This window comes from Mixophyes fleayi, chromosome 5 (genome assembly GCF_038048845.1).
Source record: "Mixophyes fleayi isolate aMixFle1 chromosome 5, aMixFle1.hap1, whole genome shotgun sequence".
NCBI lineage: Eukaryota > Metazoa > Chordata > Amphibia > Anura > Limnodynastidae > Mixophyes > Mixophyes fleayi.
In genome coordinates, this window is record NC_134406.1 from 27,979,662 (window position 1) to 28,252,610 (window position 272,949).

The window sequence follows — 272,949 nt, forward strand, 5'->3', positions numbered from 1 at the left end:
CTTGCTTAATGTCTCATATGCTGTAGTAAACCTAGTTCATAAAGCAACCTCATAAATTGCAGTTCAGGAGGGAGCCTGTGTTCCCTCTCAAATGTCTATTCTACTACAATGGTCATCAGGACCGGGAACTAAGGGGTATATTATTTACTAAACTGCGGGTTTGAAAAAGTGGAGATGTTGCCTATAGCAACCAATCAGATTCTAGCTGTCATTTTGCAGAATTTACTAAATAAATAATAACTAGAATCTGATTGGTCGCTATAGGCAACATCTCCACTTTTGCAAACCCGCAGTTTGGTAAATATACCCCCAAGTGTTGCTTAATTTTTAAAAGGGAAATTCACCTTCAAAAAATTGTATTGTTCCTTTTGTTTATGTCTGTGTATTGGATGCAGCTCTGGTATCTAAGGGCAATGGAAGCTTGATATGTTCATATATATAACGGAATTATTATATAGAACATTTTTTACTATTTGATCCCATGGCCCTACAGTGTTCCTGGGCAGAACTAGCTGGTACTTGAGGTTGGGATAGTGAGTGTACAGGTAACACCAAGCAGGGAAGGACTGGCTACTTTTGGCCTCAGGAACTAACACGAGCAAGTGGCTCGAGTTTTTCTACCAGTTTGTTACAATGAGAAAATGGATATAATGAAAAATGGTGTGGTCTAATGTGGGTGAGGATTTGTATAGCCAAAGAAATATGAAATGTTTTGTATCTCAAAGAGCTACAATCTAATATAACACATTCCAGCCGCATCTGACTAGTATTCAATGCAGAGACTATTCTAGTGACCTGTATACAGCACTGTGAGCATTCTAGTGATCCGTATACAACACATACAGCATTCTAGTGACCTGTATACAGCACATACAGCATGCTAGTGACAAATATACAATACAGAGAGCATTCTGATGATCTCTATACAATTCAAGGAGCATTGTAGTGAACAATATACAGTACAGAGAGCTTCTTTTTCAAAAAAATACAATACAGTTAAGGGGGTATTCAATTGTTAGCATTAACGGAAAAAAACGAGCGCTCAAAAAATATTACCGTTTATACGCTAATATTGTGCGCGAAAAGCGTTAATTCGGTAGTTTACTCGCGAAATTCTGCAAGTAATTACCGTATTAACGCTAAGATTTTTTGAGCGCTCGTTTGAGAGCGTTTACGCTAACAATTGAATACGCCCCATAGAATTCTATGAATCGCTATACAAAACAGGGAGCGTTCTAGGGACAGATATACAACACAAAGGGCATTCTACAGGACGATATACAGAGCACTCTAGTGATCTTTGTACAATATAGAGAGCATACACAGAGCATTCTAGTGATCTCAATAGAATACAAAGAGAATTCTATGTACCTATAAAATACAGATAGCATTCTAGTAAGTGAACTACAATACACAGAGCAATATAGTGACCTCTATATAAAACAGAGATCATTCTAGTGACCTATATACAATACATGCAGCATTCTAGTGACTGATATACAATACAGATAACATTCTAGTGACCAATATACAATACACAGAGCATTCTGGTGATCGCTATACAATTCAAAGAATATTCTAGAGACCAGAATACATTACAGAGAGCATCCTAATGAATAATACCATACAGAGAACATCTTAATGACCAATAAACGATATGGGGAGCATCTTAATAAAAAATATATAAGACAGAGATCATTCTAGCAACTTCTATACAATACAGAGAACATCATAATAAATAATAAACATACAAAGAACAATTTAACGATCTCTGTACAATACAGGGAGCATTCTGGTGCCAGATATACAATATAGAGTGCATCCAAGTGACCAATATATAATACATAGAACATTCTAGGGACTGATACACAAAAAAGAGCATTCTATAGACCTCAATACAATACAGAGAGCATTCTAGAGACCTCAATACAATACAGAGAGCATTCTAGAGACCTCAATACAATACAGAGAGCATTATAGAGACCTCAATACAATACAGAGAGCATTCTTGTGACCTAAATACAATACAGTGAACATCTCAATAATCAATATATTATACAGAGAATGGGGATTATAGTGTACCAAGGTCCATCTATATAGTACCATTGAGTAACATCATTACATGCACCAGCTCACCAGAAAAGTGTCCCTGAAACTATTTTTAAATGAGACTGCCCTCTTAATACTGGACTACCACCCACGAAGAACATTTTATTAATTTGCTCCGCCCCCGAGCTGTATCCACATATCCACCTTCATTCCTCTTACAGCCCCAGCCAAAACCAGAGCAAAGAGAGGTGTGAGTGGGAGGACCAATTACAAGCAACAATCAAGAGATTCCAGCTTGTGATAGGTCCTCCTGTTCACCCCTTCCCCTCCCCCCTCCTCCACCATTTAAAAGTGGTGAAGTCTATTGATTTGCCGGCTCGCAGAGACCAGGGAAGCAGCCTCAGGGCTCCAGCAAGGAGGGTGAGAACATTAATAAAACATTAAACACAAGTGGAGGTACAGCTTTAATAGACAATATTGTTATAAATTCTTTCACTAATATTTAAGTGTTATAATTTGGATTCAGGCTGGAAAAGGACAATATGTTCTACAATTTTGCTAGATTACTACTTTTTACCATGTAAAGAGGCAAAGTGAAATTGTGAAAATAATGCAATGTGAAACAGACCTTTGTGCCTATAATGGAGATAATGATAAAACCCCCAAGCCCTCTGACACATACTGAATCAAGTAGTCACAACGACATGTGTTGTCTGTATATACAGATGTGTGACCTGGGCCGCTGATACTAACATCAGTATATTTTGTCACAGTCTTGGAATAACTGTGATGCAAGTTGTCCGTATTGCTTAGTATGCTCACAATTGTGAAAGCAGCAGATGTTGAAAAAAGTCTTGACCGTAAATTTGCAATCACTGAAACACCAGCACAACCTGCATTAAAAGAGGCTTTGTACCCCAGCAGTCCTGTCTGATGACCTCTCTGCACAGCTCTCCTGTGAGATTCCAATATATACTGAACAGGCCACACTGTTGCCTCCAAGTGTTAGGGGCTCCGGCTCAGTAACGGGCTTCTAGCTACACCTCTCTTTCTGATCCAGTTGTCCTAGTGCTACTGCAGGACTCCTAATTCCAGCTGAGTGGAGCCTTGCACATCACGTAAAGACATACTTGCCTACTTTCGGCAAGTGTAGTCCGGGAGAGGGGCGGGTCGCGGCCAAATACGTCATTTTGGCCCCACCCCCCGCAACGGAAATGCCGTTTTGTCGCAAATTTTGGGAGTCTCCCGGACATTCCGGGAGAGTTAGCAAGTATGCCTAAAGAGGGCACATACAACAGTCTTTCTCAACATATGAAACACATATGTGCACTTTTGGTTAATTTCTGATACACTAATCAGGGCTTCCATTAAATTAAATGGGGTCCCAGAAGTGACTGCCTCCCCCTCTCTTCCCTCATCGCTCTGTGAATTTACCATCACCTCTACATAACACGACCGTCATACCTCCAGCTATATTGCTCTTGTTTACTCTTATATTATTAGCATACTATTAAGACAATGAACTCTTGTCAATGTACTAGTAAGGTGTCTGTACTGTAATGCTTTGCATTGGGTACTTAGTAAATAAAGTCCAGTTTATAGACATTGTTGTTAGGATAGTAAAAGATCTTCATTTCATCATTCCTCACAAAATAAAAGAAAGAAAAGTTGAAGAAAAAAAAAATCTATCAGATGACTCAACAAATAGGAAATGCTGCCATCCTATGGCAGGTGGGAGTATTGCAATGACACATCGTGCCAGTTGACCAGACATGTCAAAAACAGTTATTTCACATGAGTTCCTCTCATTTTCTTCTAGCTACTGACCAGTTTTAAAAATTAAATGAAATGCAGCCCCACCCTTCTAAACTATTTTATATTGCATGAAACTACCAGTACCAGTATGAATGTAAAATACATTGTTCAACAACTTGAAGTTTAAGAGATGTGTTAAAAAAAAGTAACGTATTACCTCCCCATTGCAACTTCTCCCACATCTTCTGGACATTGTTCTAATGGGACGTGGTACAAGTCGAAGAGCTGAGGCTGGGTTGCAAAGCAATTCGAGAAAGCTGTCAGTCACTATCTGCTTGTTTAATTAGAGAAGTGTCTCTCACTAAACATAGCAGCCTGCTGCCAAAATAGGAAGGAGACCATGACGGACATATTTAGTTAATTATAAACACTTAAGTTATGTCATGTATTATTAAGCTCAGTAATACACAGGCTGATTATATATATATATGTCTCGACTAGTACTGTTACTTTCCCTAGGCTTTGAAATTGAGCTTCATTATGGATCAGTCCCCCCCACAAAAGCCTGTGGTAACCAAACAGCCCCCTGTTGATGTTTTCGCTTGTGATATGGGACCATTGTACGCCTTTCTGCCAATTGCTAACCAACCACACAATAATGACTCCACTGCAAAATTATCCAATTTAATCTAGTTTTGCAAAATTAAACTTTCTTTAGTTTCAGACAGGCTCAGTGTGACTATTGAACCGACTGGTGGGTCCAAAGCTTGATTCAACACCACTAACATACATTATCTTACTTGCCAAGTCTTATAGTTGCACTGTGACACGGATTGAGACCATGGGGTATATTTGCTAAACTGTGGGTTTGAAATTGGGCAGATGTTGCCAATAACAACCAATTAGATTCTAGCTTTCCTTTATTTAGAAACTGGAGCACCTGGAGGAAACCCACGCAAACATGGGGAGAACATACAAACTGCACACAAATAAGGCCATGGTTGGAATTTGAACTCATAACCCCAGTGCTGTGAGGCAGAAGTGCTAACCACTGAGCCACCGTGCTGCCCATACAGATTAGAGCATTAGCTCTTGTTTGAAGCCACAGGAACACAGCGGGTATAAGTGACTCACAGGAACAGATAAATGGGGTTTGTTACTCATCGACAATTCTTAAAGAGTTACTATACACACCACACACACTATAAAGTAGTTACACACAGACACAACAACATTTGTTCCTCAACACATCATCCTCAATCCTAGGGGGATATGCGAGTAAGATGGACAAGCTAAGATGGGGGACGACTGCACTGAGCCACCCAGTGAGGACTACATTTGATTGGACTAATGGATGAGGACTTTCTGCTCATGCACAGGTCAGTTCTCCCCTAGTAAGTCATAAGGACAGGCTCCTGCTCTTGCATTAACTACAGCGATAATGTACTGATCACTGACACCATGGTGAAGCTCTGAGTCACAGGCGATCTGGGTATTTGTATTTATTTATTCACCCCGTTTACAGTATTTTCTGATTCCAATATGGCAGTCTCGTTACCAGATCTGAACCCAATCACACATTTATGGGATAATCTGGATCTACACCTGAGATAGCATTCTCCAAATCCAGGCATCAGTTGAGTGACTTTCTTGTAGAAGAACAGTGCATCTGTTCTGCACAGATCCAGACATTAGTAGGTTCAATACCTTGGTGTATACTGGTCACACTGCACATAGGTGGTGGCCCAAAACCCTATTACCTAACTTTATATTGGTGTTTTAATTGTTTTATTCACTACCTGTAGTGAATACCTATATTTTGTGAGCATATTGGCTATAAGCTGGTACATAAGGTTACATGAAGGTATACTGGCTATATGGTCATGTATGATGCTATAGAGAGGTATACTGGCTATATGGTCATGTATGATGCTATATAGAGGTATACTGGCTATGTGGTCATGTATGATGCTATATAGAGGTATACTGGCTATGTGGTCATGTATGATGCTAAATAGAGGTATACTGGCTACATGGTCATGTATGATGCTATATAGAGGTATACTAGCTATATGGTCATGTATGATGCTATATAGAGGTATACTAGCTATATGGTCATGTATGATGCTATATAGAGGTACAATGGCTATATGGTCATGTGTGATGCTATATGGAGTTATACTGGCTATATGGTCATGTATGATGCTATATAGAGGTATACTGGCTACATGGTCATGTATGATGCTATTTAGAGGTATACTAGCTATATGGTCATGTATGATGCTATATAGAGGTATACTAGCTATATGGTCATGTATGATGCTATATAGAGGTACAATGGCTATATGGTCATGTGTGATGCTATATGGAGTGATACTGGCTATATGGTCATGTATGATGCTATATAGAGGTATACTGGCTATATAGTCATGTGTGATGCTATATGGAGTTCAGGGCCGGACTGGGACTAAAATTCAGCTCTGGCATTTAAAGCACACAGGCCCACCTCAGGTCCAGATAATAATAATATTATAGTACTTTTTGCAAAGGTCATTGTTATACAGTGTCCAGTGAGATACAAATGTATTACAACTACGAGCAGCTTGACTCTCTATATCCAGCATAAGGCTTACCAGTATCAGATAATGGTATGTACAGGACCGGCAAGAGAGAATTGGGGCCCAGGTACAGTGAACTTTTGGGGCCCCTCTCCATAGACGAGTAGCAAATAAACTGTGTGCTGAACAGGGCGTGACCACATTGTGCTGGGGGTGTGGTCAACATGAGGCTTTGATACATATATTGTAATAAAACATTACATTTATCATGCCCTTCCAGCCACATCATGCCATCCCCAGCACACTGTACTTATCTATGCTTCTGGTGCTGCTGACATCCAACAGGGTGGGAACATCCTGTAGAGTAAGCAGGGAAGCTCTTTGTCTCACGGGATTACCAAATCTTGTGATACTTAAAGCTGCTCGGCTTGCTCTGCTGTCTGTGTCCTATCCAAGGACCAGGAGCAGCTATCAGCTCCCTTCCCCTAACCAGAGGTGGCTTAAGGCTCGGGGCCAAGGGTTTTTAAGACAGCCGGGCCCCTATTATTTAACATGGTTATCATTTTAGACAAATAGTCAATACTGTGTGCACTACTGTCAGAAGCACACAACTCTGCCTTCACAAGCAGTGCGTAGTGAAGCAGGACATACCTCCCAACTGTCCTTGCAGTTGGACTAAATGCTGACTAAGTGAGACAGTCATCCAAATTCAGGACTGCCCCACCAGATTCAGGACAGTTGGCAGACTGTCCTGCTCTCTCCTACCTGTCTTGGTCACTTTCACCACTTGTAGCAGCTGTTTTTTTTTTTAGCTCAGTTCATTCTTGTCTTGATCCTGGAATGTTGGATGCCCTATTTTGAAAAACAAAAATGGGTACATGAGATTTAGAAAACGCCAACCAGCCCCGGTGTTAAATCAATAGCACTCACGTTTTATAATTAGGCCTCCCTCCAGTCCCCACAATAAGAATATTCACATTTAATAAGTAGACCTATTTCCCTTCAACCAGCTCAAACATTAAACAGTATTCCCATTTACTCAAAATCTATTTCCCTCCCTCCAAACAGTCCCAGCAATAAATTAAATAGCATTAACGTTTAATAAATATAGCTATTTTCCACAACCGTCTGAGCATAGCATATTGGTTATAAGAGATTAGGACTACCTGTCTGAACCTGTCTGACAAGGGGCTAATGTACCACAGGTAAAGAAAGACTAGAGAGTATTGAAGTATGTAGTAATTACTCTTTCCTGTAGATGGCAGTACAGCTCCATTACCTTTAAAGAAATTTTCTCTTCAACGTCTTCTCTTTTCTTATTTAGCTGAGAATTTGTAGAAATTGCTGTGGTTCCCGGGTGCCCACGTACTACTTGCTGAAATAACTGAGAAGTGCAAACAAATTAATTTCACAGCATGTTCCTTTCACTAGACACTTCTCAAAGTGTTTTCTTCCCAGATTTGTTTCAGAACATTTAAAACACTTATAACTGAGTTCTCAATCTGCTTCAGAGGCTGGAGCAGTAGGATAGTAAAACCAAAATACATGTGAACACTTTTAGAAGTGACTAGTTGAGTGATCCACAACTCCCACCCCTGTCTACTAATCATAGGAGTCACAGTACTTAGAGCCTGGCTGGGCTGGGGGGGGGGGGGGGCATCTGCCCCCCAGGCCAGCCCCATAATGGGCAACCTTGGGTTGCTCACTGGGCTACCTGCTTCTTTTTTGCTTTAAAATGTTCCTAATAGGCTGCTGAGCTGAGTCTCTTTCCCTCCGTCTAAAATTTGCCAACCCTCCCCTGACAGTACTGAAAAGCAGAGGGGCTCCTCCTAGCAGTGGTAAATGGGGGAATAAGTGGAATAACGAATGTGGAAACCAAAGCCAGGGTCCTTTTGAAATGGGCAAAAGTAGGGGCAAATGCAGATTTTCTAGAGGGGGGTTTCCATGCCACGTTACCAAGGGGAGTGGCTATCATTTGAGACAGTACTAGGCTGCTCTCTCAACTATTACCATCCCCTTCAAATACACGGGCCGTGGTAGCCAACTGTCCTGATTCTGATGGGACAGTCCCAATTTTATGTGACTTAGTCAGGGCTTTTTTCCGACTGCAAGGACAGTTGGGATGTATGTCTTGGTTCACACTGTACCACTTATAGGCGAGCTGCTTGCATCTAACAGCTTGTATATAATTGTAGCGCATGCAGCACGCCTTTACCGATCATTACAGCGTGAAGCGCAAGAAAGAGGGAGCGTGGCACACACTGTAGACGGGGGTGGGGTACGGTATAATGAAGCTGATTAAATCGACACCACTTACCCCAACATGTGTACACCGAAGCACTACTTGCCTCCGAGGATCGAGGACGAGTGGTGTTGGACTTGAACCAATGATGATGAAACAATAACCTGGCTCGACTTGATGACATCACTCAGATCCGCGTCGCCGTTATCGCTTCTGTTAAGGAGGTAATGTAAGTATTTGGCCATATACAATGTACTTTAGAAAGCTTTCTACATTGTCTAGATTAATGTATTCATCTACGGTAAGTGGTGATATCACTCATTCATCAGTTTAATTGTCCTGCCTATTAAACATATATAATGTCCGCTCACTAATCAGTTATAATCTAATCCGCTCTATATCATTCATAACACAAACTCCACGTGGATTTAAATGAATACCTGTGAATCAGCATCAGTTCAACCTATATTGTATATAAAGCCATAACTTGCCATTTATATTGCTTATATAACCTTCCCACCGCACTATGGGGTCTAGTTATTAACATGCAATAAAAAAAACAGAGGAAACAGCAGTTTTCTCCATGAAATGACCATTGCATCATTTGCAAAGTGTTCAATGCAGGAGAAATCATTGGGGCATATTCAATTAGGTTTCCAGTTCGCGGGAAAGCGCCGGAATGGGCCGCAAAGTCAATCCACGTTACCGGAATAATGTGGATTTTCGTGCGCACCCGATAGGGTTGCGTAGGAAAATCTGCATTATTGTGGTACCGTATTACCGGCAATACTGCGCAGGTTCCGCGGTAACGCGCATTACCGCGGACCGGCAACCTTATTGAATATGCCCCATAGAATTCTCCCGCTATAACCCAGTTAACGTTTCTTAACGCAGATCCCATAGCTTTCCACAGCTAGGTAATGCCTATCTGAGGATGGGGTTCCCTGTCACTTTCTATGGGACCCAGCTGTAGCCTCTCCGGAACTCTGGATCCCTCCCCTGTGGAAGTGCTATTGTGGTGGTCGAGTACTGATGGGAATCCTTCCCTTACCTTGTCCTCCAGACACGAGTCAGGTTCGTTTCTGTTTGGATATCCGGTGGTCAGGAGATAAATACTTCAATGAAAGGGACAAGGATTGGTCAAACAACTTGGGTTTATTGAGAATGCGGTAAGGATAGTTTTGGTAAGACACCGCGCCACTGACCCCTTCAGCTCAACAGTAATGACAAAATAATGCGTCTGATCAGCATAGAGAACAATGGCATTAAACATATGACATTCACCTGGTGAGTATAAGGCAGAATAACGATAACATCTTCAATGCACATTGTCTAATAAGGCACACTGGTAATCACAGTTACTACTTTCACGTTAACAATATCTGACTGGTGATGATGCAATAACCATCAATAATAACCCATCAAGACTCTTACGGTCACTACCACGCCCATTAGATGGCTACTTCTTATTCAGGTGTTTGGGGTACCATGCTATTCCCTATGGCTCAGGCGCCCCACTTTTAGCATCTACTGCTGAGTTAACTTGAATTGCAGCGGTATCACTAACACTGAATGTCACACCTTCAATATTAATAAATCAATTCTTAGGTAAATCACATAACATTAACATCATCTAGAACATTTGGTGCACCAATATTATCCCCGGTAACGTTACCATATTTTCCGCTCAGTCCTGGGCTGACCTGTGCACAGGAATTTGGTAGTATTCCAATGTCCTGCAGAGGTTTCCATCAAGGGTTAAGTATTATAGTAGAAAGCAGGGCTGTTGCTCATTTCAGCCACAAAATGGCGCTGTTCTCTCAACAGTCAATGAATCTCTATCAACACATGTGCTCTGCAACAGGGTATAATGTGCAGATATCAGCACACACACACAGGACATAGCTGAAACGACCGTCTTAATTGTTCCCTGCAGCCTGTGTATAGGTATGATCTGGGGGAAAAGCTCTAACAATCCTTCCTTGTACAAGAATGCAATGTCAGTTTTGGATAGATTCTCTCATCACTTCTCCCACTGACACTGGGGTGTGTGCAGTACACTGCAGGCTAGGGTTTTACCTTGAGACGGTTCTGCAGTTAGTGGAGACTGTCTTTGGCGCCCCGTGTCCCCAGCTGTTCTCCGTCCGCTTTGCTGGCAATGTCACAGTTCTGGCAGCAGCTTATCTTCTCTCTGCTCGGCTGCACGTCCTCCCCCTTGTTCCTTCTACCATGCTGCTCTCTCTTTCTCCTCCTTCCTGCACAACCTCTTCCTGTTACTCCCCCAGCCAATCAGGGCCTTCTTCCTCCTCCTGTCAATCACTCCTGGGCACAAGTTTTCAGGAGCACAATTAACCCCTTGTAGCCCTGCATTTTAAAAGCGTTTATGCACTCCTCTGTGCTGTTCAACAGGGCTTTGGGGTACTACACTATGAGCCTGCCCATCGCACGTCCTCCATTCACCATCAGTGCTAGGCTGCCGGTACAAAGTAAAAACAGTTTGTGGGGGAGGGGGTACTTCGCCAGGGGTCTCCCAGAGCAGGGGCTGCCTGGTAAATTGCAGTAGTGTTTAAATCGCAGCGATGTATATTGAGTGACAAGGCATGACCATAATAATTAGGCCCCTATGCCCCGTATCAAGCGCCAGCTAAAGCATCGGACAGGGAACAATCAAGTAGATTCCATTGTGACTAGAAGGTCTATATATCGAAGCTTATAGATCCAAAAGTTTGGTCTCCTAAGTTAGATAGTTAGGTACTAGATATTAAGAAGGGCATTAGTGTTCTTAAGATTTTTCTGCAATTTTGAGTAAAAGATTCCAGATGGAGATGTAAATCATTCACATCACCTTAATGAATGTATTATGGAAATGCAAATAGTATTGTCATTCACTCATTCGTTCAATTATCCTGTCTATTTTGCTTGTTACATGTCTGATATTTTATGGGTAATCAAATCCAGTTTGTAAAAACCCCACTTAAAAATGTTTTAGATCAGTAATATGAGTTTGTATTCACTCAAATTTATGTCTGGAGCCATAACTCAGTAATACTTTATACTTCTATAGTTTCAACAGTGTCCGGAGTCACCATTCAAACGGCAGCTGGGGTATCATGTAGAGAACGACCAGGCAGATCCTGTTACATCAAACAGGTCTTCATCAAGGTTTATAAATTAAGAAATATATGACTTCATCAATTGAATATCAGAAATAAAATAATAAATTTTCTTATAACTGTCTCTTGGTCACAAGTGATTTTCCATCAACCTAATATTGTTATATGCAGTAGGCAGGGGCGGATCTAGACTTTATGTTTAGGAGGGGCAATTTTGCATAATCACGCCCCCTCCTTTGCTTTGATTAGCTGGCCTGCGTTAACCCCGCCTTCCGCCCGCGATTGGCCCCGCCCATCCCGTTGTGGTCGCCGGCTGGGACCACTCTTATTGGCTGGCCCACATTTAGCCCCGCCCCCGCTCGCGCTTAGCCCCGCCCCTCCCGTTTTAATCGGCAGCTGGGACCTAGCTTTTTGCTGCTAGGGGGGGCGAATGCCCCGATCGCCCCCCCCTGGATCCGCCACTGGCAGTAGGGGATATAATAATCAGGGGTTTAGTGTGTTTTCTTACAGGTGAATTTAGTGGACACCTATATGTTACCTTATAAAGGGATGTAGGACTTAAATTGTCACATTTATTACTAAGATGTCTGTTGTCAGAAGATCTCACTTTGCTCTGATCTCACTACTTATTACCATAGAAGTTACAAATTACGATCTTTATTTACAAATGTTTTTAATTCACCCAAAGGGCCAAAAATATTAATACATTCTCAGATTTAAATAAAGTATTATGATATTTTGTTTACTATATAGGATGCCAGGTGTCTTAAATCTCTGATTAGCCGCTTTCTTTCACCTGGAATGTCCGGATGTTCGCTAACTTCCACATGTAACAGAACGATCTCTTTCCTATAGCGTGATTAATACCTAAAGTAATTTTTAGCTAGAATTGACTTTCGCACTATGCATATCAGTCATTAGTGGATAGTTATTGCTTATCACAGTTATTGTTGAACAAAAGATTTGCTATTATATATTGAATTGTTAATGTAGATAAAGCTATATAGAGCCTTTTAGCAGCAGGTATATCTTGCCGCTGTGCTGGTCATGCCACAAATGCCAGGGGAAAGGTGGGTACCATTTCAAACCATTTGTTTTAAATAGGAACATTTGACCTATTAACAATACTAACCTGAGCTCAGACTTGAGTCCTTGTAGGATAAGAGACTCTGAGGAGGCAAAGAGAGTGATGAGGGACCAAATATTTTAGGAAAAAAGTTTTTGCTTTGTCTTGTAGTTTACATATTTGTTTGTGCTTGCTGTGACCCCTTGATTAACACAGATTGGTGTAGGTTTTATATATAGGTGAGGGGTATTATAACAGGTCTTGTACAAGATTTGCTCCATAAATGGCCTGGCCAATCTGTGGCTCTCTAGGTGTTGTGAAACTACAAGCCCCAGCATGCTTTGTCAGTAGATATCCAACCAATAGCTGACAGGGCATGTTGGGACTTGTAATTTCACATAATAACAATAATTAAGGAAATCAAATTCTGCCCCAAAACCAATGAGGACCAAAAAACATCCTTATGTATGTTCGGAGCTTTCACCTTCATTTCAATGGTCCATTCATTTCAATGGTTTTTATAAATGCAGAACACTCTTGAAGCACAATTGAAATGAATTGGCCGTTTAAATGAATGGTAAAATTCCTCAAATAAATAAAAATGGGGCAGTGCCAATGCCACCTACCCTAAACTTGAGGCCAGCTCCAGCAGCAGACAGCCCTGGCTGGTTTCTATTAACAGGAAAACCACTTTTAAAGTTAAATACAGGGCTTGTTCCTCTATGGGGTAAGGAATCTATACCAACCAGGTCTGTGTGAAGTTTGTATCTCCTCTCTGTGTTTCCTTGGGTTTCCTCTGGGCGCTCTATTTTCCATATTCTCTGTACAGCGCTGTACAACATGGTGGCACTATATAAACAAGCAATACTAATTAATTTAGAGTGTGCTTTAATATACAAGAGTAAATTATGTTATGACTATTAATCCAACATGGAGAGTGACTATACCAGTGTTGACTAACCTGTGACACTCCAGGTGTTGTGAAACTACATGTCCCAGCATGCTTTGCCAATATATAGCAGCTTATTGCTGGAAGGGTATGCTGGGACTTGTAGTTTCACAACACCTGGAGTGTCACAGGTTAGCCAACAATGGACTATACAATGCAGCCTCCCCATGTTTACAGCTTCATTCAGTCTTCTGACGCTTTAAAAATTGCATTACTGAAAGCAGAGCTTGTATTATGCATAAAATAAGAGGTTTGTTAAGTTAAATAACCTTATTAGTGCTTACATAAGTCTAGAGCACAAGAAAACCAGTTGCATAATTAGTATACAAGAACTTTTTTCTTCAAGCAGGGTAAGAAACTCAAACAACACTAATATGATTTGAAAAGAAACGTTGCAGCATAAAAACATTATTATTCATATAATAATTTATATGTCAATAAAAATAACATTAACATTTCGAATTTCAGCCGCATACAGACAGTCGTTTTGATCCATTTTGGTGATTTTTGGAGCAGACGGGGGCGAATCAACATTGAGGTCACGTCATGTGAGCCATCTGGAAGGGTTCCAGGAGCCGGTGGTTCTCGATGCAGCGGCCGCTTTGAAAAGCATTATTGATACATATTTTAAGTAACAATTTAAACACGGGAGACAAATTCTCGTGACTTTTCTTTTAAAAAAAGCTTTGCAGACGGTGATAAATAATTTATGAGGTAAAGCGCTCCTAGAGGGACCTCAGGGAGCATGTTTGCTTAAGTGCGAAATTGGCAATACAGAGCAATGTGAGGACAGCGTGCAGTGTGACAACATTGTTTGACATTTCCGCAAGTGAATCTAAGCACAAATAAAGGAGACATATTCCGAAATTAAGGAAGTCCTGCTTTAAAGCAAATAAACACTGTTGCTTCTGTTTACAAGTGCAAGTCTGATATGTCTGTGTTCAATAAAGGGTAATTTCTGTACTTTTTGTCCTATTAAACTGAAAACTTTACCTTGCAAACATCTATTTTTTAATTTACACAGTAAGGGGGAAATTGAATTCCCCCTAGATTAACGCAGCGTTAATCCTACTACTATTATTACGGTAAATTTAACCTGGCTTTCTGCTTGCAGCTCAGGGAGCCACGAGCTGAAAGCCGGTATTGAAATTACCTTAATAACGGTATTTAAGCGCACTATTACCGTAATAACGGTAATAGTGCGCAGTAATAACGTAATAACGTTAATAGTGAGCAGTAATAACGTAATAACGGTAATAGTAATAACGAAATAACGGTAATAGTGCACAGAACGCGTTACTTTTTTCGGTAACGCAGCCAATTGAATTCCCCCCTAAGATTGTTAGAAATGGCAATAGATGAACGCCTAGTTCCTCTGAGTATGGAGGCTATTTCTCTGTCAATATGGTGTATGGTTAATAGGATGGGTGTTATTTTCTCTGCCAATAAGCCAGACACAAACCTAATCTGTGAAGTGGGAATATTATAGAAGATCTAATTTAAACATCGAAATAGGAAAAACAATGCTGGCAAACACAGGATTTCTCTCTATCGTTCCCACCCTACAATTACCCCCCACCCCAGGCACAGGGCAGCATCACAGCACAAAGTAGAAAAAATAGGGCAATTCATTTAAATAAACACACCCCCTCTTTTTCATTGTCAGCCAGTGAGGAAAAGGGTGTGTCTGTTATATATTTACATTGAAAGTGCAGCCAGCGCAGGAGGGCCACAGGGAAAATAAAAGCGGTAAATAAGGCACACAAGGTCACTCATTCTGTGTTTCAGGCACCCCCCAAATGTTGGTGCTCTAGGCAACTGTTAGCAGCCGGCCCTGGCTATATCTCATTTACATTAATCACACCAGAGAAAAAGAAAAACGTGTGTGTGAGTGGGCTGCACAGGAACTTTTTGTGGGAAATTCTGCTTTAAACACCTATCGATGAATTGTTTTGTGTATTTTTTAAAAAAAATCCCGTGAAGTAATCTGCACGTCGGCCACAAATCGAATTTTGAAAGGATTACTCAACTCTATATGCCACAGATGCAGCGCCAATGTGCGGTCTATTCGGTGCACCACACATTAGATTAGCTGCGGAGAACTGTTCTGTTGTAATAGATGAAAGGCACCGTGATATAGAAGAACACCCAACCTCTACCAGAGGTGTTAGGAGAATTCTGTCAGAAATATAATCACATTAATGTCTTAAAACATTACCGTTTCTTACCTCACAATTGTTAAAAGCGCCTAAAAATGGTAATACTTACACACAGAGCTTAGATTGTTGGTGACCACAAAATATCTTTGATATCCAGGAAGGTTCAGTGTTTAGGTAATTACTTCTTGACAGAACGTGTCCATACAAGGACAAGAAACGCAATTACTCTGTCGGCAGATGTGCTACACGCCTCACGCGACGGCTTCAAACTACACAGCATCTGTTAGCCACAATAAGCAAATTGTGGAGGAAAGCTGACAGGAAACTTCTGGGGTACTTTTTTTCTGAACTTCTGAAGATGTGTATTATATATATTATTAACCTATTTATACAACATGCTTCATGAAAAAAATACCTTTTGGGTAAAGAACCCCTTTTAAGCTAACAAAATCAACTCATCTGCTCTTTTATTGTTCTTGATGGATTTCATTTTATTGTATTTCTGTGCAGCAACTTCCCCTGTGTAACCTGCCGGTCACTATTTCTGCCACATCTTTTCCTCATTTGTGCGTAGTAGCCGACATGTCTCCTTGGTGCAGTTTTCCTGAGATCTTCGTGCAATCAAATTACTTTATTGATTGCACGTGGTTTCCTCCTGTGGCTATTCAAGGGTGTTGGCTGCCTATGTAACCTCCTCCGTCTCACACAGTCCTTGTAACACTGAGAAGTCTTGAAGACAGGAGTGGGATGTGGGGGTAAGAAAAGATGAAGGTTGAAGTCTTTGGAAGAACACAGGTAGCGTGATATCAGTGGCGGAAGTACCATTGGTGCAGCAGGTACGGTGCACCTGGGCCCATGGAGATAATGGGGCCCCCTGCAAGGCAGATGCAGAGGGTCGGGTGCCCTGGTTCCATTCTCCCCACCTCCCTGCACCGGGGCCCACAGCTGGCTAATTCCACCTTTGCTTGATATAAAGATGTAGGGCCTGAGTCATTAAGGAGAACAAGGCATAAAAAGTAAATTTGACCCTGGACAAACCATCTCACAATGCAGGGGGTGCAAATTAGTTTATTATTTTGCATGTAAGGAAAATGCTGGCTGCTTTTTCATGTAACACACAAATACTTGATAGCCTTATTTTTACACTGCAATATAAAGTTGATCTAGGACATGCCCTACCCCAACTATAAATCTGTCCCCACATTTTAAATTTACCTCCCCCTCCAGTGCAACATGGTTTTGCCAAGGTGCAAAGTTACTCCTTTTTTATGCTTTATTCTCCTTAATGACTCAGGCCCATAGAGAGTAGAGGTAATCAAGACTTTAGTTGCCAACCGCATACCAACGTGGTCCCTGACACAGAGAGAACTATATGAACAGTGGAGGACAGCAAAGACAAGCAATTGGATATTGCTTAACAACAATATTTAGGAATTTATTCCAAAACTGCTCTTTTCAGAGCTAAGTGCTACCTCCTATCTCATCACATACACTGCACCTTCACACAAACACACTCAGTTAAACTCGCATACCCCACCCCCACACCACACACCAGCTAAAAAACCATTTACCCATTAAGAGCTATTAACATCTGGAGCTATTGTTAACAGAGGCTAAAACTTATCAAGTCGTATCTATCTCATCACACACATAGTACACAACACATACATCAATTCCACAATCCACACACCACAACAGTCACACCCACTATTTACAACAACAGCTAATAACACTCAGAGCTCTAACGTTTGAGTTATTGATGTTGAGACCCACTCACCTCAAGTTATTAACTAGGCTAGCATTATACCATCATGCAAAAGAGTTAAATGTTATAAAACAGAACAACTTAGTGTATTGCCTGCAGCCCGTAACTCCAAAAAGATGAGCCTCTCTCTCCCCCCATCTCCCTTCCCCTCTCTCAAACAAGGACTGAACACAAAAAGATAAAGATGTATAGCAACACCTGAACAGAAATGCGAGGCACAACCAACACAACCAAAAACTACCACCTGTATCCAACAAAAAGCACAACTCAGGAACACCAAACAAAAAGACAAGCACTTACTGACAGCACCACCACCACACAACAGAAGATATACAATACCAACACTTTACTCTACATTGCATCACGGAAACCTCCATCTAAGTAGAGATAGGCAAGTCCACCATGTCAAGGTCATCTGTGTTTCTCATATGACTCGGGACCCTTGGGTCTTACTGAACCAGGCGTGTATCAGAAACTGGAGGCCGTGATAAACCGTCTGCTCATCTGGAGTACACTGACGAAGCGCACACACCAGGCTGTCCACATGATGTAAATGAAAATGTGATTTATCAGACCAGGCCACCTTCTTCCATTTACTCCATAGTCCAAATCTGGTGCTCACATGCCCATTGTTGGTACGTTCGGCAGTGTACAGAGGTCAGCATGGGCACTCTGACTGGTCTGTGGCTACACAGCACCATAAACAGCAAGCTGTGATGCACTGTGTGTTGACACCCTTCTATCACAGCCAGAATTAACTTTTTCAGCAATTTGTGCTACAGTAGCTCCCCTGTGGGATTGCACCAGAGATGCTAGCCTTCGCTCAATAAGCGTATTAATGAGCCTTTGGCTCATGACCCTGTCCCTGGTTCACCGATTGTCCTTCCTTAGACCACTTCTGGTAGTTACTAACTGCCGCATTCCTGGAACACCCAGGTGTAGAAAAAGTATGTGAACCCTTGGATTTAATAACTGTTTGACCCTCCTTTGGCAGCAACCTCAACCAAACATTTCCTGTAGCTGCGGATCAGACCCGCACAATGGTCAGCAGGAATTTTGGACCATTCCATACAAATCTGTTTCAGTTCAGCAATATTTTTGAGATGTGTGGTGTGAAATGCTTTCTCCAGGTCATGCCACAGCATCTGAATCGGGTTGAGGTCCAAACTCTGACTGGGCCACTCCAGAAAGCTAATTTGTGCTGTCATCTTTGCAGAACGGCCACTGCCAGGGAGAGTAGCAACAGTGCTGGACTTTCTCCATCTATAGACAATTTGTTTTACTGTGGACTGATGAACATGAAGACTTGATGAGATACTCTTATAACTCTTTCCAGCTTGATGATAGTCAACAATTCTTAAATCTTTCGAGAGCTCATTTGTCCGAGGCATGATTCACATCAAGCAACGATTCCTGTGAATAGCAAACTCTAAAACTCTAAATTTGTGAGGCTTTTTATAGGGCAGGGAAACTCTAACCAACCTCTCTAATCTTGTCTCATAGATGTGACTCCAGGTTAACTAACTGCTGACGCCAATTAGCTTTTTTGTAGTAGTCATTAGCCTAGGGGCTAGATTTACTAAGCTGCGGGTTTGAAAAAGTGGGGATGTTGCCTATAGCAACCAATCAGATTCTAGCTGTCATTTTGTAGAATGTATTAAATAAATGAAAGCTAGAATCTGATTGGTTGCTATAGGCAACATCCCCACTTTTTCAAACCCGCAGCTTAGTAAATCTAGCCCTAGGGGTTCACATACTTTTTCCAATCTATACTTTAAGTTTTAAAACGTATTCAATATAAAAGAAGAGAAAGAGAAGTACTGTCACTTGTGCCATTGGTATAAGCCGCCTGCATTTGTCTATTCTTGTGCCTTAGATGAAGATCAGATCAGTTTTTATGACCAATTTATGTAGAAATCCAGATAATTCCAAAGGGTTCACATACTTTTCTTGCCACTGTACCTCTATAGTTCTTTGTTATAGCACAGGACTAAACCATCATGTCTAAGTTCCAGTTTGGATAGTGATTACTGTACTCCTCACTCACAGGCCAATGAATTAACAGAAACAGTTGTGTGAAAATACTTTATACAGTTACACATAGAATGACACTTATAAAAAGACAACTGGTATCATAGATTATTCTTATGCCAAATGCCTTCTGATTCTCGTATAATCAAAGGTGATGTGGGATATGCTATAAATATTATATAGCTCCAGAATGACATGCTTTAACAAATAGTCATCATAATCATCATTTGACTATGTACATACTTATGTGACATATCTTTACTTATATGCATCCATTCATTTAGCTTTAAAACCCATTTTTCTCCCAATATTTCGTACACCAAGTTTTGATTGCACTAAACATAAGGCTGATGATTAGATGAAGGTCCAGATCAGTGGGCGAAGTGGAAATGTAAAAGTGGTGGTATGTAAAATGTAACGTAATAGAATTTTATAGTTTTACAATGACAGCAGTAGGAGAACTGGCGGTATGGCATACCACCGTATACCACTCAACTTCCACCACTGGTGCAATGACATATGCTTTGCCGTTTCATACCCAAAGTATTGCTGCAGTGTTCACCGATTCTCAATCCACACGGAAACATAATTTTCCTATATAAATGTCATATTAGTCTCTCACTCTCAAGGGGCCTGATTCATTAAGGATCTTAACTTAAGAAACTTCTTATTTCAGTCTCCTGGACAAAACCATGTTACAATGCAAGGGGTGCAAATTAGTATTCTGTTTTGCACATAAGTTAAATACTGACTGTTTTTTCATGTAGCACACAAATACTTGATAGCTTATTTGTACACTGAAATTAATATTTGTCTGCTACATGAAAAAACAGTCAGTATTTAACTTATGTGCAAAACAGAATACTAATTTGCACCCCTTGCATTGTAACATGGTTTTGTCCAGGAGACTGAAATAAGAAGTTTCTTAAGTTAAGATCCTTAATGAATCAGGCACAGGTTACTAAACCTACAATACAAGTTAACATTCTCAAACATAAATGTAATTATTCTAGCTGAGTTCAAGACTTTGGGAATCCTTTAAGAAGTGGAAATAATGCGGACCTGTCGAGCATTATCATTAGCCCAGATATACATTCCTAGTGCTTGCTGGGGTAAATGAAGACAACATATAATATACAACACATTATTATCCTATCTGCTCCACCAGTGATTTTACAATCACTGTTCCCCCATCCCCTTGGCACTAAACTCCCACTGCACTACCCCCTCTAGTGAGAAGGTGTGGGCTAATCATTTAAGTGTTAACATTATAATGTTGTTGTTGGATCTAAACCTAATTTATCAATGCATTATAACATGTGATTTAAAACGCTTTCCATATTTTTAAAACAGAGATTGTTTTTTCCCCACAACCATATTCAGATTGTGTCATTTTAATATTTGCTATTATCCCCTACATGTCTTTATATAGTTCCAAAAGCAACTTGCTCTTATTCACTTCTCTAAACTATTCAGCTTCTTCAAATCCAAGCCTGGACAACCTGTGGCTCCCCAAGTGTCATATAACAACAAGTCCCAGCTTATCGGCTGGATAGCTACAGGCAAAGAATGATGGGGGCTGTAGTTTCACCACACCTAGAGAGTCACAGGTTGGCCAGGCTTGCAGGTGACTGATCATATGCTAAACAATTGGCAGAATGTTAGAACAAAACCTTGTTACCTAGGATTTTGAATAGCTGTGTATTAGAATACCTGTTTTAATTATGAGCTCCATTGTGTTAGTTAACACACTGGAATGAACTGGATTTCTATAATCATCCATCTACGACTATATTGATTTGATTTGTTGCTTTCTGATACTTTTTTCCACAATAAATATAGCACTCAATTACTGACATTTCATTTAGGTACAAAATTATTACTAAACCAAAACAACCAATCAGAAACTTGCTTTCATTGCCTAACTTGCACTAGACAGATAAAAGCAGTTTGCTGACTGGTTGATGTGGTTCAGTACAAAATTATTCACCTATAGGCAATATTAGTAAATTATCTCTTTTGTCCTAGAATTCCCTCAATCATGACATAGCAGGTAAGTACCTATGCATTCAGGTATGTGAGGTATGTGTGATTGTAATGTTAGGTCTTTCACAAAAATCATAGAGGACACTTGTGCCTTTTGCAGAAAGAGCAAATATTGTTTAGGATGGATTGAGGTGTTTGCTGTTGAATATGGCTTTGACACAAAGGATAATGTGGATATAGGCAAAAATGAAATGTAATTTTTTTTCGGTAACAGATATAATGATATAATAAGGGAGAGGAGATGGTGAATATTTGAAGGCAACTCTGTTTAGCACAAATTTATAGACCTGCAAAACGGCCACATGTTTCCCCTCCAGTGCCTCTGAACTGGTGGTTATTATCAGTACTCCGTACTTTCCATGGAAATCATTTAGCACAATTTAGGAACATTTTATAGAGGAAGTGGAAAACAGGTGCAGATAAATCGATGTCATTATAGAATGAAAATGTAAAATTATGACATTCAAATAAAAGGCAGCGTTAATGTCCTTTTGCCATCATTAATTATATAAGAAATAAATGTGGCACCAATAAGCAGTATTAATTAATAAAACAGTATTAATTAATGAAGAAGGTAGTCCCATTGTGATAGAAGACTGTACTTTGAGGTTTGGTTGAACATAGTACATTTCAGTCATGTATCAAAAGTGTTGAACACAGCGTCTGCTATTTTACATAAAATGAAGGAATGAATTTTTCATGCATGCAGTAAATTAGCATATCTCCCAATAATATCATTTTTAGTGGAGTACTTCAAACTTATCAAGCTGTGGGTTTGAAAAAGTGGAGATGTTGTCTATAGCAGCCAATCAGATTCTAGTTATCATTTATTCAGTACATTCTACAAAATGACAGCTAGAATCTGATTGGTTGCTATAGGCAACATCTCCACTTTCTCAAACCCACAGATTGATAAATTTACCCTTGGCAGCGTTCAGCCTGTCTAGATAGGGGCACAGATTCAGCAGTATGGGGTGTGATTAATCATATATGATTAGACAGATTTGGATGGGGCCTATTTTGTCCCCACCTTTCTTTAAAGGATGGCAATAGGCACAGTTACATCTAAAAATAAAAAAATGGAGCACATTCAGGTTTTCCCGAAATGGCCTCAAAGCGTTTTTTTTCTTATTGAACCTATGTATTGGGTGACATACACCAGACACATTCTGTAATGGAATGTTCAACATATCCAGTAAAGGCAAAACATTCTATATACAAATGACACGTTCTATAAGGTGTTTACTAGGTATAACCATGTTTTTGTTGTAGTCGCTAACGAGTTCCATTGTTCATTTGGATTTCTTCCATCTACACGTCCATTCTCTAACAAAAATACAGTTCAGTTTTCTTTAAAAACATAAAAAATGTAAACAATTTCAAATCGTGAAATTCATCATCCACATTCCTGAGTTTGTTTGGCACGTTAATCAATAAATATATCTGTTTCTCCTTAAAATCTCAAAAAAAAAAAAAATAATTAAAGAAAGAACCATTGCTGTAAAAGCATAATGCAAGCTCAGCGACAACAAACGCTGATAATTATAACTTGGAGTTTTCATAAGTGCCCGTTATTTCTATAAGCATCCAAATTTCCTTGTTTTCTCTTCCAGCTTCCCCTAAAAGAGATTGTGCAGAAATTATATTGCAATTAAAGTCTCTACTTTTGGATCTGTATTGCATGGTAGTTAGAACAACTACCCTTTATGTTCTTTAGCATTGAAAAAAACTAAATCTTAAAATATTATAAGTTACTGGAAAAAAAAAGTAAATTCCAGCAGCAACAAATGTGGTTTCCTTCCTGTATTTGCAAAAATAGGAATGAAAGAAACTTAGAGAGTGTTTTGCCAAAGTCCTGGATTTTTTCCGTTATATGCAATAAACAAGTCCCGCCCACTTGTGTCACATGACTCCTTATAGTATTCCATGACAGAATCTACAGCAGCAAGTGAGGGCAAAACACATCTATGTATAAAGATCACCTCATAAAGGCATCTTTTTTTGTTTCCGGGTGTACATCAGCGGTAGGTAAACTAAAATAGTATTTTGCTATTTTAATTAGATATGAAGTCCCAAAAAGAAGCTAACTTTAAATGTTCATCTCTTCTCACACTTGCCAATTTGCAGTTTAAGTACCCCTTTGTAATGGAGCTGAAGGACTTGATAAAACTCTTTGGGCATAGCGTGAAAGCCGGGCTTCGGCAGCTGGTTGTCATAGTAGTGATGGCTAATTGGTTTCCCGTTTAGGTTTTTGGAGAAAGGCCAAAATCCATATAGTTTGACGTCCTCGCAGAGCTCTATCGCTGCGCTGGTTATCATGAATCCAGTGGAGAGGCGATAAGCCCTTACACCCCTCCCTCTCCAAAACTGAGCCAGGCTTTTAAGATAATTGGGATGGAAGAAAATAGCTCTCTGTTTCGCTTGGTATTTTTTCAGTACGTGATGTACCTCAAAAGAGATGGCTGTATTACTGCTGTAGGAAAATGCCGGTAATAAGAGGAATGAATAACCATAACTTGTCAGGTTTTTCAGAAAAGCTGTTTTCATCTCGTTTAGTTTTCCATATCTGTAGAAACAAAATGTCTGTAAAGGTTACATAATAAAACAGTGGCATTATTAGATGCATCAAATGTAAAGAACTGAATGGCATTAACTGAAGTCATAGGGCCTGATTCATTAAGGAAAGTAAGGCAAAAAAAGAGCAAATCTTCTCCTGGACAAACCATGTTACAATGCAAGGGGGGCAACTTAGTTTATTATTTTGCACATAAGTTAGATACTGGCTGTTCTTTCATGTAGTACACAAATACTTGATAGCTTTATTTTTACACTGAAGTATAAAGTTGATCTAGGACATGCTCTACCCCAACTATAAATCTGCCATCACATTTTAAATTTACTTCTGCCTCTAATACAACATGGTTTTGCCAAGGTGCAAAGTTACTCCTTTTTTATGCTTTACTTTCCTTAATGTATCAGGCCCATAATGTTTATTAATTGTTAGAAAAAACTGCATAACATGAGGAATAATATAATAACTTCAACTTAAAAACACATCTTATAGTAGCTCAAATATTATGGACAGAATTAATCTTTGGAGGGGGGAGCAGCCTAACTCAACTCGAAATTGCTATGTAAAAATAAAGCTGGCAAGTATTTGTGTGTTACCTACAAAAGCAGCCAGTATTTTGCCTGCTTGGAAAAAAAAACAACTTAATATATTGTACAATAACTTATAAAACAGCTTTCAGGGAAACAATACTGATGAAGGACTGTTTAAATTCAATTTTTGGCATGAGAACATACATCATTGATTGAAATATGAGCGAAGCAAGGTGCTTAAACTTACTTCAGAGCAATGATGCTGGGATTTACTGTGACAAGGTCTGTCTTCTTTCCAACATCAATACTAACATTCCCCAAAACAGGGGGAAGGTTACACCTGGAACAAACAGAACAGATCAGTTACAAAATAACTTCGCTACAAATATGTATCGCATTTCAGAATTCTGTTCCAGCGTGTCAATTTTGTCTACAAATACTTAATGACTCCAAATAAAATGGGAAATTCTGTTTTCGGTGGCATTCTATAAGTTAAACAATAGTTCACTATATTTCTTAGCTGGGGTCCATCATTGCACCCAAACAGGATATTTGCCCCAGTCCAAATAGGGGAGGACTGGCAAATTTTAGCCCAGGGGGTAATTCTCGACTCAGCAGCCTATTTTAAAGGAAACAAATGCAGGTGGCCCAATGACCCAGCCCAAAGTAGCCCACTGTGAGACCGGCCCGGGGGACAGATGCTCCCCTGCCCCCCAGCCCAGCCTGCCCCTGAGTCCAACCATACTTTACTCTCTCCTACTGCCTACATGGAATAGCTCACCAACGCAAGAGTGACAGACAAGAAAGCTGGATCCCAGTTAGAGAGAGGGGGTCCCTACAGTACGACATGCTACCCACATTGTTCTCACCATTTTTATTATAACTATCCTTACATAGTGCCAACATATTCCGCAGCATGGTACAGTCAGGGTAAAAAAATTAAAATACCAGGAAAAACCATACTTATAATGCAATATGGCAGGATGAAGGTGGTTGATTTAGTAGCACTAGACAGCACTAGGTTACCTAAACCTTTAAATGGGAATTAACAATAATATACATAATCTGTAACAAAACTAAAGTAATTAAAAGGAAATATCGAAATGATCCTCAACTACACCCAAAGTATAAAACCTTAATCTGACCATTTTGTTGTCACTATAAAAAAAACTTAAGTAGAAAACACAATCAGCAGAAACAATACTGTTAGGCCCAACCACAAAACATGTGGATATAAATTATAAATTATAAATTAAGTTAGTCATTCATGGGACGTCAGACTGGGCATAGATCCAGGCTTGTGGAAATCATGAAAACATGTATTTTACTACTTTTAACATATGGCTTGCAGGATGCTGCGATCACACTCAAGACTTGGACCAGGCATAGATGACGCTTTCTAATCAGAAATAGTTTACGCTGCATCAGACTGAAATTTATCGCAACGGTGGGTGAGCTTTCTCCCCATTCCCCTGCTGCCCCGATCTTCTTATTAAGAGGTTACACAACTTATATTGTACGAGGATGAGAAAAAGAACACGTAGATGTGTATCAGCTGATTATAACTTAACTGTTACATCCCAAATATTGCTCCTTTGTACCTTTTTCTAACAATATACTTTAATTGTGAGCCTTATCCCTCTGGCCTCAAGATTTTCAGGAGTTCAGATCAAGAGATAAGTGAAGCTCTCTAGTTAATATATCATTAATTGCTCGAGTCACGGAGATAAATTGTAACGTTGTTAGTTCTTCAAGAACAAAGCAAAGGACAATGACTTAATGTTCTCCTGTTCTTTAATCTAACAGATCATTACAATTTAAAGATTTACAACAGCAGTATTATCTACAATCAAACATTTATGATATTACTTTACCTTGCTAAGCTGTGTTCTACAGACTGGCGCTACATCGAGAGGAGGACATTAAAAACAGTTTAATAAGGCCCATAAATACAGATGCATGCTCAGCGCCTTATTGAAAGATAACTAAGTGACTTTTACTGTCCTCATTTATTACCGTTAATAAAGAATACAGGAGCATTCATTTTCTTCTTTTATTTAATGTTTGTACAACTGCAGAACATCAATGATGTTGCTATATTTAAACCAGATCTACCGAGTCAAAAAAAAAAAGTTTTTTTATTAAAACAAAAGTTAATTAATTTTAATATTTTGTGGACTTCCCTATTTTATCTAATTGATTTATATTTCAAATATTTTATATTTATTCATTTTATGAGTGCTCTTTAAAGAATAACTGGACCCAAAAAAGTTAACTTGTCATATCTAATATTATTTTTATTTTTTTTAACCACATCATTACTGGACAGGAACAGCATGATTTTGTGTCTTTAACAGACAATTTCAGGCAGAACTGCAATTGCAGATTTCAGGAAATTGGTGTACTCAGCATAAGGATTTTAATTAGGTAACATCGTAATTTAGTGGCATTTCTCTTTAATAGGCTTTTCTGCTCATGTTCATAACGGGTCTAATGATGATACCAACATGCCACTAGTATTAAGATTACAATTTGGCATATGTCACAGCCAGGTTTTTTTCTTAGATTGGGATTGTAGTGTGCTGACATTGTTATATTATAATGTTGTATTGGATGCTACACAATACCTTACCTAGTTTAAAATCATCCATCACCATTTCATTATGGTGCCAGCTTCTATTACTTCTCCATGACCTTTTGTTCTAACTAGTTTCTAACAATATATTTGCTGTTCTCTTCTGCCTCTGTTATGTCATCTGGTATGAAGTCCTTTCTCAATTTAATCCACTATATTTTGCCATGTTTGTTGACTTGTACCCCTGCGAAATTTGATTTGTTCGAAATTTGACTGCAACATGCTCATCACTAATGCTGTTGTATAAGTCTTAGTATATAGACGTTCATATAAAATACAGTTTGTATGTTATCCATTAGTTGTTCATTCATTTAAGAAAAGTGCCAATGTGCAATTTGTTCTTACCTAAAGACAAAATCTGATTGGTCAATTTCGGCCCCACAGCTGCTATTCGTTAGTATTCCGCCGTTTCCAACTACAGCACATTGCTTGAAGGGAATTCCTACAAAGGGCTGCGACTAAAATACAGAACAAGGACATTTCTCCTGTGTTACATTGTATCAGCACACTGTAAAAAGCATCTAATGTGTTACCAGCATAGACAAATTGACCTTATATAATACAGTATATAATTATATAATACATATTAGAATATTAGACAAATGTATCCCTTCAACTTTCTGTGCAAAATAACTGTATATTCAAGAGACCTGATCTTGGAACATCCTAATGTTATTTTCCATATTATCCCCTTCGATATATAACTGCTGAGATGATCCTGCTAGCTAGGTCTACTACGCCTCCAGTGGGCCTCATTTATGAACAGCAAAATCGTCTATGGTCGTGCCACGTGTCTTGATATCTGTCAGAGTGCATGGGTTTGTGGACCAGGGTGGAAGCGTTTGCTGGGGAGTAGGAATTTACACTGGCTATAGGTAGTAGTCAGGTAATGTAAAAAAAATACTAGTAGACACACCCTTTAGCAGGCGCGGGCTGGGAGAGGGAAGCCCGAGGGGCACACAGGCGGCCGCATCACATGAAACGGGATGCGGCCGCATTGCCTGTCCTGTGATGCCGCCGCCTGTGTGCTGACGCGGCCGCATCTCATGTCATCAGATGCGGCCGCCGATGAAAATGTGGTATATTGCATCCGGGGGGCGGCAGGCCTACCCCCCGCTTAATAGCGGTCTGACTGAGCGCCCCCCTGCCCCCCGGGCCAGCCCGCCCCTGCCCTTTAACACCTAGTTTTGTGGAGCAGTGCACAAACAAAGTTTAATTTTATGATGCAAGAAAACTGAAATGAGATAGAAGAGTGGGGAGAGCTCATATTGTAGGGTTGTTCCGTTCTGTGCAGAGTGCTGCTTATTCATTTTCACTCTGCAAGGCACCAGCTCAGACAAAGCCTCATTCTATAATTTTAGTGGGATGGATTTTGCTCCATCCAGTTGCACTTGGGTGAAGAGGCACATTTCTATGTGCACTAAGCCCAGTGTAAAAATGATTCAAAACACACAAAAATTTCAGAAGACACCTAACTATGACATACAAAAAGAATCAGGCAAGTATAAAATATTCTTCATTGCTCTGTCTAAGCATACCTTAATATGCTGGTTACTTAAAGAAATTATATTTCCTACATTTTGTCCTCCTCATTCAGCTTCTTTATACTTCTGAGTGTTATTTTAATGACCCCTCTATAACTCTAGAACCATTATAAATTATAAGTTCAACTATTTTAAATATTCTCAAATTATAAATATCAACACCTAGAAACATAGAATGTAACAGTGTAAAACAACCACTCAGAACCTATCTGATTCTTTTGATTTACTATAGTGTTGTGTATAAGCCAAGCATGTTTAAATCTCCCCACAGTATTAGCCTCTACCATCTCTGCTAGAAGGTTATATCATCTCCTTTCAGTGGAAGATATAACTTCTAGAGCTGAAAACAGTATTGTAGGTGAGGTCACACCAATGACCTCTATAGTGACATTACTACCACTCTTTTTTCTGCTTCTAATTCTTTCATTTGCAAACTAGCATCTGACTGGTCTTCTACATCCAGCAGTGTTCACATTAATTTCTCCACTACTGATGTCAGGCTCACTGGTCTGTAGCTGCCAGACCATTTTTACTTCCACTTTTGTGCAGTGGGACTATATTCACTTTTTCCAGTACTCTGCAACTACTCTGGTTAGTAGTGGCTGGTTGAATAATTTTGTTAACGGTGTTGCAGGCACTTAAATCTCTTTTATTATCCTTGTGTGTATTCCACCTGACCCCATTGAATTCTCTAGGTTTATATGGTTTGTTTGGCTATAAGTTTCTGCAAAAACACAATATCTTCTTCTTCATTCGTCATTCTTCCTTATTCTACCTTACACAGTACCTAACAGTTTTCTGAAAATACATTATAAGTTTGTTTGCTATATTTGACACTAGTGCAGATCCGAACTCTGTAGAGCAATTATAGACACACTTATATCATAATAACAACCATCTCCTAATAAATGGTATATTCTGAATCACTGATTCTGATCATAACCAATAGGTGACGCACCTCTGAATACAATAACACTGTCTTACAACCTAAGACTCTTTGTTACCGGATATCAATGTACATCAAATAAAAAATACCAAGGTATATAACAAAATATATTACACAAATGGTGTCTATAGCTTAAAGTGAGGACTCATCATAAGGGGTATATTAGACTATAAACATAGGATCATGGGTTCTGCGCATATATAATGAGTGAGGGTCTTCTATCACAGGATGTTGAGATTAGTGAACATTCAGAATGACCACTGTGTCTGAATAATATAATGACCTCTAGAGAGAGGTCCTCAACATATAGGGATAAGCAAAAATATGTACAAATTATAATAAGGACACATCTGGTTACATCACCATAATACAAATGGGCATTAGTTTATTCAAATACTGTTACATTCAGTTTGAAAAGGTTTATAGCACATTAACTGTGGAATTTGTCACCTGTGATACACATCACACAAGGGGATTATATATCTGCAAATTAATTTTTTTTTTTTATATGTGACATTAAAATTATATATGTCAAGATATTAGTGCACTAAAGGGAAAATAAAGAAAGATCCCTAGGGGCATGGACATACACTCTATGTTAGAGGCAAATAACATAGACATATAAATCCAATATATAAACTCAGTATTTTTATATTGGTGTTTTTCCCCCAATAGAAGAGATGTTGATTACTATTTTGCTAAGTATAATAAAGAGATAGTGTGAACCTGATATATGCATTGAGGATGAAAAATGTGCATATATATCATGATGATATAAGTGGTATAAATATTCTTTAATAAAGAAGTAATGTACAATCTTTAGTGATGTCAATAATCTGATAAAAAATAAATAGAAAATAACTCTAAGCAATAAAAGAAAAGTTCATACTTTAGTTTTATATTTTACATCATTTCCACTTACACAATTACTTATCACATACTTGTTTTTATTATTTTGCCTCTTGTACAAAGTGGATGATATCATTTTTTTCAATGTATACCAATAAAATAGTTATTTTATTTATTACAGCCATTCAATACCCCCTATAGGAATACATTTTTCTTCTTTGGTTGTATAATTAACACTATCCAAGTATATCTGGACAATCTATTGTTACACTATCACATACTTGATCAAATCCATAATATAAGTCATCAAGTCTGAGGAGGAGGAACTGCTTCTTTACTCTCAAGATGTTGATGTAGAGAACTACAGGATGTCTTCCATTGCATTTTAAGATTTATTAACAAAATGTTATTAAAACATTGACATTTTCAAACCCATGATTTCTTCAGTACAAGTACAAGGAGTAAGACAACACAGTCTTTGCTTTTCGGATATGAGCTAAACCTAATGCTGGAATTCTTTGAAATGATAGAATGTTGGAGTCAGAGAATGTAGCAAAAGCAGCCAGAAGCTAGAAGCAGCCGGTGATAAAAGATGGTAAGTGTACAAATACAATTATATCTATTGTGCAAATATCTTGTGGAGCTAGTGGCTCACTTATTGGTGGAACTATCTCCATAATAATTTACTAGTGGTCATTAGTCCGCATATGAAGCCACACAGATGCAGAGCTAGCGAGCTGTGGGCCCCGGTGCAGGGAAGCGGGGAGGAGGGAGCCGGGGCCCATGGCTCGCTAGTTCCCTGTGCAGCGGGCCCCATTATCTCCATGGGCCCCGCACCTGATGCACCAATGGTAGTTCCGCCACTGAAGCCACAGACATGATTATCTGTAATGCTCAGCAGGGGGTCACTGATCAGAAAATGAGGAGGAAATAGAATCCCAGAGCAGGAACCAACATAAATGGACCAGATTGGTGTGTTGGGAGCTTATGTAGATTGGGTATAGCAAAACTATAATAACTGATAGAAGGATTAGATAACGAGAGAATAGTCAGACAGACTAGGGTCCAGAGACTGGAGCAGGCAGGTGATATCTCAAAGGGTCACACCACAATGGGATGTCAGTACCAGGAGTCACATGAGAACTTAAACGGGACACAACAAGGTAATCAGACCAGTGCTCAAAGTGCACTATTGGGCAGCGTTACCACTCACTATGTATCGCTGTGAATCACAGTGATATATAATGCAGTACCGCTGGTATTTACTATGCCGGGGCTACTCAGCTGTGCCCCGTCCTCATCTCTAGATCTCACAGTAACTAAGGGACTAACTAAAGCCTTTCGATGGCAATATTATCCCTATGCCTCTCCATGGGAAAGCCTATTTAACAAGGATCATGGCGATACATGTACAGCCACAAACCTTGTTCTGCTCAGGAAGAAAATCAAGGAAAAAATAATCAATTTTTAGCAATTTTTTAGTTATTTACTTTTATTAGTGGAAGTTAGAGACCAAATCTGGGCTTTCAGTTACCCGGCACATGCGCATATTGGCAGAGACAGGCCCGGCTAAGTGGTACTGAGATTTTGTTTTTGATAAGATTCTTCCTATCGCCACTCTTTCAGAAATATAAATAGTATGCGTTCGATAAGAACAGAATTGTCGGAAAAGGTTTGTGGCCAATTAAAAGTTTCAAGGCATCTCCTTCCCAGATTGAAAGGCATCCATCATATCTCTAATCATGACCAGACGTTCACAGCTGAATTAGCATTTTAGAAAATATGTTTGAGGCTGGCTGCGGTGGGATAACTCCGCAGAGGTAACTGTGACCAGGTCCAAGTGAGCCCTGGTGTCCCCTTGTGAGTTACACCTAGCTGTCAGTGACAGCCTGGCAAAACCAGGGTCTGTGGCTGGAACCACCAATTGGGTTGTGGACATTTAATTCTGTCCACATAGCTGTCATACTGAACAGTGACACATAGTGACATCATAAGGGAACTGCCGTATGCAGGAGAGACCAGGAAGAAGCATGGGTAACCTGAATTAGAAAGCTCTTATATAAGCCAGGCTAACCTGTGGCTCTCCAGGTGTTGTGAAACTACAAGCCCCAGTATGCTTTGCCAGTAGATAGTTGGCAGGGCATGCCCTGGGGCTTGTAGTTTCACAACACCTGGAGAGCCACAGGTTGGCCAGCCCAGCTAATAGATCCATGACAACAGGATTTAATAGTAGCTGTTTTTAGCTCTAAATGTTCATTGAATTAATTTGTGTTGGCAAAAGGGGGCACCTATTAAAGTTTCCTGAGACTCTTCAATGTCAATTGGGGACAGTGGGTGAAAATAGTGGCAGCTGCCAGCCTGAAATACAATCAAAGCCAACATTTACAATCTCTACAGTATCATCCAAGCACAATGGTGTATTGTTTAGAAGAAAATTAGCTATAGCTATTTACAGACAGTGCTTTCTACAAATAAACAATATATCCAAAATAAGTGTCATTTATGAAACTACTTCATTTAAAATCCAGAACTACATTCTCAGCACCTGACATTCAATTTACATTACTGGTTATAAAGTATTAATTAATTTCCCGACACGAGAGCTAATGACATTTTACACTTCTTACCTTGGGCAGCATTCTGTGAATGTCCTCTACAATTAAAATGTTCTTTTTCGTTTCCACTTCATATGTAATGTTACTTCCAAGTGAGGTATTGTTTTGAGATACTATAAAGTTGTTAATAGCATTACAGCAGGAAGACAAATACAATCTGCAAAGAAAATGAGCAGATCAGTCTATATATATATATATATGGTGTATTCATGTTATGCTATAATAATAATAATAATACATAGCTGGTAAACATGCAATTGTATGGTGTATACAGAGAATGACAGAGAAACGGTAGGAGAAATTAATTTTAAGTCTTACTGTATGAAGACATATTATTACATTTAATGGGAATTTAAAAGTTTACATAAATAATTGTTTTGTGACTCACTACTATATACAATTTTTCTATAGACCTAACAACTACTTTTACACCATTTCCATGCCATAGATACGATGTACTTTGGGGCTATAAAACATGATCATGGGAGTGTACACACTAATGCAATATCAGGGGGGCCCTCCGGAGGCAGGAAAAAAAAAAAAACCTGCAAAAAAAGAAGAAAATACTTACCGTGCTGTCAGCTGGCGATCCGGCTCCCTCCCTGGTCTCCTCCTCCGTCGCACTCCGCAATGGATGTCGGGCGGGCGTGATGACGTCACGCCCGACATGCACTGCCAGCGCGACGGAGGAGGAGACCAGGGAGGGAGCCGGATCGCCAGCTGACAGCACGGTAAGTATTTTCTTCTTTTTTTTGCAGGGTTTTTTTTTTTCCTGCCTCCGGAGGGCCCCCCTGGGCTGCAGGGCCCCCGGGCACCTGCCCAGCGTGCCCAATGGGAAAGACGGCCCTGCCAAGAGTCTTTTATTGTGTGATGGGCACGAAAATCGGGTGAAAAACATCTATAAATAATGGAACGATGTTGGGCAAATTTAGCTGGGTGTACACACTCCCAACCAGCAGTGTAGGCAGATCTCCATAGCGTTTACAGAGTCACAATCTTTTCAGCCAATGGTTAAATTGTGTAAAAAATGTACAGTGAGTACACATGAACCGGCACGCTGATCAGGACTTTCAGTCGTTGGTAACATCGTTAATAATATAACAAAGGGAGACATTTTCTGCAGTGTGTACACCGCTTAAAGCCCGTGCTTTGCACACAGCGTGGGAGGGGTTTTATTGTGCGGACCAATAGGAGGCTATTGGTCCATCCAATCACTTTCCCCTATCCATAGTCCGATGGGTCCACCATAATCACCACTGCCGGGCCCCCAAGGAAGGCCTAGGTGCAGTGTACACTCTCCTCTCCTCTCCTCTTCAGTACCCTTATCTGCTCGGTAAATTGCAATGTGGGTGGGGGGGGTTTAAAACGTAGAAATAATTATTTTGTACTTTCACTATGCCAGATAAAAATGTGGGTGAGTTTCTCATCGTGTCACTTGGCTGGTATCTAAATACATGAGGGCCACTCTTGATTTCATCATGGACATGTTCAATAACGCTTCAGCAGACAAAATGATACGCACATTACGCCAATGTAATTGAGACAGAAGAAACCAAAATTATATTATATGTAAAAGTCTATGCAAAAATGGAAAACCTGGTTGATAATAGACAATTTCGGGCTATAAAAGCTTGAAAAATTATTTCTACTTTATCTTGCCTCCCACCATATAAAAGTATAGGAAACGGGCACACAGGGCAGGGCTGATGTGTAGGCAGATGAGGCAGATGTCTTAGGCCGCCAGGCTTGGGGAAGCAGTACAACATTAATCACATATTTTTGTCTTGCTTTGGAGCATTAGCGAGACAACGGTGCCATCAATGTGATGTTGACATGTGACCATGATACGCACGGAGTACTACCTGCTTTTCTATGACATATTAGATGTGTTTAAGCCCATCAGAATGCACAGACACAAAACACTTCTATGCTAAGACCAGGTTCCTATGCCATGCTTATGTCTGGAGACCTAGAGGTATTGGTACAGTTTACCATCTTTTCCTTGAGTGAAAAAGCACTTTATCCCATATCTGCAGGCTTAACCGTAGCCCTATGTTCCTGCTGTGGGGTACCCCCAAGATGTGCCTTCAGGTGTTCTCAGTCTCATGTTGATTTTGCATGAAACAATCAGGGGCCTGATTCATTAAGGATCTTAATTTGATAAACTTCTTATTTCAGTCTCCTGGACAAAACCATGTTACAATGCAAGGGGTGCAAATTAGTGTTCTGTTTTGCACATAAGTTAAATACTGACTGTTTTTTCATGTAGCACACAAATATCAACTTTAAATTTCAGTGTACAAATAAGCTATCAAGTATTTGTGTGCTGCATGAAAAAACAGCCAGTATTTAACTTATGTGCAAAACAGAAAACTAATTTGCACCTCTTGCATTGTAACATGGTTTTGTCCAGGAGACTGAAATAAGAAGTTTATCAAGTTAATATCCTTAATGAATCAGGCCCCTGGTTTGGAAGTTCCTAAGTAAAATATTAACATGTAACGTTCAGACAAGCATTTCAGATTGGTAGTTCTGCAGTTAGCACATTCTATGGTCTTATTTTGGCACAGATTGGCTCTCCGTGGCTATGACATTATGGTTTTAGGTATAGAGTGGAAGCAGTTGGGCGCTAGGAGGGGATGGAAATGAGGTACATTCATAAGCTTCCAAATATTTAATTTCCATTTATGCCACTGGTTTGTAAACTAAATGCCTGGTTTACAAAGTCTGTCTCTAACAAAAGTGGACATTAGCAGTGTTCATTGTATCCACTATCACAGCGATTCTTGTCATCATATTGTTGCAAATTAAAATGAGTGTAAAATCTATAATATTTCATTATAGACCTATATATCTAACATATCTATCTAGCATTCAGCTGTTTGTACGTGCAAGTATTTTTATATAATCTAGAGCATGTCTTTACCTGCAATGACCCTAACACTCCCCATCTCATTAAATTGTTAAGCAGAGCTCCTCACAGTGACTGTAAAATGAGGAACTTGGTGATCAAATATATATATATTTTTGTATTTCTGGTGTTCAGAAGTTTTTGTATAAAATATCTCATACATGTATCTCATTAGATTACATTTTTTAGGATACTGATGCTAGGGGCAGCACGGTGGCTCAGTGGTTAGCACTTCTGCCTTACAGCACTGGGGTCATGCGTTCAATTCCCGACCATGGGCTTATCTGTGAGAAGTTTCTATGTTCTCCCCGCCTTTACGTGGGTTTCCTCCAGGTGCTCCGGTTTCCTCCCACACTCCAAAAACATACTAGTAGGTTAATTGGCTGCTAACAAAATTGACCCTAGTCTGTCTGTGTGTGTGTTAGGTAATTTAGACTGTAAGCTCCAATGGGGCAGGGACTGATGTGAGTGAGTTCTCTGTACAGCGCTGCAGAATTAGTGGCGCTATATAAATAAATGGTGATGATGATGATGATCGTGACTCTGCACACTCCATAGAGGTCTATGGACACTGCCGGTCCTGACTGCACACTGCAGGATTGGAATGATGATGATGATGATGATGTTATGTTTTGTTAATTTATTCTGATGTATCTACAATGGCCCAGAATTTAGGTTCTAAAAAAACAGTCACATCACCTGAATCTGCCATATTCTTGTGGTCTCTTCTGCCAGGTACAGTTCTGCACTTCATTAACAGCCTGAATGTAATAATCTTCTGAGTACCTGTAGAAAAGGTGAAGATTAGATTATAATTGTTCACGGATTCTTAAATGGGATTTAACAATACCTTTTTCTCTAATAAAAGGATGTAAATTATTTCAATGAAAGTCATATATATGTAAATATTTGAAAGGTGCTAGATTCTTGAGGGTAAGAGCTGGCATTAGAAAAGTCAGTCTATTAGAACTTATTATCACTGTCATTTTGGAGACGCTGTGATCCACACGTCTAGCATTGTCGAAGTCGCTCAGAACCTTACGCTTGCACATTTCTCCTGCTTCCAACACATCAACTTCCAGAACTGACTGTTCCCTCGCTGCCTAATATATCCCACACCTTGACAGGTGCCATTGTAACGAGACATTCAGTGGTATTCACTTCACCTGTCGGTGGTTTTAAATGTTGTGTCTGATCGGTGAATGTGTGAATATCAAAGAAATACGTCACATAGAAGAAATTGGTAGAAATTGTTATTGTTCCGAATTCTCCTTTAAACTCTGCTACATTTCAGCAATTACTGTGTGTGTGTCTGGATGATCAGCAGGAATTCACAATTCTCTTCAATGGTACCACATACATAATTAAGTTGGAAATACAATTTCTATATAATCTATGTCATTTTGTACTCCAGATGGGAATAAGAAAAATATATCATGATTTATTACAGATTGCATTCCGCATGTCCCTAATGAACCCAACTAATCAATTTATCATGCAACTAATTAATAATGATAAATAAAACTAGACAAGTAAAAGGTTTAGTATAAAATTAGAAATAATATAATGCCAGAAGACTGAGCGTGGATGTATCATGCACAGACCAGTAGTATGTAGCCTGTCACTTCAATGCACAGTTTTTTATTTGTGAAAAAATTATGTTGTAGCTTTGTAAAATTGTGTTAATGGCACTAAATGTGCTGTTCTGTAAACTTGCATAATTTATATCACTTATTAAAGTAGACAACCTCATTACATACTAACCTCACCGAAATAGCAAATAGGGGGATGTAGGTTCCTGAGACTCTCAGTATTACCTACCACAATGACCTGAACCACACTGTCTATGGGTAGTCAGACATCACAACTCAGAGTGCAGAAAAATGTAATCCATCCAATCCCTGAGCGGCAGCCAACAGCACATGGATTAGGGGGGGGGGGGATTTTCCCTATTTGCTACTGTGGGAGGAAGGGATACAAGAGCATAAGTACCATAGGTACAGGGGGTGCAGCTATGGGGCCACAGTGGAGGAGGGCCCGCCTCTCCTGTCACAGCCCCAAGTATATATGTATTTATCTTTCGGCGGTACATGGGCTCCCTTATAAAATTGTGCTATGGGGTCTAAAAATGTCTAGTTACGCCCCTGAAGTCACAAGTACATAAAGAGGGGTGTTGTCCAAAAGTAGAAAACCTCTTAAAATATTTCAAAACATATAGTCCAGACTATGTTTAGTATTCAAATTGTTTTAAATAGTCTTTATGATGCTGTTTAGCCAATGTCAGCGGTCTATGTAGTTACAATGGAAATATTGTTTTTTGAGAAACACATATAAGTACTTCCATCATTAAAATGCTATTAGTTAAATATGTTTTCTTTGATGGAGGTCAGTAAAGAAGTCTGTAGATGTCCCTGTTGGTATAGTGCAGCGGAGGCCAACCTGTGGCTCTAGAGTCACAGGTGGCTCTTTGAGCTTTGAAATGTGGCTCCTGGCCAGGAGCATCAACAAAGTATAGTGCCCAGGTGTAGGCAGGGGCAGATTGGGAAACATTCAGCTGCTCGACTGACCGGGAGCAGCTACGTCATGTGACTTACTCTGAACAATGCAGGGAGGTCACAGTGTCACAGACAATCCAATCAGAGAAGGAGGAGGAGAGATTGTAGTGGAATGTGCGGAGGATTGATTGGCATGAATGGAGTATATGGGGAGATCTGATGGCATGTATCGGGAATTTGGGTATATCTGATGATATGTGTGGCTGTTGATGGGTATGTAAAGAGTATGTGTGGACGTCAGATGGCATGTATAAGGAATCATCATCATCATCACCATTTATTTATATAGCGCCACTAATTCTGCAGCGCTGTACAGAGAAACACACTCACATCAGTCCCTGCCCCATTGGAGCTTACAGTCTAAGTTCCCTAACATACACACACACAGACAGACACATACACACACACACACACACACATAGACAGACAGACAGACTAGGGTCAATTTGTTAGCAGCCAATTAACCTACCAGTATATTTTTGGAGTGTGGGAGGAAACCGGAGCACCCGGAGGAAACCCACGCTAACACGGGGAGTACATACAAACTCCACACAGATAAGGCCAATGGTCGGGAATTGAACTCATGACCCCAGTGCTATAAGGCAGAAGTGCTAACCACTATGCCACCGTGCTGCCCATAAAGGAATGTGGAAAGACCTAATGGCATGTGAGAACGTCTGATGGCAAGCGGGGAAGATGAAGGGCATGTAAGGAACATGTGGGGAGGTGTCACAAATCGGGATCTTAGCCGCACTTACCTCATCCGCCGCTGTCATATCACGGCTACCTGGGTCCCTTCTGGTCATCTGCAGCATTTCCGTTCTCCACACCTTCATTTGTAAACAAACACATACTGTCTGTCCTGCAGCATGGGCGCGGCCATCTTGGATGCAGTCAGGTGATCATTCCAAACCAACCAGATTCAGAAGCTGTGATCACATGAACTGATCAGCCAATAGTTGTTTGGGACATCCTATTTAAACCTGCTGCTGTGATCTGTTCATTGCCAGAACAACACACTTCTCTCCAGAGGATAGTTCTTGGCTCCAGTGTTCCTGACTGCATTACAAGTACAGTAATCCTGTCTGCACTCCTAAGTGCAGTGTTCCTGACTGCATTACAAGTGCAGTGTTCCTGACTGCATTACAAGTGCAGTGTTCCTGACTGCATTACAAGTGCAGTGTTCCTGACTGCATTACAAGTGCAGTGTTCCTGTCTACATTTCCAGACTGCTAATTCCCCTGCTATATTCTACAATCAGCACGAACATGAGCAAGAAGTTCATCCAGGCTGCTAAGTTCTGTTTCGCTCCTGCTCCAGCTAGTCCCAAGGGTCCCGAATCGGATCAAGAAATTCAGACGACCGTGACAGGGAGGTATCTGATGTGTATTTCTGGGGCATGTTGTAGATTTGATGGCATGTGGAGAGGCCTAATGACATGTGGGGTGGCTGATGTGTATGTAAGGGAGAAGATACGATGGGCATGTGGAGAGGTCTGATGGGCATGTAGAGAGGTCTGATGGGCATATGGGAAGGAAGATGTGCATGTAAGGGGCATGTAGGGAGATTCAATGGGCATGTGGAGAGGTCTGATGGGCATGTGGAGAGGTCTGATGGGCATATGGGAAGGAAGATGTGCATGTAAGGGGCATGTAGGGAGATTCAATGGGCATGTGGAGAGGTCTGATTGGCATGTGGGAAGGAAGATGTGCATGTAAGGGGCATGTAGGGAGATCCAATGGGCATGTGGAGAGGTCTGATGGGCACATGGGAAGGAAGATGTGCATGTAAGGGGCATGAAGGGAGATCCAATGGGCATGTAAAGAGGTCAGAAGGTCACATTAAGAGATCTGAGGGTTTGTTGGTACAGTAGCAGTGTGAGCTACTATGAAGACACTATAAGTGACCCTTTGAACCCACTTCCCTCCCTCCACTCAACAGAAAAATATTCAGTTTGGTAAAACCAGAATCAGTATACGTTAAAGAGGACCTTCAGTCTCAAGGGAGAGGGTGTCAACATAACTCCCCAACCCATAAAATGAACGTCTACTTTGGACATTTTTACTGGTCACCCCCATGTAGCAGCTGGGCTCCTACTTCTAATAGGCTGGGTACACCCTACAGACGTTTCAGCTGATTATCGGGCCAATCACACGATAAACAACTGTTCGACCCGATATCAAATTAGAGTGTAGACTGCAACGATAATCGATTATTGTTCCAAAGCACATTGCATCCTTTCATTTTATTTTTAAACCGGACTAAAATTCTTGTTCAATGATGGAACGATGTTGTTCCAGTTCTGCAGTGTGTATGCACTCACGATCAGGATCTCCATAGTGTTTACAGAGCTATGGAGGTATATTTACTAAAATGCGGGTTTGAAAAAGTGGAGATGTTGCCTATAGCAACCAATCTCATTTTAGCTGTCATTCTGTAGAATGTACTAAACAAATGATAACTAGAATCTGATTGGTTGCTATAGGCAACATCTCCACTTTTTCAAACCCGCAGTTTAGTAAATATACCCCATGATCTTTTCAGCCAATGTTTTTATGACAGATGAAGAGCACAGATCTGAAGGTAAATCTTGTAAAACATGTATATTGTGTACACATGAATCAGCATGCTGAGCGGCAGAGCCGTAACTAGGGTGGTGCGGGCGGTGCCGTCGCCCCGAGCGCAAGCCCGAGGGGGCGCAGCAGCCGCCCGCTACCTTCCCCTCTGTGGCACAAAGTAAAAAAAAATATCTAAAAAAAATAAAATAAAATAAAAAAAATATTGCCCCCCCCCCGCGACTCATGCAGGGGGGGTGCCGCGAGTCGGGGGAGGGGGGGGGGTCGGTTGCCACGAGTCGGGGGAGGGGGGGTCGGGTGCCGCGAGTCGGGGGAGGGGCTAGTGTGGTGGCTGGTCAAAGAATGATCACACTGTCTGTCAGACAGCGTGTATAAAGTTATTTGTCAGGACCCGCCCCCTCCCCTTCCAGGATGCTGTGCTCCACTCCACCCCCCCCCCCCCCTCTGAAAAGAAAGTGAGGAGCGGCCATTGCTGAGGAGAGAGAGTGAGTCCCCTGCATCTACTGCTGACTGCTATGCTGACCATCCAGGAGGGAAGAAAAATAGGTAAGTAAATGTTATATTGTAATTAAAATATATATTTAAAAAAAAAATAAATAGGAAATAGGGTGCTCCATCCAGGAGCAAAAACTGAGGGAGTGTAGTGGGGAAGCAAAAGCTATGGGGGCAGGGGACATGAAAATGTATAATGATTATTTTTTGGTATTGTATTTTGCATTTATGTATTCTCCCCTGTCCCTCTCATCTACCCCACCTGTGCCACCTTCTCCCCAGTCCCTCTCATCTACCCCACCTGTGCCACCTTCTCCCCAGTCCCTCTCATCTACCCCCTTGTGCCACCTTCTCCCCAGTCCCTCTCATCTACCCCCCTGTCCCACCTTCTCCACAGTCCCTCTCATCTACCCCCGTGCCACCTTCTCCCCAGTCCTTCTCATCTACCCCCCTGTCCCACCTTCTCCTCAGTTCCTCTCATCTACCCCCCTGTCCCACCTTCTCCTCAGTTCCTCTCATCTACCCCCCTGTCCCACCTTCTCCACAGTCCCTCTCATCTACCCCCCTGTGCCACCTTCTCCCCAGTTCCTCTCATCTACTCCCCCCCCATGTGCCACCTTGTCCCCAGGCCCTCTCATCTACTACCCCCTCTGTGCCACCTTGTCCCCAGGCTCACTCATCTACTACCCCCTCTGTGCCACCTTGTCCCCAGGCCCTTTCATCTACTACCCCCTCTGTGCCACCTTGTCCCCAGGCCCACTTTCTCCCCTGTCCCTTTCATCTACCCCCTTGCACCATCTTCTCCCCTATTCCTCTTACTTGTCATACTGCAGCCCACTTCCAGCACTGGGTTTATATGTATTTAAAAATCCAAATTTATATAGTGTATGTCGTGTAAAGTACAGGAAATAGAAAATTTGTCATTTTCATATTCATAATCTATGATTTCTATTTTCCTCCACATAGTGTCTATTGCAAAAAATACAGGTGTAGCCAAGGGCTCTTATATTTCTTCCCTATAGTGAGAGAAATTTGTATAGGTTACACCTGTATTTTTGAGGCTACCAACTACACAGCAATGCAAAAGAATTCATTCAGTAAAGTGCTAGCCACACCCCCACATTAGGTTGACTACACCCACTTGGCAAATGTCACTCCCACTTAGATAGGGGGCGCCGGTGCCCTGTCTCGCCCAGGGCACTGAAATGTCTAGTTACGGCACTGCTGAGCGGAACTTCTTTTTTTCAGTCATTGGTAAAAATCATTACTGATATGGCATTGAAAGACATTTTCTGTAGTGTGTACTCAGCTTTAATCCATCCAGTCCTCTAGAACAGTAAGCAAATCATTACTAGGGTCTTAAAGACATCCCATTGTATAAGCGACCCAATCAGGTGCCTTCAAAACTCTGACACACTACAACACAAACTTCTATATTGTTAGCTGTGGGGTGGAGGTCGAGGATTATTAAAAATCCCCCAAAGCTGAACTTCTCCTTTATGTAAACTATTATGAAATGGACCACCTCTATACTTTGTATTAGTGTGTATATGTGTATATATATGACCCTAGGTAACCCTATATAAAATATACTGAAGCTACGGGCAAAAAAATTAAATATAATAATATACCAAGCAGCATTTCATACAATTGAACTTTGCAATTTAAGTTTATTTAAAACAATGCTTATTTTTTTTTTTTTTTTACTATGCTTGTTTTAAATTTGTTTAAAGCCAATTCCTGGAAGAGGATCTGCTTTCTCATATTAACCTGGCTGCGTGGATGACATCTGATATGATTCAGTTATCACTTAAGTGGATTAGCAAATGTCGGCATCGGTGAGTGTGCAAGGTGGTTTCTAGGCAATGAGGTTCCCTAGTGTGTGACAAGTGGTTTGTATTTTTAGCTACTACATATGCATTAATCATAACATAATCAAATTCCTTATAGATCCGCATAGGAACAAACTAGAAAATGAGATTTATAACTTCGCTTGGAAAAAGTGTTTAGAGATTGCCGAGCAGAAAAAAAAGGCTCAAAGGTATTTTGGGATGGTCTTAAAAAAAAAGTCTAAAGCCCAATTAAGGCTTTTATTGAGGAAACTAGGTCTTGTAAAGATTCCCGGAGATGAAGTAGAACAATTGTGCCAATGGGTTATGTAATAAAAATGATTACAGTGAATCTTTTAGTGTTGGATTGCACATCTGTTTAGCTTGTAATTACATTTTACCTAACAAGTATGTTTACATTTCTAAGAAAAATAATGCTCTCAGCAAGTCTATCTTTATTTATTTATTATTGTTTAATAAGGCTCTCTGCTTTACTTTTTCTTTTGCAAAAAAATTACAGATAAATATATAACAATTATCCAGAGATCCCCAAAACAGATTCAGGGATCACATCTGGGATCTTGACCCACAGTTTGCGCACCTGTATTGAAAAATATTACTTTACTATATTTTACTAAACATCATGCAATCGCTTAATAACAGCTTCTCAACACTTTATGAAAAGAGTATAAATCTGTATTAAAACTTACCTTTTCCTCAGGGACACTGATAACAGACGATCCTGTACATCTCTGCAGAATACGTTTGCTGTATAATTATTTTGTTTAGGAGTTCTAAAATGTGAATAGAAAAAATAAATATTGTGGTGACATTGCAAGTTTACTTATGTTTTCAGCTTTTTAATGCAATTCTTCTCTACAGCGCAATGTTAATTATCTACAGCAGTCATACAAACACTATGGAGTATACTTGCTAAAGTTTCTAAAAAGGAAAAATAGAGGTGTTACTCATAGCAACCAATCAGATTCAAGCTATCATTTATCTAGCACATTCTAGAAAATGATAGCTAGAATCCGATTGGTTGCTATGGGCAACACCTCCACTTTATCTTTTTACAAGCTTTAGTAAATCTACCCCTATGGCTCTATAGTTGTTGTGGATAGTCACATCACAACATGTCCCGCCTGCCTCTGGGACTTGTAGTTCCATAACAGTTGACGAACCATAGGTCACAAATCTCGACACATTTTGGGGTTTGATATATTAAACATTTCATCACAGCATTAAATAATATTCACATTCAGACTTAAAACTTATCACATGAGACTTTGCATCTGTTCTACTGAATTAATTTTGTTATATAGCAACAATAGTCATTATAATAGTTATCACTGAATCCTGTGAAACGTGTTAGATAAATCAAGCAATGTATCGCATTTTCCTTACCGAGTTGCCTTTATCAAATAATATTATGAAAGTGTTTGTTAAAACAAACTGAAAATGTATCAATATTAATAAAAACTCGACATTCCATTCCTAAAATGATTTCATTAATTGTATGCACTAAAAGGGAAAGAGAAAAAGCAACACACTGTGAGGTCGATTCTTTTTCTTTAATATATAATTACATAATGACATTTATCCAAAAAGACACAGCACCGGTAGAAAAATTGGCAAGTCAGTAAAACAGGATACAAATATAGAGCGGGGTGAATCCCCATTTAATTGAGTGTAAAGTGCACATTTTTGTTTGCAGAAAAAGGAGCAGAGATTTTTTTTCGCAGTGATGTCCGGGGGCAACTTGTGCTGAATTGAATCTGCCCTTGGTCATCCAGATTGTCAATAGGTTGACACAGCTTTGTGCCCAGTTTCTGAAGGCCTGGGAGTCCCATGGCCACACGTGTGCGCTATAATGCTGCATATATATATATATATATATATATATATATATATATATATATATACCTTCTTCTTGGCTTGTCATAAGACTTTCTCACATATAATAAATACATCCCTTCATACCTTTAGAATCAAGCAGATTAATCTTTGTTATCATTACACCCTAGTGGTAATAAATTCTGCAATTCTTATGCTTACATGACACTTTCACTACATGTGTTGTGTATTTAAGACAGTTGCCTATGTAATTATTTTCCAGAGAAGAATCAACTATTATCCCCTGGTGAGTACCCATGTTTTGTATTTCTTTTTGCTTACATATGTTGTCTTTTTTTACTACTGAGGTGTGAGCACCTGACTCGAGCTATATGTTCATTCAGCACTTTGTCTTTGCTGTAATATTAGATTTATAAACAACATGTTTTACATGTAATCCATTAAGTGTGCAGGTACTTTCTTTTTCTATGTTCTGTCTAATTTTTCCAATAACTTGCCAATTATACATCTTCCATTTCCGAATGTACTTTCACTGTTACTCCAAAACCATTAACACATCTTAATCTTTAAGCAGAGACATTATGAGAATACTAACAAGCAGAGCACTCAAGCTGTATAATTTTAGCAATGTATTAGCAACCAGCAGAGTAATTAGACTAAAGATAAATGATTTCTCTCCTTACTATATCTCCTTTGTGTCAGGATGGCACGTCCGCCCAAACCACGTCGAATCTTTTCTTCAATAAAAGTTTTGTTGAAGGCTACCCATAGTGTGTGTTTCAACATTACCAATGAGTCCGTTGTCTATTTGTTCAGTAGATGTTTGTGTTTGAGTCCCCCCTTCAAAACTTCAAGTCAAAACTTCATTACTAAGCATGGCTTATTATCACATTTGGTCCAGCCCATTATTAAAGGGGTTGTCCACTTTTTTACATGATCCCCCAAGTAGCAAATAAGGGGTCCTTCCCCCTCTGTTACCTGTAGCCAAAATACTGCTCTGCAGGTCACAGCAAGGGAGGACTGAATCTGTCCTTTCCTCTGCTGTAAAGCTGAATGGGGTATCCTAATTGGATGTCTTAAAAAAGACTGAACAGATGCCTGTCATCCATCCCTATTTGCTACATGGGGGCAGGTAAAATGAGAGTGAGCTGTCCAACAGTGGGCAGCCCATTTAATAATAACTTTTGAATTTTGTTTCTAAGCATTATAGTGGATGTATACTAGACTGTTTTAAGGGTTGAAGTTGATAGATTAAGTTAGAATGGCATATGAATGTTTTATTGCAGAATGGAACATGCTTAACACACTGTACATGCCTATATGCAGCAAGGATTCACCTCCTGCAGGGAGAATGAGACCAAGCCAAGTGCCAGCCCATAACATAAGTGGATGTCAATCAGGACAAGGACAGTTACCTACTGCCTTCCCACCACCATGGGAATCCAACCAGACATAAAAGGAGACGTGCCCAAGATTTAGTGTGTATGAACGGACCATACTGACTGGGAGTTCCTGTTGGACTGATCAGCAGCTCCTAAAATGTATTGCCAAGGACACTGCTGGTAGATTCCGCTGGTCTAGTGGTGATGCGTGCCTGCCCAAAGCAGGATGACATCAGGCTCGGTCGCTGCCTTGTTTGCAGAGGAGCAAACAAGGAACAGGCAGTTCTGTAGTTGTGTAAGTGCAGTAAACTGATGGTAATTTTCTAAAAGTGTTATGGGGACTTTTGTCCAGGGCCAGCTCCAACATTAGACAGAGGAGGGCTATGACTAGGAGTGGCAGAGGTTAAGAGGCGCCCTTCAATGCCACAACCAGTATGGTAAACTCTTCTTTATTCCATCATCAAGAAATCTCAACTAACACAAGTGATGTAAGAGTACCTGAGGTGGGAAAGTATTGAATATATATATATATATATATATATATATATATATATATATATATATATATATATATATATATATATATATATATACATACTGTAGAGGTAGGCAAACTATGACTATGGCTGGTATGCTGGAATTTGTAGTTCCACAACTGCTGTTGAGCCACAGGGTGTCCAAGCATTATAAAGGTATTTTCACGAGATGTAACACATCTACGATGAGGGACTTACCGGAGAAGATTATAGACTGAGCGCATGCGTGTTATATCAGTACACCAATTATTTTATTACTACGGAACACAGTTGTCTTGTAAAACAAAGCAGTGCTTTGCCATTCCATTGTGAGTCTCATAAAACAACTTTACAAGTGTGTTGCACCCTCCTATGAATTGCAGGTAACCATATAAATATTTGTTACATTGAGGCTGTTAATAGGAAGCACATTTCTCATGTAGTTTTAAAACCAAATCCTCAGCAACTCGAAAAAATGAAAAGCAGGACAGGGAAACTGGCACTTTATTTAATCATTAACCTTTGAAAAATAATCTTTAAAAATGCATAATATGAAAATTGATTTTGTAGCTCATTTAAATATGGTGCATTGACAATGTTAATCTTAACAATGTTAATTGTGTTTTCAGTTGCCTACCTTAAATAGGTGTGTCCAATCATCAACGCTGAAACTTGTACCTGGTTAATTTTGGGGCAAAATATATGTCTCATAGTAAATGTTTTTCAAGATCCGTGTAACTCATGATAAGAAGTATTTCAAAAGGGCATTTTTAACTTGTATCTGAACACTCTTACTGCAATTACTGTCCCTGGTCCATCTTTCCAAGTACAAAGGACCCCAAGTACAAAATATGTGCCATGCTAAGGACCAAGATATGGACAACCCTAAGGACCAAGATATGTGCCATGCTAAGGACCAACATATGTGCAACGCTAAGGACCAAGATATGAGCAACGCTAAGGACCAAGATATGGGCAACGCTAAGGACCAAGATATGGGCAACCCTAAGGACCAAGATATGTGCGACCCTAAGGACCAAGATATGTGCAAGGCTAAGGACCAAGATATGGGCAACGCTAAGGACCAAGATATGGGCAATGTGAAGGACCATGATATGTGCAACGCTAAGAACCAAGATATGGGCAACGCTAAGGACCAAGATATGTGCAACTCTAAGGACCAAGATATGGGCAATGCGAAGGACCAAGATATGGGCAACCCTAAGGACCAAGATATGTGCAACCCTAAGGACCAAGATATGGGCAACCCTAAGGACCAAGATATGGGCAACGCTAAGGACCAAGATATGGGCAACACTAAGGACCAAGATATGTGCAACCCTAAGGACCAAGATATGGGCAACCCTAAGGACCAAGATATGGGCAACGCTAAGGGCCAAGATATGGGCAACGCTAAGAGCCAAGATATGGGCAACACTAAGGGCCAAGATACGGGCAACACTAAGGACCAAGATATGTGCAACGCTAAGGACCAAGATATGGGCAACCCTAAGGACCAAGATATGTGCAACGCTAAGGACCAAGATATGGGCAACGCTAAGGACCAAGATATGTGCAACCCTAAGGACCAAGATATGGGCAACACTAAGGACCAAGATATGGGCAACCCTAAGGACCAAGATATGGGCAATCAAGGACCAATAAATGGGCAACGCTAAGGGCCAAGATATGGGCAACGCTAAGAGCCAAGATATGGGCAACGCTAAGGGCCAAGATATATGCAACACTAAGGACCAAGATATGTGCAACCCTAAGGACCAAGATATGTGCAATGCTAAGGACCAAGATATGGGCAATGCTAAGAACCACCGCAAAACAATGCATTGTGCCATTGTAGGCCGTAGATAAGAAGCAGTAGCATGTACTTCTTTTGTCCTCAAATAGGAATACTCGAAGGTCCCTTTGCCAGGCAAACATCTTACAAATAATGATAATGTGAACCGATCCCAACCTCGGTGGCACTCTGACAAAACAGCCGACACAAATGTCATAATAATATTCAGTGTTTCTGCCACATCAGTGTTAAAATCCTTTTATAAATGAAACCACAATAACAAACATATCTTACTTAACCAAGCTGAACTACAGCCAATTTGTGTAATTCACTAATGAATCAATGCTTAAATATAACCCTAATTGCAGATATTAAAAGAATATAAATATTTATAATGGAATGATATAACTGACATGACACCTCATAAATATGTTCCAATACACTGATTGGGAATCAACGACATATCAATGTCAGATATGAAACAGTGCAACCTACATTTGATTGTCCAATACTATAGATTTAAATCATATTGTGCAAACATTATTTGTACTCTGGTTGGCAAACAATAAATTCTGGATGACCAATTTGCTTGGAAGACTTTACGGACATGTTGGTTATTTCACTGATGTCATCCATAAGTCATGGTGTTCTCAATCAACCCCTCGAAACCCTATTGAGCATTTATGGGATATTCCGGAATGACATCTGATACAATGTTTCCTCCCACACTCCAAAAACATACTAGTAGGTTAATTGGCTACTATCAAAATTGACCCTAGTCTCTCTCTCTCTCTCTGTCTGTCTGTGTGTGTGTGTATGTTAGGGAATTTAGACTGTAAGCTCCAATGGGGCAGGGACTGATGTGAGTGAGTTCTCTGTACAGCGATGCAGAATCAGTGGCGCTATATAAATAAATGGTGATGATGACGATGTTTCCACCACCATTAATGAGGTGCATCCCTTCCGCACAATTCCGTACACTAGTAGACACAAAACCATGGCGCACACAGACCATACAAGCCACACGCAGAGGCCTAACACCCTATTAAGTGACTTTATATTAGTGTTTTCATTATTTTTGTTCGCTACCTGTATGTCTTAAATGAATTATGAGAGTGAGGGGACATACCTTTCGTATGTGTGTCACTTATCTGTGTTTAAATGTTGTTATTGCATTGGTGAAAATGTTAAAAAATGTTTTTTTCCCCCACCAAGAAAAACACCCTGTTAGAAAGAAGAGCCCTAGCTCACCCTATGTCTATGTAGAAAAATCAGGTCCTTTTGTCAGGAGAGAAATACTATGTGTGTCATAAAACGGTGAATTTAATTTTTCCACCGCTGAAATTCATTGAAATCAGCCCATACTGTAAAATGAAATCTTATTTTTTTCTGTGGAGTGCAAAACTAGGCGTATTTGTGCGCCTAATCCATTTTTTTACGCTATTTGAGTTGCACTTTTACATAGTCATGAATGAGCCATAACGTGAAAACAATCCTTTTAGAATGCTGCAATTTTCTGACAATGAAACCACAGCATTCTAAACAGAGGATAGGCTCAGTCAGCATAACATTTAAATAGATGGGTAACAGTATTTCTCTATACCCTTACAGTGGGTCTCGCTGGTAAAACAAGTGCTATGTTCATAAGGTGTAACGGGGAACAACACTCCTCATTTACTTCAATGTTACACTGACTGAGTTTATCCTTATTTTCGGACACCGTGTTTTTTCTCTGGTCACAAAATTGTGGCCTCCTAAAATGCCCATCTGGCAGTGTCATTAAAGGAGGCACTGGAAAACACCTGTGTTTTCCAGTGCCGTGTGTCCATGTGTGAGCAATCCTGCAAAACCGTTTCAAATATAACAAATACATTTAACTTTATAAAATGAAAGACTATATACATGCAGAAGACTTACATGTGGCTGACTTCAGGCTTCACCAATCCCACTCTGCTTGTTATACTGCCAGGCCTATGGGGATAAATGAGAGGGGTGGTGAGATTAGATTCAGGTATTGATGTGTTTAGAACGTTAGTTGATCGTCAATCAATTTCCTGTTGCTATTCAGAGCACAATGTGAAACACCGCAAATATGAAAACAGCTTGTTTCAGAATGGATTGATCAATAATTTAAATTGCTTTGTTTAGACAAACTGGCATCATTCATTTACAGCTCACTTCAGCTATTATAACACATTAGTGTTAAAAAGCCATTAAATCTATTAATAGACAATAATGAATAAAAAAGCAATGTGTGTATTACCAAGCTAAACAATAGCACGCTGTCTGCCACAACTCTTTCAGAGTTTTAAAAGTATTTCTCTGCAAGGGGGTAGAGCTTCTCTATCCTGCATCAATCTGACATGTGGATGGAAAAGAGGGGTAGTGCATAGAAGACAAACCCTTCTTATGCCTAACTGATTGGCCAATGCGATCTCCAAGGTAACCAATGCCCTGTAGATCATTTCAGATTCAAACATTGTAGAATGTTCAGAGTTATGAAATTGAGTAACTGAGATCAAAACAAAGGAACTGAGACATACACCGACCACACAATGGGAAACAATCCAACGGTCCCCAAATATGTTTTTTTAATACACCATGCAGCCAGATGGTGCTAAATTCCTTCGCTTCAGAGATCAAGGGGTAAATATATTATTCCACGGTTTTGGCAAGATATTTGGCAACTTTGCAGGGCAAATTTAAAACGGCAATGTCTTTAAAGACATTGCCGTTTTAAATTTGCCCTGCAAAGTCGCTGAATATCTTGCAAAAACCGCGGCATAATATAGTTACCCCCAGATATGGAATAAATTCCTCAGAGAAAATGTGAAGGAGAAAATAAAATATATAATGTGTATTGTTCTTTGTGAAATATAATACATGAAATAAAATAAATGAATGCTCACCTATTTCAGGTGAAAAATTAAGCCATTCAATCAAAGAATATACATGGTGCGATCACTGTGCTTTCATTAAGTAATTTATTTTTTGCATGTCCGGAAAATACTGTCTGCTTTTGCATGTAGCATACAAATTCTGGGCAGCTTTATTTTTACACTGCAATTTAGAATTTTTATATATATATATATATATATATATATATATATATATATATATATATATATATATATATATATATATATTTATATATACATATATATTAAGTTAGAGCTGTACTCCTGTCCACACTTTTTAATTTCCCCCCATGCACTGCAACATGGTTTTGCCAAGTTGCAAATTTGCTCCTTTTCTGGGCTTTGCACCTAACTCATCATCATGCCCATAGTGTTTAAATGTATTTTTTCCAAGATAAATATATATTGTACTTGGAGTTGGTAGATTCAGGCAATCGAATAATCAAATGTAGCAAATGTCCCAGGTAGCATCAGGGAGAAGAGGGCACCTAGAGGAATAAAAACTTTGCTAATTTCCTTATTACAATATATATTTCAGTGTACAAATAAGCTATCAAGTATTTGTGTGCTACATGAAAAAATAGTCAGTATTTAACTTATGTGCAAAACAGAAAACTAGTTTGCACCCCTTGCAATGTAACATGGTTTTGTCCAGGAGACTGAAATAAGATACCTCTTCATTTAAGATCCTTAAAGAATCAGGCCCTAGAATCTTATTGGTTGCTATAGGCAACATCTCCAGTTTTTCAAACCCGCAGTTTAGTAAATATACCACCAGGTCTGAATGAGTAGCAGTCGCTTAACAAAAAACACACCCCTCAGAAGATATCCTAAGTAAATGGTCTCATTTGAAATCATGCCCAGTTTTTTACCTCACAACGTCTCATTTACTAATATTGGATTTTGCATCAAACTGTGAACTGAACTATAGCAACCAATCAGATATTTGCTGTGATTGTCTAACTCAAGCTATGCAGATAAAAGCTAATTGCTGATTAGTTGCTGTGGTTCAATGCAAACTGTGCACCTAACTGCATTTTTTTAAAAAATAAATGAGCCCTTGTAGGAAAATATATTGTTCTCAGAAAAACTACTTCTTCAGTATAATGCTAAATTATGAGATTAAGGATTGGGACAATTAAACAGAAGAGTGCAAGACGGGCGAGGTGCAATTTATAGAGCAGAGCCAGAATATATAATCTTAATGAAGAAGAGGAGCCTTGTAATTCCTCTGCAGTTGGCATCCAAGGTATTAAGATTTAAGGTCAGATCACAAAGGGAAAAAAAAGCTCTTCAGAACTGCAGACAGGAGCCTGGTAATATACCCACCGGTGATTCAAAACAAATGATACATTATGAATGTATTATGCTATAACCCAGGATACATAAAGCTGTTTTATTGCAAATAACCTAACCAAATTATAGGAACTGTTCTGGGTGCTGCAACATCTGAATACAGCGTTGATGATTTCTATATATTATACTGCTGTTTTGTGCACGACAAATGGTCGTGGAGGGCTGAAAATGTGCAGCTAATATAATAAACAACACTTCATCTTCATCTCTTTGGATGTTCATTTACTAAGTGCCACGGATCCTATCCTGGCACATTGACGGAGTGCCGACACATACTATATTGCCGGTTCCTAGAGAAGTAATAGCCTGAATTGTCATGAATATTGATTTAGCTCAAACGAGCTTCCTCTACTTTATGTAGGTGACAGGCGCTATACCAAGAAGGACACATCTGTGCATTAAAAACATCAATTGTGACAGCCTTGCTTTTTGTGTACTGCCCTCAAAATGCCTCATAATCAGAGAATGTTTTATGAAAGAACAAAGACAGAGTATTATCCCAGAGTTTAGAGCTTCAGAGGTTCAAGATTTAAATGTGTTGATCTAGAGCAGGGGTAGGCAACCTGCGGCTCTCCAGGTGTTGTGAAACTACAAGTCCCAGCATGCTTTGCCAGTAGATAACCAGCAGATAGGTGGCAAAGCATGCTGGGATTTGTAGTTTCACTACACCTGGAGAGCCGCAGGTTGCCTACCCCTGATCTAGAGGTATATTTACAAACAGCGGGTTTGAAAAGTGGAGATGTTGTCTACAGAAACCAATCAGATTCTAGCTGTCATTTTGTAGAATGTACTAAATAAATGACAGCTAGAATTTCTATAGGCAACATCTCCACTTTTTCAAACCTGCAGTTTAGTAAATATACCCCTAGGAGTTCCATATTATTTTGATAGCTTGATCATTTTTTTCTATAAATGATAATGGTAGTTTAATCAAGCTGAATGTTTGGGAAGCCCTTCTGTTTTCTTCCATGTTTAACCATGCACCTAAAACAGGTCCTAATACCTTTTTGTATACTATACCATCAGGGCAGTATTTGTGCCTCCTTAGGCAGCTTCACGTGGGTAGGTTAGGTTAAAAATGTGAAACCTTTCATAGTCCTCCTTTGTCCTCCCACTTCTTCTTCCACCTCCATCATCCTCATTCATCCTCTTCCTCCTCCTCCGCCTTCATCCTTCTCCTCCTTCATCCACCTCCACTTTCCTCCACCCCCTGCATCCTTCTCTCCTTCCTCTTTTTCCTCCTCCTTCATGCTCCTCCAAAATACTTCTACTCCTTCCTCATATCCTACTCCTTCTTCTTCCTGTTGCTTCTTCTCCTCTTTCATCCAACTCCACTTCCTCCACCCCCTTCATCCTCCTCTCTTTCCTCATCTATCCTGCTCCTTCCTCATCTATCCTGCTCCTTCCTCCTCTATCCTCCTCATTCATCCTCTTCCTCCTCCTTCATCCTTCTCCTTCTTCATCTAACTCCACTTTCCTCCACCCCCTTCATCCTCCTACTCTTTCCTCATCTATCCTGCTCGTTCCTCCTCATCATTCCTCCTCATTAATTCTCTTCCTCCTCCTTCATCCTTCTCCTCCTTCATCCACCTCCACTTTCCTCCACCCCCTGCATACTTCTCTCCTTCCTCTTTTTCCTCCTTCTTCATGCTCCTCCAAAATACTTCTACTCCTTCCTCATATCCTACTCCTTCTTCTTCCTGTTCCTTCTTCTCCTCTTTCATCCAACTCCACTTCCTCCACCCCCTTCATCCTCCTCTCTTTCCTCATCTATCCTGCTCCTTCCTCATCTATCCTGCTCTTTCCTTCTTTCCTCCTCTATCCTCCTCATTCATCCTCTTCCTCCTCCTTCTCCTTCCTCCTCTATCCTCCTCATTCATCCTCTTTCTCCTCCTTCATCCAACTCCACTTTCCTCCACCCCCTTCATCCTCCTACTCTTTCCTCATCTATCCTGCTCCTTCCTCCTCATCATTCCTCCTCATTCATTCTCTTCCTCCTCCTTTATCCTTCTCCTCTTTCATCCAACTCCACTTCCTCCATCCCCTTAATCCTCCTCTCCTTCCTCATATATCCTGTTCCTTCTCCTACCTCCTCATTCATCCTTTTCCTCCTCCTCCGCCTTCATCCTTCTCCTCTTTCATCCGCCTCCACTTCCTCCACCCCCTTCTTCCTCCTGCTCTTTCCTCCTCTATCCTCCTCATTCATCCTCTTCCTCCTCCTTCATCCTTCTCCTTTTTCATCCAACTCCACTTTCTCCACCCTCTTCATCCTCCTCTCCTTCCTCATATATTCTGTTCCTTCTCCTTCCTCCTCATTCATCCGCTTCCTCCCCCTCCTCAAATCACACTACAGCTGGGGCGGTGGAAGCATCTGATTTTTAGAAAATTACCCTAAAAAAAACAAAATATTTCCTGTGTCCTCACTCCTCTACCACATACATAGGGCTCTTAGTATCATCAGAACTTATTTTGTAGACATAGCTGTGAGCCATAGGCACACCCTGTCAGCCCACAAATGTGTCTAGTGCTATAGAAAATTAAGTGCTTGGTCATCTAAACCTTGATTCTTATACACAGAAGAAAACATAGAAATAGATTAAGACATTTACCTAACAGTGTTTAATGACAACTTTCCAAAGAAGAAGCTGGAAGAATACTATTATAAGCATGTGTCCTCTGTGAACCGAAAGAATAACAGAATTATTTTACTAGTATATAACATCCATCCAGATGTTAACATGGCAGTCCTATGTCATTCCAATAAGTGCGCTGGACACATGATAATCTACTTGGACAACATCATGTACTTAAAGTATTATACCTCTTCAAGGGCATGACTTAAGGGCCGTATACACCTCTCTATGCTTCTGACCAGTTAGGCTATGTACACACTACAGGTTTATCAGCCGACTATTGGGTCAATCAAACGATAAACAACCGTTCGGGCCAATATCGCATTAGAGTGTATACTTAAACGATGAACGATAGTCGTTCCAAAGTACTGATCATTCGTTTTATTTCATTGTTCAGCAGAACTATAAATCTCGCTCCAATCCAGCAGTGTGTAGGCACTCGCGATCAGGATCTCCATAGAGTTTACAAAGTCATCAATTTTTCAACGATGGTTGTGACAGATGAAGAGCACAGATCTATGGGTAAATCCTTTAAAACATGTATATTGTGTACATATGAATCGGCTGCTGATCATGATTTTTTTTTTTTACAGTGGTTGGTACAACTGTTGTAGATAACACATCAACCAGAAAATTCTATAGTGCGTCCCCAGCCTTATGATGACTGTGAGTAGACAAAACTACCATTATGTTATCTTGTCACAGCTGTAACCATTTTCCAGAGTGCTTACAATGTGGATGCTGTACAGATAACACACCTTATCCGTTGGCACCCATATAATCCTAATGCAATAGCTTGCTGGCCTTATTACCTATCTGTGATCACTCAGTAATTTCTCGATTCACCTACCTGCAAAATTGCTTCTTACATTGAACAAATTGCAACATTAAGAAACAAAAAAAAAAAAAATTGCGTTTTACTATAGACAAAGAATAGTAATCAACGTGATTCTACCCTTTTTAAAAATTGTCTATCAGTAACTATTATGTTAGTTGACTGGAAAATGTCATCAGCTGTTGCAGAAGGCTTGATAGTATGATTTAATTGACTAATATCAGAAAACTTTGTATTGGAAATCTATTTTGCTGTACTGTTTGCTTTAACACCACACAGATAACTTGTTTCCAGATGAATGACTGCGTGTATTTGCAGCTTGTGATTTGATTCCCACTCTGATTAAAGTCAGCTTTACTTTGCATCTACAGTAGATTTTCCGCAGACGGGAAAATGAGACTGATATAATAACAATATCTTGGACGGGTTGAAAATAAAATATTGTGTTGTGCACTGTGCATACGAGGTCTTATATTATTGTATTTTTTCCGCTCAGTTTCATTGTGATGTATTTGTTGTCGCTGTGACTGCTTATTTTAGTTGCAGACAAGCCATTAAGGCAATAAAATTAGGGAAAGAAAAGCATTCAATCGCTAAATTGCTTTGTGCTTTGCTGCAAAAAATGCCTCTAATAACAGCAAGAAGTAGATTTACTAACACAATTTCATTATTTGATGCTATTATTCTTTGCTTAAAGGGAGTTTACAAAATATATTAATAGTTTGAGTCTGGCTGGAACAGTGAAAAGGGCAGGGGAGAGATTTACAGAAGTAGCCAACTTTAAATTGACATTTAACGCATCATAATCCATTAAAATAAATGGCACGGGGTGCGCTAAAAGTCAATTTAAAGTTTGCTGTATCTGTGAGCTACTCCCTAGTGATAGTAGACTAATAGACAACTCTTATTGAGAAGGTGTCTTCTGGGACTTACATCCCATGGCAGTCTATTGAGTCAGTGCTTCACTCAATGGGTATTCAAAATACGACAATATCCAGTACGGATACAGAAAACCATGTTCATATAATATGTTGCCACTTTTTAGACTCATCAGTGTAGGATAGCGGCTGTCTTATACAGCATGTGCCAGCTTCACTGAAACATGGGAGAAGGGACAGTGCTTGGAAAAGCTGCTTCCTAAAATAATGAAGAGAAAAGCTTTTGAACAAATACTGTATAATTAAAATATATTCTCTTTTTAGCAAAACTAACCCCACAAAGCCTGGATAAGCCTAGCTACATAACATGTTTAGAAATAGGTTTTCAAGGCATATTTAATGATATTGAGAAATGTGATTTTGCTAAGCTGACGGCATCTTGTTGCCTTATAGCCATTTTGTTCTGTTATAGCTTAAAAAAATGATTAGATGCACCTGTTTTGTAGGGGTAATTCATTATATGAAAGGCTATGCTTATAACCTTGGACATAGCAGACATGAGATAAGCCAACCCCCCCTGGGGAGTTTTTCCTTTGTGATAATGAGAGAATGTACTAACATCTGTGTAAAGGGAGCATGAGGGGTTAAAACCTTTTGGGGCGTAGTTTTCTGTAATACATGATTTTTGCTATATAGATAGGGACCTGTAACTAATAAAGCAGAGTTTATTGTACACTCAAACCATGCAGTGTATTTAATTCTCTCCAGCTGATGAGCTCATAACTGATAGACTGACACTTACAGGTGAACAATCTGATTTAGATTCGACAGCATTTAAATACATCTTACAGGTCCAAAACTGTAAAAGACAAAAACAAAACAAATTATGCTGCCATTTACTGTAATGAATGGAATTAATGGGTAACTAATTCCAACTTTTTCATATATGAATTATGATGGTGAAATGCTCTATTCAACCTCATCCTGACTTCTTATTGCAGCTCTGTTGGAAAATATTGTTTAATTGAGTATTTCCTGCCACCCTATTATAAGAGTAAACAGGGTCACCGTACACGTATAGCTCTTCAGACAATGGATAAGAGGTGGCTAATACATAACTCAATGCTCCAATAGCAAGAAATAGCTAGCCGTACTGGTCATGCTCTGCTTGTATCCACCAATCAGAAAACCAGTATCTGGTAACTAGTAGACTGCAGTCATGACTTATACCACTTGTGGCTGGGTCACGTCGAAATAAGTTATTGTAGAAATTTAATTCAATTAGTGGTGCAGGCACCAATTTACATCATTGTAAATGTACTTTTATATATATATATATATATATATATATATATATATATATATTGGTATGTGTTTGTATAGATATGTATTGATTTTGGAGACAGTTTGTCATGTTTGGGATTTGTAACTTTTCTATAGTCCCAAGTAAGCATCGGAGTGGAGGGGATGTGTTTTTCTAATTGTCTGGAGACAGGTAATTTAATGTTAATTAGACCTTTTCATCACTGAATAACCAACACAGCTGTTGAGTCTAAAAGCACAGGGGTTGGGGGGGGGGTAACTAGACTGGCTGTAGACTTCCTATGTGTGTAAGACTCCGGATGCATGTGATCACAGATTAATGTGAATTTTACAAGTTAAACTGCTAGATTAGAGAAAATGTTATAGCCTGATGGTAAACAATCAATATAAAACCTCAGATGCTGTGGTGCCGCTAGCAGCAATGTAAAAAGTTGTTAAACCCCTCCAGGCTGATCTATTTGCAAGCTGCATGAAGCACCTGGATTGGTTAGAGAGGCAGGAGGCTGGATTACCTTCTGCCAGGGTATCTGTGTAAATCTGTATAAAAAGCGGACTCTTTGACCATGTATTAGTATAATTCCATCTGGATATCTCTAGTACCTCAAACTAGTGGATGTAACTGTCTTTTTTTAGAACTTCCTGAGCTAATAAACATCAACTGCTTAAGGAACCTGCCTTGATGCCTACTTACCTGCTGTAATTCATGTGACCACAGATTAGACCCAATCTAATCTGTTATCGGACTGTTCTGAGGTTAGGACCCAGTATCTAGTACCAGGGCCACCATCAGGGGGGTACGGGGGGTACTGTTGTACCGGGCCCGAGCTCACCAGGGGGCCCGGTACAACAGCTTAGCACAGACTTACCTGGGGCCCGCCGCTGGTCTCCGCTATTCTGTCTTCAGCCTGGCTGTTACCGTGACAGCCAGGCACCAGGATCCGATCGCAGGGGTGGAGGATTCATTCCCCCTGCGATCATGTGCTCTGCCTGTGACAGATCACATGATCGCAGGGGGAATGATTCCTCCACCCCTGCGATCGGATCCTGGTGCCTGGCTGTCACGGTGACAGCCAGGTTGAAGACAGAATAGCGGAGACCAGCGGCGGGCCCCAGGTAAGTATGTGTTGCTCATGGGGAGGGCGCTCATGGGGGGGCCCGGGTGGCACAGGGGCCCGTACTGGGCCCGATTTTTTCTGAAGGCGGCCCTGTCTAGTACCAACGCTCTGCCCACTACCTGCAGCTAACCCCAGTGTGGTAGGCCAGGAGGAACCATCCACAACAACCCTGATCTAAAGGCAAGAGGTCAGGGGGAACTAGCAAGGACGTACACTGGCAGTGGGTCCACTAGCAGCGAGAGACACCCAGAAGGACTCAGTTCTAGGTGCCGCTAAGGAGTCCAGTGGTGGCAGCAGAAAAACCATGATTAGAGGGCGCATTTGGGAGAAAGAAAGGGGACGGTGGCAAGGCAAGCCCAGCCTGTCCCCAGCAACACAACAGGCAGGGTGGCATGGACGGTCTATTCTGTCACACCACTGAACCCCCTTATTGCTTGTCGGCTATTCCAGAGTGATATAAGAGGTGAAGGTCTACATTCATAAACATTTTGGTTTTTTTAGTGAAACCATAGCTCAGCACAACCAGGAGGGAAACAACAACACACCAGTTATTTCATGAGTCTATCCTATATCTATCCATTCATTTATTTTACACATAGATCATATTTACCTATCCTGCTATCTATTGGTTTATTTATCTCATATGTCTCTATCAATCCATCCTTTATGTAACTGATATAGATGTCATATTTATCTATCTTTCCATCCGTCCATACATTCATGTATTTATCTCATATCTATTTCATATTTATATATCCATCCATATATGCATTTATCTCCAATTTACTTATATATCCATCCACATATGCATTTTTTTTATCTCAAGTTTATTTATATATCAATCTATCCATTTATTTATCTCACATCTATCTCATATTCATCTATCCATCTACTAATACAATATATTTATACATGAGTGTAACTCCTTCTAAGGCATATATAGTACATCTAAATATAAATATAGTTTTCCTACTGGTCAGTGACTAACGGCTCTATGACCAGGTTGGACAAGAGACTGGAAATGGAACATGAATCATTGTAGCTATTTTAAAATATATATCTCGCAACATTTCAGATGGATAAAAGAGTTTCAGCTGCCTGCAATCTCCCCCTAGCCAAGGAGTATGCCACGTCTTCTGATATACTAAGTCCTGTCAGTCAGACCTGTTGTAAGTTGGACCATTACATTGTTTTATACCCCATATTATATAGATGTGATAGGACAGTTTATTTCATGGGAAGGGTGAATGCGGAATTCTTTCCATGAACAATCTGCGTCCATCACTCCATGGAAGACAGACCTTTGACTTGACTTCTAACCAAATATGTCAGTAGTCATTACCAATGGAGAGGAAACATGGTTAAATATTCAAATACTTGTTTTTGGACACTTTGACCCTGATTCAAGTCAGAATGCAGCTGGCACATAAGTTGTGTGTTTGAAAGGATCAGAGAACTCGTACTTAGTTCCGACTTCATTCAAATCCAAGAGTAACTGAAGATACATTTCTATTTGAATCGAGGTGTAAGTACGCCAAAGTTGTACTTGCCTTGTAGGCACACAGAAAAGACTGCAGTATAAATACTTGGGAATGTACAATAGAAGCTCCCATCAGAACGCATAAATCTTACATTTTTTCATAAAATAAAAAGTGTTAACGGTATAATCATTTATATAAATATAGTATTTTTTTTTACATCTAGTGATTCAACGCATTAAAAAAATCGGCATATTACAATAACTGTAGAAAACAATTTTTTAAACTCTTTGCAATGACCATCATCTGATGACAATCATCAAGCTTAGACCCAATACTGAGCAGGTTACATAGTGATACTACTATTTTCTCTCGTTCTTATTTGAACTCTAGAACAGTTTTCTGACCCCCACTAACAAGGGACATTGTCCATAATTGTTCCATCTCCACCCCTCAATCTTGTCCCCATTAAAGAAATCCCATTTTTACATGTAGGTGCATAACTAGAAGCATTCGTGCGTCTAACCAGTGAATGCCCCATCTGTCGAACTCCTCCTGTCACCAATGCAGACGCCGCTATTTACATAAGTAAAATCTATGGTTGTTGCTTAAAATTGGGTGCACTGAATATTGATTCAGTCCACAAAACGGTAGCAGCCAACAGGCTATTATTATTTTTATTATTATTATTATTCATTTTTATTTATAGGGCGCCACAAAGTGTCCGTAGCGCCGTACAAGGAATAATACAAGGGAATAATGTCTACCATCACACACACATTTTTCACTGTCCTATGTATAACTCTTGTATACCTTTACAACCCCAAACACCATCTAATCTGATATGGGATCTCTTATCCAGAAAGCCATTATCCAGTAAGTTCATGAATACAGAAAGGTAAAAAAGTTAATTATTGCTGAATTTTGGTGGTGTTATGGTCAATACGTGGGAAGGGGAGAGTCAATATCTGCCCCCTGCTGGTGTATATGTTCTAATCCCACAGCATGTTTTCTACTTACCGGTTTCTTTTGACCTCATTTAAAAAAATACATGTGAATGCAATGATACCACAAGTACATCCCTAGCCTGTGACGTTACAATACTATCATTCAGTTCTGTTGCAGCGTTTCCAACTTTATAGAGCTGTCACTAGTGGTCCACATCATGGCACCTGCAATAGAAATTCCACTTGTGGGCGGCTTGCTACACCTAACATGAGGTAATCGAGGAACGATCCCCCACAGCAACCACCTACATCCCTTTCTCTCTGCATGAATGATAAAGATGAACCAAGTTCGGGTTTGAAATAAAAAAACAGACATTACATGTGTCAGTTTTGTTTCTATCAAATTGATTTGATACAAAAACTATTTAATGAGACATTAATATATGGAAAAGCAACAAAGAGGATTCTGGGAAAGTTTACTTCGGATACACGGAGTCCTTGGAGATTTCATTTCATGTCTATATTCACCTAAATGTGTTTTGTTCCTAACAACCGGTCTGCGGAGATGGAAGAAGTGAGGCTCTCTACTTCTGTCTGTCAGTTTAGATCAGAGATGAGCCCTGTAGCTTCCTCTCTTAGAAACAGGGATTATACAGTATGGTACTGAGCATCACATAAATTATTTTCAGGCAAAAGTGAATGTCAGCTCACAGGTCAGAAGAGTGCAGGAATCTGTATGACGCACAGCAGCCAACATGACTGTTTTTGATTTCTTTTTATCTTATGTGTAAAGTTTCTGGAAACTCAACAGTTCATAAATAAGTATTGTTTCACGTACAATCTCTAAACAATACAGAATGATTCTTGGAAGGGGAGGGGGGAGAGATGGGGGTAACCATATAGCTCAAATTCCCCCTCATGAAATTTTAGAAAGACACATTCTTATTCAGAGGCAAGCGCAGGATTTGTAGAGTGGGGTTTCCACACCGCACCGCCAGTGGGCGTGACCAGCATGCGTGGCTATAATTTTAGACAGTGCTTGGCTGCTCTCCAACTCTTCCTATGCCCATAATATACATGGGCAATGCTGCGTGCACTACTGTTAGGTGCATGCAGCTCTTCCTTTTCAAGCAGAGCTGTGTGAAGCGGGAGCAGGGTCCAGCCACCTCAATTATACAGTGCCCCAGGCTTGGAGGGGGATTTCCAGGCACTAGGAAACCCCCCTCGGTTTGCCTATGTTATTATTGCTCTTCTGACATCACCTTTACACATGGCTAATAATTATTATTATTTATATTATTATTTCTATGTTGCTTTTTACATATTGTCATATTAGAGGTTTACAACATTTTTGAAACAGAAAAAATGAATCAACTATGAACATTTTAATGTTTCCTTGGTGAAAAAATACTGCCTGCATGTTTCCATTCAGTTGCTAAATGCACAGGACGGCCTTATAGGGATGTAACCATGTCAGTCTGGAAGCTTACAAGTGTAATTTCTGGATAAATAAGCATCTTTAATTAAAGGGCTGTCCAGTGTTTGTAGGGTACGTACAAATTACAACTGTAAATATGTGCCTAATTACAGTTTATCATTCTAGGGTGAGAAAAAAATATTTACAAATGGAGAACATTACAGACAATTGCCAAGCTCCGCATGCGTGGGCTAAATTCACCAAAAGATGCGACAGTATAATGCTCACAGAAATCACAAGGAACTCAAATGCTACATTTGCACATCTACAGACCTCTGTCAACACAGAAACTCTTCATGACTAATGTTTGAATATTAAGTATTAAAAAGTTCACAATATACAATACATCTCCCACATGGTGCAGTATAACCAGGACAATTCCACGTGCAAAAGATGTCTTGGGGGCAGATTTATCAAACCTTTTAAAAAGGAAAACTTGAGGTGTTGCCCATAGCAACCAATAAGATTCTAGCTTTCATTTATCTAGTACAGTCTAGAAAATGATAGCTAGAATCTGATTGGTTGCTATGGGCAACACCTCCACTTTTCCTTTTTCCACACTTCTACCCCCTAGGGTTGAAAAAGGAAAAGTGGAGATGTTGCCCATAGCAACCAATCAGATTCTAGCTATCTTTTTTAGATTGTTCTAGATACATTACATAATGGATTCTATTTTAAAAACTGAGTTTTTTATGTTAAAGGATTGTCCTAATCTTCTGTTCCAAAAATATGAGTGACCCATTAACACTTTTTTATCGCTCACAGGTGTCCCTGCTGTTTTCTGCACGCAAAACGAGTAATAGAAAATCCAAAGCTTTATATTTAAACCTTATGTTTCCTTTGGTTTCAAAACATCAAAGAAAAACTTAGATAATGCAGGTCAAGGTCTACTACAACATACCGAAACTATATTTAGACTTATTTCCTCTTTAAATGAAAATCCTGTTTGTAACAGACAATTATAGACTTTTTCCGGGCACGGAATAAAACAAGTTACGCCTCACGGTCATAAGGCAGGACACAGAGGAACGTCCACTGGTAAAAAAATATGTCTCGCTCATAGCAATGTACAATTATAATCAAAGAACCCAGCACACACTGTACCTGGACAAATCAGCTAATTTATCATTAAGAGCACTCAACTGTGCAGTAATATGTTCAGTAAGGATGGGGGTTTTTTAAACACAAACAAGAGATGATGAAAGGTTCCAGATAGTGATTTAAGCATTGTTCTCCGCATACCTGACCTAATAACATCCTTTCAACCATCTGATCAGCTGGTGACACCAGCTACTGTGTTACTGAATAGGATAATAATTACTATCCCAACTGACTGCAGATATGTCAGCAGGATGACAGCGTACAGTATAAGGCTAAGAACAAGATTCAGGAAAAGAGATGGAATCAGATAAGAGCCCTTCTGGCCTCCGACTAACGAGACTGTTATTAACTTTGTAGCAGGAGGTAAAATGTGTTATGCGTTTGTCTCATTATTCACATAAAAAGTGATTCAGGGAAATATCTTATACATGTTACCAGGGCCGCCTTCAGAAATCATGTGGCCCAGTACGCCCCCCCCCCCCCCCGATGAGCGCCCCCCCCCCCCCCCCCCATGAGCAACAGCAACACATACTTACCTGGGGGCCCGCTGTCTTGCAGTCCACTGGTCTCCGCTACTCTGTCTTCAGCCTGGCTGTCACAGCCAGGCACCAGGATGCGATCGCAGGGGTGGAGAAATCATTTCCCCTGCGTTCATGTTCTCTGCCTGTGACAGCCAGAGCACATGATCGCAGGGGGAATGATTCCTCCACCCCTGCGATCGCATCCTGGTGCCTGGCTGTCATGGTGACAGCCAGGCTGAAGACATCAGCGGAGACCAGCGGACTGCAAGACAGCGGGCCCCCAGGTAAGTATGTGTTGCTCTGTTGTATCGGGCGAAAGCGAAAAATTGTACAAATAGTAATGAGTAGTGTACAAATAAAGTTGATGTTTATGATAACCTAAAGGGTATGTCCCCTTTGCTGGTAGAAAACTTCATACACTAACCCCCACAGCTTTGATACCCCTTCTCTTGACTCCCTAATAACTGTGAATCTACCTGTGGGACTCCCATCATACATGTTCTAGGGGTCCCTGAAGAAATTGGGCCCCCACAACAAGAGAATGATTTGGAGGCTGCAGACAGAGACCTATATTTGTCCTTTCCCTGTTCAAGAGATACTTATAGTTTATGAACAGTGGGCCTGATTCATTAATAAACTTAAATTAAGAAGTTTCTTATTTAAGTTTCCTGGACAAAACCATGTTACAATGCAAGGGGTGCAAATTAGTTTTCTGTTTTGCACATAAGTTAAATACTGACTGTTTTTAAATGTAGCACACAAATATCAACTTTAAATTTCAGTGTACAAATAAGCGATCAAGTATTTGTGTGATACATGAAAAAACAGACAGTATTTAACTTATGTGCAAAACAGAATACTAATTTTCACCCCTTGCATTGTATCATGGTTTTGTCCAGGAGACTTAAATAAGAAACTTCTTAATTTAAGTTCCTTAATGAATCAGGCCCACTATGCTTAACAGTCAGTCCTATCAGATATACACTGATACAGTTATTTAAAGATGAACTCAGTGCAAATGTGTTATTTAATAAAACACTAGCATAAGTCATGGGTTTCCATATCCAGGAACCCCAAAGTTTTCGTTTACTTAACCCTGCCTCGGTTAGTTAATGGACAATTTTTTGTAAGGAGAATGCTAATTGGCAAGGATGGCTGTTTGGTTTTTTTAAACACATTTGCTTAGAGTTTTCCTTTAAATAAATGAGTATAGAATTGCCACAATATTTATTTTCTTAAAAATATATTTATTACTCTACAATCACCCCTCCCTACAAGGTAACTTTTTTAAAATTCCCTTGCACTGATACAAATAGAGTACAATGCAGTGTATTTTCTGTGGTTCACCACAGTGCTTATATCACATCCAAACCTCACTTACTTTAATGGAAAAACAACCTATCTAATTGGCTTTAATTAGTCTCAAGTAAATCCTGCAGTGAGAATTGCTTTATCTCTGCTTACTACTTGATAAGATCCATCACAGTGATCCAGAACAGGCTTCTCCCAGGTCCTCTGCATACTTGTATACTACAGACTACCAGTATAGCCCAAACTTCATGACAGCACTGTAGCAATGTTTGGAATCATTCACTTCCTTAAGCTAGGTACACACTACAGAAATTTCGACCAACTTTTTATGCCGAGCGATTTTACATGGGATCGATGTTCCGATCGCTCGGCCCATGGACTGCATACACACTAGCCTTGTTTAGGACGATAAAGGGAAGAGCGGACGTCCCTTTAGCGACTTCTTACAGCCATGTTGTCGAGAGCAATGACTGTAATTTCGTACTCACTGTTGTGGATCGGTTGGAAGTTTATACACACAACACAGCGGAAACGAGATTGGAATGAAAATATTAAACGGTACGACCAACCAAATGAGACGACAATCGTCCATTTGGGCAGACTTTCGACCATCGTGTAACTGCACACACTGACCCGACTTTTGAACGAGCAGTTGTATGTCGACTGTTTGAGCCAAATACTGGACGAAAACAGTGTAGTGTGTACCCAGCTTTACTGTGTGGCAAACGGGTAGGAGCTTTACATTATGTTAATAGCAATCAACTAAGTGACCCTAAATACATATACATACATATACAGTATGAATAGCTATTGGGTGTATATTTTAAAAATAAATACACTATATAAAATAAATTTAAATAGATATGCAAATCACAATTCTAGTAAAATCTGTTCTTTTTTTTTTAATATATATATAAACTAGCAACATTGAGACAACTTGGAGACAGAGTTAGGGACATTCCTTATACTTATTTACCATATCAGCCATGTTCATATGGACATATGAAATAGACAAGCTGTATGACCTCTCTGCAACTAGGAACTTTGCACAATTAAAATTGCAATGATGCAGCCCAACCGCTCCAACAGGGGATATCAGAGCACTCCCCGGATCCGCTCAAACAACTCTGATCTGTATATGCCACTCCCCTATTCCTAGCAACGCCTTGTCTATTTTCTACCAGGCCACTCCCCTATTCCTCACCGAAAATCTGCACTTTCTTGTGAAAATAGGGACTGCTGGTTAGCACTGCAGCCATACAGCATATATTTATGTTTGTGCAGGAAAAAGAGATGATTGTCACAAAAGGAATGGGTTCAATCTCATTCAAAATAAATCTCAATATAAATCAGACATATCTATGAGGGGTTGCTCTTCCAATATAAATTGAACAATATGAACAAAAAAACTGAAATGAGGACTAAGTATATAGACAGAAGGCCCTCCAGTCCACTAATTAGTAATTAACAAATAAAGGTTCTTATACATAAATAACATTGGTTTTCTCATTAATTTGGCAAAATATGCCTTTATTCCAGAGACCAGATGTTGGCGAAATATTAAACACAGTAAAAGATATGTGTAAATAGAAAGAAAGGTGGATTAAAAACCAAATCAGACTCTTCAGTGTATAACTGAATAGGGATGAGTTGTATAAAGAGATGGGATACCAGTATCACTAAATATCTGCAAAGTGGTTAGCACTTCTGCCTCACAGCGCTGGGATCATGAGTTCAATTCCCGACCATGGCCTTATCTGTGAGGAGTTTGTATGTTCTCCCCATGTTTGCGTGGGTTTCCTCCGGGTGCTCCAGTTTCCTCTCGCACGCCAAAAACATACTAGTAGGTTAATTGGCTGTTATCAAAAATTGACTCGTCTCTCTCTCTCCTCTTTGTGTGTGTGTGTGTATTAGGGAATTTAGACTGTAAGCTCGAATGGGGCAGGGACTGATGTGAGTTCTCTGTACAGCGCTGCGGAATCAGTGACACTATATAAATAAATGGTGATGATGATGACGATGATGGTATAACTTGTGACTTGATTGTATTCGCTGGTGCCCACCCAATTGTAGACATCTCACCTGTATCTATATATCTATTAAGCTTCACAATCCAGGCTTCAAGTATTTAATTGCTAACCAGTATATATATTTATGGTGTGTTCCAATTATATTATCCCACTATTCAGTTGCCATGGAATATACACACATCATTCATTCCCAAATTGTCAAGCATCCCAATATTAATGCTGCGTTATTATCCAAGAACAGATCTCCCATCAAATCATATGACTCCCATGTTAACACCTATGAAACTAAGCAGCCTAGCTGGTTTGTAGTGCCTATCTGAAATACAGCACTGATATATTCACAGATACTTTCTGTACTGCCTGTCAATGTAACACATAGCAAAGGCCACCATATGTTATAATATCAGAACGCCTGTATATGTCTTTACTTTATACAGCAGTTTATAAATACATGGCTTTAGATTTGGCATAAAATATGTTGCCGAATATCGTGGCTGAGCTGCCACCATCGGTTAACACTTCCGTATCTGTGACGTCGGCAATGACGTCATCACGCCTGGCGTATGTTTCCCATGCATCGCTTTTTCTAAAAAGCTATAGGCGAAACATATATCGGCACTAAATGACACTTTGACACTTATGAAATGCTTGTAGTTTTACTTCAGTATACCCAGGGGCAAACGCAGGATTTGTAGAGAGGGGTTTCCACAACACGCTACCAGTGGGCGTGACCAGCATGCATGGGGGCGTGGCTATAATTTTAGACAGTGCTTGGCTGCTCTCAAACTCTTCCTATCCCCATATTATACATGGATAATACTGCGTGCACTACTGTTGCACGCAGCTCTCCCTTTTCAAGCAGAGCTGTGTGAAGCGGGAGCAGGGTCCAACCACCTCAATTAAACAGTGCCCTTTGAGGGGGTTTCCAGGCTCTAGGAAACCCCCCATCGCTTTGCCTATGATACCATAGCAACATTTGACAAAAAGGTCTAAACACACTGAAGCAGTAAACTTTGTGAAAACTAATACTTGTGTCATTCCCAAATCTTTTGGCCATGACTGTATGTTTTCCTCTTATAATTGCGCACCTCTACACTCCCTTTTATTGTTGAAGACTTGCCTCAATTGGTATGAAAACTCAAAACCATTAGCTACTGTGGCATTAGGTACCCAACATCAGAATCATTTTTCCTAGTGCAGAAACGTTATCATGTTTTAAAATAAAAACAATGACTACAAAATTGATATAATATTTAGGCTCAAAAGAGATACAATGGAGGGGGAAAAAAAGAGAGTGAGATTTAAATTAAATGCATATGGTAAGGACCCTTAATTTCAAGAACCATACCCAAGCACAGTTGAGGCAATACTAGGAGAATGTTGGCCAGAACATATATAGAAAGATATAGAATTTGTTTCAGCCTGCATTCTCCCAGTTTTGTCCTGAGTAACCATGTCCATAACCCTTGTCCTCATTAGAAGGATCAAGGATCCCTTTACAAGTCTCTTCTGAAATTATTTCTTGTCCAATGCTAGCTCAACGGAACACAGGTCAGAAAGATGCCCAACTTTAGGTGACTGTCTGTGTAAACAAAACCTATATTTTTTTTATTGAAAGGTATATGCAATATATGTCGTAACACCAATATATTTTCTGTCTTTGGCTACTAAAAATGTATATTTATTTAATAAATATGCAAATGTGTCGCTACACAATCTCCTCCACTGTGCCTCACACCTCGTGTACCATCCCCACACATATGAAGGGTGGCGAGAGACACTGAGAGATAAATATGTAAATATTTTAGCGACTCCAGAATAGAGGTTAGCAAGTTCAAGATTCAATTTTTTGACAGCAGAAATCACACATCAGGGAAGATCTAGCCAGTATTCTGGAATAGAACATGAGCTCATTATATTTTAATAGTGCACATTGCTGGGCAGATGACAGTGCATCAGGTTTGCAATTGTTTTAATTTAAAATGTCTTCTATTTGTTCCAGGGAATTTGGTCAATAAAGAGAGATATGATAAGATTCATAGAGGTGTGGGACTGTGTATTTAATATCATTAACAATTATTTTGAAAACACCAATATGTTCTGCAGTGCTAGGGAAAATGTGAAAGACAACAAAGTCATCAGCCCAGAGTGCTATATGTAATTCCTAGTTGCCTACTCCCCTACTCTCCCGGAATGTCCGGGAGACTCTCGAATTTCGATTAGTTCTACCAAACACCTGGGAGAGCAAACCTATCTCCCTGATCCTGCCCACTTCCTAATGAATGACCATGACAACATTTTGTCGAGGGGAGCGGGGTGTTTTTAATTTCCCAGAGCCATCAAGGAATAGTCATCATCATCATCATTTATATGGTGCCACTGATTTTGCCGCGCTGTACAGAGAACTCATTCACATCAGTCCCTGCCCCATTGGAGCTTACAGTCTAAATTCCCTAACATAGACACACACACACACACACACAGACAGACTAGGGTTAATTTTGATAGCAGCCAAATAACCTACTAGTATGTTTTTGGAGTGTGGGAGGAAACCGGAGCACCCGGAGGAAACCCACGCAAACAGGGAGAGAACATACAAACTCCACACAGATAAGGCCATGGTCGGGAATTGAACTCATGACCTCAGTGCTGTGAGGCAGAAGTGCTAACCACTAAGCCACCGTGCTGGTATTGTTTTTTCCGTGTCACATAATTAAGACCTAATATTGTGCTGGGCAGGCGGAATATACAGATAAAAAGTGCTCAATTTCCAATACACAAAGACCACACACTGGGTCATGTGATTATCAGAACCGAGGCTTAATGACAGTGCAATCAAAATCACATCTAATCCGAATAGATTGTTCATTGGACCAGACACAAAGGTACAGTGATTTTAGATCCGTTTGTTCTTAGTTGACCAAAGTAGGAATCAACATTTTAGGCCATGAGTGGACTATTGATTTGCATCATAAAGACAATTTCATGTCACTTTTTATCAATACCAATTGAGTCAGTCAATGATAAACGAAGGCTAGATACACCCTGAAGAATTTTCTGTACGACGTGTTATCTACAACGACTTTCCCTTTGACCGATGGTCCAATCTCTCGGACGATTAATGTGTACACACTAGTTATAGTTTTAAACGATTAATGAAAGACCGACCATCCGGGAAACGACTTTTCACTGCCATATTGACGTGAGCAAAGATTAGAAATTTGTACACACTTAGACGACTATGTAACCATATCCCCAAGAAATTTAAATAGTGCTTAATAGTAACCACCCCAAACCTCATAAAAAAGAGAAGGCAGCTCGTTTTCTTCATACATTCGCTACCATGTATACGTTGTATGATCGTTCTCAACTGCACATATATAATTATGCAGGCAGACAAATGTAATACATATTTAACTTGTTTATTAATGTGTATTGAGTGTACAATCAAGTGATACATAGTTATGATTAAGGAGGCAGACATAAACAATACACATATAAATCAAACTTTGTTTTTTATAAGACTACACTGACAAAGGTTTATAATTAAACTGGCAGATATATGCTGTACACATTAATGCAATAGACACCTGCTATTGCTTTACCGCTAGAAGCACCTAATTACCAAATGAGTGATGTGCGGACACCACACCACGTGGGACTGGTACAGGCATCAGAAATTAATATACACACGTCCCCAAAGGAATCGTAGCTCGAGGAACTATCGCCACTCGGTCGTGGATCGATCGGAAACTTATACACACTACATGATCGTTTGGTGGATTGGTCAGAAAATATTAAACAGTACGACCATCCAAATGTGCAGACAATCGGCACTGTGGCACAATTTTAGATCGTCGTGTCACTATACCCACTAACCCGACCTCCGACCCAACGGTCGTATGTCAGCTGATTTGCAAGATTATTGGACGAAAGCGCACCTGTGTGTACCTAGCCTAAGTGATTATACCATTGGCTTCTTGAACCATTGTACACAAGGTAAGTGCAGATTATAATACAGCCTTAAGTATTCTCATTATGTAGTAATTTTCATGTCATTCCACTCTTCTATTCTATATAATCCATTTAAAATGCAGATTCCAAGATTCCAGTTTCCATTCAATTCTTATTCTTTCATGAGCTTTTGCTCTATAACCCTTTTGTCTGCCTTCCTCTTAGCATACCACATTTAAATAATAACTAAAAAGGAACATATTATATTAGTGTATGTAGAGTCTCTTTTCCCAGTGCACAATCTAGTTATAAATAGACACTTGCATGTGGCCAATCTATAAGCCAAACCAGGTCCCAAACAATGACACTTTGGTTGGTTGGTTGGTTGGTTGGTTGGGTGGGTCATTAGACTCAATACATTAATAAGGCTAAATGGCAGTCTTGCCCCACACTGTGTGCTGGTAATTACTTTGATGTTATTCCCAATATCTGTTTGAGTCGTTTGGGATCACCATATAGAGATAAGATGACCGCAACTAGATGTTAGGACTCTGAATACCATGGTGGGTCACTCCAACAATTTTGGACCTCTATATAGTGATATTATGACCTCAATGAGACGCTAGGGTTAATAGAGCTCTCCACTTCAATTATTTAACAGCAGGGACATTTCACCCGTGTCACAGGGAATAATATTTTGGATGTTTACACACTCCGTTGGTGAGATTGGTGGATGTAACCAATTGAGATTATATATTGTTTAAACACCACTCTTGTGACAAGATATATAAAAATAATAAATAAAAAATGAAAAACAAAAAATAAAAAAACCAAAAAATTAATTATTTTTATTCCGAAGTCTATACAACATATATACTCATATTTTGGGTTGTGTGATAGAACAATATCAGAATAAGTAACTGGGGCATGAGTCCATATTTTATTAAACTTTTATGTGGAACAACAGGAAAGACAGATTGATTTTCCTGTGCAATTATATTTTGGTTGGGTCCATCTATATAAAGGTTTAATCTCATGGTGGTCCTCTATTCAATAACCTAGTCCTGCACCACGTTTTATAACTAGCTTATCCCAATTTTCCTTTTTTTCCCGTATAATGAAGGAGGTATCAATGATTTCCAATATGTGATACTTGTGCACATAAAGTAATAATAATAGTAGTGTGGGGAATTAATACCAACCCTTGATTGATAGAACAGTGACTGTACATATTACAGGAAGTATCTCTGTGAATATATTAGTTAACCTGGTCTAATGATATGAAATCTCCACAATAATTAAATTGGAGATTAGACCAACTATTATTGATTCAGCTATATATTCATTAAATAAGGAAATTAACCAGCAATTGTGACCGGCTCCCCCTATGGGTCAATTTTTATTTTTATTTTCATTAACACTTTATTTCCATCTTTTGCACCTCTATATATTTTAAATTCGCCTATTCAGATGATATTCTGGATATTTGTCTAAATTTTAAGGAAATTATCAATAAAGTCGATTTTATCTCTATATGGAAAATTATCAATAAAGTTGATTGTGTTTATATATTAAAATCCTTTGTGGACAGGAGTGCCTCACACACTACTTTGTTCGGTTGATATCAATTATCAACTGACCCCACTTTCTAGATTTGTCTAGTTTGGAGAGCACCCTCTCAATTTATATATTATATGTACTTGAGGTTTGTCCTTACCTTAGAGCGGATTGGAAATCCCCTCTTTTTTCTGGAAGGTGAAATACACTGGTGATATCTCCAGAATTTCCGAACCATTGTTAGGATACATAAATATATTTATGAAAGGCACATCATTGCATTAATTCATTATGTTCCATCCAACTGCTGCTTGAAGATACATCCAAATAGATCAATATTAGAGGCAATAAATTACAACAACTAAACCCAACATCCTTCCTTCCCATAGGTTATGAATGTTTATAAAATAAACTTGTCAGTTCTACCCTTACTTTCCAATGCAGCGCTATTAGAATGTAAAGTGTAATGGATTATTTCATACCCGTAAATCACAAACAGCTAAAACCACATTCCAGAGCCCACTAATAGTAGCATAAGGGGACAAAAAGCTCAAATAAAGCTGGCTACACACCTAGGCAATGTTACTACAGATGCAATTTCTGTAACGATTTCACAAACGATTGAAAGTACTGATGACTATGCAAATCTATGCGTACACACCTACACGATTCACCTTCAGATCTGTGCTCTTCATCTCTCATAACCATCTATTGAAAAGATTGTGGGGCTGGGTCATGAAGGAGAGTAAAGCATAGAAAATTAGTAACTTTGCACCTGGGCAAAACCATGTTGCATTGGAGAGGGAGATTAATTAAAAACGTGGGGACAGATTTATAGTTGGGGTATGGCATGTCCTAGATCAACTTTTAATTTCAGTGTAACAATAAAGCTATAATGTAATTGTGTGCTATATGAATAAACAGCCAGTATTTAACTTATGTGCAAAATAATAGACTAATTTGCACCTCTTGCATTGTAACATGGTCTGTCCCTGGGAACATATACTCCTTTTTTGCCTAGCTTAATGACTCAGTTCCTGTGACTTTGTACAAACTCTACAGATATCTGCCTATGCTGTTGGTTATGAGTGCGTACACACTTCCACATTTGCCCGTCATCGTTCAATGATCGTGGGAGCGTACACACTCTTGCAAAATCTGAACAAATGGTCGTGAATCGTGTGAGCGGCACAATAATTGCACAGATGCGTACCCAGCTCAACTCATTAGAGCACATCAGTTATTTTTGTTGTGACATCATAACCCACACCCTGTTTGTGACTTGTTAATAAGGAGACTGCAAGGCAATCTCTCTGAGTGAGGCTCCTGCACTGCCCCTCTCCATTCCAGAGTGATGCAAAGGTGTACATTCTTAACCAGTTCCTTGAAAATAGTTGCTTTCAACAAAGGGATGGGACAGATTGTATGCTGGACAGATTTAGTTAAGTATAAATACATTGGTTATGTCAGCTATATTATTTATTCTAGTTCAGTAATATACAGCCTTTAAATGTTGCCACTTCTTGCTAGTTACTGCTTGATTGATGGTTCTATCCCTCTCGTTCGTCACTGGCATCAGGGTGCCATCAAAGGACAAAGACCTGGCAGATACAAAAGTATATAGCTAAAAAAGAATAAATAACCAGCATGACAGCAGAAATACCAGGTGTCAGGTTCACTTTGACTTCTATTATAACTTCTCAATCTTTACAACTTTCTTAGGTTTCATGTTTTACATTTATTTCTTTTTTTTTTATATTATAGGTAGGAAAAAATTCTATTATAACATTTTAACTTTGGCAAGATTTTTAATGATCTGAGAAATAATAGCACTATTTTGAAATAAAACTGTATTGCTCTCAATCTAGATGATTGGCACTTGACCTCAATGCACTGTCTCTAAATCCTATTTTCGTCTGAAATTCCCCAGACCAGACCTTTGTTCTCATAAACCTGCAAGAGCCAAGAGATATTCTTCTCTATAGGGAAGACTGGGCTCCTAACATGTACTCATACACTGAAATCCATTAGGGCTGACTACGAAGGGGCATATGACCCAATTTTCAGTAAGAATTTTTCTTTGTTAGTGTAGAAGGTCTTTCGAGTACAGCTGTTGTCTGTTTGCTATATATCTTTTAATGTTTCATGGTTATGTAGTAAAGGAGAATGGTCATGAAATTTTAAAGCCCTGGTGATTGAATAAGTGCAGCAAAATAAAGAATAATGTGATCTGGTTATTACTTTATATCACAAGTGTCAAACAATTATCAATCAAATGTTGCAACGGACTCTTAAAGGAAAGATCTATCAAAGGTCGATTTTGACCCAATCACCTATTTGTTGTAATGGCAATTTACAACTCTCCTACCTAGGGTTATATTTACTAAACTGCGGGTTTCAAAAAGTGGAGATGTTGCCTTTAGCAACCAATCAGATTCTAGCTGTCATTTTGTAGAATGTACTAAATAAATGATAGCTATAATCTGATTGATCGCTATAGGCAACATCTCCACTTTTTCAAACCCGCAGTTTAGTAAATCTACCCCCTAGTGTTCTAAAAGCAAATTGCCATGGAAATCTTCACTTTTTAAAACCTCATAATAAACATCGCCATAAATCTCAGAATTACAGAAAGCAGTGAATTTGGCATTGTAATGTGTAGTGCAGGGAGAATGTAATAAAGGGTGATTTGCAAAATCTCCATGGACATCTCCAAAAATATTTTCACTGGTTTCAGACAGTCAAGATTGCTTGAAAATCAGTGAAAAGAGTAAGATTACATATTCATTTCAATGGACAATATAGTTCAATTGTCGCAGAAAGAATGTAGAAATGCATTACCAATTGAAATGCATGTGAAAAATCTGTAAAGTAAAAAAAATAAGGATAAATTGCTGGGACTTGCGGAACTACAAGCACCAGCATGTCCTGGTATCCCGGGCATGCTGTAACAGTTGCGAGTAGTATTTCCTTGCTTTGTCACCAGCCCTCTTGTTTTAAATGGATCTGGTTATCAGTACCTGCTCAGCCAATCACAAGCGGCCAGCATCTAAGCATTGCTTGTGATTGGCTGACTTTTTTCAATTTATTTCTGCTGGAAATGCATTTCAATGGGCTTTCTGCTCCCACTGAAATATGCTGCCCATTCAAATGAATTGGAAAAAATTGCAATTTTGCTCAGCAGATTAAAATTACCCAAACTAATTGGCCTATCAAATAAACCGATATTTATTAGACTTTGGGAGCTACATTATTGATTTATTTATGGTGATTTTGGGAGATTTGAAGTAACTTCTAAAAATCGACCTTTAATACCGGTCTTAAGACCTTTTATGAGGCAGTGTATAACGTATGACACCAGTCATTATTCTGAAGTCAGATATACTGTGCCCAGTGAGTATCTGAGTCTTTTGCTAAATATGATGCCTTTTCATGATAATAAATAAATTACAGTATTTATTATTTTGCCACAATACACATATTATCAGGACGTTTAGGGGAAAATGTATCAACCTGTGAGTTTCTGGCGGGTTTGAAAAGTGGAGGTGTTGCCTATAGTAACCAATCAGATCCTAGTTATTGTTTATGGTTGCTATAGGCAACATCTTCACATTCTAAACCCGCCAGAAATTAGCAGGTTGTCATTTACCCCCAAATCTTATGTTAGTTCTTCTTTGAGAGAGTTTAGAAATAGAAATAGAGAATAGAAATAGAAAGCTTTGTTATTTGAATAAAGCATTTTTGAAATGTTGAAAGACTTTTTTTTTTTTAATTAATTGTAAAGAAAAATAATCTTTATTTATATTTTTTCATGTAGCACACAAATACTTGATAGCTTATTTGTACATTGAAATTTAAAGTTGATATTTGTGTGCTACATGGAAAAACAGTCAGTATTTAACTTATGTGCAAAACAGAATACTAATTTGCACCCCTCGCATTGTAACATGGTTTTGTCCAGGAGACTGAAATAAGAATTTTCTGAAATTAAGATCCTTAATAAATCAGGTCCCAGGTGTTTTGGAACTACATGTCAATGTAGACAGAGCCTGATTCAGACCTCATAGGGCCCTAGGATACCTTCTAACCCTCTTGGTAAAAAAAAACCCCAAACATTAAAATTTGTTAGAATAATCCGGGTGTTCGCTGCTCCCATAACAATTACTGCTCAACCCTTGTTATCTATCACATCTATCAATACCTTTAATTGTTAGCATAGTACTCTTCAGTGCCTTAATCTAGTACAATCCTTGCCATGTTCTCATCTATCTCTATATCAAGCCTTTTGTACGTCTCTGGACTGGAATCCATTAGTCATTGTGTAAATCCATGTCATAGGGTGCGGTGGGAGAGTAGAGATCTGATGTTATCTTGACAGAGACGTAGAACGAAAAAGAGACATGACTAAGCTTTTTGTGTCTACAGAAATGTGTGGGCAGAGGAGATACAATGTAACTGGAGAAGGTGTGTGTCTAAACAAAAGACAGGTATTTGCAGGAAACATGGAGGATTCCTTCACAAAGATCCAGCTCTGAAAGTAGGCCATACTGTCCTTTGACTGGCAAGGCATATTGGGAACACAGTATATAAATAGCCACAGGGGACCGGGCTCATTAAGGAGAGCAAAGCATAAAAAAAGAGTAACTTTGCACCTGGGCAAAACCATGTTGCATTGGAGGGGGAGGTGAATTTAAAATGTGGGGACAGATTTATAGTTGGGGTAGGGCATGTCCTAGATCAACTTTATATTTCAGTGTAAAAATAAAGTATCAAGTATTTGTGTGCTACATGAAAGAACAGCCAGTATTTAACTTATGTGTAAAATAATAAACTAAGTTGCACCCCTTGCATTGTAACATGGTTTGTCCCGGAGAATATTTACTCCTTTTTTTTGCCTTACTTTCCTTAATGACTCAGGATGTCTAATTCTGCTCAATATTTCAGTCTCAATAAAGTTTTTGTTTTGGCTTACAGGTGACAGTGACCATATTGTGCATTACATTAACCAGGCGGGGTACGGTACCGCAGCACTGTCAACACCTGTATTACATTATACAGGCGTGGGGTCCGTGTATTGCCGCTTTAAAACTGGCATTTCCAGTCTGTCCATACTAAATGACGTAATTTCATACTGTAGGTGTTTAGGCCATTCGGATTGGACACTGGACGGTGATTTCAAGCTCCGGACATATGTCTAACATATGGTAAGTAGTCATTTTAGTACTGTAGGGCTTATAGGCATTGTTATTCCCCTGTCGTTTAAAATGTTGTCGGGGTTGACAGTGCCGTGGTAACAAGTACCACCACATTAACCCCTACATTAAATGCAACTTTCACTATCTGATCTTACTCTCTGGTCTTTGTAACTCTGCCCAGCAACCAAGTGTTCCTGGATCTGAATTTTAAATGTTGGCCACTATGGAATTTGTAACCTATTTTCTATAAGCATCAAACAAGGCTATCTGTGCGAGAGCTCTTTGTGCAGTGATTTCGCCCCTAATTTAAGATTTCTTCAGCAAAAGACTTTAAAAAGGCTTCATGTTTGGATGAAGGAGGCATGAATGTACCATTTGATGAAAGAAAGCTTTGAAATTCTTGGAAGGTTTTGTACAAATGTTCCAGGTCTCGAATGCCTATGATTAGAATACATTTTATGCTGCTCACTAATGATTTATTGCTATAAAATAAAACTGGAAGTTTTAATTAGCTAAAGTTTGTTCTCACGTAAATTGAAAACAGAATTGTAAATAAAATGCAAGAAAGCAAATTCACCCTCCCTGGAAAAAGAAATAATATGGAAACTTTTCCTCTGCTTTAGTTGACATAATTAGAGCTCTTAAAGCTACAAAGAGGAATTTGTCTGGTTAACCATTAATGGCGATCACAATATATACTATGACACAGTTCTTAGGAATAGGATATTTAAAAAACAAACAAAAAAAACCAGGATATTTAATTAGTGGAATTTGGGCTGAATATGGCACTTAGATATTTTTTGTCCCTTCTCAAAGCCCAAATTTCCCTCCGGCTGCCAACGTCTTTTTCCTGCACCTCCATCGTATCACCTAGAGCTGCCACTATGTAGGTTTGGGCACAAATAAGCGGATACCATAAAGAGAAAAAAAGGGTTTCTTAAAATAAAGAAAACGTTTCTAGGCCTTATATCCAAAAAAGTCACTGGCAGAACAACCATTGTTGCAGAGGGTCCATTGGCTATGTGGTCCGGAGAGCAGCAGGGTAGGCAGCCACCGCAACTACGATAGTTCTGCCACTGCCTGGCCCTGTTATCAAGTCAGCGCAAGTGCAGAGAGACAGAAAAAATCTTCACTCCGCATGCTCAGAAGAGCAAAGGGGCGTCCATGGGCAGACGGACTGCGTCGCTGCCCCCCCCCCCTCACTCCTAATAATACATGGACCCATTTTACATGGACCCAGACGATGTAGTATGCCACCTCTGACAGCAGTACATTGCAATGTTAGATATCCTTAAAAACAATTTGGAGGTACTTCTGTGGTTACACCAGTGTGCAACTGGGAGTTAGTCATTTTGTCGACAATGAAAATGTTGACAGACTGTAGACACTATAATGCCAACTGTCAAACTGTCGACATGGTCATTATGGCGACATGGTTCAAATGTCGACAAGTTGTAATGTCGACAGCCACAATGTCGACATTCAAAGGACAATGCCAGTAGACCCAGCAGCACAAAACATTTTCATTGCCGACAAATCGTACCCAACCCCTGGGACCACCACCACCACACCAGGCGGAGCTGATGGAGAGAGTAGAGTGGCACAGCCAGTTAGAGGGATAAAGAATCGCTGGGAGAGTGAGTACTGTGAAGGAGAGTGCTGCAGGGAGAGGCAAAGGCAGAAAGGGCAATGTTAGTGGATATGACAAGGGCTGCAGATCCCTTAGACAGAGCTGTAAGTTTTACATCGAAAGAACATATTTGACAGAGAGCACTGCCAACCTTACAGATAAAGCTACCAGTACCAGTCTTGCCGAAAGAACTGCCAATCTAACAGATAGAGCTGCCAGATTACTAGAGAGGGCTGTTTAGAGATGTCTCAGACACTTTATCAATTTAAAGTGGTCAGTTAGACCTCTCACTCTGAATTATGGCTATGACCAACAATGCTGCCCAATATATTTTGGGGCAAAGGAGGCTGCTGGATGGCATATGTGGCACACAGGATGCCAGGTCAACAACAAAAAAATATATATTCTCAGTGAAGATGCAGGATCGAAAAACTAGAAAAATTGGTCTTAACATTGAGGTGTTAACTAACCACAGACGTGAATGGGCTAAATTTAAGTTCAACATGAACATGATCTGTAATTGCACAATATCTACAGTACTTCATCTAATAATGTATATTTGCTCATTTAGTACTATTTTCTCAATATCTAATGCAATTATAGTTCTTTCTTGTCTACATTACTCCAGATGATTTCAGCAGATGTTCTCTTATTGCAGTACTATGTGCATTAATTAAAAAGAAATTCCCGATACACTGTTCCATCCCATATCATTCAAAACTCCATCACATTCAATAAGCCCAGCTGTTCCCTCTCCAACACCCCTTTTATTAATTGCAGAATTATCTCAAACATCTTGCAGCATGTAGTGAGTAATTATTAATTATATATTGTCACAAGATCGGGTTAGGGGTGCCGTTCCCTGGGGTAAACGGTTGCATTTCTATGCATCACCCAAAGACATCACACCAGTCCAGTGCCTTGCAAAACATAGGCAAAATCCTAGCCTATCCGGCTTCTAATGAATACATAGGAGCACCCTCTCTGACCTCTTCCCCAGGTAATAAGAGACTGAATGAGCTGCCTAGCAGCCTTTTAACAGCACCTCATCAGGAGCAACTCCTGATTAACAGCAACATGTAAGCTGGTTGAAAAGCCTGAAATGGGCTTTATGAATTTGAGCCTCCATTCATACCCCAAGGACCCTTATACCGGCTCTTCCTACAGTCGAACACACTCTTCGGGAAGCTTGTTCCTAAACACAAACAATCTCCTCGGGGGGTTTAAAACACACAAGTCCAGGTCATATATATGTGCCATTTACTACTTTCCCAGTGCTTCTGTCACAATATACTGTGTTGTACGCTATGATTTGCATTTTGCATATTATAATATTAACTTGTAATCTTGATTGGGACTAGTACGCAGTGGTGTGCCTAGTCACTGCCATGTGAGGTCATAAGTGAGATGTTGGTCTAACACACTATGACATTCTACAGTAGAATTTACTATTACACTTACTAAATTATATATTTGCAGATGACTACCCTGGGTCATAGATTACGCTGTGAGTCTGGTCTGAGGGGTGTTCTAATAGAATCCTGACTACGAAGCTTCCCACTGAGCGTTCTACGCACTCCCCTCTCAGGTAATAGACTTCATAAATAGTTGTGTAACGCGCTATTACGTTGCAGACGCTGGACCATTAGGTATTCAGTACTAACCACAGTGTCTGAATATTTCTAATCACTACAATCATTTAGACTGTCTCTCTTCTCGCAGACCAACAATGAGTTTCTTCATTTAAATTGATTAGGGATCTGTATGTTTTTACCTTTTTATTTACTGTGCCACCGTGGACACTTTGGGGGGAATTCAATTTCCCCCGAATTAGCGCGGCGTTAAAGCTATTACTGATATTACGGTAATTTTAACCTGGCTTTCTGCTCAGGGAGCTGAGAGCAAAAAGCCGGCATTGAAACCACCGTAATAACGGCAATTAAGCGCATCATTACCGTAATAACGGTAATAATGCACAGGCCGCGTTACTTTGACCAGTTACGCGGCCAATTAATTTCCCCCCTATTTGTGGTTTTAAAATGACTCTCTAAAATAGATTTAACCCATTTCTGTCCACTGTTAGCCTCGCTGGCTGTATTTGTTAATACCAGCTAGGCTCTCGTTTTTATTCTTAGCCCTACAGATTGGGGTCCGTCAGTCCTCTAAAACAGATTTTCCCAAAACCCAGTCCTCAGGGAGCCATAACAGTGCATGTTTTCCATATCTCCTTGCTGGAGCTCAGGGGTATTCATTACTGACTGACACATTTTAACACATTTCATAGCTGGCAGTAATTATGTCACTTGTGACCTGCAAAATCTGCACTGATTGGGCTCCTGAAGGACTTTATTTGGTAAATCCTGCCCTAGACAGACTTTTTTTTTTCGGAACATTTTCAGTTTCCACTGCAAAATTGTCCACTGTAATGATTTTAATACATAACCCTGCAGGAGTGTGATGTTCCCTCCAACAAACATGTATATCATGTTGTACTCTTATCATTGTGTGAGATTAATGTCAGGTATTTGCAATATATGTAAGAGTTTGGGTCTCTAAGCACCACTGATAGAGGTTAATGTGCCGAATTACTTAACAATTTAAATAAAGTGTGTACAAAGGACTTTTCCCTTTTAAAGATAAATGCCAGGTGATTTGCTATTTGCACAAACAACTGCTTTAAAAATAGCACAATTAAGTAGGATTCAGGCAAGCTCTAAGTTTCTTAGATGTGAAAATGACTCAGAGTTTACTTAAAGCGTGCTAAGCTGATCATCTTTAAAATACAGCAACTGCATTATATTTTAAATAGCAGAACACTGACATAATGGCACAACATTGGAACAGTTATATTTTAAAGGGGGAGTAGTGTTTGCATGGGAAAGGGCAGGAGGAACATTTACACAAAAGCCCATCTAATCTTAATAATAGTTAGAGGACCTCTCCCCTGGAATACCAGACTCCCCCATACACTCCAAGCACTGTGCCATTAATAGACACCTGAGTGTGGGATGCTGCGATGAGTATGGTATGGTGAACAGCTCACCAAAGGGAGGAATCCTGATGGTCTACTACCCAGGGATGTTGGGTTTGTGTAGCAGGACGACCTTTAATATAATTAACATACATTTGTTTTCCTGTCATCATCATTACTCAAATGGACAGGTACCTGGAATTCCTGTAGTCTAAAAATACTACCAAAAGAAAAATCAGCTCCTGTGAAATCAGGAGGTGACAATATAGACCTCACTCCCTGTGACTGGATCACTTATAAATAACTTATGGTATACATTTATTTAAAGGAAATAGCGCAGGGCGATTATTTATATCATTGCAATGTACTGATTTTACTATATCGTGTGGCACTTTGTAGAGGAATGACATTCATTACTGAGGTATTCAATTCTAATTCAATAAGCATTTGTTGAGGAAGTCTTTTGTGCATTTTGGTAGAGGAAATGTCTTGTTTGGGGTTTTGCAACTTTTGTTTGCGAATTCTCAAGTTAGCAATAGAGTGGAGAAAATGTGTTCAACACACTTGAAGGCACAGGAAGGTTTAATTAGATTTGCTGTTAGATTTCCTCTGTGTCTACAACAGGATGCAGGAAATCACAGCAAGTTTTAAGATATCACAGATAAGTGTAAATATTGTTAGTTTTGCATTGCATGTAAATCCATGTTTGGGTAAACATAATGCATCCTGATACTAAAGATTATTCAGACCTCAGGGGCTGACTTACCCTGTGAGGCTGTGTCCAAACTGTATGAAACAGCACTGGTTTGCACTGAATGTATCATTCCTGTTCCATCTGACCTGATCACGGGTACCTTCAACCAGTTTAAAAGCAAGTAAACATCACTTGCTTCAAAGAATGCTTGAGAACTTAAACAACAAAGGTTAGAAATCAAATCTGGCGCTCCAATAGGGTTTGCAGCTATGTTCGTAGCCTGAATATCCACCAATATTCAAATAACATATGTAAAAAACTGAAAATTGATACATACACTTGCGCTCCTCTTAATTTAAACACATTCACCGATTCCTGAAATTGGACATAATTTTCTTTCACATTATGGAGCTCACATGCCCTTCCAAGGGTCACGTGAAAAGAAATAAAACAAACAACATAGTGCAATATGTCCTTGAATAACTCAAATGAGAATAAGTCCGCAACCATGAAAAGATCCTTCTCTTTACTCTGTGTTGAAGCTATGTATCAATAGAGGCACACCAGGTGATGTTCATTCCAACTTATCCCCTATAGGGTGTATGCTTACAGCCATCCATATGACAACACGCCTTTTTTTAGATATCTTTAAATATTCTTTTTCCTCATCAGATTCTTAACATCACCTTCTCTCCTCCGTATATAAATACCATGTGATAAAAGGAGAATGCAAAGAAAAGACCTTGTGCATTACCTCAAAAGTAAATTCTTATTCTTTAATAAAATTGCAAATAAAACATTTAAAACTGAACTTAAGTGACTGGAAACATCACTAAGAAATAAACTCGTACCAGAAAGCAATACATCGAGGCATATAGTGAAAATGCACAAACAGGAAAATACTCCCGATCAGAGTCCTCTCACCGCTGCCCACAGTACTGTGTCCCGAGAGTTGCTGCCACTGCCAACGCGTTTTGACCCCAAAAACTCGGGTCTTTGTCAAGGCTATCTTCTTTCACTGTGTTTGTTCCTTATATAATGCTTGAGAACTTCTCCAAGATGAAAATCCAGTGACCTACAGGTTAGACCCAAAATCTAATCCGTTCCCTACTGTCTGAGGTTTGGACCCAGCTTTCCAGCACCACCGCTCTGCCCGTGGCCCAGCAGCTCTGGCTAGTGTGATAGGCCAGGGGGGATCCATCCACAGCAACCCTGATCCATAGTAAGAAGTCAGAAGTACCAGCCCAGGTACACCAGCAAGGGGTACCATAGCAGTGACAGTTACCCAGAAGGAACCCGGTTCTGGATGCCATTAAGGAGTCCAGTGGTGGCAGCATTTGTAAGCCCCTCCTACTGCGGTTAGAGTGGGCATTTGGGATAATGAAAGGGAATGGTGGCAAAGTGAGCCCAGCCGGTTCCCAGCAGCAACAGACTGGGTGGCATAGGTGGTCCATCCTGTCACAATCCCCTTCCTTATTCTTCCTTTATTTACTTGCTTATTGTGGTTGTTTTCTACTCTAGTACCGGATTTATGGCCAGGGTCAAACACAGCTGCCCTGGAGCGGTACAGGTTAACTAAGCGCTTACGACAGGCCAACTTATTGCTTTGCTGGGCCATACGCGCATGGTGACCCAGCATGTCAACATTTCAAAAATGCTTTATTCAAATAACAAAGCTTTCTTTCCAATGATTGTCTTCTGTTATCTCCATTCTGAGATGGCGATAACAGAACAAGTAGCGCAGTATGTACCACCGCAATGCTTGATAAATAGGCTAATATCGATTGCAAAAGCTGGCATATCTTATCGCCGGTAATGGCAGTGCTCTTGCTATCGCTAATCCATTATGTATAGGGCATTTTCCACAGCCATAGGGCTATTCTTCCTTTGATAAATGTGCAGCACCTGTATCTGTTATTCTTTATTTAAGAAAGGCCTATGGACTAAGGAGCATTCATATCGGATGGCTGTTCTGGTTTTCAGTTCTGTAACTACGGGAGCCTGGCTCATATTATAATTGGATGTGTCACCCACAATGACTCAATGCTTTTGTTAAATGTCCAAACCTTCTGAATCCTGGACACCTAAATCATATTAGTGAATACTAAAGTACTATAGAATAACTGATCTCTGCTGCAGCCGTTGACATAACTTCATAGAGTAGAGAAATTCAGGTACAATAAAATTGTTTCATAGGAGGTAACTAAATTATATAGAATTCTGAAAAGAAAAATCATTATAGGTTGAAGGCTGAGTTGAAGTGAAGAAGTTCCTTTATTTATATGTTTAGTAACTTTAGAACCACATGGAAACTAAGTGGAGTAGATGGATCAAACTTTTTCCCTTCTCTTTGACACTTCTTAGAAGAAGATCAGATCATCAGCTTTGCATTTCTGACAGTGCAGTGTCAACGGTTACATATTGACATTATGGGGGGTATTCAATTGTCGGCGGGTTCCGCCGCGGAAAAACTAATACCGTTAATACGGTAATTTGTCGCTGGATTTCAGCTCGCAGCTCCCTGAGTAAATTACCGTATTAACGGTTTTTCCGCGCGCGATTACCATAATAATGGTAATCGTGTGTGGACCGCGGGATTTTCGGCAATCCTGCCGACAATTGAATATGCCCCTATGGTTGGGGGGAAATGATGGAGGGATGTGAAAAGAGGAGTAGAAATAAATTCTGCAACACAATTCCTGCCAGGAATTCAGGATATTTATGAGTTTTGGGGAATATATTCCGTCTTCTGCCCCTAGTTCATTGACAGCGTTGGTTACCGTACTCCTAATAAATGTCAAAAAGGGCATTGACACCAGGCCCACCAGGACAGGGATCTTCTAGTAATTGAGTCTATATAGGTGAAGCCACGGAGTAGGATTTATCCCAGCCCCCTTCTGTCCTAAGAAGACACATAGTCCCTTATTCTAAAGAGGAGAGTCTCTTCTTTATAGTTATTTGTCCAAGGTAATTCTAAGGTCACCTGCGCTAAGTTAAAAAGTTTTAAACAGTTTAACAGTTTCAATTTGAACCCTTATATTGCCCTATTATTAACCTCATTGCCACGTCTGAGCCTATCCCAGTGTTAACTTTACACCAAAGTTAAGAACACTTGGGGTATATTTACTAAACTGCGGGTTTGAAAAGTGGAGATGTTGCCCATAGCAACCAATCAGATTCTATTTATCATTTATTTAGTACATTCTACAAAATGACAGCTAGAATCTGATTGGTTGCTATAGGCCAGGCTTGGCTAACCTGTGGCACTCCAGGTGTTGTGAAACTACAAGTCCCAGCATACCCTTCCAGCAATAAGCTGCTATATATTGGCAAAGCATGCTGGGGCTTGTAGTTTCACAACACCTGGAGTGCCACAGGTTAGCCAAGTCTGTTCTAGGCAACAACTCCACTCTTTCAAACCCGCAGTTTACTAAATATACTCCTTGATGTCTTTAAATGGCCCTGGAGATGGGCTGGGATTTAAAGGTGCCGTTTGGATGCCATAAGGGGGCAGAACAGCCCTGCTAATATTATTACAACTATGTGAAAATGAGCTGAATGGAGCCACAAAACCCTCCACTGAGATTTACATACTGTAAAAGGCTTTTCAAAATGAAAAAATAATGAGAGCGTTTATCTTCGCTCCCAGGTTTAAACCAACCAGTGTTGTTTCACAGTTAGATAAGTGACAGGAAGAGATAATTGTGGGAGGAGTGCGCAAATTCCTCTTATCTAACTATTCATCTGAAACAACTAGTTTAACCCTTTCTGTGCTGGAGGTTTATGCCAGACCAAATAAAGACTTTGCTATACACAAGTTTAGGCCTTACTCCTGTGAACGTATTCCTCTCTGCACACTAGGTGCAAGTAAATTCTAGTTTCAGGACAAGTCCAGCTGTTAAATTGTATCTCACTTGAAGTGAATTTCATATCTAAGAGATCTAATGTTATGATATCCTGAACACAGAAAAAATAAATACAAAAAATACTTTTTAACATCATTTTTTATTCAATATGTGCAATAAATCATGGGGTCAAAACTAGCTTGTATCACGAGAGGTTAGATTCTCACGTTCAATCTATGTGTCTTTCCCATAACATGTATGACCACCAATGCTCATCCAACACAATGACAATTATCCTCCCAAACAGGAAAAAAGTCAGTAAATGACAATAAAATATCGTCACCAAAATTAAACGTTTATAATAACCTATAAGTGCTACTTATTGCATATTGGCCCCACTGTATTGATGGTAATGGTTATAGTGTTGAGTGCAGCTATGGGATCCAGTCACTCAGCAACGTTGGTTCAGGGTCATATTGTTGTTTGAGTGTAGAAAGTAAAGAGATGTACGCTTTGCTTGGTATCTGTAGAGGGTGGTAACTGGATAGAATAGCCTAAGGTTGTTTTGAGGATGGTTCAAGAATTTGATACGCTTGCTAAACAGGTCAGTTTTTAGGTAACACTTGGGGGTAAATGTATCAAGCTGAGAGTTTTTCAGCAGGTTTGAAAAACCAATCAGATTCTAGCTATCATTTATTTAGGACATTCTACAAAATGACAGCTAGAATCTGATTGGTTGCTATAGGCAACATCTCCACTTTTCAAACCAGCCGGAAAACTCTCAGCTTGATACATTTACCCCTTGAAGCTTTGGGAGCTAGGTTCTTTCCATACAACGGAGGGAATGCCACAGAGTGGGTGTAGCCCTAAAACAAACTTTGTAACCTGGAATTGGAGCCAGTATTGAGTAAGAATGAGATATCAGAGGCGTGTATATTGGCCGAGCGTAGTTAAGGATGTTTGAGAAAAGGAAAGAGAAGTAGGTTGGAGCAGTTTTTTGTACGTTAGCAGAAGCATTTTATATTGGATCCTGTAAAGAAGAGACGGGGCAGCAGTTGGAGAATATTTTGCGAGGAAAATAAGTCTAGATGTTATCTTCAAAATAGATTTAAGATCAGGGAAGGCCTGTAAGACGGGAATTGTAATTGTCAATGCAGGAGATTAAGAGTGAAGGAATTAAGGTTTTGCTGTGTCTCGTGTGTGTATACTCTGGATATGTTACTTAGGTCTGTGTAACAGGACTTGGATACAGATTGGATGACAGCAAGCATGAGGGGTACGGTTTATGTTTCCTGTACAGAGAAAACATTGTGGTTATTTCAATGTGGTGCATTTGGGATTAGTTTTAAACCTTTTAATGTTTATTCGTATGTTTAAAAAATAATAACATAAGCGTGAAAACATTCTAGATTAAAATAGTTTTCAAGAAATCAAAATATCAAAGCAGCAACAAATCTGTTGAGGATAATCATCTATGGCACAGAAGTAATTATAAGTAATTATTCTTTGCATACAATCAATAGGGGGTCATGTTTTCTTGTACTCGGACAACTACTGAGATTGGAGAACAATATTGGTGCCAAGAGTCCTATCAACTGTGAAGAGATACCATGAAAGTATACTGGTATTACATTTAGAGAGCAATTGCATTAAAAACAACTAATCAGACAGCCTGTGCAATTACATTGATATTAAATAGCCTAGGAGTGGTATATACGTTAAGAGAAGAAATAGAAAGTGTAGACTGAAGCATTGATACCTATAGCAAATCTCCAAAGTTACTGTTGATGAATGACACATCTATACAATTATTCTTCTAATATATTTGTTACAACACTGGGTGATGCTTTTCTGAAATTAAAAAAATGCAACGTGATTAGACTATACTGACCCAACACATCTATTTGTATAAGGGGATAAACAGATAAACAAATTAGTACAATTATATGCAGCATAATAATTTATCTGATTTGCTGAAAACACTGTGAAAGTGATACCTGAGCTCATTTTTGGTACCAACACAATTGGAGGTTTAGAAACTTAACATCATTTACCAACATTGAAATCAAATTAGATTATAATCTTAAGAGTTAGGACCAAATATTTGAAGAATAGGGCTGAGAAAAAATATATATTTGAAATCAGTAGCAGCAACAGGTAATAACCACAGTTGTAATATTGTATTTTAGTTACATTTAATTTACACATTTTTAGCTTGTAAACCTTTCTTGCTATAACTTTAATAATTTAGTCATTATTTTAATGTAGAATGTTTGCACAAAAAAAGAATTTTGAAGCATACCGATAAACGGTTTAAAAGTTTTAAAACTATGCCCAAGTGCACCTCAATGAAATAACTACAATTTATTCTCTGAACAATAAATATGTTTACTGAGTGGTTTGAAGTGTTAGTACCCCCAGAACATTATTAATATTATATTAATATTTGAAGGAATAAAGAAATGAGGAGTTAGGGTTTGAATGATTGATGAAAAATGAAAGCCGGTGCGGTTGTTATTTTTCTTTCTTGTGTCAGGTAAGGGATATGGTCTATTGTGTTATCAACAGAAACAGAGATCAGGTAAGTCTCCTCATCATCATCATTGTCTAGTTATACAGCACCCCTAATTCCGCAGCGCTGTACAGAGAACTCACTTACATCAGTCCCTGCCTCATTGGGGGGGGGGAGATGGAGAGGGAGAGGGAGGGAGAGACTAGGGTCAATTTGATAGCAGCCAATTAACCAACCAGTATGTTTTTGGAGTGTGGGAGGAAGCCGGAGCACCTGGAGGAAACCCACGCAAACACGGGGAGAACATTCAAACTCCACACAGATAAGGCCATAGTCGGAAATCCATTGGTTGGTGAAAAAAATTATTAGCTTATTGTTTGAAAAATGCAGTTTGAGTAGTTGAGAGACCATCAAAGTTGAAATGGCAGAAAGACATTAAGTAATGTTGGCCAACACAGATGGTGGACGACCCTCAAAGTTTAGATAACTTTGGGTGAAAGCACAATCTTGGTCAATGATGACGGTTGGAGGAGGTGAGAAAAAATGTAAATGTATTCGATAGGCATTTGGGGTTAGAAGCCTGAGAGGAGATAGAGATTGTAAGTATATTTGTTTGGCAGCGTCCAGAGAAGTTTGGTAGGAGTGGTAGATAACAAACCTCCCAACATGTCTGTCTCGACCAGTGGATCAGGCGGGTTGGTCACATCACGACAGGGAAAGAGGGCTGCAGCGCTAGGCTACCAATTACATACCTCCCTTCTCCAACATTCCCACCCGTGGGACAAACGTGTCTGGAGCAGCGAGACAAAGCCCTAAAATTGGGTGACTATCCCACTGGAATCGGGACAGTTGGAAGGTATGATATAATGAAAATGAGAAGTAATGAGACTTTCGTTAATGATGTTTTACTGCAGCACGGTGGCTTAGTGGTTAGCACTTCTGCCTTACAGTGCTGGGGTCATGAGTTCAATTCCCGACCATGGACTTATCTGTGAGGAGTTTGTATGTTCTCCCAGTGTTTGCGTGGGTTTCCTCTGGGTGCTCCGGTTTCCTCCCACACTCCAAAAACATACTTGAGGTTAATTGGCTGCTAACAAATTGACCCTAGTCTGTGTCTGTGTGTATGTTAGGGAATTTAGACTGTAAGCTCCAATGGGGCAGGGACTGATGTGAATGAGTTCTCTGTACAGCGCTGCGGAATTAGTGGCGCTATATAAATGGTGGTGATGATGATGATGGGAGTGTTTGAAGGCAGTGAATTTCTTTTGGGTACCATGGCTGAGATCATGGTCACCACCAGGAGGAAAGAGAAGCTGGAACCACTTGATTATTCGCGTGTGCTTAAGACATGGGACTGACAGAAGTAATAGATGAAAAATTATCAGATGTCAGAATATTAGGAAACGTGGAGCCAGACAGATAAATATTCGAAGAATTGTTGAAAATGCAGAGGATAAACTATGTGTCTTACTACATAAATAGGGTATTTTGCTTGTAAATATATATTTTGTATAATATTTGTTTTGTTATTTAACTCTCTCAAACATTGTATATGTTCAAGTTAAAGATGTTGACATATGCAAACCCCATAATGTTCACCAGGGCCGGTATAATTACACAGTGCTGCTATTATGATGCTAAATGAAATTAAAATAAATGGAAAACACAGCAAGTCTGATCTTGTGCGCAGTAAAACAAACCTCTGTAATCAAAGAAACCACATCTGGTTACTATTCATCTTCCACAAGCAAGGATCCCTCACAATAAGTTCCAGGAATTCTGAAATACGCAGGGATACTATATAACAAGACATGTTTTGCAACAATCACGCCAGACACAGACAGATTAATACATGTGTACGTTTAAATGATTAAATGTCACTGATACTTTTCTCTCCAGACACCATATAATACACTTACAACTTTTTTTTTTTGGGGGGGGGGGGGGAAATAATTCAGATCTTATAAACTCTGAAGGTAAAATAGAACCTCCTATTATTGGGAAATATCCATTTAAGAGTTCTTAAAGGAGAACTGTATTTATTTATTATTTTACCAGTGAAATGGTAGTGGTACCATATAGATCGGTGACACGCTTCCTGATACACTGCAGGAGCCTCAAGGTCTGGCCCTCTAACCTTCAAGAGGGCCGCAAATTACCTTTAATGTTAGTATTAAGGTAAAACAATAAATTTAATTAAAGAAAGACACTTATCTGTAATAACCTAAAAGCAGGCATTTGAATCAAGTTTTGCAGGCTGTAAAAAAACAAATCTGACAATAAAGCAGAAAGGAGCTGGGGGCCGACAGGTGAAGGCTCTGAGGGCCGCATGCGGCCCTAGGGCCATCTGTTGACCAGCACTGTTCTAGTAGAACCTCTGGGCTGAAATGCCTGGGTCTCCTACTATTCAGTAGACTTCTGCAACAACTGCACTTAACAGCCAGGAAAGGTATGAAGATAAACTATGTCCATTGTAAGGTTGTCAATGATAATAATTAAATGACAGCAGTGGCTCGTCCAATCAGCTTCATCATCTACCTTAGAATGCAGGTAGATTACTTCCAGAATTATTTTAACTGGAGAAAGTGCAACTACAAATTGAATGTCCCAGATATGAGATTTCTGCAGATCTCCTAGTTGGTCGCTGAGGGATTCATTGTCGAAAAAAAAATAACTGACAACCAAAAAATGTTTCACTAAGGCTCATTCAGTAAGATTGCACTTAGGTGCAGAATTTTTACTAAACCATGGCATCCAATCAGCAATTAACGTAAATTAACCTAGTACAAGTTGGACAGTTAGTGGAAATGTTGCACCTAAATGTAATGTTAGTAAAAGAGCCCTTTTCGCGACAAAACCCACTTGGATATGAGTGACAAGTGTGAAAGGGTTAATCAAAACAAAACCTCCTGCCTAAAAAATAGTAAAGTGCCCCCAAATTATATCTCACATTAACTATTAACTCAAATTCCCGCCACCACTAAGATTTGGTTCAAGTGCTGACACTCTCAGGAAGTCTTCATTTACTACCTGACTTATCTCAAACTGCAATCACCACCTAATTTAATCAGAAATACTTTAAGCCAAACAATTCCCAGCATAAATGTTGTGTTATATGAAGAAGCCTATCTGACATGTGAGTTCTTTAAAAACACAAAGACAGGACATTGTTAAATGGAGTTTAATATGTCAAAAAGTCCCAATGCTGATTGAATACAAATGGTTTAACCAAAAACAGAAATTAAATACAGAAATATAAAAATGACACTCACATATTTTTCATGTAATCTGCCACTGGGGAAAAGGCTACAGAATTTGGACAATCCACAGTTGTAGACTGATCCCCCAAAACTGGCAACTTCTAGAATAATTTCATTACTTTTCAGCAGTTTTCCTTGCCCTCCCCTTTATCTGTTACACCAGTGAAAGTAGTATGCTAATATGCTACTCTGTTTTACAACCATTTTATAGCCCTTTGTTCACCCCTTCTAGTCATGAGTTATATCCATTTTTATAACTCTCATGTAAAACATAGCAAAGATGTGACAATAAAGCTAATAAACAGAGTATGATGTTTTTGCCCATGTGCATAGGAAACATGATTAAGTTATATGGATTCCTTGGGGAGATACATTACTATTTCCTTAGTGGGCTGGTATATATTGATGACACATGTCATGTAGCTGGATCCAAATTTATAGAGGTTTTTCCCAGACATGGATTATGGAAAGTATTGTTGTGATGTATTTTTTCCATGTAGAGAATATGCCTGCCCATGGAGGGACCACAACTATTTTCCATTGTAGTCAAAGAAATTCCGCGAATCATTTAGCATCTTTGGGTTGCACAACAAAACCTTAGTTGATTGGCTATCTGTGACAACAAATGTCCCTGCATAAATAATCTAAGCTAGGTGACAAACTGCAGGCCTTTGAAGTATACATTAACATGCATAAAACCCTTGTTTACATACGCACAGTGACTTCACATGTCATCTAAATGAATGCATATCTTTGGGAGAGAAAATGATCATATGCACATATTATTTTCCTAATTATCCTGATTAGGCCATCATCCTGTCAACCGTATTGCTAGCAATCCCACCTTTTGAGAAGATTCTTAATTTCTTCAATCAGCAGCAACAGCCACAGTTTAAACACTTATACCAGGGGAGGAAGAGTGCGCCGGTCCCAATAGCAGAATCTGAGTAGGAGTTGGCGATGCTCCTCCCTCTTCTGAGCATGTGCGATCCGTCACATACACCGGTCAGAAGAGGCCTTGCGATGCTCTATTGAGAGCAGGGTGGGGAGCCTCTGGGGTGGAGTCAACTCAACATTGCCGGCCTTCTTAACCTCTGTGCGCCATTGAAGCCACACCTCTTTCACCCACTATAGTTCTGACCCTGGCGAATAACTTCATTTCAAAGTTAGTTTGTTAATTAATATACAAGGGGTGTTCATTACCAAATGTGCTGACTGATCTCTGTGGCCTCGGTGAGAACAATATATAATTTAATGGAGTTACCTATTAATCTGCACCACCATAAAATAAAGTGGAAACAAATTTATAGATACTTTGAAAACTAGCAAGTCTGTTATAATCTGCCACTCTACTTTAAATTGCTGTTGTAGCTAATGTATGTATTTAGCTATCATCATTTAGACACTGGGGCCTATAGTATGGCTATTTGATTCTATACCATGTGCTATCTGCGTGGAGTTTGTATGTTATCCCTGTGTTCCAATGGGTTTCCTCTAGATGCTCTGCTTCCTCCACGAGCCATACAGGACATACAGGTAGGTTAACTAGAATTTCACTAAATTAGCTCTGGCTTGTACGTTTGTGTTTTGTGTGTGTTTGTGTGAAAAAGATTATTGGTTTGTTAAAAGTTGCGTACTATGTTGGCGATATACAGGACGTATCTGCACATTGGTTTAGATTCTATATGTACACAACAGGAGCTCTTTAATTCTACTGGCACAAAGAAGCATTGGTGGGATTCTGCTTTGTTGTGTATGAGCCTGAAACCATTCTGCAGGAGGAATGAAACAGTGTAATTACTATAGTTTATGTTTTATTTATTCATATTTTCCCTGGGTGGTCTGTGATCGCAATCCTTCGAGGCAGCCGCAGCGAGAATGTTGGGCATTGCAGCATGACCTCAGTTAGTAAACTCGATTTCATTTACAAAGGTGCACAGTGCACATTGTGGACCTCATTTAGAGTCGGACGCAAAGTCAGTTTAAGAAGTGTAGAAGTGGGAGTGTGCCTCAGCTTGGTAGGGTATTACGAGTGGTAAGCAACCCCAGTTGCGTCCCACCCGTGATACCCTACCGAGCTGCGAATTCCTGCAGCTAGCTAACGCTTGCGCCACCTAATTCCTGCCGCACAGCTTTAGCCCTGTTTTGACCTGTGTTGCGTCTGCGCCTCACTGCGACTAGGATGTATTTACATGGTCACGCCTTCACAATTCCGCGTTCCGCCCATTCTCTCGTAGTGAGTCGCAAGCTGTCGCAAGTGTTAATTGCGTCCAAGATAAAGGCGGATTTGGTGCTTGCGTGATAGTGTTTTTTTGTTGGATGCGCCTAAAACGGACTTTGCGTCCGACTCTAAATGAGGTCCTGTAACCCTACTGCAACTTATTCTGTCTATAAACCAAAGGCGCACGTGTGTTTAGATACGCGGACTGACAGGTGCGCAAAGAAAATGGTGACGTTGTCTCAGATGCCGGGGTCGCAAAGACACGGAGACCTATGTGACACACACAACCTATGACAGTATTTCATTATCATTCATTGGTGCAGTTCTAAAACGAATCCTGATAGAAACTTACAATATCTTTATTTATAGAACACAATAGGCAATGACGTGTGATACAGAAAATATATTCTTTAAAAAAGAAAGAAAGAGATAAACGTTATTAGTTTCCTCCTTATACATTAATGTGTCTCTCCTACTAGAGTGCTGTGGCTCAGGTGCTTTGGGCAGAAATAATGGGTGCTGGGGATTAGAAAGACCATGATCAGGCAATTCATGTCAGGTAATTAAAGTTTTGTAATGGGGACGAGTTCTCTGCAGACAAAGTTTGAAGCTGGGTCTTGTGAAAATAGGTCCATTGTGAAAGTGTATCTTGAAAAGTAAAATGAACAGTCGCGTCTCATGTATAAATTCCACTCTAGGTGGCAATCATTATCTGTTCAGCTGCAAACCCTGTTTTGCACGTTGAATGCTATGTGCCATGTCTAACAGTTAGACAATTGTACTTTTATATTATTCTACTTTTTATAGCTGGAATAAATATCGGCACTCCAACCGCCTTTGTGATATCAACCTTTTACCTCTGTATAAAACCACGTTCCTCCCTCCGGACAGTGTTCTCATTTGTAATTGAAAGCCAGTCATCAATAAAATGTTATAGATTATTGTTTATATTGTAACACAACCTCCAGAAGTGTACTGTAGAGTAGGTTTTTTTTGATTATTTAAAGTTCTTAAAATTAAATGTTTAGCTACATTTGGCTACTTTATGTTGGCTCCATCCCTCTATGTCTAGCTGTACTTAATAAAAGGAATCTTGAGGCTGTTTATTGTGAGTGCTCGTTACCTAACTCTACATTTATTTTATACTTAACTTGTATCCAAAAATAATTATACAGAGAGAGAGAGAGATAGATATACAGAGAGAGAGAGATAGATAGATATACAGAGAGAGAGAGAGATAGATATACAGAGAGAGAGATAGATAGATATACAGAGAGAGAGAAAGAAAGAGGGAGAGAGAGAGAGAGAGATACAGAGAGAGAGAGATAGAGAGAGATAGATAGATAGATATATATAGATATATAGAGATGGATATATATATATATATATATATATATATATATATATATATATATATATATATATATAGTAAATAAATTCTTATTTTAAATGTATATACCTGACATTTTGCTTTGTTTTTCTATTAAATTGTCTGAATAATACTATCATATTTTCATATTTTACAGGAAAACATAACTATCTTCATTAGATAACTAAACATAACTATCTTCATTAGATTATTTTTCATTTACAAAGTACAGAGAGCTCATGTACACAAATATACATTTTGTGAATCTAGTTTCCCTTTTGTCATTTTGTATTTCAGCTGCACAAGTGAGCTGGTAAACTAAGCAACTTTCCACAGTCGTGAGAATGAAACAGAGAAATTCAGTTATAAAACGAAGAAAAAGTGTAAACCGTTAAGCAAAACTAATCACTAACAGCCCATCCACGTTGTGTGTGACACAACAACTTGCACACTACTCAAACCTAAGGATCACATCACACGAGCGATTAAAACACCAGCTTTTTGTCGCAACACTTTCTAGATAAAGCACTGACACACAGTAAGAGTTGTAGACATGGAGCTAACGTTTATACACTGGACATTTGCTGGTTCCACGTCTCCAGTCATTGTCCTGTATTAATGCTTTAGCCATTAATGGCCTGAATTTGATCTTAGGAGCAAAGCAAAGAAGGAGCAACTTTATACCTGAACAAACCATGTCCCAATACAAGGGGTCCAAATTGACTTATTTTTTTGCATACAAGGAAAATACTGGCTGTTTTATCATGTAGCACACAAATACTTGATAGCTTTATTTTTACACTGAAATTAAAGTTGATTCATGACATACCATATCCCAACTATGAATCTGTCCCTACGTTCTAAATGTACCACCCCCACAAAATCAACATGGTTTTGCCAAGGTGCAAATTTCCTCCTTTTCTTTGCTTTCAAAATCAGGCCCTAAGTGCTGCACTTACATGCCAGCATTTTAATCACTAGTGCGACAATTACCTTATACCTACTACCACCAGCATTTATAGATGAGTTGTGTGCACTCTACTTGACACATATTGGGGTAAATTTACAAAATGTTCTAAAAAGGAAAGGTGGAGGTGTTGCCCATAGCAACCAATCAGATTCTAGCTATTATTTTCTCTATAATATACTAGATAAATGATAGCTAGAATCTGATTGGATGCTATGGACAACATTTTCTTTTTAGATGTTTTACTAGATCTAATCAATTGTCTTATTTAACCATTATCAGATCAACCAACAAGGTGAAGAAAATGAATTTAGACTTTTGCATGAATAAAATTTGAATTTTTTTAATGCATTTCCTACCTATTATATCCCCCACAAATGTGTTGCCTGAGACCGCTACCTCAAGTTGCCTTATTGTAGCCAGATCCCTGACTATATAAAAGCTATTTGCATATCTCAGTATCTAATCACCCCTCACTGTGTACACCAGAGAGGCAGCCTGCAGCCTGTCGGTCATATTGAGATTTGTAGTTCACAGCAGCCCACAGGACCCTTCGCCTCTTACAGGAAATTGCACAATATAGATATTATAGACAGTACAGACAATAAACGAGTATACATATTTTAAAGTAAATTAATAAATGTGTCTGTTAATATAGATAGATATTTAGGCAAAATTAATTAGCTTCTGTATTTTAATAGCTACTCATAAAACCGCAGCTTCAGATACCAGTTTTGTAGGGAAACAAATCTAATGTAGTCATTGGGCAGATTTAGACAATGGCTAAGAAGTCTGAAAACATCATTCTTATTTATTGTTTCATATAAGTATTCACAGAGGCTATGAATAAATCAGCAAACCACTTCATGGCACACCATTATATCGCCATTACCAGACTGACATGCACTGGTATATATTAATGCTATTTAATAGAGGAAAAAATGTAGCAGATTTTACTTGCTTTTAAAGCTAGTATTATCACATATTATTATCAATAGGCATTGGCAGATATTTGTGAAATATAACACTCACACACAGGTGCTTAATTACTCACTACAATATCATGGTAGTACTTTATTACCATCCTAACTAATACGATAGTCACAGACAAGCGAAACTCTCCTTTACTCAACTCCCCTCATGATATAGATTAACTGATCTACCCAACATGAATGTATTGATCTTTCCCAAGCTAACTGCTTTAAATAGCAGTGTAATGCAAATTGTGACATATTACTTTCCCTGCACTGTAAGTACAAGCAGTTGTGCCAGCAAGCTTATATTTAATGTCATTTATTGCCACATTTCAGAAGATTATAATAAATACAAAAATATAATGTCAATATTACTGGCTGTAATGTACAACAAAACATGTAGTTGTACATGTACATCTGTAAAATTATATGTTTAGTTAATGCTTCCACGGCACTTTAAATGTTATCCTGGTTTCCTCCCACACCCCAAAAACATACTAGTAGGTTAATTGACAGCTATTAAATTGATCTTAGTCTCTCTCGGTCTCTCTGTGTGTATGTTAGGGAATTTAGACTGTAAGCTCCAATGGTGCAGGGACTGATGTGAGTGAGTTCTCTGTACAGCGCTGCGGAATTAGGGGTGCTATATCAATAACTAATGATGATGATGAATTGATTAACATTTTGTAAATATATGTATTTATGTGCAAACCACACAACATTTAAATTGCAAAACAGGGGTTGACAGACCTCTGCAGTATATACACGTTGATAAAACACAGCTTAAGACAGACCAACATCAAAAAGTACTAAAATATAATAATATATAGGACATGTGCTATTGTATTATAAATGTAGGAACCAAACACTTTTTGAACTATTGAGGAGAAGACACACATACAAAAACATACTAGTAGGTTAATTGGCTGCTATCAAATTGACCCTCATATCTGTGTGTGTGTGTGTGTGTGTGTTAGGGAATTTATACTGTAAGCTCCAATGGGGCAGGAACTGATGTGAGTGAGTTCTCTGTACAGCGCTGCAGAATTAGTGATGCTATTAAAATAGTATATATATATATATATATATATATACATATACACACACACACACATCAGTTCCAAAAGTGGTAGAATTTGGAGAGAATATGTACAGGGGGGTTTGGGTTCAAAACAGGGACTCTCTGCATGCATGTATGCATTGTATCTATTGCTAGGCTTTCTCAGTTATTAGCAGACATAAATCACACTTGTGCTATAATCCACACATGCTGTATATACATAATGATACGTGGGCTGTAGCAAGCTGCGATGGAGAAGTACACAATGTATACACATATTAGCAAAGACAACTAAGAGACACTGTGTGCGTGTATAAAACACGCGTGGATGGTCCAGCTGAAGGCATGCCACCCAGGATACACCCACAACTTCTGTATACACAACAAGCCCGTCTAATGATACCTGTAACGTGGGGACTCGCCGATGGCCAGCCAGACCGTGATGAGGATGAGCAGCAGGCTGGTCCCCAGCAGGATGCAGGTAGTCCTCTTCATGTTGTGCCTCCACATGCCTCTGTCCCCACAGAGCAGCAGCAGCGTGGACTGTGTGTGTGACAGGGAGCCAGTGAGGGGACAGCTGTCCAGCCACTCCACAGCCTCTCCGCCCTGTGCTCTCCTCATTCAGCCACACTCCTCTCCTCCCACCTCCCAGGTTATCAGGAGCCCCCACCTGTCTCCAAACCGTGAGACCATAAAGACAGCTTCTGTCTGTCGTCCACAGTTCATCCTCCGCCCTCCTGTCTGTAGCCCACCCAGTCTTCCTCCTCCTCCGGGCTCTGTACCATCTCCTCCTCACCTTAGTCATACCAGAGTCCCTTCCCCCAGCTCCGGGTGAGCAGGACCACCACCACCTTCTCAGCACATACTGTTCTTTAATTGCATCAATTATTATTCTCAGAACAGGTTGCGTTTAACCTGCGTCTGTGGTTTCCTAGATGGAGGCGCGGCCGCACACATCACAGTAACAGCCTACTGTAATGTATCATTGCTGTTCTTTAGAATGAGATGTGTGAACGACCATAAGAATAACATAGGGATGAGAGTATGGAGGAGAGTAATATATAGGAGAGCTCAATGCTGTTAATAAATGTCTGTGCTGAAGGCTTAGAGGAATGTATCCAGCCAGCTGCAGCTGCTGTCTAAATGGCAGAACACACACATGGAGATCCCATCATTGCAAGAGAAAGATTAACTACCAGTGTTTGGGGCATACTTAACAATTGCATTTTTTTTTGGACACGGTCATTTTTATTCCTTATCGCAATGATAAGGAATGAGAGAAGGTGACCAGTTATTAAAAGTGTTCTGCGGAACAGCAGCCATGTGGCACTGTGGCAGCACAGTGGCCTAGTGGTTAGCACTTCTGCCTCACAGTACTGGGGTCATGAGTTCGATTCCCGACCATGGCCTTATCTGTGTGGAGTTTGTATGTTCTCCCTGTGTTTGCGTGGGTTTCCTCCGGGTGCTCTGGTTTCCTCCCACACGCCAAAAACATACTGGTAGGTTAATTGGCTGCAATCAAAAATTGATCCTAGTCTCTCTCTCTCTCTCTGTCTGTGTGTGAGTGTGTGTCTATAGTAGGGAATTTAGACTGTAAGCTCCAATGGGGCAGGGACTGATGTGAATGAGTTCTCTGTACAGCGCTGCGGAATTAGTGGCGCTATATAAATAAATGATGATGATGATGATGATGATGATAAACGGCTGTACCGGCGAACAATTATCTCTTCTATGGTCACTATCGCAAAGTGACCACCTTTACAATAGTCACCGGAGAGGAGAGCAGGTAACGTGGTGAGGGATCCAAAGATCCCACTACCGTAAAAGAGGCAAACGCAGGATTTGCAGAGGGGGGTTTCCACACCACTCCGCCAGTGGGCGTTACCAGCATTCATGGGGGCTATAATTTTAGACAGTGCTTGGCTGTTCTCCAACTCTTCCTATCCCCATAATATACATGGGCAATGCTGCGTGGAGTACTGTTAGGTGCATGCAGCTCTCCCTTTTCAAGCAGAGCCGTGTGAAGTGGGGGCAGGGTCCAGCCACCTCAATTATACAGTGCCCCAGGCTTGGAGGGGGTTTCCAGGCACTAGGAAACCCCCTCGGTTTGCCTATGCGTAATGCCCTCCCCATCTCAAGATGGTGTTAGCCATCAGGCACAAGTTATAGAAACCTATGGAGACTGCTATTGCTTACGTTAACAGTGGGACCGCAGCAGATTTCAGAGATCCCCTAGTTATAGATAGAGGGGATATTTAAATGCAACAGTTTTCGGGGGATTAGGGGCTTGTTAAATAGGCCCCTTTGACTGATCGCTGCACTTGGGCGTACACGCACAGCCACCACTGTCTGAGGCTGAACATTAATATCGCTTGTTTCAAACAAAGTACCTGGGATCATTGATAAATCTGCCGATTTTAGATTTTAACAAAAATCAATAGCACGAAAGATGTTTATTACTAGGTCAGAATTAACTATTTTTAAATGATTGGTTTTAGATCTAGGGCATATTTAACAATTGCCATGTTTTGTGCACGATCATTTTCATCCCTTATCACTATTAAAATTGTTGTTTCCGAAAAGCAGTCACGATAAACTGCTGTCCCTGTGAACACACGGTGTATCTATCCAATCTCCTGTATGGTCACAATCACAAAGCTGCCACTGTTGCGATAGTCACCGTAGAGAGAGCAGGTAAAGTGCGGTGAGGGACCCTGAGATCCCTATATCGCAGTGCTCTCCCATCTTCAGATGGTGTTAGCCATCAGGCACAGGTTCTATAAAATCTTTGACTTTTGGAACTTGTTAAATCACACAAAACAGCTTTTGTGTTTGAAAACTGTGGGAACACACAGATATTCTCGGTGCCATTTTCAGGGGATTAGGAACATGTTAAATAGGCCCTTTAAATTGGTCAAGGTGTATACATGAATACAAGTCACCAGTTCTCTATATGGTTCATGGCTACTATAAGCCCCAAAGTGCACAAAGGACTGTGAGTGCATCGATTTGTATTTTTTGGGCAGCACAGTGGCCTAGTGGTTAGCACTTCTGCCTCACAGCACTGGAGTCATGAGTTTGATTGATGACCATGACCTTATCTGTGTGGAGTTTGTATGTTCTCCCCGTGTCTGCGTGGGTTTCCTCCGGGTGCTCCGGTTCCCTCCCACACTCCAAAAACATACAAGTAGGTTAATTTTCTGCTATCAAAATTGACCCTAGTCCCTCTCTCTCTCTCTCTCTCTCTCTCTCTCTCTGTATATTAGGGATTTTAGACTGTAAGCTCCAATGGGGCAGGGACTGATGTGAATGAGTTCTCTGTACAGCGCTGCGGAATTAGTGGCGCTATATAAATAACTGATGATGATAATAAAGTGTTTTCCCACTTCACCTATTGCTTAGTACTGGTGATCCCTTCCAGCTATTCTGCATCCTGGACGGGGGAACAAGTTACCTAATAGGGTGAGAGGATTGCCAAAGTGCCCAGAATCTGCTCGATTCAGCACAGCCATAAGTGGATATACTTTATAATTTTATAGACACCTGCTTGCATTTGATCTATAGTGGCTTTCTTTGATGTCTTTCCTAACGCCTATCCCCACATTTTGATTCTATAACACTGTTTCTATATGAGACGGAACAGCTGGAATTAAAATTCTAGTATTTATTTAAGGGAATTACTGAACTATTGAACAATAACATTTTCTATTTATCATCATCATCATCATCATTTATCTATATAGCGCAACTGATTCCGCAGCGAGAACTCATTCACATAAGTCCCTGCCCCATTGGAGCTTACAGTCTAAATTCCCTAATATACACAGACAGAGAGAGAAAGAAAGAGAGAATAGGGTCAATTATTAATAGCAGCCAATTAACCTACCAGTATGTTTTTGTGGGAGGAAACCGGAGCACCCAGAGGAAACCCACGCAAACACGGGGCGAACATACAAACTCCACACAGATAAGGTCATGGTCAGGAATTGATCTCATGACCACAGTGCTGTGAGGTAGAAGTGCTAACCACTGAGCCACCGTGCTGCCCATTATTGACTTTATTATACCTTTGGAATATGAATTACAGATCCACCAATAAGTGACCATTTTATTTAAAAACTATTTTTCTTCATACCGTCAATGGTGAAATCTCAGGACCCTTTTACGAGTCCTCCTCTTTCCAGACCCCAGCCTCCCAATAAACATTAGCAATGTTGGTCAGATTTACAGCTTAACAGTGCATTGAAGTGCGCCTCTTTTCAAATACGACTCTCCGTTTAAACGCCAGCTGTATTATACCATTATGTCAGATGCAATATAAATATTCCCCTCTGCACAGATTAATAAACACAACAGTTTTAATTACTTCTAATTTACCAATCTCCGTTTGATGTACGTGGTGGCAAAGCTCCATTAACTTTCAGCAAATCATAAAATCTGGGTGCAGTCATTGCTTTCCCAAGGGCCTAGTGGCATACAGGCAATTTGCCAACTCCAATTAGTTTTAAAGGTACCAAAGCTACTGTCACACCAGCTTTAGTGTATGTACTCGCGGTTGGTTATAGATCCACCCATGGTGCATTACCGGCACTGCGTTTACCACAGTTTAAACAGACCTCAAAATAGTGATCTTTTCATCACTATGAGGACTGCTTTCTCTATACTCACTGGTCACTGATTATTTTTGGCCTGTCCAGCTCCCAGTATAGACAAAGGGGTATATTTACTAAACTGCGGGTTTGAGAACGTGGAGATGTTGCCCATAGCAACCAATCCGATTCTAGCTGTTATTTTGTAGAATGTACTAAATAAATGACAGCTAGAATCTGATTGGTTGCAATAGGCAACATCTCCATTTTTTCAAACCAGCAGTTTAGTAAATCTAGCCCAAAGTGTTCAACGTAGTGCCCAACAGATTAATTCCTTAAGATCTCTTTATTTATTTTAATACCAACACCGGTAGAGAGAAACAGTGCAGTACATACTGGATTCTAAGAGAAATACCATCCATAGATCTCAGTTTTGTTGTCTGCTTAAAGTGCAAAGGGCATGCCAGTTCTCCATCAGGTAGATGCCCGTGAGTACAAGCTCATACAGTAGTTGGCGCCAACATCTATTTTCCCTGGAACCATGGTGGCCTAGTGGTTAGCACTTCTGCCTTACAGCACTGGGGTCATGAGTTTGATTCCCGACCATTGCCTTATCTGTGTGGCATTTGTATGTTCTCCCTGTGTTTGCATGGGTTTCCTCCCACAATCCAAAAACATACTAGTAGGTTAATTAACTGCTATCAAATTGACCTTAGTCTCTCTCTCTATGTGTGTGTGTGTGTGTGTGTGTTAGGGAATTTAGACTGTAAGCTCCAATGGGGCAGGGACTGATGTGAATGAGTTCTCTGTACAGTGCTGCGGAATTAGTGGCGCTATGTAAATAAATAATGATGATGATATGTTCTCCCTGTGTTTGCATGGGTTTCCTCCCACAATCCAAAAACATACTAGTAGGTTAATTGACTGCTATCAAATTGACCTTAGTCTCTCTCTCTATGTGTGTGTGTGTGTGTGTGTGTGTGTGTGTTAGGGAATTTAGACTGTAAGCTCCAATGGGGCAGGGACTGATGTGAATGAGTTCTCTGTACAGCGCTGCGGAATTAGTGGCGCTATGTAAATAAATGATGATGATGATGATGATGAACGCTGGACTCAAGGTCCAGTTCTCCCAGTAGGAGTTGGAGCATGATCACATGATCACACCACAGAGAATCCATCTTCCTGATGTAATGAGAACACTGATGCCAGACACAAGGGAATACTCAGCAGGGGAGCATGAGGCAGGCTGGGAAATGTAGTTTACTGACTAGCCCTGTCCTGTGCTCAAAGCTCTAATCTCAAAAATATCTAGATCCCATCCATTAGAATCCTGGACCCTGAAAATCATACCCAGAGAATATGAAATGTCTATTTGCAAATTATGGTAACTAGTTGGTCCTGATTCCCTGTGACAGTCCTGGGGGTGTATTTACTAAACTGCGGGTTTGAAAAAGTGGAGACTTTTATGGCGACTGCAGTAACAAGCGAAAAGAAGGTCTCTGATTTCTCCTGTATTAATCCCTTCATAAATTTAGTGATGTCCTGCGACAGCCATTCTCCAGCGAAAATAGCTGTTTTCTCCATATTTTTGGGGCGTCGCATTTTGTTGAACAGACCCTTTAGGCTGCGTACACACTACAGAAAATCTATCCCAAAGCGACATCTTTAACGATTTTACAGACGATTGAAATAAAATAAAAGCCCTGCTCAGCATGACGATTCATGTGTACATAATATACACATTTTACACCATTTACCTTCAGATCTCTGCTCTTCATCTGTTATAACTATCGGCTGAAAAGATGGTGACTCTGCACACTCCTTAGAAATCTATGGACACTGCTGGCCGTGAGTGCTTACACACTGCAGGATTGGAACAACACCGTTCCATCGTTGACCGAGATTTCAAATTCTGTTTAAAAATAAAATCAAACCATACAATGTGCTTTGGAACGATAATCGTTCATCGTTGCAGTGTACACACTAGTGTGATATCAGGCCGAACGGTCGTTTATCGTGTGATTGGTCGGATAGTTGGCTGAAAACTCTGTAGTGTGTACCCAGCCTTAGAAGTAAACGTGTTTTTAAGTTTAATTGTTACAGTCATTGTTATTGTGGTTTGGATTCACACCCCAGATGGCAGGGTGTGTGAGTATATTATCTGTAAGTGTAGCAAGCTTATCTGTAACTGCCAGACTAAAGCTGGTTGTACAATGCCTAATTTTCCACCAACTTTTTATGCTGATCAATTTAACATCCGATCAATGGTCCAATCGCTCGGTCTATAGAGTGCATACACACTAGCCTCGTTTTAGATCAGGGCTGTCCAACCTGCGGCCCTACAGGTGTTGTTAGCGCGTGGATGCCACTGAGAAAAAAAGTGGATGCAATAGAAGGTCTTAGTCCATTGAAACACAGCTAAAACATGACTACACTTTTTACTTTAACATGCAAAGAATTATAGAACACGAGATTATCATCATCTCTGTACTGTGCTCCTATTATAATACAGAAATAGGATGATTCTCTGCTTCTTTAATCTTCCCTCATAGCGAGCTCCACAGCACAGGATTATATTGAATAGAAAAATGCAGCCTTTGCTTCTTACGGTATCTTTTAAGTATATAGTATGTCTGTGCGAAAACACAGGTTCACTTTTATTGTGATGGGAATGGGATTCTCTCAGCCTGATAACTATCTGCTATTGCACACATCTCACGTCATAAAACATCTCCTGTGTGGTATTTGATGTTTCTACACAAGGTACTGAAACCACGGTCTGCTAAATGGGGGAGTCAGAGGGAACTTGTGATGTTTAAACAAAATAAATAGTTTAAAGATAATCTCTGTTGGAGTTTACGGCCAGATTCTGCTAAACCTCAAGATGTTTTATCAGGACATGTTTCACCTCAGTGCATTGGGTAAATTTAGCTCTTGTGGCTGCTTAAACCAAGAAAGCCTTTGATCTGGTAGTGCTGTATGTAAATTCTCCCATAATTACCTTGTTTGGTGACAAGTTCCCTATTCCATAGAGAATATGTAGCTCTGTAGGCATTTGTACTGGCCCATTCCGTGGTAGTCGAAATCCCGGGCAATGAAAATGTCGACACTTATCCTGTCCACATGAAAATGACCATAGGATAAACACAGACAGCGCCATAATGCCTATATGCTGAAAATGTAGACATTGGGATTGGGGACAGTCACTTTGTCGACATTAAACAAGCAATGCCGCTGGCACAAAACATTATAAGAAAAAATAGAAAACAACAATAAATGTAAAAACGACCCCCTCCCAAAACACCTAAAAGTTAGTGGTTATAAAAAAAACAAAACAAAGTAGACCCCCCCCCCCTTCTCTGGCTCCCAAAATCAGATTAACCCTAGTGCTGCCACTAGTAGCAAAATTGGGGGGACAAAAAGCATGGGGTGCCCCCGATTTTACTACAACCAGCACTAGGCTTAGCCAGCTGGGGCTGGTGGCACTATAGCAGGGAAACACGCAGCGTGGGGTCTCTCTGCCATGATGCCAACCAGCCCCAGCCTAGTCAGAAGGGGACTGGATTCCCTAGATAGTTGGGGTCCGCAAAAAAAAGTGCAGGCCACCCCCTTTCCCTAGGGATACCCAGCTCTGTGCTTTAAAGCACTAGGGCTCCTCCCATATCCCTGGCTGGTGTGTGTCGAGTAATAATAAAAATATTTTTAATGTAGACACCATTTTGTTTTGTGGAACTACAGGTCCCAGCATGCCCAGGCTGCCATTAACAGTCTGTGCATGCTGGTGCTTATTACTACAAACACCAGCATACCCATGGCAGCCAGGGCATATGGCACCTGGGGAACCATGGCACCCAGGCTCTGCTGTGCCATCTAGTGCCACAAAACAAACTTTTACAAAACCACACATCTAGTCAGGCTCGGGCTGGCAGGTTTCGGCCCGGGGGCGCACAGGTGGCCGCATCACGTGACACGCGATTCGGCCGCCTGTGCGCTGACGCGGCCGCCGGTACTATTGAAAAAAAAATTCATCCACGGGGGGAAATGGGGGGGGGGGGCCTCAGCCGGCCCGAACAGCCGTTAGACTGAGTGGCCCGGGTGCCCGCTGCCCCCCTGCCCCCCGGTCCAGGCCGCCCCCTGCATCTAGTTCAGACTACACTATGTTATTAAAAGTAAACAAATCCAGGAATACTTACCAATGTCTGTGTTCTTCTTCTGTACAACCTACATCCTGTAAGATTTTAATCCAATTTGCATATTAAAAAAATAAATAAATAGTACACTGTTCGTGCATTGAGATCTGAGGATTGCTTTGTGTCACCCCTAGAGATCTGGGAAATGCATTGTAAAGCTACCATCAATTTAGATATTGCATTGTCACCAGATATTGGGTGCAGGGTATGCATTGTAAAGATATCAGAGAGCTGGGGTTAGTCATTAGGTTTTTGGGTTTGTTTCATACAGCCACCCGAGTGTTTGGGAGGAGGGGCAACAGAGATTTGGAATATGCATGGTAGAGCTACCAACGATCTAGGGTCTACATTTTATGATTTCGGGGTCTGCATTGTATACCCACCAGAGATCAGGGGTCTGCATTATCTTGTATGTTTGATCACCTTAGTAGAGCAATTTCATCGGACCATGCAGTGTCATTTGTGCTGCAATTTGTGGTTCTATTTGTAATTCGCACACCAAACTACCAGCAGCGTGGGGGGGCACCATTATTTTTAGTAATTCAGCTCAGAGCCACATTGCTATAACATTTTAATATTAAATAATGCAAAATCAAATATAGTCACTAAATGAAAAGTTAGTATAATATATAATAAACATTTTACTGCTAAAAAGGCTCCTAAGCATATTCCTCATACAAAGAAGATAAAGAATATAAATGTGTTATAAATGTATACTTTTTCATATACTATATTATTCTGCATATCCATGAATATACTAGAACTGACTATGGTTACTTAATTATTCCTTAACACGTCTTTCCATTTCCCCTAGATCAATGCTCTTGGGGAAAGGAATTAGTTGGATTTATTAATCTTTAACATGCCATTTCCCCTAGACCAGTGCACTTAGGGATAAGAATTAGTAGGATATATTGATAGGCCGGCACAATATATACCCCATGGCCAGGTTAACTTGTGATCTCATGGAATGAATTGATTTGCGCTGCAACTCAGACATCAAAACTAAATTTTAATTTTATAGATCAAGCACATGGCAAGAATTATACCTTTAACTTTGATTTCACTACATTGGAAGTGAAAGAAAGTATTCTTTTGTCTTAGTGCTGTGATGGCAGAACAAATTAACAGTAAAAGAGACAAAAGAACAAAATAATATCTAGTTATACAACATAATAGTTGTTCCCCGTTATTGCCCTCCACCCCCTCTCGGGTTTTTAAGGAAGTCACTCTGGCAGTTGCAATATCATGGAAATTTCCCCATAAATGAAAAGAAAAGCAGATGAGGCTCAGTTCCAGGGTATCGTGCAAAGAACATTTGTACAATATAGGACTAGTCCAATGATGTGCAGCAAGCGGCTCTCTAATCCTTTTGTAATTCAACAGTCATAGGCAATATAAAGAGAATAGAGTGAAGTTCTATAATAAACGTAGCTTGTAGTTGCATCACATATACTCTGACAAAGGGATTCTGAAAACATAACCTTTTATGGGCAATGTTGGGATGACGTTAAGTTCCACTTAACTATGCATATTATATTATGCAATATTGAATCAGAAAATCATGCCCTTTGAATAAGCATAATAGTTCATTCATATTCATGTAAACGACATTTAATTGTCTTGAGTTCCAAATTTGTACAGCTGCAGGAGTAGAGCTACAATACACTCAGAGATCCGCTGTAACATATGGAAATTTGTCGTGTAATATAATTTTATATTTTAAAGAGCAAGTGAAGACACTTTTTGCTGTTGACATATTTGGAAGTCTGTGTACTAATGAGCCAAATAGCTAAGTTTGCTCAGCATCCTCTCTATTTTATCCTTCAGAAAGTAGATATTGCTTAGTAGGGTGGGGCTTCTCTATGTTAAGCTGGGTACACACTACAGGGTTTTTTGTCCAATAATCGGCTCAACCAGCCGACATACGACCACTTGTTCGAAAGTCGGGTCAGTGTGTGTAGTGACACGATGGTCGAAAGTCTGCCCAAATGGAAGATTGTCGCCTCATTTGGTTGGTCATACCATTCAATATTTTCATTTCAGTCTTCTTTCCATTGTGAAGTGTGTATAAATTTCCGACCGATCCACGACACGGTCCCACGTGCAGCGGTATCCGCACATCACTGACTTGTGTGTCGCACCTGTCTGGCTGCAGACCATTACACGTGTATAAAGCATGTGTGTTATTACCTTTTGCATCTATATTGGGAACCTATTCATATTTACTCTTTATAAACTTATATCTTTATAAACTATTTAACCTATAAAGTCACATTATCCTTTATTAACTAATATTTGTAAAATACCCACAATAAACCACACAGTGTTTATTCACATTTTTTTTTTTATTGCAGAATATGACAAGTGAAAAAAATAGTATTACACTTTAAAAGTGCAAGTGGTTTGTGGCGGAACAGTTCCAAACACCATACACATTTCAACCAAATTTTTCTCAAGGTTTTTAATTTTATTCTTGATGTCGCTTGGGTTTATATTTCCTTTGATTTCTTTACCTACGACACAAAGAAATAAACAATGTTTACCATGAAACTTCTATATCTTTAATCTATATCCAACACAAGAAATACTCTCATTTGCTCACCTTGCACACTGCTCGAGATCAGTTAATGTTGTGGTCCCTCTGGCACAATCGCAATATTAGCGGGCTTAACCTCCATATATGCTGGAAAACAGGCCATTTTGGTTATTATAACGGTACAGGTATGTACCCAAAGCATTTAGTTGTCTACACATGTTCACTGAAATACCTTCATGTTTAACTTCTTTCATATCTTGGTATTCAACATCAATTTGTTCTTGTTTGATAACAGGTGTTACATTAGGGGTATCAGTGGTATCTAAACTGGCCTTCTCACCGTTAATTCTTCGTTCTGGCAAAAAATCTATGTTACAAATCAGGCGTTTGCTTTGCTACGTGTGAAACTAGAATGAAATACATAAAGTCCTTCAAACACAGGCCCGGCGCTCCCATTAGGCAACCTTAGGCAGTTGCCTAGGGCGCCGGTACCTGCAGGGCGCCGCTGCCGCTGACTAGATTTGAAAATCTAGTCAGCGGAGAGAAGTGGGAGAGAGGTGCAGGCGGCGGGGCGCCGCCGCTGTTTTTTCAACGTCCGCTGCCACTGTCCATTAATTCCGATGCGCCCGGGCTGCGCGGCGCATAGCACACCTGATCACTGACGTCAGTGATCAGGTGACAGGTCTTTACCCGGCGGCGCCTGCTGTGCTGCATTATCACACTGTCTGTTAGTGACAGACAGTATGAATAAAGTTCTTTCCAGATGCCCCCCTCCCCTCCCAGCATGCATCGCTCCGCCTCCTGTGTGAAGAAGGCGAGGAGCAGCCATAGGAAAGAAAGAAAAGAAAAAAGAAGAGAAGTGAAGAAAAGAGAAGAGAAGACAAGACAAGAAAAAAGAAGAGGTTTGAATAGCCCCCCTGCATCTACTGACCAGGCTTCAGGAGAAAAAAGAGCAATGTAAATAAAATCTAATTATTTATTTATTTAGTGTGTTCGTCGGGGGAAGGGGGGGGCGGCGTGGCAGGGGGGGGGGAGGGGGTTGAAATTTTGCCTCGGGCGCCGAGAACCCTAGAACCAGCCCTGTTCAAACAGGTACACTACACGTGCTACTCACTTTTTTTAATGTCGTAGTCATACTGGTCCAGTACTTTTACCATCATCTCCACCTCTCTTTGGCTCATTGGCTTTTCTCTTTGCTGTTCTTGAGCATCCCCATCCCCCACCTTAACTTTTTCAACATTTTTTGGCCTTTCCAGCACAATCTCTGACTCTGTCTCCGTCTCCATAGCTGCAATGCCCACTGACACCTTCTCCTCACCCGCCATCTTTTCACGTTCCTCAGCGCCAAACAGGCTCCTCTGCAATTTTATACACTCAGACACAGGCATTTGTTTCTGCTGTGGACCAATCAGCGACGATGCCCGCAAAGAATGAAGCATTGTGGGTGATGCATATTCACTTTATATAACTTTAAACCCGTAAAGAACCATTACATACGAAGGGATTTTATTATTAGGGAATAATTATTGCATTGCACTTTACAAGTTAAATGTTTTTTCTAGATTTTATGTATGGTAATAAACTTCTTTTTTATAGGAATGAATGAAAAGACAGTTTGGCCTTCTCTTTTTATGCAGCTTTGGGTGCTAACTACAGTGAAAGCTCTGCCCCTTTATGCTAATGTTTTTGGTATATTGGTGTATGCCCCGCAAATGATGCTTCAGTGTGTACGAAATTAAAATCATTGCTCACGACAACATGGCTGTAAAAAGTTGCTAACGGGACGGCCGCTCTTCCCTTTATCATCTAGTGTATTGCTCTGTGTGTATGCAGTCCGAGCATTCGGACCATCAATCGGATGTAAAATCGATCGGCATAAAAAGTTGGTAGCAAATTCTGTAGTGTGTACCCTGCTTTACAGTAGTTTCAAGCACAGGGGCGGGGCGGTGATGCCACTGCAGAAGCTAACTGACATGATCTGCATTATTTACCTGAATGAGATTCCGTTAATACAGTGTGTTAAAGAAATTGGTCATGGCCTCAGCTATATGAAATGGAACGATGAGCAATTACCCAATCCCACTTCACTTCTAACCAAGATGCATTGCAAAGTTAGCATAATAATGTCAGGCCAAGAACGGACAGTGCATTTTACTTTCACGCTTCATATATAATAAGTGTCATATTGGGGTTTAGTTGCCTTCTTAGTACTTATGGGAATTTGTATTATAGTATTATAGGATTATCCCAAAATATTGCCGGAATTTAAGGAATCTGATGACAACCTGAGTTACAATCAGCAAGGCACCCTAGGTAGATGGCTTTCTTTCCAATCAATATTTCAGTAACCCAGGTTATAGCAACAGTGTAACATCTAACTACAGTGCAGAATAAAGGTGTGTTTTCATCATACTCTTACACCTTTTTTGGGGATCCTACATTCTTATGTCACTCAAAAGCCTATGTACTGTATATAGTGCTGTGTACAGTATCTGAAGCTAGAAACATGGTGACATAGAGGCCACAGGATGACAAACACTCATCATTGGTGAAATGAAAACATGGATGCCGGTAGTCAGGGCCCTCTTAACAACATTATGGGCCCCCGGGCAAAGCAGCGCCCCGGGGCCCCTATATATATATATATATATACACGTAAAAAAAAGTGATTTTATATATATATATATCACTTTAGTTACTGGTCACCCGTCAGCTTCCCTTGAAATAATTTTTTACAAAAATCCTTAACTTACCTTATTTTCCGATGCGATTGTCTTCACTCTTCTTCCAAGTCATTGCAGCACGAAAAAAACAACTTTAATCAGCAGGCAGCAGGGGACTCCTCCGTGCTGCGCTCCGCAATGGATGTCGGGCAGGGCATGATGACATCACGCCCGACATGCACTGCTAGCACTGCGAGCGCCGCACAGAGGAGGAGACCAGGGAGGGAGCCGGATCGCCAGCTGACCGCAAGGTAAGAATTTTCTTCTTTTTTTTTTTTGCAGGATTTTTGTTTAGCGCTGCCTCTGACGGGCCCCCAGGCACCTGCCCATTGTGCCCAATGGAAGAGATGGCCCTGCCGGTAGTATCAGATAGTTGATGGTAAATAAGGTACCTCCACAGTCGATTGGTGTCCCGTGCATGTCTATTAGGTCTTTCCATCCTGACCGTACACAATTTCCATAGATCTGTCCTAGAACTGCAGGATTCTCTGTAGATAGAACTAGAGTTCTAACTCTCACGGGTCACACCTCTGAGGTTCTAGAACTCCAGGATTCTCTGTAGATAGAACTACAGTTCTAGCTCTCACAGGTCACACCTCTGAGGTTCTAGAACTCCAGGATTCTCTGTAGATAGAACTACAGTTCTAGCTCTCACAGGTCACACCTCTGAGGTTCTAGAACTCCAGGATTCTCTGTAGATAGAACTACAGTTCTAGCTCTCACAGGTCACACCTCTGAGGTTCTAGAACTGTGATGCTCTGACAGCAACATGGTGTCAGACTTTAGGGATTGGTCTGAGAGGAATATTCTCCTCCCCAATCTCTACTCCAATCAGAGGAATTAATGGGGGGCTTAACACAGATAATAATAGTGAATGTCTTAGAGTTCAGGGATTCGTCTGGGAGGAACTTTCCGCTCCCTATTTATTGTCCACTGCATCCAGATAAGTGAACTCTAACAAAATTCATAATGGTAATAAAATGAAATTGAATACCATGAGAAGCCACTGAATTAGTCAGATCATCCTCATATAACCTGCAGGCACTTTTGTGACATCTGTAAGGATATAAACAAAATAATGCATGTTGAGTTGGCTAGATGTCTATATGGGGATTAACAAAGAGTGAACCTTTTTTGCCTAATACTAATTCAGACCATATAATCCATAGAGGCATTAGTCTTTACCCCATCTTCCATCCACTCAATCATGGATCTTACATATGACCTATTGAATCCACCACTTAAAAATCTTAGTAATAAAATTTTCAAAAATTACAAATTTAAAAACATAGCAAAAGTGAAATGATAACATCACTGAACATGATGGCTCAGTGGTTAGCACTTCTGCCTCACAGCTGTGGTCCTAAGTTCAAGTCCTGCCCAGTGCCTTATGTGTGTGTAGTTCGCCCCATGTTTGGCGGGTTTCCTGCAGGTGCTCTGGTTTCATGTGTGTTAGGGAATTTAGACTGTGAACTCCACTATGGCAGTGAGTGACAAATATTCTCTGTACCGCGCTGCGGAATTGGTGGTGCTATATAAATGAGGATGATAATCATTTTTTGCTGTTCTGAGGCCCTGATTCATGTTCAGAATGCAACTTGCTTTTTAAAAAAGAACACGGAACTTGAGAGTAGCTATAACTTCATTCAAATCCAAGCAGACCTCTAGATATGTTTCCATTTGAATCTGGGTGTAAGTATGCTCTGCCTAAACGTTACCTGCTTATGTAGACAGAGAGAACAGAGTGCAGTATACGCACAAGCATATGTGCAATATAAGGTCACATCAGAATGCATACAAAAAAATATATATTATAAAATAAATGAACAACTCTAAACAGTATAATCATTAATAAAAATATGGATTGTTAAAAAAATATATATTTTTTAGAACATTATTGTTATTAAATACATAAATGAGGATGTTCTGAATGGAGTACGAATTACTGTACATACAATGCAATTTTATGATCTATCTTACTTGCATACTGTTGTTCTGTGATATCTGATGGCACAGCTATAGTTTTTAATACAAAGAAGATGTCGTGTTAGTCATTACTATCCGTCGGCGCTTACACCTGTAGCTGGTGCAAATTATACGGCTGAAACAACTGTACTTAAGAGAAGCCCAGGACTTGATTGCATCAGAATGCCCTTGGCACCCCTTTACTGTACATTACCTGCAGCAGTTCTCAAGGATCGCAAATTCCCTGTCACACATCAATGCTGGAAACTAGAAATGACAGCTATGGAGCCCGAGATATGATGAAAATATATAATATTTATTTAAACAGGTATGAACCAGATAATGCAGGAAATGATACAAACCGAGTATTGCAGACAATAAACAAGGATTTCTGGGTGATGCTGAGAACTGGTAACAAGGAAAATAACTGGTGCAGGGGGACTGGTTGAATGGAGAGAAATCAGAAACAAAGATGATGGCAGCAGCTTGTAGGAGTGAAATAGAACAGGAGAAAAGAGTGAGAACAACAATGAGGAACAGCAACATGAACAACAATGACCAGCACAGGTAACTGGGAGAGGCAGGCATAAATAGGAAACAATCAGGTGCTAATGATTAGCTTAGTGCAACTAGTTAACCCCTTGTAGTAAGAAGAGAAAGGCACAATAGCAGCACCTCTGGTGGTTAACAAGTACTCCCAGGGGCAGGAGCTGCCTAGATGAAGAAGCATCTTGCGGCAATGCTGTAGAGGAAGCGAGGCAGATCCTGACACTTCCATATACTCTAGCAGAACACTGATTTACACCATAGTCACATACAATTGTATTTATAGGTCCTAAATCAATTCCATTATGATACAATTGTTAATATTTGGGTACAGTCCTCCATATAAAAATTAAAGGGGGACACAAATTTACTGGTGTGAAGCTGGCCAAAGTAGAATTGAAGAGGGATGTTTAAAGGGAAAGGACACAAATTTGGTCTTATCATTAGGCTGCATCCCTGTAGGGGTGCAGCCTAATGATAAGAATGGAGTATGACAATTGGGGGTGTAGTTGATTTCATTGGAGTTGAATCCAGAGGTCTCACTTTATGATGGAGAACAGGCAGACACAAATCCCTAAGTTTTTTCTTAGACTCTTAAAGACATAGCATACAACTTTGCATAATATGTGATGGTTAGGGTGTTTTTAAGTAAAGTATCAATTCTCTCCTTAACATACTGCTACAATTAAATTGACTATACATCAATGTCACGAGTTTTCCTGGACAGAAGTCTACTTGCTGGTAGTGACGCAGCTAAGCTAGGAGGCGCGGAGTCTAACGAACCTCTGGTCTTTGCCAGGGACACCCCGCAAGGGTTGTTTGGAGCTTGCTGCAGAAAATGTGCAGGTCGCGGCCTTCCAAGTTAGCCACCAGTGAAGCAACGGGTGAGGAGATGTAGTCATACAATTTGAAGTCAGGCCAAGCGGGATGCGCGGTACCAAAGGATATAGGAGAAGCGTAGTCAGGAAGCCAGGGATCAAACCAAGAGATTCAAAACAGCCCAAAGAAGAATCCAAGTTTAAGGTCAGGTAAAGCCAGGTCAAAATCCGGTAGGTCAGTCAGAAGGCAGGTACACAAATGGTGCCAGAGGCTCCCATATATTGAGTGAGAAGACTCCTTATTGGTGGGCAGTGGAATCAGCTGACCACTGTCAGGAGAGTCCAATAGCGTCCCGTTGCCTAGCAAAGGAGATGCGGGTGTATTACACATGCGCCCACCAGACGACAGGCCAGAGGAGGAAGAAACGCCACGTTGCTAGGCAACGGGACTCTAGGCAACGGCTGTGCAGAAAGAGAAGGCGGCCACCCCTGCTGGGGTTGGCACCTCACAATCAATACATATATAACTAGATAGCTTCCTCTTTTTTCTTTACTGTAATGTTTGTTGGGCATTTCTGTGAATAATTAATTTTTCTGTACCATATAGTTTTTAGTCAATGTTTTTTAAAGTTATTATTTTCTCTCTGTACCTTGAAAGTTTCCTGATTCTCTACAGTATTCCACAGCACAACAAGATTTGTATAATACTTTCTTTGTCCTTATAATGTGTCCCACCCTACAGTCCAGACTTTGAAGACCAAACAAGACATATCCAGATCCTGATTATAAAACTTTGCCTGTGTAATAACAGGAAACATAGCGTTCTCTACAACCACTGCTGCATATCCAACACAGTGAGACCCGCCAACCAGTCCTCTCACAAAATCACTATTAAGGAAGTCCCCATGTGTCATAAAAAATCTTGCAGCTTTTTTATAACCAATTTAAACAGGAGTTTCTGCCTCGGGTCCATTCGTTAGATTTTTATTGCAATTTGTTTCTTTGACTTTGTTCCAAATTTGCATCTAGCTTTCAATGGAACCCAGACACTAGAGAATAATTGTCACATAAAACTTTACAATTCTGGAAATATAATGAACATGTCTGTGTGATTATAGGAACAAAAAAATAGAGAGACTTAAAGGTACACTGGTGGCGAAAAGTCATCTTTTGGAGAGTAACAAAGTATACATATAGGATATAGGTAGTGGTGGAAGTTGACTGGTATACAGTGGTATGCCATACCGCCACTTCTATTACTGCTTTCATTGTAAAACTATCAAACCATCCCCTTACACTTTCTATTCTTCTAAATTTCTAGACCGACACTTCTAAATTTCCACTTTGACCTCTGCATATAGGTGCATGAGGACAATTGCCCACAATCCTTACTCATAGGCAAACTGAGAGGGGCGGGGGGGGGGGGGGGGGTTCCAGTGCCTGGAAGCCCCCCACCAAACCTGGGGCACTGTATAATTGAGGTTGGACCCTGCCCCCACTTCACATGGCTCTGCTTGAAAAGGGAGAGCTGTGTGCACCTAACAGCAGTGCACTCAGCATTGCCCATGTATATTATGGGGATAGGAAGAGTTGGAGAGCAGACAAGCACTGCTAAAATTATAGCAACGCTCCCATGCATGCTGGTCAAGCCCACTGGCGGTGTGGTGTGGAAACCACTGTCCAACCGGGGTGGACTGCCCTCAGTGCGTCCCCGACCGCGCCGCCGAGGCGGGAGGGCCCACGCCCTCTGGAGGTATGGTGTGGAAACTCGCCTCTACAAATTCTGCATTTGCCCAGTTGCCTTGATGCAGCACCCCTCCTGCTCTTGGCTATGGCACTGGCTCTATGGTCTTTTGCTCTTCAGATGGAAGGTAAACTGTACAAACTGCTCCCTGCAGTCTTTGGCCAATATGATTTTTTTGACAGTTGTGAAGAGATCATTAGAAAATAGACTGTAAATGACTGTAAATGAGGAAAAAAAACAGCTCAAAATGAAATGAGTTTTTCTGTCTTTCCTAATTTTTATGAAATCCAGATGCAAAACCAAAACACATGAGGATTTTTGCCCAAAACCAAAACATGGGGGTCTGCGCACCTTTCTAATATTTAGTTAAGTATAAACACTGCAGTTAGTTTGTGTCTATTTACCAGCTCACTATTACAGTGTTTACTATATATTAATGTCAAATAGTGGCTTTACTTGCTCTTTATACCTGTATTGTTGAAATGCAGTTTATTGCAGATTGCCACTAAACTGTGTTGGGAAAGATGAACATGTTTTGTAACTGAGTCATCCAGAGGACCCATCCCTATTAGATGAGTAGACCGGGTAATCAAGGATGTTTTACAGGAGTAGAATGTGGAGGTAATAGTTTACTTTTTTAACAAAGCTAAATTTGAAAATAATATATTTATACTATACACATATTGTCACATAAATACACAAAACTCTTCAATATGAATATGTTTTGTTAATTATTATATAATGATATCAGAGCTCAATTGTCCCATGTTTTTCTTCTTTCAAAAATTCTGAAGGGGTCGATGGCTAACCTGTGACACAGCAGGTGTTGTGAAACTACAAGTCCCAGCATGCTTTGCCAGCTATCAGCTAGTTATCTACTGGAAAAGCATGCTGGGGCTTGTAGTTTCACACCAGGAGTGTCACAGGTTAGCCATCACTGACCTAGGGTTTAGACCCAATGCAGGATCCTCTGGTAATTGTAATTGAATATCTAAGCCTGTAGGGGGCACTGTGTCCAATGCCTTTTTTCTAAGTGGCAGGAAGATGTGTTTTGCTTTTCATTCATGTATTTATATTATCAGAGTTGTGTATTTAGTTGCTATTGGATAGGGCATACAATGTTCTCTATAAAGTAGCCATAATACCTTTGTGTCATATCCAATGAGAACAAAAATAAGCAACTCTGATGATATAACTACAGGGATAAAATGCACAGAACAAAAAACCAAATGCATTTAGTAATAGTTGCAGGAGGACCTGGTATAAGTCTGGATCGAACCCATGACCCCAGTACTGTTAGGCAGAAGTGCTAACCAACTAAGCCACAGTGCTGCCCAAATCCTGTATTTAGCGTAAGTACGGCTGTTTTGTAGATAGCGATGACTGACAACATAGTTACCGGTAGTTCATTTAAAATTTATGAAATAAAACATTTTTTTTGTTCCTTACATTTGAAAACTCTTTTATTATTATCATTATATTATTAGCAGTTGTCATTTTACTTTATGGTCAAGTAAACGTTTGGTGTGTTCTCATGTGAAATGATTGTAAATAAGCATGTGTGTATACTTCATTCTGATATGCATGTCTACATACAGAAAGTACAGTTTACACATCATCATCATTTATTTATATAGCGCCACTAATTCTGCAGCGCTGTACAGAGAACTCATTCACATCAGTCCCTGCCCCATTGGAGCTTATCGTCTAAATTCCCTAATATAGACACACACATACAGAGAGAGAGGTAGAGACTAGGGTCAATTTTTTTTTTTATAGCAACCAATTAACCTTCCAGTATGTTTTTGGAGTGTGGGAGGAAACTGGAGCACCTGGAGGAAACCCACGCAAACACAGGGAGAACATACAAACTCCACACAGATAAGGCCATGGTCGGGAATTGAACTCATGACCCCAGTGCTGAGAAGCACAAGTGCTAACCACTAGGCCACTGTGCTGCCCCAAAACACAGAGCGTGTTGTCACCCATATTAAAAATCTTATAGTTTCTCAAGAAATGCTTTGTTTTGAATAAGGGCGTAAAAGCTGTATTCTCCTTAGTAACACATAAATTACTGCCAATTTGCATTCGGACATGAATCAGGCCCTAGTTAGCTGAGGGTGGTGGCCTTTAAAATGCATTTAGCAAGTCATTGAAAAATAGGGAATCATTCTCTGACATCTAAAATAACACTACACGTAATTTATGGCCAGACCTGTACACTGAAGTCCGATGCAGTTGCCATTTCTACTTGTGCCTATTATTACTTTGTTTCAATAGTGTTGACTCACACTCACCTAGCCCAGTACAGCCGCTCATACTCACCATTTGTTGAGTGGGTGTATCCTAATATCTGTACGGTATAGCTGCATTTGAGAGCTCTCCATTGCTGAGTAAACTGCAAGAGTTAGTAGGTGTATATGGAAGACTATGGGCTTGATTCATTAAGGCACGTATCTGCCAATTTTGAGCGTATCGTAAGCAAACCTACTGAACGCAGAACCGCAGATACGACCATGAACGGACTCCAGTTCCGTGCGCTTAGGAGCGCTAAGGACATTTACTAAAGCCTACGATTTCGAGGAGTGAATTTGGCTGCCATAGACAATGCATAATAGGGGCATGCCAAACTCGAGCTCACACGGCCACATCCGAATCAAGCCCTACGCACGCCCCAGTTAGTTGTTTCTTTATTGCCGTATCTCTCTCTCCAGCTAAGTCCAGATCAGTTATGATGACAGTCCCGTATGCCTGCTGTAACATGAGTTTGCAATCACGAGCAACTGTAAAATTTAACAACATTCTAATAAATGTGTTTTTTTCGGGAAATAAAATAAAAATTACCATGTGATATTAATTCTATCTTTTTTTTATTTTTCTGTGCATTCTTTTTGTGAATTTATATTCTGCATAGGTATTGGATGTATCCTGCAGAATCTTTTGTAGTTAAAGCAGAGCAGACATACACCCGAATTCAACAGTGCACGTATCTTGAGATCCATGCCTGCCTTGGTAGATCAGGCCCTATAAGTTTACACTTTGTCGATTAGGTGACAATCAGCCCTCCACTGTGGCTCTGCAATAGTTGATTAGATTGTTCCTTTGCTGTTTCTCACCAAGATGTATACTCCTCATGCATTGTGATTGCTCCTGTGCATTTAAATGAAGCTGAAATCTTCCCTCAGCAAGAGGCCAAATAACTGAGTCCTGCAGTATTCAGTGTTATGTGTTTTATTGAACTAGCTGCCAGTTACAGGGATAGAGTACCTGGAGGCTGTAACTCCTCCCATGTGTAATAGGTTCAGACATGATGAAGTGAAGATGAACGCTTAGAAAGCAGTCCCAACTTAAGTGACTTTTAGTAGGAAGACGTCACTAAATACTGCAATATGTTTATATCCAGCTGCACACAGCCAAGCCATTCCATTTAACAAGCAAACAGACTTATACTAAGGGGTAGATTTAGCAAGCTTAACATAAGGAAATGTGAAGGTGCTGCCCATAGCAACCAATCACATTCTAGAATGTACTAGATAAATGAGAGCTAGGATCTGATTGGTTGCTATGGGCAATACCTCCACATATCCTTTTTAGAAGGTTTGATAAATCTGCCCCTATTTATGACTATGTTTGGTCAATACAATTCCTCTCTGAAAATGCAATACTTTTTTAGATTCGTGCCATTCTTTACCTTTTCACACTATGGGTCTTTTTGCGCTTTTGTTATTTCCCCTCTGAAAGTATAGGGCAAATATGAAAAAAATCGTATTCAATTATTTAGATGCAATATGTTCTCTGCTCACAGCCTGAATCTGCTGACCACACTTCTCGTGGTGAAATGATTCAGAGTGTAAAGAAGCAGGCTGTGAGGATTCACAACCTTAGTGCCAGATGACAGTTGTCAAAAGAGAACTGAGGGCTGAATTAAGCTTGAAGGATTTTAAAATCTAAGGCTGGATCATTAAACTGTAGTTAGTACTCTGGGGTTAACAGTTTAACTAAATGGAGTACGCCCATCTAATGTCATAGTGGAGGACCAGACATAGCTGAGAAGTTAGATGGGCGAAGAGAGTTAAGCAGACTCTTGACTTCTGGACGTTGCTCACCCAGCCTCCCTGGTTGGGTGACATTAGGGCCTGCTGGGGATGCAGGCTGTTCTATAGTGATGAATCCGGTTCTGGTACAGCTGATGCTGTTAGTGGTTGTCAAGGATGATGAAGTTGTCGAAAACGCAGTGCAGTCGACGGCCAGTAGTTACGGTGCACATTATGGTAGAGGGCACCCTTAACCTGCCTCTCTACGATGGAGTCGGCTATCGTCTTGCTCGAAGTACCGCCCGGGCGAGTCGGCTTGTGGTTGCCTTCCGTTAGCCCAGAAGGGTTGCAGGTTCTGTAGTGCCCGGTGCGAATGCCCCATATAAGGTAGATATGTGCACCCGGGGTGTGATTTGGTTGACCCCCATCTGCGGATGTCCCATGGTTAATGCTGGGGCATCCTGGTTTGCCTGGAGGATGTCGAACTGACTGCTCTTTTCTCCACCACCATACCTTTAAAATAAACTTAAATTTTGCCACACTAAGGCATTGTGTCATTTATTCAGGAATTGTTAAAATAAGGTTGAGGTTAAAGGAAGTAAAGCTATCAGCCGTTAAGCATTTTAAGCAATTTACTGGGAGGATTCACAACACTAGCTCCAGGTGACAGCTGTCAGAAAGTAATTACTGTGAGGATTCACAACACTAGCTCCAGGTGACAGTTGTCAGATAATTATTCACAATGACAGCTACAAACACCTTCTCTCTATTCCTGTAATCAGCACTTTCCTAGAACAGCAATCTAGCTAGTCTCCTCACCTGGACTACTACACAGTTTCCTCTACTCTGCAATCATATGTTCAGTGAAACAGGTCAAGTCATTCAGAACAATTTGCCTCCACTGTCTGTACCCTTCCCTCAGTTCTACAAAACCTTTGCAGGAGAGGTTTTGGTTTGGATCTATCTGCTTGTGCTTTAAAGAAGACTAATCCTTTCACTTCAGCTTGTACCTCAGTGCTGGCCCACTAAGGACTAAGAGGCTTGGCTGAATGTGGTGAGTCTCTGATAGCTACCCCAGCCAAGTGATTCTTACCTGGGAGCTGCCAGCTCTGTGACACGGGCCTGGGTGTGAGGAGCACTTTATAATTACAATTAAACAGAAGAAATCAGCTGGGGAATCAGCACTTAATGTAAAACATTGAGTTTTGCATAAAAAAAATTCTGCTTGCCAAACCCCAAACTTTTTGCGCGAGGTCCAGAGAGCGGGCATTTCCATTGGTTTAGGTGAAACAGCAGGCCTGATAAGTGGCTTCTGGGCATGAAAAGGTTCTGCTTATTGTACCGGATCAAATCGGTATCCACATGTTGTATTCATTCATTATTCAGATATATTCATTTACCAGGTAGGGAGGCCTGAAGCATCTGGTGTTAACTATCAGTAAAGCTACTGTGACTAAAAAAGTAAAATTTTCAAATCGAACATAAACAGTAATCAGTAAAATTATGAAACGAGAAAACTACACATGGAGGCCTCATGCATGTAGGTCGGGTGTGATTTTGGAAATTCTATTTATGAACAAAATCAGTGTTTGTCTTTGGAGATGGCGTCTGGTTGATTATATCATTATCATCACCATTTATTTATATAGCGCCACTAATTCCGCAGCGCTATACAGAGAATTCATTCACATCAGTCCCTGCCCCATTGGGGCTTACAGTCTAAATTCCCTAACACACACACACACAGACAGACAGACAGACGCACAGACTATGGTCAATTTGTTAGCAGCCAAATAACCTACCAGTAAGTTTTTGGAGTGTGGAAGGAAACCGGAGCACCCGGAGGAAACTCACGCAAACACGGGGAGAACATACAAACTCCACACAGATAAGGCCATGGTCAGGAATCTAACTCATGACCCCAGTGCTGTAAGGCAGAAGTGCTAACCACTTAGCCACCAGTGACAGAAAAGGACCTGCAGAAGCAGTAAATTGCAGGAAGCTATAATGAGAATCAGGATTTTTTAGTGGCAGATGCTCAGTGTAACATGGACAGGTATAAGTGTACATCTAAATGGACGGGATCTATTGGAGCATATCTGCCCCACTTTAACTCTTCCGCTCCTAAAATGCAATTAATTCATGCAATGTTAAATACCAAACGCTCATAAACACTTAGTGCAGGGCCCTCAATTGTGTTCCTACCTACCATCATCCATCTGTTACCTTCTATATCTATGTCACGTTCTACTGCGTCTTGCGTACTGTGCATTTCGCTTATTTCACAGCGCATCGGTTAGCCTGCCGCTATTTGCCTGCAGCTTTGTCCCTCCCCCCTGTTCTGTGTTATGTAATCGCTGCATTGTTCTACTTCTCATTGTACGGCTCTGCAGACCTTGGCGGTACTTTATTGATAATAATAACCCTTTGTTATAATGGTAGAAGCAAAAAGACCCCTAAAGCAATTTTTGGGCCTTTTGCTCTTTCATACATATGCCTATTAGGCTTTGAAAATCCTATACATATTTGCCCACTCTCCTGGAATGTCCAGGAGACTCACGAATTCCGGGTAGGTCTCCCAGGAACAACCGGGAGAGCATGCAGTTCTCCCGCATCCTACCCACCGGGAGCCTCAAGGAAGCGGTTTATGGCCCCTCCCACCACACCCCCCTTTCCAGGATCTCCCAGAGGGCAACCAAAGAATTTGGTTGTATTTTGGGGATAGGTTGATAAAATACTTGGAATATCTTACCTCTCATACTTTTGTGTGCTTTTTTCTGGGACATTTTCATCTGTAGGTCAAATAAAATGTAGTAAATACATCAAGTGAATGTAATAAGTAAGTAAATGTAGAAGCTAGTAGACGCTTGTAACCTTTTTGTATAGTTGCCAACATTTTAAAATCCTTTCCTTGGTCATGTTGTTTCCGAGGCCATGTGTCCATGCAGGTAACGTACGATACTGTCTCTAACGACCTTGGAGCACTGCAATCCCCATCATGCCCTGTTGACATGAAACGCAACAAAGACATTTTATTGTGCAGTAAGTCAATGCTAGAAAACAGGGACGTTTCCATGGGGACAAATATCCAGGGACAACTCTACAAATTAAGGACAGTTGACCACTACGCTTTTGCTGTGTTATCTGTAGCTCATTCACACATATGTGCAGGGAAAATAGGTAAAAGGCATGAAAATAAACATGTGCTTTTAATGCCTTTTTCATGTCTTTTTCATGCAATCTATTGCACTGGTAGCGAGCACTAATAAATGAGAAATGTTGCATTATAAAATTGTAATTGCAGTTAAAATTTTAGAACACAATGATGGGATCGAGCACATAAGAAATGATTGATTCTACTTTTTTAATGTGGTTTTTAAGGGGTAATTAGTCCACACAAAAAAAATGCACATTAACAACACAAAACCTGGACTTCTGCAATGCAATCACATGCACAATAACATCTGTGAGCAAAACATAACTGCATACTTGCCTACTTTCGGCAACTGTTGTCCGGGAGAGGGACGTGACTAGAGAGCGGGGCGCGACCAAACGCTTCATTTTGGCCCCGCCCCCGCAACGGAAATGCCGTTTTGTTGCGGTGGACGGGGCCAAAATTACGTGATCCACCGCGAATTGCGCCATTTAGGCTAGGGAGTCTCCTGGACATTCCGGGAGACTTGGCGAGTATGTATAACTTAGTTATTTGATCCATTGCACCACAATCAACACAGAGGATTGCTGCATGTGATAGTAATGTGTTGTGGGGGGCAAATTTGTCTGTTTTCATTAGATTAATACAACATTGTTTCCAGCGTGGATCACAAATAACCAGCAAACATGGTCAGAAAGCACATTGGGATCAGATTTTGATCAGAAATGTGGAAATATACAATAGTGCTATGTAGTCATCAGCAGCCAATCTGACCAGGCCCCATTTGGTCTCATTGTCTGCCCTGAACGATGATCTAATGCTTCTGACCAGTCTGAGTGGGCACAGGTTTAGGTGCCCAGAGCTCAGGTACAATGACTGGACTAAGATTGCGGAGACCAGCTTTAATTAGGGGGAGAGCACAGAAAACCGCTCTTCCCGGTCCACACAATGAAGGCTGTTGTCTAATATTGATACCATGGTAACAATTCACTGATCAGGAGACGTCAAAAAGTCATTTTTTTATACTGATTTGATCCTTATTTTAATTCAGATGTGTTATTGCATTGTGTGGTATGGCACGGTTAGCGTACTTCAATAAATCACTTTATTCCCTACTATGATCCCTATGAAGGTGTTGTGGAGAATCGGAAATTTCTGGTCCTATTACTGAGTATATACAGTCTTAGAGCAATGGACAAAAGTGTTGGACCTTAAAAAATCCTTTGTTGTTCAGGACACAAGTTTTCCTATATGCTACAAAAGGGAATCACTCCAGGGGGTATATTTACTAAACTGTTTGAAAAAGTGTAGTTGCTGCCTATAGCAACCAATCAGATTCTAGCTGTCATTTATTTAGTACATTCTACTAAATGACAGCTAGAATCTGATTGGTTGCTATGGGCAACATCTCCACTTTTACAAACCCGCAGTTTAGAAAATATATTCCCTGGATGTGAACAGTGTCCAACTACTATATAATATTTAGGGATGAGCGCACTCGGATTTATGAAATCCGAGCCCACCCGAACGTTGCGGATCCGAGTCGGATCCGAGACAGATCCGGGTATTGGCGCCAAATTCAAATGTGAAACTGAGGCTCTGACTCATAATCCCGTTGTCGGATCTCGCGATACTCGGATCCTATAAATTCCCCGCTAGTCGCCGCCATCTTCACTCGGGCATTGATCAGGGTAGAGGGAGGGTGTGTTAGGTGGTCCTCTGTGCTGTTTAGTTCTGTGCTGTTTAGTTCTGTGCTGTTTAGTTCTGTGCTGTTTAGTTCTGTGCTGTTTAGTTCTGTGCTGTTTAGTTCTGTGCTGTGCTGTGCTGTGCTGTGCTGTGTTCTGCAGTATCAGTCCAGTGGTGCTGTGTGCTGTGCTCTGTCCTTCTGAGGTCAGTGGTGCTGCTGGGTCCTGTGCTGTGTCCTGTTCAGTCCAGTGGTGCTGTGTCCTGTGCTCTGTGCTTCTAAGGGCATAGTTATTTCCCCAATATTCCCCTGTGTTTAAAAAAATAAAAAAAAGTTTTTTTAAAAAATACCAAAAACTACTTTAATTTTTTTTAATTACCACAAAATTTGCACAACCAATCCTGCAGTATAAGCCCATTGGTACTGCAATATTACCAAGTTCACACATTCAGCAGTAAAAGTCCAGTGGTACTGCAATATTACAAAGTTTACACATTCTGCAGTATCAGTCCAGTGGTGCTGTGTCCTGTGCTCTGTCCTGCTGAGTTCCGTAGTGCTGCTGGGTCCTGTGCCGTGTCCTGTTCAGTCCAGTGGTGCTGTGTCCTGTGCTCTGTGCTTCTAAGGGCATAGTTATTTCCCCATTATTCCCAAGTTTTTAAAAAATAAAAAAAAAGTAAAAAAAAATAAAAAATTTAAAAAAAAAAAAAAAATATATAATAATTATAACCAAATTTGCAAAACCAATCCAGCAGTATAAGTCCATTGGTACTGCAATATTACAAAGTTCACACATTCTGCAGTATCAGTCCAGTGGTGCTGTGTCCTGTGCTCTGTCCTGCTGAGGTCCGTAGTGCTGCTGGGTCCTGTGCCGTGTCCTGTTCAGTCCAGTGGTGCTGTGTCCTGTGCTCTGTGCTTCTAAGGGCATAGTTATTTCCCCATTATTCCCAAGTTTTTAAAAAATAAAAAAAAGTAAAAAAAAATAAAAAAGTAAAAAATAAATAAATAAATATAATAATTATAACCAAATTTGCAAAACCAATCCAGCAGTATAAGTCCATTGGTACTGCAATATTACAAAGTTCACACATTCTGCAGTATCAGTCCAGTGGTGCTGTGTCCTGTGCTCTGTCCTGCTGAGTTCCGTAGTGCTGCTGGGTCCTGTGCCGTGTCCTGTTCAGTCCAGTGGTGCTGTGTCCTGTGCTCTGTGCTTCTAAGGGCATAGTTATTTCCCCACTATTCCCAAGTTTTTTAAAAATAAAAAAAAAGTAAAAAAAAATAAAATATTTAAAAAAAAAAATATATAATAATTATAACCAAATTTGCAAAACCAATCCAGCAGTATAAGTCCATTGGTACTGCAATATTACCAAGTTCACACATTCTGCAGTATCTTGTGCTACATATAATGGAGACCAAAAATTTGGAGGATAAAGTAGGGAAAGATCAAGACCCACTTCCTCCTAATGCTGAAGCTGCTGCCACTAGTCATGACATAGACGATGAAATGCCATCAACGTCGTCTTCCAAGCCCGATGCCCAATCTCGTAGTACCGGGCATGTAAAATCCAAAAAGCCCAAGTTAAGAAAAAGTAGCAAAAAGAGAAACTTTAAATCATCTGAGGAGAAACGTAAAGTTGCCAATATGCCATTTACGACACGGAGTGGCAAGGAACGGCTTAGGCCCTGGCCCGTGTTCATGACTAGTGGTTCAGCTTCACCCACGGATCTTAGCCCTCCTCCTCCTCCCCCCCCCTACAAAAAATTGAAGAGAGTTATGCTGTCAGCAACAAAACAGCAAACAACTCTGCCTTCTAAAGAGAAATTATCACAAATCCACAAGGCGAGTCCAAGGATGTTGGTGGTTGTCAAGCCTGACCTTCCCATCACTGTACGGGAAGAGGTGGCTCGGGAGGAGGCTATTGATGATGTAGCTGGCGCTGTGGAGGAACTTGATGATGAGGATGGTGATGTGGTTATTGTAAATGAGGCACCAGGGGGGGAAACAGCTGATGTCCATGGGATGAAAAAGCCCATCGTCATGCCTGGTCAGAAGACCAAAAAATGCACCTCTTCGGTCTGGAGTTATTTTTATCCAAATCCAGACAACCAATGTATGGCCATATGTAGCTTATGTAAAGCTCAAATAAGCAGGGGTAAGGATCTTGCCCACCTAGGAACATCCTCCCTTATACGTCACCTGAATAACCTTCATAGTTCAGTGGTTAGTTCAGGAACTGGGGCTAGGACCCTCATCGGTACAGGGACACCTAAATCCCGTGGTCCAGTTGGATACACACCAGCAACACCCTCCTCGTCAACTTCCTCCACAATCTCCATCAGATTCAGTCCTGCAGCCCAAGTCAGCAGCCAGACTGAGTCCTCCTCAATACGGGATTCATCCGAGGAATCCTGCAGCGGTACGCCTACTACTGCCACTGCTGCTGTTGCTGCTGTTAGTCGGTCATCTTCCCAGAGGGGAAGTCGTAAGACCACTAAGTCTTTCACAAAACAATTGACCGTCCAACAGTCGTTTGCCATGACCACAAAATATGATAGTAGTCACCCTATTGCAAAGCGTATAACTGCGGCTGTAACTGCAATGTTGGTGTTAGACGTGCGCCCGGTGTCCGCCATCAGTGGAGTGAGATTTAGAGGGTTGATGGAGGTATTGTGTCCCCGGTACCAAATCCCCTCGAGATTCCACTTTACTAGGCAGGCGATACCAAAAATGTACAGAGAAGTACGATCAAGTGTCCTCAGTGCTCTTAAAAATGCGGTTGTACCCACTGTCCACTTAACCACGGACATGTGGACAAGTGGTTCTGGGCAAACGAAGGACTATATGACTGTGACAGCCCACTGGGTAGATGCATCCCCTTCCGCAGCAACAGCAACAGCTGCATCAGTAGCAGCAACTACAAAATGGCGGCTCGTGCAAAGGCAGGCAACATTGTGCATTACAGGCTTTAATAAGAGGCACAATGCTGACAACATATTAGAGAAAATGAGGGAAATTATCTCCCAGTGGCTTACCCCACTTAGACTCTCATGGGGATTTGTGGTGTCAGACAATGCCAGTAACATTGTGCGGGCATTAAATATGGGCAATTTCCAGCACGTCCCATGTTTTGCCCACACCATTAATTTGGTGGTGCAGCATTACCTCAAGAGTGACAGGGGTGTGCAGGAGATGCTTGCGGTGGCGCGCAAAATTGCTGGACACTTTCGGCATTCAGCCAGTGCCTACCGCAGACTAGAGGCACATCAAAAAAGCATGAACCTGCCCTGCCATCACCTTAAACAAGAGGTTGTGACGCGCTGGAACTCCACCCTCTATATGCTGCAGAGGATGGAGGAGCAGCAAAAGGCCATTCAGGCCTACACAGCCACCTACGACATAGGCAAAGGAGTGGGGATGCGCCTCAGTCAAGCGCAGTGGAGACTGATTTCCGTGTTGTGCAAGGTTCTGCAGCCATTTGAACTTGCCACACGAGAAGTCAGTTCCGACACTGCCAGCTTGAGTCAGGTCATTCCCCTGATCAGGCTGTTGCAGAAGCAGCTGGAGAAAGTGAGGGAGGAGCTGGTAAGCCATTGCGATTACACCAAGCATGTAGCTCTTGTGGATGTAGCCCTTCGTACGCTTTGCCAGGATCCGAGGGTGGTCACTCTTTTAAAGTCAGAGGAATACATTCTGGCCACCGTGCTCGATCCTCGGTTTAAAGCGTATGTTGTGTCTCTGTTTCCGGCGGACACAAGTCTACAGCGGTGCAAAGACCTGCTGGTCAGGAGATTGTCCTCTGAAGAGGACCGTGACATCCCAACAGCGCCACCCTCATTTTCTTCCACATCTATGGCTGCGAGGAAAAAACTCAGTTTTCCCAAAAGAGGCACTGGCGGGGATGCTGATAACATCTGGTCCGGACTGAAGGACCTGCCAACCATTGCAGACATGTCTACTCTCGCTGCATTGGATGCTGTCACAATAGAAAAAATTGTGGATGATTACTTTGCTGACACCATCCAAGTAGACATGTCAGACAGTCCATATTGTTACTGGCAGGAAAAAAAGGCAGTTTGGAAGCCCCTGTACAAACTGGCTCTATTTTACCTGAGTTGTCCCCCCTCCAGTGTGTACTCGGAAAGAGTTTTTAGTGCAGCGGGGAACCTGGTCAGTGAGCGGCGAAGGAGGTTGCTTCCTCAGAACGTTGAAAAAATGATGTTTATAAAAATGAATAATCAATTCCTCAATGAAGTACAGCACTGCCCTCCAGACAGTACAGAGGGACCTGTGGTTGTGGAGTCCAGCGGGGACGAATTGATAATGTGTGATGAGGAGGAAGTACACACTGTAGGGGGAGAGGAATCAGAGGTTGAGGATGAGGACGACATCTTGCCTCAGTAGAGCCTGTTTAGTCTGTACAGGGAGAGATGAATAGCTTTTTTGGTGTGGGGGCCCAAACAAACCAATCATTTCAGCCAAAGTTGTTTGGTAGGCCCTGTCGCTGAAATGATTGGTTTGTTAAAGTGTGCATGTCCTATTTCAACAACATAAGGGTGGGTGTGAGGGCCCAAGGACAATTCCATCTTGGACCTTTTTTTTTTGCATTATATGACCAATCAACAGTCGTTTGCCATGTTCAAAAAGTAAAACCAAATTTAAAAAAATACAAGAAATTAAACCAAAAGTAAAATGCCGTGTCATAATTTAAAACAAGAGGTATTGACGTGCTCTAAAACTACTGTATTGTTGTTTATATTTTATAAACACTACACTTGAAAGCTTGAGTCTTTCAATAAAAAAGTAACTGTCCATTGCACGAATATTTGCAACAGGGACAATTTTAGGGTTAAGAAAGTCAACTAATAACACTTCGACGCTGTCTGTCTTTATAAACACTACACTTGGAAGTTGGAGGAGGTATTGTGGCCCCGGCACCAAATTTACTACCGGGGCCACTCCACTGTGCAGTCCATATTTAGGTGTATCAGATATTAAACAACGGTGACAGTTGATGCCCAATTTTTTAATTATATTGTGGCCTCGGTACCAAATTGTGTACCGGGGCCACCACACTACGCAGTCCAGATACTTGTTTGGTGGAATTCAGACCAGTTGAGGGTTTTATTATTATTATATTGTGTGGACCACTCTATATATACCACACTACAACTCTATATACCACTCTATTTCATACTTTAATTCTATTTCATACTTTAATTCTATTTAATACTTTAATTCTATTTCATACTTTAATTCTATTTCATACTTTAATTCTATTACTAATTACCATAAAGAGGAACAAAATAAACCAATTTTACCAAAAGTATAATATGACTTAGACTTACAAACACTACACTTGAAAGATCGTGCCTTTAAATGAAAAAGTCAGTCTTCATTGCACGACTATGTGCAACAGGGACAGTTTTTTGGGTTTACAAAGTCAAACAATAACACTTTGACCCTGTCTGTCTGGGATCTCAATGACGAATTGTCTGTACCATGTTTGGAGGAGGTATTGTGGCCCCGGTATCAAATTGGGTACCGGGGCCACCCCACTATGCAGTCCAGATACTTGTTTGGTGGAATTCTGACACGTGGAGGGTTTTTTAATTATATTGTGGCCTCGGTACCAAATTGTGTACCGGGGCCACCACACTACGCAGTCAAGATAGATAGATGCGTATCATAGATAAAGTACATTCAGTGGTGTGGGGCAAATTGAAAAATATTCAAAATGCACTGACATTATCAAAAACAAGAGGTTGTCACACGCTAAAACTCCAACATGTATATGATGGAGAGGATGGAGGAGCAGCCGTATGTGTAGTGTAATGCAGATCTGTTGAAGGTTTTTTATATATTTTATTGTGGTGCCCAGTGCCCACTCCTCTACGCAGTCCAGGTACATTTATTGGTGCGATTCATAAAAGTTCAGGGTTTTTAAGATATTGTGGTGAACCACTCCTCTACGCAGTCCAGGTACATTTATTGGTGCGATTCATAAAAGTTCAGGGTTTTTAATATATTGTGGTGACCCACTCCTCTAGGCAGTCCAGGTACATTTATTGGTGCGATTCATAAAAGTTCAGGGTTTTTAATATATATTGTGGTGACCCACTCCTCTACGCAGTCCAGGTACATTTATTGGTGCGATTCATAAAAGTTCTGGGTTTTTAAGATATTGTGGTGACCCACTCCTCTACGCAGTCCAGGTACATTTATTGGTGCGAATCATAAAAGTTCAGGGTTTTTAATATATATTGTGGTGACCCACTCCTCTACGCAGTCCAGGTACATTTATTGGTGCGATTCATAAAAGTTCTGGGTTTTTAAGATATTGTGGTGACCCACTCCTCTACGCAGTCCAGGTACATTTATTGGTGCGAATCATAAAAGTTCAGGGTTTTTAATATATATTGTGGTGACCCACTCATCTACGCAGTCCAGGTACATTTATTGGTGCGATTCATAAAAGTTCAGGGTTTTTAAGATATTGTGATGACCCACTCCTCTACGCAGTCCAGGTACATTTATTGGTGCGATTCATAAAAGTTCAGGGTTTTTAATATATTGTGGTGACCCACTCCTCTACGCAGTCCAGGTACATTTATTGGTGCGATTCATAAAAGTTCAGGGTTTTTAATATATATTGTGGTGACCCACTCCTCTACGCAGTCCAGGTACATTTATTGGTGCGATTCATAAAAGTTCTGGGTTTTTAAGATATTGTGGTGACCCACTCCTCTACGCAGTCCAGGTACATTTATTGGTGCGAATCATAAAAGTTCAGGGTTTTTAATATATATTGTGGTGACCCACTCCTCTACGCAGTCCAGGTACATTTATTGGTGCGATTCATAAAAGTTCAGGGTTTTTAATATATATTGTGGTGACCCACTCCTCTACGCAGTCCAGGTACAATTATTGGTGCGAATCATAAAAGTTCAGGGTTTTTAATATATATTGTGGTGACCCACTCCTCTACGCAGTCCAGGTACATTTATTGGTGTGATTCATAAAAGTTCTGGGTTTTTAAGATATTGTGGTGACCCACTCCTCTACGCAGTCCAGGTACATTTATTGGTGCGAATCATAAAAGTTCAGGGTTTTTAATATATATTGTGGTGACCCACTCCTCTACGCAGTCCAGGTACATTTATTGGTGCGATTCATAAAAGTTCAGGGTTTTTAATATATATTGTGGTGACCCACTCCTCTACGCAGTCCAGGTACAATTATTGGTGCGAATCATAAAAGTTCAGGGTTTTTAATATATATTGTGGTGACCCACTCCTCTAGGCAGTCCAGGTACATTTATTGGTGCGATTCATAAAAGTTCTGGGTTTTTAAGATATTGTGGTGACCCACTCCTCTACGCAGTCCAGGTACATTTATTGGTGCGATTCATAAAAGTTCAGGGTTTTTAATATATATTGTGGTGACCCACTCCTCTACGCAGTCCAGGTACATTTATTGGTGCGATTCATAAAAGTTCAGCATTTTTAATATATATTGTGGTGACCCACTCCTCTACGCAGTCCAGAAAGATACTTTGTTGCAACGTTTTGGACTAATAACTATATTGTGAGGTGTTCAGAATACACTGTAAATTAGTGGAAATGCTTGTTATTGAATGTTATTGAGGTTAATAATAGCCTAGGAGTGAAAATAAGCCCAAAAACTTGATTTTTAAACTTTTTATGTTTTTTTGCAAAAAAATCCGAATCCAAAACCTTAAATCCGAACCGAGACCTTTCGTCAAGTGTTTTGCGAGACAAATCCGAACCTCAAAAATAACGAAAATCCGGATCCAAAACACAAAACACGAGACCTCAAAAGTCGCCGGTGCACATCCCTAATAATATTATATATAGATGCTAAACTACTACGTAACAGAATAGTAAAATGAGTCCTAGTGGACCTCTCAACTTGGATATTTTATTTACTCAGGAGTGCATATTATTAGCTTGTGGGTGGGATGATTTTAACATTCTTTTTCTTTTTCAACTGACCCTCTCAATGCCATCAGCAGGTAACGGCAGGCCCAGCAGGCTTTCTAGTAGTAGCACTATATTTCCTGCCACTCCACTGTAGCTTTCGGGAGATGGTGGAAATAAGAATTATAAAAAGGAAAAAGAAGATCCAACCAGCTATAGAAATGTTTTAATGCTGCTTTCATGACAGTAGCCTGGTTTTGTGTGGGCTCTGCTGGCTAATTTGTAATACATACAGTAGAAGCTGCAGCCAGCGTAGAATAAAACATGCATGGCGTAGATAGCTGCCTGTCGTGTCTCTTGCTCATCATTCTTTTATTTACAAGGAACATCTGGTTCTAGTGAACAGAGCAGCAGAAGGAGCACTCGGAAATCACGTCAGCACAGCTGACTTCTTAACTCATGTCTGGGTGCTTAGGATTCTAACACCCAAAACAGCCATATAGATGTCCCACAAATATATGGCTCATTATAGTAAAGCAGATTCCTAATATAGCACTATCTATGTTTCTGGTTAGGGCATGTTGTGTTATAGGAAAATCACTGCTGAAATCATATTAATAAGCACTTATCTACACCTTATAGAATCACAGGACAAGAGTACAATTGTTTATAATATCATGGATTGCAATACACAGTAATGCACTCACCCATTCCTGAAGTGCCAAATTAAGTGCTGTATAATATATCTGGAATCACCATCCTTCCAAAACTATTGTCACAGTTTGAATATAACAAAGGAACAGTAGCCGGGAGCCGAGCGTCTTTTCAACAGGACTCCTAATGCGATTACTTAGAGCTGTTGTTTCCATTGTCTATTTATTTCACAGTTTCAGATCCTGTCTTCTGGAGGCATTACACGCCGGTTAATGCACTTTCCAAGGGAATCCGTTTATGTATCATTTTAGTGCTACATTTGTTACACTATTTTTAATTGCCCGGTCTTACTTAATGAGAACATACCCAGTGCCATATTTACAATATTGGCCAATTGAGATAGAATTGAGATTGTCCGTAGAAATCCTCTTGAGGTGACAAAACTAAAGCGGTTTTATATCAAATTATCTTTAATTTTTAATTGCTTTACCAAAAGCAAAAATCACCTTTTGTGTACTCCTGATCATGTCTATTTGTACCTGGGATATAAGCCCAGCCCACATCTACCCCCAGTCACATGACTGATATTTAATGTGTTTATGATAGAATGTATAACTTACTATGAAGGGAAAAGTCCCCTGGATATTAGGAAGATCTCATGCTAGTAACTTGTTTCTGGTTGTTCTCTGACAGTTACCATTAAATCCAGCCAAAACCATTCAGGAATGGTAGCCGGCATGAACATCTGGGGTTTACAGTTTGTATTGAGCAGTACAAACTATATATACAACCTTGGCCACATGTTTTTAGATATTTTAGCAATCAAGCAACAGTCCAGATTTATGTGAGACAGGCCCGATTAACGCAGTTGAACGCAATGAGGTGCTTCACGATTTAGGGATTGTGTCTCATAATGTAGTGACATTGTTTTGCGCAGAACCAGGGACTAACCTAAAATGCCCTAATTTCCAAATCAAGAAGGTATAAAGAGGTATGGAGCTTAACATACATACATTTATATTGTAGTTTAAAGGGGAACTCCACAGAAACATAATATTTTCTCCATTGTCCTCCAATATCCAGCTAGAAGGATTGCAAGAGTTCCATCCCAGATTGTCTCAAAATATCTCCCAACTCGACACCTCCGTTCTGCACAAGATCTGCGTCTCTCTTCCACTCACATCACATCCTCCCATTCTCGGTTACAGGACTTTTTTCGGGCTGCACCCACTTTGTGGAATTCCCTCCCTTGCACAGTAAGACTTTCCTCTAGTCTCCAAACCTTCAAGCGTTCTCTGAAAACCCACCTCTTCAGACAAGCTTATGATATTCCTCAACCACCATCTTAATCTCCCCTATTACCACAGCTAAAACAAGACAACAACCCTCTGACCAACATTGGTACACACACAGCCCACTCAGTACTTTTACCTTTGCATTCTGGCTGGTCCATTGTGCATTATGATGTAGCACATGCCCTTGTGTTTCAAACTACATTGTCCTATAGATTGTAAGCTTGCGAGCAGGGTTCTCTTACCTCTCTGCCTGTATTACCCAGTATTGTCTTATTAATGTTTGTTCCCAATTGTAAAGCGCTACGATAAATGTTGTTGATGATTATGATGATGATAGTCCTGCTATTACTAAACAATTCTATCAGGCTGACAACCAGCATTAAAATGTCAGTGCTGCTGATTGGACAAATCAAGGCAGCCATCCAATCAGCTGCACCAGCATCCTTTCAATGTTCTGAGTTTACTGTCAGTGTTCCCCAGGATTTCACCATAGGATAAGAGGTTGTTACAGCTGTGGTATCACCTCAATCACAGACGTCCTGGGCATTGAATTCCTCATTGGTGCTGTGGGGGATAATCGAGAAAGACGTCTTTGTTCGGGTGTACTTTCCCTTTAAGTGGTTGGTGATCCTGACAAGAAAGAACATTTACAAATATTTATGTTAATGTATGGCAGCTACAAATCCCTGTTCCTATAACCACCTTGAACATGTCTGTGCTGTTCTCTTTCTATGGATTTTGAGCGCTGCGTAGCAACACTTTGGTCACCTGAGTAATAAATATGTCAATCATCTAAGAGGACTAGCAGGCAACAGCAAGTGCCCCACGTCTTAAATATTCCCGGCAGCAAAAAAACAACAGAGGAGGGGTCTCAATTAGGCTTCATTAGAGATTTACATCCAGAGCCTGCGTGATCAGACATATCCTTCTTCACGCATTGCCTCTCATCAGATTTCCCAGATCCCAGAACATTACCCACAAATTGCATTTAAAAGTACGTAATACCACTTTCGCAATACTTCCTCAGTCTGTGGCACCGAGCAGTCCCCTGATCTTTTAAAATTGCACTGTTGAGGGTTTGAAATGATGCCCAACAAAAAGCAATATAGAGAAAAGAGATGATTATACCCTTTGGAAATATCTCATTTAGTACAAGTGGTTCGTTTACTGAACATTTTTTGAAGAAATAAAATAAAGATGGAGATTAATGCTTGATAGAAGTGCACAGCCACTGCTTAGTAAAGCAAAATATTTCTCTAAAGACAAATTAAGAGGACCAGATTTGTGACTTGTTGACATAATGACATAGCGTGTCAAATAAATTGCTGGTTTTATGTAACATAAATAACAGAAGTTTCTCTCTCTATATATATAAACTGGCCCAGCACATGATTATTAAAGCAGTCTCTAACATTTCCACCAGTTGGAAATTTTTAAGAAGTAAAATGAAAGCATTATATGCTATTACAGACTACTAATTACCCATCAGAATAGCTGTAAATTCAAGACACCTAATCCTACCATTGAGAAAGATAATTGTTCACTTTCCTTACAAAGGTGGATAGGAACTAGTAAAATACCAGACTAACACCCGTCTTTATGTGCAGGGATTTCATCATTGATTAATCTGGGGGGTGCGTATTTGTACAAATAAACACGAGTACTTTGAGATTAAAGGCACACTGTAGGTTACTTCAGCTGTACAGTAAATATAAGTAGGCTTTTTAATAATGCAAATGGGCTCAAGACTTATATTTTACACCTCTGAGGTAACTGGTCCAGAGCTCTATACCTTACACATCAGAGGAAAATGGACCTGAGAGCTAAACCTTGTGCATCTGAGGTAAATGGACCTGAGGCCTATACATTACACCCCTGTGATAATTGGACTTGAGGCCTATACCGTACACCTCGGAGGTAAATGGACCTGAGACCTATACCTTACACCTCAGAGGTAAATGGACCTGAGACCTATACCATACACCTCAGAGGTAAATGGACCTGTGGCCTATAACTTACACCTCAGAGGTAAATGGACCTGAGACCTATACCTTACACCTCAGAGGTAAATGGACCTGAGACCTATACCTTACACCTCAGAGGTAAATGGACCTGTGGCCTATACCTTACACCTCAGAGGTAAATGGACCTGAGACCTATACCATACACCTCAGAGGTAAATGGACCTGAGACCTATACCTTACACCTCAGAGGTAAATGGACCTGAGACCTATACCTTACACCTCAGAGGTAAATGGACCTGAGACCTATACCTTACACCTCAGAGGTAAATGGACCTGAGACCTATACCTTACACCTCAGAGGTAAATGGACCTGAGACCTATACCTTACACCTCAGAGGTAAATGGACCTAAGACCTATACCTTACACCTCAGAGGTAAATGGACCTGAGGCCTATACCTTACACCTCGAAGGTAAATGGACCTGTGGCCTATACCTTACACCTCTGAAGTAAATGGACCTGAGACCTATACCTTACACCTCGGAGGTAAATGGACCTGTGGCCTATACCTTACACCTCTAAAGTAAATGGACCTGAGACCTATACCTTACACCACGGAGGTAAATGGACCTGTGGCCTATACCTTACACCTCTGAAGTAAATGGACCTGAGACCTATACCTTACACCTCAGAGGTAAATGGACCTGAGACCTATACCATACACCTCAGAGGTAAATGGACCTGTGGCCTATACCTTACACCTCAGAGGTAAATGGACCTGAGACCTATACCATACACCTCAGAGGTAAATGGACCTGAGACCTATACCTTACACCTCAGAGGTAAATGGACCTGTGGCCTATACCTTACACCTCAGAGGTAAATGGACCTGAGACCTATACCATATACCTCAGAGGTAAATGGACCTGAGACCTATACCTTACACCTCAGAGGTAAATGGACCTGAGACCTATACCTTACACCTCAGAGGTAAATGGACCTGAGACCTATACCTTACACCTCAGAGGTAAATGGACCTGAGACCTATACCTTACACCTCAGAGGTAAATGGACCTGAGACCTATACCTTACACCTCGGAGGTAAATGGACCTGAGACCTATACCTTTCACCTAGGAGATAAATGGACACAATACCTATATCTTACACCTCGTAGATAAATGCACTAGAGATCTATACTTTATACCTTGGAGGCAGGGCCGGACTGGGACTAAAAATCAGCCCTGGCATTTAAAGTACACAGGCCCACTTCAGTTCCAGCAGGACAGGGCGTGACCTCATTGTGTTGTGGGTGTGGCCAACATGGGGCATTGATACATACATTATATTAATACATTACATTTATCATTTTAGACAAATACTCAGGCACTACTGTTAGAAGCACACAGCTTTGCCTTCACAAGCAGTATGTTGTGAAGCGGGACATACCTCCCAACTGTCCTTGCAGTCGGACCAAATCATGACGAAGGGAGACACTCACCCAAATTCAGGACTGCCCCACTAGATTCAGGACAGTTGGCAGACTGTCCTGCTCTCTCCTACCTGTCTTGGTCACTTTCACCACTTGTAGCAGCTGGTTTCTTTAGCTTAAAACAATAGCACTCACGTTTTATAATAAGGCCTCCCTCCAGTCCCCACAATAATAATAATATACACATTTAATAAGTAGACCTATTTTCCTCCACCCAGCCAACACTAAATTAACAGTATACCCATTTACTCAAACATATTTCCCTCCTTCCAAACTGTCCCAGCAATAAATTAAATAGCATTAATATTGAATAAATATCGCCATTTTCCACAACCATCCCCAGCAATAAATAATTAATTTTCACATTTAGTAAATAGCCCTCCTCCCCAAAATCAGCCCCATATTCAACGGATAGCTATAAACCACCCCAGCATTAAATACAAGGTTCCTTCACATCATCTTAAATAATTAGCCCCCACCTACACTCCACCATTAAATAGCCTACCTCCCACACTATATTAAGATCCTCCCTTCCCTCACATATTATATTAGAATACTACGCGCACACACACGCACACTATGTGAACATGGCCAAAAACACACTATAGCAACATGGGGCCACACAGACACACTATTAGCCACACAGACATACAGATATACACATGTTTTACACTTGTTACCAGAATCAATAGATTATATCTTTCTCTGGATTATTGATGTCACACTGTCATACTCATATAATGAGGTTATTATATTTTTAAGTGTACTGGCCAGTCACTAAATATTCATTTCCAGGTTTATTTGTTTTGTTTTATATTATCACATACAATTGTTTTTAATATCTTTATTTATATGTACATTTTTGGAAATTTATAAAATAAACTGGGATTATACATAGTCTGCCATCTAAGGGTATTTTTTATTCTTGATGCATATATATTGTGGCGCATCCCACTTTTTAAAATTTATAGCCACACAGACACACTATTTTCCACACACACACACACTATTTGCCACACAGACATATTACACACACACACACACATCATCATCATCTATTTATATAGCACCACTAATTCCGCAGCGCTGTACAGAGAACTCACTCATAGCAGTCCCTGCCCCATTGGGGCTTACAGTCTAAATTCCATAACACACACATAGATACACACACACACACACACACACTAGGGTCATCAGTCAATTAACCTACCAGTATGTTTTTGGAGTGTGCGAGGAAACCGGAGCACCCGGAGGAAACCCACGCAAAAATGGGGAGAACATACAAACTCCACATAAATAAGGCCATGTTCGGGAATTTAACTCAGGACCCCAGTGCTGTGAGGCAGAAGTGCTAACCACTAAGCCACCGTGCTGCCCACTAGTGCAGATACACAAGTACATTCGACACATTGTAACACAGGAGGATGGCTGCAAAATGTTGAAGAAATTCTCAACTTTATAATAACAGAAAAATTAAATTTAAGTTTAAACCGCTATCAAATAATTTACAGATTGCAACATGCCATGTGATTTCTATGGCAACCACAGTCACATGACATATGATGTAGGCTTTGGAACATTCGTAGCATAAAACCCATCCCCACTTCCTTAATCTGCCCCCACTTGACCATTGAGGATCTTGGTGACTGACTGGCTCAAAATAAGATCAGGTTGTAGTTGTAATTATACAGGTGCCACTTCCAATTGAAGTGCTGTAACTAGTCCTTTTTTCAAATCTTCCGCTGCCTCTGCAGTCGGTGAATGAATGATGCTGTCAGCCAGGGATATTTGCCGATCACATTACTCACCACCCACGGCAGAGGTGAGTAAATGGACAGGACGGGACACTTCTACTTTGTAGAAAACTGAAGAGATTCTATTAATTCATCCACTTCATACTAAGGTATAAAATTCAGCTATAACTTCAAGTGTGGCGTCTACTCTGATCTCCACGTGAACCTGGTCAAGTAAGAATCCAGAGAGTTTGTTCTTATTTTATTTCACTATTTAAAAAAATAAATAAAAACACAACCGTTCTACTTGCTGGTTATTAGGAAGAGTCTCCAGATTGGTATTATATTCTACTCTTGCAAGTCTACAGCTATCTTGTCATTACACACTGTCCGAAATAAAGTTTTATATTTCATGGGGTCAAAAAGATTCAGAACTTATTAAAGAAGTTGCAGCAGTTAGAGTGGAAGTGACATTTGTACACTTATTTTGTATAACTGTAAAGCAAAATAAAAAAGTTAAAATTAAAAAACAAAAAAACAGAGCACACAACTTCCGGATGTGGTTCACGTGTGTCCCAGATCACCAACATTCTGTCCCAGATCACCAACATTCCCATGTCACAGTCATCGCTACACTTACCGGTCGTCCGGTTTTAAACAGGCCAATAGAATGCTGAGGAACCCTCTAGTCTTATTTGTATGAGTGGGAAACTTATGAGGGAGGGCTGTCTACTCCCACTTGATCTGTTTGAAACAGCCCCCGCGATAAGTCTAGGTAGGAGTGCGGCACTGGGACATTACCACCATCATGGACCATTTAGATCCAGAAAACGCCACCAGGGTAACTGCGCTCTTGTTTTCTAGCTAAACGCCTTCAAATCCACCCAAAGATAAATTTCTAACTGTCAGTTCTACTTTATCTTGTTCGGATTAACTGTAGAGACTTACCTTTGTGCATCCAACAGCAGCAGCAGCACTCTGCGCGCTGCCCGTGGACGGCGAATCAGTGACTGCTGCCTATGAGAGCAATCACATGGGACGGCACCACGTGATATGTGCCGTCCCATGTGATTGCTCGCGTAGGCGGCAGTCACTGATTCTCCGTCCGCCGAGCAGCGCGCAGAGTGCTGCTGCTCGGCGGGCATATGGACCGGCCCATCTGGCCATCGGCCCTTCTGGCATTTGCCAGAAGTGCCAGATGGCCAGTCCGGCCCTGCTTGGAGGTGATGAAAATCAGTACTTTCCCAACCTATTGTTCCATGCAGCACACATGCATAGTACATATCTATTGTACGCATACATAAACCAATGTATGGAAATAGGGAAATTCAATATTTGTAACTAAAAATACTGGATGCACTGTGGATTTCCTGCTCTTTGTAAGTAGGGGTGTGCACCGGGCACTTTTAGTGTTTTGGGTTTTGGGTTTTGGGTTCTGATTAGCTTGAGGTTTTGGGTTCTGATTTGTTTTGCCAAAACACCTGACGAAAGGTTTTGGTTCTGATTTCGGGTTTTGGGTTCTGATTTATTTTTTAAAAAGCATAAAAAGCACTAAAATCCTGTTTTTTGGTTGTTTTCCACTCCTACACTATTATTAACCTCAATAACATTCAATAACAATAATTTCCACTAATTTCCAGACTATTCTGAACACCTCACACCTCACAATATTCTTTTTAGTCCAAAACGTTGCACCGAGTTAGCTTTCTGGACTGCGTAGTGGAGTGGGCCCGGTACCCAATTTGGTACCGGGGCCACAATACCTCCGCCTTCAAATGGTCTGAATTCCACTGCACAGCTGCCTGCTCCTACATCCTCTGCAGCATATACAGGGTGTAGTTCGAGCGTGTCAATGCCTCTTGTTTTTGACGATGACAGGTCATTTTCATTAATTTTGGATTTGCCCCCTACACTGAATGTAGTTGATACGCATCTATCTGGACTGCGTAGTGGAGTGGCCCCGGTACCCAATTTACCGGGGCCACAATATATCATCAAAGCGTACGAAGGGCTTCATCCACAAGAGCTACATGCTTGGTGGAATCGCAATGGTTTACCAGCTCCTCCCTCACTTTCTCTTGTAATATAGATTGCAGTACCTATTCTCTTGCACTGCTTAAAAATTGACCGTATTAAATGTAATATAGATTGCAGTACCTATTCTCTGGAACTGCTTAAAGAATGAACGTAGTAAATGTAATATAGACTGCAGTACCTATTCTCTTGCACTGCTTAAAAATTGAACGTATTAAATGTAATATAGATTGCAGTACCTATTCTCTTGCACTGCTTAAAGAATGAACGTAGTAAATGTAATATAGATTGCAGTACCTATTCTCTTGCACTGCTTAAAGAATGAACGTAGTAAATGTAATATAGATTGCAGTACCTATTCCCTGGAACTGCTTAAACAATGAACGTAGTAAATGTAATATAGATTGCAGTACCTATTATCTGGAACTGCTTAAAAATTGAACGTATTAAATGTAATATAGATTGCAGTACCTATTCTCTTGCACTGCTTAAACAATGAATGTAGTAAATGTAATATAGATTGCAGTACCTATTATCTGGAACTGCTTAAACAATGAATGTAGTAAATGTAATATAGATTGCAGTACCTATTATCTGGAACTGCTTAAAGAATGAACGTAGTAAATGTAATATAGATTGCAGTACCTATTATCTGGAACTGCTTAAAGAATGAACGTAGTAAATGTAATATAGATTGCAGTACCTAATCTTTAGAACTGCTTAAATATATATATTTTTTAATTAATTTTGTATGATTTTTAAAATACATTTTTTTTAGTAATTTTTAAGAGATTTTAATAATTATAAAACTTGTATGGACTTAGCACAACAAAGCACAGGACTAAAGCACCACTGGACTCAGCATGACAGACACTGGCCAAAGCACCACTGGACTCAGCAGGACAGAGCACAGGACAAAAGCACCACTGGACTCAGCAGGACAGAGCACAGGACAAAAGCACCACTGGACTCAGCAGGACAGAGCACAGGACAAAAGCACCACTGGACTCAGCAAGGACAGAGCACTGATCACGCAGGAGCACCACTACCCTACACAACCTCCCTCTTCCCTGATGTCAGGCGAAATGAAGATGGCGGCCGCAAGGTGAGTATTTATGACATCCGAGTCTCGTGAGATCCGACGCGAGACTTGGATGTCATAGCCTCGGTTTGGCTCCGTTTGGCGCCCGGAAGTTCCCGAACAGTGCTCGGATCCCGTCGGATCCGCACTGTTCGGGTGGGCTCGGATTAGTGGAATCCGAGCCCGCTCATCCTTATTTGTAAGTAAACCAAAATGTATTTCTATGGTCTAACAAACCGCGACTCTCTAACACATGCTCCTCTCACCCAGACTCCTTCATACACATACTTCACATTAGCATTAGGACTTTATTGCAGGCCTAGACATGTATCAGAGGTATCACTCAGTCAGGCTGCTCAGAAGACGTGCACAGCCATTACCTGCCTTCTTTTTGTAACCTAGTATTTAAATTACCACATAAATACATAAAGGAATGCACTGAAGCTAGAAGCCCAAACTTGGGCTTCCAGTTCTAAATTCATTTAAAAAATAATAAAGTTTTTTTTTTTTTTTTATAAAATGCAAAATTATAGAGAATAAAATAAAATAACTGTATTTTATAAAAGGATAACTATATTTAACAAATGTTTTATTTTACTAATAAAAGCCTCTTTTCCTTGCAGTACCACCAGCTATCGCAATCATGAGATAGGAGGACATTGGCAGTTCTTGAACAGCCGCTGTCTATATTAATTAGGCTTCCCCATGATTTGCATTACAACCCGGCAATAGCCAGATAAAACTATCACTTGCAGGAAGGGCTTCTAAAATAGTGAGAAGCCCTTTCTAGACTACGGGCTGGATTTACTAAACTGCGGGTTTGAAAAAGTGGAGATGTTGCCTATGGCAACCAATCAGATTCTAGCTGTCATTTTGTAGAGTGCACTAAATAAATGACAGCTAGAATCTGATTGGTTGCTATAGGCAACATCTCCACTTTTTCAAACCTGCAGTTTAGTAAATCTAGCAACTTAGTCTGTTTATAACATCTCTGAAAAGCAGCACTAAGCATCTGGCCAAAGTGAGCGGCCTGTGATGTAGTCAGAGTACAATTTCTCGCTCTGCCATGCCTCAGCCTGGCATTAGTAAGCCACATGCCTCCATTTGTGACTGTATTAAACACAGCTGCTTACACTTTTGTCGGCAGATTCATCAGCGGTGATTTCACCAACAATCTCCCTCTCTGAATGTTGTGCTGTTTTGATCTCTTCTAGAATGAAGCTTTTCATTTTTTTTTCTTTTCTGGTGATGAATCTTGTATTTAAGATTATTAGTAGAGATGCTCACTGACCCCCGCAAATTGGTTTTGGTTTTGGTATTGGACCTGGATTAGCTTCATGTTTTGGTGTTGGTTTTGGTAAAACCGCCCTCGTGTGTTTTGGTTTTGGATTTTTTAGAAAAATCCTAAATATGCTAAAATCACATATTTTTGCTCTTTTTTTGTTCCTACATTATAATTAACCTCAATAACACTAATTTCAAGTCATTTGCAGTCAATTTTGACCACCTCACAGATCACAATATTATTTTCATACACTTTCGGACAAATACTGCAGCGACCTGGCTGGATGGTAAGCGACAGAGCAATGACACAAACACACGGCAGTTCCTAGCACATCTAGGACACATTGGCACACAGCAGTGGCAGAAAAGAGAAATGGGGGTCCGCCCTCCCTCCCACCCACCTTTATGTTGGATCTTAAAAAGGAATCCAAAACTCCTGAGATCCGACGATGTCACAATGACGTTTTGCCTCGTTTTAAATTCCGGGGGTGCGCGACAGTACCGAGCCGGCTCAGCTCGATACTCAGATCCCCTAAGTTCGGGGGTGTTCGGTTCCAGAAGAACCGAGCCTGAGCATCTCCAGTTAAAATACAAAGATTGTACTTATAAAACAGACATTGTACAATCTCCCGTGTCTTATTTTTGCAACTCCGAGGGTTAAACATAGATTTTGAGCTTTCATACTTCTTGTAATCTTTCACAAATATCCATTTTCGCCTTCAAAAAGCATATTATTCATTGGACTAATGAACCCTCTGTGCTAATATATTTGTAATTGTTCACTTTGAGAAGAGTTTTTAATTATTTTAATTGTTGTAATTATTTTAATTATTTCTCTCCAGGCATGACAAATGTCATGGACTAACTTATCTGGGAAAAATAATTTTTCTATGTTCTCTCAGTTAATGGATTTTGGGAGAAGAAGTTAACCCTTTCTTTACATGATTTTGTATTATAATTTGGTTCAATTTAACAGTATTTTACCTCTATGGCAGTTCAATAACCTTTATTTAATTTAAAATGGAACTGATAGACATAATTTATAAGTATATATGTAGATACAATTTAATTAGCTCATTATGTAAGACATGTATGTAACGTTTGAACTGGACACAGGGTTCAACAAACAAAATATTTTGATATTCTTTCATATACTTATACAATCTGGATAAAGTGTTTTAAACATAGGCTGAACCAAGTGCCAATCAATCATTTTGTTTAAACACTATATAGATGAGTCTTGGACTTTATTTTCATCATTCCTTGATGAAGTCTTCACAACGAAACGCATAGGGTGTAGTAATTTACAGACCGAACAACTCCGGTGACCTGGTTCTGACAACACCAGTACCTCGTAGTGCTGGAAAGGAGTGTGAGTATGGAGATTATTCCTTTGAGGACACTGATCGCATTTCTTAATGTATTAAGTAGCGGATTTTGTAAGTTGCTAATATTCAGAGACTTTGCAGAGGAAATTTAAAATGGCAAGTTTTGCCTTGAAAGCGATTGTTTTATTAATAAATGGGGCACGGTTATTTATTAGAGTAAAAAACACAAACACCTCTTTTTCCAGCAGAATTCCTATTTTTTTCCCTAGGGGTTTAAAAAAAGCAGAACAATGATTTGGAAACTGCCAATTGTTTCAACGGTTATCCAGCGGTTTGAAAATTGTACTGCGATAAATGTTGGATTGATAAATTTTCCCCCAGGACTTGAAGCCCTGACAGTAAACTCCCACCATGACCTCCACGTCTCACCCGCGTGCCACCTATTTCTTGGATTTTGTCAGCCGCAAGAGCCAGTTGCGGGATCGGTGAATTCACATTCCTTCTTCTCCTTCGTGCTTCTAAAGCATACTTGCCAACTCTCCCGGAATGTCCGGGAGACTCCCAGATTCCGGGTGGGTCTCCCGGATTCCCAGGAGAGTATGGCCACAGATGCCCACTTCCTAGTGAAGTCGGCAGAATTTGGTCTAAAATGCCCAGATTTCCCGGGAATCGCTGGATTTGGCCCCGTTCCCCGCTATAAAATGAGGCGTTTACGTCATTACGTCACAGGGGGCGCGTGCAAAATGACTCAATTTTTGGAGCCCCGCCCCCCGCATGCCCCTCTCCTCCCGGCATCATCCGAACGACCAGCTAGAAGAAGTTGGAAATTATGCTCTAAAGTTGCTCAGAAAAAATATATTATCTTAGTGATTATTTTGCAGTGTTTTAACCCTGATCAAACTGATTAATTTTTGTGATCTATGAAGTGTTTGTAATGTCCTAGAGTTGTCCTGAGCTTAGTGTGGATGAGGTCAAACCTTGGTTGGCACAATGATTTCAATCAGAAGAAAGAATTCGTCAACTGATCAGACGTTGATAGAGATATAGGGGCCCAATTTATTTGCAGAACTAAATGCAGGAAGTTTTCTCATTCATTCCTAGGCATAATATGAGTTATATTTATAAGTAATTGGTGAAAGCAGAAATTACATCCACAAAAAATGACTTCCTCTCCCAGTGTGCCATCGAGGGTTGTACCAAGATATTTTGGAATACAGACACGTGATCTCTGAAGAGATTAATGAATGTTTGCAAGTAAAGCAGACTACTCAAAGTTTGTGAGTTTTAAAGTAAAATAAATATGGTCTCACTCCGCAGACTTCGTTCAAAATTATAAAGTCTCAAAAAATAGTTTGGAATAGCATATGGGTGATATAAAATGTGTGAGAGAATGCCAGCTTCTGAGAATCCCACATGCACTTGTTAAAATCTGCAGAACAAATGCAAATGGAAGATTGCAATACCTTCCATGTGTTGTAGGAGAAAAAAAAATTATTTACAGTGAACTGAAAGTGCGGAGACATTAAAGAAATAATTTTATTAACTCTTTACGTACACTATGAAATATACATAGATGATTTCAGCAAACTGAAGTACATTGAAAAGTAATAGGTAGCACAAAGCTCAATAAAGTCAAACAAAATGAAATATGTATCCTTCCTATAAACTTCCACAATTAATACAGTATAAGAATAAACAGAGGATTTTCTCAGTATATCAAATGGCCAAAAGGAACACATATGGCTTTTATTTTTATAAAAACATAACATCTTTTTGTATTCATAAGCATATAGACACTGTTTGGCAGACTTTACAACAAAAATAACCAAAAAAGACAGCTTATTTAAATTTAGTAGCCAATCAGATACTTTTAAGAGTCAATGGAAAATGTTCCATATGGTTCTATTATTATTATTATTATTATTATATTTTATTTATAAAGTGCAAACATATTTCTCAACACTATACATTGAGGGGATCATGATACAAACAAATGACATACAATAGCATTCGGCAGAATTTAAAGATGGCCCTGTCCAGATGAGCTTACAATCTAAGAGGTGGGGGAAACACTTGAGACGTAAGTACAAAACTAACAATTATAGTTGTTGGTGGAGGGCAATTCATAACCACAGGCAGACTGCCAATTCCTGTCCCTCAGCAGCTGGTAACCACAGGCACAGTGCTACCTCCTGGCTCCAGGCAGCTGATGATCACAGATGCAGTGCTAGTTTCTGGCTCCAGGCAGTTGGTAATTGCAGGTACTGCACTGGTGCCTAGCTCTGGACAACTGGTAGCTACAGGCACTGTGCTAGTTTCTGGTTCCAGGCAGTTGGTAATTGCAGGTACAGCACTAGTGCCTGGCTCTGGACAACTGGTAGCTACAGTCACTGTGCTAGGTTCTGGCTCCAGACAGTTGGTAATTGCAAGTACACCACTAGTGCCTGGCTCTGGACAACTGGTAGCTACAGTCACTGTGCTAGTTTCTGGCTCCAGACAGTTGGTAATTGCAAGTACACCACTAGTATCTGGCTCTGGACAAATGGTAGCTACAGGCACTGTGCTAGTTTCTGGTTCCAGGCAGATGGTAATTTCAAGTACACCACTAGTGCCTGGCTCTGGACAACTGGTAGCTACAGTCACTGTGCTAGTTTCTGGTTCTAGGCAGTTGGTAATTGCAAGTACACCACTAGTGCCTGGCTCTGGACAACTGGTAGCTACAGTCACTGTGCTAGTTTCTGGTTCTAGGCAGTTGGTAATTGCAGGTACACCACTAGTGCCTGGCTCTGGACAACTGGTAGCTACAGGCAATGTGCTAGTTTCTGGTTCCATTTTATTAAACAAGAAGAAAAGAAAATGACCTTAAGGGGCACTCATGAGTGGAAATGAACAACATATATATTTGCATTATATTGATATGTTGGTGATATTAAAATCACTCTTTATTGTGTATAGATTTGGAACAAACTTCTAATAGCGAAATATTAAAAATTGTAATTGGAAACATACATGGATAAATACATAAATCTGTTAAAATAGACAATATTTTATTGTCTAGCCGCGAAGCTACTCTGATGTTCTCGTGTAATAATTAATAAATTTTCCTATACAACCGCATTAACGGTATGACAATCAACTCCAATTGAAATACTGACACTAAATATGTATCTCCTAAATATGATCTGGAGATTAGCACCCCTAATGGTGGGCTATTAATAGGTTAAATCTGACGGGGATTAATTTCCTTCTCATAAACCCTTAAGCCCTAATAAATAAACGGTATTGCTACAAATAGAAAGTGTGCCTCAATATTCAGATGTAATGCTATTATGGACTCCTCTGGTCTGGGATCTAGCCTGTCTCACAGTACTGCAGTCTAACTGTCTGCTGCAGTACTAGGAACTGCCAAGATAGTGGGCACCGCTAGCTGGTACCTAAGACTATAATAAGACTTGCTAATTATATTGTTGGAGGTGATAATATATATATAATAACAGTAGGAGTTGCAGAGTAGCGAGCGCGGCGTCCGCCGACGCGCGTTTCGCTAGTAGCTTTAACGAGGCAACTGCACTGGTGCCTAGCTCTGGACAACTGGTAGCTACAGGCACTGTGCTAGTTTCTGGTTCCAGGCAGTTGGTAATTGCAGGTACAGCACTAGTGCCTGGCTCTGGACAACTGGTAGCTACAGTCACTGTGCTAGGTTCTGGCTCCAGACAGTTGGTAATTGCAAGTACACCACTAGTGCCTGGCTCTGGACAACTGGTAGCTACAGTCACTGTGCTAGTTTCTGGCTCCAGACAGTTGGTAATTGCAAGTACACCACTAGTATCTGGCTCTGGACAAATGGTAGCTACAGGCACTGTGCTAGTTTCTGGTTCCAGGCAGATGGTAATTTCAAGTACACCACTAGTGCCTGGCTCTGGACAACTGGTAGCTACAGTCACTGTGCTAGTTTCTGGTTCTAGGCAGTTGGTAATTGCAAGTACACCACTAGTGCCTGGCTCTGGACAACTGGTAGCTACAGTCACTGTGCTAGTTTCTGGTTCTAGGCAGTTGGTAATTGCAGGTACACCACTAGTGCCTGGCTCTGGACAACTGGTAGCTACAGGCAATGTGCTAGTTTCTGGTTCCAGGCAGATGGTAATTGCAGGTACACCACTAGTGCCTGGCTCTGGACAACTGGTAGCTACTTGCACTGTGATAATTTCTGGCTCCAGGCAGTTGGTAATTGCAAGTACACCACTAGTGCCTGGCTCTGGACAAATGGTAGCAACAGGCACTGTGCTAGTTTATGGTTCCAGGCAGTTTGTAATTGCTGGTACAGCACAAGTGCCTGGCTTTGGACAATCGGTGGTTACATATAGCAGAGAACTCTGTCATTCACCTTTAGGAGAAATCTATCAGAGCAACTCTACTGGTTTCAGTTAGAGCTCCAGTGTCGGATCTTCCACTGCTACGGAGAGATAGCTGAGCAGCACCAAAGTTAATTGGCAGAGGTCCCATTTATATGTAAGTGCTAGAATCCTGCTACATACAGTGAATTGATGGGGTCCCAGCATGCTCCCTTCCACACCTAAGTGCTATTCTTAGTAAGGGAAGTTATTTAGTCAAATTAATTGAAGTGAAAAGCCTTTTTAACTGTTTAGGATAGCAAATTATTATTTTTATGATGTTATTGTTAATTCTTAGACCTTAAATTATATTAAGATGTTTCAGTATTCAGTTTATATTTAACAATTATTTTATTAAAGAAAACTAGATCCACTACATAAAGAATTATCCAGTAAGTAGCAAAATGCTGGGAAATAAAGATTTTAACAATGGTAGAGTGTCACTCACCGGACTGTGAGTGCTTCTTCCCGGACTATTAGGAACCGTGGACGTCCTCTATCCTGAGGGACTGCGCATGCGCAGCCCTTTCCAAACCTTCAGTGTATGTTCCTTTAACTTAATTGGCAGATCAGGCAACCTCCCTATATTAAGCACCTGTGGTCAACACCACGTTGCCTGATCTTGGAGTCTCATTCCCCATGAGTCTCTGAAGGTGTTCCTGTGTTTCCTCGTTTATTCAGCCCAGCTGATTCCTGTGGTTTCCAAACCACTTCTACCTCTGTGGTTTCCAAACCACTTCTACTACTGTGGTTCCCATACCACTTCTACCATCTACTGTATCATCGTGACTGTGAGCTGATTCCTATCCGCTGCCTCCGTGCACTACAGTCTTCAAACCACTTCTCCTACTGTGGTTCCCATACCACTTCTACCATCTACTGTATCATCGTGACTGTGAGCTGATTCCTATCCGCTGCCTCCGTGCACTACAGTCTTCTAACCACTTCTACTCTACCATTTATTATTGGGACTGTTAGCTGATGCCTATCCGCTGCCTCCGTGCACTACAGTCTTCAACCTGCAACTCGTCTGTGTTTCATCATCGTGACTGCTAGCTGATTCCTATCCGCTGCCTCCGTGCACTACAGTCTTCAACCTGCAACTCGTCTGTGTTTCATCATCGTGACTGCTAGCTGATTCCTATCCGCTGCCTCCGTGCACTACAGTCTTCAACCTGCAACCCGTCTGTGTTTCATCGTGACTGTTTGGCTGATTCCTATCCGCTGCCTCTGTGCGCTTCAGTCTTCAGTCCTTGTCAACGCTCCCGTGTTTCCTTGAGTCTGCCTCCACTATTGCTACCCGCTATTCTCCGTGATCAACAGTGCCTGTTCAACTCTGCTCTCCCGTGTCCCATCGTTACTGCACCTGCTGGTTGCTATTGGCTACCTCCGTGTTCCCGCAGAGACCCGCTGCTGCTACTCCTCAGCACTACTCATCCATCTACTGCTGATCCGCTCTCCACGCTTTCCTGTGTTCCCTGCTGGTCTACCTACCCGTGCGCTGCACCTACTAGACCACCGCTTCACCCATCCAGGGACTTCGCATCCTGCCGGCCTCCTGCCGTTCAGGTATCTCTACACTCCTGTCTGACTGCCTCCTGAACCACGGTATGCATACTTCTCACTGACTGTGCTGTGTATTGCATACCTTGCTGGACTGTGTTGGTTCTCCTCTGGAGTGTGCTATCCGCTGAGTCTATTGCCATCATTGACTGTGTTATCTTATGCTGGACTACTTCAAGAGACTTTCTATATTGGCAGTATTGTTCAGTCATCTATACATTTATATTGTGCATATCACTGTGGTTCAAAGTCAAGGTGCCCGTGTATATCTTGTGTTGCAGTCTCTCCCCGTGCACCTCCTCACATATATATTCAGTGGTACAACTTGCTGAAGGCAGACCACTGATCCCTGTTTCCTGTATCACCTGTTCCAGTATCCTCTCACATAGCAGTGGTACAACTTGCTATCGCAGACCACTGACTATCCGGATACCTCCACTTGGATTCCACTCCTTCACTCAGACAGCGGTACAACTTGCTATCTGCAGACCGCTGACTCTCATCACCCCCTCGTTTCTGTTGGACATTCCTCCTCACTATAGCAGTGGTACAACTTGCTACCGCAGACCACTGACTACCTTCACGTGTCCTTTGTCCATACAGTTCCTCGTGTATTATTACCTCCATATTGCCAGTGCTGCTAGTCATAGACTTTCCTGAGCATCTCATCATCTGCTATTTCCTGTTCCGTGATCACCCTGCTACCAGAGTACCATATTACCACCTATACTGCTCTGGTAAGCCTATCACCTGGTGATCCCTGGGTAAAGACTCCTAGTGCCCGTGACAGTAAGATCAGGCCATGACAGACCCAGATACGGAACCTACTGCTAAAGAGATGCTGCAGCATCTGGTCAGCCGTGTGGAGCAACAGGATGCTCGCCAACAGCTGTTACTTCAATGTTACCAATCGTTAACCTCCCAAGGAACATCTGGACAGACTGTTACAGCTAGTATTGAAGCTCCTGTGCTTTCCTCCGTTTCCCCAGTGCCATCCCAGGTGTCTACAGCTCCTACGCTTCACCTGCCTACTCCGTCAAAATATGACGGGGACCCCAAAACTTGTAGAGGTTTCCTTAACCAATGTTCAGTCCATTTTGAACTCCAACCTCAAAATTTTTCTACCCATCGTTCCAGAGTGGCCTATCTTATCTCATTGTTTTCTGGACAAGCCCTGGCTTGGGCCTCCCCTCTGTGGGAAAGAAACGATCCAATTCTACAAGATAGTGCTAAATTCATTTCCACGTTCCGAAGTGTGTTCGATGAACCAGGTCGTGTGACCTCCGCTGCTTCCAGCATTCTTCGTTTGCGACAAGGCTCCCATACAGTAGGACAGTATGTCATTCAATTTAGGATCTTAGCCTCTGAACTTCAGTGGAACACTGAAGCATTAGTTGCCGCCTTCTGGCAGGGGCTCTCCGATAAAATTAAAGATGCACTGACTACCCAAGAGCTTCCTTCGTCACTAGAAGATTTGATCTCTCTTTGCCATTGTGTAGACATGAGATTTCGTGAAAGAGAATCTGAGAAAACAACTTCTGCTAAAGCACCTCTTCGTTTAAACCCTCAATTTCGTCCAGTTTCACCTTCTGTGATTCCCATGGAGATAGGACGTTCCAAATTATCTTTAGAAGAGAGGAAACGAAGAGTAAAGAATAGACTCTGTATCTATTGTGCTGATTCCACACATATGCTCAGTTCTTGCCCTAAGAAATCGGGAAATGCCAGGCCCTAACTAGTTCTGGAGAGGTGAAGTTAGGGTCCCTGGAGTCCTCTCCATTGTCTATGAAATCTAAAGTCTGCGCTTTCGATGTTACGATTTCCTTTGCTACCAAATCCTTTGAGTCACAGGCATTGATTGATTCCGGAGCAGCAGGAAATTTCATTTCTAAATCACTAGTGAATCAATGGTCCCTACCAGTGATCACTTTAAAAACACCCATTACTGTGACGGCTATAGATGGATCACGTCTCATCAATGGTCTCATCACCCAGAGTACGTCTCCAGTAACCCTTCAGATTGGTGTACTACACCATGAAGAAATTTCGTTTTTAATTCTTCCTGTTACGACAAGTCCGATTGTCTTAGGCCTTCCATGGCTTCAATGTCACTCTCCCCAGATTGACTGGCGCACCCCTCAAGTTACGTCTTGGGGGCCTGAATGTCACCATCGTTGTCTCTCTCAAGTTATTCCTCTTAAAGTACAGCAATCTTCCATCTCATCTTCCTCCCCGGGACTCCCCCCTCAGTATGCTTCATTTGCCGATGTGTTTGATAAAGCTCAGTCTGAACGTCTTCCTCCTCATCGTTCTTGGGATTGTCCGATCGACCTTCTACCTGGCAAGACTCCTCCCAGGGGTCGGGTCTATCCTCTCTCGTTACCTGAAACTCAAGCCACATCTGAGTACATACAGGAGAATCTCCAGCGTGGGTTCATTCGACCTTCCACCTCTCCCGCTGGAGCTGGGTTCTTCTTCGTCAAAAAGAAGGATGGATCATTACGCCCTTGTATAGATTTTCGTGGACTCAACGCCATTACTATCAAGAATCGGTATCCCATTCCGCTGATCACTGAGCTATTTGATCGCATCAAGGGAGCTCGGATATTTACTAAGTTGGATCTTCGTGGTGCCTACAATTTAATTAGAATCCGTTCCGGTGACGAATGGAAGACCGCGTTTAACACCAGAGATGGGCATTACGAATATTTAGTAATGCCCTTCGGGCTGTGTAATGCCCCCGCGGTTTTCCAGGGTTTCATCAATGAGATCTTTCGGGACTTATTATATGTATGTGTCGTTGTCTACCTGGACGACATATTGATCTTCTCACAGGACCTGCCTTCTCATCACCAACATGTGGCAGAGGTCCTCTCCAGACTACGGAAAAACTCATTGTTCTGTAAATTGGAAAAATGTTCATTCGAGTTACCCCAGATTCCATTCTTGGGGTATATAGTTTCCGGAGTTGGCCTGAAGATGGATCCAGACAAAGTAAATGCTGTACTACATTGGCCTCAGCCAACTACTCTTCGTGCCATCCAGCGTTTTTTAGGTTTTGCCAATTACTATAGACGCTTCATTCAAGATTTCTCATCCATTGCATCTCCCATTGTGGCCTTAACTCGGAAAGGGGCTAATACTAAGCAATGGTCATCTGAGGCTCTCCAAGCCTTTCAAATCCTCAAAGAGTCCTTCTCGTCTGCTCCCATTCTGCGACAACCTGATGTGACACTCCCCTTCTTCCTAGAAGTAGATGCCTCTAATGTGGGCTTAGGAGCTATTCTCTCCCAACGCTCGGAGCAACAAAAATTACATCCTTGTGCCTTCTACTCTCGGGGTCTTCTGCCCGCAGAGAAAAACTATACTATCGGGGACAAGGAGTTGCTGGCCATCAAAGCTGCATTAGAGGAATGGAGATACTTGTTGGAAGGAGCTCGCCATCCGGTGACGATCTTCACGGATCATAAGAACTTGTCATATTTGCAATCTGCTCAATGCTTGAACCCTCGTCAAGCAAGATGGTCTCTTTTCTTTTCCCGTTTTGAATTAATTATAACCTTCAAACCAGCTGCTAAGAACAAGAAAGCTGACGCTCTATCTCGAGCTTTTGTGACGTCCTCTGATGTAGAAGAGGTTCCCAACCATGCTATTCTAGACCCCAAATGTATTTCTCTGGCTGCTTCATCCACCAAAATGCTACCATTTGGGAAAACCCTCGTGCCTCCTACTCTGAGGAGGAAAATCCTTTCGTGGTTCCATGCCTCTCGTTTTTCTGGACACGCCGGTGAACATAAGACCTTTGAGATTCTCTCTCGTAGTTACTGGTGGCCTTCAATGAGGAGAGACGTCAAAGAGTTTATTGCTTCCTGTGATTTATGTTCTCAGTTCAAATCCTCCCGCAGAACTCCAGCAGGGTTGCTGCGACCACTACCCATTCCGTCCAAGCCTTGGACCCATATTAGTATGGATTTCGTTACTGATTTGCCACCAAGTAAGAATCACAATACTATTTGGGTAGTGGTAGACAGATTTTCGAAGATGGCTCATTTCGTCCCTCTGTCCGGTTTACCTTCCTCGTCTACTCTGGCTGAACATTTCATTAAAGAAATCTTCCGCATCCATGGATGTCCGTCTGAGATTGTGTCAGATAGAGGAGTACAATTCGTTTCCAGATTCTGGCGGGCCCTTTGTAAAACCTTGGGCATACGATTAGCACTCTCATCGTCTTACCATCCGCAATCTAACGGACAAACGGAACGAGTCAATCAAGATCTTGAGACTTTTATTAGGATGTTCTCTTCAGCCAACCAAGACAACTGGGTAGAATTGCTCCCTTGGGCTGAATTCGCCCATAACAACATGTACCATGAGTCATCATCCAAAACTCCATTCTTTGTGGTCTACGGTCACCATCCGTCTTTTCCGGAATTTCCTGCCCTCCCGCCCACCCAAGTTCCTGCTGTGGAGACTGCTTGTCAGACCTTCAAAAATATCTGGTCTCAGGTCAAAACCTGTTTAAAGAAGACATCTAACAAATATAAGTCTTTCGCAGATAAGAAGAGGCGGGCTATTCCACCACTAAAAATTGGAGATCGTGTCTGGTTATCTACCAAAAATATTCGTTTGAAGGTTCCATCTATGAAATTCGCCCCTCGTTTTATTGGTCCATATAGGATCATTCAAGTTATCAATCCAGTATGTGTTAAACTTCTTCTTCCTAAGAATCTTCGGATTTCCAATGCCTTCCATGTGTCCTTACTCAAACCTCTTATTATCAATCGTTTCTCGACTCCTCCCTCAGCACCGCAGCCAGTTCAAGTTCATCAGGAGGAGGATTTCGAGATTACTGAGGTATTGGATGCAAAAATTTCGCGAGGAGTCCTCCGTTTCCTCGTTCATTGGAAGGGCTTTGGTCCTAAAGAGCGTTCATGGATCAAAGCTGAAGATCTTAATGCTCCTGCCCTTCTGAAGAAGTTTTATTCCAAAAATCCGGACAAGCCCGGTTCCAGGCGTTCTGTGCCCACCTTTAAAAGGGGGGGTACTGTCACTCACCGGACTGTGAGTGCTTCTTCCCGGACTATTAGGAACCGTGGACGTCCTCTATCCTGAGGGACTGCGCATGCGCAGCCCTTTCCAAACCTTCAGTGTATGTTCCTTTAACTTAATTGGCAGATCAGGCAACCTCCCTATATTAAGCACCTGTGGTCAACACCACGTTGCCTGATCTTGGAGTCTCATTCCCCATGAGTCTCTGAAGGTGTTCCTGTGTTTCCTCGTTTATTCAGCCCAGCTGATTCCTGTGGTTTCCAAACCACTTCTACCTCTGTGGTTTCCAAACCACTTCTACTACTGTGGTTCCCATACCACTTCTACCATCTACTGTATCATCGTGACTGTGAGCTGATTCCTATCCGCTGCCTCCGTGCACTACAGTCTTCAAACCACTTCTCCTACTGTGGTTCCCATACCACTTCTACCATCTACTGTATCATCGTGACTGTGAGCTGATTCCTATCCGCTGCCTCCGTGCACTACAGTCTTCTAACCACTTCTACTCTACCATTTATTATTGGGACTGTTAGCTGATGCCTATCCGCTGCCTCCGTGCACTACAGTCTTCAACCTGCAACTCGTCTGTGTTTCATCATCGTGACTGCTAGCTGATTCCTATCCGCTGCCTCCGTGCACTACAGTCTTCAACCTGCAACTCGTCTGTGTTTCATCATCGTGACTGCTAGCTGATTCCTATCCGCTGCCTCCGTGCACTACAGTCTTCAACCTGCAACCCGTCTGTGTTTCATCGTGACTGTTTGGCTGATTCCTATCCGCTGCCTCTGTGCGCTTCAGTCTTCAGTCCTTGTCAACGCTCCCGTGTTTCCTTGAGTCTGCCTCCACTATTGCTACCCGCTATTCTCCGTGATCAACAGTGCCTGTTCAACTCTGCTCTCCCGTGTCCCATCGTTACTGCACCTGCTGGTTGCTATTGGCTACCTCCGTGTTCCCGCAGAGACCCGCTGCTGCTACTCCTCAGCACTACTCATCCATCTACTGCTGATCCGCTCTCCACGCTTTCCTGTGTTCCCTGCTGGTCTACCTACCCGTGCGCTGCACCTACTAGACCACCGCTTCACCCATCCAGGGACTTCGCATCCTGCCGGCCTCCTGCCGTTCAGGTATCTCTGCACTCCTGTCTGACTGCCTCCTGAACCACGGTATGCATACTTCTCATTGACTGTGCTGTGTATTGCATACCTTGCTGGACTGTGTTGGTTCTCCTCTGGAGTGTGCTATCCGCTGAGTCTATTGCCATCATTGACTGTGTTATCTTATGCTGGACTACTTCAAGAGACTTTCTATATTGGCAGTATTGTTCAGTCATCTATACATTTATATTGTGCATATCACTGTGGTTCAAAGTCAAGGTGCCCGTGTATATCTTGTGTTGCAGTCTCTCCCCGTGCACCTCCTCACATATATATTCAGTGGTACAACTTGCTGAAGGCAGACCACTGATCCCTGTTTCCTGTATCACCTGTTCCAGTATCCTCTCACATAGCAGTGGTACAACTTGCTATCGCAGACCACTGACTATCCGGATACCTCCACTTGGATTCCACTCCTTCACTCAGACAGCGGTACAACTTGCTATCTGCAGACCGCTGACTCTCATCACCCCCTCGTTTCTGTTGGACATTCCTCCTCACTATAGCAGTGGTACAACTTGCTACCGCAGACCACTGACTACCTTCACGTGTCCTTTGTCCATACAGTTCCTCGTGTATTATTACCTCCATATTGCCAGTGCTGCTAGTCATAGACTTTCCTGAGCATCTCATCATCTGCTATTTCCTGTTCCGTGATCACCCTGCTACCAGAGTACCATATTACCACCTATACTGCTCTGGTAAGCCTATCACCTGGTGATCCCTGGGTAAAGACTCCTAGTGCCCGTGACATAGAGTTACATAATTTTTTTTTGTACGATAAGTATTTGCACACTGTGCATGTGCACCAAGATGAGTATTCATCTGTTGATAGTTTTTCCGCATACCGCTAAATTACATAACGTTACGCCTGGCCAGGGGCGTGCAATCACAGGTTGAGTACAGAGAGAAGGCATTTTCACATAATTAACACAAAATTAGACAAGGACACATCAATGGTTTAGGAGGCGTATCTCTGGAGTGCTGGAGAGCTGGTGCAGCGATACGTAATGCTGATGATGATGATTGGCAGCACTGCCTAACTGCTTCTGATTGGCTGGTTGCATTTTGACCGGTCCAGCGGATAGTACTTAAAGCATTAGCCTTGCGGCTATATTATATGAAACTGTCTATTCAAGTTACTTAACTGACATATCCATCAGGAAGACATACATTTTTTGCATTTAGTTTAATTTCTATTTTGAATTGCTGTTTGTATTCAGTTACATTTTATGTTGAAAACTGCCAAGACAATATTGTTTCTTGTGTATATTACACTTCATTACTTTATTATATTGTGTTTTAGATTGTGTACAAATAGGATAATGCGATTCTAGCATTCGCTGCTAACACTGTGTTGAAGTCGTATAATTGGATGAAAGAAAGTATATTGATTAATATTATTTTACCGTGCGATTAGTACGCCACGTAACATGTGGCATGGCACGATCACGCGGTAAAATACGCACGCACACTCTCGCACTCTAACATTTAGTTATTTATATATTTCATATTTATAATGGTTCCATTCCATAGTGATTTATGAGCAGATAGTATTTAGTTATTATTAGTTTATATATTATGATTATATGTACACTTTAGTGTTATTTGAGGTTCAGGTTGCAGGAACTGTGTCATTTTTAGTATCATTTTAATCATCTATTCATCAGCAGTTGTCTGGTTCATTCACCGAAGAGATCTCACATTGCATACTCTAGTTATTGATGTTAGGGAATAAAGATCAGAGTGATACCAACTGTAAAATGCTAATAGACTAGTTGAAACTGGAGTCTTGGCGGAAAAGTCAGAGCACAACCCCTGGAGAGATGACCCCCACCTTTGAATATTTTTTTTTTTAACTGCCCTATGACAATAAAACACGCACACATACACTCGCGCTTTTTACATTCATCTATTTATATATTACATATTTATATTGGTTCCATTCCACAGTGGTTTATGAACAGATGGTGTTTGGTTTATAGTTATATATATATATATTAAGGTTATATGTACACTTTAGTGATATTTAAGGTTCAGGTTACAGGAAATATGTAATGTTTAGTATCATTTTAATCACCTATTTTTCCGCAGTTGTCCGGTTCATTCGCCGAAGGGATCGCACATTGCATACTTTAGTTAGCGACAGGGCCATCTTAACAACATTTTGGGCCCCCAAGCAAAGCAGTGCATCGGGGCCCCTACATATATATATATATATATATATATATATATATATATAGATAGATAGATAGATAGATAGATGTATAGAGATACAGATATAGATATAGATATATAGAGATAGATGTACTTGCTCAGTGACCCTTGAAGGTTTTTTTGCAGGTTTTTTCCTTTGCAGGATTATTTATTCTAATTAAGAGCCCTGCCTATGGGGCCCCCTTGCCCGTGGGGCCCCCGGGCACCTGCCCATTGCCCAATGGAAAAGATGGCCCTGGTTAGCGATGTTAGGGAATAAATGTTTAAAATTATACTGTCTGTGTTATGTAAATAGACTAGTTTAAACTGAATTCTGGGCAGGAAAATCGGAGTCATCATCTGGGGAGCAGACCCCCACCCTTGGAATGTTAACCCCCACCTTTGGAGGGGGTTGTTTGAACTGGCCTATGACCTGCATTACACTGCACCCTCCTGAAGCCTGGACCTATAGAAGCAAGCCACATCATCTGTATTGTTTTCTCAGTATCACTGAGTGTATATATACAGCTCTGCTGGGACCAGCTAACAGTCATCTCTGACCACAGTCTTCTGGACTGAAATACTGTAGCTGGTACCAGCGGAGCGCAGCAGGCGCGGCGGTATGTATGTATTTGGTATCGGCTGTACTCTATTATAATTATGTATTGAACTGCTAAAATTTTGCTTTTGCTAAATAAATTGTTTGTGCGTTGGAACCACAAGAAATCGCTTAGACAATGTTTATTGGAAAACGATAAAATTACTTTAATAATTGTCAAGCTGCATCTCTACACTCTCTGTACGCTACCGCGGAAAGTATGTATCCAGGATTGTTACACCTGACATTGGCCTAGCGCAACTGCTACTGTTTTTAAGCTGCACGCATCTTGAGATATGTCCGGCTTAATATATACACATATAAAAACTTTTGTGACATGCGTTCTTTCCTACATATGTTTAGAGCACAGATGCGTCCTCCTATGAATAAGCCCCAACGTACTCACAAACAAGCATACCTGTTTTATAAATAGACCATCAAAAAGCATGATAATTCTGAGAATCATGTTCACAAATCCCAGGGGGCTTCTGGATACAATTTAACATAAGACTGAGGGCTGGGATTGTTACGTTGTGACCCTTATGTGAAAGACAAGAAATTGTGCTGAATTCCAAATGCAGACAGATAAATACAGAATGAATCTGAATTTGGAACACAACAGAAATGTCAGGTATTTTCTGTAAGTGGGTCTAATATTTTACAGTCTTTGTGAATTAAAGTTCAAAGGATAGAACTAAATAACTGCTCAGTTCCTGCACAATCTTAGCCTAATTAATAGAGCATGCATTTATGTGGTTTACTTGCTCTGACATCATCTCAGTCATAAAACAGACAGTGTAGAGCTGTGTAGCTGTCTCTGTTTATGTCAACGGTACCATCTCTGCCTTTGATGTATTTCCCAAGGGATACGTATGGATGCAGACTGGTGCATTGGCATGTGCAAGGTATGGGAGGGAGATATAGCTTCTCAACCCTGTTGAAGCCATCTCTATCACAAGGGGTTTAGAGTGTAGAATAGTGTCAAGTGTTCTACATAATCTAATGTACATGGGGGGATGTTTTAAACACTTTCTATTACCAAAGATGTAATGTCCTATTATATTGTTGTGTCTTCTATTAGATGTATATTGGGCATAGATCTAAATATCCCACCCCAGCCACCTTTGTTCTGTAACCCCTTTCCCCTTTCATATCCTTAGAGCTCCATAGCATCAAATACCATCACACTCAATCTCTATATAATAAATAAATGAACTGTACTGTACACTCCCTAAGCACAAATACTGTTAAAATAAGGAATAAAATAGCAAAACTGTCCTGCAAATCTGCAAAAGAAATGAGTGTTTAATGTTTCACTGTAAAGTGTTCAATGAAGCCTTTGGAATTCTTCTATGTACTTCATATTCATGTTGTAGTCTAACCATGTTAGCATCATGTGCATTTATTCCTCTTGTGCATATTTTGATCCTTGAATATTGTTCCATCATTACATCCCCTTTCCCTGAAAATGTGGACAGTCTTTTCATCCATAGTCTTGGTCAGACTCTACTGTCTACACACATGTGGACATTTATGAAAAATTGTTTACAGACAACTGTGCAAGGAAAGAGGCTTCCTCAACATCAAATAAAATGTTTTGCTTTGATAACAAAAATGAGGATATTGGCTTTTTTTATGGTTAAAGCAAATTGAGGAGTATATTAGCATTTAAAATCTTAATTAATAAGCCCCAACAATACAAAGGCAAATGTCAGATCCTTGTAACAGATCCCATACAAATACTAACATTATTATTATCATATATTTCTAAGGCACCGCAAGGAGTCAGCAGTGCCATACACTGGGGGTTTGAAGAAACAAAATAAAATACACAGATACAAAAAAACAACATTATGTAACTACAATCATCAACATTTTACTTATGCTCCCATTCCTAATTGCAGGACTGTGACTGGATCTCTGATAAATAACTTTTGGTATAAATTTATTTAAAGGAAATAGCGCATCCCGCTTATTTATATAATCGCCAATGCACTTATTTTTTATATTGTGAGATAGGAAATCGTTATCTCTGAGACCAGAGTAGAAAATTTGGTTTTCCTGTTTACCCTTGCTGAAGGAAATACCTTATTTCTGATGTAAATATCTGATACAATGAGCCTTTGTTTATAAAGCCTTTTGTGTATTGTGATATGGTTTTTGCTGTTCTGTGTGAATATGTATTCCGAACGGTCTGATGAAAGGCCCCATGTTAATTGATCTTTTGATGTGTGATGGTCCAACATTGAAGGCAGGAACTTTTAATTAAGACGGGCTCCTGGATTCTCTGCATGTGAAAACCAGATGCAGGACATCACAGCGTTTCTAGAATTTCACATATAAGTGTAAATATGGCTAGCTTTCCAATGCATGTAAATCCATGTTTGTGTAAATAGATTACATCCTGATGTTAAAAATAGCCTGTGTCTGAACTGTATAAAAGATGAGCTATTTGATCATGTAATGTATTCTTCTGATTTTCATCTGACCTGATCACACTGGTACCTTCCACCAGTGTGAAAGCAAATAAACATCTTGCTTCAAGACCTGCTTGAAAACATCTTCAATATTGCTGTAATCCTGTGATCTGCAGATTAGACCCTAAATCTAATTCGTTCTCCGGCTGTCTGAGGTTTGGACCCAAGCTTTTCCAGTACCACCGCTCTGCCTGCTACCCATGCAGCCCTGGTTAGTGTGATAGGCCAGAAGGGGATCCATCCACAGCAACCCTCATCTATAGTGAGAGGTCAGGAGTACCAGCCCAGGTACACCAGCAGCGAGGTACGCTAGCAGAGTCAGTCACCCAGAAGGAACGTGGTTCTGAGTGCCATAGAAGGAGCTCAGTGTTGGCAGCAGGCCCCTCCCACTGAGGCATATTCGGAATAACAAAAGGGGACAGTGGCAAAGTAAGCCCAGCTGGTTCCCTGTAACAACAGGCAGGGTGGCATAGGCGGTCCATCCTGTCACAAGGACTTTCTTTGAACTTTGTGGCATTCCCTCCATCGTACAAGATCTTCCCTGACCTTCAAACCTTCAAGTGAAAGCTCCCTTCTTAAGGCAAGCTTATGAAATTCCAAAACAACGTTCTTAACTTTCCTAGACCATCCCATCCGATTACAACTCCTCTACACATATCACACCAAACCTATATTTATTTTATTTCTATACTCTTTCTAAATTAAAGCAACCAACTTTGCTGTGTGACTGAATCATATAGTCCCACTAAGAACTTTTTTTCTTTTGTAATCTGGCTAGATCAATATGGAATCTTTGGCTTTTGATGTCATGTGTTAAACTATTTTCCTATAGTGATCATCAATGCTAGGCAATTAGACACACCTTCCGAATTCCCTGCCACATTCTATGCGCTTGCCCAGCAATGGGACACATCTTGAGTTCTTGTGTCGGTGGTCCGTTTGACATCACCAACCGGCCGATACCTGGATTGGATTGACTATATAAGGCAGGCTCTGGCAATGATCCAGTGCCAGAGTATTAAATCACTGCTCTAGTGATCTGGTGTGGTTCCAAGTGATTCTAATTTCCTCTGCACTCCTGGGTTCTGTTTGGATATCTTGTTTCTGACACGGCCTGTTCATGACTATTCTTCTGCCTCACATATTAGTTCTGTTTGGTTCTTCTGGTTCTGACCTCAGCTACCCAGACATCCCTTATGATCACTCCTCAGTACTTCTTTAGTCTATTCTGGTTCTGACCCGGCTAGTCCACTACTCTGTACTGTGATTCAAGCTACCTTTCTAGCAACTGGCTTTGAAGGTCGCGGCATGCACATTCCATGCAGTGAAGATTGTCCTAGCGTCACCCATTTCATCTCCGGTTTGTTTGCGCATTTACTGATTTGAAGAACTCTTAAAACTGTCAGAATTTAGAGGTCTGAAACATCACAGTTTAGTCCAGTAGATGCTGCATGAAGAGTCATTGAATGGCCCATCATCATCACCATTTATTTATATAACGCCAATAATTCCCCATTGGGGCTTACAGTCTAAATTCCCTAACAGACACACTGACAGACACACAGACTAGGGTCAATTTGTAAGTAGCCAATTAACCTACCAGTATGTTTTTGGAGTGTGAGAGGAAACCAGAGCACCCGGAGGAAACCCACGCAAACACGGGGAGAACAAACTCCTCACAGGAGTGACCAGGCCATGGTCGGGAATTGAACTCATGACCCCAGTTCTGTAAGGTAGAAGTGCTAACCACTTAGCCACTGTGCTGCCCACAAAGTTAATTTATCTATTTATTGTCTAATAAGGTGCTATGATTAGTTTAGCTCCAGCCATCAATTCCCCCGACTGATAATTTCATGTTTCAGAAACAATTATTAAAAGCCAACTTAAGAAAATTAAATTATTGAGAAAGCAATAAAATCAGCCCAGGACAATTTGGGAATTTTATTAATATGGAAAAAATCCAAAATTTCAATCCAAAAGTATGTGAAAATGTTTTAGAAAAATCTGCTTAGCAAGCATAAAACCTATGAATACAGCAAAGCATTTGACAATACACATAGCTTTGACAAGAAGCACAGTTTTTATTTTTCACACATGGACCAGATAAAGAGAAGCGGAATAACTTAGTAGGTACCGCCCAGCAGTATCTGGCACAGACAATCCGCTGACTCTGTAATGATACAAAAGGAGCGATGGGCCTTTATACCTCGTACCGCCCAGTGATACTACAGGGTGCCTTGTACAAACTCAGCCCATATGCAAGTGAGATGCAAAGGAACTTATATATTTCAAGTACACTAAAAAAATCCAACAACTGTCTCTGGTCAGATGGTTCTTAGTAGGTTTTTTGCATTTATATTTTTAGAGTTAAGACAAACGGAGACACATTGAAAGCAGCTGGCATGTATATTATGTACAAACTAAGTACATTACATAGTCTGCTATGCATCTAGTGTAGTAGTTTGTTAACAAATAATCGAGTACTGGAGGATTTATTTGTGTTTACCATATGCTGCCATGTATTTTCATGTGCTGCTAAATACTGCCCTATGCCACCATGGAAAAAGAGAGAGTGAGAGAGAGACAGAGAGAGAGAGAGCGAGAGAGAGAGAGAGAGAGAGAGAGAGCGAGAAAGAGAGAGAGAGAGAGGAAGTCCGAGAGAGAGAGAGGGAGAGCGAGAGCGAGGGAGAGCGAGAGAGAGCGAGAGAGGGCGAGAGAGAGGGAGAGAGAGAGTGAGGGAGAGCGAGAGAGAGACAGCGAGAGGGAGAGAGAGGGAGAGAGAGCGAGAGAGGGAGAGAGAGCGAGAGAGAGAGTGTGAGAAAGAGAGTGAGAGACAGGGAGAGCGAGAGAGAGCGGGATTGAGAGAAAGAGGGAGAGAGAAAGAGGGAGAGAGAAAGAGGGAGAGAGGGAGAGAGGGAGAGCGAGAGAGAAAGCGAGAGAGAGCGAGAGAGAGAGCGAGATGTATCTAGCTATGGAAAACTATATGTAGATCAATTCTATATAAAGGAAATTCTAATAATAAAAAAACACAGTATGCTGAGTAAATTATTTAATACAACTAAATAGACCTAAACTGGGTAGAAAATGGCAATGTGATCATAATAATTTTAGTTAATAAAAACAACATAATTGAATGTTCATGTACCTTATGATTGTGAAGCGTTTCACAGCAGTTGTCAATATTCTCATTTTTTTTATTTTTGCTTAAGCAGTCTAGAATCAGAAGATTACAATTACGTGTATTTTAAAGCGCTGTGTATATCTAATATATAGCTAGGCAGATTTAATAGCTACACCATCCTGCTGAAAGTGTAATATGACTGAGGGGCTGGATGAATAGTCTCCAAGACAGTAAAAAGGAATCTAATATTATTATGCATTAGGTTGACACTGTACATGCAATTAGGGTGCATTAAGGGATTACATTTCCCTGCTGGCTTGTTCCAATGCCACAGCATGGATATTTAGCGAACAGAGACTCCTTCTAATAATCTGTAATGAGCGTGAGATTTACTTCCTGGCCCTTTTTTCAGCAAAGAAGACTTAGTGACAGATGTCAAAGTAAAAACACGGATTTTACATCTCGTCATTATCTCCCAGTTTGTTAGACATTGGTATCTGACTGATTTGGTATCTGACTCATTAAATTGTCATTATTGGTATATGAGTCCAGCGAAGGAGAAATTAATTGTTAATATAGATCCAGGAATAGTTAATTGAGAGAATCTGTGACATTACTATGGAGTTCATTCTGCTTAACAGCCGTATACCTGATATACATAAAGTTTATGCTTATCAGTAGTAAATGACATAATATTATATAGGTTTATGTTTAGGGAGGGGTCATTAGGCCTTTCTAGTTGTCCAGAACCAGTCCCCTTCCCCGGCCTGGAGTGTTTGAGGACCCAGGACGGGCACAGGATGTTTCCTGGGGGCTGGTCCATCCTCCAGGACCACCTTACAGCATGCAGCCCTGATCTGCTCCTCCCCTCTTACCCCCACTGTGTGCCCGCCCCTTTCTCCCCTGCTGCCAGGATGGCTTAGGTGTGCAGGTAGCAGAATACAAGATACAGCGCCGACAAGGGTGGGGGAGGTTGGTGGCTCTTAATGTAATGTGGGTGGAAGCATAAGCTATTAATGGTGGGTAAGGTTGGGGACTAGACATTTAATGGTATAACATTTAATATTTAATTTAATTTAATAGTGGGGTTATGGTAGGGCCTATTTATTTAAGGTGCAATTTGGAGGATACTATTTGAATGGGGGACTGAGATTGTGGAGAAGGAGGGCTATTTATTAAAAGTGAATACTAATTATTTAATGTCTGGGCATGTATGGGAGGAAATAGGTTCATGGCTGGTCGAAGTCAAGACTACTTACTAAATGTAAATGCTATTAATTTAATGTTGAGGCCTGTCAGGGGGAAATATGTTTATATTTTAAATGCAAATTCTATTAATTTAATGTTGGTGCTGTTGCCAGCAAGGCATCTAATTATTAAACATAGGTATTTTTTATTTAATGTCAGGGCTGGTTAGGGCTTGGGAGGCCTATGGTGTTCACTCATTGCTAAGCTTTCCATATATCATGTATCTATCCTTTTTCCAAACAGGGCCCCTACATTCCAGGATCCAGAGAAGCAGCGTCTGAGCTTAAGACATGATCAGGTAGTGAAAGCTGTAAGAACAGGTTGGAGAGAGCAGGACAGTCTGCCAATGGTTCTGGTGGTAGGACAGTTCGAATTGTGGGCAACTGTCCCACTCAGTCAGGACGTTGTTCCCACTGCAAGGACATCATACTGCTCTGTTAAGTAAGGTGGAGCTGCATGCACCTAGTAGTAGTGCATGCAGCATTGCCCTTATATTTGAAGGGAATGGAAAGGGGGTAAAGAGCAGCTTATCACTGTCTATTATGATACCCACACCCCTTGCATGCTGGTTATGCCCACTCTGGTGGTATGGCATGGAACCCACCCCCTCTAGAAATCCAGTTATATTTTATTTCCAGTCTGTTTCCCCAATGTTTTACTCGGAAGGGTTAAATAATTTGAATGGAAGCGAGAGTATAAGTTAGGAATGGAAATACAACACTACGCTAGAGAGACTACTACGGTCTTGTCTGCTTTGAGAAGGGCCTACTTATAAGGTCTTACACCAGAGGGACAGATACTGAGGTAATTTCTCCAAGAATAATAAGTTTAATCTGGTCCTCTGTGTCTAATGTGTGGATAAATGCTATGAAAAAAAGAGTTTTGATATTTTCCAAATTAAGTACATCCTGGTCTATTCCTTGGGTGGGCCTCCCGGACTGAGGAACTTACCCTCTTAAATGAGGACCTAAATATGTTGACTGGGATCTTCTTGGTGTTCATCATCATAGGCTGTGTATAACTTATGAGGGTGTTCTCCTGCTATTGAACTTTATCCTTTTGCGTCAATTAGGATATCAAATTCTGCGAGGCCTGGCTACTTGGTGGCCAACTGAGACCAAATGGCCTAAAATCACCTTGTGTCTTCATCAAGCATCAACGATTGGTGTGAAATCTATTTCAGTTTAGATCAATCCTGGTTGAAAATGCAGTCAGCTGGTGGCTCCGTGCAGACTGTTTGTGTTCCGTCATTGATCGACTACACTCAAAAGAAGCCATGGGAACCAGATGTTTGGCCTGATTGTTCAATGACCAGAACTTTCCGACTGGGTCACACGTGTCACATGAGGCCACGGAACTAGTTATTTGGAAATCAGTCTTAATGATCACGGCTTCCTGCATAAATAAATGTTTCCTGTCATACAACATTATGCCATGTTAGTTATTGTGTACATGTTTTTTTTATTTTACTTGTGTGTATTTTTCTCCAAAAATTTCCATTCAAGTGATCACATAGCTACTTCTATTAATACTAACCCTCTCTAGATAAATGTCTGCTCAAGATGAAGGATATTTGTTAAGCAAGCAATTTTACAGTAAATTTAACACAGCAGCATGCAGAAGATGATGTAATGCATTATAATAATAATAAGCACAGGTTGAAGTTTGAAATACCTAGAAAAATACTTTTAGATGATACAGCTGTTTTAATGCACAGATGGCAATATAAAATTTTATATTCTTCAAATTGAAGCAATTTGAGTTTATTAATTGTACCATTTTTCTTGTATAGTTCTATACAATGAAAAACACATTAACTGCAAAGCCCTCATTGCCATAAATGTCAGATTCCTGTTGTGATCTAACAGTAAACATGATTATAAAACCTTTTATTGCTCCAAGTAAATAATGAACAGTTAAGATGCTAAATGAACAAAAACAAGGTGCTACAGAACTGCCCCATCCCCCTCCCCATGTGATCATCCATCCAAACAAGACGATAGGGGTTGTGGCTCTTTTATTTGTCATAGACCAATGAGCTGCATTTGTCCAACATCTGTTCTGCTACTTCTGGCTTAAATCCCCACTGGACTTTTATTCTTGTTTGGGAAAGATCAAAATCCATACTTACATTCAGTGGTGGAAGTGGGCTTGTATACGATGATATGCCCTACTGCCACTTATTCTACTGCCTTTATTGTGATACTGTCAAATTCCATTCACTTACATTATCCATACCGCTACTTCCATACTTCCACTTCTACATTTCCATACTGATACTTTTACACTTCCATACTGACACTTCTCCTACTGCCGTTATTGTAATACTATCAAATTCCATTCACTTACATTATCCATACCGCCACTTCCATACTTTGACTTATACATTTCCATACCGCCACTTCCATACTTCCACTTCTACATTTCCATACCGCCACTTCCATACTTCCACTTCTACATTTCCATACTGATACTTCTACACTTCCATACTGACACTTCTCCTACTACCGTTATTGTAATACTATCAAATTCCATTCACTTACATTATCCATAATGTCAATTCCATACTGACACTTCTACATTTCCATACTGATACTTCTACACTTCCATACTGACACTTCTACATTTTCATACTGCCACTTCCATACTTCCACTTCTACATTTCCATACTGACACTTCTACACTTCCATACTGACACTTCTACACTTCCATACTGACACTTCTACATTTCTATACTGACACTTCTACATTTTCATACTTACACTTCTACATTTTCATACTGACACTTCCATACTTCCACTTCTACATTTCCATACTGACACTTCTACACTTCCATACTGACACTTCTCCTACTGCCGTTATTGTAATACTATCAAATTCCATTCACTTACATTATCCATAATGTCAATTCCATACTTCTACTTCTACATTTCCATACTGATACTTCTACACTTCCATACTGACACTTCTACATTTTCATACTGCCACTTCCATACTTCCACTTCTACATTTCCATACTGACACTTCTACACTTCCATACTGACACTTCTACATTTTCATACTGACACTTCTACATTTTCATACTGACACTTCCATACTTCCACTTCTACATTTCCATACTGACACTTCTACACTTCCATACTGACACTTCTACACTTCCATACTGACACTTCTACATTTCTATACTGACACTTCTACATTTCCATACCGCCACATCTACATTTTCATACCGCCACTTCCATACTTCCACTTATACATTTCCTTACTGACACTTCTATACTTCCATACTTACACTTCTACATTTCCATACTGACACTTCTATACTTCCAAACCACCACTTCTACACTTCCATGTCTACATTTCTATAAACTTCATACCATAGATTCATTCTTCCACGCACAACCTCTCCTCCGTTATAACCATATCTCTTACCAACTAATAAATAAAGACACAGGCAACTTCAGCTTTGGCTAAACAGGTCACAGTTTATTAAAGTATATATATAAACCTGGTGGTGGTGAGAGCACTTGCCTTCAGCAAATCACTAAAGGCTAAATCAAACAGTGTACGACCATCCGGTCTACCACTGGTACCGGGACCTAGTCCCTTACGATTGGCCGGCACTAAATCTGGCGTAATAGTGACCACATGACTTCAGGGCTCACAAATGAATTGCCATACAATGCAGATCAAGGGGTCCCCATACCGGGTAACCCATGAACCAGGGTGCTTCGAAGTATGTGGTGGCATTAGCCAATCAGCGATAACACCGTACGCTCTATTTACCAACTGCAAGGGTTCTCCCGCCTAACCTTACTCACTCTGTGACTACACAAACTATGTAACAACCTCATAAAGGGTGGGTGGGAGGGGATTTCTGCGATGGAAGAGACCCAGCATCCTTTGCATGAGAATATATGGGCACACGAACCTAAACACTCCCACAGGATTCTATTGGCTGGAGATCTCCAACAACTTAACCCTTAATGGGTAAGTGCTATGTTTCTGAACATGTGGATAAGTTTAGGGGTGTTTGGCTTCATGTGCCTCACTTCACATAGCACCACTTCTACACTTCCATAATGCCACTTCTAAATATCCATTTCGTTACTTCTTCATTTCAACTTCGACCATTGCTTTTTAAAATGGCCTAAAAGAGTAGAGCTGCTTGTTTAATTCAAACAGACAGAACTGTTGTCATTGCCTATCCTCTATTTATATACGGCCCAGTCATAAATAACTAGTTTACAGGGTACCACCAGGTGATGATTGGAGGCTGTAGGAACATGGCAGATAAAGTGGTTGGTGTAGCAATAAAGAAAAACCCATTGGACTTAATGTTAATAGAATAAATTCCATCCAATAGCATCTATTACATTTAAGTGGAGTTTGTCCATCATTCTTAGCAATGGTGTAGTATTCACTGAAATAAATTCTACATATAAAGCATATATATATATATATATATATATATATATATATATATAAGCTTTATATTAAAACCTAAAATGAAATTGTGGTATAATGAGAAATTACAGTTATCTGCTGATATTCACATTTTATTATAGTCTTTGAAATATAATTTTATTCAGATTAAAAGATTAAAAATGTGTTGCTAGAGGACTGATTACAGGATATTATGTAAGGATAATGCCATCTTCAAGAACAAGTGAAAATTATGGTAAATCCAGTTGAAAAAGAATGTCTAAAATTATGAGCTATTGGAATACTATAACTATACATCTGACTTTGGTTTTCCAATTTACTAGTGATTATGGATATATTTATTCCTATATTTTAAAACTGGTGTCTCAGGTATAAAAATTACATTTATATCAGTAGGTTTGATATGGTTGGGAACCAGTGGAAAAGGTGATAATTACACTAGATAAGGAATTTCCAGTGGTTAACAGTTAAGTTGCATAAACCCCTAGAAATTCTGTTTCACATAATTCAGATGAATTTTTGGATCACAATTTGTGAACCAAGGCTAATTTAATTTGTTTCCAAATGACACTTGCAAACAATGCTTTGATTCACAAAATCCCACCTCCAATTTGTCCTACTTCCTGTCAGCCACCTAAGACTTGGTTGAAGGATCTTACAGCAAAACACAGTGAGTGAAAGCTAGGGAGGGTGTCCAGAAGCCAAAATGTAGGTCCGCGTACTAAGTGGCTTTGTTTGAAAAATAATAACTACAAGGAAGCTGACACATATTCAAGAAACTTGAAAGGCATAATTTCTGAAGCTATCATTTGTGCTGCTAAGTGCGTGTTTAGTGACACTTCTCCAAGAAGTGTTCCCTCATTGTCACCCTTACCACCATCACTACTCTCACCATCACCATTACCACCATCATCATCACCCTTACCACCATCATCATGACCATCACCATTACCCTTACCACTATCATCACCCTTACCATTATCATTATTACTCTTACCATCACCCTTACCACAATAATCATTACCCTCACCATAACCCTTACCACCATCATCATTAGCCTTACAACCATCATGACCCTTATCACCATCATCATTATTATCCTCACCATCACCCTTACCACCATCATTATTACACTTACCACCATCACCCTTACTACTATCATCATCATTACCCTCACAATCACCCTTACTGCTATCATCATTACCCTCACAATCACCCTTACCAACACCACCCTTACCACCATCACTACTCTCACCATCACCATTTCCACCGTCATCATCACCCTTACCACCATCATCATGACCATCACCATTACCCTTACCACTATCATCATCACCCTTACCATTATTACTCTTACCATCACCCTTACCACAATCATCATTACCCTTACCACCATCATGACCCTTATCACCATCATCATTATTACCCTCACCATCACCCTTACCACCATCATTACCCTCACCATCATCCTCATCACCATATATTTATATAGCGCCACTAATTCCGCAGCGCTGTACAGAGAACTCACTCACATCAGTCCCTGACCCATTGGAGCTTACAGTCTAAATTCCGTAGCACACACACATACACACACACACACACACACAGACACACAAACGGACTAGGGTCAATTTGTTAGCAGCCAATTAACCTACCAGTATGTTTTTGGAGTGTGGGAGGAAACCGGAGCACCCGGAGGAAACCTACGCAAACACGGGGAGAACATACAAACTCCTCATAGATAAGGCCATGCTCGGGAATTAAACTCATGACCCCAGTGCTGTGAGGCAGATGTGCTAACCACTACACCACCGTGCTGCCCTACCACCATCACCCTTACCACCATCATTATTACCCTCAACATGACCCTTACCACCATCATTATCCTCACCCTTACCATCATCATTATTACCCTCAACATGACCTTACCACCATCATCATTACCCTCATCATCACCCTCACCACTATCCTTATTACCCTCACCATCACCCTTGCCACCATCATCATTACCCTCATCATCACCCTTACCACCACCATCATTAGCCTCACTATCACCCTTATCACCATCACTAGTCTCACTATTACCATTTCCACCATCATCATCACCCTTAAAATTATCATTATTACTCTTACCATCACCCTTACCACCATCATCATCACCCTTACCACCATAATCATTATTACCCTAACCATCACCCTTGCCACCATCATCATCATTATTACCCTCACCATCACCCTTACCACCATCATTACCCTCACTATCACTCTTCCCATCATCATTATTACCCTCAACATGACCCTTACCACCATCATCATTATCCTCACCAGCACCCTTGCCACCATATTACCATTACCATCACCCTTACCACCACCATCATTACCCTCACCATCACCCTTACCGCTATCCTTATTGCCCTCACCATCACCCTTGCCACCATTATCATTACCCTGATCATCACCCTTACCACTATCATTATTACCCTCACCATGACTCTTACCACCATCATCATTCCCCTCAACAGCACCCTTACTCCCATATTACCCTCACCATCTGCCCTTACCACCATCATCAGCACCCTCACCATCACCCTTACCACCATCATTACCTTTACCATTACCCTTACCACCATCGTCAAGGACAACACATGATTAACATTTAGCATGTTTATTTTTTTTAACAGCATTTGGTATGTTACGTCTTCTTTTCTCCAAAAGCAGACCATGATGCAATTCCCTATGTTGGATCATGGTCCACATTCTGAGCTTTGTCCACTGGCAACCTTGACTGGTTTCTTGGTCCCATACTATGGCCCCTTGGTTACATGTTACGCACAAGACCATTGCCATGTTATCTATGCCCCTCTGTTTTCGGCTGGCAGTGAAGATTGGCCTTTTACATAATGTCAGACTTTTACTTCTTGAACTGGGGTGTGGGTGATGGAGAGCTAGCATTCATGGCACAGTCTGGTATTGTGTTATTGGTTCACTATGATACATTACACTGTCCTTTACAGTATAATATGTATTTTTTTTTTGCCAGTGTGTGGGTGGAATGGAGGGAGAGAGGTGCTTTCGGATGTAGTTGGTGAGCATGTAATTTTTCTTTATGACTATCATGTGCCTCCTGAATGATAGCTGCGTTTATTTTCCTTGACTGTGCCCTCTTCATCATTACTGGTTGATACAACCTTGCCAGCCATTTCTGACAATAGCCTGACTAATGTCATTACATTTTATGTATCTATGTCACCAGAAACTGCAACACAGACTGCTTTGCATGACACACAACTGAAAAATGTTTGCCACCTTTGCACCACTTGCACAATTTATGATATACGGTTCTCAGAGCACATTTGCCCTTTTTTACCCAGGCCCGATTTTGGCCTTTTGCTTGGTCAGCAATTTTCATTGTCCTCTGACCACACTTGAGCATGGTATGAGTGTAACTGTTCATCCTCATCATCCTTCTGAAAATGACAATCACGTCACAGTTCTACTGTCTTATCTGGCTCATCCTCTATCCTTGTGTACTTTGTGTTTACCACTACCAGGACCTGACATATAGTCCTGAAAGTGCACAAAGGTGAGACTAAGGCTAGGTGCACACTAGAGGTTTTTCAGCCAATCGTCGGGCCAATCAGCCAATATATGACAGTTCGGTCAGATATCGTGTTAGTGTGTATTACACGTGGAATAACAGTCGTTCCAAAGTGTTGATTGATGTTTCATTTGGTTGGACGTACTGTTTAATAATCTCGTTCCAATCACCTTCCGATCATGTAATGTGTATGCACTCATGGTCACGATCTCCATAGAGTTTACAGAGTCATGGTCTTTTCAGCTGATGCCGTCAATGAACATGACCCGGTGAATAAATGAGAGTGCTGGAGATAATAATGGAATAATTTGTTCCAAGACTTAAAATTTTGCTTCAGAGTCACAGAAGCTAACGAAATTCATTATGACATGTGGACAGCTATAACAAGGCGGTTTTAATCAGTGTGACAGGAATGAATGAATAAATATTGTACTGTCAGTCTGTAAATGACTAGAGGACCAGATGAAGAGCACAGATCTGAAAGTAAATCGTGTCAGTGTGTACGTATGAATTCACCCGACCGATTGGACCTTCAGTCGTAGATACAAATGCTGACCGAAATCCACACATTAACCACTTTAGCTTAAGCACAGGTTATCACATTATTCTGGGTTACTTTTATTTATGAAAGTTGTCATTTTCCTGATATTGGGGTATCCAAAAAGGCTATAGACACTTGACATTGTCGATCCTTTCTGAATAGCTAATTTATGGCCCACGCACTGAGGTTAGCCTAATTCTCCAGGAACTGGAAAATATTCAGCAAATTTAGGGCAAATCTGGACTGATTTGCGAATTCATTTGCCAATTGCTGAAATTTGGACAAATTTCAGAATTGTTTCGCCAATCTCTAGTCAAGAGCGCTGAAAGGTCCACTAGTGACCAGGCAATGGCTGCTGTTATAGTAAACAAAAGGAAGATCGTTATTGGGTAACAGTGTAGGCTGCTCGCTATTGGTTACTATAAAAGCAGGCATAGACTGATCACTAGAATGAACATAGCGGCCTTGAAAGTGGCTCTGTGCACACTGAGCAGATGGGAGATACCGTTTATACAGATAGTGTAACATGGATAATAACAGGATGAAGTACAGTTTAATGCAAGACCTAGCATGCTGTGGTAGGACAATCTGGCACCTATAGTTCTACAGCAGTTGTAGAGCCGTAGATTGTTTGGTCTTGTTCTAAACATGGGACTATCACAGGGAATAATAATACAATTTGGTGAAATCATAGAGCGGGGGGGGTCATATTAAGTAGAACCATTTTATAAAATATGATTGTTCTGATTATAATGACATTTAATAATATAGTGCAGAGAGAATATTTGCCAGCCTGTTGTAGATTATACTGGTACACCAATAAGGTACATCAAGGAAAGTGGAGCAGGGTGCCCCACCCAACTACCAACATGGACCAGACCAGTCTCTATGCAGAATCTGGTTGTGTCATTTACAACTTCTCCCTGATGAAGCCGGCACGCTGCGGTGGAAATGCGTTGGACATCATACAATTATTGAGCTTTACTGACTTTACATATCTCATCCCAGGAACTTTGTTTACAAACTGCAACTGCAGACTCTCCATATATATCAGCAGGGGGCTAACAATAGAGCTCCTGCACCCAACTGGATATACGTGCTCAGATTTGGTTTCTACTTTAATTGCATATCTGCCCCCATTGAACCCCTCATTTTGCACTTTATGCCTCATATTGACATTAACATCAACAAAGCTGCACCAACATACATCTCCTCTCTTGTCACAAAATATCTCCCAACTCGGCAACTCCGTTCTGCACAAGATCTGCGTCTCTCATCCACACTCATGACATCCTCCCATTCCCGGTTACAGGACTTTTTCTGGGCTGCATCCACTCTATGGAATTCTCTACCTCACACAATAAGACTTTCCTCTAGTCTACGAGCTTTCATGCGTTCTCTGAAAACCCATCTCTTCAGACAAGCTTATAATATTCCTCAACCACCCTCTTAACCTCACTACACTACCCTATTACCACCTGTTATACAACTACCCCTTGACCAACATTGTTGTGTGACAGGATCATTTAGCTTATGAGTCACTTTTACCTTTGCAGTCTGGCTGGGCCGACTGCAAATGTAGACTTAACCTCATGTGTCAAACTCCCATTGTCCAATAGATTGTAAGCTTGCGAGCAGGGTCTTCTCACCTCTTTGTCTGTTTTACCCAGTTTGTTTATTAGTTTACTATGTTTGTCCCCAATTGTAAAGCTCTACGGAATATGTTGGCGCTATATAAATAGATGATGATGATGATGATATTACCAGCCTAGGCTGTTTGTGATACCTTGTGTACTAATTGACGCATTACAGTGTATTGTTTTATTCTGGTCATAATCGCATTTGTTTGTGTCTGCTTTTGATAAAGAAGGCACTACTATTGTCACACTTACACACCTCTCCACTATTTTGCATACAATTAGAGGTTCCCTGCTTTCTATCGTCCAGCCTGTATAGGAATAGGGTCAACCATACCTTTCCTCTGGCAGCTTGACCATTACTTAATAGGAAGCGCAGTAAACCATCTATTACATGGGCCCCACTAATGGTTTCCCGGTGGAATCTTCATGCCCTAGTCCAAAAATTCATTGGGGCCCTTACAAAATGTTTCTTATTGGGCCACAAATGTCCCTTATATCCCTTACTATGATTCAACCGTATGAAAGATCTAGCCATGTGGAGATGATGTTAATTGCGCTTTTGGTATGAGTTGAGATGTGGTCATTATGTACAGTACATGAAATAAACAAGATGCACTTCATAGTGTTGGTGTTTCATTTAGAATTTTTTGCCTTCATTCTCTCTATAAAAAGATCACATTTCACCTTACAAACCCAATGAAAACGTGAATCAACGTCGGTATTGATTCCAACCTATAAAAAAAAAGTGGGGCACAGAATAAGGGATCGAAAGACACATAGATGACAATTCTAATCCCAGGATTTTGTTTTTGTTTGTTAAAAGTTGGTCTATTGTATGGCGCACGGGGTCAGCCAGGATTTTAAACCAATAAGCCCTTGCAGAAAATCGACTCCTTTAAATAAGAAACTCCCATAGATTGACTTCTTTGTGCTAATCGTCCTTTTCAACAATGACTTCTCCGTGCAGAACCCTTCTTCTCTGACGCAGCATGTGGAAATATAGCTGGGGAAACACTAAATTGAAAGACATGAGAGGAAAGATAATGTTGGGGAATGTATTATTAAAACAAATAAAGAAACATTTTAAAGTTGAAATGATTAAGAGACAAGGGGGGGATATTGCCTAAATCTTCTTAAAAGGAAAAATGGAGGTGTGGCTTATAGCATCCAATCAGATTCTACCTATCATTTTCTAGCAAGTACTTGATAAATGACAGCAATAATCTGATTGGTTGCTATGGGCATCACTTCCACTTTTCCCTTTTAGAAGGTTTAGTAAATCTATCTCAAGGTTTTTTAACTATATGTGCAGTCAGTAATCCCTCCCTTTCACTTCCTTACACTCTATACTTAGGGGTATATTTACTAAACTGCAGGTTTGATAAAGTGGAGATGTTGCCTATAGCAACCAATCAGATTCTAGTTATCATTTATTTAGTACATTGTACAAAATGACAGCTAGAATCTAATTGGTTGCTATAGGCAACATCTCCACTTTTTTAAACCTGCAGTTTAGTAAATATAGGCCTTGGTCTAAGTTAAGTTTAGGAGGCTTTCATTTACTTGGAGATAGTGGTTCAAATGTTGCTCCCTGCAGTCATCTGGCCATGAATCCAAGCATGGTGCCCACCCTGAAAACAAAATTAATTTTGGTCCAGTATGGTCAGCAATTCTGTCACCTTGGGCTGCTAAATTCATAACGTGTTAGAGTTTGTCCCTGAGCTAAAAAAATCTCTTTAGTAGCAAATGGAACATATTGGGAACATGCTAGAAGTGAGATAAAATATGAATTAATGAAGTGGTGGAGGCTAGAGAGGATCAGAAAGGACTGTATGAAAGAGATATCATAATTATTTGGATTTATGTCCTTGTTATGTAACTATGGGGGGACTTCAATTAGCTGCGATGGTCCTCAGTACATCGCACCTGCGAGATTTTTACAGAAATCTCCGCTGATTTTGGGTGCAAGGAAAAATGAGCAGAGCTTTCACTGCAGTAACGGTAAAAATGCGCAGCAGCGATGTTCCACAGAATTGAATTCTTCCTTATATGTATGAATGGTGTAAAGTGCATTGCAAAGAGAAAAGAAAATTGTACAATTATAATGTATTTTACCTGCATGTATTTGAGCCTCTTGAGCTCAATCTTGAGCTGAGCGAGTATTTAAAATTAAGATAAGTAAAGCTACTATTTTAAATAACCTATATGAAATGCTGCGCATTACTGAGCTGGTTAATAAACATGAATTAACTGGTGTGCTTGAACTTAACCAAATGTCCACCATTCACTGTATCACTCCTCTGCAGCTGGTGGCTAGGTGGGAGCTGCTTCTCTAACTAAGCAGACAGCGTATGAGTGATAGTTTTGCAGACTTGCTGCTCAGAAATTTATTTTGTGGCTTGATGGATTCATACAAGGGGATGGGGCCAGTGATGCTGAAGTAACCCAGATAACTTTAGTCTCAGCTTTTATAGCCTGTATGACATCCCATCGTGCTGATGGATAAAGTACCCAAAACATGGCCCCCAGCACATTTAGCACTGTATGTCTCAGACAAAGGATGACTTACGTGGTATATAAGAACACATGACAGCGATCAAGAAGTAGTAGTAGTCGAAGGAAACATTGTATTTGTTTGGAAGCCTCAGAGAATACATCCCGCTCTTCCGCACGTATGGTAAAGCAGCATAAATTGTTAAGAGTTCACCAGCTACACCAACAGGATACAAGACAATAAATAAATTATACCTGGAGAAGAGAAGCAAAAGTGAGTATATCACTAACTGGGAAAAGTTTCAGTGGGAACAAAAATCCCTAAATCTTTTAGAACAATGAAAGTAAGCCATGCACAAACGCATGCAGAGTGTATCCACAAGCGTTATAAGGAATATAGTTATACAATACAATGGAAATCCAATGGCTGTACCATAAATTAGTTTATAGTTGGCCAATTATAACATTTCTCCTCTCCTTAGCCAACACATACATTTTAAGCTCCCTCTTCTCTATTCTGGAAGACATAAATATTATACTCCAGCCAATCAGTCCTCACGACAGAGTTATTACTGGTGTTGTTTCCCATCGTTCAAATCTACGTGATTTAACCATGTAAAGATCAACTATGAAGGAATTGCCTTAAGAGGCCGCAATTTCAGATTCAATTCCATCCACTCAGATTGTGGGGAACTGCGGTTCATGGTGAAGGCCAATTTGGAAACATCCACTTATGTATTTTTCTTAAAATCTTGAGACAATTCAAGATCAGCCTTTTTAAAGAGAGAGTTCATTTATAAATAGCACAAACTTAAGACAATTGTGCGTATTTTTACAGATCCGACCATGCACTGTTGCCAGCCCCACTGAACAAAATGTTGCCTTTATTCCTTATAATTTTTTTTAAAAAAGAATAAATCACAGAATTCTTAATTAATTATCTATTATATACAGTTTACATAATAGAGAAAAACATTGTTTTATGACCGCTAGGGGTAGATTTACTAAACTGCGGGTTTGGAAAAGTGGAGATGTTGCCTATAGCAACCAATCAGTTTCTAGTTATCATTTATTTAGTACATTCTACAAAATGACAGCAACTTAATGATTGGTTGCTATAGGCAACACCTCCTTTTTTTTCAAACGCACGATTTAGTAAATATAGTGGTAACTGATTTCTGGCGACTTGCGAAAATCGGAGGATCATACATTTAACCCCTAGTCTCTACAATTGACGCCCTACCGCTACAATTTTAAGCTACGGTTCTGGGCCTATGTTGGTTTAGATTCCCAGGATCAAGGACCTACTCTAAGGCAGTAGGGTTTAAAAAAGGTCCAGAAATCACGTGTGACCAAGGTCATTTTTGACAAATTAAGAGATGTCCAGAGAACAGCAATCTTATATGAAAATTCTACCAGAATGTACCAGAAATAGGTACAAATATTTTATCCTTTCTGCAGAGTAACTAGGCCATTTCTCTGCCCCCCTGGTGGACTATGCTTTCCCCCACAATAAACGTTACAACAAATATAGGTCCACATTTCTCTGCTTGACTTGATACTAAAAAAGAAAAATAGAAGAGATAGAACTTTGCTTCCTGAATCAGAATCCCTGCTATTATTTGTACTCATTTCAAATGTGTTCATAAATCTATCTTGTATTTTCCAAAACCGAGCTTTCCTTTAAAATGAGTAGTCTGGAAATAAAAGAGTTAAAAGTTTAAAGAGAACTCCAGGAATTGTTTTTCTCTGAACCTCAAACAAGTAAATCTACATGGTGCCCTTGTTTTGCTTGGCTGTGATTTAGGAAAATCCGGTCAGGGTCTGCCATTGCAAATGTGCGACCCTGTAGTAGGCGTGGCTATTGCCATTGGGGGTGTGGCTAGATTCACAAAGGGATGTGGCTAGTGCCTAACAATCACAGCTGGTCCTTCACCCTTCCTCTTCTCCCACTGTAAACCATTCCATTATGTCTGCTCTCTGCTTGTGTTTTCCTATTGATCCCATAGGCTCAGTGGCAGATCCAGGGCAGGGGTGCACGCAGGGGGGGGTTCTGGTTCTCCAGAAACCCCTCCCCTCCGCGAAGAACAGTGTCACTACATAGTGACACTGTACTATACAGCAGCCGCGGCGCTGTCAAAGAAGGCGGTACAATACAGCACCGCCGCTGACTCTACTTTGACAGCGCCGTGGCTGCTGTTCGGTGCTGTGTCGCCAAAATGGAGCTGCTGCCACTTGAGCAGCAGCTCTCTCTATATGTTTTTTTTTTGGGGGGGGGGAATCCTGCGTGCGCCCCTGCAGGGGGGGGGGGGGTGCAATCGTGCCGGCGGCTGCACACTATGTGCAGTTCTGTTTGGCAGAGATTGGCAGGGAGAGTGTGCTGCCCGCCTGCGAATAATCAGAGCACCCGGGTAGCACACTATCCCTGCCTGTCTCTGCCGAACGGAGCTGCACGTAGTGCAGACGTAGCCAGCTTTAGCTGTCAAAACGGGGGAGCGGACTAAATCCCCCTTCCCTAAATCGCCCCCCATAAAATACAATTCTAGATCCGCCCCTGCATAGGCTGCGGGTGTAGCGCCTGCTTTAGCACATTGAAAGGTCAGGAGAAGAGACTGAAATCAATAATGTCACCGTTTACTGTTATGACATTCTGCAGCTTTTACTTGATCTTTCTCACAACTTAACTTTTGAAAAGCACATAGAGAAGTTAAAAAAAAATCACCGTATGAAGTTAATGTTGCAGGGCGACATGTACAAGCCCACAAAATAAAGTCACTTGAAGGCAGAAAATTAATTTAAGCTTTTGTACTACTTTTACCAAATGCATTCTTATTGATTTCTAAGTGGATGGGTTTGAACTGATAACTAATATTTGCAATCTGATAACACTGTAATAACGCTTGGTCCACCGTTCCTGCGCTAATCAGATGCCATTACAACACTGTGATCACAATGATCCATGCCCGCTGTTAGGTGAACATGCAGAAATACGGCAAGCGGTAAGGTACAATATCTCCACCTGGCCCATTTAATGAAGTACGGCAAGTGGTTGAGAAGCTTAAATGTGTAGTAGGAATATCGAGTGATCTCTGTAATAGTCCACACGATCAGAAAGAGAAGAACGCTCTCTTCATTCTGGATCTGCAAAAAGTACATCTACATCAAACAGTCTTTCTGCCATATATAAGTATATAATAATCATCATGAACATTTATTTATATAGCGGCGGCAAATTGCATAGCGGTTTACAATTGGGAACAAACACAGTAATAAACAATACTGGGTAATACAGACAGAGAGGTTAGAAGGCCGTGCCCCTAAGCTTACAATATAAAACAAATAGTCACCTATCTGTTTCCGAAGGTACAATAGTGAAATCATTTCTGAGCTAATCATGAGAGTGATGACGTGACATCTGAACGGTTTTTATTACATGTATCATATGTTTGTTTGAATGTCTTTATTACATTAGTAGAACTGAGCTTTCCAGTATAACGACTACCTGGTAGGTTTAAAAAGCCTCCCGTTAAAAGTGTATGCCGATTACTGACTACCTCCTAAATACGACTCCTGGGGCTAAATGTATCAAGCTGAGAGTTTTCCGGCGAGTTTGAAAAGTGGAGATGTTGCCTATAGCAACCGATCAGATTCTAGCTATCATTTTGTAGACTGTACTAAATAAATGATAGCTAGAACGTGATTGGTTTTTCAAACCCGCCGGAAAACTCTCAGCTTGATACATTTACCCCCTGATTTCCAGCTGCTGCTCACATAGAATTCAAGACTTGTGTGGGGAGAGAGATGCCCCCTTCCTAAATATGAACTCTTCACCCCCTGAATTTAATTTAAATAACGTTCGCCCGCAAAATGAAGGGCCTTGTTTAGAATTGAGCATATGTCAATTTCTGTGGCACACATACATACGCATTTCCATCCTACGCAAACACACCAAAATGCGTGAGGTTCTATATTTGTGCGTATCTTAGACTTGTGTCTCTTTACACATTAACATCATCCAAAGTGACAGCTGCTTTGTTCAGTCCTCCGGACGAATGGTGGACTAGAGCAGCGAGTAAAAATGATAACTGCGCTATGAAAGAGGTGTGTAGACATATGGCACCTGATTGGGGCAGGTACTCAGTCGTCTTATCTGGTTGTGCAATTAGTACTTTCCCTGCAATAGATGTCTCCTTTAGTAAAAAAAAGAGCAGGTAGCCCAGTGCGGCCCATGGTAGCCCACTATGGACTGGCCCGGGGGCCAGATGCTCCCCAGCCCAGCCTGCCTCTGTATGCAAGCAGATTATATGGAAAATAGGAGCAGACTTCACTACACACCCTCTACTGAGGCTGCTTGAATTCTGCAAAAACTCAGCAGTCACTGGCATCAATATTAAGGTAATGGTGGCAGCTTGAGGGAGGTATCCTTGCTTGACCGCTGTATATAGATTATATAGAGTCCACACGAAAGGGGATGGCTGAAGCTGGACCCTTTAAATCTACTACCAAATGGTTACCCCACATACGCATCCGATTGTGCTCTAGAAAAAACTGTGGGATATCTGGTGTTTCTGATTGGTTCCACCGGGGACTAAACTAACATCGCAGCCAATCAGCTTCCTGCATAAAAACTACTTCAAGGTTGGGGAACATCCTCTCCAGAAAAGTACAATTTGGCAATCGGCAGCTGCAAATCTTTACAGTTTTCCACTTAAATCATTATTCAAAAATGTCTATATTTATCTACGCTATTATTGCCACCATATGTTATTTTAAATTGTAGAAAAATAAAACAATGCTTCTGGAATAAAATTGTTGGCACTGAAAATAAAACCTTACTGACTGCTTAAAAGTACAAAGGTTTAATAAAAAATGAAGCTAATGTAAAGTTACTTGAAATTAAATTCCCTATGTACTCGGGATCAATACTGTAGTTGTTGTCTTCGCTCGATTTCAAGTTTGTGGGAATAAAGTCTTATCTAAACTCTTTGATATCATGTGTGTCAAGACTGCCATCTGCTGGTGAAATTGAAAAAACACTGCAGCACCAAACCTCATATATGCAATATTTTCGTGTACCCTTTCCCCTGGCAGAAGCGTGCCAGCTAATCTACTTCTCAGGTTGCCTCATGATAGGCTCACCCCCGTCTGTCTACACTAAGTGGAGGCAGCTATTTTGTGGGATGAACCAATATTCATGACAGGGCAGCCTATCAAATCACTAGGAATTAGCAACATCACTAAGGTGCAAGTCATAGCTATTTATACACACAAAACTATGTATAATTATTTATCTGACCCCTTCATGACCAGACCAACTTTTTCCCAAACAGCACAAACAGCTTTTTACATTCCGTGTAGGGAAGGCAGATATATATTTTTATTTGTGAACAGATATTGCCTTTCTTTTGGGGCCAATAAATATTTGATAGCACTATAATTTGTGTATTCATAAAAAAATTATTAAAAATGCACCCCATCTGTGAAATATAAAGATAATAAAAGTAAGCTTGTCGTTCCGTGACCTGTATAAAAGCCTGAAGCCGCTGGTTGCAGAACTCCTCCGTGACTTAGAATTTCCATTATTCCGTATATATCTGGATGACAACTGATGTCAGAGGAGAATTTTTCACAAGTGTTTGTACTGTATATGAAATAATGAACTTCTTGCTTATATGGATATTACAGGTCCCAGAGGAATCCAATGACAATATAAAAGCATGTTGCTGTAGGCCCATAATAATTTGCAGTAGGTGGTTGATTATCGATTATAATACACAAGTTTGTTTTAATTGATGACATCAGGGTGTAAGTGTATCAAGCTGGGATTTTGGATTTGCAGCGATTTTCTCAGGTGAGTTTAAACTCGCCGATGTATCAAACGACAAGTATATATAAAATCACCAGTAATGTGTTTCTTTCAAAATCAGCATTTCCTAAATCGCTATAAATCAGTCCTCACGTTTTGCCACTTTAGCTATACAGAATCGGCAAATGTATGAAGCTGCGATTTTGCAAACTCGCCCGAGTTTGAATCAACATGCTGCTCTCTATAGGCTAGATTAGCAAACACATCACTGTTACAATGCCGGTCAATGTTAATATAACAAGAGGCACATTGGAAGTTTAAGTAAAACATGATTTTTGTTTTAGAGGGACAAAAATGATTATTAATTATCTTATGGGGGACAAATTATTTTATGAATGAGCACAAGTGCATGCTGCCACTTGTAGTGACACAACTATGTTTTACATGGTGTCCTCATCTGGAAATATTATATGCTGTCACATCATAAAATATCATTATTGCCCCACTGGTAATGAATAGTAAGCAACTATAATATAATGAAGTAAAATAAAATTTCCCTTACATATAATCATTAATGAAATTTGGCCTACTAATTTAGTCATAAAATAATTTGTCCCCTGTAAGATAATTAATAATCATAATAATAAACTTGTATTGTGTCTCCTGTTATGTTAACATTGGCCAGATAGCTTATATTACATACTTTTTTTTCTGTTCAATCTCGGGCAAGTTTCAGTTGAAACTTGGGCGAGATTGTGTTTAATCTCCAGCGAGTTTGACTAAAACACGGGCGGGAAGGTGTTTTAAAATCGACACAAAATCGCCAGAGATTGAATTTTGGAATGTCAAAAACGCACGTCAATAGTACATATGGCGACTTTGCACATAAAATCGCGGTGATCTCTCACGATTTGCGGTGATTTTAAGTCGCTGAAAAAAAATCACAGCTTGATACATTTACCCCCAGAACTCTCTGTTTATGCAAATATTATTTAAAGGAGTTTATACAAATATTAACATCACTAGCGTATTATAAATGTCTTTACACCCCACATGTATTATAAGACATTCCACTCTTACAGTTACACTTCTTGGTAGTGGACTAAGTGTCAGTGTAATAAGGTTTATATATCAGTGGTATTTAAACTCAAGAGCAGCCTCGTATAAATGAATAGTGAGCACACAGTGTATCCATTACAGTACATTTGCTTTCAACATTCTAGAAGCTTTTTGCAGTAACCACAGAGAGACATGGAACAGAGCCCAGGACTTCGGAGAATGAACTCTGCTTCTTCTTAAACAACCCAGTCTGCAGTTACCTCCGATCCCACCAGGAGCTGCTCCAAGAACCACAAGATCAAAAAGAGGTAACCCGAACCAATTTCTGGATTCCAGCGTCGGCCTGAACGAGGCATTGATTATGGACGTGTTTATGTAGATACAGTGAATCGTACGAGATAAAATGTAATGCTTATATCAGGTAGCTATAAATCAAAGAAGGACCGAAGAACGTGGCATCAAACCCACCTGTTTAATGCTGTTGGTAATAAACCAAACCATGAAGATTCTTGAACTGACTTGGACCCCTGTTACTAGCACCGATGTGCGCACTATTCCTTAAAGGGAGAAATATATAAAGGAGTTATTCCCTGAACAACATGCTTTACATGCAGAGGTACAATTGCATTTCTTACTGGGAATAGATGTATTGTCCTATAAACCTTTAAAGTGCACCTATCGCCTACACATTAGAAGAATGCAGAATAGAATGTTGCCAATTCAGTAGGAACCAATGGCATCAATCCCTGTTTTCGGATTGGTGAATTGAATTCTCATTAACTGTCCTGACTGCAGTGGATTCACAGACCCCCAAAGGGACAGGGATTACGGGGCAATGGGTGTGGCTTGGTGCATTAGGGTATGTTTTTTGGTGATCTGGGGGCGTGGATTGCACAGATCAGAATCTGTTATTATATTGTTCGGATAAATGTTAGGATGTATGAATGGTTCACCTTAAATAATGGCTGCCACTGCTGTGTGTATGTAACTTTATCATGCATCGATTCATTTTTATCCTATTAATATTCCTTTTACAAACCTCTGAGTTGGATCAGGTTCTTCCTTTTAATCCTTGACAAATACATATCGGTACATTTTGTAGATCTCCTTAAAGCACTAAAACATTTAGAAGGCTCAGAGCTCTGTTCACATTAACCCTGGTAATCCAGATTAAAACCAAGAATGTCAAACAAAACTTTTAATTATTTCTTACACAATCTCCTTTCCTGCCTGGCACTGCTTACTTTGTATTTAATGATATAAAATACTTACAAGAGAGTAAAGACAATTAAAGATCAGAACTTACCAAGTGCGCAGTGGACCAACTGTAATGGGAAATAAGGTAAATTCAAGAATTAGAGTATTGCTGTTAGATGTATCAATGTTCTTATATCAGTGTTGTCATCACTAGTTACTCAATGATTATACATTAATTACTTATACATCTCTAAATAAAGAATAATCTCAGATTAACCTTTAGGAAAACTGCTACATGGATCAATATGCTAAATTCAGATAAAACAGTATATAATCACTAGCCATATATTATACGAATTGAATAGGTGCAATAATTAGGATGAGGGAATTGTGAGGACAGTTGTGTAATTGCAACAATATTCATCCTTCCGTTTCCAGATCTGCGCTATATACGTGTGCTTTATAAATAGGGCATAACAATTATAGATAAGTTATTATTAGGTGTCAAACTGAATATGGTTTTAGTGATTGTTGGACTAAGAACTTTCTTGCAGTGTGTAACACCACTAGGGGGCGTTACATGTGTAACAGGGATCAGTGTAATGGGAGGAGTTTTCATAGCTGAAGGGGTATCCATCTATAGCCAGGTGTCTATAAAACAAACACTAGTCTGGAAATTTGAGGGGTTAGAATCCTAATTTGGTATGAAAAAAGTACAGAAAAAGCCCTCTAAATTATAAAAAATACAGAACAATGTCATCACTCCCGACATTTACAGTGGGAAGAGCGCAGAGAGGAGCCGCAATGGAGAAGACAGAAGAGAAGAAATCAGAAGAAAGAAGGCAATAGAAAGGTAAGTGAAGGGGAGAAAAAGCAGCATGGAGGGCACAGTATGAAAGAGGGGAGCCTTAAAGGGCACAGTATGAAAGAGGGGAGCCATAAAGGGCACAGTATGAAAGAGGGGAGCCATAAAGGGCACAGTATAAAAGAGGGGAGCATTAAAGGGCACAGTATGAAAGTGGGGGGCCATAAAGGGCACAGTATGATAGAGGGGAGCCATAAAGGGCACAGTATAAAAGATGGGGAGGATTAAAGGGCACAGTATGAAAGAGGGGAGCCATAAAGGGCACAGTATGATAGAGGGGAGCCATAAAGGGCACAGCATGAAAGAGGGGAACCATAAAGGACACAGTATAAAAGAGGGGAGCCATAAAGGGCACAGAAATGAAAGAGGGGAGCCATAAAGGGCACAGTATGATAGAAGTGAGCCATAAAGGGCACAGCATGAAAGAGGGGAGCCATAAAGGGCACAGTATAAAAGAGGGGAGTCATAAAGGGCACAGTATGATAGAGGGGAGCCATAAAGGGCACAGCATGAAAGAGGGGAACCATAAAGGACACAGTATAAAAGAGGGGAGCCATAAAGGGCACAGTATGAAAGAGGGGAGCCATAAAGGGCACAGTATGATAGAAGTGAGCCATAAAGGGCACAGCATGAAAGAGGGGAGCCATAAAGGGCACAGTATAAAAGAGGGGAGCCATAAAGGGGCACAGTATAAAAGAGGGGAGCCATAAAGGGCACAGTATAAAAAAGGGGAGCCATAAAGGGCACAGTATAAAAGAGGGGAGCCATAAAGGGCACAGTATGAAAGAGGGGAGCCATAAAGGGCACAGTATGAAGGAGGGGAGCCATAAAGGGCACAGTATAAAAGAGGGGAGCCATAAAGGGCACAGTATAGAAGAGGGGAGCCATAAAGGGCACAGTATAGAAGAGGGGAGCCATAAAGGTCACAGTATAAAAGAGGGGAGACATAAAGGGCACAGCATGAAAGAGGGGAGTCATAAAGGACACAGTATGAAAGAGGGGAGCCATAAAGTGCAAGGAATAAAAGAGGGGAGCATTATAGGGCTCAGTATGAAAGAGGGGAGCCAAAAAGGGCGCAGTATGATAGAGGAGAGCCATAAAGGGCACAGTATGAAAGAGGGGATCCAAAAAGGGCACAGTATGATAGAGGGGAGCCATAAAGGGCACAGTATAAAAGAGGGGAGCATTAAAGGGCACAGTATAGAAGAGGGGAGCCATAAAGGGCACAGTATGATAGAGGGGAGCCATAAAGGGCACAGCATGAAAGAGGGGAACCAAAAAGGGCACAGTATAAAAGAGGGGAGCATTAAAGGGCACAGTATGAAAGAGGGGAGCCATAAAGGGCACAGTATGATAGAGGGGAGCCATAAAGGGCACAGTATGATAGAGGGGAGCCATAAAGGGCACAGCATGAAAGAGGGGAGCCATAAAGGGCACAGTATAAAAGAGGGGAGCCATAAAGGGCACAGTATGAAAGAGGGAGCCATAAAGGGCACAGTATAAAAGAGGGGAGCCATAAAGGGCACAGTATAAAAGAGGGGAGCCATAAAGGGCACAGTATAAAAGAGGGGAGCCATAAAGGGCACAGTATAAAAGGGGGGAGCCATATAGGGCACAGTATGAAAGAGGGGCACCATAAAGGGCACAATATAAAAGAGGGGAGCACAGTGTGATGATGAAAGGGCAGTATAATAAAGATGACACTATGGCACAGTGTGATAAAGGGGAAATTGACTTCCTGCTGCCTCCATTTTCCTCATCACATCATGTCACTGCCCTTGTTACATTCAGCCCTATCCTCCCTGACACATCACTCATCTCCTGATATACTCTGTGCTGCTGGGGACTCTGCTCTTTCCACTATATAACTCTCAGTCTGTGGCTTCCTGCTGCCTCCATTCCCCTCCTCACATCATGTCACTGCCCCTGTCACATGTAGTCCTATCTGCACTAACATAACTACAGTTCACTGCCTCCTACAGCACATTCATCTCCTGCTGACCATTCTGGTGATCTGATTGGCTATGCTGTCAACATTCCAATGAAGTGATAGGCTAATATACAGCGTACATCTGGAGGAGCAGGATCTGAACAATGAAGTACAAACCCATCTTAACAAAATGTCAAATGTTTATTGCATTGTATACAAGTTCCATTGTGAAAGGTAATGTAGATTCCCAGCACTTTTAGGATTAAAATAACATTCCAGCTGTAAGCGATTAGATGACTGTACTCAGTCTAAAATATTATTGCTCGGATTAAAATGTTTAGATAGAGAAATAGCATTACAGCATTCTCCTGTAGCAGTAACTCTTTGTTTACAGTGCACTATTCTTACCTCTACCGCCTGTGCGAAGGGCAGACACAGACATGTAACCCTGTATTTAAACTTATCAGTACAATATGATCAATATTTGAAATGTTTTGCTACAACTCATGTATCCACATTTATTACATATGTATATATATATATATATATATATATATATATATATATATATATATATATATATATTATAGTTGTACACATAAAAGAGATTTACCTCAAGTAAAGCAAATGTCTGGAAGAATTTAAGTGTCTTCTGCGTGCTCTTGTACAGCCCCTTGTGTGTTCTCTTCTCCATGTAGAAGCGACACATAGCAATGGTAAGAACCAGCCACCTGCAGACACAGATTGTATCATTATAAATAAAGTGCATTTTTAACAATTATACTTTATTGTCTGAAAAACTCCTCTGGTGGAGATCCTTACTCCATCCCTGATCGACTTTGTGCAAAAGTATTTTTTAGAAGCAAAGCAGTGATGTCTTTCTAAAGACACGGTGGCTCAGTGGTTAGCACTTCTGCCTCACAGCACTGGGGTCATGAGTTTGATTCCCGGCCATGGCCTTATCTGTGTGGAGTTTGTATGTTCTCCCCGTGTTTGCGTGGGTTTCCTCCGGGTGCTCCGGTTTCCTCCCACACTCCAAAAACATACTGGTAGGTTAATTGGCTGCTAACAAATTGACCCAAGTCTCTGTGTATGTGTCTGTGTGTGTATGTTAGGGAATTTAGATTGTAAGCTCCAATGGGGCAGGGACTAATGTGAGTGAGTTATCTGTAGAGCGCTGCGGAATTAGTATAAATAAATGATGATGATGATGATGATGATGATGATGATGGACTCTAATGTAAAGACAAGAAAACTTAACTTTCAAATTCTCATGGTGGCTGGATTGAAGTCCTGGTAGCCCACTTAACAACTGCCTGGTCCCCAAAAATGAATTACTCCCATCGCTAAGTGGCAGCTGCCCCTCCTGCTATGCTGGTCACAGAGAACTGTGTGCGCCCCCTACCCTGTTCTGTGACAAGGCCAGAGGGCACAACAGGGCGATCTTTGCCAACGTGGACCAGATTGTGGCACAAATTCCAAATATGAGCAGAATGGTCAATTGCTTAAAGTTTAAACAAGTTACTTCTCCCGATACCCCGTCAATTGTTAATCTGGCCCTGCAACTTTATGGTTCATGGGAATAAATGATTTTTCAGGAAGTACTTGTGTTGCAGGTTAAAGAATAAAAAGTGATTTTAATAATGATATTCCACTTCCTTGCAGCCCCTTTCCTCGTATTGGTGGAACATTGACGAAATCAGACCTCCACATAGGAGGAACTGACTTACAGAGCAGGCTGAAACAGAACCCTACGAGTTTCACTATGTCATTTCGCTACTTCAAATCCACCATCATCATTATATTTGCAAGACCCAGGTCAGTAGACACTGAAGTGAAATTACATTATGTGGCAGCAGGCTCGGTGCTCTCATTAGGCAAGGCTAGGCAGTTGCCTAGGGCGCCGGGCTCTGGAGGGCGCCACAGAATAAAAATTACTTTAAAACTGTGCGGCGACCGCTGACCATACCTTCCACGGCCGCCGCACAGCTTCCGAAAAATCCGCGGGGAGGGGGAAGCGGCTATGGATCACCACCACCGCCTCTCTGCTCTGTCTCCTCCCCTCCACTCACTGACTGTCGGGCGTGACATCATCATCACGGCCCAACAGTGTTAGTGAGTGGAGGGGAGCAGAGAGGAGCAGCTTTATGGCGGCAAGTAAAGGTAAGGAAAGACATGGGGAAGGGGGGGCGCGGATTGTGAAAGTGTGCCTGGGGAGGGGGGGCGGATTATGAAAGTGTGCCTGGGGGGGGCGCGGATTGTGAAAGTGTGCCTGGGGGGGCGCGGATTGTGAAAGTGTGCCTGGGGGGGCGGGGCCCGGATTGTGAAAGTGTGCCTGGGGGGGATGGGCGCGGATGTGAAAGTGTGCCTGGGGGGCGCGGATGTGAAAGTGTGCCTAGGGTGCCAAGGACCCTAGCACCGGCTCTGTGTGACAGGAGGAACAAAATTCCAGAGCAAAGATACCCACCATTCATGAAAGGGAATTTGTACATTTTAAGACCAGTTTGTAATAGTGGAATTAGCCTTTCACATACCGCAGGCTAGAGATGCATTAATGTACGTTACAAAATAATGTCTGCAATGCACTTCTATGAATTACTTTCAAATGAGTCGGCTTCTCGGCAAAACTAAGAGTTAAAGGTTGTGTTTGGGTTCATCCACATACATTATTTTCAGCATTATCAGCACTAAAAAGCACATTTAATAGACTTTGAAAACACAAAACACACAACTAAATGCTTGCATATACAAAGCCAAAGGGGAAACGTTAGAGCTTCTGAGCTGACAAGTAATAAACCTAACAGTAGTGACGGCTGCCAGTTTCTATGGTAGAGAATAGGGAAAGGAAGAATGATTTCAGAGCTTAGACTACTTCTTTTCTTATTCACTTGATACATGCCAGCTGAAAACTCACAAGTAGATAGGTAAGAACTTTAAAATATGCTTGCTTTATTTTTTACACCAGATAAGTTAATAACAATAAATTAAAAATAATTTTATTATCATTTGGGGGATATGACGTTTTTTGTGAACATTTATTTGACCTGATTGGCTACATGTTGTCCAGTTATATAGAACTTGGGGACGTTGAGGAAAAGCAGGAAAAGAAGACACAATATATTAAAGTCTCCTGAAAAAAAACACGCAATGTACATTTAGATTGAGAACTGTATATGAGGGCTACATAATTATATTTTATATATATATATATATATATATATATATATATATATATATATATATATATATATACACACATATACACACACATATATACACATACACACACAACGTTACAGAGGAAGCAGGTGCTAACGGGAGCATTGGCTTTCACATTGGATTATTCTTCTTAATGATTACCATAAGATTTTTTAGGAAAAATGCTTAAGATCTATAAGATCTGTCATTTCTGAGATAAATGGACGCATTTTACACCCCGAACATGTGCCTAAGAACGTGGTGACAAAAATTGTATGTGATTAGGTTAAGACAACATGTCCAACTCCACACACAGGAGTGTTTCTCCGTCAGGTGTATATCAGGTGTACAAATGTATATACTTACACCATACTTGCCAATTCTCCCGGAATATCTGGGCGACTCCCAAATTCCGGGTAGGTCTCCCGGACTCCCGGGAGAGTAGGGCACCCTCCCACATCTGCCCACTTCCTAATAAAGATGGCAGAATTAGAGCCACAATTACGTGATTTTCCGCGCCCGCCCCCTTACGTCCTTCAACTTCCCTTCCCCTCCCCTCCGGGGTCTCCCTTGTGGCGCCTTATAAATAAAAATTAATAATAAGAATAGAGCTGACCAGTTTGTGTGCAGCATGTTATATACGCTCTGCATGCAGAAAACGTTTCCATTTGTGCCCATTGAAGAGCACTGTCGTTCGTTCGGCTGCAAATTATGCTCTTAGGCAAAATTTGCACCTAATTCTAATTCACCCCTTCTAAGCACAGAATGATATCATTGTGCTCCAAGAGCTTCTTTTTCACATGTCTAATTCTTCCTTAAAGTGACACCTTGGGGTAAACTTTTCAAACCTTCTAAAAAGGACAAGTGGAGGTGTTGCCCATAGTAACCAATCAGATTCTAGCTATCATTTTCTTGAATGTACTAGATAAATAATAGCAAAGATCTGATTGGTTGCTATAGGCAACACCTCCACTTTTCTGTTTTAGAATGTTTGATAAATATAGTTTACCCAAATATCTCATGAAAATCACAACCAGGCAAATCAACCATCTTTTCATCTCATTATCTATACACACATCATACAGTATCTTCACAAAACGTAGTTTTATTGTAAAAGTTAGATAATACCGCATACAGCCACTTACTGTAAATTCCTAAAATGCAATGCTGTTTTCCCAGACACTTGCAAATCTGCATTATTTAGATACACCAGCTCTGACATGCAAGTTGTCTGACACCTGATACCTGACACCTGTTGTACAGCAGTGTCAGCGGGCAATGGGCTTAACACATGATAAGATTTAATGTGTTGTAATCCTGAGCCCTATTTACTATATGCAACTGAAATACAATGTTCTATACAAATGATGTATTTATTATATATGTTTGCTCATTTATCATACTGGTTTAACATTATAACACTTATGCATAATTGTCTACTCTCCCAGAATTTCCGGGAGAGCAGGGCAACCTTCCGGGTTACTAAAGACATCTATATTAAAGTGGTGGTTGGGGGCTTATGACGCGAATCGCACTTTATCGTGGCCTCGGCTCCTGCTGTAATTGGACAACAACAGTGATGCTCGTTTAGGGGGCAGGGTCTAATGATGCGACACCACAGGCCCCACCCCCAACACGCCCACCTCCCTCCGATCTCCCGGGCCACCTCTTGCCATAAGTAGGCACTTATGTGTTCAATAAAGCCAGGAAAAAGAAAAAAGCTATAAGGAAGAATTGTGTCCATCTAATGGCCTTGTATCTGCCTCTCCTGTTAATCATACTTACCAGCTTTACATCCAGGAGATCCCGGAGGGGAGGTGAAGTGGGAGGACATAAGGGGGCGAGGTGCGGAAAATTGCATCACTGAGGCTCCCATCCAGCTTTATTTTTACACTGAAATTTAAAGTTGATCTAGGACATGCCCTACCCCAACTATAAATCTGTCCCCACATTTTAAATGTACCTCCCCCTCCCATGCAACATGGTTTTGCCCAGGGACAAAGTTATTCCTTTTTTATGATTTGCTCTCCTTAATGACACAGGCCCTGCATGGCTGCACACTACATGGCTGCGCCTGGAGGTTGAGAAGCAGGCACTATCCTCTGACTATCTCTCAGCCACCAGGTTCATCAATGCTGTGTTCAGTCACACAAACTTGGTCCTATTCGGGGGAGCCTGCAAATATGATCTTGCCCTCTCACCTAGAGAGTACTGGTCCAATGCTGAATAGCACAGGGCCCCTCCAGGTATTTTTCCCTGGGACCCTCTGTTGGGTCCAGGGGCTTATTTTTTTTCTACTTTGTTGCTTTAGCTGCTGTCTATCCAGCCTAATAAAAGTTATTGGTGGTTTAAAAACCAGCCCTTTATTACAGTTCAGCCTCCTTACTTGAAAGAAGGGAGCGCATCTGATTTGCACTGAATTTAAGTGCTGCACTGACAACCCTTGAGTATTATTGCCTACTGGCGCTATGAGAACTACACACGCCAGGTGACACATGTGCCCACATGCAGACTTGGAGTGTCCAATATAAATGTCCCCCAATAAAAAGTTAGTCTTCTTTCTCTTTTGTTCCGCTATAATCCCAGCAGAAAGCAGCATAACACAAACAGCATATTGTATTGTACATAGTATAAAACAGAAACTCATTGACCATATAGAAGATATAAACATATTCTAACATACTGAAAGATCGCTAGTGATGTGGGGCAGTTAAAAACATAAGAAAGTGTTTCCTATCTATTTGTTATTGTTTATAAATGTTATCGCCCTATGCAGTGGTTTGTTGTCTCTTAAACACATCGGATTTTGAATTATCCAACGATTGATGGTATCTGTTTCCTTAATGCTGCAATGTCTGTCTCTTTGTCTTTTTTAGAAACCACAAAGCTCATTGTTGAGAGGAGGACGACCTGAAGCCTTCCTCCATACACATTAAGGCATAGCAAAGGGAGGTGCAGGGTTGTGCTGTGATCAAGCATGCTGTTAAGAGGCGTGTTCCAAAGCCTCTCTTCTCACATCATCATGTCATATGACTGTGGTTGCCATGGTATTCTCATGATACTTAGCAAATCTCAAGCAAGCACATAAGTAGCAAAATTAGACCGTGTGACCAGCTTGAATATTGGTCATAAACTCAATATATGCAGGTGAAACGCAGTTTTATTATATTATGACACCATATTCATTCACTGTTTTAGGATTTTAGCAATTAAGAGGCAATCAATTAGCTGCTTAATAGATCACTCCACAAACTACTTATACAATAAGTGTCCCAAAATTCTGGCCTGTATTTGATCTTCTTGGATAAACATTGGACAAACAAGGTGTCTATAAAATAAGGAGAGTGTTCTGCCCTGTGTGTGCACCGTCTGCTGGATTTATCGTTAGGTTATTTTAGTCCACACATTGCCTATCATATTTAAATCCAATTATCTATATTAGGTAGTTTACAGCGTGTTATGTTCCAGTGTCTTCTATACCCTGTTACTTTTCAACAGATCAACATGAAAGTAAAATAAAATAAGTCTGACTCCGGAATCCTTACCTCAATAATTTGAAAACTTGCAAAAATAATGAAACAGAAAATCTTTTCAAATATCTAGATGTTTCTTTATTCAGTTGTATAATAAATTAATAAAATAAAGTAATAGTACAGATTCATTTATTCATTTTTAAATCTAAGATAAAAGAAATTCTTAATTGTGGACACCACATGATCAATTCTCTCCATTGACACCCCCTCTTCCATTACTATTACTGGTGGGGGACAGATAAAGACCATTTAGCAAGAAATAAAAATAATTAAAATAAAATGAAAAAGAAACAAGTTAATGAAATGAGTATAAACTATGTTGGTCTTGTTGATTTACCAATTTTCTATGTGGATCTTCAACATGACCCCTTACACCAAGTATAGAATGACATGCTCCCAAACCTGAATGAATTGCTGGGAAGGGTAACTGCTCAGGTAACTGTAATAGGAAAAATACTGGGAAATTTGGGAGTAGAGCATTTTGTACCAAATAGAAGGGGTCACGTTGGAGGATCTACACTTGTGTGAGGGAATCATGATACACACACATAACATAAAATGACGTGACTCAGTAGGTAAAGACAGCCCAAAAAGTTCACAATCTAAAAGGTGTGGTGAATACTTTAGAATAGAGATGTTCACTGACCCCCCCATGTCTTGGTTTTGGCAAAACCGCCCTTGCGTGTTTTGGATCCCGATTTTTTCCTATAATCCCTTTTTTTTGGGGGCTAAAATCACATAATTTGGCTCTTTTTTATCCCTACATTATTATTAACCTCAATAATATTAATTTCCAATCATTTCCAGTCAATTTTTGTCAAGTGACAAGAACACTGCTACCCCTCCTGTTTCTGTATGAGCAATGGCACTGAGCAATGGCACTGGAGACTGGAGAGAGACAAGAACACTGCTACCCCTCCTGTTTCTATATGAGCAATGGCACTGAGCAATGGCACTGGAGACTGGAGAGTGACAAGAACACTGCTACCCCTGTTTCTGTGTGAGCAGTGGCGCTGGATCTCCTAGGGAGGAAGGTACTTATGGAATCCAAAAACCGTGAGATCCGACAATGCAACAATGACGTTTTGCCTCGATTCAGACGTGCGAAAGTAACGAGCCGGCTTGCGAGCCTACTCGGATCTCCTAATTCGGGTGGGCTCAGTTTTCAGAAAACTGAGCCTGAGCATCTCTACTTTTACAAATTTAGCTGATGTTGGGGATAGAGACAGACACTGGGCTAGGTCCTGGCTCTGAGCAGTTGAGCCACTTTGTTAGGGCTCTTTTGCATACAATAAAAACACTATTTGCTCTATTGATAAGGTAGGGTGCATACTGCTTGATATAATAAATAAAGCATTGTTTAAATGATTGTCATCTATTATTGCATCCTAAGATGATGATAACTAAGATGATGATAACAGAAGCGGTATTGTGATGGTACATACCATGATGCTTGTTAAATAGGCTTATAATTGCAGAGGGGTTGTTGTATAGGGAGCCCAATTGCTGATAAAAACACCCATATTTTTCTAGCATTGGGGCTTTTCGCCCTTTAAAAAATTAGCCTCTTAAATGTACAATTAAAATTTTGGTCTTTTACCTATGTCAGAAAAATTTATAGTAACATATACACAGAAGAGATATTTAAGTCTTTTTATTGCAATACACACGGAGACGTTATTGAGGTATTATAAAGATATCCCTCTAGTGAGCCTCAGAATGAGCAGAAACCCACATGGGTGACATTGCGGGATTATGTGGCGATAAAGTAACATTGTCAAGATCACAGTGAGCGGACAACGGAACACTATCCAATCTTCCAGCAGCTCCAGATTTCTGATGTGAAAAATGTTTGTCACACACATTGTAGTCTGATTGCACCTTGGGACAGCACGGTGGCTTAGTGATTAGCACTTCTGCTTCACAGCACTGGGGAGCTCAATTCCCGACCATGGCCTTATCTGTGTGGAGCTTGTATGTTCTCCCCGTGTTTGCGTGGGTTTCCTCCCACAATCCAAAAAAACATACTGGTAGGTCAATTGGCTGCTATCAAATTGACCCTAGTGTCTCTGTGTGTGTGTGTTAGAGAATTCAGACTGTAAGCTCCAATGGGGCAGGGACTGATGTGAGTGAGTTCTCTGTACAGTGCTGCGGAATTAGTAGCACTATATAAATAAATGGTGATCATGATGATGATGATTGTAAGGGCCAAACTGCACAGATATGATCAAATTGTGGCACATGCATTTTTACCCTGCATGAATAAGGTGCCCATACACACTGCATTACTGGCAGAGATACCGGACAGTTGGCTCTTTATTACATTATGTGTATCTCCAGAAGGAGCCTGATGCCCAATAATAATTATAATAATCAATACTTCATAGGGTAGGCTCATAAATCCGCTCAGAAGACTGCAGCTACATGTATGTTACAGGCTCAGATGTGTGCTCAGACCATAACCATATTTACTTTTTAAATGTCATCTAATGCTGACCATCATTTCTTATTGCTATGTCCAATGTCCCCAGTCCTGGCTGTAAGATAAATTCTGCAATTAATAGAACGAGCAGAACAGCAAATATGCAGCAAAACCAGACAGATCACCCCATGGCGAACTACACACTGCTATATCTCCTCAGCATCTTTGTCTCAGTCAATTAATGTGCAGTCCTGACTCCTGAGACTCAATTCATTCCTCTACCAATGTTGTAGGTACTTAGCTCAATGTCTTCCTGCTTTAGCACGTCCACAAAGAAAGCACAGCATGCAGAGGCTTCCATGTCCAAACATGACCTATCCTGGTTCAGTCTGACAGGTGTAGTGATTCCTAGTCAGCACTGCCCTGAAGAGAGATGCCCTCTGCCCTGCATGTGTGTCTGACTTAACAGCGGCTGAAGTACTTGGCTGAAGATTTGGCATCAGTAATCATTGTGCTCGGAATAATCATTGCAGCTCTAGATTCGTGAGTTTGATGAAATGCTCAGCAGTTGCTCTGGTGCTGTAGTCCAGCTGGAGATTCAATATGTAGTAATAATTGTGCCAGCAACAATCATTGCTGTTTTAGACTCTATGGAATGCTATACATATACTAATCCTTTCAACTTGATGTATGTATGCAGTGCAATTACTATTCACTTGGAAAACTGCTATTTCTACTGTAGTCTGCATGCTGGGCCTCAGCTGGAGCTCCTCCCAGAATCCTCTGGGTGCTGTGCCTGAAGGTTGTTATGATGCTTTCACTTTATTTCTGACACTTCAGCTATTTTAGAAGATTGATGTTATGATGTTACAGAGTATATAGATATAAGGCGGCCGCTTGCCCAGCCCACCATCAACTCCCAGACCAGTCTGCAGATCCTTTTACAATTGCTATATATATATATATATATATATATATATATATATATATATATATATATATATATATATATATATACACACACACACACACACACACATACATACACTCTAAAGTGTGTTGAGACCGGCTATTGAGTGTCAGGGGCTACCAGTCTCTGGGGTCTGATCTTGGATGTATATATTGACGGAGTCCTTTTGTATTTTATTTGTATTGATGTGAGAATGAAAGGAATGTGCTTAAAGTTCCAGAATCTGGGTGATCGGAAAAGATGCAATTAAGTTAAAGTATTGTGGGAATAAAATCACATCTTGGTGGGTATGTTAAAGTGAGTGGCGGTCACTTCAAACTTGGGTTCAGTAATTTTCTTAGTACAAGTTATAGATATAGACGTTGGTAAGGACGGGGGAGGGGGAGACATAACAAGATTTCTGGAAACCCCCCCTTCCCTATTCAGACCATATATACTGGATGTAAAGTCTAAAATCCGAATTCAAAACAATTTCTTACTCTATCTTCTCCCTGCAGGGACGTCTAATTTGTGGATATCTATACATACTTTATAATACTACAGATGAACAACATTTTAAGAACTGTTCCAAAAACATATTCTCCTTGTTTCACCTTTGATGGTGGAATTTCATGTTTCACCCATGGAAGTGTTCCCAGTCTACCAACAGCCACACCTCATAGCAGCATGAATCTGTGCCCCAATTGTATTCATAGAAATGTGAATTTACAAATAAACTGTGGAATGGCAAAGTGACTATGGATCATACTTGCCAACTCTCCCGGAATGTCCGGGAGACTCCCGCATTTTGCGAGAGTCTCCCGGACTCCCGGGTGAGCGTGGCAATCTCCCGAATTCTGCCCACTTCACTAGGAAGTGCCCCACTTCCTAGTGAAGTGGGCAGAATTAGATCCCAAACGTTTGGCCCCGCCCACGCTGTCAAATGACGCGTTTGCGTCATGACGTCACAGGGGGCGGGACCAAAATGACGTGCTTTTTGCTGCCCCGCCCCCCTCACACCCACCTCCACTGGTTGGCTCCCGGAAAAGAGCTGAAGAAAGTAGGTAAGTATGCTATGGATTATATCACCGCAACTTCATTCCTCCGCACAATGACTTGTCCCACTGCCAAACTCGATTCACGTGAAATTTCACCACAATTTTGCTCATCTGTGAAATTTACCATATTTTCTATATAAATATCAGCCACATAGATACCATGAAAGTCAAAGTTGTGACACCTTGTGAAAATGTTGTACTTGCCCCTGAGATGGAAACCATTAGAATGCTGGAAGTTGGATGCTGAAATGTGGAACATTAACTTACAAGCAGAAAAGTTGCAATGATTTTTTTTTTTTTTACCTTTTTACGTAAATTAAAAATATTATTGATTTCCTGAAGCATCAGCTATCAACCTCTAAACATTTAACATGGGTAATAAGGGACATTTATGATTTATGTAAAACACACACTAGGAGATATATTTACTAAACTGCGGGTTTGAAAAAGTGGAGATGTTGCCTATTGCAACCAAATAGATTCTAACTGTCAATTGTTGTAGAATGTACTAAAGAAATGCTAACTAGAATCTGATTGGTTGCTATAGGCAACATCTCCACCTTTTCAAACCCGCAGTTTAGTAAATATACCATTAAGGCTATATACTCGAGCACTTCTCAGTATTGATGGTACATCAAGTCTGAGCAGAGTGGGTGCCTCTTCTGAGCATGTACGGCCCAGTGCTTGCGCACAATGCTCAGAAGACGTGGGCCTTGGGGGGGAACAGGGCTCACCTCCAGAGGTTGATGTAGCCACATACCCTCTTGTTACGCCCCTGAGTAGTAATAACACTATAACACTACAGGTAAATATTGTGGGTTGGAGCATCTTAAGAGCAGTCAAGGTTTTCTGAACGTGGCCAAGACAAGCATGTTATATACACATGTGAGTGTTTCTTTAAGTTACCTATGCAATGAGCTCATGTATGTCTATTTCACAAACATTAAACACATCTGAGTGTGCACATTAGTAAGTTAAAAAGTGATTTCGAAATTCTGGGATTGTGTGTAAAGAAAGAAAATGTTTCCCCTTCTTAAATATCCTCTTTGCTTTAAAAAGGTTCTAAGTAATTAAGGCTTTTGGTTGGAGAGCTGAGCATTTCACCCCTAGAGTCCAGTAATCTTTATTTTAATGAGCGCACTATCGCCTACCAGAGCAATTCATGCATTGGCCTCAGATGCTACTTCACCTTCAAAGACCTCATCCTCAAAATAAACCTTTGGCTAGTGCATCAGTGCTGTTTACTTTGTACAAAATTTCTACTACGCTGTTAGGGTTATCTGGGATTTAATTCTCTATGATGTTGTGCTGGAAATATTGGGCAAGGACAGTCAGATGGTGCTACTACTGCAGTAAAAAATGGTGCTCCATTGTTGTAGGGATTCTTTACTCAATAGGGTGCATATACACATAGACACATATTTAGTGTACAGTATTTAAAACATCTGCAAACCTTACTTACTGTACATTCCCATTCACTCGTAAATACATGAGCCTTCATTTATTGTAAAATATACACCTCAAAAAATAAACCCTTATTACAGAGAAACACCAGCTCCCTGCAATACCGGTATCGGCATCACTGATTGGCAGTGTGGCTGTGTGCACAGTTCTAGGGTGACATCATCACTGCACATGTTCAGAGCCTATCAATGATCCAAAGAAGCAGCATGGTCTAGGATGGCATTCACATCCCTCCTCCACTACCAAACAGTGTGTTTGGCTACAGGAAATGCTGGTGTAAGGGTCCCTGTGGTATGAATGGAGAGAGAAGGGTGGACTCCATTCATAAGGCCCATTCCTGGTCTTTCAAATTACTTGTGCTGGGTAATCAGGAGTTGCACCTGTTTGGTGTTCGTAAAACGCGGAAAGGCATCTCAGTCTCTCAGACCTGGGAAGGAGGTTGGATGCCTCCTGAGTGACACTGCACATGGTGACCAGTTCGCTCTGTATTTTGTATGTGTGGGGACACAAGGTGCTACACTTGAGTGTGTTAAGTTAGAAGTTGGACAGGATAGGACTTTTGGGGGTTTTTTTTGCTTTATTTTCATGCCTGGAGAATAAATCTAGCTGAGGCTAGTTGAACCAAGACGCTGGACCGATGTGAATGATCGGGGCTGAAGTGTATGATGTGCAGCCGTCTAACCCCAGGAGACGATACCCCTAACCCAGTCAAAAAGAAAAAGTTTACTGTGACACATGCTGGGTATTGTAGTGCCACATCTACAGAGTCATATAGTGCCCTACCATGGAGGATATAATCAAGGCATTGTTACAGGCCACAGTGGCTCAGCAGGAAGTTACAGTGATTCAGTGGGCAGCCACGAGTGTGCGGCAGTTAGCCATTGAGGAGTCCCAAAGACAACAGCAGTTGGAAATTGAGGGGGTCCAGAGGCAATAGCACCAAGACCATGAAGCCTTCAGTAAAAGGTTGAGCTCTGTTCAAGAGGGAGCTCTTCATGTCTCTTTGAGTGAGGAAAAAGTCATAGATTTGTGAAACAAGAAAAAGAAGTTGCTGCAAACAGATTTGAGGTTACACAGGTGGAATATTTAAGATACCAGCAGTATACAGAGCACATGGGGAGAGAAATAAACAAACTACAAGATAGTTTGAATACAGAATGTGAAATAGTTCAGATAACTGCAAAGATAATGGCCCAACATCAAAAGAACCTGAATCATGACCTACAGCAACCTCAACCTAATATATGGAAACTTCAAGCAAATTTATTGACATTGCAAGAATATAACTCTGAACTCCGTGAGAAAAGTGGGATTCTGCAGGCGGAGAAGAAGTCGCTTGAGGAAGATAGAAGACCTTGGAAGGGCCCAAACACAGCAGGTCACTGCAAAGACTGGAAAATTGAAAACTGATATTGCAAAGGCAAATGCAGCCCAAAATACAAGGCAAAGTCAATGTCATAGTACAAAAGAAGAAGCAACAAAACTAAAGAATGTAAGGAAAACCTCCAGAAAGAATTTGATGCCAAAGTCGCAGATGTACAAGAGAAAATTGTGACAATGACCCAGGATAAAAATATTGGATGGAGATACAAGACTCAGTATGACGATTTAAAAATTCAGCATAGTAAGCTGGGTGCCGAGACCTTCTCACTCCAGGCAGTACAGCCAGAAGAACAAGCTTCTCTAAAAGAAGTACAAGAGTTAAGAGATTCTCATGCCCGGGCTGAAGCAACGATATCAGCACTGGAAAGCCAACAAGTCTGTAAGTCTGTGCATGGAAAAGAAAATTAAGTTATATCTCAACAGGAACCTCACAAATTTAGTCAGAGTTGTCCAAAGTTCAAAAAGACCTTCAGTACAAGATTTAATCTGTTCAAGACATTGTGAATCAGGCTAAAGAGGCCATGTCTGAAAACATAAGCAAAATACAAATTGTTAAGACAATTGGGAGAGGTTTGACCATAAATTTGAGGCACATTCCACTTGGAATCAGCTGACATCAGGTCAGTGATTCTCTCGTTAACACAGGTGAGAGTGTTGACGAGGACAAGGCTGGAGATCACTCTGTCATGCTGACAGAGTTAGAATAACAGTCTGGAAGCTTTAAAAGGAGGGTGGTTAACCATGGTTAACTGCAAGGAAACATGTGCAGTCATCATTGCTTTGCAGAAAAAGGGTTTCACAGGCAAGGATATTGCTGCTATTAAGATTGCACCTAAAGCAACCATTTATCGGATCATCAAGAACTTCAAGGGGAGAGGTTCGATAGTTGTGAAGAAGGCTTCAGGGAGCCCAAGAACATCCAGCAAGCTCCAGGACCGTCTCCTAAAAAGTTGATTCAGCTGCGGGATCGGGGCACCACTAGTGCAGAGCTTCCTCAGGAATGGCAGCAGGCAGGTGTGAGTGCATCTACCCACACAGTGAGGGGAAGACTTTTGGAGGATAGCCTGGTGTCAAGAAGGCCAGCAAAGAAGCCACTTCTCTCCAGAAAAAACAACAGGGCAGACTGATATTCTGAAAAAGGTGCAGGGATTGGACTGTTGAGGACTAGGGTAAAGTCATTTTCTCTGCTGAATTTCCTTTTAGATTGTTTTGGACATCTGGAAAAACGCTTGTCCGGAGAAGGAAAGGTGAGCGCTACCATCAGTCCTGTGTCATGCAAACAGTAAAGCATCCTGAGACCATTCATGTGTGGGGTTGCTTCTCATCAACCCCACAATTTTGCCTAAGAGCACAGCCATGAATAAAGAATGGTACCGAAACATCCTCCAAGAGCAACTTCTCCCAACCATCCAAGAACAGTTTGGTGATAAACAATGCCTTTTCCAGCATGATGGAGCACCTTGCCATAAGGCAAAAGTGATAACTAAGTGGCTCGGAGATCAAAACATGGCCAGGAAACTCCCCAGACCATAATCACATTGAGCACTTGTGGTCAATTCACAAGAGACGGGTGGACAAACAAAAACCCACAAACTCTGACCAACTCCAAGCATTGATTAGGCATTAATGGGCGGCCATCAGTCAGTATGTGGCCCAGAAGGTGATTGACAGCATGCATGTCAATAAAAGCCTTTGATACTTATGAAATGCTTGTAATATTACTTCAGTATACCATAGCAACATCTGACAAAAAGGTCTAAAAAAAACAGAGAAACAGGATGAGAGGTTTAAAAAAGGAGGGGGGATATGTGACAGAAGCATTGGGTAAGTGGTGAATGGCAGATGTATATGTCCCAGGCTTTCTGTGTGCTTTAAAACCCCAGTGAAATTGCTTTTATGTGCAGAGGAGCTTCCCAGAGAGTATGGTCAGCTACAGGAAAAGCCGGTATAAGGGTCCCTGTGGTATGAATTGAGAGAGAAGGGTGGGCTCCATTCATAAGGCCAATTCTTTCTTTTCCAAGGAATGGAAAACAAGGAATCATCACTAATACAGGTGCACAAAACAAAGGTTACTTAATTTTTGTGTAGTATTAATGATTTATGTAATTTCATAATAAATACACTTTGCTCTGTATGATAGAGTAAATGAATATTCGAAGACATGTGTATGAATATAAAGGAAAATATCTTAATAAAAACACTGCTTACAGAAGCCTTCCAGTCAGATGTATTGTAAGAAAACAGACTAGGAAGGAATTTTACAGAACACTGGTATAGTTTTTTCTTTGACAACATCAAGTATGAACACAGAACAAGTCAGTAACCCCAGTATTTAGTTATAACAGCCCCTGTTCCACTGAGAACTAACCCTCAGCTACGCTGCATCCACCTACATTAGACTTGGCTACATGAAATAAAAATGCAAATACACACAAACACCAGGCACAAGTAATAGTGTAGAACCATGATGGCAACCTAATACAATTTGGGGGCCCCATGGTGCAGCCCTCTAACCTCTATAAGGGCTGCACATTACCCTTCATCTCACTTATAAGTTATACCAATACATTTAATCAAAGAAAGAGACACCTATCTGTAATAACATAACAACAGGCATGTCAGTAGTGTTACACACTATAACAAACAACTCTGACAATAAAACAGGAAGGAGCTGTGGGCCGCAGGCGTAGGCTCGGAGGGCTGCATGCTAGGCCAGCCTATTGCCCATCACTAGTGGCTGTATTCCTAGTCAGAAGATCATACACTGGAAAGCACAATAGGCGTTCAAGAATCCAGCTCTTACAGCGCTCAGAACTGAAACATCTAGCAAACCATCACGCTATAGGTCAGGGCCAGATTAATAATGGGCCTGATGAAGCTGCAGCTCCAGGCTTCCACACTGAAATAGGCCCATCAGGGTCAGTGCCCAATATATTTTTATTAGACTCTCTTTGGCAGTTTAATTTAATAAATGAATCATCCGTGCCGGGACCGTAAAGCGCCTGCTGGCCAGCCGACTTCGCTTATAGTGAATAACAGTACCAGCAGTACCGTGCGGCATGCCAATGACAGGGCAGCTCCTCACAGCTTGCCACGGAGACGGCGCACACATTATCCTGCCACGCACTGTGAGTCACTCTGCACCACTGCACCAATGCTCTCTTTGAAAGCATTCATCCAGGAGAACAAAAGGCCCTTTAATAATTTTCAGCAACAGGCCCATGTAACCCTTAATCCGGCCCTGTATCAGGTTCATACACATGAGCACTTCTTATGCGTCTGTTATATGTTCCACCGGAGTTGGATTCATTATTGTTTCAGTGGATGTTAAATTAGGGTTCATTGAACAAGCTGCTTTTCTTGTTAGTCTAACAGTCAGAAAAGGTTCAGTGTGTACTGACCCTGTGTTTACACTTGGGACCAATGGTTCTTATTTTAACTGCCATTTATACTGCAAGAAAAGCTTGTACCTTACAGCAGTCACATGGCAAATGCATGTATATAGGAAGTCCAAGTTATTAATATCTGTACAGTAATTTTTCCAAGAATGACGATGGCCAGGGACTCCCAGATAAGATCAGGTGAGCTGTAGGGACCTGGTCACTTCAGCAGGAAACTACCATCAACGTGGAGAAGAGAAATGAAAAATTGCGGCCATCTTGGAGCAGGGCATGTATTGAAATAAACACAGACCTGCTGGCAACTCAGTTCTAGTAGCATAGGTCTAATGGATACTGTCAACAGCAAAAAACATGTACAGGTAACTGCAACTTATACTTTAAAAGAAAGTAAATTAATCCACCTCAAACATTTCTGTGGAAATAGATTGCAAAACTCATTCAAGTCAGTATAAATAAACATTTATCTCTGTCATAGGTATGAACGGACACCTAATACACAATAAGTACTCTTTCTTCTACTTTCAAGTCTACCTATTAACATACTATTGGATCAAAAGATGCTTACTTATAACTGAAGACGTCTTATAAATTATGCTAAAGTTTAATTTCAGAATTTCTTACAACTCATGTTATTTTGTTATTGTGTCCCCATTGTTGCTGGTACATAATAACAAGATGAAGTAAAACTGATCATTCATAGTAACCAAACAAACAGCTTATGTAAGATACAATGTAAATAAAAATGTATATGAAAATCTAATCAGAAACAAATTGTAATAACATCCACAATGCACTGTCTAATATTCTGGAATTAGACTATATAATTCCAGCTCCACGCCCTTCACCATGTCCAACACACAACCCCCATATGCAGCATAGAACCACATGTCTTGCATATAAGTTATATGCAGGACATGTGGTTCTATGCCATGGAAGTTATATGATAGAACTTCCATGGCATACAACCACCATGTCCAGCATACAACCCCCTTGTCCCACTTATATCCCCGTGTCCCACCGACAACCCTCGTGTCCCACCGACAACCCTCATATGCAGCAAACAATCCCCATGTCAGCCTACAACCCCCATGTCAGCCTACAACCCCCATGTCCAGCCTACAACCCCCATGTCCAGCCTACAACCCCCATGTCCAGCCTACAACCCCCATGTCCAGCCTACAACCCCCAGGTCCAGTCTACAACCCCCAGGTCCAGTCTACAACCCCCAGGTTCAGTCTACAACCCCCAGGTCCAGCCTACAACACCATTGTCATGCATACAATCAGGGGAAGGTGAAACACAAATCATAACATTTGGTTCCATAGCCAAAACACATAGTGCATCATCACCATAACATACACCCAGAGACAAACTCATTTAATAGCACCTATCATCTGTCAGCTGTTATACCTGTAATAGATAGTCTTGGGAGCTGTCACATTTTAATATGTTCATACAATATTATACACTTTCTGAATGATCCAAAATGTAACGTGCTAGTATTATTTAAGTTCATGTCCAGATATTAACTAAGTTGCTCCCTTTTATGACTACTATTTATTAGCAACAGTATGGTGATCTACATGCGGCTTCTATGTGAATTTGTATCACTGTGTAAAGCAGAGATGGCGCAGAGATATATGGGCCTGCGTTTGACATGCCTCTCACTTGCATTTTCACACGCAAATCAAACACCAGTAGGTGCCAGTCCCAATGCAGACAATTCAGGCAGAATCTCCTGAAGTAGATAACATGTATATGAGTATTACTGCCCTGTGTGCAGACAGCTATGGTAAGCTGAGGAATACATGCTTCTGTTACTGTAAAATGTGCCTAGGGAAGCAGTTTCCCCGCCCCCCGGCTTCTTATGCTATACTTAACCACAGACACCGGCAGTACAGTGACGCAGCTGCTGTAATGAACCGTATTAGGAAATGCAACTCGGATGAGCAGCAAACAAAGTGCCATCCATTCACCATTACCTTCTATCCCTTCCTTCCTTCGGGAAATGACCAGCAGTAAAACTTTAAGTTTCAAACAACAAACTTTTGAAAGTCTGCTGCTAATTGTTAGCTAATTGCTAAGTGTTAGCATTACATGAATGAGATGAACTTCACACCTATGAATGGGAGGACACATCTCCAGTGCACTTGGTAACTACATGGTATAAAGCACTTTCATATTCCTGTGAATCCTCCTGGATAGACGAGTAGAGATCAGAGCTCTAACAAATACAATAAATGAATTACTGTAATGTTTCCAGGAATCCTGTAATATTAGCAGCAATATCCCAGCAAGGTGCGCAGGGTTAGAAGGTGGTACCTACCCCGCAGTCATGGCAATGTTGTAAAAGGTGAGCCATGCTGTAGCCACAGGTCCAATGGTCTTTTTCTTGCAGTTTTCTTTCTCCTCCACAGCCCCTTCCTCCTCACTGGATGCCATAGCTTCACAGACACGGGCAGCAGGTCAGGCTACAGCTTGAAGCAAAGCTGACAGCTGGGGCTGACAAATCTCATATTTAGTGGCACATGGACCCTCCAATAATAGAGCAAAAGGGAGGAGCAATTCAATAGCTTTGTCTTGTTCTTCTCAGAGGAACAAAGTGAACAAGTGAGAGCGCTGACTGGTCCTAAAATGTTAAAATACAAAAGTGCAAACCCAGTGTTTAATAAACAGTTTGATTACACAGTATCAACCTCTTAAACTTGTGAGATGTTTCAATGGAAACAGAAGTTTGTTGCAAAAAAAAAAAACCTCACCAACACATTATAGTGCTATTATAACAAGTTGGATGTACAAACTTTGTTTCATAAACTACCTAACGGCTAGTGTCCCCTTTATTTTACTACAGACCCCCCTTTTCCTTGAAATAAAGACATGGGGAAATATTTACTAAACTGTGAATTTGAAAAAGTGGAGATGTTGCCTATAGCAGCTGTCGAAGTCGTATAATTAGATGAAAGAAAGTATATTTATTAATATTGTTTTACCGTGCGATTGCGATCAGTACGCCACGTGTTACTTGTCATGGTGCGAACGCACGATAAAACACGCATGCATACACTTACACATACATTTATTTATATATTTCATATTCATAATGGTTCCATTCCACAGTCGTTTATGAGCAGATGGTATTTGGTTTATAGTTATATATATTATAAGGTTATATCTACACTTTAGTGATATTTAAGGTTCAAGTTACAGGAAACGTTTAGTATCATTCTAATCCCAATTTATTCGCAGACATCCGGTGCAATCGCCAAACAGAACGCACATTGCGTATGGTAGTTATAGATTGTAGGGAATAAATGATTAGAATGATATTGTCTCTGTAGTGTAAATAGACTAGTTTAAACTGGATTTTGGGTGGGAAAATTGGAGTACATCCCCTGGAGAGCTGACCCCCACCTTTGGATATTTTCGTTTGAACTGGCCTATGACCTGCATTACACTGGATCCTCCTGAAGCCTGGACCTATAGAAGCAAGTCACATCATCTGTATTGTTTTCTCTGTATCACTGAGTGTATATATACAGCTCCCTGGGACCAGCTAAGACAGTCATCACTGACCACAGTCTTCTGGACTGAAGGACTGTCTAGCTGGATCCAGGAGAGAGCGCAGCGTATGTATTTGGTATCGGCTGTATTGTACTTGTTTATGGAACTGCTAAACCTTTTTGTTTTTTTGCTAAATAAATTGTTTGTGCTTTGGAACCACATAAGTCGCTTAGACAATGCTTTTTAAGGAACAATGAAATTACTTTAATACAACCAATCAGATTTTACTTGTTATTTTGTAGAATATACTAAATAAATGATAGCTAGAATCTCTTTTTCAAACCCGCTGTTTAGTAAATCCCATGAAGGGACCTTCAATGCCTCTTGGCTGGCGATTCCAGGCCCTGGGCATCCCATCCCATATAGGTGCACTCTTATATATATGGATATGCAGTTGCAGACAGGACACTTTGTATGCTGCACGGCCGTGCATTATATTTGCCATGATGTGGGCACAGACTCTCCTAATATATGTTAGGCAGCCTCCGGTCACCTTCTCTATAAGTTTAAGGGACTTATATAGTTTGGGCACGCAGCTACTGATGCTGCGTCTGCTCCGTGTCACAGTCTGACTGGAAGTAACGGCATGAAAGCCGAACTTCTGGTTTATGGGGTCTGGGAATGTGCATTAGCACAAATCGGACATTGGAGTCCTAGACCACTGGGGATTACAGTGGTTGCCATAGCAACCCATTAAGGAGACAGAGCAAAGCGCTCCTATACTAACAGGTCCTACACTGACCTATATGCTTTAAACACCATTAAAATGCAGTTAAAAATCATATGCACTCACCTCCCAGGTATATAGGGGTTTACATCTAGCAAGGGCTGGCTTGTGAGCCACACCCAAATGTGCCTTAAATAGGCTTGAGGGATAGCTGCTATGACAATAAGGCAATATCTTGAAACAAAGCCAGAGAAAAAACAAGCGCGCTTGGTATATTCCATATAATATATGGTACCAGTTGCGTGGCAATAAGCCTGCACTCGGTATATCCCATATTATATATGGTACCAGCTGCGTGGCAATATAAATGCCCATATACGTATACAAAACAAAAAGACAGTTCTCAGTGTTTATCTCTAACATTGCATATCTGTGTGTATCTAGCAAAATGAAAACATGATTAGTTCATATTTTGATGAAAATATTTAAGCCTGCATCCCAGCGTCAAGGGCACCTCATTATATGCAGGTCCTACACTGACCTATATGCTTTAAACACCATTAAAAGATTTAAACTGCATTTTAATGGTGTTTAAAGCATATAGGTCAGTGTAGGACCTGCATATAATGCAAACTGTCCCCGTACCAATGTAAAGGTGAAAAAGAAGTTTATCTGATTTATTGCTACAGACACCTCCAAACCTAATTTTTGATCCGGAGTATAACCTCATCAACGTCATCAAACATAGTAGGCCAACATGGTGTAAAACATTTAAAACATAATTGTAATAGGTATAACATAGGTTTTGCATAAATATAACATTAAAAAGCAAGAGAGCTTCAGCATGTGGATGGGAATGAAAGTTCCAGTTCAAAGGACATCCCTATACTCCATCAGAAGCCAAATAGAGCAGCTAACAGTAGGAGAAAACATCCCCTAGCAAGGTCTTTTGGTGCCCTCTCTTGATCGAAAATGAAGTGTTTTGTTGACTGAGGTCCAGTATTCTAGGTGTTTATTCCTCTGAGAATGATACTGGGGGGTTGGGAGGGACTATTTAAATCAGTTTTGTAATACATTTTGAAATGTTATTTATTTTCTATTACACGTCTCAAAACTATTGGGATTCTCAAATGTAGATGCTGCACAAGACTATATATTATTTATTAACAAATATTTTGGTCCCTTGTTTCTTAAGGCTCGCACAGTGCCGTCTTTTGCACTCGCCATCTTTGGACGGGGTTGGCTGAGACTTCCCTGATGTCTATGAACATGCAGATGTGTATGCATCCTCAGAGGGGCAGACAGTTCTACTTGTTTTGTTAAGCCTTTGTCTTTAGGGCTTAATTATTTTCTGATTATGTCCCAATCCATCTTTGATTCTTCAGAGGTCCTACACAAGCTTTAAATTAATAATATTGCAAGACTAAGGAAAAGTGGTGAATGCTTCCAAAAGCTTTTATCTTTGAAATGTGAGTGATGTGAATCCAATGTAACCATATTCTGGATAAATTGATAATTATGAATACTGTAGACATTATTGAAATAAGCTTATTAGGAATTCTTACAATTTTCACCTGAGGAGACCTGTACCTGGCCAATGACAAAAGCTGGAATTACAATGGATATATTCACCCTGTGTCAATTAAAGTATGAAACTTAAAACATTTTTTTTATTAAAAATGTAAGATCGCTTATTGATTATATACAGTTCAGAAGATATTATTTAAGATGCAAATATACTGAACTAGCAAATGCTTACAATTTCAGTTAAATCTCATGTAAAAAGTGAAAATAAATGTCCAAGTATGTCGGGGTACACTCTGAATACATTAATGACAGTGACGGACCGTAGTATATTCCAGGAATATGCAGTTCTTTCCTTTTATTTAGGAAAACGTTAATGGGTCTATTTACAAAGTTGCGATGAGCCATACAATCGGGGAAAACAGCCGTTTTCTCCGTAAAAAATGGCCATGGCTTCTCATGGCATTATTTACTAAGGATTCCTGCCATAACCCATTTAACATTATCATCTTCTGTCGCAGAGAAAGGGGGAATTTCGCATTGCATCAGGTCAGGGTTTTATTACATACCTGCTTTATACTATATACTACATTATGTGTTGCAGCGTTATGATGCGATGCATGAAGTGCCAACCGCAGGTCACTAGCGTGAAAGTTACTGTATTAACGGTAATAGGTTTAACACTGATTTCTGCTGGCGGCGCATGGAGCTAAAAGTCGGCATTGATATTACCGTATTAACTGTAATAATGCACACTATTACCGTAATATCGATAATAGTGCGCATTACTTTTGTCAGTAATGTGGCCAATAGAATTCCCCCATTAGTGTCAACAGTTTTTATGAAATTTTTTCGTGAGGACCTTGTTGCCTACTCCCATAAGGACCGAGTCCAAATATAATATATATATGCGACACAATTTAAACAATCCCCCTCACTTCTCTTACTATACAGCAATATATGGCTCTCCAGCTGTTGTGGAACTACTAGTCTCAGCTTGTCCTGCCAGCCAGCCATTTGTAGAATCTAGAGGAAACACCTACAGTTGTGCAATATATTTATCATGTGTATGATGACGACAGAGGCATTAAGTAATGTACATGTGCTAGAGTGATAAATAGACAGAGCATGACTGCGAGCACATGATCCCTCTCGGTGACTCAGCTGGAAGTGACTGCAGAACAATACAGACTCATTCTTACAGATCTGGCAGCAGCACCCAGTCACTCCCACCAGCTGCTCTCTGCTCTTCTAGCTCTAGCATTTACATTACACAAATACATTTATAATGAAAGTAAGAAGGATCTGGTTTGGCCCGATTCCCTTACAGGATACTACAATTTTAATTTGTAGTATTCTAGAATAGCATTTCTAGAATAACCTTTTATGATATTGTATAGTAAATGAATGTGATGAAAAAACTAGCTCAAGGCCACAAACTCCTGATCTCCAGTCATTATGGTGACTATGGGGGGTCTATTCATGACCAATCGCAATTTGCTCACGTTATTATCCCCAGGGGTAGAGGGGCGTGTGAGGGCAAAACTCCGTGAATTGCATCAATTTGGCCCCACCCCCTAAATGGACATAACAATTTTAGCCTACTACAACGGAGGGGCGGGCCACAATAAGACGTGAATCGTGTCACTAAGCTCCACCCCCACTCACTTCACTAACAAAGTGGTCAGGATCTGGGAGGTTGCCCTTATCTCTAGGGAGTCCAGGAAGGGGGGAGAACATAGATCCCTCTCCTGTGTTGCTCACCCCTAAGATATAACAGCTAACACCATCAAGGTCAAGCTCCAGTTAGCTTGATAAATAAGTGTATAATTGCAGTCCCAATAGACACCTATAGGGACTGGATTTGCAATTGATGAGGCTGAGACCGCAGCAGATGTAGGCAGGGCCGGATTAACCATAGGGCTAACTGGGCTACAGCCCAGGGGCCTATGGCCTCCAGGGGGCCCTTCAAAGTGCTCAGCAGCAGTATTGATTGGTCGGGGGCGCCCCCGGCTCGGATCACGGGGGGGGGGGGGGGCCCTCACAGGGGAATGGAGGGCCATTCCCTTAATCCGGCCCTGGATGTAGGAGATCTCTAATTAAATATAGCCTTGAAACTTGAAAAGGTAGCAATCCCTGAAAGCTGCAGTTTGAATTTAAATCTCTTTGGAGGTTCAAAAATAGACCCCAAAGTATTGTGTCCTCTTCTGTCCAGGAAGTGGCTGTGAATGACGACAGTGTCCAGTGCTTTCTCCCAGTTCAAGTGATTACAACTCCCAGGCACAGTGTAATACATACAAGAGTGAATAGGCTAATAATATGTGTGTGATGCAGGGGACAGACTAGTTATATGGGAGTAATATGTGTGTGATGCAGGGGACAGGCTAGTAATATGGGAGTAATATGTGTGATGGAGAGGACAGGCTTGTAGTATGTGAGCAGTGGCAGATCCAGGGGGGGGGGCGATCGGGGCATTCGCCCCCCCAGCAGCAAAAACCTAGGTCCCAGCCGCCGATTAAAACGGGAGGGGCGGGGCTAAGCACGAGCGGAGGGCGGGGCTAAATGTGGGCCAACTAATCAGAGTGGTCCCAGCCGGCGACCACAAAGGGAAGGGGCGGGGCCAATTGCGGGCGGAAGGCGGGGTTAACGCAGGCCAGCCAATCAGAGCAAAGGAGGGGCGTGATTATGCAAAATCGCCCCCCCTAAACATAAAGTCTAGATCCGCCCCTGTATGTGAGTAATATGTGTGATACAGGGGACAGGCTAATAATATGTGAGTAATATGTGTGATGGAAAGGACAGGCTTGTAGTATGTGAGTAATATGTGTGATACAGGGGACAGGCTTGTAGTATGTGAGTAATATGTGTGATGGAGAGGACAGGCTTGTAGTATGTGAGTAATATGTGTGATGGAGAGGACAGGCTTGTAGTATGTGAGTAATATGTGTTATACAGGGGACAGGCTTGTAGTATGTGAGTAATATGTGTGATGGAGAGGACATACTAGTTATATGGAAGTAATATGTGTGATGGAGAGGACAGGCTTGTAGTATGTGAGTCATATGTGTGATGGAGAGGACAGGCTTGTAGTATGTGAGTCATATGTGTGATGGAGAGGACAGGCTTGTAGTATGTGAGTCATATGTGTGATGGAGAGGACAGGCTAGTAATATGGGAGTAATATGTGTGATGGAGAGGACAGGCTTGTAGTATGTGAGTAATATGTGTGATACAGGGGACAGGCTAGTAATATGTGAGTAATATGTGTGATGGAGAGGACATACTAGTTATATGGAAGTAATATGTGTGATGGAGGGGACAGGCTTGTAGTATGTGAGTAATATGTGTGATGGAGAGGACATACTAGTTATATGGAAGTAATATGTGTGATGGAGAGGACAGGCTTGTAGTATGTGAGTCATATGTGTGATGGAGAGGACAGGCTTGTAGTATGTGAGTCATATGTGTGATGGAGAGGACAGGCTTGTAGTATGTGAGTCATATGTGTGATGGAGAGGACAGGCTTGTAGTATGTGAGTCATATGTGTGATGGAGAGGACAGGCTAGTAATACGGGAGTAATATGTGTGATGGAGAGGACAGGCTAGTAATATGGGAGTAATATGTGTGATGGAGAGGACAGGCTTGTAGTATGTGAGTAATATGTGTGATACAGGGGACAGGCTAGTAATATGTGAGTAATATGTGTGATGGAGAGGACAGGCTAGTAATATGGGAGTAATATGTGTGATGGAGAGGACAGGCTTGTAGTATGTGAGTAATATGTGTGATGGAGAGGACAGGCTTGTAGTATGTGAGTAATATGTGTGATGGAGAGGACAGGCTTGTAGTATGTGAGTAATATGTGTGATGGAGAGGACAGGCTTGTAGTATGTGAGTAATATGTGTGATACAGGGGACAGGCTAGTAATATGTGAGTAATATGTGTGATGGAGAGGACAGGCTTGTAGTATGTGAGTAATATGTGTGATGGAGAGGACAGGCTTGTAGTATGTGAGTAATATGTGTGACGGAGAGGACAGGCTTGTAGTATGTGAGTAATATGTGTGATACAGGGGACAGGCTAGTAATATGTGAGTAATATGTGTGATGGAGAGGACAGGCTAGTAATATGTGAGTAATATGTGTGATGCAGGGGACAGGCTTGTAGTATGTGAGTAATATGTGTGACGGAGAGGTAAGTTAGCAATGACCAGCTTATAATTATCACAATTAGTATACATCCATATTTTACTATGTATGATGGTACGTTACTTGACAAATTTTGGGCAGCTCACAAATTATTTGTTCTAACAGTCTTGGTCCTAAAATTTTAGAGAATTTGTCGAGGACTGAAGTAGATATTCTATATGTTGCAGCTGTTGACATTTGGCTGCTTTAGGCCATATACCCATTTGCATTTTACATGCACTTATTAGTAGTAGTAAAAACCAACCTTCCGACTCTCCACAGAATGTCTGGGAGACTGCCGATGTAGCTTACAATCTCCCTCATACCAATCAGAACTGAGAAGTATTGGGCAGAACCCAGTGTTAACATGCTCTGCCCACAAGATTCATGGCATAACAATGCAGTGGGCGGAGCATGACACAAATCACATTGTCATGCCACAGTGTGCAAAGTATGATGGCACAAACTGTATGTGCTCCAGCCTCACATTCCCTGGGTTGGGAACTCAAATGAGTCGGCAAGCAGGGCAAGTCACACATCAAGCACAAACATATTTTATATGTGTTTTTACTAGCGTCTGTGGGCTTCCAAATGCGTTTATAGCTGGAAAAACTTGTAAACAGAATAAGTAGCATTCTCAAAAAAACACTTCCCCAATTTACTGAAACAATATAAAATCACCAATGGGTATGAAAACATTAGAAATAATGGTTTCTAGTGTTAGACCTGCTTAGATGCATTTTGCAAACATTAACAATGCAGTTAATAACTCCGGTAGGTACGAAGCCTAACATGAGTGTGAAATTTCGACTGTGATACTGATGTTTAGGCTGAGCGATAGAATCATACAACCTGTGACTGGCTTCAGTTAGGGACAATTAAAAAAAAAAAAAAAGAAAAAAAAGGAACAATAACACTACCACCATCATCATTAATTTATATAGCGCCACTAATTACGCAGCGCTGTACAGAGAACTCATTCACATCAGTCCCTGCCCCAATGGAGCTTACAGTCTAAATTCCTTAACACACAGACAGACAGAAACACAGACTAGGGTCAATTTGACAGCAGCCTACTAGTATGTTTTTGGAGTGTGGGAGGAAACCGGTGCAAACCCACGCAAACACGGGGAGAACATACAAACGCCACACAGATAAGGCCATGGTTGGGAATTGAACTCATAACCCCAGTGCTGAGAGGCAGAAGTGCTAACCACCAAGCCACCGTGCTGCCCAATATATTGCGATATGGCATTTACACCTCTCTGAGCAGGATAGATGTATCTATTTATTATTTTCCTTTGCATTTCAAACTATTCATTTTGTTTGTGCAATTTTTATTTATATACATGTGTTCTACATACTTTATACACTGGCACTATTGACTCTATGCTGTAAATTCCCCATACAAAATATGTCTCATGTTTATTATAAAATGCAATCCCAAAACTGAGTTTATTTTTGTAAACGGATAAACTCTTTAACAATTTTTTTTATTAAAAAATTATTTAAAAGGGGTGTACTGACCATGGTATTGATGGATAGTTGAGCATACATTGTAATGTCTAAAAACAAAACTCTTTACTGACATCTTGGGAACATCTTAAGTCTTATGCAACCAGCATAACTTCTATACAGCAATATGTAGAATTCTAATGAACTGTAACATTGGTAAACAAAACAGCGCAGCATAGCAAAACATATTAACAGATCTTAAAAATAATTTCCAGGCACCCTTGGCTACAGGATATGTGATATACACATATGTGAACATTCCCCTTAAATGCTCCTCTTTAAGTCATTTTAACTTACAAAACATAAGCAACCCCTGACTCTTCAGCTGTTATGTAACAGCATAGCCTGACAGCTGTCTGTCTGAGACTTGTAGTTCCCCAACAGCTGGTCACGTATTGCTAAGCCTGGAGCAGGGATAAGAGCATGCACTGAGAGACCTATTCAGCAGCAAAAACAAGGTTATATTGGGCAATTTGTCAATATTAAAAATCAAGCAAACCCCTGACAAGTATAGGAATATCCCTGGAGGTCAGGGACAGAACAGCTCTATGCACTAAGAAGAAACAGACTCACACACACAGGGGGAAGCAGTTTATCTAGGTAATAAAAAAACACTGTAAAGCAGCCTGCTCATCCCGCGCATGCGCAGCGCATGAGTAACGCTTTGCCCCCGAATGTTGCCCCCACCCTCTCCACTGAGCATGTGCAAAACCCAATGTAGCTGAGGGAGCGTCACCAAATTCCATTCTCAGCAGCAGCCTGGAGATCCAATGACAAGTTCTTCCCTCCAGCCGTTCTCTTTGTGTCCTTCCATGTTACATTGTTGCAGTTAATGTCAGTCTAGGTGAAGAACGCTGTTGCTGCTCCGGTGCTCACCTCCCTGCGACTGCAAATCGCTGTGTGGACAGGCAATGTAGTGGCCAGCTTCATTTCCCAGCATGCTCAGTGGAACAGGCAGCCCTGTGGAGATCTGATGCTTTGGTAGAAGGGGAGAGGAGCAGGGACAGAGTGACAACCAGGAATCCCCACTTCTGGCATCATAGACATCAGATCAGACCTCACCCACACCTGGGGGAGCAGCCATGCCTCTCTTCACATCTAACCTCTTTGATCCTGATGTAGGTAAGGTACCAACACCCCATCCTCTCAGCCCCTGAGTCTTTGTCTACAACTTCTGGGGTATCAGCCTCTCCTTCCTTGGACTGGATGTGTGTGATCTGTACAGTCATTATGTAACACTGAGAGTGCAGGGTTGTAATGTGTGTAACACTGTGTCATTGTTACTGGGGCTGTATGAAGGGTCAGTCATGGTGAGGCTTAGGGAGGTCTTGTTCTGCTATATACAGAAGAGTTCAGTGTCTCCAGCAGACACAAAGAAAGACTATAAATAAGTCAGCACTGCAATTGTTAGGGGGAAAAAAATAATCTCCATTTAGAATCAGTCCCAGGAGATGGAGGGAGCTCATTTTTAACAGGCTGAATCATTGATATAATGAATGGGAGAGAGAGCACAGAGCAGCACCAAGAGGTTTGTCCTGCTATTGAGAAGCTGGAATTAACATTACAGGGCACCATAAGGAAAGTAGGGTGCAAAATAGTCAGCAGTCCATGCACAAATAGGTATGTAACTGCTATGTTTCTGGATGTTACAGCGTTAAAGGAGGATGGACAACTTTTATACCTCTTGTTTTCTATTAACTGTTTACTATTAATCTTTACCTGATTCACAGTGGATGAAGCCATTTTGTGGGCTGAGCAACACTGGTTTCTAGTGAATTTATAGGCTGCCCACTCAGTGATGTCACTGGTTTCTAGTGCATTTATAGGCTGCATACTCAGTGATGTCACTGGCTTCTAGTGCTTTTATAGGCTGCCCTCTCGGTGATGTCACTGGCTTCTAATGCATTTATAGGCTGCCCTCTCGGTGACATCACTGGCTTCTAGTGAACTTATAGGCTGCCCTCTCGGTGATGTCACTGGCTTCTAGTGCATTTATAGGCTGCACACTCTGTGATGTCACTGGCTTCTAATGCATTTATAGGCTGCATACTCAGTGATGTCACTGGCTTTGAGTGCTTTTATAGGCTGCCCTCTCGGTGATGTTACTGGCTTCTAATGCATTTATAGGCTGCCCTCTCGGTGACATCACTGGCTTCTAGTGAACTTATAGGCTGCCCTCTCGGTGACATCACTGGCTTCTAATGCATTTATAGGCTTCCCTCTCGGTGATGTCACTGGCTTCTAGTGCATTTATAGGCTGCACACTCTGTGATGTCACTGGCTTCTAGTGCATTTATAGGCTGCTCACTCAGTGATGTCACTGGCTTCTAGTGCATTTATAGACTGCACACTCAGTGATGTCACTGGCTTCTAGTGCTTTTATAGGCTGCACACTCAGGAATATTGTGCAGTCAACAAAATGGCTGCCTCCATTGTGTGTAGGTGATGGGTGCCCTGTAAAGCTTTTCTTTTCCTAGTATGTACCCTGCTCATAAAACATACTGTTCTTTAATTGTCATCTACTTGTTACAATGTAATGTCTTACACTCTTATAGTTAAGTTGGAGTTCACAGACAACTGGAATATTAAACTAGTTGTTTGTTTTTAAAACAGTTTTCTGTAAAGTTTAAAAACTTCACCCTTAAAGTCATTAATTTAAATCCCTCCTTTCTTTCCTACCCCCTGTACTTTTAACCTGTGACTGATTATGCTGCTGGCTATTAGCAGAGCATTGCATTATAGTGCCATATGTTACAGAATTTTCTTTTTCCTGGAGAAAGTAAGCCTCCTTGTTAGGCAGAATATTGTAAAATTGTATTGTTTTTTTATACTCAAACTTACATTTACTGGTTCTGATTACTTAGTATGTGTGATCATTTCTTTAACAGCACAAAATATTTTTTACAAACTGAATATTTAAACTAAAGTTCCTTTTGGGGTCTGGATGGATATGTATGCTCTTTATCAGTGGTATAGGTTAAAATATAATATAATACTTGGCAGATCATGTATAAATCGTTCCCAGTGATTGTATGTATCTTTAGGCCATTTTTAAATGTTGTAGTCATATTTACTCTAAAAAGTACATTGTATGTGTCTACTATACCAGAAAGGAGAACACTCAATGAGGTTTTTTTTTAACAAACATGTGGCATCAACCCATAACAACCAATTAATACATTTGCTTTAATTATTGCACTACACCAATAAAAAAATGAGGGGTAAATTTATCAAGCTGTGGGTTTCAAAAAGTGGAGATGTTGCCTATTGCAACCAATCAGATTCTAACTGTCATTTAGTAGAATGTAGTAGCAGCTTGATAAATTTACCCCTTAGGCCTAGATTTGCTAAGCTGCGGGTTTGAAAAAGTGGGGATATTGCCTATAGCAACCAATCAGATTCTAGCTTTCATTTATTTAGTACCTTCTACAAAATGACAGCTAGAATCTGATTGGTTGCTATAGGCAACATCCCCACTTTTTCCAACCCGCAGCTTAGTAAATCTAGCCCTCAGTGTTGATTGGTTGCTATGCTTTATTGCACATTTTGAATCTATATTGGTAAATAAACTCCAGTTAGGAAATACAAAATACCTGAGACTTTTATGTATGAATACTTGGTTTGTAATTTGTGCTTTTATCTACATATGAAATATGTTTGTCATGATAAGCTTAGAACCTGAGAATTGTCAATATTAATAAACACTGGGTTAATTGCTATTGATTAAAACTGGATGTATTTACCACTGTATCTAGGATATGTCCCTTCTGCAGAAATCTTGAGTTGAAGCATTAAGTTTAAATATTACTTACAAAATTAAAAGCAAGGGTAGCAAATTAAAGTTGAATTCAGGGAACAGTCTCCTCTAGGAGCAAGGAGGAGACATCTACCTAAATTACAAAAACTGTTTCGCCTTAGTTCTAAAACCTGACTTTCAAAATATGTGTAAATTTGAGTGACCTTTTTCCATAATCTTCAGCTAGCAGCTTAAGTTGTACCTGTGACCTGCATGGTAGAAGCAGTCTACCAGTATCCATGACAATGGAGCCTATCCGTTATGCTGGAACTGGTGACTGTCATTAAGGCTGCGTTCTTGTGAATATTGATTCATCCAGATAATGTCTACTGTGTGTAGGTGATAACTGGACATTAATGAATAACTTACAACAATCTCTACTGGTTTATGGTACCCAAAGCTAATGCATTGTGGCTTTAATAGCCCTTATAGAAAGTATCTGTGTTTTTAAAGGGACATGTTACTGAAAAACATACATGTTTTATAAACAACATGTCCAATCCTGTTGATTATAACAAGGCTATTCTCAAGTCTGAAAGTCGCTTAATTTAAATGTTTATAGATTGATGAACTCATCCAAGCTTTCTGACGTTTTTCACAATCATTTTGGCCACTAGAGGTCACTGTTATTAAGTTGTACTGATGGATCATTTTTGACGGCATAAGAAACCCAACAAAAATATACATAAAATTAAACACATTTTATAAACAGGACTAATTGTATGCTGGTGGCACATGGACTCTTTCTACGCTCGCCAACTATCTGCCCCCTGAACCAATCCTTTATTCTCTCCTTTTGCCTGCACGTTACTGGGTTCCCATCACAGAATTCAGATATGCTTTATGAACCATGAAGGCCGACTGACTGAGGGAGCCTAGAAAAGCAATGTAGAGACAAGCAGCCCTGAGAGCTGCTAAGATATAGCTGTGTCTTTAAAAATTAGAGAATGAAAATATGAGGGTGCACAAGTAATTATTATTAAAGATGTTTTTCTTTAAGAACCAGATCTCTATTATATTACTTTTCCCTTCAAATTTTCATGACACTTTTGGGCAAAGATTATTCTGTATAAAGAGCCTAATTTCACTACAAATTGGCATCAGAGTGGAAGTGTTATTCTACAAAGGTCTAATAAAATTATACTATATGGAAACATAAAAGAGCGATTTGTTATGGAAAATGGTAGATTACTTACCTGACAGCAATAACTAAAGACATCACTCATACCAAGCAGTAACTCAAGTCATCACCTTTTAGACATCAAATATTATTATATATCACATTATAAGATGATCATCGGCTATTTATATAGACAGTAATTCCGCAGAGCTGTACAGAGAACTCACTCACGCCAGTCCCTGCCCCATTGGAGCTTACAGTTTAAATGACTTAACATGCACACATACTCACACACAGATTAGAGTCAATTTCATAGCAACCAATTAACCTACTAGTATGTTTTGGAGTGTGGAGGAAACCAGAGCACCCAGAAGAAACCCACGCAAACACGGGAAGAACATACAAACTCCACCCAGATAAGGCCATGTTCGGGAATCGAACTCATGAACCCAGTGCTGTGAGTCCAGCAAGTCACCTCTAATAGATGTGTTGAAATCTGGCTCCATTACTCACATTGAAAATTAATTATTGATAAGAGCACTACTTAAATCCTCAAACAACATTGTCTTTAGAGGCTGTGCAGTGTCCAGCATATCAGTATCTGTTCCTTGCTCAGTTTATTTATTTATTATTTTTTTTCAACATGCTTCAGTTGAGACAGGATGGAGTGTCATGATCTGTTAGTACAAGGTGTAACTCCATAAGATTCCATCCACAACTTGCCCGCAGGCTCCGTGACTTGTCCATGACTAGTGTTGCTTGTGTACTATCGATAGCCTACCACATTTCTTTTTAGATGTTACATTAGATACCAAGCCCTGTGCTTAAACTTGGGCATCAATTGGGACATATCATTTTGTGTGGTTATATAAGCAAATAAACTTTCCATTTCTTAGTGCGTTCAGTTTTGTTCATTACCGCATCAGTTTTATATATGAGTTTCCACAAAAGATGTTTAGCAAGCCACTATTTCACATTAAAATATATTTAAGGATGTACATTGCTAAGCTGAATAATATATTATAAATTATTTTATATACATATTATATGTATGTGTATATATGTATATGTATGTGTGTATATATATATATATATATATATATTATAATAGAATACATTTATACTTAAAGTAAATATGTCGATTATGCAGTCTGCCACTACCTTGAGCAGATTAACATATTAGAAGGGAGGTGCTCATCTAACTAAACAAGCAGATAATTCTACAACTTTTATTAAATAAGAAACAAACATAGTGTGTACCAAAAAAGATTACAAATATTATATTTTGACATAATATTATTACAATTGCTTACTTGGCTCTTCTTGAAGCGACAATTAATTAGCCTTTATCGTCTCCTCTGTACTACATTAATCACAGCTAATTGCCATCGGTTGCTATGCATTCCTACACATTTGCTGTTTTGCATTTTGAAAACCCAAGCAAGTCATCTTCCATTATCCCTGGTGTGGCCACTAGGGGCACAATTCATTTGTAGTGTATGAACGGAAAGAATAATGACAGCTCTCAGGCATGTTGCAATCCCATTAAAAAATGAGGTGTATTTTTTACATAAATTACTGTGGCAGACTATAAAAATAATGCTGTTATTAACCATTTCCATTGTTCTTTACTTTAGGCTGCTATTAATGATGTATAATTCTGCACAGGGTCATGGAATACCATGGCAACCACAGTTACATGACACATGATGTAATGTGTAGAGAGGCTTTGGAACACCCCTCTGACCTTTGTCTGCTTTGTGTACTGTAAAATCCTCCCACCTCCATTCCCCTTCCTCTGCCTTTACTTGACATGCTGACAGCTGCGAGCCTGTGTAACTGGCTACCATATTTTGTAAACTCCAGAGAGATTTTGACTGCTAAGAAAAATGAGATTCATGCTTAAAAGGTACTTTACTTGCTATTTAAAGACAAAATAAAACTTTTATTTGACATTTGCTGACCTAATAAGTACAAATATGCAAATCATTTCTCCTCTAATTACAGTATAAATTAAAGTTCTTGACACAAAATGAAAGTAGCCCCCAATCGGTAGTATAATTTTCCTTTTAATCTGTCAAACATTAAAAATATGTTGACTTACAAAACACGGGGAGCAATTAGGAACAGCCAGTAATCTAGGACATATTGTTGTATTTGTAGCTGATGTAACAGAATGTATCAGCAGTGTAACTGCTGAGCTCTCCTGCTGAGCTCTGCAGGCATGTCTTGGTAAGTCCACAATTTTAACTAATCCTGTGCAGATGGATCCAAAGGAAAATAAATATATATTGTGTGTACCTTGTAAAATAATTTAACCAAGTGAATAATGGTATTCCATTACAAGCAACTAAAAAAGTGCAGAATTTGGCCTCTGGTAATGTGCTGTCTTCTTGAATATGTGAAGATACCAGAAGAACTTAATTAAAAAAAAAATATATATATTAATAATCACTTGGTAACAAATGAAAAATCACTCCTAAATATGTCCACACAAAACCTCTAAAAAAAAGCGGAGGTGGTTGCCAAAGCAACCAATCAGATTCCAGCTATCATGTATCAAGAGCATTCTAGAAACTGATAGCTAGAGTCAGATTGGTTGCTATGGGCAACATCTCCACTTTAGTGAGTTTTAGTAAAGATACCCTTTTGTGTGCTTCACTGGTCATTCCCCAAAAATGGTAAAGGGTTGCAAACAGGATATTCCTGGATATATATATATATATATATATATTAATACAAATATAGACACAGTTGGCGCTCCACTAGATAACTGGATACAACAAATTTATAACTTGTATGAAAATAAGTCCCGTATGTACAGGTGGCTGCACCACTTCAAGACCTGGTAGGTTAGTCCAGATATATATCAAATAGTTCCAAAAGAGAATATGAAGTAGGCGCCTTAAATATATTCAATATATGCGTACCAGAAAGAAGGATTATAGCAGACACTTCAACAACCGGTTTTGTTAATTAGATGATCCTTCTGGATATCAGAGTCCTCTCATGGAAACAGGGAAAAAACTGAAAAAATCACACAATAGTGTAATCGGGTTTATTTATGTGGAACCCTCCACCAAAGCACTCCAATGCCAATGTGCCTACCAGAAAGAAAAGATATATAAGCTTATCTGTTGTCTTGATATATCCTTATTCCAGATGTGTCCTTCTCCCAAGGTCTGTAAGTAGAGAAACAATTAGGAAATGGCTATTAAAGGTCCACCAAATTTGAATTAATAAATCAATCTTTATTCTGAGATAGATAATATAAACTCATAGTGCAAAACCTTCATTCTAAACTTTGTACACTAAACACGCTCATATAACCTCAAGGACTATGGAGCAGCGTATAATAACATCCTGCGCTCCACAAATCTCTTCTGATGAATGAAACCAAAGAAAGACTTCCTGTTCTATTAAGACTGGTGAACAAATGTCACTTTAATGCATTCTGTGGGGAGCGTCCCTAGGAAACTCGTTGAAGTGATGTTTGTTCATCAGACTATTGTCTGCACTATTGTTTTTTTCTATTCATTTTTTATTTCACTCCATCTGAAGTCCCTTAACATATTCAAGAAGACTGCACTTAAGATATTTCTAAAGACCAAATTCTGCTCTTTTTCGGAGTGTAATGGAATAGCATTATTTACTTATGTATGTTCTTTTAAACAGTTTACATTTATATATTTGTTTTCATTTGGGTTCATCTGCCTCAGATTGTGCAAAGTTATCAAGTTTCACCAGGAGCCTATTGGGGACGTCCTTCAGATCTTGAATTAGTATCGGGAGAGATACTCAGACCAGTAACTGTTCTTGCTAATAATGATATATTGGAAGGTGGGGTCACTGTGCGTTCCTGTAAGACCGTGCGCACTGAGCCACCTGAACTTGCTGAGTATTTGTCATCAAGTCCATAATATTTAATTGTCAAACACAACCACCAGGATAAAAATGGGAACCGGCCAATGAGAGGAGAGGGAAACCATTGTATTGATACTAGCGGGTCTACAAGACGCCTGTTATTTTTTGCCTTCTATTCAGACGGAGCTTCGTTGAAAATATAATTCCTGTGAAAACCAGGAGTTACATTTTGGAACGTACATCTGTAGCAATAACATCGGTATGTGGAAATGTTCACCAGTTGCAGTAAGATCTGCAAGTCTGTACACTGCTGATCACGTTACCGGCACACTGTTCACACAGCTGGGTTTGGCCATGTGAGACCCATCGCTTGAATAAAGAATTTTGTGGCAAGAAGAGAGATCATTGTTCACTAGTCTGTATGTTTGTGACTGTTCACACACGCGTGTGATGGAAATAGAACACTGAATGGTGCATGGTTTCATCTTATACTGATATTTACTGCTCCCTGTCCCTTATATTTTTACAGATGAGGCCCAGCGCCCACATAGAGATGGATGGTTGTAATGGCTATATGATATGCTGGCGCTATATAAATAAATGATGATTGTGCTTCCTTCAGGGCTGCACATATGAAGAGTATCATATAGCACTTATGTGACTATATATTTCACCTTACTGACCCAAATAAACCACTATATTGGATACGCTACTATAGGGCTTAAAGTCAGTAGTCCGTCACAAACATGATTACCCTGCCAGAGAACTCAATATAAATGCGCAGATGCTGCTGTGTCATGGGCTACGTTGGTAATTGCCACCAGGTCTTAAAGTCACCAGCCCTCCACTGAGTGATCCTGATGTTGTGCTGCTCAGAAACCTCATGATGCTTGTAGCACTGTCCAGGCTCTCTGTGTATTCCATGAGGACGCATTAGAGTGTAATAATCCACACATGGCTGTAATACGTAAATAATTCCAGATGTGCATTTTGGCCCCGTGTGAGGTGTTTTATAGATAAAGGAAACAATATGGAGAATGTGCATTTTGAAAAAAGAAAATACAAATGGGATACAGTATTGTCTGTAGGTACCTATCCCCTTCTTAGTGACATTTGATTTAGTTGCATATTCTTTAATTGTACAGTTTACGGTACTGCTGAAGCTTTGATAAAAATGCAAAGTCAGGAGATGCCTCCGAAGGAACAGTCCGTGTTTCTTTTGCTAATGTGTTATTAATTTCAGGCACTTGATACAATAGATTTGTCATTATTTAACAAAAGGCCTACCTTGTCCAGGGGAAGAAATACATTTTCAGTGTGTTTACCGAAACAAACTACAAAGACTTTCTGTACAAACGCAATTATTATTATTATAATTAATTTTTATTTATAGGGCGCCACAAGGTGTCTGTGGCGCCGTCAGGGCCGGATTAAGGGAATGGAGGCCCCTGGGCTAAGGGGCCCTCCATTCCCCGCGAGGCCCCCAATGTGAGCCGTCCGCCGCCCCCCACCCCCCACCCCCCGCGAGGACCCCCCCAAGCACTTACCTGTCAGTGCAGTCCTCCGTCCCGGCGCGCTGTAAGCTCCTTACTGAGGAGATCTCGCGAGAGTTCATGAACTCTCGCGAGATATCCTCAGTAAGCAGACTACAGCGCGCCGGGACGGAGGACTGCACTGACAGTACTCAGCAGCATCGATCGGGCCGGGGGCGCCCCCGCCCCCGACCGATCAATAATGCTGCTGAGGAGTTTGAAGGGCCCCCTGGATGCCCGAGGCCCCTGGGCTATAGCCCAGTTAGACCTCGGGTTAATCCGGCCCTGGGCGCCGTACAGGGACAAAGACAAATTACAATACAAGGTGAGACAGCACAGTACAGTAAACATAAAGCACAGTAACTCAGTAAGCTCAATACACAGCTAGTGAGGGCGGGGGGAGTATCCGCAAATGACGGGGCCCAAAAGGAGGGCGCGGAAGACAGGGAGACCCCCAGAGGGGGGAGGAGGGCCCTCGAGGAGGAGGGCAAAGTAGCTGGAGAGCAGAGTTAGAAGTGGTGGAAACAGGAGGACCGATGGCCCTGCTCAGAGGAGGGTATTAGGATAACTGTTGTGTTATTAGAGGTCGGTCTGTTGAAGAGACAGAAGCACAGTAATTTCATAATACTGAACACTAAAAACACCATAACCGTGAAGAGTAATAATCATGCCACATGCTTATGTTTGTTTAAGGACTGCAAATTATAAATTACTGACATACATTCATATTATGTCAGCTAATACATGTATTGAGCAGAACATAGCGGGGGAGCCATACTGAGAACTTAGAAGTGCCGGCAATTTTTTATACAGGACATCTTGTAATTATTACAGTGTAATATAAATGAGAGGCTCTAGAGTTTAAATAAAGCTGTTTAACAAGTGTTTTCGCTGTAATGCAGCGCTGCCAAGGTGCCAGGCTTACCTGGCATGGGGATATTATGTACAGGAGCTTCTCAGCGCTGAAGTCAGGTTATTGGGAAGGGGCCATAGAAAGTCATTACACATAGGAGGCTTCCTGTCAGTCATCTCATTGTAGGACACTATAACCAGTGACTCCTCCATTGGTTTGTTGGTAACAGAGAACAATAGCCTCTGATTTCAATACTATGTCCAACATCACAAGGTATATAAAGTTTTCCATATATATTTGGGAATGTTATTAGTAGTAAGCAGTGGTCCTTTAAAAACATTTATTACTACTTAGTCTTTTCACCAACTGGTCATCTGAAAAGTGGTAACGTGAATCATTTTTGTTTTGTATGATAGAGAAAGCAACAAGTGAGCTTAACACAGCTGAGGACTGGGGGCTAATCCTGGACCTATGTGATAAAGTTGGACAGTCACGTACAGGGTAAGTGTGAGACCAATCAACTGATTGTCCCCTCTCTATGGAAGTATTGAATTAGCAAATGAATTTTGAGATGTTGAAATTAATAGGTGGATGAAAAACTCGCCTAGATACGTATGGGGATGATCATATGTAACATGTTTTTAGCTACGAGAAAGGGGATAGTTGGACTTTATGTAACCTGGTCTTCTGTTCTTCTTGAGCCATATCTGCTCTAGCAACTGAGTTATGGGATGCAATATTACTTACTTGCCTTAGTGAAGGTTTGTCATATATTAGGTAGCGGGGAAATAAAAGAGGACTCAACACCAGGACATTCTTCATCATCATCATCATCATGATCAACTATTTATATATCGCCACTAATTCCACAGCGCTGTACAGAGAACTCACTCATATCAGTCCCTGCCCCATTAACATACAGAGAGACTAGGGTCAAATTTGATAGCAGCCAATTAACCTACTAGTATGTTTTTGTAGTGTAGGAGGAAACCAGAGCACCCGGAGGAAACCCACGCAAACACAGGAAGTACATGCAAACTCCACACAGATAAGGCCATGGTCGGGAATCGATCTCATGACCCCAGTGCTGTGAGGCAGAAGTTCTAACCACTGAGCCACCGCGCTGCCCCGAAATATAACCCTTCTTCGTTGGCCTAGGATAGAGTGCAGTAACTGCTTCACCAGGCATTCCAACCATACAGCTAGTCAGTGCTGTGATTCTCTACTGCTGTCATCACTTCTGAGTAGGCACAACACTGATGTACGCTGGTAGATGGTGGATAAAGAAAGCTCTGCCCAGCACCAGCAGAGCATTTAGCAAAATACTGAGCTGATTTTGCACGCTAGTCATTCACAATCCAGGTATGTTGGAGGGATTTGCATCAATATTCCATCAATGTTTATTTAATTAAAAAAAGAAAAGAAACTTATTTCAGGTTTCTGAACTTGTCAATATCAAATAAAGTTTCCAAATTGTTTTACCAACTTTTGTTGCTGTGCTGTGCAAAATTCTTTGTACACAAGTACATAAATACTGGTATGAGAGGAAATCTGATTCTAGTCTTTGTTTTGTCCTTTACAGACCTAAAGATTGTCTCCGCTCCATTATGAAGAGAGTGAACCATAAAGATCCTCATGTAGCAATGCAAGCACTTACAGTAAGTCTGTGACGTAATGTGTGGTTTTATCAGACAGCCGCAAAATAACACTGTTAGTAAAAATAAATACTTGTATTGTATGTAATAGAGGAAGGGAAGGAGGATAGATTGAGAGAAAGATGCTTCTTCCTTACTTTTACAAACCTCATATTTTTAAGGGAACAGCCATGGGTAAAACATAGGGGGCCCTGATTCATCAAGGGGCGCGTACTGAGCGTTTGTTATAAAACGCACGTATAGTGGATATATATACGCCCGAATTCAACAAGGAGAGGATGTGAAGATACGTATGGTGATGAACACGGGGGGTCTAGGTCTGTTCTGCTCTACTACAGAAGACACTGTAGGTTGCATTCAATACATATGTGGAATATACAATCACCAAAGAACGCGCAGAAAAAAACCTATTCAATTAGTGTCACCTGTTAATAATAATAATAATAATAATATAATATAGGTATTAATGATAAAACATTTTAAAATAAGAGTGTTGGGTTTGTTTGTATTTTTTTGGCATGAAATGCATTTATTAGTGTGTTATTAATGTCTACTGTACATAAAATACATTTTTACAGTTGCTCCTGATTGCAAACACATGTTATAGCATGCATACACAGCCGTCATCACTTGTAAGTGGCACGTACACTAGACCTGTAGATGGGGCAAGAGATACGACTGAAAAACAAGTACCTGAGAGATGCCCAGAGCTTGATTCGGAGGTTGGCACACCCTCACTGTACATTGACTACGGGCAAACGCCCCGTCCCCACCCTGTTCCCTCCCTGAAATCATAGGCTGCAGTAAGTGTCCTAGTAGATGATTCGCACATGGCTGTGTTCTGTGGCGTACGGCCTGGTTCTGCGCACGCATAGAGTTGTTTTACGGATGGTACGCACAAAATCGACGTTTACATCCCTTGATGAATCAGGCCCAGGATGTGTAGGAGGATTTCCTGTAATTTCTCAAATTAAAGGTGTAAAGTGGCCTCTTTCATATGTATTTATAATTCATATAGTTCAAGTGCCTGAATATTGATGCTGACCGCCCCTCTTTTATTTAATATAAATCTCCTCCAACTTTTTCCATCCAGACTGGTGTTCAATGTCCAGTGTTAATAAAATGTGGCAGTTTTGCCCTCACTAATCTGAACACAATTTGCTCCATTGATCCAGATAACAGTCTAAAGATCATATTTTATGGGGGTACACCTGCACTCGTTCTTACTACAAGTCATTTTGTGTTTCAGCTGCTAGGGGCATGTGTGTCAAACTGTGGGAAGATCTTCCACTTAGAAGTGTGCTCAAGAGACTTTGCAAGTGAAGTTAGCAGTGTTTTAAATAAGGTAAGTGTACCGATGCCAGAGCTCTGTAAGAGTTCAGTACACACTTTGCAATTATATAAACGCTGAAAAGTTCATGGATTATCGTTTTGCTGCAAAGTGACACAAAAAAATATGAATTGGTGGTGATGATGGGGAAATCTTACTGTATGGGAATAGAAAATTATCCTTGTAATAAACTTGCAGTAGATGTATTTTGGGGGAAAAAAATCATTGAAGAATGATTGTAATAAGCATACAGTTATGCTTAAAATAAACACACACAAAATAAACAAAGTATATAATGTTTGTTTAGTGAAACTAAAGATTAAAAAAATTGTTTGTGTGGAATTAAGTGACGTGTTAAACATTTAAATCTTATTTACCTGCTCCCCCCAATCCAGAGAATGGTCTGATGCCCCCAAGGAGGATAGAATGTGACAAAATGTACAAATAGGGGTGGGAAATGGGAGCCTGATCTTCCTGGAACTAGCTAATTATTACTGCATAGCCGAGAATTACAATGTAATCAGTAGAACTGGGGAGCTGTAGTGAGTGTAGTATAGGGTTGAGGTTTACAGCACAGTCTGATTCTGATAACAGTGAGGATCCCCCTATTCACTACAATGAGAGTGCAGGTTATGTGAAGTTGTCACAATATAGACAATTACTTTAATCCTTGTGGACATAGTAACTCTGTTTCCACTGGTGCTATTTGTTTATATATATATATATATATATATATATATATATATATATATATATATATATATATATATATATATAGTAGAACACTGTACTGTGTAAGAAAACTAACATAATAATGTTAGGCAATTGGGACATATCATAATTTTGTAATTATATATAGATACATATATATATATATATATATATATGTTTATTTTCTGTAGTTACCAGCATCTTTTCATAATAATCTTAAAATGCATGATAAATCACACTTAGTAGTCAATAAAAATGAGAATTTTAAGATCCATTTGCAGAATTTGTGGCCTATCCAACAATAAGCATTCTGAGTTGCAGATTACTATAGGCCAGTGGATCCCAAACTTTCTCAGTTCGAGGCACCCCTAGGGTCTTAATAAGGCCCCCCCTATGCCAAAATAATTACCAAGTAGTCCCCCGCTTACTTGCCACCGGCCCTAGCCGCAGCACCTCTGTTAGATCGCCGTGGCACACAGTTTGGGAACCACTGCTATAGGCACATCTTAAGTCTGCCCTGGGGTCCCTACATGTAGTTAATGAGTATATTGTCTCTTTGCCACTGTTGAATATGGATGTCAGCAAACAAAAGATTTATATATTTTTTTTTCTTGTGTGTGTTTAGTCACATAAAGACAGTATGAAATGGCTGTCCATTGTACATGGCAATCAGCCCCCTCCACCTCTGACACAACCCTTAATTTGAAAGTGTATTGAGGTCTCGAGGTCTCACTTGTAGTAAGTATGGTCTGAGCTTGGTGAATGCAGGGCACCGCTATGCCCGTGTGTTCAATGTGAATGATGGATAGATGCTGCATGTCCTATTATCATACATCCATGTACCATCCAGCACTGTCTGCCAATGCTTCTGTGTACTCTTTGTACTTTCTACTTAGAGAACACTGAACCTTTATCTGATTGGTGAACGCAGCTCAGGTCAAACACATCCCAGGCAAAGGGAAAACATCCGTGTGATAGAACAGAAACAACGTGACCACTTGTTATATGTGCTGTTTAATTGCTCGTATACTTCTACATTTTAATGAGCAGCGGTATGGGACTCTAAAGAATTTGTATGATGTATTAAACCATGTAAAGTCTCATATTATCTAAGGAACAACAGAGCATAATTCAAAATCTGCTATTTGTTTTGTTAGTTATCCTCACTAGATATCAACAGTTGTCAAGATCTTTTTTGCTTCAAATGTCAATGCAAAGCTTCCCAAATTGTGCCTTATTTATCTGTGAGTTTAGGGGTAGGTTTCTGTCCGTTTCACATACAGTTATACCTATGTTTAGGTAATGAAGACTTCTAGTAATGTATCAAGTTGAGAGTTTCCGGAGGGTTTGAAAAGTGGAGATGTTGCCTATAGCAACCAATCAGATTCCAGCTGTCATTTTGTAGAATGTACTAAATAAATTATAAATAGAATCTGATTGGTTGCTATAGGCAACATCTCCACTTTTCAAACATTCCGCAAACTTTCAACTTGATACATTTACCCCCTAATGTGATGTTGCTGCCATAGGGCGCGGTTTAGAATAATAAATTATTTTTACCTGATCATTTATTTTAGTTTTTATTTTTTATTAGTGTTCTCTGTTTCGGTAATGCTAAAAAAAATGTTTGTGTTTGCATTATCTACAGGGACACCCAAAAGTCTGCGAAAAGTTAAAAGCACTGATGGTAGAATGGGCTGAAGAGTTCAAGACCGATCCACAACTTAGTCTGATTTCAGCCATGATAAAAAATCTGAAGGAACAAGGAGTAAACTTCCCAGCTATTGGATCTCAGGTATGCGGGAAACGTCGCACACTAAAGCCGCTTGACCTCTCTTGTGACCCTTAATGAATTTAGCTGGTAAGGGCATGGCTTACAAATAAAGAAAATTGTTTTGATGTATAAGCCAATCACAGCTTAGAGGTGTATTTTTTTAATATTAAGAAATGAGTGTTACAACCGTGGTTTCCATACTTCTTTAGCGATAGAGAGCACTCTGCACATCCTAGATGGTACTGGATCCCTTGGTGTAGTGAAATTGTTTTGCTTGCACGTGTCTATCGCTTGTCTATGATGTCTGTCATATTGTCAGTCTGACATTTCAACAATGTAAACAATGTATTTTTGTTTTTACAGGCAGCAGAACAAGCTAAAGCCAGCCCCGCACTAGTCACCAAAGACCCAGGCACAGCAGCGACTAAGAAGGAGGAGGAAGATCTAGCTAAAGGCAAGTTCAGTGACCTGCTGGAACTGTGACCATACGGGGACACAGGACTTGGCATATGGTGCCTATTACTATTATAAGATCCATTTGCAGAGTTTTGTAGGCTATCCAGCAAAAAGGTTGTATAATGTAGTGGTACAGTCTTCTACAATACAGTACAATAACACAAAGAAAAAAACATTTATTCTACTACAAAAAACTGTCTGTAAAATAGCCCTGCATTATCGGTTAATTATTCACAGGTTAGAATATATAGATGACCCGAATAATATGTGATTTTTAGGCCATACCTGAGCTGTAGCTTATGGTTGAAATATAACACTTGTGTATTCTATCACACCTTTAACACACCTTTAACACCCGAATTGCTGCTTTCGGCAGCAATTCAGGGTTTCCATGACCACACACCGTCCTGATAGTTTGGTTCCTTAATTATGTAAGACTATGGCTGGCAGCCGACTATTATCTTGATGACACTTCATCATCATCATCATCATCATTTATTTATATAGCGCCACTAATTCCGCAGCGCTTTACAGAGAACTCATTCACATCATTCCCTGCCCCATTGGAGCTTACAGTCTAAATTTCCTGATGTAGACACACACACACACACAGACACAGACAGACAGAGAGTGAGACAAACAGACAGAGAAGAGAGACAGACAGGGAGAGACTAGGGTCAATTTTGATAGAAGCCAATTTACCGACATATATATATATATATATACATACATACATACATACATATATAACAAGTATATATCAAGATTGTAAACTCTCGCAGGCATGGTCCTCTCTACCTATTGTCCCATGTCTGTCTGCTGTCTGACTCCCTTATACATATGTGTATACACTTCACTCGGAAACATAGTTAGCTCCAAATGCTGCAGAGAAACTTATGGGTTTAAACAGCACTCACAAATGATCCATATAAGGCAGCAAATTTGACAATCCTCAATTCAACGCATATCAAATTGGGGATGTGAGTTTTGGTATATAGTTCTCATCATAGAGGGCCTGAAATGCCACCAATGTGAAACTCGTTTGCTGGTCTTTCCTTTACTGTCAGGCTCTTGTGTATATAAATCTGGCAGGACATACTAAGTGCTCAAGTCACACCTTAATATGACTGAATAATTTAAATAAGGCAAACTCCTAAGTGGGGCTCAGTAAGATCCCCAGATACCACTTCCTATTCACTGAGAACCTGTAAGCGCTGTGTGCAACACTCTCTATAGAGTTTACCTTACAGTCGGACATCCTCCGAACCTCCTAGTAATCAGTCCACAAAATTCATATGTGAAGGTTCCTGACTGATTTAATCCGCACTGATCAAATGATGCTGTGATTATGGATATAGTGCTAAATGCACAAAGGTGCAAGATTTTTGTACTTAGGAAAGGGCTGACTATTAAACTAATCGTTGTTTACTCTGTAGGCACATGTAAACTTTTCAGCTTGGAGCATATTTATGAAAATTAGGCTTTGTACACAAATATTTACTTTGATTTTCTAAACTGCACTCAAAAACGACAGCTCGAATCTGGTTGCTATTGGTTACAGTACAGATGTGCACACGGCACCATTTTATTAAGCAATCCAACTATGTCCTGTGTTCACATGGATAACGTAACTTTGACAATTGCCCCATGTAAGTACTGTGATCAGTGAATCATTTTCTTTACAATGAACAATAAAAGTGTAATTCTAGATTATAATCTAAAATGTGAGAAAAGGGACTATCTACTATATAAATGCCTAGTGGCGTGTGTAAAAAAAACAAAAAAACAAGCTGCAGCGCCACCTGCTGGGCAGAGTTATACACTGACCTATATATTTCTTGAAGGAGAAGTGACAGTTGGGAGTGGTTGGTGGTTGCTGGGGGTGACAGTGGGGAGTTTTTAACACCTTAAGTAGCTTGATGAAGGATGTGGCGATGAAGATGAAGGATGAGGTGATGGAGAAGAATGATGAGGTGGTGACATGTGGACAAAACCCACGTTAAAAAAGGGCGCTTGCGTCGGGAAGTAACGCTCTTCCCCTGAGGAGGCCTGGGCTAGGCCCAAATGCATGACAAGAACCTTTTTAACACCTTAAGTAGCTTGATTTGAATAGAATGCATGAGTATCATGCACGGGTTAACTTGTATTTCTATATAAAGGCTATTGGTGTTTGGCACGAAGCATTTGATTTAAACTTTTTTTCTTTTTCTTCCTGTCCACTGCGGGATGCAGAGGGGGCAGAGCCAGGGTGCACAGCGCGGATACAGAGGGGGCACAGTGTGTGTGCGGATACAGAGGGGGCACAGTGTGTGTGCGGATACAGAGGGGCACAGTGTGTGTGCGGATGCAGAGGGGCACAGTGTGTGTGCGGATGCAGAGGGGCACAGTGTGTGTGCGGATGCAGAGGGGCACAGTGTGTGTGCGGATGCAGAGGGGCAAAGTGTGTGTGCGGATGCAGAGGGGCACAGTGTGTGTGCGGATGCAGAGGGGCACAGTGTGTGCGGATGCAGAGGGGCACAGTGTGTGCGGATGCAGAGGGGCACAGTGTGTGTGCGGATGCAGAGGGGCACAGTGTGTGTGCGGATGCAGAGGGGCACAGTGTGTGTGCGGATGCAGAGGGGCACAGTGTGTGTGTTAGCTGTAAATTATTCTTTGACAGAAATATAATTGAAAAAAATATCTATAAAAATATTCTTTTCCCTTGGATTTATGTATATTATTTTTGCATACAACTAAATAAGTATCTCTGTCCTGAACTAATTACGTTTTTTTGACTACTTATAAAACGGGACTGCTCGATAATTATTTTGGAGGGGTGCCTTGAAAAAATTATGGGGACTCTAAGGGTGCTGCGAACTGCAAAAGTTTGGGAACCACTGCCTATGGGATAAATCTACTCGTTATTCTAAATCATAAGGATATTACAGAGGAGTTCCATGACCAAACAAAAGCTGTAGGCCACAGGACGTAGTCATTTACAGTAGGGAGAAAATCCTTTTCATGTTTTGTGTCTCACTTCCATTCAAAACACACGTACATACACGTAAACAAAAATGCACGCCTATTTTAATTTATCTCTTTTTTACATTTTTTTTTTTTTTTTTCTGTTTTATTCACACACCCCAACACTGTTACCCTGTGGTAGCTTTTGCATCTGGTCATGTGAAGCGGCATCGGGGCACTTTCTGAACACTACACTAATTTGAGTAGCATAGAAAATATTTGCAAGTTGTCTAGCATGAGCTGCTCAAAGAGGCGGAGCCCTGCTGCTGCACAAAGTGTGTCATGTGACCACTAGCGACATCTGTCATTGTACAGTCAGTGCGTTCCGGTGTCAGAACGCGCAATTATACAAATATTATGTATGTAACTGTCATTGGACACTATTAATTACGTTTAAACTCCTGCGCTTAATATCTGTATATTTGTTAAGTTCTAATGTCATAGCTGTTGCGTTCATTAGGAAAATCTGTATACTTTAAAGCTTTGTTATCTCTTTTCATAATCTGTTAAGGATATTAAAAGTTATCTTTAATTTATGTAAGCTGTATAAAAGCATTTGGTCTGTGGCCTTTATATGGTCACTCTACTCATTGTTAACACCTAATATAAATACTAAAATGCTAAGATAAATTAGCTAAGTGTAAGTGTAGGGGATAAATATATCAAGCTGAGAGTTTTCTGGCGGGTTTGAAAAGTGTAGATGTTGCCTATAGCAACCAATCAAATTTTAGCTGTCATTTTGTAGAATGTACTAAATAAATAATAGCTAAAATCTGATTGGTTTTTCAAACCTGCTGGAAAACTCAGCTTGATACATTTACCAATAGGAGTAGAGAAGCTTGAACAAAAATGTAAAAACTCCAATTTCTGTTATATTAAAAGAATCAAACTAAATTTGAGAAAGTCGAACGGGTTGGAGCCGGCTGCTCCAAGTTTGAATTGAAATTTATTCATTTTAACAGTTTTTAATGGCGGACCTTCACCTGTGCAGTTCAAGTTACAAAAAATGTTACTTTATTATTATTTAAAAATATTATTGACATAATGCTTAAAACTATAAAATATTTAAAACATGAACCTTGAAGGGAGAGTGGGGAACCGTGAAGGCAAATGTCGCAATTTCGAACCATAAATTTGAGCTAAGGCCAATTGGCAGCTGTACTACGAATATGTTTAGGCCATCAAACCGGTGGAATTTGATCAACCTTCAATCAAGTTAGACATTTTCAATCATCTCGATGCAGAATATAACATGTCAATTACAGTAAGCTGACCATGGGCATACACTTCCCTGCACAACACCTTAATAGACATACACAAAGCAGACACTTAGTGGTAGATTTATTAAAACGTCCGAAAAGTGAAAGTGTTGCCTATAGCAACCAAACAGATTCTAGATATCATTTACTTAATGCATTCTAGAAAATGATATCTAGAATCTGATTGGTTGCTATGGGCAACATCTCCACTTTTCATTTTTAGAAGGTTTAGTAAATTTACCCCTACAGGGGGTATATTTACTAAACTGCGGGTTTGAAAAAGTGGAGATGTTGCCTATAGCAACCAATCATATTCTACCTGTCATTATGTAGAATGTACTGAATAAATGACAGCTAGAATCTGATTGGTTGCTATAGGCAACATCTCCACTTTTTCAAACCCGCAGTTTAGTAAATCTAGCTCTAGGGGGGGTATTCAATTGTTAGCGAGATCGATGAAATACTCGAGCTCCAAAAATATTACCGTTAATACGGTAATATTGCGCGTAAATACCGTTAATGCGGTAATTTACTCACTGAATTCAGCGAGATATTACCGTATTAACGGTAATATTTTTGGAGCGCGAGTATTTCAGCGATCTCGCTAACAATTGAATACCCCCCCTTAGAGTCTTATTAATACAGTTACTCCCTGTCAGACAAGTTCTTCCACCTGCATGACCTCTGGAATCACAACAATCTCAGCTATCCAACTCTGCCACCAGTCCCCTGTGCACCATTCATTACTGCTCTGCTGTCTGCCCGCATCCCCTGCCGTCACTCACAGTGTCCTAACTCCACCCCTTACCTTTACCTTTAATTATTTTCCTGTGACACACTGCCAGTTCCTTTCTTCCTTTTCTCACCATCTCGGACTGTACAGCCCACATCTCTCCCTCTATCCTCACCATCGCTGCCTCTACATTCAGGAGTAGGCTTAGAGCCGTTTAGCAGCACGACCCCCTTGCAGATAGGGTCACATTGTTTTACAGCCTGTGGATTCCGCCTATGAGTTGATGAGGAGACTGGCAGCCCTCTCTGCTGGTAGACCAGTGAGTAGTGTGAAGTCATGGGTTACATTAGACGCGATACCCCTGCTGTTCTCCACAACTGCGGTCGCCCTGCTGGTAAAGGCGTGTGCTATGTTAGCAATGCTGCCCTGGGACACTCTGCTAATATAACCCACAGTCCTACATACTCTAATTGTAGAAGGTGGGAGAGAGAGTTACAATAAATGTTAGAATAATAAAAAATAAAAGCATGCATTTCTCTAAAGTCTCTTTTTTTGTTTTGTGTCTCAAACGAATGAAACACTGGGACGTTTTTGTTGATATCTTTTTAATTTACAGTAAGATGTACATTATCACATTTACGAGTTGCAGACTAGTCAGCCACTGTAGCAGTATCTCGCTATACTCATCTCTCATCTTTTTATGTTGCAGCTATTGAATTATCGCTAAAAGAACAGAAGCCGCAAAGTTCGGTGTCCGGTCTCTACCCGAGCAGCTTCCTGACCAATCACAAATCGGAGGGGAGGAAAGTGCAGGCCATCTATGACTTCGAAGCTGCAGAGGATAATGAGCTGACCTTTAAAGCCGGTGAAATAGTTACTGTGCTGGATGACAGGTGGGTCCAGGATCACAAGTTCTTAATAATGAAATGCCAAATAGAATTTTAAAGACACCATGTTCTGTGTCTCCATGGTTACTCATAAGGCTTATGTATTATTAGGAGGGATTACTAGATTGTAGAAGTCTCCCATTGATAAATATAACTGAGGGGAGTTATAATTTAGAGGACAACTATCAGAATTTAAAACAAAAAACAAATAGCATTATTACAGCAAAATAATATTTTGTTTAAAAAAAATCAATATTTAATATCTGAAAGGGAATGAATATATCTTATTTAAAGGAAAGTATATCTTTTTGTTCACTTTAGGACAACCTGTTATTAATTAGACATGCACCAAAGAGCGGTGTACCCCCACCCCATGAGAACTGGATTGGGATAAATACAAGGAACAGCTTCCATAGAGCTCTATTGTAGATGGCCTTAGTCTGACAGCTGCAACCCCGTTAATTGAACGTTACTATGAACACCTATAACATAACTTGCTTTATAATTGTGGCATTTTATAAAATCTGGTATCTGCAAAGAATCTATTCCGTAACTCTTAAAGCCAGCGGTGCTGTGTACAGGAGTCAGAGCAAACTGTAATGAAGCCGCTATTTGTATATTCATCTCATACAAGTTGTGCTTCTGTTGACCCTATTGTGGCCTGCAGATAGTGTTACATCTGCAGAGAGCTGTAGGATATTTTACGGTAAGACAATAACCTCCCCCTGCCCCCCCCCACAGCCCACACCCCATGCCCCATAGACAATTGTGATACTACAGAGTGGGCGTGTGGTACATAGGATACATTTACTGTAAATGCTATAGAGCATAATCATTCAATCAATCAATCAATCATGAATTCTGCTGTTCATCTCATTTACACGTGGGGCAGCACGGATGCTCAGTGGTTAGCACTTCTGCCTCACAGCGCTGGGGTCATGAGTTCAACTCCCGACCATGACCTTATCTGTGTGGAGTTTGTATGTTCTCCCCGTGTTTGCGTGGGTTTCTTCCGGGTGCTCCGGTTTCCTCCCACACTCGCAAAAACATACTAGTAGGTTAATTGGCTTCTATCAAAATTGACCCTAGTCTCTCTCTCTCTCTCTGTCTATCTGTCTGTCTGAGTGTGTATGTTAGGGAATTTAGATTGTAAGCTCCATTGGGGCAGGGACTGATGTGAGTGAGTTCTCTGTACAAGTTCTTGTGTCAACACTCCGTAACCCACCATTTGCTGTTTCTCTTTTTATAGTACTGCCCAAAGCTAATCTTTCCTTTTTCTTTATGTCGATGCAGTAGTGCACTAGTAATACGTCATACCAATGGTTATGGTACTTCCTGTTGTACGTTTCCCTTCCTCTAACTTATAGACTTAAGTCAGGACCTCTGATCCAGGAAATTCCGTAGTATAGTAACATTCCTCATGAAGGGTGGTTGAGTTTGATTGTGCAGCGCTGTAGAGAAGCTCTTTCCTATCTCTGTTAGGCTAACGCTCTTGTCTTTAAATGGGTATTTCCTACATATAAACATTGCATATGCAGCATCAATAGGCGCAAGTAGTTGGCATAGGGATCGATGTAGCTGTGGCTATTATTAAGACGTCAGATCTTCTAGATATTATTGCGTGAAGTAATAAATTGCTTATTTTGACTACCGCACACATGATTGGGCAGAGAGCTCAATGAACTGTAGACCAGATTTAGCCCTAGGATCGGGGAGTTGTATGGCCTTAATCATCATTGTTATTATTTAACCATTATCATTGCTAATGACATTGTAACAATAATAATTGTAGATTTCCTTGACGGACCTAGTTTTTGCCACATCTGAGTTGCAGAGTCAGTGAGAATAGATTTATTATAGATTTTCTTCCTTTCAACCACACTAGAAAGAAAATGATAACTCTAATGGGCTGAGCTAAGTGCGTCAAAAAACCTCCCTTCTAAATATTGAGCCCAACGCGCTAGAGGGGCCGGATCCTTTTATAATGTCATATAATACAGACTGTTTGGGTTTCAGGTAGGTCAGAGCCAATACAGAATAGTTGGAGTAACCATAACCTCAATATTTTTGTGTGTTTTGTACAGGAAAGTACATTTTATTTGCAAAAATGAAACCTGAAAACACAAAGATATTTATGTGTCACAGTGAGATTTTCTTTTGACGTGCCAGCCCCCCCCCCCATTTCTACACAATGTCAGCCATGTGCGGGTCTTGGTGGTGCCTTCTGGGATACGTACTTGCTTTTTGTAGCAAGCACTCTCGCGGAGTACACAGGAAGCATTTCTGTGCTAGATTGTATATGAATGTATTTATTTATAAGTCTATTAAGTACATAAATCATAGGGAAAAGCTTTATTTAATGTGCCTTTATATAACGGGAAAGCACAAGGACAAATTGGTGCCTAGTATAAGATTTGATATAAGTGCTAAAGCTGCACCGTGGCCTACAGAGATAATGTACCTAACGTGTCCCCTCCTGCTGCCACATGCAGATATTTTCCCTGGGGTTCCTCTTACAGGTCAGGCTGAACCCTATGCCCCTCGATACTATTATAAAGTGACAAGTGAAATAGATTTCACAGTTCATTATTACACATACTTGCCAACTCTCCCGGAATGTCCGGGAGACTGCCGAAATTCAGGTAGGTCACCTGGGCTCCCGGGAGAGCAGGCAAATATCCCGCATATGACGTCTTGCTCCTCAAAATGACGAGATTCGTGGTGAATCGCGGCATTTTGGCCCCGCAACAAAAACGGCATTTTGTCGCGGGTGGCGGAGCCAAAATGACGCAAATTACCGCGCCCCGCTCCTCCACCAACCACGCCCCCCTGCCTGGGATCTCTCGGAATTAACTTACCAAAGGCTGGTAAGTATGTTATTACGTCTGTTACAGAACTCAAAAAACAACAATTAGCGCTACACACCGAAACAAAACACCACACAATGAATATCAGTCAATACCCTATTTTTTTTTATTACAGAACTTGCTGGGCCCTGTGAACAATGACTGCATGTAGCTCCAGCTGGAGGAAGGGCATGTTAGTAAATGTTTTGCATAGGTTGTAGTCCAACTGCAACAACGCCAATGACTTCTTATATAATATTGTTGAGGGAACGTGTGGCTATTTAGCTACAGCTCGGACTTGTATGTGAAATGTGCTTTCTAGCTATCCACAAAGTCTAAATACAGTTCCACTGTTCAGCCCGCCTAATGGAGAAAAATACTAACATCAGCCGGATAGTGTTTGACACATTGCACTCTTTATTTCAGTGACCCAAACTGGTGGAAAGGAGAGACCAATGAAGGGATTGGATTATTTCCCTCCAATTTTGTCACGGCGGACCTCACAGCAGAGCCAGAGATGAGTAAGTTATGTTTTACTTATTCCAAGTGTAAGTATTGCTGGAAATGTCTAGAGCAGAATCTAGTATAGAAGATTCCAGAACTCTCTGCATTATTTATTTTTATTGTTAACATAAATGCTTTTAATTTGTGTTCCAAATGCTTGCTGGCCTTTTCTTGCCATTTGATAAACCGTATTATCCACCCAAGGTTATTCCCCAGTGATATTACCATCTAAAGTAATTTGCCATCTGTACAGGCCGACATCTCATTACGACCGGGTGCAGTGGTCTTTTTGGGTCCATACATGGCCAACTCCTTCTAAAATGGCTCAATACACCATCACAGTTGCAGCGTGTTTGGGCACTTTCGAAGTATTTATGGCTGACAGAGTGATGTGTGGGATAATGATTATATTATGGGAGGCATCAGGGAACGGGGGTATAGTGTATGATGGCAAAGTCATTTGTAGGGATTGTCTTTGCAGTAAAAAAGCCACAGGGCCCAGACCTGATTAAATGTGTTGTCTTTCTCATGCAAGTGGTAGGTGAGTTTCTCCATAGGGGCTATAAACCAAATATCAGGGAAGAAAGGTGGCGTGGGTTCAGATGAATTTATCTGCAGCCAGGATGTGAGGGCCCAGTTTTGCACAATGTTACTCTGTGTCTTGGAAGGAGAAGCATAGTTCAGGGGGTATATTAACTAAACTGCAGGTTTGAAAAAGTGGAGATGTTGCCTATAGCAACCAATCAGATGCTAGCTGTCATTTGTAGAGTGTACTAAATAAATGACAGCTAGAATCTGATTGGTTGCTATAGGCAACATCTCCACTTGTTCAAACCTGCAGCTTGATAAATTTACCTCCTGGGGTCTTTAGGAACAGGTCACAGAATAAGATAGGAGATGAGATCCCGGACCCGTCCAATGAGCTGGGCACCTTAGGACAGGTTCACCAAATACGTAGGAATGTTCCTGTCTATCCACACCTCCCTCCAGCAGTCAGGTGGGGGAACGGGCAACTTACAAGCGTTTTTAGTGCTACTACAGTGTGTGTGAAGTGTCTAACAATGGAACCCATTGCTTCTAATATCCGTATACCCACTTACATTTTTATTACTTTGGGTTGGTTTCGTCGCAGTTTTCCAGACACTTCTTGTTCCATTCAATGCATTTAGTTTGAGTGACCTCCATTGTGAGTAAAAATGCAGCAAACACATTTGCATTTGATATTCGATTTCACTTGCGTTTGACCCAGCCTAAGTGTACTCTTCCGGCAACAATTATACTGAAACATTATTTATTATTTAAACTCTTTACTTAAAACTAACAACAGTCCCATATCCCATGAGAGAGGATTTAAAATGTTCCTCAGTATAAATCACCATCTATGTCCCTTGGTAATTTAGCTGTTAAGGGCATTCTTCCATAGAAGTCTGTGACATATCTTTATATCTGCCATAGAAGCAATATTAATTACATTTTTGGAAACTAGTTATGCAAAGAAATTAATTTCCCAGTGCAGATTGACTGAACATTTCTAGAAGTGGGACTGTAAGGAAATGCCACTTATAAATGTGGTTGATTGTCCCCGAAAAAATTTAATCTCAACAGTATTTCTCTAAATGTGATTTTTGTTTTTCAATGCAGTGTTTCCCTTTTGTTTGTTCAGCTATGTCATTCCAATTACAATGAATGGCTTCCAGCGGAGAGAAATCTAATTTTCTTTTCGGTGGAGGGATTGAATAGAAATAGAGACAAACAATCGGTTTCTGAGACAATGGCTTTGAGCAGAGGACTATATTCATTGTCATGTGTAAATTCTGCCTAGGTTTACACTATTTATGTGACTAATGATGTCTTTGGGGTGTATTGCAGTGAAGACCGAGAAGAAAACCGTCCAGTTTAGTGATGAAGTCCAAGTAGAGACAATAGAACCAGAGCCGGAACCAGTGTATATCGATGAGGTAAATATTTCTGGTCACATGGTGTTACATAATATGTATGTATAATATATTATCTACCATCCCTCCACCATTTCTTGCATTACTTTTTCCTCTCTCGCTGTGGAGAAAACTGGGATCTCTTTCCAGACAACATCCGCCACCTAAACTACACCTGCCAATGACACACAATGGTGCCGGCTGTTATGGGCGCTGATCCAGTATTCATAATAATATCGCCCATCAATTCAGTATGAACCAGTGTCGTACTTCTGACACGAACATGGTCCTAGTGAGCTGAGGGGCTGCGTTCTAATGACTGTTGGTTCAGTCCACAAAATAGCTGCCTGTGTGTGCGTATGTGTGTGTGTGTGTGGCCATTTTAAATTGACCGCCTATTGATAGGACTTTCTTGGAGGTAAAATGGCCTTTAAAGGGCCATTGAAGAATATAACATGGCCATGCTCAAGCCATGTATTTATAAAACATAACTAGCATCAGCAATGCTTTGTACCTACATGGTGGGGGACAGGAGAGCACTGTGCACGATATTGTAATAAAACATGCTGCAAAGCGTAAATGGACAGAACTACACAGTATATCAGAAGATTATATACAGCTTAGTATGGTCACAGTAAATACTGTGCATAGAAGACCCTTTATCCATCACATGCAGCCCTGTGCCCAGCCTCATGCCCACCACACTTTTATGCCCACCATGCACAGCCTTATGATCACCGTTACCATCTCATGCCCTTCCATGTCTATGGTTTGTAGCTCTGTGTGCATAAGAATACCATCCCCATGCCCACTATACCCTGCACAGTGGCTAGCATGGTAGACCTATGACCATCAGATTCTTGTGTTCACCATGTATAGCCCAGTATTACTGCGTCGTGCCTGCTTGATGACAAATATATCTATATATTGTGTATATATAATACAATATTTGTATATATGTCTTGATGGCAATTATTTTTCCCTTATTTATTTGGATGGGGTTTTTCTCCTATGTATTCACTTTGGGCCTGAGTCATTAAGGAGAGCAAAGCATGAAAAATGACTAACTTTGCACCTAGGCAAGACCATGATGCATTTGAGGGGGAGGTAAATTTAAAACGTGGGGACAGAATTATAGCGGGGATAGGGCATGTCCTAGATTAACTTTTAATTTCAGTGTAAAAATAAAGCATACCTGCCAACTGTTGGCATTAGCTTTCCGGGGGGGGTAGGTGGGCGTGTGGGGGTGGGGCTTGGATAATCACGTAATTGGCCCCTCCCTCTAAACTGTCATAGCCATTTCGACCTATAACAGCAGGGGGCGGGGCCAAGGTGACGCGGGAATTGCGTAACTAAGCCCACCTCCTCATTTTACCTTACCGAGCTGCTGGCATCCGGGAAGTTGTCCTGCTCCCCCGGGAGTTCTGGAGGACTTCCAGAAATTTCGGGAGTCTCCCGGACATTCGGGGAGAGTAGACAACTATGAAATACAGCTGTCAAGTATTTGTGTGCTACTTGTGTATATAACTTATGTGCAAAACAGAATACTAATTTGCACCTCTTGCATTGTAACATGGTTTGTCCAGAAGCAAATGTACTCCTTTTTTTTTCTTTCTTTTGCATTGCTCTCCTTAATGACTCGGGCCCTAGGTGTGTAACCTGAAGCCATTGGCAATCGGGTATATAGTTCCCTTACAAGAACATTTACAAAGAGAGTGCCAGATATCTTTTCTCCTGTTTGTTTTTAATCTTTTGCACACAGACAATTCTGTTTCTACATATCACAATTTTATTTTACTATTTTGCTGGAGTTCACAGGACACTGTATACTGTATATTGGATACACAATTTGAGAAATAAAATTACATTTTAATAAGTCAAAATATATTTACTTTGAAAAGTAATTAGGAGTCTTATAACTGGCAGTATAACATAATGTGCCCCCAACATTAGAACGCTTCTTTCTTGTCTTGTTGATGTGTTATTATACATTCTAGGAGAGCAGCCCAATAGAATAACTTTCCACTGGTAGTCTATCCCAAAACTCTAATTATATAAAGACTGGTGCAGATTATTTTCCTATATACTTATGTATAACCTCTTAATTTAGGCCTGTCAGGGAATTCTTGCCTGTTGTTTGCCACAATATTTTTGAACTGTAGTTTTAATTTGTTTTATTCCTATTTCTACAGGAGAAAATGAATCAGTTACTACACATGCTGCAGAGTGCAGATCCCACCGATGGGTTACCAGATCCAGCAGATTTACTTCATCTTGAAGGTGAGTTTAAGTAAGAAATATGTGCTAGATCTTGGTTGCGTGTGATAATTAATGTGCATTTCCCCCTCTGGGGGGTAATTTTACCCAACCAATCCCCTCATCTTCCTCTCACAGACCGGTACACTGGCCTCTGGTCCATGTTGGTGTGATGCAGCTGTTCTCATATAGAGAGAGGGCTGCATGAAAGCTTTTAATTGGACAAATGAAATGTCCATACAAAAGGCTTGGCCAACCTGTGGCTCTTGAGGTGTGAAACTACAAGCCCCAGGATGCTTTGCCAGCAGATTGCCAGCGAAAATGCTGTCGGTATGCTGGGAATTGTAGTTTCACAACACCTGTAGTGCCACGCCTTGGCCAAGCCTGCCGTACAATCAGCCATATACTAGTCTGAGGTAATGGGGATTTGCTACAATGGATGTTTTAAAACCTCTTTATCGGTCCTTCATTTCTGTTTTTTTATTATTTTTTCTCTGTCAATTTTAATGCTAGCTCAACACTGGTCGTCTTTTCTGACAACATGGCCATGTTCTTTTTCCGAATTGGCCTGTGTTTAGTGTGCTTATGCCCTGCAGAATGATTGCCCTGAATGACAGAGCGTGTGTTTTATTTTCATTGATTGATATTTGTTTTATAACTAAGATTAGCACGTTTTCTGCATGGTGCTCACTCATTCTGTGTATGTTTACTTGCCAGCCGCTTGTCACCAGATGGGGCCAATGATTGATGAAAAACTTGAAGATATTGACAGGTTTGTGCGCAAGTTTATCAACAAGATATCTAATGTTAACGCAAAACCAAGAAGGAAACATCCTGCAGAGAATAATGAAGGGTCCTATGTCACTGCTTCCTAGTATTGGCTAGTTTAGGTTCAGTGGTCAGTGGCAGCCCTTATATAAGTAGCGCCCATAGCCACTGCATGATGTCACTGCTCCTAGAGAAGTGATAGACTGCACTCTTGTGCCTCAATGCTGTTAATAATTCTTGGTGAGTTATTAAACGTCATTTTTATGCCCCAATGCATTCACTAGTTTCTAGTGACTTGTTAAGGTGCATTCTCGTGCTTCAGTGATGTCACTGTTTTCTAGGTCTATGATAGGCTGCATTCTCGTGCTTCAGTGATGTCACTGTTTTCTAGGTCTATGATAGGCTGCATTCTCATGCTTCAGTGATGTCACTGTTTTCTAGTTGTATGATAGGCTGCATTCTCGTGCTTCAGTGATGTCACTGTTTTCTAGTTGTATGATAGGCTGCATTCTCGTGCTTCAGTGATGTCACTGTTTTCTAGGTGTATGATAGGCTGCATTCTCGTGCTTCAGTGATGTCACTGTTTTCTAGGTGTATGATAGGCTGCATTCTCGTGCTTCAGTGATGTCACTGTTTTCTAGGTGTACGATAAGCTGCATTCTCGTGCTTCAGTGATGTCACTGTTTTCTAGGTCTATGATAGGCTGCATTCTCGTGCTTCAGTGATGTCACTGTTTTCTAGGTCTATGATAGGCTGCATTCTCGTGCTTCAGTGATGTCACTGTTTTCTAGTTGTATGATAGGCTGCATTCTCGTGCTTCAGTGATGTCACTGTTTTCTAGGTGTATGATAGGCTGCATTCTCGTGCTTCAGTGATGTCACTGTTTTCTAGGTGCATGATAGGCTGCATTCTCGTGCTTCAGTGATGTCACTGTTTTCTAGGTGCATGATAGGCTGCATTCTCGTGCTTCAGTGATGTCACTGTTTTCTAGGTGCATGATAGGCTGCATTCTCGTGCTTCAGTAATGTCACTGTTTTCTAGGTGCATGATAGGCTGCATTCTGGTGCTTCAGTGATTTAGGGATATCACTAGGATAAGATATATCCTATTTGAGTATTTGTTCAGCCCAAATAAAGTGCACCTATTGACTATATACAGTGCCAGCAGTACCCATTAAGTGTTGGGAGAATGCTCCAATAAAATGTAAATCTGGCCACACATAGTTGTAGTTGCATCAGAGTACAGCAGACCTGTGACTTTTGTGACTGAGCCTGACATGGCTCTACCTGAATAGAAAGATATTAATAATAATAATATCTGGACTAATGATGCAGTTTCATTCTCTGTTCTGAAAAGATAGGTATTGAGTGTATAACAAAGAAATTACTTTGTAACCCAAAAGTTCTTGTTTTTCAGGAAGCACTCTGAACTTTCAGAATTAAATGTCAAAGTAATGGAGGCACTTTCGTTATATACAAAATTAATGAATGAAGACCCTATGTATTCAATGTATGCGAAGATGCAAAACCAGCAGTACTACATGCCGCCAGCAGGGGCCGCTCCACAGCAGGTATTTATCCTGTGCTCTGCAATGTGCTGTGGGCAGAGAAGTGAATCTAGCACTTGTATAGATCCTGCTTATCGTGCAGGAAGGTGCTTGTCAGCATCTTTAAATGCTTGTTTTCCATCGATTTCCTGTTTCTTATTTTATTGTCTCCACTGCAGACATATCAAGGGCAACATCCGAACGCCACCTATCTTGTTAGCGGAAATACCCAGATGGGCCACGTTCAGACTTACCAAATTCCTTCTGAGCAGATTCCCTCTCTAAACCAAACGCCTGCCCCACATCCTGCAGCCGCGGAACTCTCCAGCCAGTCACCTCAAGCCTCCTATAAGTAATGTGAATATTTTTTTTTGTACTATAATTCGTATATTACCTTTGGCGTCAAGATGCAAATAGGTTTAGTACATTATTCTTAGGCTGATGCTCTTTAGATCACGGTTACGCAAACCATCTAATAGCATTTGTCCTGTAATGGACACAGAAAAAGGGACAGATGTCTCCTTCTCTACCCATCATGTTCAATGCAAAAAAATCACACAGCTATTAGTGACTTAACGAGATCTTTTATATAGGAAAAAAAGCTAAATTGGCAAAGCTTTCACATCTCTTTTTTTAATTGCTATTAAACATCTGATGGGGCTCCTGTTTTATGAACCCATTAATCTGCAGTGAGTGTGTACAGTCTTAAGGGTTGCCAGCAAAAAAAAAAAAAATATATATATATATATTGAAATATGGTTCCCGTCTATCCATTAAAATTGCAGGTGTAGAATTTCAATTTTTTTTGCTCATTACATTTTTGGATGCAGATGGCAGTGACTGACTTCTGACCTCTTTTCTTATATACAAACCTTTTCAGCGGTAAATCCTTTGTATTGTAAGTGGCTTTATAGAGCAATCTTAATTGCAGGATTTGTCCCACATTGCAAACCACGGCTCACAATAGATGGGAATCACATATCTTCCCTGGAAGAACAAAAGTTTTATCCAGTGACCTGTTGTGTCAGTCAGTGACATGTATCCACCTGTAATGAGAATTGATAAACAAAAGAAGCCGTATGAAGTTACTGAAGCTCGGATAATATTTTTAACAATGGACTCAGAGTACGGACTATTTAAATGTTTTTGAAACCATGTTTAAGGTGCATTAGACTTAAGATCTGAGCACCTTTTTATTACCGATCTTCGTATCTGGTTCTTCATATCTCAGCGTGTCCTCATTCAACGAACAACCTGTAGCCAATCAGTGACCTGACCACCCATGTGATTTAGGTCAGTGAAGGTAGGATGGTGGAATGAGCAGGGTACTCCCAACAGCACAAAGTTAATATTGATGTGGGAAGCGTTCTGTATCTTTATTACATGCATCTATTTAAAAGATTAAAAAAACAACTGAATAAATAAAACATGTTGATGTGCCTTTAGTAGATGCAGGTCCATCATGTATCACACTAATAAAAATACTTTGTTATATAGTGGCTTCTCTTGCTCTTTAAATAAAAGTCTTAATATGACAAAAAGTATGAGTGAGAAGATATCTGTAACGTTCTACAAGATCCGCAAGACCACCATTGTACCATATTGTATGGTCACCATCAATACACACTATCATTGAGTAGGAATATGGGTATGGATTTTGGGGTGAGTAAGGACACCAGGGAGATGCGACAGGATAATTATACTAACTACATGTTTCCCGACCAGTTTCTGTCACAGATAGAAGCACTGTACTACAGACGTGTCCATTTCCTGTTGTATGTAGAGGAACTGGTGTCTAATGACATTTCTGTAGCCTTCCTGTGGACAACTTGGAGAGAAACAATCAATAGGAAAGTATTAAATCCTTCCTCCAGATAACTGATAGTGTTTAGACAGCAAGTGTGACTCACTCAGCGGAAGCTCCTAAGGACATCAGTCTTCACCAATGGAGGTTTTATTATCTGTAAGGCCAGTAGTACAGAAAGAGGAAAGTCACAAATATTACCCACATTCCTTAGACAGCTAATAAGTAATAATCCACGACTGGCGAAAAACCATTACAATAAATATTAGTTCACATCCAAATCTAGCAGTTTACATTGTTGTATGTTATAGGGGATAAATCATGCGTCCGTTATATGAAATGACCATCTCATAATAAGCCAACACCATAATCAAGGTTGGATTCCTGATGGTACCTAGATTCTAGCCCTAGGAGCTTACATTCTCCTACGTTATTCTTTGGAATAGGAATGACTATTTGGATTATATTTTTCCTGCCACTAGGTAACCCTGATAATGTCACATGATTAGTGCTAGAGCTGCGCTTTAAAGGGTGATATTCTGTACTCACCCTGATGAGTGTGAATGTCGCTCTAATTTTTATGGACTTGCATGTTTATATTTATTAACATGAGTGGAGGCTGCTAAATGGTACAGCATGAAATCGCAACCACAGACACTGATAAAACAGAGCCCTAGGTGGTTAAATTAACATGAAGCAATGCTTTCCAAGTAATGATTTGAGCAGAGTATCCCTTGGGTGTGACATTGCTTTACTTAGAAATAAGACATGTACAGCATTTGAACTAGGTGAGATATATATATATATATATATATATATATATATATATATATATATATATATATATCTACTATATAAATGCTTAGTGGCGTCTGTCTGTCTGTGTGTGTGAAAAAAAAAAAACAAGTTGCAGCGCCACCTGCTGGGCGGAGTTATACACTGACCTACTAAATTCTTAGTGTGTGTGGGAAAAAGGGCTGAAATTTGGTAGGGCTCAAACTAATTTTCGTGAGGTAATTTTACCTCATGAACACACATGTGTAGAGGCGTGCGTTAGTGTGTGTGTGTGTGTGTGTGTGTGTGTGTGTGTGTGTGTGTGGAAAAAACTATTTTCTCAGAAAGGGCTCATCCAATTGACCTGAAATTTGGTATACTGACATTATTTGACAAAAAAATTAGAATAGTCAAGTCAGTTAACTTCCATCATCCCCCCTTCCCCCTGTGGGAGGGGTAGTAAAGGCTAAATTTACGAGTTGAGTCGTCAAACTCATTTTCGTGAGGTAATTTTACCTCATGAACACACATTAAAAAGGCCGCTTGCGTCGGGAAGTAACGCTCTTTCCCTGAGGAGGCCTGGGCTAGGCCCAAATGCATGACAAGAACCTTTTTAAGACATTAAGTAGCTTGATTTGACTAGAATGCATGAGTATCATGCACGGGTTAACTTGTGTGTGTATATATATATATATATATATTTGTACAAATGCCTCAGTTGTACTACCATCTAAAACCAGTAGATGGCAGGCAAGTACACAGCTATTGATTGGACAGAATCAACAATTCACAAATATAGCAACAGTTTAAACCCTGTTCCTCCATGTTTTATGTATTTTACTGATACATCTTTAAAAGTTAGTTCTGAAGGATTCTTTTTTATGGCAAATCTTTGCAGCCATACGGTCTAGTTCCGTTATGTAACCTGTGACTCACCTGCTGTTGTGAAACCTGTTTGCACACTTTTTTGTTTTTCAAAAATCTGGAAAACTGAAAGAGGACCTAACAAATCATCCCATAGCAGCTGAGATGTTTACCATGGCTAGCTCTTCCCTGAACTGTCTGTGAAAAGACCTCCTCCGTGATCATAACCCCATCTAAAATATTCTCTGTGACAATAACCATGTGAAACAGATTTTCTCGTACTGTAGCTCTTTGAATCTTCAAAGGCTACGTTCTTTAAGTTGTACATTTTGTAGCACTGCAAGATTTTTTTTTATCCAAAACAGTGGTGGCAGATGTGTTTGTGATGATGAAGTCATTAAACTACTGTTGTTGTTGTTGTTTTTTTTTCTTTTTGGTTGGATGAAACAGTGAAAACAATTAGCCCTTCGTGCTGCAGGGAATCTAAAATTCAACGTTTCTCAACCAAGAGATAGTAGAACATTTAATACCTAAATAACAAAGTTACAGCAAGTCAGGGGGTGTCGGAGGACACCGTTCATGTGTATTCACAGAATAAGAGGACTCAATCCATTTATCAGCCCAATTTAATGGAGCAGAAATGAGCCACTTCTGTTCTGAATTAAAGAGCTGGACAGGTGGAATCTTCCTGCGAAGTGAAATGGCTGCAGTCTTATAAATGATTTAATAACTGTTATTTATATAGTGCTTGCATATGTCTGAGCGCTTTACAGAAGATATTGAACAGTTCACACCAGTCCATGCCCCAGTGGAGCTTACAATCTATTATTCCCTATCACGAACACACACAAAGGGGATAATTTTCATCAGCAACCAGTTAACCTACTAGTATGTTTTTGGAGTGTAGGAGGAAACCGGAGCACCCGGCGAAAACCCACACAAACATGTGGAGAACATACAAACTCCATACATCTAGGGCCCTGGCAGGAATCAAAGCCATGACCCCAGCTCTGTGGGGCAGAAATGCTAACCACTGTGCCACCATGGTGCAATCGAGTCCCCAATCTTAAAATAAAGATGGCAGTTTTAAGGGGAGTATTTGCCTATTTTCTACATCATGGGCCTAAAGAGGGGGTTGTCCAAAATTAGGAAAAAATTCCTCCACTGATTAAGTCATCATCATCAAATCATCAAGTTCCGTAGAGCTTTACGAGTTATACATTTCTTTCTGGAATACTTCTAAGTGTCATGGAAGGAGGTGTGGCCTGTTTCTTGCAGACAGATGGACCAGGCAGGAATAGTAGTGAACTCTATTTTAGAATGTCCAGTGATCATGTTGTTGATTGTCATTTGTTCAGGTAGAATCGTACTGTATGTTGACCTTTTATTGTCTCCTCTCCGTGTTTTTCAGAACCACAGTAGTTGGCTCCGCTGCAGGAAGCACATACGTCAACCCAGCTCCAGCCTATAGCGCCAATGCTGCCGCCGCCGTAGATCTTACTATTTATCAGACTGGTACCAACATGTCCCAGGTCCCCAACTATACACTAACCTCGTCATCTCTCTCGCCATCTGCGGCTAACCAAGATCAACAACAGACTTACTCCCAGAAAGCTCTACTATAGATCCCACAATCCTGGACTTTATATATTAGCTGTAGCACCTATATAATACCTGTAATGTGACCACTTCCGTTATTAAACCTTGCCTTTTTTCTTTTCTATTTGTCAATTAGCCAACCATTTCTTGAGCAAAGACCTAGGTTGCACTGATGTTAATCCAGTTGAAACGTTGTATAATACACTACAGAAAGCCTAATGGACACTGCTGTGTAAGTTGGGCTATGTTAGCGGCTTCTCTGAAATTGTTGTTGCACATTCGTGGTGGACAGATCGTGAAGTGTCCTGGTGTTATTTTCATGGTGACCATACAGTTGCCCTTGATGGTGACATTTTATGTAAATGATAACCTATAATCCACCTGTAGCAACAGATTTCCAGGTCTTGTAAGCGTTGTGTCTTCTGTCTGATTAATATGACTGATCTTTCAGATCATTGAGGTCATCAAACAAGTTACAGCATCATTTAAAGCTTGTTCTGTTCCATTCATATTATTACCGTCTTTGAGTAGTGCAGTGATATTTAAAGTGGACCAGCTGCCTAGACACGGTGGGTCTTAACCAATATTTGTGAGAAAACAAGCCTTTCTATTCACTAGGACAGTGGATCCCAGACTTTCTCTGTTCGAGGTACCCTTAGGGTCTCAATAATTTTTTCAAGGCAGCCCTAAGCCACAATAATTACTAAGTGGTCCCCTGCCTTACTTACCGTCGGCTCTGGCCGCGGCACAAGATCACTGTGGAGCCTAATTGGGGAACCACTGCACTAGGACCTCACTGAGGCACGAGGCACCGCTTAGGCAACTGATGCACTTTAAACAACTATTTTTATTAAGGTTGAATTGTGACTTCTCTATTGTAGGTAACATATCGTAAAAGGCTAAATCTGTCCTCTTATATCTGCTGTTACCGTACAACAGATTTTAAGGTACCAGGTAGGAGGTTTTATGCCTCAAAGAAAGTTTGGTTAAAACATAAATCTTGCTGGAATTAACCATTGCCATCCACTATATTTGGTTATGGTATAAATATATATATATATATATATATATATATATATATATATATATATTTTAAGACAGATAAAAAAGGGATAATTGAAAGGTTTTTTTTCAGGTCCACATTTTACAAGAAGTGCAGTTTTTATTTGCTCTCTGAATCTGTTTTTTTAATGGCTACATTTGTACATAAATATAATACACTTGTATAGAAACTATTAGTTTAGTAAATAAGTTATTTTGTTTCTTGAGTAAATTTGCTGAATCCAGTCTTTATGTTATTGCCAATGTCGGTTATGTTTTGTTCTCATTTGAAATCGTTAGACACGTTGGTCCATTATAAGACTATAACACATCACCACCATGAATAGTGTCATTATCTCCCATGGGTTATTTTGTTATAATTGGCGAGTAATGATGTAATGAAGTTGAAGTGACATCACTTGAGTGTTCATAACACCGCTACAACTCAGGGGGGAAAGGGATCTGTTTTTAGGGTTGTCCGATTGTCAGCTATGCAATATATTCTATAGTGAACTGCCTCTTTCGGGGGCCGCACAGCAATGGCACAGCTGACACTTAGGGGCATATTCAATTGTTGGCGTTACTGCCTAAAGTAACGCGGCATGTGCACTATTACGGTAATAGTGCGCGTGAATGCCGTTATTACGGTACATTTCACGCTGGATTTCAGCTCGCGGCTCAGGGAGCTGCCAGCTGAAATCCGGCTTAGTATTACCGTAATAACGGTAATACTTTTTCCGCAGTGGAAAACGCCAGCAATTGAATATGCCCCTTGAGGTCACAAATGGATAAAACCTCGCTCTCCCCCCCCCCCCCCCAGCATTTAAAAACCCATTTATCTAGTATTAAAGGGACATGAGCTTAAAAATAGTTCAATGCATAATTGTGCCTAGCGTAGGTATTTCTTAGAGAGTGTTTTATCTTATCCATTGTGCAGGCTATTGACTATTATGCTGCTTTTTTTTTTTTTAGACATTCCTGCACCTTGCTATGTCCCCAGTAATGAGATATCACACACACACACACACACACACACACACACACACACACACACACACACACACACACACACACATATATATTTCTCTTGCCATTGGGCCACACCCACAATTTATTGTATGGCTAGAGATTTATCGCACCTGAATCACAGCAGATAAAGAACAGCTGGATGGTGAGCTCTAACTCAGACTTACCAATACCATTATAGAAACTAGGTGACCTCTTATATTAAGAATACATGTATACAGTCATCCTAAATATTTGTATTTGACAAATACAAAAACAAACTGGAATAATTATAAGGGTAGAGCCCTTTTAAAGTCCAGTACTCTGCTTTAAATCATGTTTATCCTCTATAATGCAGGATACATAATTATCTGTACACTACAAGCCCCGACCATTTTGGAACAATGCACTACAGTAAAAGCCTATTGTCCTCAACGTCATTGTGTAGACCAAAGCCACACCTGGCAGTTCCAGGGTACATAGTTTATTCGCTGACAATTACCCTTATAAATCCATGAAAAAAGTAAAGTCAATTTACTTTTTTGAAAAGTAATATATCCTACAAATGTGTTTTTAAGATAATCTAGGATTCGGGCCACAAATGGCTCTTTGAAGTGTTCCCATCACCTTTGCATGCTGGAGACAGTTGTTTTGTTTGCTGAATCCAATGCAGCCTTTTGTCATGAGCCGGTATTGGGGGTGCTGCCTGCACAGATACACATTAAGGGCCTGATTCATTAAGGGAAGTAAAGCAAAAAAATGAGTAACTTTGCACCTTGGCAAAACCATGTTGCATCGGAGGGGGGAGGCAAATTTAAAATGTGATGGCAGATTTATAGTTTGGATAGGGCATGTTTTAGATCAACTTTAAGTTTCAGTGTACAAATAAAGCTATCAAGTATTTGTGTGCTACATGAAAACACAGCCAGTATTTATCTTATGTGCAAAATAATAAACTCATTTGCTTACTCAGTTTTCTTGCTTTCCTTTCCTTAATGAATCAGGCCATAAGTATTTGTAACAGTGCAAATACTATCTGGGTGATTAATGTAAAACACAATTAGTGTCACTTGTCCAGATCTTTGATTAATTGGGTTAATTCAATCTGACATTTTTGTTGAATTATTATACATTGTTGATTTCTCACTAGAATGTATCTACGTTTAGGAGAGGTTTGCAATATGTATTATTCAATTATTTATAAACGAGGAAGTACAAAAATCTCTTTGTAGATATTGCATGGTAATTCTGATAAATAAGGTCTTATTTAATATTTTTTTACTTTTAATTTGCCCATAGTATTAGGCAGGAAATGACATCTTATTTCCATCTATGTATTATATGTTGCAATCTGCTTTCTGAATGTCATTTTTTTATGTTCTAAAATAAACCAGAATACCTAAAGATTGTTGTGTCTTTTGCCTTTGTATCCTGGTGATTTTGATGTTACATTATCAATATATACTGTTCTGTTTTTTGTAGTAGAGACGTAGTATACATTATTATTACTATTGGTATTAATATGCTTTATAGAACCACTACAGTTTAAATACACATGAACTTAGATAAAATAGCTACTAAAATCATTCACAAATATATTTGTAAACGTTCTTGACAGAAGTAGTTTGTACCTTGATATGTTTGAGATAGTATTTATGTTTGTTATGCAGCTGAGTGCAGACTACTGTTCTCTGTTATAAGCAGTTGACTGGTTGCAATGCCCTTCGATGACAGGACGTTCGCTGCTCAACATCTATACATATCATCACGGTTTATTTATATAGCGCCAACTGATTCCGCAGCGCTGTACAAAGAACTCACTCACATCAGTCCCTGCCCCATTGGAGCTTACAGTCTAAATACCCTAACACACACACATAAACAGACAGACAGAGAGAGACTAGGGTCAAGTTTGTTAGCAGCCAATTGACCTACCAGTATGTTTTTGGAGTGTGGGAGGAAACCGGAGCACCCGGAGGAAACCCACTAAAACACGGGGAGAACATAAAAACTCCTCACAGATGGCGCCATGGTCGGGAGTTGAACTCATGACCCCAGTGCTGTAAGCCAGAAGTGTTAACCACTAAGCCACCGTGCTGGGTATGAGAACACCTATAACTCCACAGAGTAATTGTCACTCACCGGACTATGAGTGCCTCTAGTTTTAGACATGGGTCTCTCTCTCTCTTGCCGGCGCCTGTCTTGCGCCACGGCCGTCCGCCATCTTGACCAAAGGATTGCGCATGACAGTTAAAACCTTGTTCCTAGTCTCATTGGATAATTAATCATCTCTCACTATTTAAGGCACCTGTTGCCCTATTACCTTTGCCTGTTCTTGGTCCTCATTCCATTGAGACACCGAGGAGTTTCCTGTTCCTGCTTGTGCTATCTGTTTGCTGTGGACGCTACCTGCACCTGGACAAGTTCTTCTCCACATCAGTGGTAATACCTGCCAGCCGCAGACCGCTCCATGCTACCTTGTATCGTATCTGCACCTGGACAAGTCTTCTCTCCACATCAGTGGTAATACCTGCCAGCTGCAGACCGCTTCATGCTACCTTGTACTCTACCTATCTTTGGACAAGTCTTTACTTCATGCCAGCGGTAACACCTGTCAGGAGCAGCTTACTCAACTACTTTGCATGTTACCTATTTTTGGGACTAAAGTCTATAGTTTCTCGGGAGTATAGCTGCGAGTCGCTGACTCTCCTATTACATTGTTGATTGACTGTTTGCATAGACTTTCTCCACTTGTCAAGTATTTGCCTGCTGTATGCTACCTGCGTGCTAAGCACTTTGGAACTCTCTTCTCCTTTTATCACTACTCATCATTCTGCCGTGCTACCATTGTTTCCACTGCTCAGAGACTATGCATATATATCATTGACATTCCTTCTTCCATCCAGTTTGTATAGTTCCGTATATTCACCACACTCCCCAGAGGGCCGCGACCTGCACAGTGGCAGCCGCTAAAACCATACTTCCTTGCGGGAGTTCCTGGAGAAGACCAGCCATTGTGTTAGACTCCGCGCCTCTGGTGAGTAAAGCTACACCTGGTGAATTCTGGGTAAAACTCCTAGTGCCCGTGACAGTAATATGTTGACGCTATACAAATACATTTTAAAACAAATATCTGATATTCTGCACAGTTTCAGTTGAAGTCATGGCGGGATGTGTCTATGTATAAAAGGTATAATTTATTTAAAGGAATATATTGTGATACTTCACCCTAGACATCTGCACACCCATTACCACTTCCTTTGTTAAGTCATCTGAAAGTGGAAAACCCCTTTACTCTTCATCTGTACTGCCAAGATTACTTGGCATTACGCTCAAAGTTTTGCACCATATCAGACATTGTAGGCAGCTACTGAGTCACTGCAGGAGCAGAGTCCGGTGTTCACTGGTTACGGGATGTCCTGTACATCTGTTACATAGGTTTATTCTGGGAGATTTTCATAAATTGCTTCCGATATCTCCCAGTTTATTTACTGCCCTCCTTCCAATTGCAGTATACAAAGCTAATGGGTTTGACACGACAACCAACACACCCTAACAACCATTCAAATTAGAGATGCTCACTAACCCCCGTGTTTTGGTTTTGGTTTTGGATCTGGATCACCGTCGTGTTTTGGTTTTGGTTTTAGTTTTGCCAAACCGTCATTGCGTGTTTTGGTTTTGTTTTTGTTTTGCTATTTTGTTTAAAAATCAATGTTTTTGGGCCTAAAATAACCAAATTTAGTGCTCCACCTGTTTCTTGGATAAACAATGTAATTGTAAGGCTAATAAATTATCAAAAAAAAGTTTCATTCCTGGTAGGCCTTCACTAATTCGACACACAAACCAGATTGTCTTCCTCTCCATCTATGAATATTGGCAATGCAGCCATCGTCTTTGGATGTATACTACACCCTACACTTATAGTTAAATATGTAAAGAAATGGACAAAGGCAATTTGGTTTCTGTCTTTCTAGGCCCCCCTCCAGTGTATAAAATACCAAAAAATTCAGCCGTTATAGACTGTACAATATTAAGAGAAATGGACAAAGACAGTTTGGGGTCACTCTGTGAATGACACCCTACCCTTAAGGAGAAATTGCCCAAACAGCAGCCTTTCAAGACGGTACGTGATATGGAAATGCCCCAAGTCCCTTTCCTCTTTGGGGGTAGATTGCACCCTACACTTACATAGAAAGTTTTAAAAAGATGTTATCGTCATCATCTGGAGCTTCATCCTCACCCTCATCAGTGTGTACGTCATCATCACAGACTATCAATTCATCGCCGCTTGAATCCGCTATTAGAGAACAGTCAGTGCTTGCATGTCTTGGATGGTGAAGACCTTCCTCGTGGAAGATGTAGTTCATTTTTATAAACATCATTTTCTCCACATTTTTTGGAAGTAACCTTCTACGGCGATCACTGACTAAGTTCCCTGCTGTGCTGAACACTCGTTCATAGTACACACTGGAGGGTGGGCAGCTTAAGTATTGCAAAGCAAGTTTGTACATGGGTTTCCAAATTGCCTGCTTTTCCTACCAGTAAGGAAAGGGACTGTCTGACATTTCCATATCAATTACCTCTTGAAAATAATATGTACTGATCCAAGTTCAAGATCTTAATAACTCGAGGATCATTGTGAAGCGAATTAAGTAGTTGATCGACAAGGCCAACATACTTTGCGGAATTGCTTGTTTTCATCTCCTCCTTCAGTTTCTCAAGCTGCTTTTCCAATAGTCTAATTAAAGGAATTACTTGGCTCAAACTAGCACAATCTGCACTCACTTCACACGTCACAACTTCAAATGGTTTCAGCACCTTGCACAGCACTGAAAGGATTCCCCACTGTGCAAGAGTGAATTACATGCCCCCTCCTTTCCCAATGTCATAGCTTGTGCAATACGCTTGGATGGCTTTGCACTGTTCCTCCATCCTCTGCAGCATGTACAGTGTGGAATTCCACCTAGTTACCACCTCTTGATTAAGTTGGTGGCAGGGCAAGTTAAACTGCTCTTGGAGCTGCTGCATTCTCCTACATGCTGTGGCAGAATGCCTGAAATGGCCTGAAATCTTACGGGCCACCTAAAGCATCTCCTGCACCTCACGGTTATTTCTTAGGAAGCTCTGCACTACCAAGTTGATGGTGTGAGCAAAACAGGGTATGTGCTGGAAATCACCCAGCTGTAATGCTCGCACTATATGGTTGGCGTTATCATAAATGACATATCCTGGGGAGAGACCAAGTGGTATAAGCCATATATCAATCACATCTCTTAGTTTGCGTAACAAATTGTCAGCTGTATGCCTGTTAGTGAAGCCGGTGATACAAAGAGTGGCCTGCCTGTGACAAATGTTACGTAGTGGTGTACATGCTGCTGCTGTTCCTGCTGGTGAAGGTGAATGACCAGCCCAGTGGGCTGTCACAGTCATATAGTCTTTGGTTTGACCACTTCCACTTGTCCACATATCTGTGGTTAAGTGGACAGTGGGCAGAATGGCATTTTTCAGCGCAATCTCTACATTTGTACACACTTTTTGGTAGAGTTGTGGAATAGCTTTACGGGAAAAATGGTGTCGCAATGGAATTCTGTAACGTGGACACAAAACCTCAATTAACTGTGAAAAACCAGCTGCGTTTATTGTGGATATTGGACACAGATCTAACACTAACATGGCAGCCATGGCATCTGTGATTCGCTTGGCGCCTGGGTGACTGCTGTCATATTTGCTTCCCTTAGCAAATGATTGTTTCACAGTTAATTGTTGAAATGTAGGACTGCTCTTTTTCTTGGCCTTCCTCTGGGATGACGATTCACCCCCAGCAGCAGCAACAGCAGCAGCAGTGGGAATATCACTTTCTTCAGAGGAATCAATAATAGTGCAGGAGTCATCCAGCCTTAATAAGTGGGATGCCGGGCTAACTCCGAGCGCTACTGAGGATATTGATGAGGATGGTGTGGTGGGTGTATTTTGTAGCCGTCGGGATGCCGGGATGCCGGCTGCGGAGGGTCCTAGCTGATGATGGAGTGCTTATAATTTTTTTGGAAGAATTTTCAGCTATTCCCAACACTTTGCCATGAACTCTCGTCAAATGGCGTAACATAGACGAGGTTCCAAGATGGTTAATGTCCCTCCCTCGACTGACTGTGGCTTGACATACATTACAAATGGCTATACAGTTGTTGTCTGGATTGGGATAGAAATAATTTCACACATAAGAAGTGGATTTTTTTGTTTTATGGCCTGGCATGACAATGGTCTTTTTCTTGTCACGTGCCAGAACTGCTGCCACTGGTGCAGGACTGACACAAACAACCTCATCCTCATCAACATCCTCATTAGCACCCTCGTCGCCTACACAAATCTCCCCCTCATCCTCTTCTATTTCCAAAGTGGCATCCTCAATTTGTGTATCACCGGCTACACTCGGGCTGTTCAGGTACACATCAGCAGAACTGCTGAAAGGGCCCCTCTTTATGGGTCCACTAACAGAATGCTCATGATTAGACATCCCACTGTTGGATGGACTCTCCACAGGGATTGGTATCATTTGTGATTAAGAGCAAACATTATCCTCTACTGCCTTACTGTTATCTTGCAGCTTGGCTTTGATGCGTAACAGTAGTTGTGCATCACTTGTAGGCTCTGTAACATTTTTTGATCTGCCACTAATAGACAAAGGTGAAGGCCTCATTCTCTCTTTGCCACTGCGTGTGTAGAATGGCATGTTGGCAATTTTTTTTTATTGGCACTTAACTTTTCCTCAGTTACACTTCTTTTTTCGCTTCAACATGGTAATTTTTTTTGGTGTGTGTTTTTTTGACTGATTTCAAAGGACTGTGTAGTTTGACATCGCCTTTCCCAGATGACGTACTGGGAACACTACCATCAGGACTGATGACAGAACCTGGTTGCTGATTCTCCTCATATGTGGACTGCTTTGAATTCATTATGAGCCAAAAGCACTTGTAGTGCTACAAATTGTTTTCGATACTGCTGACAAAAATGACTTTTGACAGCCAGAAAAAATAATGCAAAAGAATGGAGGACAGCCCAAAAGCACTTGGAGTGCTATATATAATTTTTTAAGACTGCTGCCAAACAGGACTTTTGACAGCCAGAAATATTAATGCAAAAGAATGGGGGACACCCCAAAAGCAAATAGTGCTAAATATATTATTTTGACACTGCTGCCAAATAGGACTTTTTTGACAGCCAGATAAATTTCTGCAAAACAATGGAGGGCACCCCAACAACACTTGCTGTAACAACTGATTACAATGGTATTGAATACAATCAATCACTGTCCCTGCGCTGATATAGCCAGTGTGACCTAACCCTGCTTTCTCCCTCTGTCAAATGGCAATGGATTGCTGTGGAGGCTGGTATTTATGCTTTTCAAATCTCGCGAGAACCGAGCTCAGAAAAACGAATACGTCACGATGACGTTTTTGCCTTGATTTCGAATCCGAATGGGCGGGAGAGTACCGAGCCTGCTCGGCTCGGTACTCGGATACCCTAAATTCGGTAGGATTCGGATCTAGGGGAACCAAGCCCACCCATCTCTAATTCAAATAATGTAGCATTCACGAACACAATTTATTAGGCAAATATCTGCTAAATGCGTGAAGTAAAATATCATGTTTTTGTTTGTATTTGCTGTTCTCCTGTGATAAATGCAAAGCACAATTATCAGATCCCCAAACATCGCTCCGTCCACCAGGTAGAATACGCACTGCTGCGGAACTTCCCACATAAGTTACTTTGATGAGAAACTGTTTTTAAAAACACCAGTTTATTAATTTAGCACAGTTACCTGCAATTGTAAACTAAGTGGGGTGTTCGGGAGCAGAATATTTTGTACTTGGTGGAAGGGATTGTCATGATACCAGGGCACCCATAGGCTATGTACCCTGGCTAACTGGCAGAGAGTGCATCCGGGTTACCTGGCAAAGACTCCCTCACCAAATCAGCACTTACCGGGCAACCTTCAACATCGCCTCCAATACCATGGATGTGGGAACATTTTTGCACACATAGGCAAAAATCTGGATAAAGAATACTTAAGTTACAATACAAAAACACCAACAGAGCTGTAGTACTCTTAAGCAACTGCTACCTTAATCACACGACAGTGTTTAGAACATAACACATAAGGCATAGTACAGTATAATACTGATATTCTAATATCCAACTGTGGCTGGATCACATAGAAATAACTCTCGCTGCTAGTGTACCCCAGCAGCGAGAGTTACCCAGAAGGAAGCGGTTCTAGGTGCCAGCGAAGTAGCCTAGTGGTGGCAGCAGGCCCCTCCTACTGCATTTAGAGGGGCGCAATTGGGATAAAGAAAGGGGTCCGTGGCAAGGCAAGCCCAGTCTGTCCCCAGCAACACAGACAAGGTGGCATAGAAGGTCCATCCTGTCACACCACCTCTGGAGTATCAGCTTCAGGCTTGACCCGTGGTAGCAAAACTCCTTTCCTGTCACTTTGCTTTTAGCGGGTACACAGATCCATAAGACCCACAAGGATTTACAACAAAG

At 40.6% G+C, this 272,949-nt stretch overlaps 3 protein-coding genes across 5 annotated transcripts; 1 reads left to right on the plus strand and 2 right to left on the minus strand.

Moving 5' to 3' along the window:
• Nucleotides 1-22,253: 22,253 nt before the first annotated feature.
• Nucleotides 22,254-102,333, minus strand: ST8SIA6 (ST8 alpha-N-acetyl-neuraminide alpha-2,8-sialyltransferase 6). The gene is made up of 8 exons (XM_075211913.1): nucleotides 101,872-102,333; nucleotides 51,254-51,307; nucleotides 44,498-44,581; nucleotides 37,035-37,121; nucleotides 33,437-33,581; nucleotides 27,816-27,928; nucleotides 25,083-25,175; nucleotides 22,254-24,299 (listed from the first exon to the last, which is right to left on the minus strand). The coding sequence occupies exons 1-8, from the start codon at nucleotides 102,087-102,089 to the stop codon at nucleotides 23,831-23,833; spliced, it is 1,263 nt and encodes a 420-aa protein (XP_075068014.1). The 5' UTR covers nucleotides 102,090-102,333; the 3' UTR covers nucleotides 22,254-23,830.
• Nucleotides 102,334-182,895: 80,562 nt separating this feature from the next.
• On the minus strand, nucleotides 182,896-215,572 carry HACD1 (3-hydroxyacyl-CoA dehydratase 1). Its single transcript, XM_075211914.1, has 7 exons — nucleotides 215,364-215,572; nucleotides 196,243-196,360; nucleotides 192,944-192,962; nucleotides 192,106-192,194; nucleotides 187,792-187,913; nucleotides 184,849-185,027; nucleotides 182,896-183,293 (listed from the first exon to the last, which is right to left on the minus strand). Exons 1-7 carry the CDS (start codon nucleotides 215,477-215,479, stop codon nucleotides 183,211-183,213), a joined length of 726 nt encoding a protein of 241 aa, XP_075068015.1. The 5' UTR covers nucleotides 215,480-215,572; the 3' UTR covers nucleotides 182,896-183,210.
• A 9,622-nt stretch (nucleotides 215,573-225,194) lies between these two features.
• On the plus strand, nucleotides 225,195-262,494 carry STAM (signal transducing adaptor molecule). Of its 3 annotated transcripts, none has more exons than XM_075211915.1 (14): nucleotides 225,195-225,616; nucleotides 236,076-236,160; nucleotides 237,242-237,317; nucleotides 238,564-238,659; nucleotides 241,004-241,150; nucleotides 241,493-241,583; nucleotides 247,290-247,473; nucleotides 250,740-250,834; nucleotides 252,687-252,775; nucleotides 254,944-255,031; nucleotides 255,725-255,779; nucleotides 257,192-257,345; nucleotides 257,501-257,673; nucleotides 262,175-262,494. In XM_075211915.1, exons 1-14 carry the CDS (start codon nucleotides 225,577-225,579, stop codon nucleotides 262,386-262,388), a joined length of 1,587 nt encoding a protein of 528 aa, XP_075068016.1. In that variant the 5' UTR covers nucleotides 225,195-225,576; the 3' UTR covers nucleotides 262,389-262,494. The 3 variants fall into 3 exon arrangements, with proteins under 3 accessions (XP_075068016.1, XP_075068017.1, XP_075068018.1); XM_075211916.1 differs by having other exon boundaries at nucleotides 225,195-225,612; XM_075211917.1 differs by having other exon boundaries at nucleotides 257,501-257,678; nucleotides 262,175-262,290.
• Nucleotides 262,495-272,949: the final 10,455 nt, after the last annotated feature.

Excerpts from the sequence above, each read along its gene's own strand:
- HACD1 (XM_075211914.1), bottom strand. The coding sequence starts at position 215,479 with ATGGCATCCAGTGAGGAGGAAGGGGCTGTGGAGGAGAAAGAAAACTGC. Across the intron at positions 196,361-215,363 it reads AACATTGCCATGACTGCGGG|GTGGCTGGTTCTTACCATTG; the intron begins GTAGGTACCACC and ends CTGTGTCTGCAG. Across the intron at positions 185,028-187,791 it reads TACTTCATTAAATGGGCCAG|GTATAATTTATTTATTGTCT; the intron begins GTGGAGATATTG and ends TCTCTTCTCCAG.
- STAM (XM_075211915.1), top strand. The coding sequence starts at position 225,577 with ATGCCTCTCTTCACATCTAACCTCTTTGATCCTGATGTAG. Across the intron at positions 255,032-255,724 it reads AGATTTACTTCATCTTGAAG|CCGCTTGTCACCAGATGGGG; the intron begins GTGAGTTTAAGT and ends TTTACTTGCCAG. Across the intron at positions 255,780-257,191 it reads AAACTTGAAGATATTGACAG|GAAGCACTCTGAACTTTCAG; the intron begins GTTTGTGCGCAA and ends CTTGTTTTTCAG.
- ST8SIA6 (XM_075211913.1), bottom strand. The coding sequence starts at position 102,089 with ATGAGGAGAGCACAGGGCGGAGAGGCTGTGGAGTGGCTGGACAGCTGT. Across the intron at positions 37,122-44,497 it reads TCAGTGTCCCTGAGGAAAAG|GTACTCAGAAGATTATTACA; the intron begins GTAAGTTTTAAT and ends CCTTTTCTACAG. Across the intron at positions 27,929-33,436 it reads TTCACAGAATGCTGCCCAAG|TCGCAGCCCTTTGTAGGAAT; the intron begins GTAAGAAGTGTA and ends TCTGTATTTTAG.